Source organism: Paroedura picta, chromosome 3 (genome assembly GCF_049243985.1).
Source record: "Paroedura picta isolate Pp20150507F chromosome 3, Ppicta_v3.0, whole genome shotgun sequence".
Lineage (NCBI taxonomy): Eukaryota > Metazoa > Chordata > Lepidosauria > Squamata > Gekkonidae > Paroedura > Paroedura picta.
Window position 1 is genome coordinate 158,722,014 of NC_135371.1, and position 264,115 is coordinate 158,986,128.

Here is a 264,115-nt window from a genome sequence, read left to right on the forward strand (position 1 = left end):
CGTCTCCAGGCCACCCCTGGAGGTTGTCAACCCTTCTTGTAGCCCCACCCACCCCACCCTTGTAACCCGAGCAGCTCCAAATTGCTGCTCAGCGGGACCTCCTGTGCTCATCTACCCAGATTAGCAAAATTAGAATTAGAGTGGGCCATGGAGCGTGGGGAGAGGGGTAACAACCCGTGCACACCAGGGTTAAAAACTCCCACAGAAACCGGACTGAAATAAAATAAAAATTGTTTTTATTGAAAAAAAAAATTAAAAACAGAACTAGCAAACTCGCGCAAAAATCACACTAAACATACCCAGAAGAGAAAAACAGAGGTGAGGCAGTGCAATCGGAGAACATAAGGTGGAAAAAGGAAAGTGTAGCTACCTTTTTATGATGCGCAGAAGCACCCAGCATTTCTGGAAGAGATTAAGCCTACAAGCACTGTGTGCATGGCTTCCAGGAAACACACATTCACAGAGACTGGTCTGGATGCCCAGATTTATAGGGAACTTGTATCCTCAAACTAGGGTTTGCTGACCTGGATTCTAAAACAATATACTTGATGAGATTGTGCGTGTATAATAAAGAAACCCAGAAGGTGTGGACCAAACATTGGGTGTGGTCCTGCAGGTGATAATGCCTGAGATGGCTCTGGGTGGACCCTTCACAAGTCTTCCAGGAAGAGAGACAAAGAAGTGGTGACATCACCTGAATAAGACAAAAGGTGCAAAAGATGTCTTGACAGCCTCGGGATTAGAGGATGGGAAATGAACTAGGTGTGGTTGGCCTGTTAGTCACGACTACTGGAGTCCCAAAGGTGCAGCAGGAAGGAAGAAGCACTTAAGGCAGGGGTAGTCAAACTGCGGCCCTCCAGATGTCCATGGACTACAATTCCCAGGAGCCCCTGCCAGCATTCGCTGGCAGGGGCTCCTGGGAATTGTAGTCCATGGACATCTGGAGGGCCGCAGTTTGATTATCCGACTTAAGGGGTGATAAGATGTAACACTCCTAGGCAGGCCAGTGTTATGGGCATGGTTTCTAGAGTCGGGAGAGAAAAGCCAGCGGTTGGGTCTCACTGCCTGTCCACAATGATGTCAGCGAGCTGGAGGACCTTGGGCCAGTCAGACACCTGGCAGGGTTGTTGTGAGGATGAAATGGAGGAGACGCATCTTACTGGGGAGCAAGACAGGAAATAAAGGAATAAACTCAAGGGAGGAGATCGTGGGAACAAACTTCTGGCCATGTTTCCTATTCCCTGTACGATTGAAGGCAAATATCCTTCATTGAGGGGACGTTCTTTGGATTCGGAAAATTGCGGGAGAGGCTGAAATATTTCCTCTTCCAATTGCAACGAATTGGAAGCAACCCCCCCCCCCCCACACACACTTCTGGCTGTTCAGAATTTGGCAAATGAAGCGGCGCGATCCTAAACAGAGCCCCACCCTTGTGAGCCGACTGCCTTCTCTAGCGGTAGAAGGGTGTGACGCTGCTTGGGATGCCACGGCCAGACCTGGGGAAGCGCATCCAGTAGATGACGTTGCAGTTGCAAGCATGCATTTCCAGCGTGGGGAGGGGCGCGTTTTGCAGCAGCTGCTGCAGCTGCAACGATGCATTTTCAGCACCGGCTTGCAACACGGGCCCTTCCTCTCCCTCCGCGCGCTGCCAGTTCGCATTATCGCCTCTAGACGCTGTTGGGGGCGGTCGACAGGCAGCCCGGGGTCCCGCAGCACAAGGACCCGCCGCGGAGAGCCGCCGCCTTGGCCGGGCCGGAGAGCGATTGGCTGCTGCCGCTTGTTGCTGGACGCGTCGTTCCGCCGTCCTTCCTCTTCGGCCGCCCTCTAGCGGCGGACGGTGGGAAATGCCGCTCTCACGTAGAGCCTCCCTCCCTCCTGCTCGGGCTCTATAGAGAGCTGCGTGAGCCCACTTGCCGGCGGGACTGCAGTGGCCCGGGTCCTCCCCCCCCCCCGCCGGCTTTGAACGCCTTGGCTGTTGAGCTTGGAGCAACCGCCTCAGACAGGGAGGGCCCGCAGCAGTCTCTCCACTTGGCACGGGTCTTCCTGGCCTCTCCAGTCCAAGGGATGCCAGCCTCCAGGCAGGACCTGGGGATCCCCTGGAATTACAGCTCACCTCCCGACTACAGAGATCAGTTAGCCTGGAGGAAAATGGCTGACTTGTCCTCCCCCATCCCCAGATCTCCAGGAGTTCCTCAGCCTGGATCTGACAATCCTAACCCCCCCCCCTCCCAATCCCCTGGTCCAGTGATTTTATGTAGAACGAATGCCAACTTGAATGGAAGCTCCCCCCACCCACCTAGTCTTTTCTGCTTTTTTGTTCTGTTTCTTTCATATATCTTCATGCCTACTGAGTCCTTTACCGTTTGGAATAATACTATATTATGATAGTTTATTTCTTTTTGTGCTATCAGATGGTTTTGTTCCGTTGAGCTCTTCTGTTGTGGCTTTTGTTTACATGTGTATAATAAAGCTTTGATGATATTTTTTTACCAAAAAGGACTTTCCAATTTGTAGCTCATTCCCTTTGCTGCTGTGTTGCGAATCCCAAGCGTTACATAGAGAAAAGCAGGGTGTAAAAACCAACTCTTCTTCAGCAGCATCATACAACATAGTAGCATCACTATGATTACACCCTGCCGTTACATCACAACATCTAACATTTTTCTTCCTGCTGCCACAACAAGCCAGCACAGGGGATGGAACTGCAGTGCCACGGCCCTGCAATGCACATCCAGCGAACTGCACAGACAGACCTAGGCAGTTCTTGAGAAAACTGTTTTATTAAGATTTTAGAGAGCAAATACTATTCAGCCACAACAGGAATACGCTGCTAAAGCCAAAGCTCAATGGCAAAGTCAGGCTACATACAGCCTTAACTCCACGCCCCCCTTCATTTGGCTGTGGCATGCCAAAATACATTCCCAGGAGAAAATGATATTTATCATCAAAGCAAAAGCAAAGTGAAAGCGTTTCAGAAATTCAACACTTGGGTGTTACTGAGCAACAAGGCCATTTGTTTTTTGCAGACAGTACACAGGCCTCTGAATAAAGATAACAGAACATAAACAACACTGCCAGGAGATCAGGGAACCCAGGGAGCGAGGAGAGGGTGGAAAAGGCAAAGGACCATATGGAAAAATACCAGAAAATCCATTAAGGAAAGACGACCCCTGATTGATGACATGGAGTCAGGAAGGGGGTGACATGACAGGAGGGAGCAGGGCAGGCAATGGGACAAGCCCAGGGTGGAAACCGGGCAAGTCCAAAGCATCCCAGGCTGCCATAGCTAGTAGGCCTCACATGATTCCAGTCCAATATCCTCAAATGCACAAAGCAGCTCTGCAGCCTTATGGGGGCTGCCCAAATGAAATTATCTTCAACCCAGGGCTCCTTGATTTTGTTGACTCCCCTTAACACTCAGATGTCCGACTTCCCTACTGAAGCAATGGCCAGATACTTTATTCCAGGCATTTAGCATTGCTAAGGGCTCATTCACCTCTTGTGAGGCTGTCCGCAGCCACGGGACAGATCCTCTGCATACAATCAGCCCACCTGGCTGGACAGTTGTGATTGTTGTCGTGGTATCCAGTGGGAACATTTCAACCTTTCCTTATTACTCATCCACAGAAACATGCTGTCGCAGTTGATTTGTTATGCATTTCCATTCACTCACTCACTCACTCACTCATTATATTTATATACTGCCCTCCCCTAAGACTCAGGGCGGTTTTCTATAGGCCCTTTTCAAGCTCCAAAGTGTTTTTCAGTTCCCATCTTGCTTATCTTCAAGAGGTTTAGCAGAGTCTTCTCCAAGGCCAAACAGAGCACTTGGCCATTGCTGATAGCCACTGAAGACACTGGAGTGCCTACATCCCTACCCAGGACATACCATATTTTTCTCTCTTGCAATGCACATGCAGACTCTCTCTTACTCATCGGGCAACCAAGTAGCTACACTGAATAGCAGCATGTTGGGAAGTTCCTAGTTCGGATCTTACTTCCGCCGTGAATTTGTATAGCTTCAGAGAAATCCATTCGGCACAAGTTTTAACCTTCACGGCCATTTGTGGCCTTGGCCCCACGTACCTAAGGGACCACTTGACTGACTATACCCCCCTGAAGGGCACTGTGCTTGGCCGATTCAAACAGGCTGGCAATCCCTGGCCCCCGAGAGATACATTTGGCCTCAAACAGTCCTGGCCCCACCTGGTAGAAGGGCTGCGAGGCCCTTCAAGAGCTGGTGCAGTTTCAGAGGGCCTGCAAGATGGAGTTCTTCCATCAGGCATTTGATTGGGGCCAGTAATGAGCAACATCATCCAAGTTGGCCCCCTCCTGGGACAATCGGATCTATTCATAGGCAAGTGCTTCAGACACAGGAATAGTAATGAAAGGTAGAGAGGTATTTTAAATTACTATTATTATTTATTAGATTTATAGGCGACTTTCCTCCTTGGACTCAGGGTGGTTTACGTAAAACAATCCCCATAAAAACCTCAATCCCTCAATTCTTGTTTTCCTTGCTTTTGTTCCTGTTTCTTCAAGGTTTTCCCCCCCTGTTCTGCATGTGTTTTGCTCCCTCCTGCAATGTAAACATGCAGGGAGATGTGCCAGACATAAACCGGTGTAATACTGGATCAGCTAGGAGGAGCAAAACACATGTAGGACAGGCACATTCAGAACAGACTTCCCCCTCCCTGAAGAAATAGGAACCTACAAGCGAGCAAAATAAGAACATGGAAAAGGCCGCAGAGTCACTGCAGAGCTTACCTGGAAAAGAAATGTGGAGGGGGGGGGAGGGAAAGATGGAGAAATGTTTGCAGAAAATGCTTCATGTGGAACCTTCATTTCCAACGTGCATGCATTCACAGTGGCAATGAGAGCAGCATGGAGAATTCTCGCCTTGTGGATTCAGCAGAGGTTTCCACTTGTAAAGAAAGCCTCACACCTTTGCCTGATCCTTCAGCATGGGTCTCTTGTTATATGAGTCAAGACCAACTCTTTCACGGGGCTCCTGAACTCATGAATGTGAGCTGAAATAATGAGGCACTGAGAAGATCTTCTCAAACCGTTTTGTGAGCCTGAATTCTAGCTTGCTTTTTCTTAATGTGAACAGCTAACAGCTGCACGCTTAACGTGTTTTATGCTTGTAATGTTCACCTCTCTTGCCAGCAGAGAGAGTGTGTGTGTTTTCCCTTGTCCTTTACAAGGAATGCAAAAACTGTACATTGGCCACATGGGAGTTGTTTGGGTGACCTCCTGGTCATTGTTGGAGCAAGGAGTCTTGGAAAAATCAGGACCACGCAGGTGAAGGCAGGTCTGTTTGCATAGAGGGAATGCATAATAAACACAGCCGAGATCACCCAGGACTTTGTGAAGAATGAAGCTCATATTTGCAGCTCCAGCTTTAAAAGATGTTTGATGTAAATACTAAAAATCAGAGCCAGTCCTGTACTAATCTTGTGGTGCTTTCTGATTTGCCATGGAGTCTCATGCAAGTATCAGAGAGCCAGTTTGGTGTAATGGTTAGGAGTGCGGACTTTTAATCTGGCGAGATGGATTTGATTCTGTGCTCCCCCACGTGCAGCCAGCTGGGTCACCATGGGCTTGCAACAGCACTGATAAAGCTGTACTGACTGAGCAGTAATATCAGGGCTCTCTCAGCCTCACCTACCTCTCAGGGTGTCTGTTGTGGGGAGAAGAAAGGGAAGACAGTCATATCAGGGCTCTCTCAGCCTCTCCTCCCTCACAGGGTGTCTGTTGTGGGGAGAGGAAAGGGAAGGCAATTGTAAGCCACTTTAAGACTCCTTCAGGTGGAGAAAAGCGGCATAGAAGAACCAACTCTTCTTCTTCTCTTCTTCAGGGCCACAATTGATGGTTCTGGGTAATATGAATGGCCCCACTCCTGGAGAAGGAGGGATGATGTTTTACAGCAGGGTTTCCCAACCACGGTACCGCGCTACCATATGGGACCTTAAAGGCCCCTCAATGATACTGTGGAGTATTTTCAAAATGGTGGCTCGGGAGACCCTGTTCCTGTTATTTTCATCTCCAAACGAAGAGGAAAGTTTCTTGTCAAAATTAAAGCCATTTCTACCCTTTGGGAGGGGTCAACCTGCCCCCTTCCAAAGTGGCCAATGATGGGCCTCGAAAGAGTGGGAAGGAGAGGAGTCCAGGCCATTCAAACCTTTGCTGATCAAGACTTGTCTCACTTTGGGGGGGCCTGGCAGGGAGGAGTGGCCATCTGACATCACTTCCTGGTACCTCGAAGCCTGGAAAATATTTCAGCAGCAACTCCATAGTCAAAAGGTTGAAAAAGGCTGCTCTACATCGAGGGTCCCCAACGTTTTTGAGCCTGAGCGCGTCTTTGGAATTTCAAGACAGCATGGTGGGCACAGCCACAGAACAGCTGCTCCGAAATGTCAGCCACAGGAGGCATAGCCAGCTGCAGATTACCTTCAGCCACAGTGAAAGTCCTGGTGCTATGGTGGCAGCTCCTGCCAGAGCATTAAAAAAAAATCCATACAGCCAATCATAAGCCCTGCTGGGCAAAAGCCCTACCTCTCCCTGTCTAAAAAAACTAGGACAAATGCCCGTGGGCTCCTGGTTCCCATGGGTACCATTTTGGGGACCCCTGCTCGACAGCAGAAGAACTGTGTGCAGTTGAGGGGACTTGAACTCTCTGTTTGCTTCTTACGTCCCTGCAAGCCCCCTTCTGGAATACTTTTTAGTCAGATGGAACATCTGGGCAATGCTCCCATTATATGAGTCTAGCTGGGAAGAGATGCTGTGGGCAAATAAGCAGCAGGTTGTGTGGACAGGCTTGGGCTGTTTTCAGGTAAGAGGGTGACTCATTGGCAGTGTGAGCCTAAAAAGAGTTACACAGTTAATAACAGCAGCAACATCATAGGGGCAGAGGCAGTCCCACAGGTATGAATGTCCCAGACCATTTAGGGCAGGGGTAGTCAAACTGCGGCCCTCCAGATATCCATAGACTACAATTCCCATGAGCCCCTGCCAGCGAATGTTGGCAGGGGCTCATTGGAATTGTAGTCCATGGACATCTAGAGGGCCGCAGTTTGACTACCCCTCATTTAGGGCTTTAAAGGTTTTCACAAAAATCTGGAACCTGATTCGGTCCTCAATCTGGAGCCAGTGCAACTGGGAGAGTGCAGGTCAAATGTGCACTTTGCACTGGGAGCCAGTAAGGACCCGCAGTGACGCATTCTGGACCAGTTGAAACTTCTGATGCAGCTTCAAGTTCCACTTTGTGAGCAGCAGTAATCCAGTTTGAGGGTGACTGTTGGATGGATCACTGTGGCTAGGGCTGAATCTGCACTTACTTTGTTTATTCCGTTGTGGATCCTGCTGAATCCAGATCGATTTGAACTAGGGTCTTCCTCCCCCAACCCATTGAAACAGAAAAGTGTTCTGCACGTGCTTAGGGAAGCTCAGAAGGGGAGGGGGAAGCCAAGCACAGCAGGAGCCTCTTTCTTTCTTTTCTTGAACGAAGAGGGGGGGGGGAGAGGATTGGAGACAGCAGAGGAGGGAGAAAAAAAGAGAGGTAAATCTCTACTGAGAGAAGTTTAGGCTTCTGGGGCTTCTGCTGAGAAAGGGCTTCCCCTTTAAGGCAAGTTAGGGCTTCCCCTTTAAGCCTGGAAATGGGGAACTGATGCTCTGGCCAATCAGGGCTTCTCTACCACGGAGTTCAGGAACAAATTCGAAACAGGCATGCTTTCTCATGCTTTCTTGATCTGATTCTTCAAATATTGAGGGTTAAAACCACTCCAGGATATTGTAGGATAAAGGTAGAGTCACTCCGGATCAATCATGCTTGTTGCAGAGGGAAAATTTAAATCAGACAAAATCAAAACGGAAATCGGACTCAGTGGAGATGGCAGGGACTGAATCGACCTAGGATTGGAATAAAAGCTCCATGCAGATTCAGCCTAGGTGAGCTGCCAACAGGTAAGGTTCTCCCAGAAACGGAAAGGTCTGTATAATTCCAGCTACCAGGCTAAATAATGTAGACAATACAGTGCATCTTCCAACAAGAATATATTAAAGAACAATTCAGTGAGTACACAGACCGATATGAACCGTCAGCGCAGGTTTTAACAAGCCAATAAAAATGTATGCAACAGATAATACAGCAATAAACAACAATAAACAAGTAATAAACCACCCAGAGCAGGAAAACAGAACGTTAACAGAGTCTGCCAGCCAAATGCAACACAAAGAACGGCTGTCTTCTCACAAACAAAACAGTATTCAGGGAAAACACTGAACTCTGTTGAAGTCTGTGGAGTTAGGAGTAGCTCTGCTGAGGATGGTATTAGGTCAGGATCAGGGCCTCTTTGTGCAAACTCCAAACCCCCCTGCAATATTGTGATGGGTTCGGGGGGAGGTATGCTTAGGCTGCATGAGGACATCATTAGAAACTGCACTTGCTGCGCTACAGGAATTGTTTGTGAGCGGCTTAGTTTGTCCATGCAGGGGGACTCAGTTGTGAGTGATCACTGCCACACAACCATAGTCCACCATCTACACATGGGTGGCCGCTGGATCACAGTTGCTGCTTGACTAGGGACCAGGAAAAACAAATATTTGGCTTGCCCTTAGGCTTGCAGAAGCTTCTAATAACATGAAGGTAAAACAATAGCCCTTTTCAGACATTATATCGACTGGAACCAGGGGCCTGGCTGTTGTGTGTATTGGGCACTCACACTACCCTCAATGCTCCCAGTATGTATGGTCAAAAGACAATGACGCATGTATTTTGTGCGAATGCATCGTTTTGGTAAACAAAATGGAACCCTGGAAAATCCAGTGGCCAGCTTGTATTTGCCAAAGTCCCGACAGCACAACACTAGGCATTTGGTTGAGACCAGGTAACCAGCAACATCTACAGAGCCCCTGCTCCCTACCAGAAATCCACCCACCTGTTTGCATTGTTATACTCTGTTACCTCTGTTATAGTTTAACTAGGCTTCACAGCCCATCCATAAGGACGGGCTATGAAGGGGCCGGGGCACCCCCGATCTGCCCCCCTCCGCGCCGACTCCCCTGCCTCGCCGCAGGCCTCAGAGCCTGCCCTGAGGCCCGCGGGAAGGCTCCCCCAGCAGACCCCCTCCCCGGCGATCGGCCAGCTCCTGCGCAGGAGCCTTCCGTGGGCACCCAAATCCCCGGCATTCCCCCTCCCTCGCCCGGCCGCCTACCAGGCGTGTCACCGGGCAGTCGGGGTGTGGGCAGGTCGGGAGGCGCTGCGGCCACCTACCTGGCGGCCTACCTGGTGCTTCACACCTTCCAACTGGCCCCTCCGCTTGTCAGTCTGGGGCCAAGGGGCCAATCGTTGCTCCTCCATCCCAGACTTGGCCCACCCTCACCCCCCTTAGCCTATTATAAATACCGTGGAACGCGGTTTACAGATGTTAATGTTATTGTGAAAAGCTGAATTCCATGTACTATTTTCTGCATTTTATATAAACTGCCCTGAGCCTCAGGGGAGGGTGGTATATAAATACAATAAATACAAATACAATATATCTGGAAGATCCATGTGCATTTCCTGGGCTCCTGATATGCCTGGAAATCTAACCTGGAAAGCGTAGGGAAATCTCTGGACCCTGATTGGAGACTCTAAGATTCCAGCAGGGAGGGGTTGGAAAGCTCTGCTCCAGAATCAGCCCCTCCCCTCTGTGTGTGTTTACAGTTTAACTGTCATTTTATTCCTCTCTGCCTCTCCTGGGGTGATGATTCTTATTGTGGTAAAGTTAGTTTGAAGAAATCTACATGTAAATAATAATTCAACTCAGCTTCAGCTTTCTTAATATAAATATGTGTGCTGTATATATCTTATATACTCATTCACTATGAAGAAACTTCAGACTCTGCTACATTAAAGGGAGAAGGTGGAATATCCTGCATCTGTTGAGTGCTGGGATATTACCCCAAGAGAAGAGATAGAGGCTATCTCATCTTTAACAGAAAGGACTATGACCTCCAGTGGATACCTGCACACTAAGGTCAGCCAAGCCTGATATCAATGGAAGCTAAGTGAGGTCGGTCATGGTTAGGCCATCTGGGAGGGCTGGGGGTGCTATACAGAGGCAGGCAATGGCAAACCACCTCTGCTCCTCTCTTGCTTTGAAACCCCCATGGTCCTGGTGTCACCACGAGTATACTCAGTTATTACTGAAAACATAGGTATAGGGTTTGATTGAAAAATTGGCAACCCTAAGCGAATTCAGTTTATGTGGGAGGAATGTGAAACCCTAGTCAGCCACATGCTTTGGCTGTTTCTGGCCTAAAATACTGTGTAGAAAAGAGAATTCTGCAAAAATCACTTCTTTGGCCCTGTAACAAGCAGTATAAAGTGGATCAGTATAAACTGGATTAGTGGAATCGGCTGCCTAAGGAAGTGCTAAGCTCCCCCTCACTGGCAGTCCTCAAGCAGAAACTGGACAGATACTTATCATGGATATCTTAGACTTTTTGAACCTTTTGGCCACGGAGGAGGCCCTGAAGTAATTTTTCAGGCTTCAAGGAGCCCCGGAAGTGATGTCAGCAGGCCACACCTCCTTGTCACACCCCCAGAAGTAACACGCCATTAGAAATGATATCACCACGGGTGCTAACAGGCAGGCTCTGGAAGGAATGTGGATGGAGGGAAGAACAGGAGGTGGCTTAAGGTGGGAGTAAGCATGTAGGCTCCACCCTCTTCCAGGTGCAGAAACCACAAAACAACTCACGCTTGGGAGGGAGGGGAGGAATGGATGTGGCTGGTTCCCTCACTTGTGGCTGAGCCCCTTAAGACAGGAGGGGAAAGGCCGCGGACCCACTCTGGAGCTTCCATGGACCCCTGGCTGGGAATCTCTGCCTTAGGCCGATCCTGCATTGAGCAGGGGGTTGGACTAGATGGCATGTATGACCCCTTCCAACTCTAGAATTCTGTGATCCCTATTCTCTTTTGCATTTCATAGAATCATATCTAGCCTATATCGTTGTACTTGTAGTTTAAACCCATTACTGCATGTCCTCTCCTCTGCGGCCAATGGAAACAGCATCCTGCCCTCCTCCAAGTGACACCATTTCAAATACTTAAAGAGGGTTATCATGTCCCCTCTCAACCTCCTTTTCTCCAGGATGAACATTCCCAAGTCCCTCAACCTATCTTCATAGGGCTTGGTCCCTTGGCCCCAGATCATCCTCGTCACTCTCCTCTGTACCCTTTCAATTTTATCTACGTCCTTCTTGAAGTGAAGCCTCCAGAACTGCACACAGTACTCCAGGTGTGGTCTGATCAGTGCCGTATACAATGGGACTATGACATCTTGTGATTTTGATGTGATGCCCCTGTTGATACAGCCCAAAATGGCATTTGCCTTTTTTACCGCTGCATCACACTGCCTGCTCATGTTTAGTTTACAATCCACAAGTACCCCAAGGTCTCGTTCACACACAGTGTTACCTAGAAGCGTATCCCCCATCCAGTAGGCATGTTTTTCATTTTTCTGACCCAAAAATGGTCAATTTCACTGCCACCCTTTTTCTCACCTTGCAGAACTCTCCCATATTGGCGGCATCCTTTGACCATGGAGGGAACATCTGTTTCTCAGCATTTTTTTTTACCAATACACAGTCTGTTAGCAAGGCTGAATATCAAACAGAGAAAGTTTGAAAAAAAGGGACACTGACAGCCATCTTTAACAGCTTCCAAATTTTTGCTTTTTCTTTTTTCTCCTTCCTCTGCATACGGCAACAGTTGCCAAACTCAGCGCACTAGGTATTTTCCTGGCATGACAGGCACCTGTTTTCAAGGAAGAATTTGAAGGGTCTGTGCAGCTTATTAAAGAGTGTCCAGCCTGAACTGTGTTTGGAAGTAAGGCTCCTTGAGCTTACACTCTCTGCTGGCCAACCCCAGAATTGTGGAGGCTGGCTGTGGTGAATCAAAGCCAAATTTGCACCACTGAATTGTTGCGCTGAATGTGGGTTGAGTAGACATATCCATGCTGAGCCAAGCATGTGCCGAAGAACGGGGTGCGAGATTTTTTTTCATACCCCCGCTTCCTAAGTTGCAGGAAATTCAATGTATGACAGCCACCAAATGATATTTAAAATCAAAGGAAGACTGCCAACTTCTCAGCTGGCTTCTGTCACTGTGCCTTTTCGCAGTAGGTATGATCCGCTAGGGGTGAGCAAGCAAAGCTTGTTTCAGGGCACTGAGATCAATGATGCTGCTTATTCATGTTTGTTGTTAGGGCAGCTGTTAAAGACACTCCCAGGTTTAATGCCCTTCCCTCCCAACCGCTTTTGTGTTCTCCCACCTCCTTCCCACAGACCAAAAACACCCCAGGATTAATCTCACACATATGACTGAGTAACAAAGAGGCATGGCAGAGTATGACTGCCAACTCATGTTTTGGAAAGTCCTAGAGATTTTTTTTTTGGGGGGGGGGGCTGGTAAAGGACCTTAGCAAGTATGTGATGTCACTCTAGGACTTCAGTTTCTTCCAGACTCTGTGTCAACATATTTCAACCCTTTTGACCCCGGAGGTACTGCTGAAATATGTTTGAAGGCATTGAAGTACCAGCAAGTGATGTCAGCTGGCTGCTCCTGCCTGCCACACCTCCAAAAGTGACAGGAGAATCAGCATGCAAATGTTTAAGTGGCTGGATCCCCTCCCATTCATACTCCCTCCAGGACGATCATTGGGCACTTTGTGACGGGGCGGGTCAATCTGCCCAAATAAGGGTAAAAGGTAAATGTAAAGGCATCCCCTGTGCAAGCACCGAGTCATGTCTGACCCTTGGGGTGACGCCCTCTAGCGTTTTCATGGCAGACTCAATACGGGGTGGTTTGCCAGTGCCTTCCCCAGTCATTACCGTTTACCCCCCAAGCAAGCTGGGTACTCATTTTACTGACCTCGGAAGGATGGAAGGCTGAGTCAACCTTGAGCCGGCTGCTGGGATTGAACTCCCAGCCTCATGGGCAAAGCTTTCAGACGGCTGCCTTACCACTCTGCGCCACAAGATGCTCAAATATGGGTAGATTTAAAAAAAACAAAAATTAAACTTAATTTCCTCTTAGTTTTGGAGTTGGAAACAGCAGGCACAGGGGACCCTCCCCAGCCTCCATTTTGAACACCTCCATGCCACAGTACCATTTAGGGGCCTTTGTGGTAGCCTGGTTGGGATACCCTCATCTATGTTATCCTCTGAAGATGCCCCAGGGAAACTGATCTCAGTAATTCCAGGAGAACTCCAGCTAACCCTACGACAGAGTCTACTTCAAGAGCTACTGTTGCCTGCACGCAGCGGAACTCGTGTTCCTTCTGGAAGCCCCCCCCCCCCCAAAAGCAGAAAGCAATTCAGTGTTTGCCAGCAAAGATTTATTACTGTTCTACTGAGTCACCTCTCAAGAGGGCTGTCACATTCAAGAATGGAAGACACCACCTTGCCTCTTCTGTGTGGGCTGCTCCGATTCAATTCAGGTGCATGCCTTGCATTTCAGGCGATTTGCCAAGAAGGCCAAGTGTTATATGATTGGGTTGTCAACCCCTGGCCTGGAAATCTCTCCTCTGCTGCAGCAAAGACATCATAGTCCCATTTCATCCTGCCATGGCTCTACAGCCAAGACTCATTCCATCTGCCGTGCAACAGAACATATAGCGCTTGCAGAGGATGGATGGAAGGTAACAGGCCAGAGAAGACGCAGTCGTTTTTACCTGCTGCAAAGTTTTCCAGGGACATATGTGAGCCAGGAGGAAAGAACTTGTCATTCCCAGATTAACTCAAAGGCTGCAAGGCTGTAACCAGATACAGCAGCTTCCACAAGACACATGCAGCACACAAAGCGGTCTTGCCCGAAATCAGATCAAGGTCAATCCTGTCCATACTGACCCAGAGCATCTCTCCCGGTCTCTGGCAGAGGTCTTTCACGTTTGCCTCCCACCTGATCATTTCAACAAAAGATTATGCTGGGCAGAAGCAGTTTATCCTAGTACCACATGTCGCACATGTTAGGGGCCTTGCAGGTCCAGGGCCCCTGCAGTGCTGTACTTTTAGGGGGCCTTCATACTGTGATTGTTAGGAGGTCTTCATACTTATGTGGCTCATGGACCGCAAGAACTAAAAAAGGACGCTACACATGCTGTTAGTAACTGGGCATGTGCATTGTTCATTGAGCATGCATGCAGACCACGAACCATCTAAGTGTGAAGATCCCCTTAGATATCAGAGAATTGTGCTTGCACATCCCACCAAGGTTCGAGACATTTTTTCAGCAAAGCGAAGCTGTCAGTTGCTTCTGAAGTTTCAACTTTCCCTGGGAGAGGGGCCCAACAATTATTTGCACCGTACACGTAACAGCACCAGGTGTGCTCTGTAAAGCCCCTGCGAATCCTTAAACCAAGCCTGATGCTGGGGATTGAACCTGGGACTTTCTGAACACAAAGTGGATGCATAAGCACTCAGCCACAGCTGCTCCTCGAAAACCCTTGTATTTATAGAGGGATCTCTGCACTGGAACTTGGCAATCCCAATAAGATCTTACAGCAGTGACTGATTTTTTTTTTAACTAACTCCCTGGGCGCTCCCAGGCACAGGGTGTGAAGATGTTGTAGCCCATGGCCCTGCAACATCACATCTGGTAACATACCTGGAAGTGACATCATGGTGCTGTGGTGACACTCTAGAACCTTCCTGTCCACACAGCTTGCTGACATGCTTGAATGACATTCTTTCCAGAAAAGTTATCCTGTAACAGAACCAGGTTTGAAAAGGAACATATTACGGGTAGAATGAGCTTGGAAGTCAATGATTACAGGATATTGTATGGATGTTCAAAAAAACCCCCAATGCTGTATTTTGGAAAAACCTTCATCAAAGAGAAAGAGGAGGGAGAGATGCTTAACACTGTTTTAACTCTTCCATGCCTCCAGGGGGCAGGAAGGGGTAAGAAAATTTATAGAATGATTCTAAGCCGCCCACAGCTGATCATCCACCCACTACATCCAACCACTTTCTCACTAGGTGAAGGATATTGTTCCTTCTGCCCCGCTGTAATAAATCAGGCAGCCAATGTCTGCTGAATAGAGGGCTTGGTCCTTTGGCCCTCAGGCCTGTAAGAGTGACAACCTTTGTCTGGGTCTGTGTGTGGTGTGGGCATAATTTCTCCCCTGCCGGCTATCCATCAGCAAACCTTACATTCCCCTACAACACCAAAGAGATTCGAGAAATAGCTGCTAGCCCACAAAGCAGCTAGAGGTAATATGTACAGACCGCAGTTATTGTACTAAAAAGCCATGGCTATGAATGGTAACTGCAGGCAGACTATTGTTATGGTCTACTGTGCTGCAAAAAAATGGATAAAGCCACATGCCGGGAGGTGTTGTGAACTTATTGCTTCACTTGCCCTGTTCATGGACTTGGTGGCGTGATTAAAGTGTAGAGCAAGGGCAGGGGTGGCCAAACTGTGGCTTTCTAGATCTCTATGAGCTACAATTTTCATGAGCACCTGCCACCCTGCTGTTGGTGGGGCTCATGGGAATTGTAGTCCATGGACTTCTAGAGAGCAACAGTTTGTCCATCCCTGGCCTATGATCTGGGAGACCCAGGTTTAGGTCCTCACTCTGTCATGAATAAGATCGCCAATCTCAAGATCTCCCAACTTCCAAATCTCCCACTATTACAATTGATCTCCAAATGATCAAGATCAGTTCTCTTATAGAAAATGTCTGCTTTGGGGGGGTGGGCTCTATGGCATAGTACCTTGCTGAGTTCCCTCTCTTTCCTAAAACCTGCCCTCTCTAGGCTCCATTCTTGAAATCTTCAGGTGTTCACCAATCCAGAGTTGGCAACCCTAGTCATGAAGCTTGACCAACACTCTGTTCAACAACTAATTTGGTTAATCAACTACCTACCTATTCCCACCCCCCTTATTTTCTGCCACTGTTTCTTTTCCCGCTTGCTGGATATGGCAGGGTATCTCAGCAGTATGGAAAGGAGTGGGGAAGAATTGCATGGACTGGAAGGTGGCCATTTCAGTAGGCAGCCCTGGTCTCATCTGTAGGTCTGGTGGAAGAGTGGCATGTTGCAGGCCCTGCAGAACTGTAATAGCTCTGTCAGGGCCCTAGTTTCAGGTTGGAGCTAGGGCTGAAAACGCCTTTTACTGAGGCCCGGTGGAGGGGTAGTTTACTCCTCTACTCTCAACCACTGCCCTAGCTCTCTCTGATCACTATAGTAATGTTTAAACATCCCTTCAAAATAAGATACAGACATGCCACAACAATGAAGTGTGTTGTAAAGGGCTGGGGGGGGATGAAGTAAAGGGCCGGGGGGGGGATGAAGTAAAGGGCCGGGGGGGGGAGAGAAGGCGTCCTTCGGGGCCCACCTCCAATTAGTCGAAGGACCACATGTGGTCTGCGGCCCACAGGTTGGGGATCACTACACTAGACAACCAAAGTGCTCTTGGTGGGACATACTGGGACACAGCTTCTCTTATTTCTGGGGCAGGGGACAACAGTGGGAAAACCTCTAAAGCTCTGGCCCCACTAGAGGTCCTCCTGAAGGCCTCTGGGTTTTGGTCATTCTGTGATACAGAGTGTTGGACTGGGTGGGCCACTGGCCTGACCCAACATAGCTTCTCTTGTGCGTTTAAGTCTCAGTCATGCATGCCAGGTGTACAGGTAGCAAGCACTGCAGTGCCATCATACTCCAAAGTATCCCCTTCACAGAATACTTCTTGAAATCAATGGATGGCATTAAGTTAGTTGTGAAGTTGTGTTTGACCCATTGAAACCCCATGGAAAATGATCCTCCAGGCCTTCCTGTCCTCTACCATTCCCCGGAGTCCATTTAAGTTCGCACCGACTGCTTCAGTGACTCCATCCAGCCACCTCATTCTCTGTCATCCCTTTCTTTTGCCCTCAATCACTCCCAGCATTAGGCTCTTCTTCAGGGAGTCCTTCCTTCTCATGAAGTATTTGAGTTTCATCTTCAGGATCTGGCCTTCTAAAGAGCAGTCAGGGCTGATCATCTTTAGGACTGATTGGTTTGTTAGTCTTGCATCATACAACACCAATGTTTAAATGAGGGAATCTAAGAGGACCCTCCACCCACATCTTGTTGGATGGGGTAGAGATTGGAAAGATAGCAAACATTTCAGACATCTCCCCACTTGTACCACCCCTGCAAACCAAGAAGTCTCCCAACACCATATTGCCCATGCATTGCTCCAATTACACCAGAACCCTTAAGCAACATCTAGTGTCCAAAGCATCAATTTTGTCCATGGGAACTGATCCCTGTAGACTGGAGATGAACTATCATTCTGGGAGAACCCCAGGCCCTACCTGGAGACTGGCATCCCTGCTCAGGGAGGGCGGGGCTGGAACTCTCCTGGGACAAATCATATACTTGTGTCTCAACTGTGCCATAGTAAAACAGCAAAATGGAGGTGGGGACAGACTGTGTGTGGGGATTACTGTTTATACCTGAAGGAGTCCCAGGTTTGCAGGGAAAAGATGTGAGGGAAGCAATACTTAATGGTGGCAAAACTTAATGGAAGCAAAACTCCCTAAAAGAACAGAAACAGCATATGTTGCTATAAGGATGCCCACTGGATTCTGGGGCTGTTGGGGGTCGCTTAGCAACCACAGCAATACTACCAAACATTCCAAGCCTTGATTTCTGGAAAGCAAAGCTGTGGGAAGGAAGGCTGGAGTACACTGGGGGAGCACAATAACCCCAGAAAGACTCCCCCAGATCCTTGAACCCCTGATGGAGAAGGCCTCACCAATGAAAGGCCCAGGAGCAATTTCTGGAGACATACATCCCAGACGTTTAGTCTTACTTGGCAGTCGTGGCTATAGAGCCTTAGCAGTATCAGCCACCACTCAACTGGGACCTGCCCTGAGCTAATGGCTACCACACAACAGGGCCTGACTTTTTGTGGGGAGACCATGAAGGAGAGGAAAGGAAGGGGGGAAAGCTAAAGATGGGAACAAGTAAAAGTAGGTAGGCTGGTGAGTGGAAAGAAGATAAAAGAAAGGGATGAGACCATAGGGGCCTCTGCATTTTAAATATGTGATGTTTATAGATTTTATAATTGTTGTTTTTTGTGTTTTGATCATGTTCTGCTTATATTGGAAGCTGCCTTGACTTTCACAAGGCAGAAAAGTGGCTCACAAATGTTCTGCTTATAAAATAACTAGGTAGGGACCAGAAAGAGGAAGCAACAGGGAAGGGGGGTATAGTGACAGAAGGGATGATGGGGTGATATATATGTCAATACATGAAAGCTGAAGTATAAAAATTACACAAGATGTGTGAGTAGAGGTTTGAATCGACAGCTATTGTGACACTTGAGGGCCACCTCATCAACTGAGGACTTGTTGCCTCAGGGACACTGAGAGGGCATATGCCAATTCAAAGGCCACTTCTGGTGCCAGCTGCTCCAAAGTGGGGTTCTCCCAGAACTACCACACAGGCAGGCACTGGGGCCAAGCTGTACTCCAAAACAATATTTGGACTACCTCAAATGGTACAACTCCACACTCTGGAGCCTGCAAGAAGACATACAATGGTTCTCAGTCCTTTTAAACCCTTTCCTTCTCCTCCCAATGGACTGTTCAGTTTGTGGTTCGGTTTGTAGTTCAGCCATAAACTGAATCACATTTCCCTGGTTTGTTCATGTCTTGGGATGGGCTGAATGAAGGTGTGAATGGAGGCATGGATGTTGTAGGATGAAGGGAGGGTGCTCCATTGCCGACAAACATGACACATGGGCGTGTACAGTTGAAGGATGATTAGGAACTGATGGACATCCATGGCTTGAAGCCAGTAGAGGCGGGCTGGGGGCCATTGGTTGATGTTGGCCAACCAAAAGCAGTGGAGGAGCTTGGAGGATGCTGGTAGAGGGAAGTGCAGGAGCCAACCTGCTTACCATGTGTTTGTCTTGCAGGGATGTTCGCAGGAGGGATTCTTGGTGAGGTGTGCCTGAAAGCCATCAAGTTGTGACATTTAAAGCAGGTGAGCAAAGTTCCCTGACTCCTTCCCTTCTTTCCCTCCTGATTCCCATTCTGCTGCTTAGCCAAGGAGGCTTTGAGACCTGCCAGCTAGAGAGGATGGTAACCTCAGGGACAGTCTGGCAAACTGTACCGGCAAGATGAAAAGAAAGAGGAAGAAGGAACAAGTCCTTGTGTTCTGACATCTTACATTATGGCTGAGCTATTACCAGACAGTGTTTGGAATATCCCATTGGGGAGCCCTCATTTAACATCCACACTAAACCATGTGGCATGATTCCTGGCTCTGGGCAGTCTCTGTCACTCAACTGCTCTAATCACCAGGTTGCTGAGAGGAGCCAATTGTGGCCAACGAGTCCATGTGGCCAACGAGCCCCCCAAACTCCACAGATCAAGAGATGGATGGCATTGTAACCCATGTAATGGGTATCAATGTATTTTGGAGTGCCACACATACGGCTCATTGTGTACTCGTTCAAAAGGGTCTGAAAACGGCCCTGAGTTCTCAGACTGCTTCTTGTTTCTCCACCAGACTGAGGCAAGCTTGCAGATCCAGGCTAACAAGAGAGAAGGAGAGTTGATACGGAGAAGAGGGCAATGTGGGGATGGATGGGAGAGAATAAAGAAGGTAAGTTCTTCCACTAAAGCAGGATGGCCTCAGACTTGGGGATGATTACTCCACTTTTGCTTTAGGATGTGGAGTCAAAGCATCAGGAGCATCTGCCCTCTCCTAAAGCTTAGAAGGGACCAAGAGATCTCTTTGGATGACAACTGATCTTCAGACTATAGAAATCAATTTCCTTGGAGAAAATAGAAGTTACAGAGGGTAGACTTTATAGCATTATACCTTCCCCCCCCCCCAAAAAAAATTCTGCCCTTCTCCTCCACCTCCAAATCTTCAGAAATTTCCCATCTGACAGTTGGCAACCCTGACTACACTGGAGACAGGGAGAGATAGGATTAACAAGTTTTTAACTAGGCTCTGTAGCTGTGCTTTAAACACAGATGTAAACGGGCTACACAGTAATAACAATATCACAGAAAAAATACCTGGTGTAGGCTAAACAATAAGGTACATAAATTTGCACTCTTGTTGAGTTCCATAGAGATGACTTCAAAATAGTAATGTACACTAATTGTCATATTTTTGTTAGGTCTGTTTAATGCTGATGCAGTTCAGCTTTCCTTCACAGCTGTGGAAAAAACTCTTCTCTTTCCTGTGGTACCCTTTAACTTATGAACAGGGCTACTCAAACAGGTGTATACATGTAATGTGTGAATAGGGCTAGAGGTAATAGGCATTTGTGCACACACAAAAAATCAAGGGTACACTGTATACAGATTGTACCTGCAGTCGTTGTAACTTGAACATGGCACATATTTATCCAGGCATGGGTCCACAGTTTCATTTGTAAAGTGAATATATGTTGACTTTTTCTTACAAACTAATACATGCATGTATATGCAGGAAGTGTGTGCTTTTGCAGTAACATGTGAACAGTGCTTTTGACACTTGCTATGCAATCCTAAACCTGGATTCAGAAGGATATATTATGTGTGTTTAGGATTGCACTGTGCCATGCATATACAAGGAGTCATGTCTAACACCTCTGCCTGCAAGCAGATTGGCTCTCATGAATGCAGACCATCTGTGCATGAGGTGTCTGGTTTTTATCTGCCCCTGTATTCACAGGATATTTTAGTTATGAAAATATTTATAGCCCATTGTTCAAACAAAGGAATTATCTAACACACATATAGACTGTGCATCATCTCTGTTCAGGAAGCAAAGGTTGGATACACACTTTTCTTCAAGCAAAAGTTGGATACACACGTTTCTTGGGTGCTTTAGGATGCTTTGGGCTGATCCGGTGTTGAGCAGGGGGTTGGACTAGATGACCTGTATGGCCCCTTCCAACTCTATCATTCTAGGAATCTTGGTCAACACGTGGAAGTGGTGAGACGTTGGGAATTTAATACATGCAGAGGGTGAAAGCATCCACTTAAACACACATTGGTTCTTATATGCTGCCTTTCTCTACCAAAGGAGTCTCAACATGGCTTACAATCGCCTTCGCTTTCCCCTCCCCACAACAGACACCCTGTGAGGTAGGTAAGGCTGAGGCCCATTCCGTACAACGGGAAATACACTGTGATCAGCGCTGTATGGTCCAGCGTTTTTTGAGAGAGCCCTGATATTACCGCTCAGAATAGCTTTATCAGTGCTGTGGTGAGCCCAAGGCTACCCAGCTGGTTGAATGTGGGGGAGAACGGAATTGAACCCGGCTCGCCAGATTAGAAGTCTGCACTCCTAACCACTACACCAAACTGGCTTACATACCATCTAAACTGAAAGCTAGAACAAGGTATGACTCATATTTTCAGCTTCATTTCTAACCTCAGTTGGTACATTTTCCTGACCAGGCATTGTGGAAACCAGGAGGAACCTCAGACTGACAGTGGACTTTCCTATAATCCAGGTTTCTGAGAAGGCAGCACTTCTATTTAGTGCTTTTTCCACAGCTGTGACGGAAAGCTGAACTGCATCAGCATTAAACAGACCTGACAAAAATACAACAATTACTGCTGCGGCTACATAACTGCAGTGGGAAGGCAGTCTTCTGCCTCCCATCTGCTAGGAGTGATTCGAAAATCATTGCAGGTGAAATGAGGAAAAGGGAAACAACTCTTGAATCCTCATTAAGTTACCCTACTGCTGCACGCATAGTGCTTGCTTCTAATAACTGGAGGAAGAGACAACCATGAGCCTCAATAGGAATGAGATTTGTCGGTTGACAGCAGTGTTGGGACTGGCAAAGCTTGCTCATCTCCCCACAAGTAGGACAGAGCCAGTGGTAGAGGCGTGGTTGGGCTGAGATCTGTGAGACTCAGGTTTTAACAGATCTTGGGACGCTAAGCAGGGGCGGCCTTGGGAGACTTCCAAGGTAAAACTAGGGTAATGATGTGATGGAAAGCAATGGCAAGCCACCTCTGAATGTCTCTTGCCTAGCTGACAGAGAATCCAACAATTGTAGGATCGCCTGGCTACACTACACGCATGCCATACAATAAATAAATAGTCCCAGCTAACTCACAGGATGGTTGTTATAAGATAAAATGTTGGGAGGGAGAACAACCTCAAAGTCCTCAGTGGAGAGAAAAGCAAGGTACAGCACAATGGTTTATATATCTCCATCAGGGGCCCTGAGGAAACAGTCCTCACAATCAGGTTATGGTGCCAATGGGCTCTTTCAGTCAAGTATCCAACATTTTCACTGGCCCAGCTCCTAGGGGGACTAGCATGTTACACTGAATTTATCAAAGGGATCAGCTCCATCTTCTTTCAGGTATGCAAATATATATTTCCAGATCAATTCACTGCCCAATCGATTGTTGCAAACTTCACTGCACAGTGATTTCTCTGTGTACTGGGTAAAGGAAATGAAAGGCACGGGGCAGTGCTTCAGGTTATTATTTGTGTATCGATATTGTCCTATGGCAGATATGAGAAGAAAAAACAAAGCAAGGGGCAGCAAGTTGCCACAGTGGCTGTGACAACCAAGCCCCCAAAGACTCACTGTGGAGTCACTGCAGAGCACATGTGGAAGGGAAATATTGAGGAGGGGGATGGCACAGAAAATAGCCAGTGTGGCTGCTCTGTCACCAACATACATGCCTCTGCATTCCTAGTGATGATGAAAACAAAACGAGAATCTTTACCGCACGTAGATGCAGACTTGAGGCTTGTTCTGCACTTACTTTTTTCCCCCTGTGGTCGATCCTGCTGCATTCAGATCGATTTGAACCCGGGTCTTTCTCCTTCCTTTTCCCTAAATTGAAACAGATTGCATTCTACACTTGCTCTCTCTGTCCCACTTGACTGGGGAAGCTCAGAGCTGGCATTTAAGGAGCACAAGGCTGGAGAGGGGTTTATTTCCTGCTGTTATACAGCCAAGACAAGGGGGGGGGACTGCTTGTTTATTTTTCCTGAGCAAGCGGGAGCGGGGGTGGGGGAAAAAAGTCTTGCAAGGGAATGGCAACTGGGGACCAGGCAGTCTTTGAACTGACACCCTGACCAATCAGGGTGTTTTGCTACGTCAGCGTTGGAGGCACAGAGATGGAAGGAGTTAATCTGGCAAAATGCAGAACATCTACATTTAATACTGGGGCCTTGGAAGCGTTTTTCTCAAATGTAGCAAGTTATATCTGCTCCTGGATATCACCGGGAAAAGGCAGTGTCACCACGGATCAATCATAGACTTTGCAGAGGGAAAATTTAAAGTGCTGAATATCAGAATGGAAATCGAATAACGTGTAGATGACTTTCTACAATTCCAGGTCACTGGGGATAAAAAGCTCAGCGCAGATTCAGCCCTGGTCTCGTCTTTCAGGTATCCCTGGGTATTTTTTTTCCTGTTGACATCATATGTTTCTTTGGGTGTGCACCACATGGGCAAAGATGATGGCAAGAGGCTGCAGTCCTGTGAGCCAGAAGCCAGTGCTGACACCATGTTGGGGCTACAAATCTGAAGATGGGACATGACTGTAAAGTTTACATTGTGGAATCCAGACAAAATGATTCCTGAGACTCTCTGAGCAAAACCCTTAAGAAAGAACATAAGAGCCCAGTTGGAGTCCAGCGTTCTGCTTCCTGTAATGCCCAGCCAGATGTAGCTAGGAAGCCCACATGACAGTGAAAGTATGTCATTAGCATCTGGTGCTTCCTCTGGGAATGGCATTGCCACATTGGGAGCAAGAGGTTGCACTTGATCTTTAACGATATGACAAGAGAGACTTCTACTTTCCCTCTCATTGAGCCTCAGTGGGTGATCATGAGCTAATCATTCCCTTTTAGGGTTGCCAGCTCTGGGTTGGGAAATACCTAGAAACTTTGGGGGTAGGTGGGATTTGGGGCAAGGAGGTGACCTCAGTGGAGTATAATGTCCACCCTTGAAAGCAGCCATTTTCTCAACCTATCCTCTGAAACCAGATGAAGTGATCTCTATAGATGGGAGTTGAGAACCAGCTTGGTGCAGTGGTTAACAGCGGCGGCTTCTAATCTGACAAGCCAGGGTAGATTCCTCGCTCCTCCACAAGCAGCCAGCTAGTTGACCTTGGGCTCATCAGTCCTGATACTACTGTTCTCACAGAGCACTCCTGTCAGAGCTCTGAGCCCCACCTACCTCACAGGGTGTCTATTGTGGGGAGAGGACGGGAAAGCAATTGTAAGCCATTTTGAGGCACTTCCTCTTAATTTGTAGTTCTGAGAGAACTTCAAGCCTCACCAGGAGTTAACAGATTTAACATGGTCCATACGCTAACTCTTGACCTGTTGACATGTCTTAAGGCCATTAGTTCAAGTAGGGCTGCCAGCTCTGGACTGGGAAATACTGGAGACTTTGGGGCTGAAGCCCGGATTTGAGACAGGGAGGCACCTCAGTGGAATATAATACTATGGAGTCCACCCTCAAAACAACTATTTTCTCCAAGGCAAACTGATCTCTGTCACCTGGAGATGAGCTACAATTCCAGGGGATCTCCACGTCCCACTTGGGGCCTAGCATCCCTAAATTCAAGTCCCACCACAGACCCAAACCCAGCTCCTTGCTTGCCAGCAGGATAACGTTAGAGGTGATGCACCTCCCAAACGGAACAGGTGTGCATGTTTGGTTCAGGTGCGCCTGCATGTATGAAGGATGAATCTGCAGTTTTGGGCCTTCGGGGTGCCCTCCACATGGCTCCTCTGTTTACCTGCAGGCTGCCAGAACTCCCTGGAGTAATTACCTCTGTCGGAAAGGCAGTCTTCCCAGCACCTGCCATTCCAGTCTCTCCTGCTCTGGGAGTGCCCGTCCCTGCCCTGAGATGGTGGAGGCCGTTTGGCAGGGCCAGGAGAAAGAGCCGGGGCCGGGTTCCTGCCGAGCCTACGCCCTTCTCGCTCCGAATCAGAGCGGCATGAGGCGATCCGAAACGGTGGCTTGGGGAGGTGACGCCGCGCTCAGGAAGTGCAACCGGCGGCAGAGCGCGAGCGACGAGCGAGCCGCAGCCCGCCAAGAGCCGGCCGGGCCTGCGGGGCTGAGGGCCACGTCCACTTTGTGGCAGGCTTGCCGGAGCTGCCTTCTGGCCAGGAGGAGCGGTAGGCCGCGCCATGGGCTGAGCTGCGCCGTCGCCTCCCGTCGGGCCGGCGGCGCGGGCACCATGCAGGCGGCGCAGCGGCACCTCATCTCCGCCGCCGTCCGGGCCGAGGCCAAGCGCTACGAGGGCGTCAAAGGGCAGCTCAACAAACTTTTCCGCCTCGTGGAGCTGGTCGACGAGCCGGAGCTGAAGGGCAGCCTCAAGGCCTCGCTGTGCGTCGTGAGAGGTAGGCAGGCGCCTCAGCCTCGGAACTTGCGCGCGGGGTTTGGACGGGCGCAGCTGTGAGGGGCGAGCCGGTTGAATAGAGCGTGTCCAGAATTACGACATCTGCAGACCGCCGGCCGGCTCCCCTGGAGAGAACGGCTGCTGGGGAAGGTGGACTCTGTGGGATTATACCCCGCTCAGGGTTGGGAAAGACGGGAGACTTTGGGAGTGGGCGGGATTCGGGGCGAGGAGCTGGATTTTATATGCCGCTTTTCTCTGTCTCAAAGCACCTGCCTTCTCTTTCCTCTCCCCACAACAGACACCCTGTGAGGGAGGGGAGGCTGAGAGAGCCCTGATATTACTGCTTGGTCAGAACAGCTCTATCAGGAGTGCAACTAGCCCAAGGTCACCCGGCTTGCTGTGTGTGGGGAGTGCAGAATCAAACCCAGTTCTTCAGATTAGAGGCCACCACTCTTAACCACCAAGCTGGAGTATAATGCCATGGAGTGCATCCCCCAAAGCAGCTGTTTTCTCGGAGGGGGGTGGAACAGGACAGGACTGGTCTCCGTTGCTTGGAGATGAGCTGTAATTCCAGGGGATCCTTAGGTCCCACTTGGGGACTGGCATACCTAGATAAGGGCCCACCCTCTTCAGGCTCACTGCTGAATCTCCAGGCGTTTCCCAACCTGGAGTTGGCCACTGTAAAATTTAAAAGCACCCCTTTATCTATAACATTTAGGACTCTGTAGCTGCCCCTCAGGAAAACCCATTTGACCAATGGAGATAAATTTGCTTCAAATTACAGATTAAAGCCCTGGGTTTGGGTGATAAGCAATTTCTTCGTGGCCCATTATTTTAATTCTTAAAACGAGAGGATCTTTATGGGTACTCATTGAAAAAAAAGATTAACCGTCTTTCCATATACAGTCCACAAAATCTCTTTGAGGATCTGGAGGGAACAGAGCACCATTACAAGTAACGCAACCTCTTGAGAAAACCGAAACTGTTTCAAGGCCTAGCGTTGGCAGAGAACGGCCATGCATGAATGCGACTGATAGTGGTAGAGAGAGACTATTGGATTTCTTGTCTTTTGCTGGTTGTATTTGAAAAATCCCCCCTCTCAGTGTTGCTTCTTAAGAGCATGTGTGGTTTGGTGGTTAAGAGTGTTGGATGGGGACCAAGGAAACTCAGGTTCAAGCCTGTTGGGGTGACCTTGGGCCAGTCAGCCTAACCTGCCTTATACACCTGTTCTGAAGATGCAGTGGAAGAGGAGACAAACATGCTGGGCCACTGGCAGATCCTTGGAGGAAGAGTGGAATAAAAATATTTATATAAGTACTGTCAAGTCACAGCTGAAAAGATATACAGAGGTGGTTTTCCATTGCCTGCCTCTCCATAGCAACCCTGGACTTACCTGATGACCTCCCATCTGAAGATGAACCAGGGCTGGCCCTACTTAATGTCAGATCTACGAAATTCAGGATCCTTGGGCCATCCTGGTTAGGTTATGGGCTAACAACATGCTAAAATAAATAAAAATGTCTTCCTCACATGAGGAAGCACATAAATCTTTTCTTTCATGACATCATTCTTCCTTTTCTTTTCTTCACACCATTCCCTGCCCCTCATTTAATTTTTGCCGTTTTTCACCATGGGTGTATCAATGGAGTGCAAAGAGAAAATGTGTAGAATTGGCACAAAAGAAACCAATTGGAATAAAAGTAATGAAAATGGGTGACATAATGACAATAACAAGAAATGAAAGGGGGTATGACATTCTTGCACCTGCATGGCAAGCTGTTTGTTAGTGATGAGCACCGTGCCAGGAAAAAAAAAACACTTCTTCAAACTTGGGGGAAGAAGGCATTGCTGAATGGCATGTAGGGTGTGTTGCTCATTTCTTTCCTGCACTTATGTCTGATTAGGAGATGCTAACAACGTATGTTTACCTCAGTGCTATGAAAAGTATTACTGTTTTGTCAAGGTGCTGCTGTTAAAGGCGGACAAAATTTGGTTGTTGGGGACTTGAAAACCTTTCCTGTAATGCTATATACCAGGGTTAGCTAAACTGTGACTCTCCAGATGTCCATGGACTACAATTACCATGAGCCCCTGCCACAGCATCCTGACAGGCGCTCATGGTAATTGTAGTCCAAGAATGTCTGAAAAGCCACAGTTCGGCTACCCCTGCTGTATACCCTTCTTGCTTGTTGTAAGTCATACTAATTAATAAGATTAGGAGGACTTTTAATCTGCAATTAAAGGTTTAAAGGTATATAGCCTAAATGAATATACCTGGTATTTCAAGTTCCTTCCTTGCATTTTCTTGTCTCTATTACTACTTATTTCCATTTTTTTAAAGATACAAATTCAATCATTGTGAAGCACCGTTGAGTCCCATCAATTTTGGTGGGAGAAAGTTAAGCATTGTTAACTCCCCACCTCTGGAATCAATAGGATTTCAGTGTACTTAATTTTAGCTGGGTTGTGCCTGGTCCTAGCAAAACAACAACATGCAGGCACTTTCTACCCAATTAATCAGGAGAAGTCAGCCTCCTCACTCATTTTGCCCAATGAATGTGAAAGCCCTGGGATGATTGATAGGCCTGCCAATGATTGATAAGCATTTGCACGTGTAATTAGTTAATACATTCAAAGGCGTAGTTTTGATGATGTTAGATTACTAGTAATTAAGTCGAGACTGTTTTGCAATGATTTACAATTCAGCCCACGCAGTTTCTGGCTACAGGCTTGCATGGCGTGACATCAACATTGTTATGACGTTTTGGTTGCATAGCAGCCAGGCAAACGTATGGGACTGAATCCTGAAATCTAATGGCGAACAGCAAATATAGCCAAGTAGGGACTTCTCATGTCTGAAGGTTAAATCCAAACAAGGAGGAAGCAATACACATAGGGACTTCTCATGTTCTTATATAAGCTTTGGGGTGCATACAAATTTGCCTTTCTTGGACAGGAGTTCACAACTGGTGTCCCTTGGGCCAAATCCTGGCCTCGGGAGTGGTGCTGTGGTGTTCTTCCTCATACATAATCTTCTAACCTTCTTTTCCCTCACCTCGTCAGTCCTGAACCAGTTGAAGGACTTGATAGGTCACAACTTGAGAGGTGGTACCTTGGTAGGTTACAGAAGTCCTATAGCATCAATCCTATGCATAGAGGATCATACTTGATACTCCTAATCCAGGCTTTCTCAGCCAGGGTTTCATGATGGTCCTGGAGGGGTTCCTCAAATGGGTGGGTTAATTAATTTTAATATATTTTTAAAAATGTGTTAAACATTTATCAGAATCATAGAGTTGGAAAGGGCCATACAGGCCATCTAGTCCAACCCCCTGCTCAACGCAGGATCAGCCCAAAGCATCCTAAAGCATCCAAGAAAAGTGTATATCCAACCTTTGCTTGAAGACTGCCAGTAAGGGGGAGCTCACCACCTCCTTAGGCAGCCTATTCCACTGCTGAACTACTCTGACTGTGAATTTTTCCCCCTGATATCTAGCCTATATCGTTGTACTTGTAGTTTAAACCCATTACTGCGTGTCCTTTCTTCTGCAGCCAATGGGAACAGCATCCTGCCCTCTTTCAAATGACAAGCTTTCAAATACTTAAAGAGGGCTATCATGTCCCCTCTCAACCTCCTTTTCTCCAGGCTGAACATTCCCAAGTCCCTCAACCTATCTTCATAGGGCTTGGTCCCTTGGCCCCAGATCATCCTCATCGCTCTCCTCTGTACCCTTTCAATTTTAACTACGTCCTTCTTGAAGTGAGGCCTCCAGAACTGCACAAAGTACTCCAGGTGTGGTCTGACTAGTGCCATATACAATGGGACTATGACATCTTGTGATTTGATGTATTATAAGGTGATATGTTGGTGTCAACTGCTCACCCACCCCTCCCAAACGGCCAATGATGGGCCTGGAGTGGGTGGGAAGGGGAGGGGTCCTGGTGGTTTCTCAAAGCCTGAAGAATGTTCCAGGGGTTTCTCAATGGTTAAAAAGGTTAAGAAAGGCTGTCCCAAACTCTCCACAAAGTGATTTATTTAACGGACCATCAGAGGTGTCAATGGACATTCCTGCTGAAATGTTCAGATTGTAAAATCACCCAGTGTGTTCCAAAACACACGGCATGTACCTGTATAAGCTGTACTGGAATATGTTGTGGTTCTGTACAAACTTGCTCAGGGCTAACAATCCCAGGTTTGCCTGCCAAACAGCAGCATGTTAGATTATTTTTCTTGGCACCTGTACCTGGTTGGCTGCCTGGGCAACTGAGGTAAGCCCCAGAGATGCTTGCAGTTCTGCCACTAGCAGTGTGGGGGAGAAAGCAGCAGGTTGAGTTAGTGCCCATTTTTTCCTCCCTGTCCTGCACAACACCAGTCAGGTCTGAGCTGAGCCCCTAGGGCACTGGCTGTTCTGCTAGGACTCAGCTTGCTGCCATGTTCCCAATCTGTCTGGCCAAGTAGATTCCCTGCCTCCTTTCCTTGCTGCCTCTTTTTGACAATAAACAACTTCAAAGCTTGATATTGCATTTCCCCCCAGGATATGAGCCAAAAAAGATTGCTTTTTTCTGATCTGAACCTTTCCACATAATAGCCCCACAATTCTGCAGAGGGATTGGGGCTCTACATGCCAGGTTCACACCATTTCCTATATGGGTGGTGATGGAGAGAATGTGTGTTTTGCATTTGTGTTTATGAAGCAGCCAGACTGGAACATGTGAGCGGGAAGTCTCGACTTCTGTGCGTGTACTTTCCCCCACCACATGGACTAGTCCATTTTAGGTACTGCAGAGGGGAAAGGAGAGCAAGACAGTGACAGGGAAAGGGCCTGGAACATGGTTTTAAGATATGTTAGCACACAACTTTTGCAGCAGCTTTAACCTCTTTGGCATGCAAAGTAGACCGCTGAGAGTATTCAAGTATATAGCTTACAACTGAAATGGATGCTAAAGGTCTTATTTCATCCTTGTTGTGTGTTCTAATGCAGGGGTAGTCAACCTGTGGTCCTCCAGATGTCCATGGACTATAATTCCCATTTGCTGGCAGGGGCTCATGGGAATTGTAGTCCATGAACATCTGGAGGACCACGGGTTGACTACCCCTGTTCTAGTGAACCTCTCTGATCTCCACCTTAATGAAATTATTGTAAAACTAAGATCTGGCAAGAAACTCTGTTTGGTCTGGCAGCTCAGGTCTTGCAAGGCACCCTTGCTTTCTCCAAAGGCCAAAATAAATTGTTTGGAAACTGCCTGCCCCATGGGAGGAAATTCTTGATAGCAAATGAGAGGAAAACGACCCAAACAGCAGCAAAGCTGAACTTCCTAGGGGGTGAATTGTAAGCCATCAGTGCAGTAGCAGTGCCAGTCAGTAACAGGGAGCCAGATTTATAAATGTATCTGCTTAATTAATTAATTAATTAATCAATCCCCCCTCCCAAGTTTTCTCCTCAACAGGGACCCAAAAAACTATCATTCTCTCTTCATTTTATCCTCACAACAATCCTGTAAGGTAGGTGCGACTATATGGCTGGACCAAGGCCACCCAGTGAACTTCCATGGCAGACTGGGGATTCGAACCTTGGTTTCCAAGTGCATCTTTGCAATCAGTGCTAGTTCGGCTCATTTCAGAAGCAGAACATTTTATATTGGAAATGGGGGGAAGAGGGTGAGCAGGATTCTCAGTCAGTGGTACAAGTTTGTACTTTTAAAACTGTATGTTCAACAAATTCTATTTCAACAAGCCAGTTTGTCTCAAGAGCCTTGCTTATGATTTCCTTTTTCATAGCTCAGCTCATAATAACTACAGGCAGTGTCAGAAACACAGCTTGAACAGTCTTCTCCCTCTTTTTTTTTTAACCAAAAGAGATTGTGTCCAGTGAGCACATTCAGTATGATTATTTCAAAGATCTTTACCCCGCCTTTCCATGATATCTGGCCCTTCAAGGCATTGTACAAAATCCATAAAAAATACAGGTATTTCTGTGCCTGGATGTTTCAATGGCTCGCAGGAAGACTTGCAGGCTTATTTCAACTGTCCCTGTTCTTGTGCCTCTAAAGGTAAAGGTATCCCCTGTGCAAGCACCAGGTCATGTCTGACCCTTGGGATGACGCCCTCTAGCGTTTTCATGGCAGACTCAATACGGGGTGGTTTGCCAGTGCCTTCCCCAGTCATTACTGTTTACCCACCAGCAAGCTGGTTACTCATTTTACCGACCTCGGAAGGATGGAAGGCTGAGTCAACCTTGAGCCGGCTGCTGGGATCGAACTCCCAGCCTCATGGGCAGAGCTTCAGACTGCATGTCTGCTGCCTTACCACTCTGCGCCACAAGATGTTCTCTTGTGCCTCTAACACCAAGCAAATTAGCCCTGCTTAATAGGCAGTGATACTTAAGGTTGCCAACCGTCTGAGGAAAAATGTGCTCCCTCTTGAAAATGAGCTTCATGGGTGGAGATGGGCAGCTGAAACTTTTCACGGCAGGAAGGAAAATCATATTACCTGGTAAATAACAGGCTATTAAGTCTATTTTAAGGGTGCACGGAGTTTTTTCTTCAGCCGTAGCTTAGCTCTATATTATGGAAAGTTATACTTGTTGATTTCTGCAGATAAAAATGCCCAATAGCATAGGAGTAGGCTAGCATATTGTTTTATTTATTTAGCTATTGGTAGCAACTGTACAGACCCCCAAAAGCCAGCGCTTCATCCAAATTGTGATTCCAGGCGGACGTCTTAAATGTAGAGGGGGAGGAGCTTTTGCCATCTTTAATTCAGTCTATGAATGATGGATATCAGCCGCGCTTCGTGGAATTAAATTGTGCCTAGAAAAAGGCAAAAATAAGTTGTGCTACACGGAGAAGGCTTTTTAGCTGTGAGACACAAAGCAATGGAACCGTTCTTGAGGGAAGCCAAGCTATTTTAAATGCTTTTAAAAACATGGAGTAACAAACATCTGTCGAGGGCTGCTAAAATCAAATCATGCATCGACTCTGGCAACCCCTTTCAGGTGACAGTTTCTTCTAGTGTTCTGCTCCTGCCCAGCAGGCTTTATATCCCCAAGTGTTACTGGTGGTCTTACCCAATCAATTTCTTCCTGTCTGTGTAGCTCATATATGGTCCAAGAGACCCAGCAGGGTATAGTAGTTAAAGATGTATTGTGCTGTTTTTTTAATTAATTATTGATAATTTTAATATCTTGTACACTGCCCTGAGCCACATTGGAAGGGTGGCATAGTAATAGAAGTAATAATAATAAAATTATAATAATAATAGTGTTGGACTTGTACAGGGGTGGCCAAACTGTGGCTCTTCAGATGTCCATGGGTTACAATTATGAGCCCCTGCCAGCTGATGGTAATTGTAGTCCAAGACATCTGGAGAGCCACAGTTTGGCCACCCCTGGACTAGGATCTGAGAGACCCAAGTTTGAATCCCTGCTCTGCCATGGAAACTTACTGCATGACCTTGGGCCAGTCAGTCTCTTTCAGTCTAACCTAACTCTCAGGGTAGTTGTGAGCATTATTTATTATTGTTATTTCATCATCATCATCATCTTATTTATATCCCGCCTCCCCCCAGAGGCTTGAGACGGGTCACATAAAAACCAATCCCCTAAAACAATAAAAGCACAATAAAACATAATACAGTTAATACAAAAGTTACGACAAGAATGGCGGCAAAATTCAATACAGCTAACCCCATTCCACACCCCCTAAGAAGGGAAAGGGAGGGGGCAGATGACAGACGCAACCGTCACATTTGTGAGGGGGGCTAGATCTTCTTGGTGCCCGGCATCAAACGAAAGCCTGTCTGAAGAGCTCCGTCTTGCAGGCCCTGCGGAATGATAATTCCCGCAGGGCCCGCAGCTCTTCCGGGAGCTCATTCCACCAGATTGGGGCCAGGACCGAAAAGGCCCTGGCCGAGGCCAGGCGAGCTTCCTTGGGACCGGGAATGACCAATAGGTTAGCCCCCGCAGAGCGTAAGGCCCTGGGGGGGGCATAGGACGATAGGTGGACCCTCATATACACTGGGCCCAGACCACAGATGGCCTTGAAGGTCAAAACCAAAACCTTGAATCTGATTTATTAGATTTATAGGCCGCTGCTCCCAACCAGCTGGCTCGCGGTGATTAACATCAAAATTTCAAATACAGAATTCAAGCAAACAGAAACACATCATATAGTGAACCAATTAAAAAAACCCACCTCCCCACCCAACCCACCTCCCCCAGCTGCAAACACCCAGTGGAAGAGAAATGGTTCCTGGATGGGGATTCAGTGGAGCAGTTGAGGAGGATTCTCGTCTCTCCACCTGGCCTCAACTAAAAGCCTGGCAGAAGAGCTCTGTCTTACAGGCCCTGAAGGACTGCATTAGTCCCTGCGGGACCCATGGCTCTTCTGGGAGCTCCTTCCATCAGGCAAGAGCCAGGGCTTCAAAGGGCCAAAAAGAATAAAACGGAGGTAGGAAGAATGAGGCAGAACAGATTTTTTGGGAAGGTGGGGAGGGCAAGATGCTGTAAATTTGCTTTGGATCTGCATCAGGAAGGGAAATGGGGCAAACTCAAAGTAGAATACAGACCACTGAGGTAAAGGGACCTGCATGCAACTCTGTTGAATCCCCAGCAAGGAGGTCTGGGAACAAGAATCCAAAGAAATGTGTGAGAAGGAAGAATTAACCAGGGAAGCTTTCTCTTTGTAATGGCAGAAGCATCCACTGTGGCTCTCTATCATTTTTGCAGCTGCTGAAGACATAGAATTCTGGTGGTATGTATAATTTTTTTTTAAACCAAACAAGTCGCACAATGTGCAAGACCTTTTCAGCAATGTTGCCCTTTCCCAGAGACACATCCTGCCAGGTCAGAAACTCCACAACAGAGTGTGTGGGATACTAGACATGAAAACTTAACTTGTAAAAACTTCCTCCGAGCTCAGCGTATCCACCTACAGACAAGATTGCTTGCCATGTGGCTCTCTGCTCTGGGCTTCCCTCTCTCCAATCATCCTGTGCTGGACTTGGGCAGTTCTGTGTGTTCGGATCAGCCCATGCTATGAGGAGGCATAGTGGAATTATCTGTCCTCACAAAGGCACTGCCAGTTGCTTCTCTGCCTGAGTCTCTGCTCCAGTCCGGCCTTAACCTTTTCTGATCAGGAGGAATGCTGAGGCTCACGTGAGAGCGAGCAGTTCTTACAGATTCTTTACAAAATTCCTTTTTGTGGTTTAAAACTGTGTGCACCTTAGATTTTTTAAAGTGTGTTTTGCCAGCAGAAACATGGGAAATACCAAGGTAGAGTTACCAAATGCAGAACATGATAGAGCTGTTCCTGTGCCATGAACAACATGATTTTAGTAAGTGCTGGCCACAGCAGTAAAGGGATGAGTCAAACTGTCAAGTTACAGCTCCTTCTTCTACACAAACAATGCCATGTACAGGAGCCATTTCTGTCTTGGCCTGTGGTTGCCCTCCTTGCTGGCAGGCTGGCTCTCCTTTGGCACAAAAGCCCCTTGCTGAGAACCCAGCAGGGCAGATGCCGCTTTAAGGACGCTTGGAGTTCAGTCCTCTGTCATTGCTGCAGACGTGTCTTCCTTTAGCAGAGAAGACCGTTGCTTCCGCTCCAGCAGGGGGTTTTCGAGCCTGTGTGTGGGGCAAAAGAAGGACTATCTGCCCCCAACAGTCTGCCCAGTCTGTGTGCACCGGACCATGAAACAGCAAGTGAAAGGCCCGGGCCTCCCGTGTGCCATTCAGCAGCCCTCGCTGGGCTCTGTTGTCACTTCCCATTTTGGGGCCTGCTGCGAGATGTCCGTTGATCCTTAGCAGCTTGAAATGTATCAGCTGAGCAGTAGCACAGCTGTCTGTCTGGAAGGGGAGTCCCTTTCCTAAAGGCAGCAGCAGCAGCAGCAGGGATGGCCCCTTGCCAGGGTCTCCCATCCGTAGGGGTTAGTTTCACCCTGGAAATGAACGGCCTCGACAGCACGGAGTTCCTTCCCATCTTGGCTCTTCTGTGTACACCTCAAACAAACAGTTTGGAGCACTGCATGTATGTGCAGAGACCGCATACCCTCTCGCACAGGGATGTATGCTGGCATCCCCCCAAATGCACAAATGCAAAATGTGCGCACCCTTGCAAAAAAGGCACAGCGTCACTATTCTCGCAACTGTTCAAAAATTTGATGAACATTTTTTACTGAATCATATCCAGCCTTTTCAAGGGGATTCTGGTGATCGCTCCATGAAAATTGCTGATCTCGTTTGAACTGAATTTGGTTCATAGTGTTGCAGTCTGGTGGTACCTGACCCTTCACAAGCCATGGTGACAGGTTAGAGTGGGTCAAACTGGGAACTGAGAAACCCCCGTTTGAATCACCAATCCGGCCTTGAAACTCACAGGGGCCAGTCACTGCCTCTGCTCAATGTAGCTCACAAGATTATGAGGAGGCAGAGGGAAGAACAATATTGTAAGCTGCTTTGGGTTCCCAGTGAAGAGAAAGGTGGAGTATAAATATGAAAATTAATACACATTTAATAGCTGCAGAATGTGGTGGTGTTCCGATAATGTATGGGCATCAGACACAGCACTACGCCCCCCCCCCCCAATAAAATGAGAACAGACATACCTTAGTGCAATAGCATTCAGATTTTTCTAACATAATAGAGGTGGCGGGGTGGAAATCCTCACTGCTATACTGTTTGGCTGATCTGCTCTTGTGCATACTGATGCCATGCAATGAACTTGGCCTGGAGCATTTTTTGGCATTTTGTTGCAACTGCTCACAAAGTAGTGTTTGTGATGGAGTACCAAAAACTAGCGAAAACTGTTAGCACCTAATATCATCATACCTCCGATCTGTTTCGTGCTCGGCAGTGTGACTAGATGTCAACATGGATGGCTGACACATTCTAGAAGCTTGGTGGGGAAACCACTGGCTATCTGGACTGAGCCAGTAATATTGCTGAATGACCGTGCGTGTGCGTGTGTGTGTGTGTGTGGAACAGGTGGGAATGGATGGACTATCCTCCCTTTGTGGCTTTAATAACACTTGGTTTGAACCAAGTAGCTGAGTCAGTCAGTCGGATCCCATCAGCGAAAGAGAAGTTTTACTAATGCGGTTCTGTGTGTGCACATTTGACAGAGTGCTGATTATTTATTTCTGATCGCTGCTGTTGGCTACAAATGGCTATAGTCATTACAGTTCAATTGAGAAGTACAAGTTGATTACCATGGGGAGGGAGTAGGGTTGCTGAGCTATTGCTCTATGGTTTCTTGTACACGTGGAAATGCAAGGCAGGAGATGGGGAGAGAACAGGCAGCGTTGTTAATCGACGTGATGGAATTTGATATCTGACTTCACTGAAAATCAGCTGACACTTTTTTTTAAGGCAAGTTTTGTGCAAATATACTGGAGCCATTAGGTCAAATTCAGTTATGTTAATGGGAATGAATCTCTTAATTTGATTCAAAAATGGCTTGTAGGCCTGATCCGTTTAAACCTTGCTGTTGAGCGATAGCAGAAGCTATTGCCAAATCTTTCATTTAGGGAAGGCACTTCAAACCATACATGATTATTTCTCAGGGAGTTGCCGACAGCCTGAAGAAAAAACATCCTGACCCTTTAATAAGAATTTGATGTATGGAAATGGGCAGCTTTTTGTGGACTGCAAGGTTCAAGGACATCATCTGGGTTAAAGCAGGCTTTCTCAACCAGTTTCATGAAACCCAGGGGTTTCTTGACGGCCCTGGAAGAGTTTCCTGAATGGGTGGAAGTTTATTGATTGTTTACCTATTTTAGATACATATACATTTAATTGGGTGTTAGGACCATATATGGTCTTGTCAATCTGACCTCCCCTCCCAAAATGGCCAGTTATGGGCATGGAGGGGGTGGGAAGGGGAGGGGCCATGAGTTGGCCGAAGAAGCCCAAAGAATGGTTCAGGGGTTTCTCAATGGCCTATTATGCACGGCCGCTGAAACGGTGGAATGGAGAACAAGGAGGAGGAAGAAGTGAAGCAAACTGATTACGCATGGGACGGAATGCAACGGCGGCAAAACCCAGAGTATCCGATTATGCACGCGGATACTCCGGAGCCACTTCTGGTTGCACCCTGGTCCCAGGAAGCTCCACTTTCTTCCATATCTCGCTAACGTGGTTTTTTCGGCGGCATACATTGACTCTGCGCCCGGTTGCCGCCTGCGGTGTGCATAATTGGTGATTTTAGCCGCCGCCATTCCACCCCAAATGTGGACTTTCCACTCCGTGCATAATGGGCCAATGGTAAAAAAGTTGAGAAAGGTTGGGTTAAAGGAACTGGTCCATGGACATCTAGAGAGTCACGTTTGGTCACCCCTGGCCTAGGTAGAGGAAGCCACACAGCTCAGGGAGATAACAGTAGAAAGGGCCTCCCTTGAATCATCATCAACAAATCTCAGATAATGCTTGTTGTTGCAGATTGTTGTTGAAGACCTAATTTGTTGATCTCATTACCAGAGCATGGTCAATATGGAAGGAGACACATCTTCATGTACTCTGGATCCAAGTCATTTAGTGCTTCATAAAGCAAAAGTGTGGAGGGACAACATGACCAAATCAAGTAGCTCTCAAGGAGCTGGATTTCTATGGTCTTTGCTGGATTTCTATGGTCTTTACCATAGAGACTGGGGGAGTTCCTTGGGCGTTGGTTGAACTGGCGATGTCCCTTCTGGTTCTTCACCTGGAAATGAGGTTACTGAGGCATGTGATGATCCCTTTCCCCATGTCCCCGCCAAAGCTCCCACTATTGCCAGGCATTGGTCTGGCAACCCTAGTATGGGAGTCCCCCCACCTTTTCTGGTTTCTCAGCATGAAATGGCCCCAGAGAGTCATTATTTAGTCCACTGGGAAACTTCCATGTAGCCCATCAATAAACATACAGAACATTGATACACAAGTTTTCCTACTAGGGCAAATAGCTGTTGTCAGGGATGTTTGCACCACATGCAGCAGCCCTGATCTGAATGGAGCCCCCCATTCACTTGGGAATAGAGTTCCCAGTAGGGAACTTGCAGTGCATCTCTGATAGAAATTTAGAATCCAGTGGCACCTGTAAGACCAACAAAGTTTTATTCAGGGTATGAACTTCCGTGTGCATGCACACTTCCTCAGATACAAAACTTTGTTGGTCTTAAAAGTGCCATTGGACTCTAAATTTGTTTTGCTGCTTCAGACCAACACAGCTACCCACCTGAATCTACCTCTGACAGAAAGTCCTTGCAGTGGGCCTGGAGAGACAAAGCACAAGGACTTTGTAATGTGCAGCAAGGAACAGGGCACAGATTTACAAAAACATATGCTCCAATATGCTTTGACAGTGCCCCAGGACTCTTGGTTTTGTCCATAAAAGGGTGACAACTTGAGGGGTGGGTGGGTTGTTATTCCTTGACAAGCTGTGACCTCCAGTGGGGGCAATTAAATTTCATGGTGGTGTGAAGAGTTGCACATCACAGACCATGGAGGTCTGCAAGCCAATTAAATGGTGTTTAAACACCTTTTGCCTCTTCTCTCTCAGAAGTGAAAGGTGGAGGTCTGAAAAAAACGTGGACTGGAATTCTGGGTCCAGATTCTGGTCTGCCAGTGGTCTCATGGTCCAGATTTGTGCTTAAGGTGGAAATGTGCTCAGTGGGCTGCCTTGAAGCTCTGTGATTAGGATAGCTACCATCTGATTGCACAGTTCCTGAGTCCAAGAGTGTACTGTGTTACATAGTTTGGTTGCAACCAGTGAATGCTGCTTGCCAACTGCAAGGTTGCCAACTGATCAGAAAAAAGACACAGCCTGTCTGAGCTTTGTGCCTTAACAGCAACTTATTATGAAAAAACAAGCAAGCAACACTTTTCAAACTATGCAATTATTACTGCAGGCTCAGTTGCTGTCCAAGCACTGCTGTGACAGATGACCAGCTGGGAAACCTAGAGAAGGGTTTTGCCTTAATTGCAGTAAGGTTGCCAGCTTTTAAAACTAGCTTTGCTCCTGTGCACTTAAGAACAACCCAATTTTTTAATGGGAAGCAAACAAGTGTTTTTGCTAAGGTAGAGATAAAGAGCTGAGAAAAAGTTCATATCCTTAATTTCTGTGTGGCGTCGACTCTTACATTCAGATTGGTAGCCATGTTGGTATCTGAAGAAGCGTGGGTACAGACAAAAGCTTTTCCCTTTGACTTGTCTGCTTTTAAAAACACAGGAGCAGGGCCAGTAGAAATTTAGGATCAGATCAAGAATTCTTTCCTTGGACCTACTTGGCAGGGTTGTTGTGAGCACAAAATGAAGGATAGGACAACTATCTATGCCACCCCCTAACCTCCTTAGAGGAAGAGGGATAGAAAAGGATAAAAACATACTGAAGGAAGCCATTATACCTATTTTTTGCTGTACAGTCTTTGCATATGCAATTATATTTTATGTAAAAAAAAAACCAGCAGGAAGTGGCTTTCCGGCCTGTTATGTATAGGAGGGGTTTCAGGGAACAGGACGCCAAAGAGCGTCAGTTATTCAGGTTATGCTCTGCCGCTGCTGAACACTGTGGTTTTCCTGCCAGACACATCTGCCTGCATAATGTGCTACCAACCAGTTAAGATGACATCTCTTGAATTTGAAAACTGAAGTTCCCAACTCCTCCCCAGTTTTTTAAAAAGCCCTCCTTCTTAAACAAGGTTTGGTTGGCCTCTTAGCTCATATTGGGTGGGGGCTGGCAAACCACTGTTCTGTGCTAGGGCGCTTAGAGGGAGGATCAGTGCTTCAGTCTGGTTTTTATTGAATTTCCATGTTCATTGCTGTCTGCTGTGTGTTCCTACTAGGGAGAAGTTTGCTTCTTTTTTGGTGGTTTGTGTGCTTTTATTATAATGTGCCACTGGGGGCCTCTTTTGAAGGGGGAAACTGCACAGTGCACATTTTTGATTAACCTCAACAAATTGGTTGTGGTGACCGATGGTAATCTGCATCCTTGATCACCCCAGTGAGTAATGCCTAACTAGTGAGAAGACATAGTTTAACTAAACTTAATTGCTTAGCATCCTGTTAAATAATAAACAAATAAGATCGCTAATCTGATTACTGTACAGAGAAACCAATGTTTACGAATGCTGTGGCAGTAGGATGAGCCTCAACAAGAGCCTCGTTGGGTCATACCAGAATCCACCTCACCACACAATGGTCACCCCTGGGTGAGGCCAGCTAACAAGCCATAGAGACCAAGATCCTTTCTTATGTAGGGTTGCCAGCTCTTGTTGAAGAACTATCTGGGGATTTTGGGGGTGGAGCCTGGGGAGGATAGGGTTTGGGGAGAGGAGGGACCTCAGCAGGGTACAATGCCATAGGGTCCATTGAAGCCCCTCCCCAAACCCCGACCTTCTCAGGCTCCACCCCCAAAATCTCCAGGTGTTTCCCAGCCCAGAACCCTTCTAACTATTCAGTTGTTCTAGTCCTTTCAGGGAGTTTTCTCAGCAGTTGAGGAAGAAGTTGAGGAAGAGAACTTGATGCAGGTGGCAGCCAGGATCCGAGATTTTCGGGTGGTGGCACCTCATCTGTGGAATGCTCAATACCAGGCCAAACATTTCTTCATTTAATTTTTTTTAACAATCTGTTTAGCCTGAGGACAGTTAAGAGGCTCATTTAAGCTGTCTTTCTGTTGATGAAGGAGCCAATGGTGTGTTATTGGCTCCACTGGGTAAATTTTCTAAATAAATAAATACAAAACACTGGGTATCATCCTAGACCCTTTATACCCTTTCTCGTTGAACCTAACTACAGGTTGCTAGATATTGTTTGTCTTTAGCATGTCACAGAGACTCCCCACTATGAGACAAATAGTGCCCTGGAGATGTTTTGGATCATGAAAACAGTATGGGGGAAGGCTGAAGGTGCTTCTCCCCTCTGCATTGCAGTCCCAATCCAAATCTGGCCCTCGTAGCACTAGGAAAATTCATTCCCTGCATTGCTGTCAGATTGAATGGAATGAGAGTCAGGTCATGGTAACCCTGACTCAACTCATTAACTCTTCCAATATCTTTGTTGGCTCTTCATTAGAGACATACCCAGTGGGATAAAAATTCTGTTCTGCCGCATGCCTTCCCAGTTTCGTCATCTGTCCTAGCACATGTATGAGTAGCGGCTTTTCTCAAAACAATGTCTTAATTATTCACTTTTAAATCAAAACACACACAAAAACAACAACAATTACGAGAGGTCATTTCTACCATTGATAATATTCATGCAGGATGTGGACAGTGAGATTTTTTTTCTTCCATTCTTATTGATGTTTGGCCACTGGCAGCACCAGATGGTCCATCTTACGCTCCCTGTTCCCCTAACTGGCTGAATTCCTTTGGGCCCTTGCCCAGTGTTCCCAGAATCTCTGAGTAGCTCAGGGCCACAGACTGTCAAGATGCTATTTTCATTGAGCAGAATACGTTTCTGTCCATCATAGCTGCACCTGCATTAAGGCAACGTTTGGGCCTTCTTCAGAGAAGCAGAGTAGGATTTCATCAGGCAGCATTATCAGCACTTAGGTGGGGCCTGGAGTTCTTACAGAATTACAACTGATCTTCAGAGTACAGAGATTAGTTTCTCTAGAGGAAATGGTTACAGAGGGTAGCTGTGTTGGTCTTCAGTAGAACAGCAAGTTGCTACTGTTCTTGAATCTAGCTGGCCTAGAGGAAATGGATGCTTTATAAGGTAGAGTCTTCAGAATACCATAGAGTCTAGAAGAAACAGAAGTTCTGAAGTGGCTACAGAGAGTAGTTGCTGTGGGACTTCCGCTTTTCTACAGTAGTTCGTAGAGACTATGGCATACCATGGAGACTAGGGGAAACTGACTGTCATCTGTAAAGACCCTGAAGGCCAGAAGCCAAATTGGAATTGAGAGAGGGATGGGGCTGCTGTTGGCTGGTATCCTCCTAAGGGTCTTTGCAGTGGGTTTTTCTCAACAACACTGTGTAATTATGAAGTAGACCTTAGGTATTAATTGCATGTGGCAGGAATGGGAAATGATTTAAAATGGAGAACAGACATGTACTAAATCCTTTTCCCTGCAACTGTCAGTCTCAGCCATATCTCTCATGCTGGGACTTACTTCTGTGATCATGACGCAGAGGATGACAAAAAGGCTATCTTCTTGGAAGCAGTGCATGGAGCCATCTTAGCTGCAGGGGACTCCTCCTGATCATCCATGACTGTCCTGCTGAGCAGCAGCCTCCTGAGGTAGATTCTGGTTTTAGGTGTCTTCTGGTGTCTTGGGTGGGAATACATTGGAATCCTGAGTCAAGGTCCCTTGAAGGAAAGGTCTTGACAAGGGGAGAATGATGTGAGCAAAAAGTGGTTTGGAAGGGGATGGCTCATCACTCTTTCCTACCCACTACTTCTCTGCTCTGTACACCTATAATATATAATATATATTGTATATAGTATATAATGTATAATACATAAGTGCTGTCAAGTCTCAACCAGCTTAGCGCCACCCCACCAAAGGGCTTTCAAGGCAAGTGAGAAGCTGAGATGGTTTGCCAGGTTCTTCCTCCACAGAGTCTTCCTTGGTGGTCTCCCATTCAAACACTGACCCTGCTCAGCTTTCAAGATCTGATGAGATTGGGCACTACCATGCCACCCTCCCTCCCCTCAGTTATTTCTACTGTAATTACCGTATTTGCCGGCGTTTAAGACGACTGGGCGTATAAGACGACCCCCCAACATTTCGACTCAAAATATAGAGTTTGTTACATTATAGTACAGTACTATGGGCCACTATGGGCAGCTATGTCTATCCCAACTGAAGTGCCCCCGGCGTATATTGGAGGCATGTTTTTCAGGGTGAAAAAGTAGTCATATACACCAGCAAATACTGTAAATTCAGTAGCAATAGGTGTTTTTGCTAATGGTTCTACCACTGTCACATATAATTATACTTCAACAGTGGGACCTGTGGAACAAAGCAGTTGCCTCTAAAATTGGCTTTATGCACTCCTTTCTTTTGGATGCATCCTTGAATAAGGTGACCAGATTGTCCCACCTTTGGAGGGACATCTGGGGGCACCTGGCAAATTGTACTTAAGTTGAAATTTAAAAATATATATTACAATACTATTTTTGCGTTCCATGCGTTCTATGAAACTTTTTGTTGCTCCATATAGACCAAATTCTTAATCAAGAACCCCCCTCCCCCCGGTCAATGGTGTCCCACTTTATCAATGTTGAAATCTGGTCACATCCTTGAAGCATGCTAAAAAGAAGGTATTTTAAAAAGTTTCTGTGGACATGACAGGATGAGGAAGCAGGAGGGCAAGCAGAAAGCTAATCAAGAAGCCTTCCTTTGGTCTTCGTTAAGTGCTTTTTGGTAATAATGATGGCTCCACAGAAGAAGGAGAGGTATGTGTTGGTAGATTCTAGAAGTGAGCAGATCTTTTTTCCTTTAAAAAGTTCATCTTGCTGTAGCACTTTCTTTTATAGCCGGTTCTAGAGAACCAAGATGTTCTGTATTAAAGTACATCCATATGTTCTGTGGAAATGCCATGTTCTGGAATTTAGAACATTCCCATAAAATAACGGACAGCTGGCCTCTCTGAATCAGGGCCAAACAAACAGAACAGGAAGTGCCCACAATATGCCATATTATGAAGTCCTCCCCACTCATTCAAGCTGTAGATCACTGGTAAGGTGCCTACTTTGCATATATATGGTAACTGGTTCACTCCTTGGCATCTCCTGTTTAAAGGATCATGAAGGAGAGCTTGGAAAGTTCTTTGGAGAGCCACTGCCAGTCAAGATGCAGGCTAGCTAGACCACTGGTATAAGGTACTTTATATCTCCTTCCTGTTTCCAAAGTCTGTCGCTCCACTTCTACTTTGGACAGTTGAGTACAGAAATTGGAAGACTACAAAGGGATTTCTTCTAAGCACAGCTGGTCTCCCCCTTTTGTCTGTCTTCAGCTGCTGATAAATTACCTTGGGTGCCCGAACTACCAATTATTTTGAGATAAAGTAATATTTCCTCTTGGCACTTGACTCAGATTTGGCACTGTCCCAAAGGCATCCTCAAAAATATTGCCACTCAGCTTCATCAGCCAGGCAAGCAATGACACATTAAAAAGGTAAAGGTATCCCCTGTGCAAGCACCGAGTCATGTCTGACCCTTGGGGTGATGCCCTCTAGCGTTTTCATGGCAGACTCAATACAGGGTGGTTTGCCAGTGCCTTCCCCAGTCATTACCGTTTACCCCCCAGCAAGCTGGCTACTCATTTTACCGACCTCGGAAGGATGGAAGGCTGAGTCAACCTTGAGCCGGCAGTTGGGATTGAACTCCTAGCCTCATGAGCAGAGCTTTCAGACAACATTTCTACTGCCTTACCACTCTGCGCCACAAGAGGCTTAATGACACATTAGGAAATAAATTATTCCCAATAAGGAATCTGGAATTCTTATTCATTGGGCCCTAAAACCATTGCCAGGATTGGTCCACACCCAAATTGTTTCTATTAAATATTTATGGAGCACTTTAAACAATGCAAGCCAGGTAGGTGCTTTTTGGCTTGCGTGACTTCTTGCAATAAAGGTTGCCAACGACATGAAGCAAAAAATGTCCTGCACCTTTAAAAGAGCTTTAATGGTATGTTATTTTCCGGGTGATGTAATTTACCTGGATGCCTTGAGATGTTTCACCTGCCTATTTCCATACATTGTTGCTAGTAAAGTGACAGTACATTTTGTTTGTTTTTGTTTCTTGGCTATTGTGGCTTTAATGGGACAGCTTCATGGAGGGGGAACAGCCCATCAATGGCTATTAGTCATAAAGTCTAAAGACAGCCTCCACCTCCAGAGGCAGTAAATGTCTGAATAAAAATGCTGGAAAGCAACACCAGGGAAAAAACCTTGGCCTCTCTGCTTCTTTTGTTGGCCCTCCAAGGTAATTGGTTGGCCATTGTATATGCTGGATTAGATGGACCACTTGTCTGATCCCCAGGAGCCCTTCTGCTTTTTCCTCTATTTGTTCTTCTTGTTGGAGTCTAGTAATGGATAGTTACAAAGGTTGGGAGAGGGTGACTAGCTCAGGGCCATCTAATTCAGTGTTATGCAAGATCTGAATCCATGTTTAGCACCTTATCTGGTGGCTCTCGCTAGCTTTGATGGGGCTATTAGCTCTAAGGCAGTGGTCCCCAACCTTTTTGTCACCGGGGACCAGTCAACGCTTGACAATTTTACTGAGGCCCGGGGGGGGGGTAGTCTTTTGCTGAGGGACGTTGCCGCTGCCTGAGCCCCTGCTCCACATGCTTTCCCACTAGCACCCCTGACTTCCTGCAACCCACTGGGGGGTGCTGCCGAGGAGGAGCCCCAGCCCCATGGCGGCCACTGGAGAGCACCAAAGGTGAGCCGGCAGCAGAGTGGCAGGGCAGCCCCTGAGGCAGCAGCCGGGGAGGAGGTTGAGGAGGAGCCGCAGCCCGGTACTGACTGATTTACGGACCGGTCCCCGGACTGGGGGTTGGGGACCACTGCTCTAAGGAATGAATTTGCTTGGACTGTCCTTAGTCAAGGTGCTCTCTCCAAGGTGTGTTGTTGCCACAGGTAGGTGTGCTTTTGGTCCGGTCTAGGCATTTTACCAAGCCCAGAAGAAAACTGGATAGTGTGGTTTCCATTTTTAGGCCTGGGATTCTTAGCAGGGCCAGAGGTTGTATCCTTCTACATATGACAACTCGTGGTGGAAATGGAGAGTCAGTTCATGATGAAAATTGTGAGTGGGAGTTTTGGAGTCTTGACATTTGAAGTATTAGGTTGTTCAGAAACAAGCCTTCGCCTCTGCCATGACTGCTTTTAGTTTTTCACGTTCAAGTGACTTCAGGATGTCAGCTTTTCAGTAGGAGAAGCAGCAAAACAGGAAGTGGCTTGAGCGCTATCTCAAAGAAGAGATTCCTATGAACCCTGAGCATTGGTGTTGTTATTATGATTTGGGCACCACAATTGCTCTGCCATTTGTACACATGTAGATAGTTCCTGTGGATTAACAAAACTCAGCATAGAGATTGGCCTGTTCCTTTGTTTTGGGGGGCCAGGCTCACTTGTGTACCTGGCATTCCCCAACCTGGAAGCAGGGGAGCTGAAGAAAGGGAGTTGTGGGTTGGGAAGAGGGACTTCAGGAGGAGAGAGATGAAGGCTGTGATGTTCAAGGTCACTGCAAAGGGCACAAGAAGACAGGAGAGAAGGAGGCTGACAACAGGTGAAGGATCACTGAGGACTAGACGCTTCACATTGTAAAGATTCTCCTTTCCATGACCAAAAGAAGCTACCATGGGTTGATGGTACAAGCTAGAGGGTTGGCCTTGAGATCTTCTGTGTTGCACCCTCTCATTATGTCAGTTTCACCACACTGGTTATTAAAACATGACACATTTTGCCATCTTTTTTCTGGATTTTCCCCTCAGATCCCTTGAGAGACTGACAGAGGGAGGTCCGTACTTGATGCCCACAGGTGGTTCACGAAACTGGGATTTGAAGCCGATGACCCTTTCCATCCCAAACCAACTCTTAATCCAGCAGTGTTTGGTTGAACCAGTATCAAACTGTGTGCCCTGAAGCTTCTCACATCCTTTACAACACCTCCCCCCCCCCAAAGTAATTGTGTGACTCAGGGCTCCTGTCTCCCTGGCCTGCTGCAGCTGCCATTTCACCCCGCCTCTCTGCCTCCAGCTGTTCTCCAAACTCCAAGCTGACACACTTGTTATACCAGCAGGGTGACACAGTGCCTGCTATTTGCTTTACCTCCCCCTCCCCACCATGGCAGGGCCATGGGGCAGTTCAGGTTTTCCTCCTGGCTTGTGCTTTTATCAAGCCTGTTAGCTTCAGGCCAGCGGTTAGCATCCACTTTTGACCCTGGCCTCACTGAGACCCACGTGGACAGGCCACTGCTCCTCCTTCCCTTCCTGCCCAGCACCCCAGACCTTGCTGCATCTGTTGCTGGAGACAACTGCTGCCATCTCCCACATAGCAACCCAATGTTCTGCTGCCATGACAACCAGCCAGCCTAGGAAGGATGGAGGGTTGCTAGGATGCTGTGTGGCACCTTTCTTTGGAGGTGATTAGCCATAGCTTTGGTACAACAGTCCCAACAACGTAGAGCTGGTAGAGATCTGGTTAGGAAATGTATCATGTTTGGAACACAGCACACAAACCTTTCCCTGTATCTCCACAGGTGACAGCGTCTGGTGAATTCCAAATGCAAGGAGCTTCACTTAAAGTTTGGAAGCACAGCAAGTTTTGCCTCCTGTCTTTAAGGAGCAGGTTAAGACGCTCATTCCAGAGAGACAAAAGGAATCACTTCTTCATACAGTGAGCACTTGGCCTGCGGACCTCTTTGCCATGAGATGTGGCGGAGCTCACCTGCTTAGAAAGGTTTAAAACAGATTCATGGAGGATAGCTCTAGTGCTGAGTGTTAGCTATGATTGCTGAATAAGACCTCCCATACCAAGGGCAGCATGCGTCTGATTGTCAGGTGCAGGGAAGCAGTCAGTAATAGAGGGCTGTTGTCATCAGCAGGGTGCCCTTGGGGACTTCCCTTTGGCATGAGTAGGAAACAGGATGCTGGACTCAACGGACATTGGATATTGTTACTAATATGGTCACATGTCTCTGAAGACCAAACCCAATGAAACATGTTGAGTTCTGTAAATGGAATTTAAAAACATATATCCTAGGAGACTTATTGACAGAACTCCCAGTGTCTTGCCTGATTCAGCCTTCAGCAATGTTGGTAGAAAGGTTGCCAGCTCTAGATTGGGAAATTCCTGGAGATTTCGGAATGGAGCCTGTGGAATTTGGGGTTTGCAGGAGTGGAGGGAGCTCAGCAAAGGTGTAATTTCATACAGCCCATCCTCCAAAGCTGCCATTTCCTCCAGGGGAACTGATCATTATAGTCTGGAGATCAGTTATATTGGGAGATCTCCAGGCCCCACCTTGAGGCTGGCAACTTAGAGCTTTACCTGGTGCTCAGGCTTTGGCTTTCTCTGTCATTTTCCTGCTAGGTTGATGCCTTTGTAGCTGATCGAAGCAATGGGCTGGTTTTGAAATTGCCGCTCTGTGATCTCACCCTGTTCAACTCCAGCAGTGTAGAAATGCAAAAATAATGGGCCAGCAGTTGAATCATGTAGAAGGAATTGGGCTGATTTGAGAGGGGGGGCAGGGGTAGCCTCCCCTCCCCAGTATTATATTCTGCATACCAATCAACTTTGCCAAGTAGGTTTCTAGACCTGCACCAACCTTCACCTGCCTCTTCCTTCTAATTATTTAGTTATTAAAAAGTAACAGCAGTCAGGACAGAGATGGATTCTTGTTCCTGAACAACCTAATACCTCAAACATCAAGGCCAAATAAAGCTCCAACTCATAATTTTCACCACAAGTTGGCTCTCTGGGCATTTCCGCACCTGTTAAAAATAGTGAAATGTTTACCCTTTCGTTGTTGTTATATTCCGGCCCCTCCATATGACGTTGCCAACATGGAGCATCTGGGCAGTAAATGGAATGTCAAGGAATTCCACAAGGGACATAACCATTACAATTTGAAGGCTGCCAAACTGAAAGGGCAGGAAAAAAAGCCAAGATACGTGAGGGCTGAAATTGGGGGGGGGGGTATGTTATATCTGTATGTTTTACTTCCTTTCTTGGACATATCAATAAACATGGATACTAAGCAGAGTTCCAGCTTTCTAGGTTGACTGAAGTCAATGGTTTAAAATGGGGTATCACTGTTTAGGATTGTACTGCATGAGGTGAGGTAATCAGAGGATAGTGTAGTGAATAGATTTCAGATGGGTAGCTGTGTTTATCTGAAGCCGCAGAACAAAGTTCAAGTCCAGTGGCATCTTTTAAACCAGGGGTAGTCAACCTGTGGTCCTCCAGATGTTAATGAACTACAATTCCCATGAGCCCCTGCCAGCGTTTGCTCAGACCTAAACCAGCCTGGCCTCCCTGGGGGTTTTGTCTAAGTTGTCGTTCTATTTGAAGCCACTGTTGGATTATCGTTGATATGTTATTTATGACTGTGTTATATATTTAGACTGTTCAATGTATTACCCCTGCAGTGTTTTATGTGAACCGCCCTGAGCCGTATGGGAGGGTGGTATAAAAACCAAACAAAGGAACAGAATTTCCTTAGTCAAACATATAGGTAGAGAAAGGGCTGCAGGTTGGTGTGTGTGAACTTTCAGCTTTAGTTAGAATTCAGATGCATAATTAACTGGACAATTATAGCTGAGAAAGGACCAAAGCAGTTATCAGAATCTTGCGGATAGCCACCAATCAGCATGAGCATTATAAACAAGAGCTAAAGAACAGAAGTTTGAGTTCAGTGGTAGCCCCAAGGTCAACAAGTTCAACTAACTAGTTATATAACTAGTTAGTAAGTATGTTTATGCCCAAGGCAGGCTCTCAAATTCCTCCCACAGTTAATTGAGAATGACTGTGAAACTTTTAAGGGTGAGGTAGTGGAAAGTTCCATCAAATCACAGCCCACTTATGGCAACCATAGGGTTTTCAAGGCAAGAGATAAGCAGGGGTGGTTTGCTATTGCTTGTCTCTGTGTACCAACCAGGAACATCCTTGATGTTCTCCCATCCAAACCAATCCTATTTAGCTTGAGAAATCTGGCAAGAAGAAGAAGAAGAAGAAGAGTTGGTTCTTATATGCCGCTTTTCCCTACCCGAAGGAGGCTCAAAGCGGCTTACAGTCGCCTTCACATTCCTCTCCCCACAACAGACACCCTGTGGGGTGGGTGAGGCTGAGAGAGCCCTGATATCACTGCTCGGTCAGAACAATTTTATCAGTGCTGTGGCGAGCCCAAGGTCACCCAGCTGGATGCATGTGGGGGAGCGCAGAATCGAACCCGGCTCGCCAGATTAGAAGTCCGCACTCCTAACCACTACACCAAACTGGCTCTCAAGATCAGGTTAGTCTAAACCACCCAAGCCAGGGTATCTTTAAGGATGTATTGTTGTTGTCAGCCATTCAGTCATGTCTGACTCTTGGCGATCCCATGGCACAGCTGCCAGCACAATCCCCGATCCCGCACTGCCTCCCTCAGCCATGCAATGTTCTGGCCAGTATCCACCTGGATCACTTCCAACCACCGCGCCCTTTGTCGGCCTGGTTTCCTTTTTCCAGTAACCAATCCTAGCATAATTGGTTTCTCCAGTGAGTTGCATCGCATGATACAGCCAAAGTAAGTGAGCCGAAGTTTCGTGATTTTTGCCTACCAATGATATATCAGACCTTACGTGCTGTAGTATTTCCTTGGTTTGACTTTGTGACTTTTGCTATTCGTGGAACCTGCAGAAGCCTCCAACACCAGAGTTCAAATGAATTGTTTCTTCTCTTGACTGATTTTTGCATCATCCAGCTATCACAGCCATAATATCGTTAAGGATATTGCTCCCCAAATTCCTGGTTCTTACTGCTCCAATTTGGAAAGCTGTTGTTCAAAACACTACTGGCTACTGGTGAAGAGCAATCACGTCCCTGCAAACTCTAGTGTGGGGTATTATAGGATGCAATTCTCTCCCCGATACTATTTAACATATTCATGCGTCCTTTAGCTCAGCTTGTTCGGGGATATGGACTGGGGTGTCACCAGTACATGGATGAAACCCAACTCTACCAGTTGATGATTGGCCAGCCAACTATTACATCTGAATCCTTGGCTAAGTGTCTGGGAGCTGTGACAGGATGGCTCCAGCAAAGCTGCCTGAAGCTAAGCCCCTTGAAGATGGAGGTCCTCTGGCTGGGAAGGAAGGGACTAGAAGAGGAAGTGCACCTCCCCTGTCTAGACAAGATGCAGCTGCACAGATCACAAGGGTAGGCTTTTTCCCCATCTACACCAAGCACTGCTACTGGTGTCCTTTCTGACCCTAGAACTTCTAGCCACAATGATCCACACAACTATCACCTCCAGACCAGACTTGTAACTCATGGACCTACCCTATCCAGAAACTACAGCTCATATTCAACCTGCTCTCCAGAAGCTGCACTGGTTACCAGTTAAATTCTGGATCAAGTTTAAGGTATTGTTTTTAAGCTTTAAGGCCTTATGCAGTCCAGGACTTGTGTACCTGAGGACCTGTGTACCACCTCTCTGAGTTTGTCCCCCAAAGAACATTGTGCTCTGCAGATTCCAACTTGCTGGTAGTCTCCGACCCCAAAGAAGTGTGATTGGCTTTGCCCAGAGCCAAGACCTTTTTGCCAGCCCCAGCCTGGTTGAATGAGTTGCCAGCTGAGATCCGGGCCCTATCGGAGCTTGCAAATCCGAGATGAATAGATGAAGGATCATTCTACCAGAGTATCTCCATCGTGGTAGTAGAAAATGAAACTCTTTGTGCCAGAGGGAGGGAATAAAACCTCTGGTTGACTGACGTATATGTATTGTGCTATCGGAATGACTGTTTGGAATAGACAGTGTTTTACAACCTCATGCATGACCATTCTTGGAATCTTAGACTCAGGGGAGGGGTCATGGTTCCATGGTGGAACCTCTGCTTGGCACACAGAAGGCCAAGGTTCAACACCCAACACATCCAGTTAAAAAGATCAGATAGAAAGAGATGTGAAAACCTCTGTCCGAGATGAGAGCTACTGCCAGTCAGAGCAGACAATACTTGATCTACCAGTTGATTCAGTATCAGGCGTGTGTGTGTTCATTCTGCAGGCCCTGCTAAATGTGCGTTCTCAAATGTCAAACCCTTCATTTCATTCCTTTTCTGCCAAAACAATTCCATATTCTCTGAGAACTTGGATCTTGAAAGCATTATAGGTGATGGAAAGGAAGAAATACAGACTGATTTATTCCGCACAAAATTTCTGTTACCGCCACTCCCCCTCCTCTTTTTGTGTGACATGCACACAGCTTCGCTGTCACTGTCTCCTTGTTCCTTTTGTGTGTGTGGAGGGGTTAAATCTAGCATAGTTCATTAGGGGACTGTGTTGGACTTCTCCTTAATCTGTTTGGATCTGCTAGTCTCTTAACTGGATATCAGTGCTGCACCTGTTCAGGTCAGATGCACATACTTGGAGGGCTGTGTCAATTCATTCTCTAGGTTTCATTGGAAGCATAAGGCAGGACGCATCCCATAGGCCCTCCCCCCTTGTTTAGAGGTGACATTGGTGGGAGAGGAGACGTTCGGTCCCTCTACTACCAGGCCCAGCATCGTCCCCTCCCCCCATTTTTGAAGACACAGCCTCAAAACTCCACAATTCACCAGATGGAGCTGCGGCTCTGGTTTGCCTGGCTGAATCCCGAGTCCTGCTGGGTGGGTTTTATTTCATCCCACAATCCCTTTTTGGATTCCCTCAAATATGCCAGGGGGACAGTAGTTGTTGCCAACATTATAGGAGGGACCTGTCAATCTCCTGGTGTTATTACTGACCTCCAGAATAGAGGTCAGTTGCCCAGAACACAGAGATCAGTTCCTACTTTGGACGCTGGATCTCTCTGGTATTATACTCCACCCCCAAACCTTCCAAAGTTTCTCAAAACAGAATTGGCAATGTTTTGGTGCTCATTTGATGAGATCTTCTCTGTGGCCAATTGCATGTGAGAGAAGCAGATCAGACTGGACTGCATAGCAGAATAGCCAGAAACATTGACAGACGAACAATCCCTAGAATGTACCACAGAAAGGAGCACCTTTTGTTAGAGACTTGATCTTTGGCCTCTGAACACAATTGCTCTGTTGTCCAAGCCAAGACTGAAGGCCAAACAGCCAATGTTATACTAATTGTGGCCAGTCCAAAGGTTTTATATCACTTGCTCCTTGCTGGTGGTTGATGATATATTTCCATTTCCCCCTTTACAGCTGTAGAGAATTTGGAGTTTGTAGCAAACACAGTAGCTACCATAGGATAGGTCCCCATAGATACCATAAGTTCAAGCACAAAAGACCATAACTTTCTTTCCTTTATGTGTCCCATTGTTCTGTGCCTTCCAGAACCTGCAGTCTATAATTTCCAAACCTCTTCCTGATCTCAGTGGAGCGAACGTTTGCTCACTAGTTTACTCATAAGGTCTGGGGAAATAAAGGGAAAGGAGCATAGTTTGGGCATAATTGAGGCTACCTTCAAAGGGCATGATGGGACATGTGCTAAGGCCTATGACCCAGTAAACTGTCCACCACTGACCAGAGAGTCCTGGCCAATCTACTTCCACCAGGGAATAAGAACTCATTCCAGAGGACCTTTGTGACATCACAGAAGCTTCTGGAATGATCTCTCATTTACTGGTCTGAGAGATGCTGAAGGGAGTAGAACAGTGATCCTCTGGCTCCTGTTAGCCCTGTCATGTTGATCCCAAGGGGTAAGTCTTCTCTGTGTTTGTTCATATGCTTAGAATCATAGAACCATGGAGTTGGAAAGGGCCATACAGGCCTCCTGCTCAATGCTGGATCAGCCTAAACCATCTAAGGTAAGTATCTGTCCAGCCACTGCTTGAAGACTACCAGTGAGGGGCAGTTCACCACCTCCTTAAGCAGCCGATTCCACTGCTGAATTATTCTGACTGTGATATCTAGCTTGTATTGGATATCTAGCTGATACCATTCTACACATAGTTTAAAGCCATTACTGCAGGTCCTACCCTCTGCTGCCAACAGGAAGCACGCCCTGCCCTCCTCCAACCTTTCAAGTACTTCAAGAGAACAAGGTCTCCTCTCAACTGCCTCTTCTCCAGGCTGAACATCCTCAAATCTGTCAGCCTGTCCTCACAGGACTTGATCCCCACCAAGAAGAAACCACCGCTGAACATCTCTTGCCTTGAAAACCCTTTAATATCACCATAGGTCAGCTGCTACTTGATGGCAAAAAAAAGTGGGAAATGCTCTAGGCACCTATTTAATAATGCTACATATCATTATTGCCGTGTCAGCCCGGAGACTTCATAATGGTTGGGTGCAGTCACCACGTCTGTTGTCACAAAGGAGGGTCCCTGGCAGCAGCCAGGAAATGGCCTCCAGGCACAGTTGGCCAGCATGGCTGAGGAAAGAAAAGGTATGAAGCGCTGTTGTGCTTGGAGACTTCTCCAGGATGAAGAGTGAGTCAGACGCGCACTCCTTTCCCCCCTTGTGTTTCAGCCCCTTTGAGGACCTCCTTATCTCGTGTGTGTGGGGGCGAGGGCCGTGCTTTGCGGCTGTTCTTCCACGTGGTGGGGAAAGAAAGGGGAGGGGGAAGGGGGAGAAGCAGCATGTCATGGAGCGTGACTAAGTCTTGCATCCCACTCAACTTGCTTCTCTGTCTATCAGGAGTCTGACAGGCTGTTGTGGAAAGCCAGCCCCTTAGAGTTGCTCAAATGGAGGGGTGGGGAGAAGAGTGAGGCCCTATAGAGGCTTTTCCTAGGAGAAGGTTTGTTTGGGTCTGATGGGGTTGGGTGGGTGGGCTGTCTGGCAGGGCTGGTTTAGCTGCAGACACTAGGAAGGTGGCAGGTTTTTAGGGGTAACCCTTCAAAGGCAGCAAGCTGCAGGCAGCAAATCAACATGCCTTGGATTAAAAATGGCACTTTTTTGGGGGGAGGGATCTTCTGTGTAATGACAATGCCTACTTGAGTGGGTTTTTAAAAATATTCTTCTAGATTGACGGATTATTGCTTTATTTTGTGATGTTTTAATGAGCTCCCTTAGGTGCCCGTTTTTGGAAGTGTGGGGAAAGGCAAGCTGAAAAGTGGTCATATGCAATAATTTGCTTATCACCAAGTGGATTTTCTGCCTCAGAAAATAGATTTTCTTGAGTCACCTCCCAGTACCTTAGAAGTGGTTCCTGAATGGTCGAGAGCAGGAAGTATACTATTGCATAGCAATGGTATGGTGCTTTAGCGTTTTTTTTAAAAGGTCTCTGCATATATTCTTTGTACCCTGAGATGAAAGTCTCGGCTGGCAGAACCGGCTGTACCACTCCAGATGATGGGGACGAGGAGCACATTTTTAGAGCTGCGGCGCGTAAAAACTTCCCACAAATGATGAATTAGCGCATCACGGAGAACAGCTCTAGCCTAACCCTTCACGTGAAGTGCTAGTTTCCTAGCTTTCTGTGAACAGTTCCTCCCCTGCAGTTCCCAAATCGTACAGACTGTTCTACTACCTCAGCATTTCGCTGCCACCTCATTCTAATGTGTGTCTCAACCAGGCCACATGCAAGCAAAATGAGGTGGTGGATGCCTGATAGGATTTGAAGGCCTGGAGTTCTCCTGGAATGACAACCGATCTCCAGAATACAGTAATCAGTTCTCCTGGAAGAAATGGCAGTCTGTGGCATCACATCGCAACTTGGCTTCTTCCCCTCCCTAAATTCCACCCTCCCGAGGTGCCACATGCAGATTTCCAGGAATTTTCTGACCTTAATTCCTCAAGTGCACAACAATGTTTACCTTTTAGCTGGGGTGAGGCTGTGAGGGTTCCAATCCTGAATAATTCATGTTAAAAAACTGACACCGCTTCCTGCAAGGACAAAGTTTCTAGACTAACCCACTCCCTTTGAGCTAGTTTTCTACGTACAGGGAGGTGAAGTTCAGTCCCCCTCAGTTTCCCTTCCTAACCTCAAATTAGAGAGTGGAGAATCATATATGTCAACCAGAGCTCTTTGGAGGGAACATAGGATAAAAATGAATCATTACTCTTTATGATTGAGTTAAAGAATGATTTTTTCCTACTCTTCTTTACTTCGTGGATTTCTAAGGTCCCACTTAGATGTAGTGAGGGAATTCTGGCAATGGATCTTCCAGGGTAGGTGGGTGTTGGACTTAACAGTAGTCTTGCAGATGCTCAGTTAGGACTGGGGACATGGCACAGAAAGCTCCTGAATGTCTTTCCCCTGGGAGCCTCTGGGAGATTGAATGAAATTGGGAACATATTGAAGAGTGAGACTTAATCCCCCCCCCCCATGAAAAAAGGAAGCCTACTTGCAGTTACTATTGAGGCTGGGAGAAACAGTGGAAGATCCAGATGCTATGTCTGGTTGGACTCCAATGGATGTTAATGACTGCGAGGATAAAATTCAGCAAGAGTGTATGGAAAAGGCCATAACAAAGCACAATTATGATCTTATACACCAGTGCTATTGGGACATTCAGCTGCAATGTCGCAAGCAGTTAGACTACAAGTGATGTCTGCATGTGTGATTCAGCACCAAACATTAGTTAAATACAAGTATGTGATGTATCATCTTCTCTTTTCTCCCCAGCCCCACTTTCTTCAGCGTTTTGCTAGTTATCTTGATAACCGGGCTGGCTGCCACTTGACTTTGCTTGATAATTTACTTGCTTGCCAAACACATTACCTCCATTTCAATTCTAGTCAATGGGAAGGTATGAATTTGCATATGTTTAAAAAGATTAATATAGCAAGTATAAAAATGACAGTTTCTTACCAGGAGGCAACATTTTAACTGCAGGGAAGAGGATGTGGGAAGCTTCATCAGGTAATATTATCAAAACTTGAATTCCATGTCTTCATTTAGTGCATCAGCTAAGGAGACAAGGGTCGAGTCTGCACTGGTGTTTTTATCCTCTCTCAATAAATCCTCCCCTCCACACTTTGTTTGATTTCCATTTTGATTTTGGGTGCTTTAAATTTTCCTTCCGCAACATCCATGATAGAGTCCGCAGTGACACTACCTTTTCTTCGCATTATCCAGGAGTGGATATAACTTGCTACATCTGAGAAAAGCGCTCCGAAAGCCCCAGTATTATGAGTGTAGATGTCAGCATTTTGCCAGATTAACTTCCTTCCCCCTCTCTGCGACTCCAAAACTAATGTATCATGGTAGTCTGTCACTGATTGGTCAGAGCTTCAATTCAAAGACTGCAGGAAAACGGGTTCCTGGTTGCTATTCCCTTGCAAGTTTAATTTTTGCCCTCATTTTTGGGATAATTTTAAAGTGACTGCACTCCAAAAGCCCTCTCCTCCAAAGCAGAGACTTGCCTTTTGGATTTTTTTCTTTCCCCCCTCTCCTGATGTTGATGCTCCACACACACACCCCGCACAGGCAGAAGAAAAATAAAAACAAGCAGCCTCGTGTTCCAGCTGCCCATCCCCCAGCTTGTTCTGGCTGAGTCAGGAGACAAAAGTCAGGAAATAAAGCACTCTCTAGCCTCGTGTGCCTTCAATGCTGGCTGGAGCTTCACGTGACCACTGCTCCCCCCCACCCAAATCAAGCAGGAAGAAGACAGGAGACCAGCAATTGGGACAAAATTCAATGCAGAAGCCATAGACTTAGTGGGACCTGTTTCCGGTCTGTAAAAATGAATATTGCAGATCTGGCTTCAAATCAATTAGAATTCAGCAGGATCAAGAACACAGAAAAAATGTGAGTGCAGAAAAGGCCCTGGTCTTCATGTCTGTTGCCCAATAGCCCATGGTGGGCCTGTGGGTGGAAAATAAGTTGAATAAATAAGAATACTCAGAAGTAATGTCACATTGCTAGTGTGACTACATTGCGGTTTTCTAGGATATGGTTTTGCCATGTTTTGTTCAAATCTTAGAGCATTCTGTGCTCTACGACTTGATGACACTTGATGTCACTTCTGGGTTTTCACTAAGAATGAATACCTCCTATCCCCATCATCTACCTCTCTCTTGGCCTGACATCACCATTACTTCTCTTTCCGACTGGTTTAGCATCAACGAAAATTAATCTCCAATATTGTTAATATAACTAATACTTTCTCCCTTTATTATTAGCCTTCCAACGTAACTTTGTGCCCCTTTTAGTATCAGATAGACATTTGATCAACTCTTAGTTGTTATATTTTCAATTAAAAATTCCTTTTTCTTTGCTTTATGTTCTAGGTTGCCAGCAGGCCTGGAGGCAAATGTCCTGTCTCTTTAATAGAGGTGTAATACATACAAACAGCTTAAGTGTTTCCATGACATGGAAGTAAATCACTTCCAACCAAGTCCCTTTTAAAGGGACAGGGCAGGTTTTCTCAAGGCAATTGGCAGCTGTAAGGATGTGACCTGATACTAGCCACACTTTGGGCCCACTCAAGTCTCTAAGAGAACTGTGATGACCCCAAGGTCACCCAGCTGACTGCATGTGGAGGAGCGGGGAATCAAACTTGGTTTGTCAAATTAGAAGCCCCCACTCTTATCCACTACATTCCTGTCCCCTTTATTAAGGTGAGTTCCTGAACCGTTCAATTAAATTTTAGCCATTTCCCCTTTATAAAAATTACCTCCTGAACTTGTCTGTTTTACGTTTAGCGAGGTGACATAAGTGTGGGAGTCTTTCTGACCTTAGGTAGGCCATTCCACAAGGAGCATGCCACAATAGAGGATGCATGTGTCTGAGTAGCTGTCAATATAGCCCATTGAAGGTAGCACCCTTTAGAACTTAAGTGTGAACTTAAATGGACTCTGGGGAATGGTAGAGGACAGGAAGGCCTGGAGGATCATTGCCCATGGGGTCGCGATGGGTTGGACACGACTTCGCACCTAACAACAACAACAACAACCCTTTAGAAGATTTGCTCGGCTAGGTGAAGTTGTTGTGACAGAGGAAAGGTGATTCTGTTGTAACTTTAGGAAGCAGAGAGGGTTGGGGAGGTGAAGAATACCTGTTCCTAGCATATTTTGTTCACCTGTGCCCTTTCCCCATTTGTTTTGCCCTGCTAAAACAAAATTCTATGAATTCAGTCTATGTGAGCAAGAGGGCGCTACTATAGCTGAGACCAGTGTTGCTGTATGTGAGCAAGAGGTTGCTACTATAGCTGAGACCAATGTTGCTCACAAAAGCAGTAGAGAAGGAAAATGTGCTCAAAATAGCTGGTTCTCTGATGATGTGATGTCACTTCTGGGACAAACCTGGAAGTGACATCATCACATCAACTAAAATTACCAAAAACTCTGTGGTTCACCCTGGAAGTGACATCACACAGTCAGACTAATGGCTCTGCCCCTACCAGTCTCCTGCCATCAGCAGAAAACCCTAGATCAGGGGTAGTCAAACTGTGGCCCCTGCCAGCAAATGCTTGTGGGAATTGTAGTCCATGGACATCTGGAGGGCCGCAGTTTGACTACCTCTGCCCTAGATCATGCCTGGCTTGATATAAAGACAGACAATGGTGCCTCTCTTAGAAAATTTTTTAAAATTAATTTTATTTATATCCTACTTTTGCTTCAAGGAGCTCAGAGCAGCTTTACATGTGACTCCCAAGTGATCTTCCAACTTGCTTAAAGCCTCAGCCCTTGTCTCCGGTAACTGAACCTTACAATGTGCTTTCAGCAGGGTTTCCTGCCCCCTGGTGGGGGTGGAATCCTGTTTTCCACTGCTGATTGGAGTATTGGCAAGAGAAGTTTTTTTTTTTTATGTAATAGCCAACAGTGTGATGTCACTTCCAGAGAAAAGCCAAAGATGATGTCAGTCCTCTCTAGGAACTGCCAGAAACTCTATGGTTTTTATGGGCAATTCCTAGAGAGGTGCAACATCACACCATTGCGGATTGCCCACCCTCCCATGTCTTGGTCTCACACTGGTTGGCAGACTTAGCTTTCAGTGTATTCTCTGGACTACAGGTCTGTTGCCATAGCTGATGGCTGATTCTGGCCTGGGTATTTCATGATGGGGGGATCCTTTTTCCTGGGCTGTAGTGGGGGTAGGGAATCATGAAACCAGCAGGAAACCGGGGACAGCGTGGGTGGGTCGCTATGGAGACGCTAGAAGTACTATCACTGCGATGCAGGGTGCCGTTCTTCAACCATCCGCCTTCTGGTGCGGAATGTTCTTGTGTTGCTGCTGAATACGGCGGGAGATCAGTGCCTGGAGGAGAGAACTGGAGAACGTGTGTGTTTTGTCTGGGAAGTACTTATCCACCTTTGAAATGAGGTTGCGGAATGGACAGGATGTGTCCTGAGGTTCAAACTTAATTTGGCCTCGTGTGATGGCAGCTGCATAATCAGAAGTATCAGTATCGGGACAGGAAGTGACCCAGTGCATCATAACTTGCTGTGCGTAACCAGGATTTTGTATTTATAACAGCATACAAATACTGGTGTTGATGCCAGTTAAAGAAACCTGCATCTTGAGAATATTTTCTTGCACTAAAAAAAAACATTATGCTAGCTCCTAAAGGTATGAAATAGGGCAAAATACCTACATGTGGGGAATGCTGGTCAATGACCGTAAATAAAATAATCTAAATCCTACATGTGGGGCCTGGAGTTCTCTCAAAATCATTACTGATCAGTTTGGTGTAGTGGTTAGGAGTGCGGACTTCTAATCTGGCATGCCAGGTTCGATTCTGCGCTCCCCACTTGCAACCAGCTGGGTGACCTTGGGCTCGCCACAGCACTGATAAAACTGTTCTGACTGAGCAGTGATATCAGGGCTCTCTCAGCCTCACGCACCCCACAGGGTGTCTGTTGTGGGGTAGAGGAATGGGAAGGCGATTGTAAGCCGCTTTGAGCCTCCTTAAGGGAGGGAAAAGCGGCATATAAGAACCAACTCTTCTTCTTCAACTGCAGAGATCAGATTCCTCCATAGAAAACAGCTGCTTTTGAGGGTAGACTGTGGCAATGCACCCCAGTGAAGACCCTTCCCACTCTTCCCCAGGCAACCTACATGAAGATAAGCCTGTTAATGTGCAAATGGTGAAATTTCAGGAGCTAAGAGTCTTGGGTGTTGGTGGAGCTGCCCAGTTGCCCTGCATAATTCCATTCATGATTATGGCTGTGAGAGCCTTAACTGCTTGTTAAGCTTTCCTCACGCCCTCCTCAGATACTGCCAATCAGACATGCTCTGCAAGTTCCATGCCCAGGTAAGCGAAGGCCCAAATCCACATTGTGCCTAGGAACTGAACTGTGAGGACTGGACTCCCAGAAGCCATCTAATCACAGGCCTCAGGGGGGAACTAAATGATTCTGTATTTGGGTTGTCCTGGCCTGGGTTGTAGCTGACTGCTGGTTTTGTTCTAACCAAAGTATTGCATCCATTGCTGATGACTGAAACATTCCTCTGTCTTGCTCTATCCCAGCCTTTCTCGATTTTTTTTACTCTTGAGAAACCCTTGAAATATTCTTCAGGCTTCAAGAAACCTCCATGCCCATCATTCGCCATTTTGGGAAGGGGGAGGGTCAACATGACCATACATAGTTATATCACCTGATACATGTTTAACAAATTTAAAAAAATATATAAAAATGAATTAACTCCCACCCATTCAGGAAACTCTTCCAGGGTCGTCAAGAAACCCCAGGGTTCCACAAAACCCTGGTTGAGAAAGCCTGCTCTGTCCGCTGTGTGGGAGCTGGGAAATCAGCTGAACCAAGAACCTCTCAGCCTTAGGCTGGTGAATCCCACAGTTGTCTTGAACAAGGGTGAGCTGATGCAGACATAGCATTAGAGGCCTGCCCCATGGAGAAAAGTGATCCTGCAATCGTATTCTGTATGGAGACCGATGCTCCTTTGGGAAATCAAGTACATTTTCCAGCAGCATCACAAGAAGTTAGTGAAATTAAGGTTGCCAACTCTTGAGTTGTATGGAGGTATTATAAAGAATAGATGTTTATGCAAATTTAGGATCAATGCCACATTTTAAGGTATTTAGATAAGTAAGGTGACTAATATGAGGATTGTACATAGTAAGATGTGCATTGTTGTTGTTAGGTGCAAAGTCATGTCCGACCCATCACGACCCCATGGACAATGATCCTCCAGGCCTTCCTGTCCTCTACCATTCCCTGGAGTCCACTTAAGTTCGCACCGACTGCTTCAGTGACTCCATCCAGCCACCTCATTCTCTGTCATCCTCTTCTTCTTTTGCCCTCCCAGCATTAGGCTCTTCTCCAGGGAGTCCTTCCTTCTCATGAGGTGGCCAAAGTATTTGAGTTTCATCTTCAGGATCTGGCCTTCTAAGGAGCAGTCAGGGCTGATCTCCTCTAGGACTGACCGGTTTGTTCGCCTTGCAGTCCAAGAGACTCGCAAGAGTTCAAAAGCATCAGTTCTTTGACGCTTGGCCTTCCTTATGGTCCAACTTTCACAGCCATACATTGCAACTGGGAAGACCATAGCCTTGACTAGACGCACCTTCGTTGGCAGGGTGATGTCTCTGCTTTTTAGGATGCTGTCTAGCTTTCCTCCCCAGGAGCAAGCGTCTTTTAATTTCTTTGCTACAGTCCCCATCTGCAGTGATCTTGGAGCCCAGGAAAAGATGTGCATAGCAATAAACAAATTAGCAGCATCCAAGATTGTTCACTCTCTAAAGCAAGTTACTATTCACATTCACTTTGGCATGTGTATGTAATACAGGAACCTGAATCTGGAATTAGTTACGTGGACGCTGCTTGGATCAGACAGTGCCTTGGGACAAGTACACACTGCAGCCTCACTCGGAGAGGCAAAAAAGAAAGAAAAACCTTCACCTTGCCAGCAGCTCTCTGCATGCTTACGGTTAAAGGACAGATCCTTAACCTGGATGCTTAGCGCTGATCCTGCATTGAACAGCGGGTTGGATTAGATGGCCTGTATGGCCTTTTCCAACTCTATGATTGTTGTTGTTGTTAGGTAGAGGACAGGAAGGCCTGGAGGATCATTGTCCATGGGGTCGCGATGGGTCGGACACAACTTCGCACCTAACAACAATATATTCATAGGTATTTGCACAGTTCACATGATTTATTTGCTATAGATTTTGGGTTTTCCACTTGTGACATGTGCAGTTCTGGGGTAAACCCCCCTCCCACTCCAGAGAGATCTTGATTGGCATGCAGCCTATCCTTTTAGGGAGGCAGGAGTGATGCTACTATTTTGTACAGAGTTGCCCTGCCTCCTTAATTCCATTGTACTTGCTCCCTGTGTGTGTGTCAATGTTCAGGAGATGAGGAAGGGAGGCTGGTAGCTATAAATAGCATAATCAGAGAGGAGTAAAAAAAAGGGGGGGGGAAGAATGAAAAGAACTTAGGGTTAAAGACATACTTTGCCCCAATCTCCAAGTAGGGATGAATCACGTTAGAAGGAGTTCTGTTCAGATAGAAAAAGCATAGATCATATCAATTAAAAGCCTATTAAAAATCAGGGAAATGCCCACTAAGTTCTGTTCCCATCTTGGCTGCCTGCCTGTTCCATTCTGGACAAATCTGTTCCCAAGCGGCTTGTTACCACTCTTTGTTTACCACCTAGGAAGAACATTTCTCCTTTCCCTGAGTAGCTGCAACAGGAGAGCTTGATGCTTGGGTCTCTCTCTCTCTCTCTCTCTCTCTCTCTCTCTCTCTCTGCGAGCACATCCAAAAACGGAATAGCTCTGCAAAGATTTTTTTCACGGCTAAGCATGCACAGTCTGTTCATCATCAAGCAGGGAGCTTGCCAGCGGTCACTGCTGGCTTCGGTTCCTTCTGTTTTTCTTTTCCGTTATGTTTTTTTTCCTTTTGGCAAATGCCCACATTCTCTGCCTCAATTTGAGCATTTAATCGTTCATATCTCTGTGACAGTGGTAAGTGTCTTAATAGCACATCTGTACATGATGTTCCTTTTTAGTATGTGCATGTTGGATTTGAGAGGCAGGGGCCTGTAGCTGGGGTTGTAGGAGCCCAAATGGAGGGGGTGGCTAGCAGGGGTGGCAAGAATCTACTGTGAGAGTGCTATGCCATACCAGCTTGTGCTTGATAAATTGACAGTGTGGTCTAAAGAAGAGTGACACCCTTCTAAGCCCACTGACTTTGATTTTAGAAGATAGCCCAGACGAGCCCAAACTCATCAGAACTCTGAAACTAAGCAGGGTTGGCTCTGGTTAGCATGAGGATGAGAGCTCACCAAGCAATTGGGTAGCGACACAGAGGCAGGCAACAGCAAATGACCTCTGAATGTCTCTTGCCTTGCACAGGAGGGTGGCATGCAAATTAAACAAACAAACAAGTAATAAAGTTTGAGCACACAAGACGTTTTTCATGATGTAGACACACTAAGCTGTTCTTTTTTGTTTAATGTTGCTGGTTTTGTGAATACTTGGAAATAGCTCAAAATCATGACCTACCCTCTCCGGGCTCAAGCCAGGTTTCAAATACTTCCCAGAATTTGACATGTGTTCCTACGAATACTTACAAGATGTGAACTGTCCCAAGCTCAATACTTGATTTATTATTGGTATACCAGGATGACAGGATTCTAAAGCAGGGGTGTCAAACTGTGGCTCTCCAGATGTCCATGGACTACAATTACTGCCAACATGGGGCTCGGGGTAAATAGGCATCTGGAGAGCCACAGTTTGGCCACCCCTGTGCTAGAGTTTTAGAAGTTCTCAGTGGAGCTCTGAGGATTGTCAAGCCCACCACCTTTTGCCCTGTTCAGCATAAGATGACTAAGAAGAATGCATGCCTAAATTTGCAGCAAATATCTATTAACCAGCTGACAAACCTGCAATCCTTGGCTGGGGTGATGTGGAGGAAGAGTGATAAAAAGAAGCATAGATGAAGTGGGGAATGTGCTTGTGATTGTGTAAGCATGGGATGCGGGGGCTGTAGTTTATTAGTGGGTTTTTTTTTAAACTGGCATGGGGCCCAAGCGTCCCTGAAAGTCACCTCTTCTGTTCTAGGAGCTCTGCTTACTAATTCCAGATGTGGATGGATAGATAGTAAGTTGGGGGGAGGGATGCATTTTGTATAAGCTCAGGCAGATTTCCTTATTATTCCTGCTTTTAAAGTTTCAGATCTAATAAAAATAGGATGCCAGTTAGGGTTGCAAATCCAGGCCTGGGAAATTCCTGGAGATTTGGGGATGGTTCCTGGGAAGGCTGGGTGCCGGGGAGGGGAGGGAGTTCGGCAGGGATGTGATGCAATAGAGCCCGCCTTCCAAAGCAGCCGTTCCAGCGGTACTCTATTCCCTACCTTGAGGCTGGTGATCCTATGGCCAAGATGCCCTTATTGTCAAGGGCAAAAAGACAGGGTATAAGTTCTGCAAATAAATACCTAGATAGATGTAACCCGGCTCAAAGTAAGCTGCGGTGCATGAGGTGTAGTAGTTCAACTCAGTTGTCAAAGTACGTAATTTAAAAAATAAATGTCTTAAAATACTTTCACTTAAATGTGGCGGATGGGGCAGTCAACTGGTCCATCCCCCTCATTGCCTGCTGATACTAATGGCTCCCTTGGAACAAAGAGCCGCTTTGAAAAGGCCCAGCAGCCCCCGGGTTCAGCTGCAGAGCCGAATACCGGTGCCAGTACAGCCGGCAGGATTCGGAGGATGTCTCTTTTCAGCCAGCCTTTCCCAGCTGGCACTGGCATTAAAGAAACCATCAGGAGCAGCTGGATCTGCACGGGCCGCTGGGATTTTGTTTGCAAGGCTGAGTAGGCCTGCCTGAGAGATGCTTTGAGGCTTGGTCTTTGGAAGCTTACAAAGCACACCTGCCAACCAGCCGAAGGTATCCCCTAATGAGGGTTTGCTGTGGCTAACCCTACAGTTATCCCTCTTTGCTTCCTGCAAGGGTTGCAATTTCAAATTAAGGCGCATTTAACAGCCATAATATCTGCTCGGTGAAATCTCTCCATAAACAATGAGATTTCCAGCATGTGACGCCCGCTATAAGATTACATTGCATCGACGCCTAACCGTTTTTAATGTAATCACCAAGCACTTTGCAACCTTTCTTTTCTTGCTCTTCCTTGCTGCAACACTGAAGGCTTATTCAAATGGTTGTTTTAGACAATGAAACAGGCACAAGGCCCAAGCATGGATAGGCAGAGCAAATAGTGGATATGCTTTACCAGGAGCTATGATCTCTGGGTGTATTGATTGAGGCTTCAATTCGATTACCATGTTCTGTTCTATGATATCTGAGAAAGAAAATTGACTCCCCCCCCCCCTTCACGATTCATGAGTTGAATGGAATCAAATCAGATGTGAACAGTAACCTGTACTGAAAGTTTGTACTCAAACAATGATGGTTGAACTCTTATAAGGATGTTGAGTTGCATTGTAATTGTTAAGGCAGAAGTTTCCCTTTTCTCCAGAATTTTGTATAGCTAATAGAGGCTTCATCAACGCCTAGAAGATGTTTCCTTCAGAGCATTAATGACTGAACCTTACAGGACCTTTGCCATGTGACCATGCTTCCCTGTGGAAGTTCTGGCATTCCTGCAGCTGCCAATTCAGTGGAGGAGCGGCAGGCTTCCAAATGGCAGGCTTTCCAGCATTTTCCCAGTTCCTGGGACTGCCACGGCCAGTGGGGACAAGAAAACCCAAACTTGTTTGAGACTTTACTGGGATCTTTTCCAAAACAATGCAGTTAAAGCCACTCAGGGAAAGATTGCAAAACAAAGATGAAAGATTGTGGGAAAGATGATACTGTGGGTAAATGGAAAAGAAAGCTGCTTCCCGATACTGACCCAGCATGCTGAGTCTAGTGGCACACATATAGATAGAGTTGTCAGCTAGTGGATGGCACCTAACAAGAAACCAGGGGATGAGGACATGGGAAGAAATGTAGGAAAAAATTGCTGGCACAGTGATGCTATGACATCTTTTCTGGACCAAATCTCAAAGTGGTATTATGCTGGTTTAAGATTCAACTGAAATATCATTTTACCATAAAGGTTCCACTGAATCCTAGAGTGGCATGGCATTATTTCCAGGTTTGCCCCCTATGTGATGTCATGGCGTTACTGTGCGGATCATTTTTGTCTGCATTTTTCATCTGCCAGCAGGGGGGTTGGGGGAGAACCTAACAACCCAAGGCATAAGTGATGTGTTTTACAGCTGGAGAGAAATAATTGGGCAGTTGTAATGTAGCCAGCGGACCCAGTAGCACCAGGGATGTACATATTCTTTTGGGGTGAGTTTTCTGCTTTAAAGACTAGCAGGCTTTGGGTACCTGCCTGTATCCTGTAAGGCCTGCTTAACTTTTGATTTAGCAGTTACGTTTGCTATGCGCTGTAATATTTGCTGTAGTACACTTGTAACTTATGAAGAAGAAGCATCCTTCATCACAGATTGCACATGCATATTGTGTAACCCTATATGTAGTATATTGGTTTTAAGAAGCTTGGAATTATTTGAGATGAGGGAGCTGAGAATGCTTTATTTGAGATCACTAACCTGCCCTCAAAGATCAAATATTCCCATAGGAAATTATAGTTACACAACTTGTGAATCAGAATTGTAGATAAATCAGTCATACAGGATTACGAGCTTCAATGGCGGGGGGGGGGGCTTGACTGGGGGCAGTTTGTGGGGTTAGTTCCCAAATTTGTGTAACTATGCAGCTATCACTGGCTTCTCTACCATTCTGTTCAGCCTATTTAATCAGTCTTGTAAGTTTGCATTTCTTGTGGGGTTTTCTATTATTTCTTCCCTCCCCATCACTAACCATACATACACTTCTGCCTTTGATGATCTGGAATTGAGGTATATTTTACGGTTCCCATTAATGTTGATTTCCTCGCTTAGTTTAATTATTCCTGCTGTTTTCCTACATTTGCAGAGCTTTGGTTGCCATAACAACAAAATGTAGGAGTCTTTTTTTAAAATCTAAGACATATTTTTGTCAGCCTTTCTGACTCAGAAGGAAGCAGACGGATTGGACAAGGATTTTTGGGAAGAGGGGGTAGGAAATGAGATTGTCCGGGATAAAACATGATTGGCAGGGAAGCTTTTGCAGAAGGGGCTGTTTGTTTAGTTTTCGATTTCCAGCCACAACTTAAAAGAGTGAGCAGGTTTCTGATCTTGGGTTTATGAAGCTCCATCTGTAATCTACAGAATGGCTTTTAGAAAAGTCCTGGTATAGCCTACCAATCTGGTCTTTTGTGAAACAGCAAGAGTCTTTGGATGTCAGGAAAGTTCTAGTGCATTCTGAGCAACCTGCTGCTTTGTGGCAAATGTTATTCAGTGGTTTTTGGTGTTTTAAAGGCACATGGTGCCGCTCAGGACTAGGGTTGCCAGCTCTGGGTTGGGAAATGCCTGGAGACTTTGGGGGTGGAGCCAGGAGTGGATGGGATTTGGGGCAGGGAAGGACCTCAGTGGAGTATACTGCTATGGAGTCCATCTTTCAAAGCAGTCACTTTCTCCAGGGGAATTGATCTCTTTAGTCTGGAGATTGATTGATTGATTGATCGATGAATTGTGGGATTTCTGTTCTGCCCTGTCTTCAAAATCTCAGGGTGGATTACACTTTTATACAATAACAAATCCCTGTACTTTCAAATTAATAATGATTCTATAATCCATTAAAATTAAAATAATTCCTATTAAACACAGTATTAAATATGAAAATTGACCATGTGCTTTTTTTGTAGATGAGCTATAATTCCAGGGATCCCCAGGATCCCTACTCAGGAGCCAAATCTGAAGATCCTAAAGGTCAACGGCCAAAGGGGAAATGAGTAGGAAGGTCCATGGCTCAGTGATGGCGCATCTGTTTGGCAAGCAGAAGGTTCAGTCCATGGCATTTCCTGTTCAAAAAGAATCTATGTAGTAGATCAGTGGTCCCCAACCCCCGATCCGGGGACCGGTACCGGTCCGTGGATCAGTTGGTACCGGGCCGCAGCTCCTCCTCGTCCTCCTCCCCGGCTGTTGCCTTGGGGGCTGGCCTGCTACTCTACCGCCGGCTCACCTTTGGTGCTCTCCAGCAGCTGCCATGGCTGGGGCTCCCCCTCGGTGTGGCCCTGCACAGCTGCTGCTTCTGGCAGAGCCCCCCCAGCGGGCGGCGGGAAGTCAGGGGCACCGGCGGGAAAGCAAGTGGAGCAGGGGCTCAGGCGGCAGCGCCAACGTCCCTCGGCAAAAGACTACCCCCCCCGGGCCTCAGTAAAATTGTCAAGCATTGACCGGTCCCTGGTGATAAAAAGGTTGGGGACTACTGTAGTAGATGAGATCCTCAGTCTGAGAACCTAATCTGTTTTAAGTAAACAGTATTAGCTTTTGCCTTATATCTCCACTGTTATGATGGTTGTTCATTAGTCTGAGGAAGAGCGTCTGCACTCGAAAGCTCACGCCTTGAAAAAATATTTGTTGGTCTTATTGGAATCTATTTTTGTTGTGCTACTTCAGACCAACATGGCTACTCACTTGAATCAGTACTCACCTTAATGAATGAACAGTCTGACTCAGTATAAGGCAACCTTGTGTGTTCATGTGGGATGCACTTGCACAAATTGGTATGAACTAACTAGCCAAATGTGGTCAAGTTCCTTCTCCATGGGTGATCACCTGGGTAGACAGAAGCACCTGATTTCTGTTTGCTCTGTTCTCTCCATTGGTGGCAGGAAGTTTGACCTCTTACTGCAGGGGTGGCCAAACTGTGTCTCTACAGATGTCCATGGACAATTCCCATGAGCTTCTGCTAGCTCAATTTGCTCACCACAAATTGGCCACTCCTGTATTACTGGATTGCCAGCTACCTGGAGAAACAAAAAAATTCCCTGTCCCTTAATGGGATGCTATTCATGGTGTGAATAGCTGCCTGTTTCCACACATCAAGCTTCTGTGAAATGGACAGGGTATTTTCTTCTCCAGGCTTGTTGTCCACCTTGCACCTAGAGGACCAACAAATATGGCACAGAGGCCAAGGACTTTCCCTGACGTTGCCTCCTCCTGATGTTTTATTCTGAAGTTTACAGTCTCAAAATGTCATTGTTCCCCTCCATCACCATGGCAGCTGGCTAGGTTTGCCAACAGCCCGGGAAGGAAATATTCTGTCCTTTTAATAGAGGCTTAAAGTGTGGAAGTGTGTAATTAAAGCTTTTTATGGGATTGAAGTAGACAATATATCATGGTAAATCACATCCCATTAAGACATTCTTCTCCTGGCCTGGTGGCAACACTTCTCGCAGCCTTTGGTTGACTTGTCTTCCATGAATATGTCTAATTACCTGGACCCTTCATCACATTCATAAGAACACTGACACTTGCTCTTGAAGAGGTGTGTGTGGAGGGAGATCACCCGGTCCTGCTGTGGTGTGGGCCTGATCTGAATTGGGCATTCCTTGCAGCAATTTTAAACGATCAGAGATGTGAGGGGTCATCTAGTCCTACCCCCTGCACAATGCAGGAACTCACAACTACCTGCCCACCCACAGTGACACCAATTTCATTCCCAAGTGATTCCCCCACCAAAAAATCTCCAGAATCCAGCCTGGCGTAGAGGAAAGTCACCTACTCTCCCACAGTGGCGATTAGCGATTAGCGATTCCTTGGGTATGCAAGGAAGGGCCACAAGAGACAAACACTGACACATACTTTCCTGCCCACCCACATACAATCTGCCTAAGTTCATAAAATCAGCATTTCTGTTCAGATGGCTATCTAGCCTCTGCTTAGATACTTCAAAAGAAGGAGAACCCACCACTGCCCAAGGAAGCCTATTCCTCTGAGGAACTGCTTTGTCAGGAACTTTTTCTGGATGTTTAGCCAAAAATTCTTTTGAATTAATTTCACAGTTTAGCTGTGAAATGATGTCAGCATCTGTGGATTGGACCCATGAACTCTCTAATATCTAGTGTGGCCCTTAGATTGCTGTGTACACTGGAGATCTCTCTCTCTCTCCACACACACACACACACACTGGGGCCCAGCTGACTCAACAACTGTATAAAGCTTCATCCATACATAGTTAAATATTAAAACTTTAAAATCCATGAAATCCTTAAAATGATTGTAGGAGCTGGTTCATGTGTATCACTTGATCATCATGACTTGTGGCTGAATGCTGAAACAGTCTTCACCAAAGTGTTGTGTTTGAGTTGACGTTAAAATGCGAGTCACCTCTTCCCTCCAGTCAATGGGGGAGGAACGGAGGTACGTGAATCAGCTCCACCGTGATGGAATTAACAAGAGCAAATGGCCAACCCGTTTTACGCCTGACACATTAACTTTCTATGATCAAGCAATATTTCTCCCACAAGCATGCAAACTGCATCTCCATATTTGCAGATACAAGTGCCATTCTGCCCAGGAAATTCAGTAATGTAATTGGCGGCTTGTGTGAACTAGCCCTGAATACAAAGGGAAGGACTCATAGGCTGCATTCACATACCATTGGACTGGATATGGCTGTCGTACCAGTTATATTCAGCTGGAGTTTTGAGCGTGGAGAAGGCAATCCAACTCCCAGTGATTTCAGTAAAGAGTGTAATATCCATTGTGGGTGGGTGGATGCTGCCCTAGTGGCCTGTTTTTTCCTTACTTTTGCTTTCCCAAGCTTCTTCCTTTGATCCAACGAGGTTCGTCAGTTAAATGAAAATTTTTCTTGGCAAAGCCATAAGCAATGTTGCGTGTCTGCACCTTTTTAACTACAGGGGCCTCCCGGAGCACTGAGAAATGAGCTAGGATGGATGTTTCAAAGGAGAGTTTCTATTTGGTACCAGCTGTTCTGCCACAAGCCAGCTGTGCTCCACTGCTGGCCCAGGTAGCTACTCAGAGGGGTTGTGTATGATAATCCATCACCGGGCATCTCAGACTGGGAACCCTAAAAGCAGAAGGCTAGGTACTTCACTGACAGAGTGGGTGGGTCTGATTCCAGAACACATAAAAGGCAAATTGGGTTTCCTTAAGGCTAGTTTATGCTGTCCCAGGCAAGAAGCCCAGCAGCCCAGCTGAAGTTTGCTGTAAGTAGGGTGCAACCAATAAAGGGAGATGGTCAAGATTATGACCCTGAGACAGTACGGACTCCTTCCTTATCAAGGGAAGAATTATTATAATGTTGAATTATAATAATATATTGAAGTCAAACTCCAAACACTTTTATCATGCAGAATAGCATCTCTGTAAGACTTGACAACAGAGGTTGTCCCAGAAAGGGCAAATACTGTTAAGAAATGTATTAACACAATTAGACGGTGTCACTATGATCACCAAGACTGGAAATCCCAGAGTGAATTTAAAGGAAGAGTACAAAACTGCTGGGCCCTTTTCCAATATGCGTTCAGGAACAGATGAAAGTTGGGCCTTTTGGCTCTGTAGAGGATGGACAGGCTAGTTAGTTAAAGAGTTTAATATGATGTACTTCAAAGCCCACCAATATAATTGAGCCCTTGGGCACTGTTGGCATTTTGAGGAGGGAGGTGGGCATTACTATAAAATGGTCCCATGGTAGCCAATCACAAGTGTTGGATGGTTGCAAGACAAGCATCCTCTTACCATGGAGGCAGCATTTCTGAATGGGTGCAGAGACACACTGGTTCTTCTGAACCTCTTGGGTTCGTCCGAAACACCTCCTGCTCTGGTGCGATGAAGGGAAGCCAGGACTGGCTGTTTGCTTGGGGCAAGCAGGTCCCAAGAAACCCACCAGCAGGCACAACACTGGGGACCAGTGCTGTACATGCATGTACAAACAGATGTGATGGAGATTTGAGGTCGACATCCCTACTGACCCTGAGCAACCGTAACTGCATTGGTGTAGATTCTGCAGCAGCTCTCACGTCTCATTGAAGTACAACTAAGCAGAATGGAGATTGTACAGGCATCGCGTGATTGGGATGCTGATGTTGTCATTAAACGGACGAGTCAATCCCCACCCATGCGAGGATACCTCCCAACAAAGCTTAGCCCGGTTGTGCTTGAAGAATTTGTCAAGTGGGGAGCGTGTGACGAGTCGGGCTGGTTCCAACCAGAGCAACCTGTGTCTGTTCTACTCATTGTGCAATGGTGCTTCCGAAAGCAACATGCATCCTGCCAGGAAGCAAAGATGTGCAGGTGGGTGCAAGCACACAAACACCTTCCTACCAGGTAGAGAATTGTGGAGATTATGTCTGTGATGTAAGTACAGTCGGCTAGAATTGCTCCCTCAGCGCTTTGGAGAAGGAAGCCGCCAGTGTGGAGTGTGCTGCTTTCTGAATATGAATCACTTTCAGTGGTGCCGTCAGTGGGATATTTAGGTGCAATTAGCATTAATTGGCCCGTTTGCTGGCAGCATGAGAATTCTGGATGGTCCATTGCGTGCAGAAGCACTTGAAGGAGGGCAGAGCATGTATGCACTTAGGGAGATGGAGGGGTGTGGGGACCCCTGCCTCCTTGGTCGCTGCTGCTGCGGAAGCACAGGGAGGCAGCAGGGAGGGCTGTTGGATTTGGCTGGGACACAGTGGCCCGGACAAATTAATGCTGGCTGTGAAACAGGGAGTGTTTCCCTGCTCATCTGCAGGTTTTGCTTCATAAGCTATCATTTTCCTTTTTGAGCACAGGACATTTGGGGTTACATAAATGCCGTCTGAATGGTGGCTGCATTTGCAGACTCTGTGATCTCGCTGCATACCCACGCCATGATGCACCCTTGTTTCCTATATCAGTGCTCCCTTATTTCAGTGCTCCCCCATCTTGCTGTGTTCCACCATGGCTCCATTCCCTTGTGCGAATTTCCCACTATATCTTGTATGGCCTGGTAAGTAGCCTAGATGAGCTGCATAACTCAGACAGATGTTTCCCCATAAAACTACCCTTTAATCACCTTCAGGGTGGTTATTCAAGAGCAAAAGAATCTATCACCAACTCTCCAGTGCACGCTTATTGGGAATTAAGCAAGATAGTGGAAGTTATTTAAGATTAGCTGGGAATACAAGGGTTATTATTATGAGTCTTTGAGATCCTGTCAAGCCCGTGATGTAGTGGTTAAGGTGGAAGATTAGGATCAGCCTTGTTCTATTCTGGCATGAAAGCTCACTCTGTGACCCTGAGCCAGTCCTTCCCTTTCAGCCTGCCCTACTTCACAGGGTTGTTGTTAGGATAAAACTAAGGAAGGGAGAATGATCTAGAGTAGCGATCCCCAACCTGTGGGCCGTGGACCACATATGGTCCTTCGACTAATTGGAGGTGGGCCCCGAAGGACGCCTTCTCCCCCGCCCCCCGGCTCTTTACTTCATCCCCCCCGGCCCTTTACAACACACTTCATTGTTGTGGCATGTCTGTATCTTATTTTGAAGGGATGTTTAAACATTACCATAGCGATCAGAGAGCGTAAGGGCAGTGGTTGAGAGTAGAGGATTAAACTACCCCCCCCCCACCGGGCCTTAGTAAAAGGCGTTGAGTGGTCCCCGGTGATAAAAAGGTTGGGGACCACTGATCTAGAGCACCCTGAGCCCCTTAGTGGAAGGGCAAGCTAAAAATGTACTCAATAAACAATTGCTTGAAATTATGTTCTTTGGGTCGGGGGCAGTAAAGGCATCAGAACTGCCACTGACTCACTTCTTCTACCCTCTCATGTGTTGATTTTTTTCTTCCCCTTACATTGTTGTGCTGGAAAGTTCATTCACGCAATTGTATTTTTGATGCGATTACGTCGGTTTCACCACCTTGTTACCATCCGCTGGCAATGCACCCATTCTTGTGAATGCCTCAGTGCACGTGCCTCAGCCACTGCCTGGTTCAACCAGCATTTTGAACCTCTTCCTCTTCCAAGAGGAAGAGAGCCGTGAACTAGACACGGATCTGCATGGCTGTCAGTAAACTTGGGCCCCATAGCAAACCTGCCATTTGGCCTGGCCTGGTCAGCCTGGTGGGCATGGATGCTGTCCCTTCTGATGGTGCCTGTTTTTGCTGGACAGGGACCTCCCCTTGGCTATAAAAACCACATCCCCTTCAGCTGAAATGGAGTGCCCCCATTCCTTTTGCCTGACTGGGCCACAGGCAGGTCCTGCATGGAAACAGGTGGGGGGAGAGGTATGGGTGGTGGTGGGTCCAGACAGGCTGGCTTGTTAAGCTCACCCCCGCCACCTGTAATTCTGCAGGCAGCCTTGCCCTAACAGGCTTTCCTTCTCCAATTACCCTGATGATCCCGTGGCAGGTGGGGGATTTGCACACATTAGCTGCATGAGCAGCTAAGCCTCCAGATGTTGAGTCTTCCCAGCTGTTCCCAGCTGATTCCTCGGATGACCTTGGCCGGGCTGGGTGTGGGGGGGTGGGCACCGGAAGAAGCCAACCAGAAGTGGCTAATTGCACCCCATGACAGGTAACTTTTGTTGTTGTTGTTTGTGCCAGCACCGGAAGGGCGGATGAAGTTCAGACACGCCGTGATTAGAGGAAAGCCCGCCCAGCGTTGCGCCTGATGAATGGTTCAGGGAGGCGATCGGCGCCTCTCGCCGGTTTTCGCGGGCAGGCGGCGATTCCGCGCGCTCCAGTCCGGGATTTCCACGCGTCCCTGCAGAAATCCCTCACTTCTTGGCTTGTGCATTTTCTATGTGATAACTCTCAGGATCTTTTTTCTCCCCCCCCCTCTCTTCTTTCCCCCTCCCTTTCTCCCTCCCTTTTTAAATATTTCGGGTCTGTAGAATGCAGCAAGTGATCGTGGCGCAGGGAGGGCTCCTTCCCCCCCCCCCCGGGAACCGCTTTTGCTGCTGACATCGCTTGGCTTTGATTTCCACGCTTGCACCCACCCACCACCTTGATCTCTCTCCGTCTCTCTCTCGCTCGCGCTCCCTCCCTGCATTTCTGCTCGCCACCAGCTGCTGCTTTTTGCAGCCAAGCCGCTACCCAACGCGTGCACACAGCCTTCCTTCCCCGCCCCTCCAAAAAAACCCACCCCGATCTAAAGTAACTGGGGGGACTGCACGGAGGGAGACATTACCGCAGCCAAGGAAGATAGGCGGGATATTTCCTGGCCTCATCCTCCGCTTGGGCGGCTGGCAGCAAGCCGGAGGCAAAAAAAAAGAGAGAGAGAGAGGGGGGGGGAAGAAAAAGGGGGGGGGGAGACCTGTCGGATGTACCGTAGGAGGGCTGCGAATGACAAGACCCGGAGGGGCAGCGTGAGAGACCCTGGCAGCTCGCCAGGACTGAGGTCTGCACCGAGGGGCTATCAGGGTTGCGGCAACACCACAAAAGAGGATTTGCTCGCAGCGAAGCCGAGATTTTTCTCTCCCCCCCCCTTCTTCCTCCCGCCTCCTTTTCTTTCCATGCTCCTCCGGCTCGTCTGCACGGGAACAGCCATCCTGCGCCCTCTGCCACGCGGAAGCCTTTTCTGCCTTCTGGGAGGAACGGCGTGCCCCTAGGCTGGGGGGCTGAAGGGGATCGCCAGCCAGCCTCCCTCCCTGCCCTCCCTCGGTGGCAGGTGGCTGGCTGAAAAGATGCTCACCTTGGTGCTGGCAGCCGGTCTGCAGAGGAGCAGGTAAGCCCCCGCCCCCTCCTCCCCGGACCGCCTTCAGGAGTCGGCGACAGGGAGATGCCCGGGCTCTTGCCACATTCCTCCGGAGCTGCCCTTTGTGCATGGACAGAGCAGGGCGGGTGCTAGGGCTCCTGCCGGCGTCTGTTGCCGTCCCGAAGGGGGTGGCGGCTGCGGCGGCTTCGGCAGAGGGGACCGTCTGGCAGATGTTGGCTAGTGCTGTGGCTGCCCCCGCCATCCGTTCCCCCGGGCACTCATGAGCAGAGGAGCCACCTTGCAGCGCAGGACGACCTACCTGATCTCCCTGACCCTTGTCAAGCTCGAATCGGTGCAACAGCAGCAGCAGCAGGAAGACGAGAAGGCGGGGGTGGGAGATGGAGCCCCCCAGTCTGACAGCCGAGAGGGCCACTTCCCAGACGTCAGCCCTGCGGCCCCGCTGGCCACAGACCATGCCGGGGTGAAGGGCCACAAGGAAGCCGAGGAGGCTGCCAAGCACAAGAGGCAGGAGCGGATCTTCCACCGGCAGGATGCTCTCTGGATCAGCACCAGCAGCGCCAGCACTCCGGATTACCTGCTGCAGTTGTCACCCAGCAGTCCCGGGACGCCCGGTCCTTCCCTATCCCCGGACAACACCGGGCGCACTGCCAGCTCCCTTTGGACATCGACCACTGGCAACAGCCAGGGCACGTTTTGGGATGCAAAGGTGGGGTCTGCAGCGGGTCCCAAGGCCAAAGCCTCCGTGAGCGTAGAGGCGCCTGCCATTGCGCCGAAGCCGGAAGTGCTGGGGCCTTTGGTGGCTCCAGCTGTGCCCCCCAAGCCTGAGCTGGCTGTCCCCTCTGCCACACCAGCGGTGCCCCCGAAGCCTGAGGCTACCGTCCCCTTTCTGGCTTCAGCTGTGGCCTCCAAGACTGAGCCAGCTGTGCCCTTTGTAGCTCCACCTGTGCCCCCGAAACCTGAGCCAACGGTGCCCTCCGTAGCCCCAACTCTCCCCCCAAAACCTGAGCCAGCTATTCCCTGTATAACTCCAACTATCCCCCCCAAACCAGAGTTTCCAGCAGCCGCCTTCCTTCCACTGGTTGCTCCCAAACCCGAAGCCCTCATCGTCCCCACTGCCTCTCCAGCTGTGACTGCCAAGCCTGAAGTAACTGTGGTTTCAGCCGCTCCAGCTGTGGCCCCGAAGCCCAAAGCCATTTTAGTTCCAGTCCTGCCCACCATTCCACCCAAGCCAGAAGTGACTCCAATCCCCAAGGCAGGGCTGAAGGAAACTTTGGGGGTGCCCGGAGATGAGTTGCCGGCTCCCCCACCGACCACTGCCAGCTGCTCCTCCAGTGCCGCGGCACCAGGACGCCGGATGTTGGTGAGCCACGCCAGCTGGGGTGGCCCAGAACCCGGGACGACAGAGCTGACTTTGGGCCGCGTGGGGGGCTCTTCTTTCTCCCACTCGGGAGCTTCCTCTCCTCACCCGGCCGCTGGGAATCGGCGCCTTCGCCTGGCCACGAACAAGCCTTTCAAAACGGTCACCACCAGCGGGGCCAAGATGGGTGGCGAGCCAAAGGCCAGCAAAGGAGGACACAAAGGTGGCACCCCCAACCGCTTGTCATGGCCGGAGAGCGAAGTGAAAGGCCGCATGAAGGTGGCGGTCAAGGGCAGCGGGGAAACGGTCCCCAGAGGGGGATCCCGGGCTAAATTATCCCCTCACAAAAACAAAAGCAAGACTCTGGACAACAGTGACCTCAACCATGGCCCAGCCAGCCTGGTCTCTTCAGGCTCCTGTTCTTCAGAGGCAGCGGTGGGGCTGAAGAGAGGCCGGGAAGGGGGTCGGTCCTCCACCCGTGACCGTAAGATGCTGAAGTTCATCAGTGGCATCTTCACCAAGAGTCCTGCTTCCACCCCTACTCACCCTGGGCCGGGTTGGAGTCTGAGCCACAAAGAGCTGCTCAGCGTTGAACTGGCCAAGGGAGAGTTGCCCAGTGAGTACCGGAGCCCAAGAGGCCTGATTTCTTTACTCAAGTGGAAGGTGTGAACTGCGGCTGACTGCCAGCAAACTGATGTGGGTGGGATTTGGGAGAAGAGAAGGGGGGACCTGAGCTCATGGGTGATTCGAAGCAGGCTAGTCAAGGGGATGAAAGGTGATTCCTATAATGAAAGGTGATTTTTGCTGTCTCGTGTTGCTACCTGAGAGGTCTAAGGAAGAGAAACCCATCCAATGCTTTTTCTCAGTTTCTTTGCCTCTGAACTCCTAGGCAGGTGACCTCTAGCTAACCTCTTCTCTCCCCTGCACTTTACAGATTTCATACAGAATGTTTGCTGATATGGTGTAGAAGGGGCGGGGGGGGGGCTTTTGAGATTCTTGGAGGCACCTTGTGACAAAAGCCTGCATTTTTCTGGGGAAGGGAGATTCTGGACTGCCTACCCTTGTTTCCAAGGTGATGGTAGATGATAGTCACCAGTGAAACTCTGGAAGTGTTCCTCAGGAGGAGGGGGAGCTTCTTGACCCCATGTGTGTGCTGTAGCAACTGAAGTACCCTTATTTTGGGAAGGGGCGTGTGCATCTGACGGATTCTTTGCAGAATGGCCCCAGTGTCATTTTTCCAGGCCCAGTACATTTTGACACCTGCCTTTCATGATCCCATCTCTTTCAAGACCCATGGAATTGTGTAGATGAGGGGAAGCATGAACAGATCATGGTTTGGTAATAGGTTTGTAGGCCAACCTGATTTCTCTCCACCCTCCAAATCCTGATTGCTTGTATTGCTTGTATTGCTTGTATTCTGTCCTTCACTCCCAGGTTTGGGCCCTGCCCCCATGAAATTGTGGAATGATGCTCATTATAGGTTGAGAAGAATGCTTTCTCCAGTGAGAATGCCATAGGAGATCATCTCTAGATGTTCCTCAGGTTGGAGTGGTTTATAGTAAATTGTATAGAAGAGGTTGGACATAATTCCAGAAGGCAGACCCCGGCTCTGCCCTTGGAGATGCAATGTCGCTCTCCTCCCAGCCTTTTGGTCCTCCCCTCCTGCTATGCATTCTGTGCTGAAAGCCTCCTACAATGACAAGAAGATGAGGGTGATGATTAGGGGATTGCCTATGAGATGCTCTGCTTGTTAGGAGGGATGCAGTGCCCAGATCTGCCACCTTCAGGGGTCTCTCTCTCTCTCTCTTTCCATCCTTCGGAGCATGATGAGAGGGACCCTGCTGAGCCAGAAACAGCAAGCACCAAAATGGGATCATAATTTATCTCTGCAGCAAATAGTCGTCTTGTTCATTGTGCTGAACAAGTAGTCTGCTGATTTTACAGGTTGCTTCATGAGTATTGCATGGGAAGCAGGGTGGGGGGGAGAGTGGGAAGGAAGGAAGAAATGCATAAGATTCTGGAAAAGACATAATTAAGTGAAGATGCTGACAGATCTATTTGACAGTGACTGGTAAATGCTTTTCTCTGATCCACCGGGCAAGGATTATTGGCATCCATTGAAATTTAGCACGCAGTAACATTAAAATAGAAGAAAGGAAGGCTGGTTTGTTATCTTTTTATTTTAAATTCTCCACTAACCATACCAAGGATATGTGAACAGTATGATGCTGCTGTAGAACATTTTATTTACTTCTAGCCTTCATTTCTCCCCAGTGGAGACCCACAATGGCTCACAACATTGTTCTTCCCTTCTCAAATGTATCGACGGCGCAACACCCCTGTAAGGTAGGTTAAGCCAAAACAGAGAGGTTGTTTCAAGGTCATCGTGAGAACTATTGTAGGAGTCCCCATTAAAGTCTGGGCTACAATGCAGCCAAGGCTATCTCCTGTATTTAGGCGCCAATAACGTGGGCTTTCCACAAAAATGTTCACCAAAAATTCTAGTTCAAATTTGAATAAATATTTAAATTTTGCTGACATTTTTAAAATAATGTTAGCAAAAGAAGGCAAATCGTCTCTCTACAAACCAGAATCATGCACGACTGCCTTTCTCAACTTTTTGATTTTTGAGAACCCCCTGAAACAGTTTTCAGTCTTTGAGAAACCCCGGAAGTGGCACACACACTGAATATGGTTGGGAAGCATAGCTGTGGACACGCCCACCAGGGGCCCCTCCCTTTTCCTGCACTTTCCAGGCCCATCACTGGCCATTTTGGGAGTGGGAGGGTAGGTTGATGGGACCATATATGGCAGCTTTTCTCAACTTACTGTTGAGAAACCCCCTGAAACATTATTTAGGCTTCGAGAAATCTCAGAAGTGGCGCAATTACGCAGAATATGGGAGGCATAGCTCTGTACATACCCACCTGGGGCCCCTCCCCTTCCTCCCTTCTCCAGGCCCATTACTGGCTGTTTTGAGAGGGGATGGGTAGGCTGATGTGATCATATATGGAACCATTTCAATTGTTTTACTGTTGAGAAACCCCCGAAACATTCTTCAGGCTTCGAGAAACCCCAGAAGCAGCACGATCATGCAGACTATAGACGGGAAGCAGAGCTGCATACATGCCCACCCGGGCCTCCTCACCCTCTCCAGGCCCACCCACCGGCTATTTTGGAAGCGGTGGGTGGATTGACATGGCCGTATATGGAGATGTCACCCAATAAATGTTTAACAAATTTTTAAAATATATAAAAAATTAGCTCCCACCCATTCAGGAAACTCTTCTAAGCTGTCAAGAAACCCCGAGGTTTCATGAAACCCTGGATGAGAAGGCCTGATGTATAAACACTGGCATTCATCCTTGCTTCATATCCCATATTTAGCTCGTCTAACATGATTGAGTTACAGTCCAACAGCTCTGACTATGGATAAATGTTTAGATTCGAGCCCAGTAGCACCTTAGAGACCAGTAAGGTTTTGGGAGGTATGAGCTTTCAAGAGTCAAATCTCCCTTCAGCAGACGCCAAAGGGAGCTTTAATTCTTGAAAACTTTTACCCGCCAAATCTTGTTGATCTTTTCAGGTGCTACTGGATTCTAATCTTACTCTAATCTAACTCTGACTATTCTTCTAACGGCTACCATATTTACGGGGCAGAAGACTTCAGGTGGAAAAATATGGCAGAATCCAAGCCAAGCGGCTCATCAGCATATCAAAGTCTAGCACTCTTGGGGGCGGGTGGCTTGAAAGGCCCTCTGAGCAGCTGTGCTTCTCTGCAGTGAAAGGTCAATTGCAATGAAAGGAGAGATTAAAGGGTATGTTTCAGAAAGCAGGAGCGACCACCCTCTTATCAGTCAAGGCTAGTCTTCCTCCTAGCTGTATAGTTAGAATGAGACACTCAAGCAGTTTGGGAGAGTTATGTGAAGAGCTGTTCTTCCTTCTGCAGGGCTGAGTCTTTGTCTCTAGTCCCTCTTTGACAAGCAGTTTTCTATTAAGGTCAATGGACGTCTCAGTTCAGGAAGTCTCTTAGAAGAAAGAGCTCCGCATGGTCCATCCTCTGTAAGTGCATGAGAAATTCATATTTGTTTTCCTGATTTGCAGGGAACCCTGGGAACTGTAGTTTTCAAAGGGGGCTGGTAATCTCTTCCAACAGAATTCTGAACACCATTGCCAGAGTGCAGTTCTCAGGATTCCTTAGGGGGAAGCCAAGATGGCATGTAATAATTGTGTAGGATCAACTTACTGTGGATGAAAGAAGAGAAGAGAGAGAGTGTTTCTGGGAGAGAAGAAGATAGTGTTATGTCAGAATCTTACAGTGAGCTTCCATTAGGTCACAAGATCAAAATGCCATCCAACTAGTCCATTTTTCTTGCTACCTCTTATGGATAATCTTTGTGCCTTCTGCCTTTTGAGGATGCTGTTTTGAAAAACGTTAGTGTACGATATCAGAGGGCTTCAAGGTTCAGCTCTCCCTCTAGGATACCTAGGGGTGTTCTTCACCAGTGGACAACAAGGGCAACGCCCTAGGCTTGCTCACAGCCCCACCCCCTTAGTGGAAGCTGGCAGAAGTTGGCTGCTGCCACTGATTACACGTGACTTCTTGTGGCGATGGTGGCTCCTACCCATTTTGCACCAAGGCAAGGGCTGTTCCCTGCTTAGCCTCAGTAGGTGAGGGCAAAGGGTTATTCTGGAAACCCATCTTAGACTTTTGCCCAGACCCTAGAATCACTAAGACCACTCATGAGGATATTTAGAAATTGATTGAGGTGGCAGCGGAGGCATCCTATCCTTAAATATGTGTGTGTGCCTGCGTATAAATGCTAAAGGTGCTCTGAGCTGCTTTTCTAAATCCAGGCTGATGAAAATTTGGCCAGGGGTCTAAATGGGAGACCACCACTCGAGTTTGTATCAGGATCTCTTGAAGTTAGGTTTGCCAACTTTGGGTTGAGGAATTCTTGGAGACGTGGGAATGAGCCCTAAGGAGGGCAGACGCTGGGGATGTGCCACAATAAAGTCTATTCTTTGAAATAGCCATTTCCTCCGAAGGAACTACTCTCGGTTGTCTTGAGATCAGTTGCCATTCAGGGAGATTTCTTAGAATCATAAAAATCATAGAATTGGAAGGGACCTCCTGGGTCTACCTCACCCACTTGGGAAGAGCAATGACTGTCGATTGACCTTGTGCAGCTTGTGCTTCTCCAGACTGGATGCAGCAAGCACGTCTTCCAGGTTGCCAGATGCTTGATTGACCTTTTGGTACTGTGAATCCCAGGTGGTTCAGTTGGGTGTAGGTCCACCTGGGGTGGTTTACACATCAAAAACGCATTTGAGTTTTTTAGCTTTTTCTTTGAAAAACCTTTCTGTTTGTATCACATCTGACTGTTGAAGCATGATAAAATGCAGAAGAGAAATGGAACACTCTTGCTGATGGATGTTTTGTGTGAGCTGTACACGCCACTGTGAAGAAAAGCAAATTTAAGCCTCCAATGTGAAAACAGGGTTGGCCAGAGTCATCTAGGAGCCAAATGTGGTTTGTGGAGAATTCGGTGAGAATCTTGCTCCAGCTTTCCCTTGCCATGAGCTTTGTGTCCAGATGTGTGCCTTTTTAGAAAATGCCATAATTTTTCAAATGCCTTTAAATATATGGCAATCGAGGGAATGCCTGTCTTCTATGATTGCAGCCAGTTTTTCCCCCATCACTTCCCTATTTCCGTGTCCTGGCAGGCTCTCTAGGATTAATGGGTAGATTCAAATGAGTACCCGTGTTGGTCTGAAGTAGCACAATAAAATCAGTCCAGTAGCACCTTTAAGACCAACAAAGAATAAATCTTTGTTGGTCTTAAAGGTGCTACTGGACTCTGATTTTATAGGATTAATGGAACCTCTGACCACTGCTGACAGTGCAGTGGGTGGAAGACTTTAGCATGCAGGATTACAGAGCCATTCTGTGAGTATTGATCTCTCAGAATTTTCACCTAAGTCCTCCTAAGATAATGTTTTGTTGTTGTCCTGCATCACAGGAAGGGCAGTTGCAGCACCAATGCAGCTTGCTTCCCTGTATCAAGGCTCTCACAGGTCCCTTGGCAGTCCAAAAGTGGAACTGGGGATTCAAGAACTTGGTACACAGACTACTTGAGAATGTAGCAGGACGTGTCTCTCTGGAGCCCTGGTCTGTTTGTACAGGCATACAGAGCCTTCTGGAATCTTCTCATGGCCACAGTTATTCAGGTTTTGAGAACATTCTGGTAAGATTATTCTTCACACTCTGTACATGCCGGGTGCCTTTGGAAACTACCCAGATATTTCAGCTGGCTCAAAATACAGCCACTGACTAACTGGCTGGCATAAGTTAGGAGCGGCACGTTACGGTTTCTTCACATTTATTTTAAACCAGCCCTTTTTCTCCCTTCGCAAATGTAGCAGGCAGGATTGTTATTTCAAGAACAAGAATAGCATGGGCACAAAGGAAATCTTCCCTCTCTTGCTGTTACTCACCTTCCTAAACTGCTTTTACCCCAGCTGAGGGAAAGTCCCCCCCCCCAAGCATGTATAAAAGCAGCTGAAGGGGCTTTTCCCGCAAGAAAATGGCAGAGGAGAAAAGAGTTTGTGGGAGAGAAGAAGGGACCTTTCCACAGTTTTTAGAAATTGAAAAATTGAGGATGAAATGGAGGAGGGAGACAGTTATGAGTTGTATTGGGTCCTGCATTGGGGAGAAAAGCTTGGTATAGTGGTTAGTAGTGTGGACTTCTAATCTGGCGAGCTGGGTTCGATTCCACACTTCCCCACATGCAGCCAGCTGGGTAACCTTGGGCTCACCACAGCACTGATAAAGCTGTTCTCATAGAACAGTTTTGTTAGAACTCTCTCAGCCTCATCTACTTCACAGGGTGTCTGTTGTGGGGAGAGGAAAGGGAAGGTGAATGTAAGCTGCTTTGAGACTCCTTTGGGTAGGGAAAAGCGGCATTCTTCTTCTTCTTCTTCTTCTTCCATAAGATGTATTTAAGCCCCTATACAAAACTTTCTTCCATAGATGTATTTGAGCCCCTATACAAAACTTTCTGACAGTCTTTTTTTTTTTAACCTGCTCCGGCTGCCTGTTTGTACTTTATTTATTTATTTAGCAGATTTATATGCCACCTTTCCCCAAGGGCTCAGGGTGGCTTACAATGCATCATAAAAACAATGATTAAAACATGTTAACATTTTAAACAGCCAAATTCACATTGAAAACAGTCGAAGGAACTACTTACCTACTCTCTGGTAGCAGGAGAGTAGTGTGGTAAAGTGCTTCAAATGTTAATAAACTCAGTGGGCCTGCAGATGTTTATGATTTGTGTTTGTGTAGGGAGACCAGCTTATTGATTGTATGTGTAGGCCTCAACCATAGGCCTGGTGGAACAGCTCTGTCTTGCAGAAATTGTTCTTTTCCGGGAACAATTCAAAATGCTGGTTCTTGTTTTGGAAGCCCTGATTGGTCTGGGGCTAGGTTATTTGCAAGACAGCATCAACTTGTTTAAACCCAACACACCTGGTAAAAAATAGTTATAGATGTTTCAACATCCATCTACCTCTGAGAAAGGAATTTTTTTTTCTCACACTTTTGGAAGTTGACTCTTGTGTGCCCATTCTCCTTTCTCCCTGGATACTGTTGTTGTCTGTATATTTTCCAGCTCTTGAATTCCCTAGTGATATTGTCATGTTTTAAATTTTCTTTACTTTTTAATGTTATGGATGGTTATTTTGGTCTGCTGTTGTTTAAATGATCTTCTTAGGCCTGGTATGCAATATATATATAGATATATTACTGATGTATTTTTAATGATGATATTTTTGTGAGACTTTCTGACTGTTTTAAACAGTGGGATGTAAATATTTGTGTAGAAATTATGTCTCTGTAAATTTGGTTCATTATTCTAGGACTTGGTTGTGGGTTTCCTCTAGAGAGTCTTAGAAACTGAAGTTTCCATAGTGAGGATACTAAGAACTCTTTGCTGTCCCCAGTTAGAGAAGGGCTAACTGTCAAACAGCATAACCTTAAGCATGCACACTTAGCACTGCATACATGTTTGCCCCGGTGGGGCAACTTTCTGTGGAGGAGCTGTTTTCAAGCCATGAAAATAGCTCCCACTGAGATCCCAATCCTGGTTTTGTTTTCCCATGCCAGTTATTTAAAGAGCAAAAAATCACATTGGGATTTCTATTTATGAAGCACTGGTGTAAGGTCTGGCTTGTTCCTCAGTGGGACTTCCTTCCTGATAAGAGTTCTTCATCTGTCCTATAGGTGTACTTGTATCTGTTGCTCCCTTAGAAACAAAGGGTCGAATTCTTCCAGCTTTTTCATCCACAATTGCCCATCCTCTTAGTACAGCTGCATCATACATGCCTTTAGTCCATGAAGGCCCCATGATCTCCAGCACACCCTTTTTCGTGGTCAGAGCAGGCATCCTCTCTACCCTTTTTGAGCAGCGGAAGTGCTGGTTGGACCTAACACAAAAGCTCATACTCTGGTGTGAATGGAAATTGTTCTGGCACAAAGTATTGCATTACCAATTATAGCTGGTGCGGTCTATATATAGGTAAGCTATAGCGACATCAGCACAAATCGTTCTCTAGAGCTTTGGAATCGAACCTCTTCTTGCCCCCTAATTTTAAAGAGAGGCATCTACTTTTACAGGATTGTGATGGCTTTGCAAAACCAGAGGTTTGGGACAAACAGGAGTGATCCCTACGATTCATGGGAATGCCTTCAAGGACTATATTGCCTTCACATGGGCTATATTTCTGCCAAAAGCTGGAATTCAAGTGGAATGGATGCATTCCACCACGTGGAATGGATGCATTGTTTAATAAAATAGTAGCAATTCACTCTACAAAATTCCAGATTAAACTTCCTCTTATATTTGTGATTTGCCATCTGAACATGTGGTTGCCATGTTCTTTACTGCTGAGAGCTAGTGTTGCCTTTTGATTAGGGTTAGACTAGGATCTGAGAGGCTCCAGGTTGAAATCTACACTCTCACACGGAAGCTTTGCTGGGGGACCTTGAACCAGTCATACTTTCTCAGCCTAAACTACCTCACTGGGTTGTTGCGAGGATACAGTAGACGAGAAGGGGACATTGAGAAGCTGTTCTGGCTCTCCATTGAGGAGAAAGGTGAGGCATCAGTGAATTCAGTGGATAAAGTTTATTTTGTTGCTGGAAAATAGACAGAATGAGCTGAGCATATGGACTCCCTGGGACAAATACAGCCCCTTGGGGTGATCTATCTGTCCCACTTTCCCCCTTGCCAAAGTGGCATCTGAATTTTCTGGCAAGCAACTTTAGAAAGTCAGCATTGAGGGCCGGTAATCCCAAAAAGTGGTTCTCTTGGGAGCCTCGTTGCTGACCTTGGAACTAGACCCTGAATCTGCCATGTGATGGTCTGCTAGGGATGAAGACTTGATCTGTATGGAAATGTAGCTCAGCATCACACTTACTCTCTCCTGCCTCACTAGCTGAGAAGAAACTTCCTGTGTATTGAATTTTTTTGTAATGCCCAGGGAATTCGGGTCATTAGAGTACAGCGTTTATGGGCCTGGGTAGAACTGGTGTTTTGGATTTGCAAGTTGACAATGAGAACTTTTCCTGTCCTGTTCCATATGAGGAACTGGGGGTTATAGGGGTTAATAGTCACTTCAACTGTAAACAAGCCCAGGCTGGGATCCTACCAAGTCTAAGTAGGGAAATAACTTTTTTTTTGAGGGGGTGTCAGAAGGATCTTGTCTGTGAACCCCACACTTTGGTTTTCTGGCATGGGAACTAGAGGATTCATGGACCCCCAGAAAATCCAATTAGAATCCAATTAGAAAATGTATTGCACTCCTAACAATAGGAGCTAAATCCTTTCAGTCAAAGGGTAGTAATTCTATTGCAAAGGATTTTATGACAAGGTGTTTGTGAATGCAGTGCTCTTCCCCTTCCCATGTAGCTTCTGTGTTTGAGACTTACGAAAGATATGGTTAGCTTTCCCCTTTCTGCATGGGACCTTGTTCATCTCCTGTTCTCTCCTCCTGCCATTATTTACCAAGGTTCCTATGCTCTCTAGGTAGGGAATTCTGCTTTATGGCCCATGCCTAGGTTTCTGGTCACTTCTGGTTTTGCAGTTCTCAGATCTCACTACCTCTTGGCATGCACATAGCCCACAAATCTCCCTTCCATACATCACTGTTCAGCTGGGGAAGCCTGTAGGCCATTTTGCATACACCTCCTGGCCATACCAGGGTTTGCCAAGGAAATTTTTAGACATTTTCAGATTCCAGAGAATTGTAGCTCTGTCCGCTAGTGCAAATTTTTGTAGGTAGGCTGTAGGCTTCCATATGTAAAGAGGCTTCAGACATAACAGTTTGAGATCTCTATAACACCATACTGCTTCTGATTGACATGGCTCTTTAGCATCTCAGGAGAGGTCTTTCCTGGTACCCAGTTCTTTTCCTTGACAGTTGAACCTGTGGCTTTCTATCCAAAATGTATCTCCTTGGCCACCAAGCCATGGCTTATCCCTTAAAAAACATTTCCAGCCAAACTATTGTTGCTGCTTCTGAAACGGAATTTGTATTCTGTTATCCTGGCACATTTATTTGGCAGCTTTATTAGATGAAAAAGCATTTTAATGATTTGTGTAACCTTGCTCTCTGTTTCTGGCCTCTCTTGTTTGCAGGATTTCAGTTCAAGGCCTGGGGGTAAACTGGCACTCCTACCTTACAGTCACAGTAGTGTGTGTACCACAAACCTATGCAAGCTCAGGAGTAAAAAAAAAACATTGTAGGAAATTATACGGGTGGCAGGAGTCAGCACCCTGAGACTTCTGGTATCATTTTTTTTTAAGTTTCTAGTTCTCATGGATGCAAAGCTAGTTTTGACAGTGAGCAAGGGACTTCAGTGCCCTGCTGCATGGATCTCTGTCCCTCCCATGACTGGCATAAGCAGAATAAGTCATGCTAGACAAACCAACTTGCCAAACATGCTTACTCTGCCTAAATCGCTATGGCGGCAAAATGTTCTCTCTTTTTTTCTTGCATCGCCTTCTAGATACGAGCACTGCACATGCACACACGCCCTTCAGAATCTAATCAAAAGAAGTTAATAAAAAGGATCCGTAGCTGTCGAGTCTCCGCGCACGTAATTCGCTTTGCGTGGGGATGATTCAGTGAGAATGGCAGCATTCACATCCTGTAATTGCCAAGTGAATATCAAATAATTTCTCCTCCCATTAAAGTCCCGGGGTTCTTCCGAGTGATAATGCACTCGGCATTCAGAGCACCATAGAATGGAAGGAGATGTCTGTGGGGCGTGTGTGTCTGCGGCTAGCCGCACGCACAGGGAAAACAGCCCCATTTATCAGTAGCATGCCAGCTGCACTTTCAAAGGAGATGCATTTTGCATTCTGCCCGTGGATATTTTTATGGCCACTATGGGAGGCTGAGTGGGTGAATAGTGGCACAGTCCAATGCTGGGCAACCACACGATATCCTGGCCTGTGATGCTGGGATGACAGTGTCCGTAACTGGCTTGTTCCATTTCACAGCGGGAAAATAATACTGAATGGGGTGGGGTGGAAGAGAAGCCTTCCTTGCACTTGCCAAACTGTTTGGGGTTTGAAAAGCTAAATATTTTGTGAGAAGGCCATTGCAGTAGGGGGGAGGGAATTAAACGTTTTGGCCAGGGGAGTACTGAAGATGACAATAGAAGTTGAAGACATTCCAATTCACTGTTTGGTGAGAGAAAAGCATTCTGCGTGTGGATTAGAGGGGCACTTGATTTTTAAAGACTCTTTGACCGATTCTGAGCTTTGAACATAGAGTGAATGTCCACATGTGGCAAAATGTAAAGTTCTGGTAGCATGTTCAGTATCACAGCTTCCCGCACTTAAGAAATGAAAAGAAGGATATGCATATAGAACTTCTGTTCACATATCTTCAGCTCTTTTTGGATGGCTTCCATTATCCTCACCCCTTGTTGCGTTCCTTTACTTTGAGATAATCTCTCCCCCTCCCCCCATGTAAAGCAAAGCGTTATTGTTCTTTTGGTGATGATATAGTTGGTCCTTGGCCGGAGAGTCTGGCCTCCTTGGCCCTGGCCTCAACCTGGTGGAATGAGCTCCTGGAAGAGCTGAGGGCCCTGCAAGTACTTTCTCATTTCCACAGGGCCTGCAAAATAGAGGTCTTCTGCCAGTCATTTGGATGAGGCCAGACTGATTAGGATCTGGGCCCTCTTCACTATAACTACAACATCACAGGATTATACAATCTCCCTGCCCCCCCCCCCCCCAAGGCACAAGCTTCCAGGGTGGAGTGGAGTTTCGAACCTGTGTCATTAAGAGCCAATGTAATGTACTGGTTAGAGTGCTGGGAGAGGATCTGAGAGTATCCATAAAAATAGCCAGCTAATGTTGGTATAAAACTCCTTTAAACCCCTGAGTGAAGATTTTGACATGGTGCCCCGATAACAAAAATTAGGCCCCAAGCAAACCTCTATGGGAGAGCATTCCAAAGACAAGAGTGCCATCCCCCAAAAAGCAGGGTCTCTGTTTGCTGCCCTCCTCACCTCCATGGTAGAAACTCAGAGGGCAGGTTTTGAGAAGAAGACCTTGGAGAGCAGGCTGTGAGAGGATCTTAACTGGTGAGTAGGACAGTACAAAAAGAGGTCTAAGAGCTTGGCATTCACAGATAAGGCATTTCATGTCACGAAGGCAGTAGTGGAGATGGTAACTTAGCAGAAGTGATGGCCAGAAAATAATGATTGTCCTTGGTAAATTGTGAAGGTTGGAGAATATACAGTATGAGAAGCAGGATACGAAGAGCACTGCTGGCTCTAGACCCATCCCTCCACACAGTACCCAACCAGCTGCTGTGGAGAACCAACAAAAGGGCATAGAGGCCAAGACTTTTCCTTGATGTTGCCTCCTAGCACTGATAATTCAGGTTTTGGTAGGCAGCCTTGGCGTGTTAGACGATGCAGAAATCTGTGAGATATGGCAGAAGCAGCTCTTTCCTTTTTCTTGTTTTCCAGGCTCCACCCCCCCAAGTAGATTTCTTCTCCATGCAATTAGCATGAATGGTAGACGGGCCTGGTGCCAGCCAAGCCATCTTGTAATTTGCTATCTTTGGTCCCACTTGACCTCTCGGTTTACAAGAGAGAGAAAAGAAATACAGCAGCCTCTTGGCAGGGTTCAAAGCCCTGTATGATTGGCTAGCTATCCTCTTCCTTTTGGACACTGGAGAAAGAGTGTAAGCTATCCTTTCTCCCCAGAGCGCATCAATCACTTATCTGGCAACTGCAAATCAATGGGAAATGAAATGTGTGCGGAGGCTGGGAAGGTGTTGCGAAGAACTGAGATGGGAACTGTTTTGCGGGATGCGACTGAGGAGACTCTGAAGCCAGGAGGGATGGGGTGCTGGGCCGCACTGGTTCAAGAAAGATGCATGAGTCACTTAACTCTAAGCCTCGGTACTAATGGACAATTTTAAATCTATTTACACTTTGGCTCTCTTTGCAGTAACCAAAAACACATTGCAAATTTGATGAAGGCCAGTGAAGCGCTTGGACTCTCAACTGAATAAATATTTTGCATTTTTCTTTCATGCCAGCACTGCAGTTGACCAAGCAGCTGGGCTTTCTGCCCATTCACTGTGCAAATGAGTAGCTGACATTCTCTGGGAGAAGTCCTAATCTTTGGGCCGGTTCTCATCATGGAAACTGGCCTCGTGGATTTTTTGGTATGTCCATGAGTGTATGGCCAGCCAGCTGTTCCAATTTGGAGATTGAATGCATGTGTTAAAGCACCATCAAGTTGCTTCCACAACACTAGGAATTAATGTTCTCCAAAATATCCTAAAGTTAAAACCCTTGCTCAGGTCTTGCAAACTGAGGGCCATAGCATCCTTAATTGTTGGGTCAATCTGTCTCATGTTAGGTCTTCCTCTTTTCCTTCTTCTTTTCCTTCCTCTTTTCCTTCCGTCTCATGTTGGGTCTTCCTCTTTTCCTTCCTCTTTTCCTTCCTTCAACTTTTCCTAGCATTACTGTGTATTGTGAACTCTTTGCTTTCTCATAATGTGACCCAATTAGCATAGCCTCAGTGTGGTCTTTTTAGCTTCTAGAGAGAGTTCAGGCTTGATTTGCTCACAAACCTGCTTATTTATCTTTTGTCGATCCACGGTATCCGTCAATACCATACGAATCAACTTTCTTCCCGTCAGTTTTCCTCATTGCCCAATTGTGGAGGTTTTACCTCTTAAAGAAAGCCCAAGTGAGTTGAAAATCGAAATCTAATCCAGCAAGACATACCTTGTGTGAGGTTGTTCTGTTTATTATGATGGCAGCAAAGAACTCTTTACCTGATGAGGCCGTCTGGTAAGTTACAGGGTGCCCCTACACATAGGTTGACATAAACCCAAGAAATGCTGAAAGAACCTGAAAACCTGGATTTGGTATGGACCATGATAGGATCCCAGTGCAAGGAGTCAATGTGTTTTAGCGGTCAGTGCTTTCTGATGTGACTAGAATCACATCAGTGTACTGGTTGTGCACTCCAGCGCATCTGTTGAAGTGAACTCTGCCTCATGAAACCTCAGGCTGGAATTAATTGCCTTTGAGGTGCTGCTAGTCTCCTGTTTTATTCTGACGCTGCTGCCCAGGTTGAGTGGGAAAGTGGGACTGGGGCTTGCACCGCCCCTGCATTCACTGGCTTTCCTCCTTGCTGGCCCTTGTTCTAAACCCGGCACAACCGAGAGATGACAGGTCTAATTTCCTGAGCCATTTCTGGTTGTTGCTGGGCCTCCTTGGGCAATTTTTGATTTTTTTGAGTCTGATTTGATGAGATGCCGTTTCCTTGTCCTGTCAGAAAATATAATCCGCTGCTAAGTGTTCGTCTCTCTGGGGATTGAGTTTGCTTGAGGAGAATTTTTGGCCTGCCCCAAAGGTTAGTCAAGGCCAACCTAGGAAGACCTTATTACAGAGTTTGTTTGTGTAGCACCTGCAAGGGACCAGCAAGAAAATATACTGTGAGTCTAAATCTGAAACTCCTGTGTGACTGATTGGCACCCACCAGGGAGTTGTGAGACAGCTGCCATAGTTAGGTGTTTGGAAAAATTCTGCACAAGATGCTCATGGGGAGTAAAGTTCAAGTTAATAGTCATAGTTAACTAGAGGGTTCTGACCCAAATAGGAATCAAATGTCAATTGTTGGTGAGTTATTTAATGGCGGATTCCCATTGTCAGTCTTCACACTTCTTTTCAGGTGGTCACCATAATCCAAATACAGCACCATAGATTGAGAAACTTGCTATGTGCGGCCTTGAGCAAGCCACTACTCTCCACACCTCTGTTGTGCTCCCTATTTCTTATATGGGGATTATAATATTGGGCTACTGTACAGGGCTGTTTTTAAGAGTTGAAGTGATGTGTGTGAAGAGTTCTGAGTAGGTAGGAAGAACGTGATTCCAAAATATGGTTCATCTTCCTTCAAAAGGTTTGCTTGACAGAATCTTGAGAAACAGGTGAGGTGTTTAGGTTAGAGCATCAGATAAGGCTCATGGACATCTGTGTTTAAAGCTCATTGGGTGACTGGTCTAACCCATCTCAGCCTTTCTTGGCTCACAGTGGTAAGGAGAAAATGGAGGAATGGTGATCCCATGGATGGCTCTTTGAGCTGCTTGCAAGGCCGATAGGATATAACTGTAGTAGGTACAAAACCCATGTGGTCTGAGGTCTGTAGGGGAATTGGGTAAGATTACGTGGGAAAGGTTATTTTTTAATAGTTAAAGTTAAGAAGACATGGGGAAGTAATTGTGAGTAAGTCTTCCTTGTGGCTGTGTTTTGATTGATACTGTTTTCCGTTATGTGGTGAGCTCCTGTTTCTCTTCCTGTTGCCAGCAAGGAGGGATTTGGAGAGCTGGACAGATGCTCTAAGACTTTGTACCTGAGCCTCTGACCTATCCCTTTTCTCCTGGTAGCCTTTTTTAGGCCGAGCTAGTGTGGCAAGAGCCAAAGGGCTGTTGTTGCCAGCAAAAACAAATAGTTAAAGGGCTATTATCTTTGGTTGGTCACCAGGAGATGGAAGGAAGATCTACTAGCAGAGGGACCTACCTCTCGCCCCCCCCTTGTTTCTTTACATTGTGTTTTTGCATTGCAAGCTGCAGTGTGTTCATGCTTAAACAAATGAGTGAAAGAATGCATGGCCTTCTACCAGAACAAATAATGATTGTAACTAGGGGTGGGCTCCTCCACCGTTTCCCAGAGTGGCTACAGAAGAAAGATGGATCCATCCTGAGGAAGAACACATAATACTGGGATACCCCTCCCTGACTTACCAAGGCCAGTCTTCTTGAAGAAAAACATAGTCATAAAGTGTGTAACTTCTTAAGTACACGCTGCTAAATAAATCTGCAGAATTGTTGTCCCTGTCTCTCAAAACAGCGTATACTTTTATTAAGTGTCAATAGTACTTGCCATCCAATCATAAAGAATTAAGATGGCGCTGAAAGTTTGGGTGGAAATACTTTGGGGCCAAATAATGCTTTGGGAGTGTACAAAGAGTTCCCATAGTCCCCTTGCCTGGTCATGCTCATGCCTTGTTTGCAATTTGTTCACCAATTAGTTGGCTTTTTAACCTTGTTTTTCTTAACCTTTCTCATATCTCAGTCTTCATGTGAGCAGTCATCTTGTTGTGTAATCGATTTGGATGAGGGATTAGAGGGGATACTTATTAAATTTGCAGACGATACTAAACTGGATGGGGTAGCAAGCACAACTGAAGACAGCAACAGAATACAGGATGATCTTGATAGGCTCAAGAAGCGGACTAAACTGAATAAAATGAAGTTCAATAGGGACAAATGTCAAGTTCTTCATTTAGGTAGGAAAAACCAAATACACCAATATAAGATGGGGGAGACTTGTCTTGGCAGTAGTATGTGCAAAAAAGATCTAGGAGTCTTAGTAGACCATACATTAAACATGAAACAGCAGCTAAAAAGGCAAATGGGATTTTGGGCTGTATCAAACAGAGTATCATGTCCAGATCATGGGAGGTGATGGTATCGCTTTACTCTGCTCTGGTTCAGCCTCACTTGGAGTACTGTGTTCAGTTTTGGGCACTCCAGTTGAAGAAGGATGTTGATAAACTGGAACGTGTCCAGAGGACGGCAACAAAGACGGTGAGGGGTTTGGAGACCAAGACATATAAAGAAAGGTTGGGGGAGCTTGGAGGAGACGACTGAGAGGGGATCTGATAACCATTTTCAAGTATTTAAAAGGGTGCCATATGGAGGATGGAGCAGAATTATTCTCTCTTGCCCCAGAGGGACAGACCAGAACAAATGGGGTGAAATTAATTCAACAGAAATTCCATCTAAACATCCGGAAGAAGTTCCTGACAGTTATAGTGGTTTCTCAGTGGAACAGGCTTCCTCGGGAGGTGGTGGGTTCTCCATCTTTGGAAATTTTTAAGAGGCTAGATAGCCATCTGACGGAGAGGCTGATTCTGTGAAGGCAAAGGGGTGGCAGGTTACAGTAGATGAGCGATTGGGATGTGAGTGTCCTGCATAGTGCAGGGGGTTGGACTAGATGACCCATGAGATGCCTTCCAACTCTATTATTCTATGATTCTATGCTTCTATTCTATGATTACATCACTGTATATGATGACATCACTGAGGGGAAAAAGGCCAGTTCAGAATTAGGGCAATAAGTGCAAACCATTTGTAAAAATGGCACTAATTTCAGCTTTAATTGGAGTCCTGGTTTATATAAAAAAGCTCAAGGCGGCTTAGAACAATAGACAATAATCTAGTAACAGAGATATGAAAAATATGAGGCCCCTGGTCACCCTTGCATTTATTGAAAGCATAAGTCAAATCTGCCCTATTATCCATTCTTTAGCAATGCTGTGGGTATAACAAGTGAGTACAACAGGTAATAGCATCAGACTATTGGTCCCTCGACTCAGGCATTGTGTTTCACACAAGTAGCCAAGCCAATGTCCAAGACCCCACATACCAGCCATGGCAACCAAAACCTCCCCCTGTCTCCCCAAGTACTGGGATTTGAGGGATACTGCCTCCTAGAAGAAAGCTGCAGGCAAAACAAAAAGAATGATGGCAAACAATCATTGATAGATCTGTCCTCCATAAGTTTTGTGAATTCTTTTTTAAAGTTAACTAGAGGCCATCCCTCTATCCTTTGGCAGTGAATTTCACAGGGACATTAAAAAGTGATTAATGGGTGCTCACATAAGCACTAACAGTCTTGTATACAAGTCCTTTATACTCTTTGCTCATGCATATATAAAGTTAGGGGAATGCAGATAGTTTGCACTGCCCCTACTATCTAATGCCTTTCCCCTTAAGGGTATTTTCCCCTCGCATTATTATGTGTTTTTTAAAACATCTTTTATTTTTTATAAGAAATAGAAATAAAATAAAATGAAAATAAATAAAAATAAATAGAATTATAGCATGATACATATCTTAAACTAATACACTTATGTACTATGTGTGTGTGTGTGTGTGTGTGTGTGTGTGTGTGTGCCACTGCTCTTGGAATTCTTCTTGAGGTCTCCTGTTAATTAAACTTGTCAGCTTGGCAATTCTACATAGTTCTCCAAGCTTGTCTGACCCAGCCGTTATCTTAGGTGTCTCCTGTTGTTTCCAGAGCTTTGCTGGTACCATTCTTGCTGCAGTGGTTCTTCAGCACTCCGAGGAATGTTTTCTGGCATCATCATATAACATATAACCACGCTACACAGGAAATTTACAGCTCATAATTTTTTTCTAAAACATGGTGAATTTTTATCCAAAATGTTCTCATTTTCTTACAGTTCCACCACATATGATAAAAGGAACCAACCTTTTCCTTCCATTCTAACATTCATCATCGCACTCTTTAGACGTTTTATCTTTATTATGGGTTTGTCTTAAAAGAGTAAATTTCTTTTTTAATTTCCTTCAGTGTCTTGGACACATTATTTTGAAAGGAGTGCTAGGGGAAAGTGGGCAGCTAACAAGTGGCTATTCCTCCAGGGGTGCACAAGGCAGCAGGAGACACAGGCATCGGAACTTGGAAGGGAAGCTGGGAGTCCTGACTCTCCCAGCAGGCAAATCTCTACAAAGGTCAGCGGGTGGCAGTGGTTACCTGAGAAAGATAGGCTTCTCCAGGTGTTGAGAAAACCTTTGAAGGCAGGGTGGAATAGGACCTTCAGGCCAGAGCGGGCCCATTCCAACACAGTTGCCAAAAGGCAGGGCTTTACTTCTTAGCACAGGCTGGGGGATACATGGATTTTGTTCCTGAGAGAGCTTCCTTTGCCTCCCTTTCTTATCTATTGTTCTTTTGACAGCAACAGAACCTCTTGCTCTTGGCATCCTTTGGTAGCAGCTGAGTTCAGTCCAGCAACGGATGGCGTGGGCTGACCTCGTGTTGTTGGCAAGAGGGGCTCACCTGTGGTGCGTTCTTTCCGGCTTCTGTTTCTTCCTGCAAATAATCGGTGTCCTCCTCTTTTGTATCCTCTGCCGCACTCTTGGCTTCTGGCGGCAGAGCTCTGTGATTGCTTGGCTCTTAGCGGCTCTCAGCATGTCACCTCGTTGCCTCCCACCCCCCCCAAAAAAAGGAAACAAGCCTATCATCTCCATTCTCATATCTTGTGTTGGGTGTGCTTGGCTCTTGAAAGCCTGGTTTCAGATACAGTCATGAGGCTGCCAGAAACTGGGAGTTTCCATAACTGTAGCCTTCCTGGAAGCCCATGCTCTCAGATGTGTAGGGTCTTTTGACTTTTATTTATTGACCTTCTGAAAGAGACTCAGGGCAGATTGCAAGGTCTTATGAAATGCATCCATTCTATAAATATACAGAAGAAAATTTAAAATTAGTTCCATACAGTTAAAGCCTTTATTATTACTAATCATTACATTTATAGACCTTCCCTCTCTTGAACAGGCTCGGGGGTGGTTTGCAGCATTGCAATTCTCTTTAAAATACAATAATATACAACCCATGTTCCATTTTCCCGTTTCTTCTCCATGTATTTAGTGGTGGGCTATACTGGAGAGGGAAAGAGGGAGGCCCATATGATTTGATTTACTTGTTATAATAATGTATTATTTATTTGTTTATAATTTGATTTATATCCTGCCAATCCTGTACCAGCTCACGGCGGCTAACAATAGATAAAACCCCACAATAACACCCCCTAAAAGAACAGAAATCCAAACAGTAAAACCAGAAAAGTTGGCAACGGACTAAAAACTCATCCTCATCCCTGCTCACAGAGAACGTAAAGACGCCTCGGGAGGCCAATAGGGGCTAAGCCAAGTCTTACTTGGTCAGGAGGTCTTGTTCTGGCCTCAACCATAAGCCTGGTTTTAAAATTACACAGCTAACATTGCCTTTAATAGTATTCTTGTATGGGAAGGGGAGGGGGTCCACTTAGCCTCACTGAGGGGTATAGCCTGTTGGCTACAGGCAGGGTAGCTGGCAGCTAGGCATTACTTTTGGCCTCAGCCATAGGCTCGGCAGAACTGCTCTGTTTTACAAGCCATGCAGAACTGTCTGAAGACCTGCAGGGCCCTGATCATTTGCAGCAGAGTGTTCTGCCAGGCTGGGGCCAAGGCCGAGAAAGCCCTAGCTCTGATTGAGGCCAATTTGACCTCCCTGGGGCCCGGGATCCTAAGTAGATTCTGTTCACTTTATCTCAACTCCCTCTGGAGGACATCTTGGGAGAGGCCTTATGGACAGTGAAAGATGCATTCTGCGTATTTTACAGCTAAAGCCTGGGATCGAATTAAGCTGTGAGTCCTGTGTATGGACAGAGGATCCCCTGATGGCCCTCCCATTTCCAAGGACATCATGCCTTTCATAATAACCCCTGGACATTTCTCCCGGTGACCAGAGAGTCTTTCTCCCTAGCTACTTACAGAGAGCCAGTGTGGTGTAGCAGTTAACTGGGATCTGGGAGATCCAGGTTAAAATCCTCACTGCCATAAAAGTTGGCTGGGTAAGCCTGGATAAGTCTCATGTTCTTGGCCAGCTTGGCGTAGTGGCTAAGAGTGGGGGCTTCTAATCTGGCGAGCCGGGTTTGATTCCCCCACTCCTTCAGGTGCAGTCAGCTGGGTGCCCTTGGTCCTATTAGAGCTGTTCTCACAGAGCTCTCTCAGCCCCACCTACTTCACAGGGTGTCTGTTGTGGGGAGAGGAAGGGAAGGGAATTGTAAGCCACTTTGAGATTCCTTCAGACAGCCAGAAGCGGGGTATAAAACCCAACTCTTCTTCTAACCTACCTCACAGGGCTGTCATGAGGACAAGATAGAGAAGAGCAGAACGATGTAAAATGCATTGGGTTCATGCTCAGGAGAAACATAGGGTATAAATGAAAGAAGGAAGGCGATCTCTTGGATATCGATTCAGTGTCCTTTTATGACTGCTTTAAAAGAGGTTCCAGGGACAAGCAGGCCTTTGCTGTTTCACCTTTTGAATCTGAGTTCATCCCCTAGAAAGGGAACATTCCAGCTGGACTTAATTCCCATTTGAACATATTTGCCAGGTTATCTCTCTGTCCAGTTTAAAGCCTGCATAGGAGATCTAAACCCTTGCTGGGCGACCCTAGGCCAGCCAAACACTCTCAGCCTAACCTACCTTACAGAGTTGACATAGCGGTAAAGTAGACTGGATATAAATGAAAGGATCATGGGAGTGAAGGAGAAGAGGGGCAAAGGGGCTTGTCCAAGTCAAGAGGCGGAGTCGCTGCGCCTGTGGGGAGAAGAGCCTTGTTTAGCTCATGCCCTCTTTGGGTTCTTTTATCCTCTAGGACACCCGGTGCCTTGTTATTTCCTTGTTTTAAAAAGAGCTTCATGGTGCTCAAACGCCTACTCAGGGGCGTTCCCCCCTCAGTCCTCTTAGCAGCCGTTTAAAAATGAGTTAATGATACACTTGGGGGGGGGGACAATGCATTTAGATTTGCCTCCCGCCCTTTTCTCGATTCCGTGCCGCACTTGTTTCCATATGTGGCCTTGGAACCCGGTGGGGCCTAATGTTCTAATGCGCTGCCTCACCGGTGACTCAGATTGCCAGAGCTGATGGTTACTTTTCAGTTCTGAACTGAGGCGCCCGGCATTGTGCGTCTTATTTTTTTCAAAAGGTATCTTCCTTCCATTTTTCCCTTCAGGGGTGGTAAACAGCTGCTGCTCAGTGTCTACAAGAGTCCCTGTTTGCATTAAACGTACCCCCCTCGCCATACAGGGCGCCTCGTGACAGGGAGCTCACAGGCGCATTTATCCCCGCAGCTTTTCTGACAACGGCCCTGGCTTTCCCTCAGCCACCTGGCATCGTGGGAGTGTTTCCCATCATGCTTTGCGCCAGAGTTTGAAGCAGTGCTTTATGGAAACGTAGCGTTCCAGACCTACCGGTTGCCATGCAAACCGAACTCCGAGACGAGGTGTTGGACAAAGGCTCCTTAACGCTTAGAGCATTCACAGGTGTTTAAAATTCCCATAGGAATCGGGCTTGCAGTGGTGGCGGATGTGGGTTTTTACTCTCACAAGTGCTCATGTTTCAGGTGCATTTGCACATGTCCCGCCACAAGTGTTGTACGGAATATTTTGCCCTGCCACAGAAAACGCCGTCATTCAAAACCGCTGGCATGGTTACCTGCAGTGAGTAAGGACTGCTTCCAAGTGACATGGCAGGGAAGCTATTGGAAGACAGTTGGTTCTTTGGCTTTGTTTTGTTCTTTTAGGCCAATTTCCTTTTGCAATCAAGTCTCAGCTGTCTTATGGCAACCATGTAGGGCAGGGGTAGTCAAACTGCGGCCCTCCAGATGTCCATGGACTCCAATTCCCAGAAGCCCCTGCCAACATTCGCTGGCATTCGCTGGCAGGGGCTTCTGGGAATTGGAGTCCATGGACATCTGGAGGGCCGCAGGTTGACTACCCCTGATGTAGGGGTTTCAGAGGTAGTTTGCCAATGCCTGTTTCTGCATAGCAACCCAGGTATTCTTTGGTTATCTCCCATCCTCATACTCACCGGAGCAGATCCTCCTTAATGGCCAAGATCTGATGAGATTGGGCAACCTGTGTTAGGGATCCAGGGAACAAATGCCTTACAGATTACTAATATGGGTATATTGGAACAGGAAAGCTAGTCCAAAATTTGTGGACTAGTACTCTTGGTGGTGGTTGTTTCCAAGACTGGTCTAAAGGACTGAAGAGTAAATTATAGTGATGCATGAATATGGTTATAGGTTCATAGAAGAGAGGTCTGTCAGGGACTGCTAGCCATGGTGACTGAGGGGAGCCTCCACATTCAGAAGCACAAAACCTCAGAATCTCAGAGCTGGGAGGCACTATCAGGGCGAGGGCTCGGCCTCTGTGCCCTGTTGTTGACTGTAGAGGAACTAGCTGGCCACTGTGTTAGACAGGATGCGGGACTAGATGGACCTTAGGGTCCAATCCATCTGGGCTGTTCTTATATTCTTACAGAGTTTTTTGTGAAATTCCAGGGAAAGCAGCAGTAGTGCCTGTGTTTTTGCAGCAAGCAATCTTGTCCCCTGCTGTTCTGTCTGCCAATTTTGGATACCTTGCACTGTGCAAAGAGCTATGCAAAGATATCCAGGCTTCAGTCTTTCACTAGCCAGGAATGGCATTTGTGGGGTCTATTCTCTTCCAAATGCGGCCAGTACAAATAATACTAATTATGCAGTGATTTTCCCAAGTGTTACTCTTGTTGTAAGAATTGTTGCAATAAAGCAAGGCAGGTGGATGTTGTTAAATATTTGTACCCCCTTCTCTGCCCAGTGAGACCCTAAGTGGGTTACAACAACATTCTCAGCTCCTCCATTTTATCCTCTTAACAACAGCCCAGCAATATCGGTTAGGCTGAAAGAGTGTCCCAAGGTCATCCAGTGACTGGGTAGGAATTTGAACCTGGGACTTCTAGAGTGTACTCAGACATTCTAACCATGTCTTCATGCTGGCTTGTGGATTTTTGGAGTGCGTCTGAGGCTGAGAGAGTGGGAACTTGTCTAAGGTAGGGGTTGCCATACCGTGGCTCTCCAGATATCAATGGACTACAATTAGCATGAGCCCCTGCTGGCAAGGACATTGGACAGCCACAATTTGGCCACCCCTGGTCTAAGGACATCCCCTGATATTGGCTGAGGTGACATTTGAAGCTGGAAATTCCCAACATAATCTCTGCACTCCACAGTTTCTCCTGCATTCATAGGTTTGGACAGGATTTGGTGGCTCATCTCATCTGTGTCTCTGCCATATGACACATCATATACCTAAAGCATTCTTGATGGGTGCCTGTCTAACCTTGCCTCACAAACCCCAAGGGAGGCAATGCTTCCTGGCCACGTCTGTCGTTCTGAGCACAGCACAATCAAGCAATGCCACTTCTTATTAGAAATGTGACTGTTTCGTAAAGGCGGTAACATCCTTCTGCCACCGTCCTCAAAAGAGCGAGGTGCAAAGCTGTCAGAAGAGCTCATTCCTGACCCCTTTCCCACCCCATGTTTGTGCACATCACAAACAGCCCAGCAGGCAGAATAAAAACTCCACTCGGTGTCAACTGCTGTACTGCAAACTGCCATCTCCCCATACATGTCCATTACCGTACTGTAAACATCTCTGTTCCCATCCGTGCCTTGTGCCGATACACCATACAAAGGGCCAGCAAAGCAATTCTTGTTTCCTGTCCACAGAGACTACATGCCACAGTTCCTCTTGCCCTGTACTGGCTGCTTTACAAAACAATTTTGCTATTTGGTTAATGGCCCATCTGTCTACAGGAAAGGTATTCTGAAACACAACACACATTCCTAAGGATGCTTTCCCAGAAATATGTCCCAGTGCGTTCAGTAGGGCACACTGGTTGATAGGGTTGTATCCTAAAAGGTATGGGGACCGATGTAAGGGCTATCGTGCATATTCTGGCCACCATAGAGGCACAATTTGAAACTGTTCCGTACAAAACTGCTCCAGGTGTTACACAACGTGTGCTCATGAATGGCCAATGAATGTGCTGGTTGGGCAGTTTTATTCTGCAAATTTTCAGGAAGGACCAGGGTTGGGGATACTACCTGTGTAAAGAGCCTTACCCTTACAGGGCTCCCATGTAGAGGCTGCCATCTTATGGAGTGATTTGCGGTAGCCTCCGCATTGCTGTATCTAGTGTTCCCGCTAAGCTGTCCAGGTGAGTGGCCGCTCATTAACACAGGGAGTCCTGCTCAGCTGCATTCCGGAGCCACACAGGTTCTTGTGCTGCCCATCGCCCATTCTAAGATAACAACAGCTATAGTCTGCTCAGGTTGAGAAGTTTTCGGCTCAGTAGGGGGATTTTAGAGGGAGCATTGGTTGTATCCTAAGAGGATATCTAGTAAGGGGAACCTGAAGATGTTGAAGTGAACCCTGGGCAACCTAACATAGGCAGATGAAATGTGGGAGAAAATATGGAACAGGTGCTGAATTGCAGAAGGTGTAAAGCAGAGAGGAACCAAAAGAAATCAAGAATAGGAAAGAGACAATAGCCAGCACATTTGGTCAGGCAATTGTTCTTTTCTAATTGTGACGAAGACCCCAGCAAAAAAGGAGAAAGAAATAAAACCTTACCCATTAGTAGTCACAACAGCAATACAATGAAAATAATTCAGGGAGTGGCCATATTCATCTGTTGCTGCAAAAATACACAGGAATGTAGTTCGCATAAATTTATCCTGGGATAAAATCTTGGCAGTCTTCAAAGTGCCACTAGGATCCTGAAGGAGTATCTCGCTTCAGGACCTTGGAGAGCGTGAAATGGTTGAAAAGGGGCAGGGGCACATAGCAGGGCACAGATCGAAAGGGGCTTCATTTCCTGATTAGGGATTAGAAGTGAGAGTAGTCTAGAAAAACTGGATCATTGTAAAAGCTCTTGAATCTCTTCATGTCTGGGAATCATAGACCACATCAGTTAATGCGTTATTCATTGTAAATCCTATAAAATACATGTCTGGGGAGAAATCTCGCTGAGGCTGGTGGTCGATATCTGTATTGGAGGAACAGTGTTTTGTCCAGGGTAGAGATGCAGAAGCCTGAGGAAAAATTGGGGGAGAGGGGAATCTTTCATGTTTCCCCCACACTGGGGAACTGCAAAATTAGGGGGAACACAGAGGAAAAACTTCTGCAATTTCATTTTTTATATTTTCAGATTTTATAAATAAGCCAAATAGTACAACTTCATATGCTAACTAAAACAAAGTTTGAGCAGTGGCACCTTTAAGATCAACAAACTTTTATTCAAGGTGTGAGCTTTTATGTACGTGTCTACTTCTTCAGGTACAGTGAAACAGAATTTCCTTAGTCATTACATTTAGGAGGGGCGGTTAGTTGCCAGGAAGGGCTAGTTAGAGTCAAGATGTATAAGTAACCAGACAATTATAGCTGAGATTGGATTAAGGCAGCTGTTAAGATCCGTGATGACTGGGTAATGACTGGGAAGGCACTGGCAAACCACCCCGTATTGAGTCTGCCATGAAAACGCTAGACCCGGTGCTTGCACAGGGTTTACCCTTACCTTTACCTTAAGATCCGTGAATGGCAATAATTAACATGCAAATACAAGACTTAACAAAAAAGCTGAGAATAAATTTTGAGTCCAGTAGCCCCTCCAAGACTGACAAAATTCAATTTATTTATTTATTTATTAGATTTTTTATACCTGAGTAAACGCATGTGTAGATGCAAACTCCCACAGATGAACTGAAACAGATTTTCTCAAATGTTACATATACGTAGGGGAGTTGGTTGATAGGAAGAGCTAATTAGAGTCAAGATGCATAGAGTTGTTCCGCAAGCTTTCTTGGGCTTGCGGAGAGGATCAATAGGACGGCATGGATGTTAGTCACTAGGTCCCTATGGCTCCTCCTGATTCAGAAGGAACCTTCATGAAGACCTGACTAATTGCCTTTTTCAGAGCTTGGGCTAGGACAGATCAGTGCATCTGTGCGGGTGTTGATGGCAACCATCCTATCACACTGTCTTTTGTGTTCTTAGAATGGTGTACATGTGCTCACCCTTAACCTGTTCAGAAGCATAATATCACTTTCAACATATCCATGTCTATGGTCCAGGTCTATGGTTGAGGAAGATCTGTGGGCTCCCCCCTGGTGTTATGCAGTCAGTTGTCATCTTGACCCTCTTTCTTTCCCCCAGAGGTAGGGAGGGGAGGGGTGCAGGTTGGGAAGGTATTATTGTCATGTTGTTTCTGCTTTTATTGTGATTTGTTGTCTGTTTTAATGAGGGTTTTAATCGGACGTTTATAACCCACCGCAAGCCGGTCACGGGAGTGGCAGGCAATAAACTAATAGTAGTAGTTGTAGTCATAGTACTGTGTAGCCTGTACCTTTATTATTCCACTTACTCAATTATTTATAATATATATAGACAGCTTGTTGTTCACACAATAATGAATACATTGCTTTTATTCTATAAGGTAAAGGTAAAGGTATCCCCTGTGCAAGCACCGAGTCATGTCTGACCCTTGGGGTGACGCCCTCCAGCGTTTTCATGGCAGGCTCAATACGGGGTGGTTTGCCAGTGCCTTCCCCAGTCATTCTATAGCCCACCTTTAAACCTCAGCAAAAAAGGAGCGCTGTAAATATAAAGGAAATAAAAAGCCAGTTTCCAGTCAGAGAAATTAGTAACATGATTAGGTTGTGAAGTTGCCATTTTCAAGCTCTAGGTAAAGGTAAAGGTATCCCCTGTGCAAGCACCGAGTCATGTCTGACCCTTGGGGTGACGCCCTCTAGCGTTTTCATGGCAGACTCAATACGGGGTGGTTTGCCAGTACCTTCCCCAGTCATTACCGTTTACCCCCCAGCAAGCTGGGTACTCATTTTACCGACCTCGGAAGGATGGAAGGCTGAGTCAACCTTGAGCCGGCTGCTGGGATTGAACTCCCAGCCTCATCGGCAAAGCTTTCAGACGGCTGCCTTACCACTCTGCGCCACAAGAGGCTCTTTTCAAGCTCTATTCTGCCTTTATTTATATCTGTAGTGATATGTCCTTGTTTGCAGCATAATCCCAAATATACTTACTCATTAAAACCTCCCGTTTTTTTTAGGACTTTATGTAGTTGGGTTGTGAGGATCCTACAGTCACTCCACACAAACTCAGGATAGAACACTGAGCACAGAATTCTGCTTTTATTAGTTTGTAGCCTTTATGACTCTGAAAAGAAGCTTGGAAATAAGCAGGAGGTCTAGGAACTGGGAGTAAAACAAAGGTTGCTTACAGGGGCACCTTTAAGACCAAAGAAGTTTTATTCAAGATAATGCAAGCTTAAGGTTTTGGTAATCACCTTTAAGGCCATACATGGATTGGGCCCAGTGTATCTGAGAGACCGCCTCCCTGCCTATACCCCCAGAAGAGTGCTACGCCCTGCCACTTCCAACTGGCTGTGGATCCCTGGCCCTAAAGAGGCACGTCGGACCTCAACAAGGGCCAGGGCCTGGCGGAATGAGCTCCCCGAAGAGATCAGGGCCCTGCCAGAACTTCTACAATTCTGCAGGGCCTGCAAAAGGGCCCTTCCACCAGACATTTGGTGAGGCCGACTGACCCATAACATCTACAGGTCCCCCCCAGAACGAACCTACTGAGGGAGTGTCAAAGTTATTGTTAAAATACTGTTCTAGTTGGTATGTTATTGTTATTGTTATATTGTTATATTTATTTTGAGAGTGCTCTATGTAAATGTTTCAAAATGTTTTATGTAAACCGCCCAGAGCTGTAGGGAAGGGCGGTATAAAAACCTAAATAAATAAATAAACTAATAATAAATAAATAATTCTTCAGATGTAATGGAACAAAGTTTCCTCAACCATACATATAGATAGGGAGAGGACAGCGGCGGGGTTGTGTGTGTGTGTTAATTGCCAGGAAGGTTTAGCTAGAGTTCCAATGCGTAATTAACTGGGGTGTAATTGTGGTGAGGAGAGCTGTTCATATTGCCCTGAGTGCCTTGGAGGGAAGGGTGGGATTAAAAAGATATTCTTAAATGAATACATACTTTTTGATGCAGAGGGACAGGCTAAGCAGGATTTCCAGGGATATCGTTTGATATCCTGCAACTTTACATTAGGCAAAATCAGCAGATTATGTCCACTTGCTGAATTTGTACATTTTTATATAGGTTACGGAATTTGGGTTAGCTTAGTGTAGGACTTCTATGTTTCTTAGTTCAGCATGTGGCTCAGATAAGTAAATGCACTTGCTTTTCATGATGAGGCACAACTTTCTAAGGCAGCCTTTCTCAACTTTTTCAATGTTGAGCAACCCCTGAAACATTCTTCAGGCTTCAAGAACCCCCCAGTGTGGTGTGATCGTGCAGAATATAGTTGGGAAGCATGGCTGTGCACGTGGGGCCCTTCCCCTTCTCACCTCTCCTGGCCCAATGCTAGACATTTTGGGAGGAGGTGGGTGGGTTGACATGACCATACATGGTCATAGCACCTGATAAATGTGTAACAAATTTGAAGAAAAAAACCCTACCAGTCATTCCGTAAACCCTTCCAGGGCTATCAAAAGCCTGGTCTAATATGTTATATGGTCATAGACATGTAGAATTGGCAGGGTTCTGATTTACTTTCTGTACTTTCCTAGTAATGCATAGTTTATCACAACCTATGATGTGTTGTAATCCCACGGAACATATTCCAATCTTGCCTGCAATCTTGCCTCAAGTCATCGACTGCAGAATTCAGATCCCTTGAGCTAGCCAGAAAAAATTAACTCTCACCCATTCAAGGAACCCTTCCCCGACCAAAACAACATAAAACACTCAGGTTTTCATGAAACCTTGGTTGAGAAAGCTTGCTCTAAGGCAGTGGTCCCCAACTTTTTTATCATCGGGGACCGGTCAACGCTTGACAATTTTACTGAGGCCCGGGGCGTGGGTAGTCTTAAGGGACGGCTGTTCAGACCTTAATAGCCGCTTTTAGCAAATAGCCTGGAGCCGCGGCCCGGTACCGACTGATCCATGGACTGGTACCGGCCCACGGTCCGGGGGTTGGGGATCGCTGCTCTAAGGTATCTGGCAAAATGGGAGCTGATGCTTCACAATACTTACTTTAAAATGTCCAGAGGCAGGGTCTGTGTTTAAATCGAGATTTGGTCTTGTCTTTTGCCCTCCAGGTAACCATGGTGTCTATCTCCCACATCACGAAGGCAGGGAGTGCTGACGTGTGTCTCCTAGTTATGTGCCATTCTGGCATCCTAATAATTTGGAGAGTGCAGAAGTGCTTTTCTAGATAGATTCAGAGTTGCGTTTTCAGTGAATGAACAAGCAAAGGAACCTTTGCAGATAAATACCAGGGCACATTAACAATTCCGGCACAAGGGGAAAATGTCCTAAGGCCATAAAGAGGGAGGACAGCTTTTTAAAAATAACATACTTGGGGACAAGGGCCCTGATTGCAGGCGTGTTAATGACCCTTTGTAGTCACACCCCTGCCAGATATCAACGTTGGTGACAAAACGGCAGCTTAGTCCGGGCTGCCAATCTCTCATACAAGTCGCAGCGAAGGTTATCCCTGAGCTTATGCGTGCTCCAGTAATTGAAAATCACGCTGTTAACTGCTGTTAATTAGTGTGACCATATTTTCCCCAGTTTTTTTTTAAAGCTTCATTAGTTACCTGTTGATTTCCCAGCTCCATTCAAAAAGCTGTTTATGATCTTTAAAATCACGAGTGGTCTAAGGATCCCACATTTACTATGAGAACCTGCTCAGGAATAATTTTTAAAGATAGTTAGAATCATAGAATCATAGAATAATAGAGTTGGAAGGGACCTCATGGGTCATCTAGTCCAACCCCCTGCACTATGCAGGACACTCACATCCTAATCGCTCATCCACTGTAACCTGCCACCCCTTTGCCTTCTCAGAATCAGCTTCTCTGTCAGATGGCTATCCAGCCTCTGCTTAAAAATTTCCAAAGATGGAGAATCCCCCACCTCCTAAGAAAGCCTTGAGAGAAGTGTCTGTTTTTCTGCAATAGCCCCCTGTCTTTGGAGCTTTGTCCACCCATGGCTCGTCTTCCAGTGCCTAGTCTCAGTCATTTCAGAGGCCAGCCCAAAACCCTTCTGTTTACCTGGGCTCTTGGTTAACGTTTGTCGTTGCAAGGGAATCATTTTTTTGTTGATTTTATATAGCAACCAAAATCTTCTAAGGGTCCCCAAGCCCTTGACCAGGAATAGGACCTTTTTAGCTTTGACCCCAGCTTGGTGAAACACTCTAGCTAGAATCATAGAGTTGGAAGGGGCCATATAGGCCATCTAGTCCAACTCCCTACTCAGTGCAGGATTCGCCAATACATATTAAACAGTTCCAGAGGTCCTGTAAGACCTCCATTCTTCCATTAAGCCAGTGGTTGAGATGAGGAAATAACATCATAAGATACTGGCCTCCCTGCCTGAGAACCCACCCACCCATGAAATCCCTCCGAACTCTGACCAATACTCAAAAGAGTTATGAAAGAAGGCTACCATTTAAAATCTCTTTTTTGAGTGTTCAGATCCTCCAGTATTTTCAGTAGGCTTATAAAGTTATAAAGTGTTTTATATATAGCTTCAAAGCCCCCTTGAAAGGGCCCCCTCCCCTGGCCAGGCAGCTTAAGGTGGCTTTGGGTGGCAGCTCACAGCCAGATCAAGCAGGGCAGGCAGGGGCTGGGCAGCTCGTTATCAGGGCCGGGACAGAGCTCCTTAGCAGGCAGTCAGCAGGCCGAGAGGCCTTCGTCAGCAGGCCCAGCTTAGCAGGCCAACAGGCCCTTGTTAGCAAGCCCTCCACCATGACCCTTTGCCCAGGGCCTCTCCCCTTACCTGCTGCTGGCTTCAGGCACTGAGGTGTCTGAGAGCAAACAGGCTAGAGTCCAGAGACAGAGGGCGGGAGCTGCAGGGGCAGGGCCAATTAGGGCAAAGCTGGCTGCACCTTGGTTGGCCCTATTCTAACTTGGACAACCGGACACATCCCACCCCCCAGGCTGTTTCATAAATATATAGAGGAGCAACAATGGATAAGGATTAGTTTGCTTGATAGGGAATAATAATGCATGTTAAAAACACCCATGATCTGGTTTAAGGTTTTTAAATGTACATTTATCAACAGCTGTTCCCTACTGCAGTACTGAGTGTTCCATAATGATGCTTTCTGTAAATATAGTAATACTCTGAGTATGGCTCTACAGCACAACACTGACCTTTTGTGCCTGTGTGCGAGAGGTATATTGTTGTCACTGACAGTGTATTGTTATCCATGGTACTGTTCAAGAGGAGATCACAGTGATTCTGTTGCTGTTCTTTCATTAGAGCACTATCACGAAAAGACATACGATACAGGGTTTGATGCATGCATTTGTATTCATGTTACAGCGAGATTGCTAAAAACCCTACATCAATATTCACGCAACATTTGCTTCAGAACTGAATGCAGGGCAATAATGAACATACACAAAAACCTTTCCACCGTGAGGTAATAAAGGCTTGCATCCAGCAGGGTGCTTGTGGAAACATAAATGAACTTAGCTCATCTCTCATAGATGTCAAAACATTGAGATCAAACTGTGTAAATGTGATATCTAGGTTCCGCAGGGCCTGCAAGATGGAACACTTTTGCCAGGCATTTGGTTGAGGCCGGGGTGGGTGGGTGACTGGAGTTACGAACAGGGGGTCCCGCCGTATCCTAGGCATTCCCATATTGAACAGAGATGATCAAAGCCCAGTTTTTAGATGACTGGGCCATGGTATTGGTCCTGGTTAGGGTTAGCTAACAAGAGCCTCTTGTGGTGCAGAGTGGTAAGGCAGCGATATGCTGTCTGAAGCTGTCTGCCCATAAGGTTGGGAGTTCAATCCCAGCAGCCGGCTCAAGGTTGACTCAGCCTTCCATCCTTCCGAGGTCGGTAAAATGAGTACCCAGCTCAAATACAAATTTTTAAATAAATAAACAAATAAACAAACGGGTGGTATCATACACCGGAAAAGTTAGAAAAAAATGTTTCAGGTTTATGTTGGGAAAATGGGAAACACTCATATATTGTGCGACACTTCCCTATATATTAGGGAGGTTGGCCACTGTGTGAATCAGGATGCCGGACTAGATGGACCATTGGTCTTATCAAGCAAGGCTCTTCTGATGTGCTTATGGTACCCCAAAATTGGTTGGACAAGATCTTGTACATGCGGGGATACAATAAGTTTTGACCTGGTGCAGATCTTTTCTTTTTCTTGCATTTTCACTTGCACAAGTGAAATGTCTATATTCAGTCGCTGCATATTTGTAGGGTGGGTGAAACTGTCAATATGAGACTGAATCGCTGTTGCAGTATCCCCTTGTTCCTGGTTGCTGGGTACTAATTTATTTCCAGCCTGAGATGGGAAATAATGTTAACTTAAGACCAAAAGACTTCGTTGAAGCGTAGGCTTTCATGGATCGGAACTCACAGACAGGAAGCTATTTTAATCTGTCCAGTTAGCCTCTCATGAGAATCTCACACTTCCCTGCAGCTTGTGGAATTAATGCTTCCCAAGAGAATCCCTCAAGCCATATATTCTGACCCTACACACAGTGCAAACCAGTGTGCTCAAGCTCTAGTTATTACATCAAGAGTATTGAGAGTGTATTCCTGTGCTTCTCCTCTTGGAAATAAACACCCATTGAATTCATTGGATCTTAATTCTATGTAAGTGGGCGTAAAATTGTAGCCAGACTGAATTTAGCAAAACTGCTGTCAACACACACAGAAACAGAGGCAGGAAAAAAGATACTTTCTTGGGAATATGCTGCCCAAGGCAACTGCTTTGCATAGCGTCATCAGCCCAGCTTGCAAGAATTAGTTTTATACACTGCTGTTACATTCAAAGCTGCTTCCTCCAGAGTCGTATTCTTGGTGTGTTGAGGTCACTGCTGTCTACTAGAGTTGGTAGAGGCACTCTGGGGACTCAGGTAAAGGTGCTTCCCATCATCTCCTACCTGATCCTTTTTTGACGATGTTGGGGACTGAACCTGGTCTCTTCTGCATGTAAAGCAGATGTTCTGCTGTTAAGCCACAGCCTCTATACTTAAGCCTCTATACTTTTCAAAGAACATCCAACACGGCTAACCATCCATTAGAAACATCTTTAGAAAAAAAACAAGATCAAAAATAACTGAAACATTCCTTCTAAAATCTTGGGCACCAGGAACCTTCTTTCCTCAGAGCAGAAGATGGCTCTTCTTCAAGAGCAAAGACAGGGGACGAATAGTTGAGCCCGCATTTAGAAGACTTTGTTGACCTGGATCCATTGCATATCTGCCAAGGATTGACTGTGTGGACTTAGGCATGGATCTGTATAATGTCTTATAAAGAAGTTCCACAGGGACTGCAAGATGGAGCTCTTCCTCCAGGTGTATTGTTGAGGCTGGGTAAGGCCAGGAACATCTTGGGGATCCCCTTGCAAAATTGCGGCACCCCCCTGGTAAACTGGACCATCTGAACTATAGCGGTACTTGGCTTGCTGCTGGTTATTAACGGGTTTTTATTCTGTATTTTATAATGTTTTAACTGGATTGAAGTAAATTTCATTGTATTCTTATTAATGTTGGAAGCTGCCACAAACTGGTAACCCTGGGAGTGTTGGCATATAAATTAAAATAAATAATAGCAACAGTGGGCCAGGGGTGGGAGGAGCAGCTGTACATCACGCACTGATGCTCACCTTGTTTTGTTTTGTTTTAAGGACCTATTTTACATATTATGTAGAGGCAAAACTGGATTTTTGGCAAAATGTGCATGCTTAGCATACAGAAAATATATTTGTGTCATGCATGTTTCTCTCGGTATATACGGTATATATTAATGGTGACATCCTAAGCAGAATTCTCACATTCAAAAGCACTTAGAAAGGTGGAACTCTGCTTATGATTATACTTTAAAGCACTTGGGAGTACATCTGATTTTTTTTTTTAAGGGTGTGAAGTATGTATGGTCTGATATTTTCTGCCCCCTTCCTGGCGTTGTCCTTGCAGATACTTATGCTAAGCAAATCAGTCTCCCTCCTAGGTCAGGTTTACTTAGAATCTAGGGCTGTCAGGGTAGAATTACGTATTCTTTTACCTGGGCACTCATTTTGAAGTGCTAACTGGCACTGAATATTGCTTTATTCCTCTTTTTCTCTTTTGGTATGCTCCTGTCTGTTAGTTACCTGTAGCACTGTGGAGCAGTAAACTTCATGCTGATGGGAGGGAGGACACCGGCTATGTTAGCTGCATCCCAACAGCAGCATAAAGGCTGCTGTGTCTCCATTCCTCTCCCACCCACACCCAGTACCTTGCTAGTTTTCAGGTCCGCTCTATGAACAGAATCCCCCAGACAGCTCTGCTAGGCTGCCTTTGATGCCCTGATTCCATCTCTTCTTTCTCTCTCTCACTCTCTCCCTTTCCCCGCCACAAACCTCTGTCTGAGCAGATGTGTTAATCAGGAGGAATTATAAGGGTGTAAAATGACTTCTCCAGCTTTCCCTTTGATCCACGCTGATTGACATTTCAAAAAAGCCACCAGCCCCAGAGAATTGGAATGCAGCAGGCTCAGAAAAGAAAGAGAGAGGGAGGGGGGAGGAGAGGGGAGGAGGAATGGTTGGTGGAGATTTATTAGAGCTGTGCTTTGTTTGGGGTGCTCTGGCACCAGATCGCACTTCTGAGCCTTTACAACTGGCAAGTAGCGCCTGTCGGCTCTAATCATTGTACATAATTGACTGGAACGGGTGCCCCGAGCCCCTGGCGTAGGGCTGCAGAATGTACTCGGCTCCCCTGCGTGTCTGAGAGTCAAAAGCCAAAGATTAACAAGCACCTAGATTCTGGGTGGCTTTTACGGGCAGTCCTGAGAGTGGGGTGGAAAAAAAGGTTAAGTGGAGGCTGTCCGTAGCCTCAGCGCCATTTTTGCATGTTCCATAATGAGTGATACACAACAGTGCACCTGAGCATGTGAAGACTGCTTTCACACTCTTCCAGTTACTCAGCTAGAGTTGGATAGCAGAACACGTTGGCTCGGAAGGTGGGACATTAGGCAGTCTAAGAGTCCTGGTGCCTTTCCCCCTTAAGAACTAAGCCCATTCTAACTTAGTAGTGGAAGGTGTTTTGCAAACTAATCAGGCTCTGCATAAAGGTAACCCAAATTCTACAACTGGAATACATGACAAACTAAAAATAAGCATGTATGTTTAAATCTGCTGGTGGGGATTGATTGGCTTTCCTGCTTTCAAGATCCAATAGCTTCAGATTTTTCATTGGCAAGGAACAGGAGCAACTTATGGCTTCTGACGACAGATAGCTCCAGTTCCTTCCAGTTTGCTGTGGGAACCCAGCAGTTTTGGGCTTCAGAGGTCTTTTTTCTCGCCATGAGGTACGTGAGATGAAGCATCCCGTGTGGTTTCTCAAGATCTGAAACAATGAAATCATATGTTCATGATCTCAAATCAGCATTCTCTCATGGAACAGCTGGATTTCAGATTCAGAGAGGCGTTGGGTGGCTTTGTTTTGTTTTTGTTGTGCCTTGAGAGAATCTGAGACTGAGAGGGAATATTTAAGTGCTCAATCCAAAACTGAACTTGTAGTCCTGGTTGTCATAGGGCCGGGATGTTTTCCCTGAAAAAAACATTCTTTTGCTGCTCCTTTGGAGACTTGCTTGATGCCGCTCACAAATTGAGCCAGATTAAATAATTTAAAAACATATTGAAATGAACAGACATTAAAAACCCAGAAGCATCCTCAAGCATAAAAACTCCATTAACCCTTTGGCAGCTGAATCTCACAATAGTCTAGTTACTTGGTTACTGGAGCACCGTGCTTCTACGCAGAGGCCGCAGGGAACCCTGCAAGTGTGGCCTGTAGACATAGCCTTCACCAGCCAATTGCTTCTTAGCACCTGAGGTTCTATTCAGTGATCAAGGCTAATAAACCCAAAATACACCTCTCTCCTTCATCAGCACCCCAGAGAAAACTGTGAAACCGTGGGATGAGGGCAGATCCTTAGGGCGAGAGAATAGGAACCAAGGGACGGAGAAAACCATTCTTGCAAGGGAGCTGAGTGAGCAGTAGGCTTCCAAGGCATGTATTGGGACTCGTAACACATATTATTGACATAGACCAGCCTTTCTCAACTTTTTTACCATTGAATAAACCTCTGAATTATTCTTCAGGCTTCGGGAAACCCCAGAAGTGGTGCAATTGTGCAGAATACAGTTGGGAAGCATAGCGGTGTACATGCCCACCTGGGGCATTTCCCCTTCCCACCCTCCCCAGGCCCATCATTGGCCATGAGGGAGGTAGGCCAACATGACTGTATATGGTCGTATCACCCAATAAATGTTTGACAAATTTAAAAATATATATTAAAAACTAATTAATTCCCACCCACTCAGGAAACCCTCCCAGGGCTGTCAAAAAACCCCAGGGTTTCCTGAAACTCTGGTTGAGAAAGCCTGCCATAGACAATAGGGAGAGAGGAGCGACTCCCAAGTAGCCAAGTTTGGGGGTGACACTAAATAATTCAGGATGGTGAAAACCCAAGCAGACCCCAAGGTTGTCCCCCATTTACAGAATGATGTCAAAGGGGAATCCAGTGGGAAATGGGGAATATATATGTACTAGTGACAAAGCCCATTTGTAAAAATGGGCATGTCGAGGGTTGGGGAGAAGGCAGCGGGGGCGGGCGCAGCGCAGCGCAGCGCAGGAAGGTCGACGGGCCCGGCTGGCTCCAGGCCGTGTCCGGAGCTTGCACTGCATCAAAGGGACAGCCCCGCCGTGGCTGCGCCACCGACGGGCTGTTCCTTTGGCGCGTAGGAAGCTCGACAGGCCTGGCTGGCTCCAGGCTGGGTCCAGAGCTTCCAGCCCGGCAAAGGGACAGCCTGGCCGCGGCTGCCTGCAGGGTAATGGCGGCGGTCAGGGTGGGTGACGTGGGGGGGGGGCAGCAGGCACGAAAGCGCCTGCCGACTCGTCAGTCAGGGCCAAGGGGCCGATTGGCTCCCTGATGGCAGACTGACAACCGGAGGGCCCAATCGCCAGGCGCAAAGCGCCTGCCGATTGGACCCTCCAGTTGTCAATCCAGGGGGAAGGGGCCAATGGCCACCCTTCTCCATCCCGGACAGGGCCCACCTCAATGGCCCTTACGGCTTTATTTTTACCGCTCCCGCGAAGCGGTTTAAAGATTCTCTAACAGTGATCAAATCCATTTTTGAGGGTGACCATTTTTAAGAGGGGAACAGAACACAGGGAAAGATTTAAATAACCTGTTCTTTCCTTGTGCTGGATCCTCCCTTGAACTTGCAGGTCCACAGTGGCAGGCTAGAAAAAGTAGGAAAATGTGGTGGGGAAGGATCACAAAACTGCATATAACATGTATATCTGCCTGATATGTAAATGTATGTATATTGGGGTAAAATCCTTAATCATTTACTCCAGTGTGACTTGGGGCAGATCTCAATGAAAAAGTTGAACTTTGGGTGGCAGAGGAAAAAGGCAGGTTCTGTGCTGGGCATTATTAGGAAAGGAGAGGAACTAAAATGACCCTAATACTTTTATAGAAATCTGCGGGATGACTACTTTTGGTGTACTGTGTAAAATTCTGGTGGCCACAGCTTTAAAAACGGATGTTGAAGAACTGGGGAAAGGTGCAAAAAAAGAATTCTGAATGATCAAGGGACAGGAGCAGCTTCCTTACACAAAAATTGTAGAGCATTGGGGGGCATTCAGTTTAGATAAAAGCTTACCAAGGTGGGTCATCATACAGATATAAAGTTATGGGGGGGGGGATAATGCTAGAATGCCTAGTCACCTAGTGAAATAGATGGGACAGTCAATTCTGGAAAGGCAAAAGAAAGTACTAACTCATGGTTCATTTATGGAATTTGCTGCCACAAGATATTCCACAAGGGTTTTAGGCACAGAGCTTCTAGTTATCGTAATTAACTTCTTTGCATTGTTCCTCTTCCCCCAGTAGAGACTCAAAGCAGCTTATAGTGTTCTCCTTTCCACCATTTTATCCTCTTTATAAACCTGTGGTAGGGGAGTATATCACTGGCTCAAGGTTACTCCGGAAGTGTTCAAAGCAGAGTAGGGGGTTCAGACCTGGGTCTCCCAGAGTCTAATTTGAATCACTTACACCAAACTAGCTCTTGGAAACAGACAAATTCAAGGAGGGCAAGCTGATCTATTTTAGCAACATGGGATCTGCAGATACCTGACTCCATGGATCTGGGGCTACATAGATGCTAAACAGATTTTTCAGCAAATTTGGGGGGCGGATTAGAGCTGGCCTGGTGTATGGTTAGGACTGTGGACTTCTAATCTGGCGAGCTGGTTTTGATTACTCACTCCTCCACATGCAGCCAGGTGGGTGACCTTGGGCTCGCTCCAGCACTGATGCTGTTCTGACTGGGCAGTAATATTAGGGCTCTCTCAGCCTCACCTACCTCACAAGTTGTCTGTTGTGGGGAGAGGAAAGGTGATTATAAGCCACGTTGAGGCTCCTTTGGGTAGAGAAAAGTGGCATATAAAAACCAACTCTTCTTCTTCTTGTACTTTGCTTCTGCAGTGGCAACTGGTAGATAAAGCAGAGCCTGGTGGTGAATGCCAGGAGCCACTCCAAGATTGGTGGCAGGGGCTCAAGCCAAGAGGTGCTGTGGGCCTGGTTGTGGCCGTGGTCATGCCGGGAGCCACTCCAGGCTCGGAGCAACTCCATGACGTCACCCCCACCATAGCCAGGCTCTAAGGTGAGCAGTTGGACGTGGACATGCCAGCTCATCAATGAGGGGAGGATGAGATTTCCCCCCTCAAGCGATTTTCACAGGGTCCCCTTTGTTAACGTCTATTAGCCGTCATAGCTCAAAGGAAACTTCCAGAAGTGGCTGCTGGGCCCCCCATTACTAGGAGTGGCAGCAGTAGAAACAGCAGAGGGAGACTGTTGCCTTCATGCTTTCCTTGGAAACAGAAGGCCAGACCAGAAGGATCCTTCATTTCATGTTTTGACGGACCCACCTTGCCAGCAAACATTTGTCGCGCAGGAGGGGCAAGTGGTCTCCATCAGACGTATGCTCCAACACTTGCTGAGCCAACAGTTTTACGGCTGCGCTTGGGGCATTTAGTTTATGGGGACTGCCATCAACCCGGGAAGGACAGGTGTCTGTCTGTTTCTCTCCCGATGGCCTGTGGGGGCTCAGACACGGCTGAGAGGATAATTATCCCGCCAACAGCAGTGCAGGGTTCCAACCCTGCACTGGCGGCCGCTGCTGCTTGTACCGTTATGGTTTCTGTGAGCGCTGAGCTGAAATTGGTTTCAGGCTTGTTTCCCAGGGTGCTTTGGATCCCCCAAGGGCTGTTGAATTGGGGATTGTTTTTGATGGCCCTCTTCAAATATCAGCCTGTCCGTTTTATGAGAGAGGAGTAAAACCGGTCCTTTCACCACCTCCCAACTGGGCTGCCAGTCCTTTGTAAAATGGGCATGGTGTCATGTCCCTGGACCATTCTTTGTTTCAAAACATCTCACAGATGACCCCGCGCCCCCCCCCTTCAAATGGTTGCAGTGATGTCTTAAAATTGGCAGGTCTGTCTTATAAGCTGCAGCTGGGTGAAGTGTGGAGAGCCGGGAGGCCAACGCCATCTGCCCCACCGTGTTGATATTTAATTATTTATATCCTGCTTTTCTCTCTGAACTGGACCCTAAAAGGCTCACGAAAGGAGGAAAGAAAATATGTCAACCAATAAAAGCAGTAGCAACCGTCATAAAAGATGGCACACTCCCAATTATACGGTTGTATTATCAATTTTTAAAAAAGAATCTTCAGAGGGCTTCCATTTGAAGAAGAGTTGGTTCTTCTATGCTGCTTTTCTCTACCTGAAGGAGTCTCAAAGTGGCTTACATTCTCCTTCCCTTTCCTATCCCCACAACAGACACCCTCTGAGGGAGGTGAGGCTGAGAAAGCCTTGATATTACTGAAGAAGAAGAGTTGATTCTTATATGCTGCTTTTCTGTATCCGAAGGAGTCTCAAAGCGGCTTACAGTTGCCTTCCCTTTCCTCTCCCTATAACAGACACCCTGTGAGGGAGGTGAGGCTGAGAGAGCCCTGATATTACTGCTTGTTCAGAACAGCTTTATCAGTGTTGTGATGAGCCCAAGGTTACCCAGCTGGCTGCATGTGGAGGAACACGGAATCAAACCCGGCTTGCCAGATTAGAAGCTGCCACTCCTAACCACTACACCAAGCTAGCACCAAAATGCATCTTTGCTCATCCAATTTGTAGTCCTTTCTCCAAGGAGTTGACTTGGATTTCCACAGGGGGGTCATCCTATTTCTCCCCTCAAAAACTTTGTGAACTAGAGTAGACAACTAGTGTGAACTAGATGACTAATGTGAACTTTTCGTCTTAAACTTCGGCCTATCTATTCCAAGTCTAGCATACTAACCACTATACCACTACTGCTATGGAACAGCTTCCATATTGTTTTTGGGCTCCAAAGGGCCATCCAGTTGCTGCTTGTGTCAAATCATGCCTGGCACAGGGGTTGAATCTGGCAGGTGAATCTGAATTCCATAAAGCAGAAAGTAGAAATCTTTAGCCCAGAACTGCTTCTTCATTGCTAATACTAGACTTTTCAGATGTCATGATCACACATACAGGGAGATTACGGACTGCATGTAATGGGAATACATGCTACCCATGATCCTCCCAATATGTTCACTTGGCATATTGTATGAACAAGACAAGATGTGTGTTTCCCTTGCACTACACTGCAGTATGGGCACATGGATCACTGCATTTTTAAGGGTTTATATTTTTGCAAACCAAATTCATGGTAATATATGCATTTTCCCATTAACCCAGTGTGGCAACCACTGGCAGTCTTCAAACAGCAGTTGGACAGATACTTGTTGGGGATGCTTTAGGGCTAACCCTGTACTGAGCAGTGAGTTGGACTAGATGGCCTGTATGGTCCCTTCCAACTCTGTGATTCTGTGTCACAAGAAGATCATGGGTTGTGCACACTTCCATTATGTGCAGCCATAGCATCCTGGAGCTCATGATTGCAATGTTTGAAAAGGATTGTTAGCTGATTCATTCATTCCACTTCTTTTTGCTTTGATTTTCCTGGAAGCAGAAGGAACCCCTCCTGCACAGAAAGCAAAGCCAAGGAGAACTCCGGGCTGTCCTCATATGACTGGATCCAACACATGTGTGAGAGAGTAGGAATGTATCCCCGCACACCGTGAATGTACAAATAGTGTACAAGTTAATGCAAGGCCTCCTGAGCCATCCTTACAAGTATACCAAATCTCCCTGTCAGTGTTTGGGATCCACTGGATACAGGATTTTGGAGCAGCTTAATGTGACTGTCTACGTAGAAATGGGTCTTTGGGGGCCAGAAGGCTTTCAGAGCTGGCATCCCTTTTCACCAGATTCTGAGTAGTCCTTGTTTTGCAATCAAGAAAAGAGAAAAGAAATCAAGTGCTGCCATGCGCACCAGTCCCTCAGTTTGCAGGTCAGAGTCCAAGAGTTGAGATGTCAGCCTTGAGAGAGGCTGTCACACACTTAGAGTAGGTAGGGGTGTGGGGTACTTGCTTCCGGTATAGGCTGCCTACTCTGCTTTTACATAACAACCTGAGATGAGAGGGAACACTGTCAGCCCCAGGCAGTCATTCAGTGGGGAGATCTAGGGCTGTCACAGGAACTTTTCATTGCAAGGGAATTATGTACAGAGTTTGGGACAGCAGTCACACTGTATGTGCATGGGTGAGTGGGTGCATTCCTGCACGTAGTGATGGATGGCTCTCCCCCACCCACCCCACCCCTGATTTGCGTTGCTACCAAGAAGACATCCCATCTTACTCCCATGTGCTATATTAAGAGTCCCTCTTCCCCAGGCAACCAATAGAGCTCTATTATCTCCCAACTTGTAGTGTGTACTGCAAGCAAATGTACTTAATGCACTGGCTGGAGGCCAGGGTTTTCTGTTCAATGACAGGGAGACATAATTTTACAAATAAAACGAGATGCATTTTAAAATAAGATGAAACCGAAAACAGAATTACCGTAGCGTGCAGCCGTTTCGGACAAAGCTAAAAAACACAGAATCATCAAGATGCCATAGAGGAGAACATCATCATCAGGGAATAGTCATCATTTTCCATCTGATTTTTCACTCCCATCACAGCAAAAAAGAGGCCATGAGGGTGGTAGTTTCTGAGCCAGTTGTACCAGGAGCTGCCACTGATTTTGTCCAAGACCTGATTTTAAGCTTCAGGGCTAGTTTGTATGTTCAAGAACGGCATGGGCCTTGGAGGTCGTTGTCCCTTGTAGATTCCAGGAGGCCTTTGCACAGGTGTAGCCTCTACACCAGAGTAAGCAGCGTGCATTGCTCAGCACAGAGCCTAGCAAATGCTGTTTGTCCTAGAAGTAGGAGGAGACATGCATAATTTCCAGCAGTTTGGAAACCACAGAGGAAACATGGTATTTGGGAGGGGGGGACCAGACATTAAAGTTTGGCATCTTTATGGGACTTAACTGTGATAAAAGCCCTGGTTTTCTACAAGTAAAATAGCAAATATTCCTTACTAGAAAATAAGCCCGCTGTAGTATAAATACAGCGGGCGCTAGCTGTTAGTCCTGGCCGCCCCCCTGGCCGCCGCCCCCCGTGCTGAGGCCCCTCCACTGCTACCACCGATTGCGGCGGCGCCGATCGCGATTCGGCCGCTGGCACCGTTGCTGGCTGCGCCGCCGCTGGCGGCTCTATGGCTTCTGTCAGGCTCTTGAGCTGCCGCAGCGGATGGTAGTGCTGCTGCTGTGGTGCCGCTGCTGCTGCCGCTGCTGGCAGCTCCGCTGCTGCTGCCGCAACCGGTTCCGCCACCGCTGCCAGGAAGGCGAGGCAAGTAATGGCGGCGGGCGGCTGAATGTGGGGACAGTGGAAGGAGGGCGGATCGGGAGGCGCAAAGCACCTCTGATTAGTTAGTCCGGCGACAAGGGACCAATTGCGAGCCGCACTATGTGCAGCTCGCAATTGGTCCCTTGCCGCCGTACTGACAATCGAAGGACCCAATCGGCAGGCGCTTTGCACCTGCCGATTGGCCCCTTTGATTGTCAGTCCGAGGGAAGGGGCCTATTGGCATCCTTCCTCATCCCGGACAGGGCCCGCCCTCGGGGCCTTTACTGCTTTATTTAATCCGCTCAGCTAGGAGCGGTTAAAGATACTTTTGAGAAAGCAACAAGCTGATGTATCCTATGACACCTTAGCACACATGCCTTAATTTTTTGCACTCTAAAAAGTAGGAAAAAGTAGGATCTAAATAGAAAACACAAGCTTTGTGGTAAATACCAAATGTATTATTAAACTGTACAGAGTAAACTGTGAGTATGATTTTACATTAAATTCTCAATAAATTGAAACTCTTAGCTTTCAATAATATTTACAGAGCTAGATTCAAATGGGTAGTCGTGTTGTTCTGAAGTAGCACAATAAAATCAGAGTCCAGTAGCACCTTTAAGACAAACAAAGATTTATTCAAGGTGTGAGCTTTCGAGTGCAAGCACTCTTCGTCAGACTATGGACTCCCTTCATGACAGCTAGATGATAGCTAGATGCAGTTCCAGCTAGTTTCTGCCTTCTTCCTTCTATAGCTAATGGCAAGGAAGAGCTCAATTCCTGGTGAAACTTTCAACAGTTTTTCTCTGAGGCTTTGATGCAGTTCCTGCCCCATCTCCCGTTGTTTTTTGGGATTTTTTCCAGTTGAGCAAGATAAGGAAATAAGCTATTTGTTACCCAACCTGTGGATATATATGTCACCGAGGTACGAGGGCAGGATGAAAAGATCGACCACAAGAGAAGAGCCAGGCCAGAAAGGCAATAAAAGACATGCATCAAACGCCTTCAACACATGCCTTGACCAGGGCCAGGGCCTTTTCGGTCCTGGCCCCTGCCTGGTGGAATGAGCTCCCGGAAGAGCTAATGGCCCTGAAGAAACTAACACAGTTCCACAAGACCTGCAGGATGGAGCTCTTCTGCCAGGCATTAGGTTGAGGCCAAGGCAAGAAGGACCTTGGACTCCTCCTTTAAGCACCAACCCTGAGAAATAAGACTGCAGTGGGGGACTTTGAGGTAGGTGAGGTGTGGGATTGTTTTTAGTTGTTTTTAGATTGTTGTATTTTTAATTTATATTCTTCTTAACCACTGCGAGATGGCTGGTCCAGGATGGGCGGTCTATAAATGCAATAAATAAATAAATGCTGCCCTCATGAAGATTAGATATCTTTCCAGGTCAACCTTTTGACTGTGGAAGAACCCCTGAAATAATTTTTCAAGCTTTGAGGAGTCCCAGAAGTGATGTCAGCTAGCACCCACACCCCAGCTCCCAGAAGTGACATCAGCACCCATGTTAACAGGCATAATAATCAAGGAGGTCTGAGAGACAGGAGGCAGTTTAAAGCAGGAATAGGCATAGAATCATGGAAGGGACGTCCTGGGTTATCTAGTACAGTCCCCTGCACAATGCAGGACACTCACATCTCAATCGCTCATCCACTGTAACCTGCCACCCCCTTGAACCTTCACAGAATCAGCCTCTCCGTCAGATGGCTATCCAGCCTCTGTTTAAAAATTTCCAAAGATGGAGAACCCACCACCTCCTGAGGATGCCTCTTCCACTGAGAAACTGCTCTAACTGTCAGAAACTTCTTCCGGAAGTTTAGACAGAATTTCTTTTGAATTAATTTTATCCCACTGGTTCTGGTCCGTCCCTCCAGGGCAAGAGAGAACAACTCTGCTCCATCGTCTATATGGCACCCTTTTAAATACTTGATGGTTATCCCCTCTCAGTTATCTCGTCTCCAGGCTAAACAGACCAAGCTCCCCAACCTTTCTTCATACGTCTTGGTCTCCAAACCCATCACCATCTTTGTTGCCCTCCTCTGGACACGCTCCAGTTTGTCTACATCCCTTTTCTGAACACTGAACACAGTACTCCAAGTGAGGCTGAGCCAGAGCAGAGTAAAGCATTACCATCACCTCCTGTGATCTGGACACGATACTCCGTTTGATACAGCCCAAAAAGAAGAGCATATAAACCAGCAGACAACTCACTCATGCTCGGGAGGAAGAGCAATGGAAGCAGCTGGTTCCCTAGCTTGTGGTTGAGTCCATTAAGGCAAGAGGGGAAAGGCTGCAGACCTCCTCCAGAGTTCCCGTTGACCCCTGATTGGGAATCGCTGCTCTAGAAGCACAAACCATCTTGAATTTAAGAACTGTACATGTCTACAGCATTCCCTATTCCTGTCTTTGAAAGCATTTTGCTCATAAGAGAGAAAATATACCTTAAGCCTTTTTATCGGTTCTCCCCTAAATTTTTGTTTCTCCTATGGTGAAAATTGTGTGGGGGGGGGTGCTTTAAAAAAAGTTGGAAAACCTTTTTGTCCCTGAGTCTTCACATTTCTAAGTCGTTTGAGTGGGCTGCTGACAAACCGAGTCACCACTGTTGTACCTCTTTTCCTGTCTTCCTCACAATATTGGGGGGGTGGAGCTTTGTTACAACATGCATTGTGATGTCATAGCGCTTTGTGTTTTTCTGCCCTCCCCCATGCTGACAGCTACTCGTTTTAAGTGGAGCAGGGAAATGCACAGCGTCATGACTTCATGTCCTGCATCACATGAAATCGGAAAGAGACATGGCGCAGTGAGGATTCCAGTTCTATTTTGATACTGAAAGATCCCTGTTAAAAGAACCTTGTGATTTGTTGGTGGAGAACACAAGGACTTTATGTGCCAGATTCGTGAAGGTTGTCTTGTGTACCACACAGGTACACACTAGACCTTTGGGACTGCTTGGGACTGTGGAGCCTGGAGAAGAAGTGGCTTCAGCCTTCAACCTTTCGCTGTTTTCACAGCCTCAGTCTGCTTAATGGAACCACTATTGACTGGTTGGGTAGGAAGGCTGAAACTGCTTTCTCTCCATGGCCAGTGCTCACAAACAGAGAAAGAGGAGTCCGGCACAAGGCTCTGGTCACACATCTGCTAAAAGTACTCCTGTTGTGCACCAACAAATGTTTAGCGAGGGCTGGCTTCAGGATCCGCATCAGCATAACCTGAGGTGGGACATCTGTGTGTGTGGGGGGGGGGGCACTGCTACTGACCTTCACCCCTTCTCTGCCACTTGCCTGCAGGCCATTTCCCCATATGCACAATTGCTAGTGCTCCACCTCCTGCATTCCTGGTTGCTTGGCATGCCCAGCACTGCTACATGACAGGGTGTGCAAGTGAGGAGTGGCCCACCTAAGGTTTGCCTGGGCTCAACCAGGGCCAGGGCTTTTTTGACACCTGGGCCCCCACCTGATGAAATGAGCTCCCAGAAGAGCTATGGGCCCTGCCAGAGCTATTGCAGCTTCACAGGGCCTTTAAGACAGAGCTCTTCCGCCAGGCTTTTGGTTAAGGCCGGGCTAAGGGGATATCTTAGGCCCCTCCCCCAATATCCCCAGTTGGGCTACATCTTCATCTTCCTAGGCATTGTATGGGGAAGGGTGGGAGGAATTTTATGTTGTTTTAAAGTATTATGTTTAGGTTAGCAATTTTTAACTCTATTTGGATCCGTCTCCAGCTCCCGCGAGCAGGCTGACCAGGAACAGCGGCCTATAAATGCGATGAAATCAATCAACAAATGTATTCCTGATGTTTACAGCAGCAGCATTCCCAGTCTTGCTGGGAAAGGGCATGCTGGGGGTTTGTAAATGTGAGCAGGAAGGGAGAAGTGTGGGAGGGGAGGTCATTGTGGTGGGCAAAGGAAGAGGGATCGAGTTCTCTCTGCCCAGGGCCTCTCAGCACCTGGAACCAGCCTTGGTGCGTCTGAATAATAGCAACCAGTTATGGATACGTTGGTCGCACCCAGGCGCAGATCAGTCCTGATCACATTGCAGCATAAAAGGCAAAACGCTGCAGCACTTCAGAGATCATTTGAACAGTGCTGGTATGAGACATTTTTGCAAGGGCGATTGAAGGAGATGAATATTATTTCTGTCAGTGGGATTCGCAGGAGTACCTACCCATGTTTCCCTCCCTTTCGGGCGGATTGTTTGATGAACTGACATGAGGGCAATCCCAAGTTCACTGTAGTGAGCAAAGGGGTCATAGGGAAGGGAGAAGCAGGCCTGGCTCTGTTAACATAGGATTACATCTAAGGGTTAAAACACAAGGCAGTATCTATTGGAATAAGGCTCCATGAAATTATTTTACACTGAATTGGGCTGTAGGTCAATACTGTACAATCTGGTGGGCAGCAACTCTTCAGGGTCTCAGGGGGAGGTCTTCCGTGTCTTCCGTGCTGCTCTGTCTTTTGAACTGGGGATGATTGGGATTGAGCCTGGGACCTTCTGCATGCCAAGCTCCCAGGACCAAGCCTGTGGTCCCAGGTAGAGGTCTGGAGACTCTGGGGGCTGAACATGGGATCTTCTGCAAAGACGATGCTGTCCCACTGAGCCACAACTCCATTTCTTGCACTGGAGGAGAGGCTGCTTGAGAAGATTCTTCCCATGGCAGAAGGAACCCTTTGGGTCACAGCCATTCACATGGACCAAGTGTAGTCCTGCTGTTTGTCCTACTCAGTGCTCCTTCCCCCTCCTCCCTTTTAAGTCCTGATCGGTCGTTAAAATTAAAGCCTCTTGGAGCCTATATTAACTGTTTGTGTCAATATGATACGAAGCTTGCTTAGCATGTTACTTTCTTTGCCTCAAGGGTTAATTGTGCATTTGAGAGAGAGCATCTCCTTCTTGCCCCCCATCCCCCCTCTGGGTTAGCTAGCAGAGGACATTCAGCCAAGAACAGGGAGTTTTATTTTATTTGTTTGTTTATTTATTTGATTTTTTTTTTACCCTCCATCCTGGTAACCAGGGTCTGGACGGTGTAGAACAAGATATACTAACACACTTAAAATGCAAGACTTTTAAGACTTAATTAAAAAATATATATATGCTAAAACACTTTAAATGGGACTGTTTTAGATTGTGTTTTAAACTGCTTTTATTATTGTATTTCACGGTTGCGAACCGTCCCCCCCAGCCCATTTGTGGAAAGGAGTGGTATAAATATCTAATAAATAAATAAATATTTAAAAATCTGCACAGCAACATGTGAATGACAGATCAAGTATGCGTTTCACCCTCGCGTTTGTCTTGATAGCTGCAGCCAGAGTCACCCGAACCGGAATGCCAGAGGAATGGCAACAGCTGGATGCAGGTGGCTTAGTATGGGGCAAACACCACACAATATTTTGCCCCAAATTTGGGGGGTGAGGATGATGGATAACTGATAATTACGTAAGAGACAAAGAGAGGAAAATTCACCTTGTGGTAGATTTTCTGACACATTTCTGTATCTGCTGTCAGGTTGGAGTTCAACAAGTGAAGCTTTTCTTTTTGCTGCACATCCATTCTGGGAACAGTTGTACCTGTTGAATCTCAAGGCGCAGGAGCCCTGTGAAAGAGAAGAAGGGGCAGGGCACTGATATAAGGAAACGGACTGGCTACCATGTGCTAGTTTGGGCTAGCCAAAAGGGGAGTGCCGTCGTGGCTTCAAAACAGCAATAGCAAGGATGCCCCTTTTGGGTCTGTATCAGAGGACCGGCAGGGGGGCTGCTCTCCTTGTCCCCTTTTTCTCTTTGGTTACCTTGGTGACGTGCAGGGTGCTGTTGCTAAGCAACGGTTCCATAGTAACACACATACACATGGAGGAGGCGTTAGCTGTGCTTTTGTGCCCGGTTCTGTGCATTTGTCTTTGATCCTCAGGTGAGCAAGGCAAGGGCCCTTCCAGTCAGGGAGATTTTAAGCTGGGATTGGATTCAAATATGGGGGACTTGCCGTTTGTGCGTGTGCGTGTGTGTGTGTAAAATGAAAGAAAGCAATAAACATCTCCCTTCTCCAGCACATGGAGAACATCTGGCTTGGGTGATGAGCAGAGCTAATTTGCTCTGTACGAGCAGGGGTGCCCGCTGAATGGAAAAATCTAAATGTGAGCTAGATTCTTCCATGGGGTCCGTTTCTGTGATCACAGCGACTTGGGAAAGCCAGCCAGAACCCTAGACTTTAGTTAGAAGGGTGATGGGGAGTATTAGGAAATCTAAATTGACTTCAGCCCCCCTGCTAAGTTTATGGCTCTAATCCAGATCCACCAAGCCATGTAGGAAATTGGGGAGCTGTCTTCTGGGTTTAGCATGTCACTGTCAGGGGGAGAGATTAGCCCAGGTTGTGTGGATTTCCCACAGCTTCCTACTTCTCATTCATCAATGCTCCCCCTGTCTCTCTCCGAGGCTGATTCTCTCCCAGCCTATGCAGCTGCCGATGATTTTTCTGTGGGCTCATTCAGACTCCAAGAGGATCCTTGTGCCAATTTCCCATTCCTTTTTTGGTGCCACAATTTATCCATGCAGCATGTTAACTAAGAGTAAACCACATGCATCTGAGCATGTAGCGAGGGCCCTTTGTGTGTCTCCTCCTCGCAGGCAACCCGAAACATCCTGGATGGGACTGTGGTTAAGGACCAGACTAGATGTCCACTTTTTTAAAGAGTTGGGTCCAAGTCTTCCAGAAGCAGCTCAGATAGCCCGCAGCCACACAGCAGCCATGGGAATGGCTGTTTATAGCTGAGCCTGTTTGGCCTTAGAACACCAGCAGAGGGAGGGAGGGCACCTGCCTCCCCCAGCTGTTTTCCTTGCTGAAACAGTCCTGGGTGGAGAGTTATTTCCCCATTATGTGGAGTATCCTGCAGCCCACTGATCACCACAAAATGCTGATCCTGTTGAAATCTATGTGTTATCACTAATGTTGGAATGAATTTGCTCCCTCAAACTCACCTGGCAAAAGCTCACTGTCAGATATACAGAAACTATTCACTTGCTGGATGTTCACCGAATAATTGTTATCTGTATTAGACATTCTGTAATTTCTAACAGTGTTGGATAGATGACAAAGATATTTAGAAGAAGAAGAGTTGCTTTTTATACCCTGCTTTTCACAATCCGAAGGAGGCCCAAAGTGGCTTACAGTCCCCTTCCCTTCCTCTCCCCATAACAGACACCCTATGAGGTGGGTGGGGCTGAGAGAGCTCTTGAGAGAAACTGTTCTGTGAGAACAGCTCAGGGCTGTGACTAGACCAAGGTCATCCAGCTGGCTGCATGCAGAGAAGTGGGGAATCAAACCCGGCTCTCCAAATTAGAAGCCACTGCTCTTAAGCACTACACCAAGCTGATCTTCATATGATGTAGTCACTTTGTTGAAACTAATCAGCCCTTGGTCTGGTCAGTGCCTGAATGATAATCCTCCTGAGAATTTCAGGGTTCCATTATAGGGAAAGGTATCCTATAAACGAAATGAATCATATTTAATAGTATTTAATAATATGCTAAATGCCATAGCATTTAGTATCTGATGACATTTAATGGATTACATGATAGATTGGCATGCAATAATATTTAATATTTGATAGCTGACATTCATTGGTATTATTCAGCTTGCAAGTAAACCTGTGCATGTAAAATTGAGCCTGGTATTTTAAATGCACTGTTCAAAACGTGAATGACCAAAGGAATTTCAAGTCCTTGAGAGCATTCCTCTTGTCCAGTTGCCCTTGCTTCCCTGCCTTTGTGCCCCAGGAGCCCTTGTGCAACCTGGGAGCATTTGTGGGATTTTGGGAGTAGCAGGCACCACCACAGAATGACTGCCCTTGGAGGTGGGACCAGTCACAAGATGGCAACCATGGAGCCAATAACAAAAGGATGGGAGGTCTGAAGCCAGATGCCCTCCAATGATGGGGTGAATTGTTTCTGAAAAGGGGACTCCCTAGAGGCAAAGAAGGTATTTCCTGCATGCTCAGAGGCCCTCGCTTCATTAAATATTCAAACTCATTGAAAATAATTTGTAGCACTTTCCTCTGTCCAGGTTAAGTTATCTCTCTGTTTCCTTCTCTGTGAGTGATGTCCCTTCCACACCCTCCCATTTCCCCATATAGTCTGTGAGTTGGAGCTAGACTAAATTTTCCGCACATGGAATGGGAAACTTCCACCAGTTCCCCCTTCTGAACCCTGATTTGCCTCTCGTGCTGTTCCTGAGAGCCCCTTTTCCCCTGAGAGTAGCATTTTTGGAGTCTTCACTGGGCTGCAGTGAGAGGGGAAAGGTAGGAAAGTTCTGTTCCACTAACAGACATACTTTGTTTCAGCAGAATATTATCCCTGTCTCCCTTCTGCACCCTCTTTTGCTGTGCCAGGTGGCTTGGAACTATTTCTTTCAGTCTAGTGCAGGACTGGCACCTAAGGCCTCCTTTGCTGGCATGCCCAGGGATATGAAATATTCCAGTCCAGTCTCCATCAACTTTCCCAGGGAGTCAGAACACCTGCTTCCTAACCTCCCCTCCTCCTCCTGCTCTAAACTGGCTCTTTATGCCATGATCGATGCCTTCTCTGCCACTCTGGCACGTGCCTCGGGACCCTGGAAACACACTGTGGTTTGCGTGCATGAGTTGCAGCTGCATCCTCTGCGTTCTCTCCTTCCCCGGAAGGGCCACAAAGCCCTGACTGTTGTGCGTGGGAAAGCCGAAAGGCTAGAGGGACTTGTCCCCGGAGAGCAGCTGATGGTATGTTCTGGGGAGAAAGACAGCTTCACTGCCTGCCTTCTCTGGTTTTGTTTATTAAGCTGCGGCCACACCACAGCTTCCTGCCACCCTGAGACAATAGCCTGCCAGAATGTGCTTGCCGGTCGAAGGGGGGGGGGGAGCTTTCCTCGCATCTAATCTGATGAGAAAACTGGAAGTACAGGTCACATTCAGATGTCACAACATAATTCCGTTTGTTCACACTGGACATGAACAAAACTTGGTTCTCAGTCTCCTGCATTCTTCCTCTGCCTCCCTGCCCCACTCCCCAACATGTGGAATGTGATTGAAGGCTTTATGCTTTGAGACACTTTCCATCGTAACTTCGGCTTGCCATGATGATGCCTGGATGAAAAATGCCTGGGCAAACTGGGGTTTCTTGCCTTGTGACCAGTGGGATTCTAAATTGGGATTAAATCCCATTGTGGGGAGGAAACCAGTTCTAGTTTGCCCACGGTTCTGCATTTGGCTATCATCACCAACTGAAGTTTGGCTGATGGTTCCCTGAACCTGGAAAACTTCAGGTGTGCATGGTGGAAGGGAGCGGGTGCATGGAAAGAAGCTTGCCCATCTCAAACATACTTGTTGAGACATCTAATGCTGTCATAATGGCTAGAAATTAAAGCTCTCCAGTAGAAGACCCCAGTTGACATCTTACCTCCTCAGTCCTCAGGTCACTACCATGGCATTAGCAGTAAGCAGACTAGCTCAGCTCTCACCATCAACACTGTGGAGATAACCTTACAAGGCTGTTCTGAAGCGCTCTGAACCCTTGAAAATTGCTATGCAAAACCTAACTATTGGCGTTCAATGGTTATGACTGATCCGACTTGCTTTCTTTCCTCAGAAGCCGTTGCGAACAGCCAGGAATGGACCCTCAGCCGCTCCGTCCCCGAGCTCCGATTGGTAGGTGTTCTTAGCTTACAAACGTACCAACGGGTGTGCTCCTCAGAAAATACACGTTCTCCTCGTAACATCACACATTTGCCTGATATCACCTAGGCAGTGTCATGCGGTTAATTCACAGGAGTGGCTTTGTGTTGGATAATTCTAGCTTTAGTACTCAGAGCCTCAAGAGGCTACAAATGCCTTTATTGCCACAACCTAACTAGTACAAAACAGCCATGTCAATATTGTGGCTTCTGAGCAGGTCCACGGTTCTGAAATGCAGTTGGGTAACAGTCCTGTCTATTCATCTTTCCTATCCTCCCAGTTCTCACCTTGCTAACTAGGCTTTCTCAGGAGTTTCTGTCACACCTCAGTTACCTTGTATTGATCATGGAGATAATCTGGGTACTGGACAATTTTCTGAGGTAAAACGTGGAACTCTGAGGACACCTGAAGAGTCCAGAGAGTCACCGACAGTGCCTTGCCTCGTGATCACCCTGTCGTGTTCTTTCTTCTTTTGCCTTCTTCAGGGTGTTCTTGGGACTGTCAAGAGTGGGAAATCGGCGCTTGTTCATCGTTACCTGACTGGCTCCTACTTGGGCCTGGAACCAGCTGAGGGTGAGTGGTCTTCATTTCCCTGTCCCCAAAACAGATCTCCCTTTCTGCCCTCCCTTGAAGAACCTGTGCTCATCTTTCCAGGGAATTTCATGCTCTCTCCATTTCTCACCATGTTTGGGGAAAGGAGAAGTGACAAGGGAGAACAGACAGACAAGTAGGAGAGCTTTCCTCCCAGCATGGAGACACAAACACACACACATCCCGCCTATGTCTCAGATTACCTTTCTGCACCATCGCTGTCCCTCATCACAGCCACAAGCTGCTTTCTGGCCAAGCTGTACAGGTTTCTTCCTGGGTGGGGCAGCTTCCTTTGGGTTTCAAGCCCCTCCTCACTCTGCTGTTTTTTTTTCCTTCCAGGGGGCCAGTTCAAGAAGGAAGTGGTGGTGGATGGGCAGAGCCATCTGTTGTTGATTCGAGAGGAAGCAGGCCCTCCAGATGCCAAGGTGATGCTCTCTTGTCGACCAGGAGTGGGCAGCTGGCAAATCACCCCAGCCCTTTAGCATTTTGGATAAGCTGTGTTGTATAGCTCACACTGTACAGCTCACACTATGTGAAGATAGTCCTCCTTTGCAGGGAACTCTGGGAATTGTAGTTCTGACAGGAGTGGGAACAGGCTTGTAGGCCCTCCCCCTTTTTTCTTGCCTAATCAGAAATCATCCCTCCCTTTACTGTATGCCACTATGTGTAATACAATAGTGTAATAATTTTGAGTGACACTGAGTTCGTTAAGAGTTGGCTGCTAATTGCAATTATTATTATTATTATTATTATTATTATTATTATTATTATTATTATTATTTTACTGTATGCTGCTTCTTTACTTTATTCAGTTTATAACTGAATCTGTCATGGGCAGCTGGAAGGAACTGAATGGTTCTGGATTCTTTTCTTTGAAAATACAGAGATTACCTCCCACCCAGGGAGCAGCCAAGCTGCTGTCTGTTTCCTCTTGAAAGCATTTACACAGCTCACAGGGTCTTACTTCATGCTTTGTTTCCCCTGGGAAACTGTTGCATAGCCATATCACTTCACCTACAAACCCCGGTGGGGCAAATGGTGCACCCCAAGGCGGTTCAGGAAGGGGGGACGGCACAGGAGGGATCTAAACCTTTTCCTTCCGAGTGCCGCACTCCTTATGTTTATGTTTGTTTATGTTTATTTGATTTTTAGCCTGCCACTCCCACAAGGCTAGAGGTGGGTTACAGTAGATAAAAACCCCGGATAAAATTCCCCTAAAAATTACAATCCAGAATCTCCTATACAATTCAATATATATGTAAAATGGCAGCATAAAACAACTAAAACCCCCCTTTAAAGATAACGCCTCTGGGGGTGAACATGGGAGAGAGATCTCCAGTCGCCAGTAGAGTGATTGAGGAGGGGAGTCCAGATAACCCTTATTGTGCCGGCCTCAACCATAGACCTGGTGGAAGAGCTCTGTCTTGCAGGCCCTGTGGAAGCATGAAAGCTCCCACAGGGCCCACAGCTCTTCTGTGAGCTCATTCCACCAGGACTTTAAAGGCCAAGTGTGCTTCCCTGGGGCCAGGTATGACCAGTAAATTTGCTCCCACAGAGCATAAAGCTCTGCAGGGGGCATAGGGTGAAAGGCAGTCCTGAAGATATGTAGGACCCAGACCGCGAAGGGCCTTAAAGGTAAGTACCAAGCCCTTGAACCGGATCCGGGCAGCAACTGGAAGCCAATGCAGCTGCCTCAGCACAGGCTGGATGTGGGCCCTCCAAGGTGTTCCTGTGAGGACCCTAGCAGCCACATCCTGCACCAGCTGCAACTTCCGGATCAAGCCCAAGGGCAGGCCCGTGTAGAGCCCCATACCAAAGTCCTACATGCCTGGAAAGCACAGAGCTCTCAGTGTGTGAGTGACCCAAAGGGCCAGGGAAAATGCTTTGCTTAGCTAGAACTGCAAGTCATGAGACCCAGGCCTTGGGAATTGTGGTTGTGTTGGGCTAGCTCTGAGCAGAGATATCTAACAGACTGTGAAGGGGATGGATCCTGTCAATGAAAGAAAAGGGGAAGGAGGGTAGTTTTTTGCCAGTGCCCACTTCCACTGCAAGAGCCTCTTGTGGCGCAGGGTGGTAAGGCAGCAGAAATGCTGTCTGAAGCTGTCTGCCCATGAGGCTGGGAGTTCAATCCCAGCAGCCGGCTCAAGGTTGACTCAGCCTTCCATCCTTCCGAGGTCGGTAAAATGAGTACCCAGCTTGCTGGGGGGTAAACGGTAATGACTGGGGAAGGCACTGGCAAACCACCCCGTATTGAGTCTGCCATGAAAACGCTAGAGGGCGTCACCCCAAGGGTCAGGCATGACTCGGTGCTTGCACAGGGGATACCTTTACCTTTACCTTTACTTCCACTGCATCCCTCTGATCTACCCTCATGCTGTTTTCCTTTGGGATCTACTGTCCCCAAAACAGCTGCATTTCGGACAAATCAATGGGTGGCGGCAGATGGGGGAAGTTCCATTCTGCTGCTAGAAGCACCTCCTGCTTAAAAAAAACACACACGTAAAGTAAAAAGTAAATAAAGTAAAGTAAAAACAACTTCCTCTCATGTTTGTGGTTGCATTCTAAACGTGTATAAATACCCTCACCAGAGAGAGCCCTTCTTGTTGACTGGGACTTCCCTCTGCTTTCCTTCTCTTCCAGTTTGCCAATTGGGCAGATGCCGTCATCTTTGTCTTCAGCCTGGAGAATGAGGCCAGTTTCCAGGAGCTGTCACAGTATTATGGGCTCCTTACCACGTACCGGGCAGTCTCTGACATGGCTCTTGCGCTTGTGGGCACACAGGGTGAGTAAGAGAAGACACAAAGGGGACGTTAGTCTCAGGACCAGAGGGGGGCAGGTACCAGGACCCTCCACTCAATGGAGTTCTAGAAGGGGAAGCTGAGTATAATAATTCCATAATAAATGGTACCAAAAGAGAGCAGAATTTTATTAGAATCCAGGCAAGACCTGATCTGGGCCCTCCTAGACTATAACCAGCCAATATCTGCAACCACCATAACAAGTGATATTAAAGCAAAGCTCCTTATGCGAGCATATTAAAATAACTATAACATACAATACAGGGCTGTCCCTAAATTCACAGCTCCCCACAATATAAAATGGGGCAAAAGATTTCAGTCAAAGCCTCTACATAGCTGTTATCTTCCCCTGAGTCTTAATGAGCCTTATGGTTAACTCTTATTTTACACTCAGTGTTTTTTCCAACAGGAGAGGGGCACCTCTTCATTGCATATCTGTGTTTCAGTGAAGGATTCCGAGCTCTGTTGTTAACAAAAGAGCCTTACGTCCTCCGTTTTTTGTGTAAAGGCCCTTAAGGCAACTTTCAAAAAACTAAAAATAATATTGCCCACCTCTGATAATCTTTATATTGTGCATCACCCAGGTGGATTCAGATATCTACAGAATGGGGCCAGCCCTGGAGAGGGGTTTGAATACGCTGTGATAAATATATCACATTGAAGTTCTTCACATCTGTAACAACAAAGCTGGATTCTTACAAATATCCGTAACATTATCTGTTTAGTGTGGAGAGGGAGCATGGGGACACATGAAACTGCCTTTCACAGAATTAGACCATTGGTCAATCAAGTCAGGATTGTGTACTCTGACTGGTGACCGCTCTCCAGGATCCCAGTAGAGGCCTTTCCCATTACCTGATTCCTGATCCTGTTAACTGGAGATGCGAGGGATTGAACCAGGGACCTTCTATATGCCAAGCAGATGCTCTGTTACTGAACCACAGCACTTCCCTACTGTGCAATATGCTGAATTTCTGCCCCTCCTTAATCTTGCTCAGCCCTTCTGTGACTTTTGAGTTTCCACCAGATTTCACTGCCTGCATAGAAATTAAAATTCATCACTAGAAATTTAAAAAACAAACAAACCTTAACAATGCTAGTTGCAGCAGTTTTGCAGCGCATTCACAGAGTGCGTGTCCTCTGGATTGTTACACAGACCTGCTTTTGAAACGGGGAATCCTGCTGGTGCCGTCTGTGGCCTCTTATTTAAAATCTTTATATCTGTCCGACCAGACCATCTAAGTGACAGCTAACAGGAAAAAATAATCTATAGCCATTAAAAAGCTTAAATATCAAAATACAAAAATATAAAATTAGCAGCGATGACAGTCAGAATCAATCAAAACAGTAAACCAGCTGAACAGACTATCAGACAGTGATATTAGATAACTAATAAAATCAGCTATGGGTCCCCAAGGTTCTCTTAAAATGCATTGCTTTAGCCTAGCACTAAAACATTGGGGGGAAGAGGAGAAGAGAAATCTCCACTGGGAAAGGAATGCAGTGATCTTGGCAGTCCTTTGGAGAAGGTCTTTTCTTAGCAATAACCCAGTGCCCTGGCATATGCCAGACGCTGGACTGGATAATGACTCGGGTAATTCTGTGTTGGACTCTGTCCAAGACTCAGGGCAGTGGCCAACTGGTCCAAGAGGGCAGGTTGCAGTGATATAAAGTTAAGTCCAGTCATCTGGATCAAGGCACTGGTGGGAAGAGTCAGTGTAAAATCAAGAGGCCAGCTGAGGCCAGGAACCAGGAAAATCTGCCAAAAGGGGCGGAGAACAGCAAAGGCCGAGAAACAGTCCTGTAATAGCTGAGGCTGCACATACTCATAGCCCTGATGGAGGAGACTAATGTGCCAAATTTGGACAGTGCAAAGCCATTAAAAACAAACACACAGACCTTAACTCTGTGACTCAGTGCTGAGTTCAGAAGGGTCAGCCAACAAGAGAACCGAATGGTACACGAAACTGTTTTTCTATGAATTAACTTAGCATGGATATAGTTCAGACAGGGCAGAATGATGGCTAAAGTCTTACTTCTTTACCTTCAGTTCTCTGGGGGACAAAGGGCCAAATTAGAAGTCAACGGGCAATTTGTGAGCGACATATTCATATATCACCATGTTCCCCTGCTTTTACTTAAATCGGGTTGGGGGAGTGCCTGTGGCTTTAATAAAAAACAGAGTGTAACTGGCGGAATAAGGCCTTCTCCATCTTTTGCTCACCTCCCTGTGCTTTGTCATTTGAGGCCTGTTTCTTACAGCATGGCACAGGCCCAAACTAGATGTTACATCTAACTCAGGGCCACCACAGAGACTTGAAGCTAGATCCAGGAAACCATCCTCATATACTGCAATCACCTTAATCCAAGTTCCTTTTGCTCCCAACCACCACCAGTGCTGTTTTCCCTGCTGGGTGTTAACTTGCCTCTGGAGGGGGGGGATGTATTCAGGGCACATGCAGCCCTCCTTGGGGCTATTTTGGTTTGGTAAAACCACATGGGGATGTTGAAGCCCATTTTGCTCCAATTTCCAGTCCTGATCCTGATTGGGATCCTGCAGCACGTCAGGGTTGGAACTGGAAGCTCCAAGTCTTCATGGCAGGGGCAAGTTAGAGGCAATGTCTCATTCGGCTCTCAGTTCCTATTTTAGGGAGAAGTTGGGAGCGTGCTGTTTCGAACAGCCGAGCCTGGGGAGGTCTGTAGAAAGGGTTTAGCTCCTCTTGCCTTTCTATTCCATTTTCTGCTGCTTGTCGATTGATGCACTCCCCCCTTCTCTGCTCACTTTACATACGAATGGGAAGATGTGAATGGATTCCTTCTTCCTAAGCTGTTTCTGTGGTCTGCTTCTAGTTCAGAGGTTTGTGGGTCTCATTTGAGGCCACTGAACGCTGCCTTACAGTTTGCACGAATATTGGTCATTTTAAAATGGTTGTTTTTATTATTTTATTGCATTGGTTTTATTTGTGAGTCACCCCGAGAAGATCTCTGGAGAGGCAACATCTACACACTCTAAAGAAATACAATGAGCAAATGCATACGGAATCCACACGCAGCCCATCTGTAAAAGGGGAAAGGAAATGTTTATAACTAGGACATAGGAGAATGTGAAGCAGGCTTCAAAATATGTGTTGTTATGGTTGGTCTTAATAAAAGTATTTATTAACTTAATAGGATGGATTTGCTATGGACAACTATGACTTACCAAAAAGTTTTTTTTTTTTAATGCACACAATGTAATCCTTGGGTGAGTGAGTCAATTGCCCCTCTTGTAAATGGGGCAATGTTCATTTCTGCCCATAGCAGATTCTGTCACACAGCTCGACTGCTATTGAGTTTTGTCGTTTTGTTAAAAATAGACAACAGTTCAATAAACCTGTAAGGCTGGCGACCTTCTGTCCAGCTCCGAACACAAAGGCTCTCTTCTGTCTCCTTACAGATAAGATCAGCGCCAGCAACCCACGCGTGATTGAGGATTCCCGAGCTCGGACTCTGTGCACTGAAATGCGCCGTTGCCTCTACTACGAGACATGCGCTACTTACGGGCTCAATGTCGACCGTGTCTTCAGTGAAGGTGAATGTCTCCCTGGGGGGTACCCTTGAGTCTTTGGCAGGGGAGAGGCACGAGCTTGTACTTCTTGGCAACAACGGTGCTAAGAAGTGAAGGTCTAGCGCAGGCGTAGTCAAATTGCGGCCCTCCAGATGTCCATGGACTACAATTCCCAGGCAGGGGCTCCTGGGAATTGTAGTCCATGGACATCTGGAGGGCCACAGTTTGACTACCCCTGGTCTAGCGTTACTAGTGAGATCAGAGCCCTGTGGGGCCTTAAAAGAGTTCCGCAGGGCATGAAAAACAGAGTTTAACCTATCCCCACTCCCACTGCTGCAGACTTCTACTGGGCCCCTCATCCTGTTCCTTGGGCTCCTTTTCTCTCAAAAGAACATTTTGGAGTTATCAGTGGGCAGCATCTGGAGTGGGGGAAAGGTAGAGGAATCCCATTCCACTAACTTAAGTGTCTTCTAGTATTAAAATGATTGGCATATACATGTAACCATCACTCATCTGTGGTAATAATTGCAAAGGGTCAACCATGTTAGTCTGTTTCATGTGCCTTAAACACTAGCAAACTGTATTCCAGCTGAAACCACTGCAAGTCAGTGCTCGCTTCACCGGATGCATTGGAGCACATGTCTGCAGGAGATACATGTTCTGCTCTTTGGTTCATTTGTATTCATTCAAATTTGCTTCTTAAATAGTTGCTGTATTCCTTGCTGCTTCTTTAGAACTCTTAGATTGTATTTTATTGTTTTAAATGCACTGCATCACACTGCAGCTAGCTGCTCTAGATTTGGAGAGCCTGCAAATGGGCTCTCTCAGGGCATGAGTTGGCTGCTACAGTGTTCATCTCAGAGAAAGTGGTGCGGGTCTGTGATGGTTCAGTGCCGGCGGGACATGTATGTCATTGAGGGTGCACCCATGTGTGAGTTTGTAGGGATATAGCCAAACCCCACAATTAATTTTGTGTGGTTAATGGCATAAGATCATTTACAAATTGAAGCGGGCTCAGGGGCTGGATGATCTTGGCATCCCCATTATTTATCTGTGAATTTCTTCTTCTACCTCTTCTCCCTACTTCAGTTGCCCAGAAGATTGTGAATATGAAGAAACAGCAGCAGCTCCTAGCATCTTGCAAATCTCTGCCAAGCACACCCAGCCACTCTGCAGTCTCCACCCCGGTAAGAGGAATCTCCTTGGTTCAAGAGTAGCCTCTTGGGTGTAAATGGTAAAGGGGTGTTAAGGGATTGGCTGACTGGGCATTTGTCTGAGCATGTCCTTTCTGCAGTGCAGTATCTGAGCCAGCCCAGCTCCACGGGCTGCTCCTGTGGATGCTTAGGAAAGCAAAAAAATATATAACCTCTGGCAAAAGAAACCAGGAGTTCATCTTTGGTCTTTTGTGCAGGTACACTTTGGGACTGTGCTTGCATAGGCCAGCCACTAGAGACTCTCTTCCTCTGGTATCTCTGTAATAGTCCAGTGGGAGCCCCTCCCCCTGCAAAGATAGTTCGAGGCTGTTTTCCTGACTAATTGTCACATGCTCCATGGGGAGGAGCTCCCCCCTTTCCCTTGGTCCTTTCCTTGCCACTGTGTTGGCAGGACACATTCTCCACAACTACTATCATGAGTTTTATTCAAAGCTTCTTTGGCTGTAAGCTGTTTCTCTCTCTGCTTGGAAAATGTTTCAGAAGACTTTATTTAAGAAATGTATTTGTATTTTATTTATTTATTCTATTTATATACTGCAGCTTTTCCTATGAACACACGGTGGTTCACAGAATAAAATGTTAAAAACCAGTAAAACCCCATAAAACCCCCACTTACAATAAGTAACAAGCAACGACAACATCTAATTGATCAATCCTCTCCCTCCTTGTTCAGCCGGAGGCCAAGACTTCTTCCACCAGGGTGTGGGTGCAGATCTACCAAACCTACTACAACGTGGGAAGGGGTCCTAGTTGGAGTGCCGAGGTTCTGCCCTGACCTCAACCATGCGCCTGGTGGAACAACTCCGTCTTACAGGCCCTGCGGAAAGCTGACAAATCCGACAGGGCCCTTAGCAATCCCAGAAGCTCATTCCACCAGGTTGGGGCCACCTCTCCAACATCCCAATCAGGCCCTGAATAATTTCATGCCTGAGTTGGGGCACCAGGAGCTGTCAGTCCTTCTCCAAAAAGGGGCAGTACAGAGAATTCCTGACTCCATCACAGTTTTTTTTCCAGGTTTTTCCCTAGTTCCCAAAAAACATGGAGGTCTTAGATCAGTCCTGGACCTGAGGGATTTAAATTTATTTCTCAATGTTAGAAAGTTCAAAATGTTTTTTTTTTTACTTAATCCTACAGTTGTTAGCATTAACCTGCTGGTTTTGTGTACTTGGCCTTCCAGAAGCTTACTTTCATATAGCTTTCACCCTGGTTATCACAGGTTCCTACGCTTTAAATATATTTCTTACCAGCTCACGGTCCTTCCATTTGGACTGGCAGCTACCCCAGAGGTGTTTTCTAAATGTGGGGTAGATGTCGTAGCACACCTAAGGTCTAAAAGTTGTTCTATTCACCGCTTGTGCTGTGGTACACCGAGCCTCTGTCCTTTCCTTGGGTAAGAGGGCCAGTTTGAATGTTCCTCAACTCTTTCCTAGGCAAGTAACGGCGGTCACACAAGTGACTACTCCTCATCCCTGCCTTCCACACCCAACATCAGCCATCGGGAGCTGCGTGGAGAAGCTGTGGCCCTCATCGGCACACCGAGCTCCCTCCATCGCGGGACCAAACGCAGGACCAGCCTTTTCACTGTGAGTTCCATGGGAGCGCTGTGGAATTGCTAAGAGGGGAGAGGATGCGGAAGGGGGGGTGTCAGCCCAGCACAATCATCTTTGAAAGGCCATAAAAACAAATTGTAGCCTTTGCAAGGAAGCACTGAAGGCCAGCTAGAGTTTGCAGCCTTCCCTTGTCTTCCTCCTCCTCCTCCTCCCTCCCCACTATAAGATCTGATGACTTGGCCAAAAGTATCTAGTGGCAAAAACCTTTGTATATTTGAGAGTTCTCTGCATGGTATCTTCTGTTACCAAGAGTCTGCAGCCAATAGTGTGACCACCATTTTGGATCAAGGCAGTGATTTCCACACGTCTTCCACAGAATGGAGGAAACATGTAGATTAAAAGCTTATCAGGACATCAGGAATGGTGGACAAACTTTTCTACAGAGGGGTGGGCTTGCCGCCCCTGATTTTCTCCTGCAGTGTGGTGCTGCAGAGCAGTGGGTTTCAATTCATGGGCCAGGGCTGTCATGGGTGTCAGAGGTGTCATGGGTCCCCATCTGCTGAGTGACAGGCTCTGTACAAAAGATTATTTATTTTGCTGATTTATGCTGCTTGTGTGCGTGCCTAGAGAGCAAGGGTGGTGCACTTCCTGCTCCTCTTTCTATGCACAAGCAGTGACACGGTGAGGTGAGGTCGCACAGTGGCAAACTTTCCCCTAAATGCAGGGCTCCTCTTCCTGTCACGTGACTCTAATATTCTGTTACTACTTGTCACATGCTTCCCACCCACTGGGTCCCATGCTGCCACCTGGGGTTCAAGAGTGGGTCTTGGGGTCTGGAATAATCGAAGATCATTGTTATAGGGTGCAGTTTCAGTTCACGTGAGATTATAACAAGAGCTCCAACAGGCCTGGCTTTCAGATCACACTCTCAAATTCCTCCCAGAATCCTCTGTGGTCCACAGGAATTCCTCAGCACACAAACTGATGTGGAAGAAACCTCTGGATTATAAGGCATTGCCCCATTTCTACTTACCTCTCCGTATCTCTTTATAGAATCGCAGAGGAAGTGACACGGAGAAACGGAGCCTGGACAGCAGAGGTGAAAACACGGGGAGTGGCCGTGCCATACCCATCAAGCAGGTGACCTCTTAAGTTCCAAGCCACTGGTCGGTTTTGCCTCTTAAAGAGGCGGAAGGAAACAAAGGCCAGGCATCCCCACTCACACCTGTTGTCTCCCCCCTCAGAGTTTCCTGCTGAAACGAAGTGGCAATTCTCTGAACAAGGAATGGAAGAAGAAATATGTGACCCTGTCCAGCAATGGACTTCTCTTCTACCACCCCAGCATTAACGTAAGTGCCCTGGGAGAGATGGTAGGGGTGGTAAAATGACAACCCCTCGGGCCCTTTCTAGTACTATGGAAAATGAAGTGGTCCAGATCACAAGCAGCTAGACCCCAATGAGGAGTTCACCCCTCCCAACTCATCTCTCATTCCTTTTCACTAATAGACTTTACTCACTGCTGCCACCAGCAAGCCATTAGTAGAACTGCAGCCTAATAGCCTCCATTAGATTTCTTATTACAAAATCCAGAATTGGCTCCCTCAACTCCTAGAGATGGAGGGAAGGGGAACTGAAACCTTACTTGTTAGAGGTATTCTGAACTAGACAGTCCACTTCTTGTACCTCTGTAAACATGAGCCAAAAGATGAGGAGGTGTTTTTGTGGTTGCTCAACGAAAGAAGTTTTAGCTTACTATTGCATACAGTTGATGCAATGAAGTGTGCAGCTGAACTGTAACATAATACAGCATTTGAGCACAAAGAAAATGAAATGATGATGATGATAAAATTATTTGTACTCTGCCCTTCCCTAATCGGCTCAGGGCAACCAACAACAAACACAAAACAATTATGCAAATTAGGCTTTTAACGTTTTTAACGTTTAAAAAAACTGCCTCTTCCTGATCATGTAAGCCTTTCTGAGGGTTGGCTAGAGCTTGCAGGGATTTTTAAAAACTGGTGGATGGGTTGTCAGACAGGGAGGCCAGCATCTATGGTGTTTTTTCCTGGCCTTCAAGAACAACTCTGCCTTGCAGGCCCTCCGGAATGGTTTAAGATCCAAGGCAACCCTGATCTCTTCAGGCACAGTTCAACCAAGCTAGGGCCAAGGCCAAAAAGCCCTGGCTGAGATCAGTTTTATCTCTTTGGGGTTTCGGCACTTAATTTTTAGGCCCCAGTTTGGATCAGGGCTACAGGGAGACTTAGGTCTTCCGTGATGGACAGGTCCAGTTTGGCCTTTCCCAGCGGCAGCCAATGGGAGCTGATGGAACACTGGGGGAGGTTGGCAGTTGAAGTCAGTTGTGGAAGGAAGGGAGACGGCGGTCAGTGTGGAGAAAGAAGGTTCATCTTCAGTCTGCTGCGCAGTCTCACACTGGGGCTCTGTGGGCCTACCACCAGAGGGTTTCCCCAGCTTTTCTTTCTGGGGGAGCCTCTCCTCTTTCAAGGGTGCCAAGGAGCCTTGGTCAAGCGGTCAGGAGCTCTGCGGGGAGGCTCTCCCCCCTCCCTCAGAGGAATAAATGGTGGCAGAGTATGAAGGAAGCCGTGTCTGAGACTCCAGCTCTGTGCGGAGTCCAAGTGAGGGGTGATTATTATAGGGGACTGGGCTACCCTATCCGGCGGGGTCTCTGGGAGTGAGATTGGTGAAATGGTCGAGGCTTCCTCTGTATTTTAAAAGGGGCAAGTCGGGTGGCGAACTGTGACTACCTGACCTATCTGTAACCGCAAACCTGCATGAGAGAGGTGGTGAAGGGTGGTAGGGTCTCTGAGGGGACTCTGTACCTGCTTTTCCCCTTGTGCCAGGTTCTAGCCCTGAAATGGCCCCAGGGAGCCACTCTCTGCTCTGTGCAGGCATCATGTGTGTGTACTAATGAGATACAGATCCCATTTCCCCAGTGGGGCAAATAACAGTTTCCTTAGAGTCACCCATCTGTCCCACCACCTTAGAGACTGGCAACTTCTTTTCCCCCTACTTTGTTCTCCTGCAAGTATGAACTGCACCTTTGTGCTTGGGAAGATGGAAGAGGCATTGCTTTTAAAAGGCAGAGAGGAAAAGCCATGGTGCCCATTCCTCCTAACTCCTCCTTTCTCACCCCTCCAGGATTACATCCATAGCACCCACGGCAAAGAAATGGACCTGCTCCGTACCACCGTCAAGGTGCCGGGCAAGCGCCCACCGCGAGCCATCTCAGCCTGCGGCGCCTCCTCAAGCATCAATGGCTTGGTGAAGGACGTGAGCAGTGTTGGAGTGGGAGACAGCAGTAAGTGACTTGTGGCTGCAGCAGCCTCTGTGACAGTGCCCCCCCCCCCCATGTTTTTCCTTAGCCATGTTGCACAAAGCATAAGGTTTTTGTGCTAGGTGGCATGTCAAATTGTGCAAAGAAACATTTTTGCTAACTAGTCGCCTTGTGCTTACAGCTACTGAGTAGGGTCCAAACAAATACGTTTAATGACAGATTGTGGGGAAACTCAACTGCATAATTTGTGAGAGCCTCCTGTACTCCTGGGGGACGAGGGACACAGGGGAATGAGCAGGAAAGGGGGATTGGTGGAAATTACCCATTTATTCTGAATCCAACCTGTTACGTTATCCAGTTTGGTTCTAATATGTTTTTAACCCAATGCACAGGTATGTTGGAATTTTGTTCTTCCAGTTTCCAGCTAGTACACCTTTGACTGATAGAGTGGATTGGTTGCTTAACTGACAGGGAACTCTCCCAATGTGCTGCTGCCCAAGACAACTGCTGGTGGCCAGGAGCAAGTAGAGCGAAGCCCCAGCAACTCTGCCCAAGTCTCTTTTGGCCAAGACAGGGCAGTTTGTCTCCTCTTGCACTGCTCCCAGTTTGGGGGGCTGCGGCTCAGTGGGAGAGCATCTGCTTGGCATGCAGAAGGTCCCAGACTCAATCTTTGGCATATCCAGTTAAAAGGGATCAGGTTGCAGGTCATGTAGAAGACACCCGTCTGGGACCCTGGAGAGCCACTACTGGTCAGAGGTGGCTATACTGACCTTGATGGACCAAAGGTCTGATTCAGTATCTGGCAGCTTCATGTGTGAGATGATGCCATAGATGAGTGGTCATTGGCAGCTCTGCTAACTTGAGTTGCCCTACACTGCCCGCTTGTAGCACAGCAGTAGCCACTGAGCTCAGCATACTCCAGTCCTGTTTTCATTCCCAGAGCAGTCCCCTGCTGTCAACAGATCCTCAACCAGATCAGTATGAACTGAGTTTACCAAGCTGAAGTAGCACTCCTTCCAACATTCAGGTTTGGGATAACTAAAATGCAGCTTTGGATTCTGTCGCCCTGGGTAGCTTCGTTTACTGGGAGTGGACACAGGTTGTTCTGAACCCATGACCCTTTGGCAACTGTGCTTCCAGCCATCTTTGACGACAAACTGTAGACCATAAAATTCTGGCAGCTGATGTGAGCTCCTTCCATGTGGAAGTTTATCTCTTTGGCTTACAAAGCAGCGCACTTGGGGGAGCATAGGATGTCATGCTCTAAAGGTGCACCAGTCATCCCTTTCTCATCCTCAAGTAAGTTCTTCCCCAAATTTGGTTTATTCCATCCTTTTTGGCAAGACAAAGAGAGCTTTGTGGTTTGTGTATGTGTGGGGGCTTTTTAAAATAGTGTAATGCTATAACATTAGTGCTATAGCAGTTGCCAATTATTTTAAACTTCTTAAAAAGCTCTCTGGTGGTGCAGTGTGTGTGTGTGTGTGTGTGAGACACACCAGGAAAAGGATGGTGGTAAGGGGAAAATGGACCAAATTCACAGAAAACTCCCCTGTGAAATTTCTGTTTGAATGTCCACACCTCTGCATTTGCAGCAGCAATGAAAGAAACTGAAAACCTCTCCTTTGTAGAAGCATCCATGCATTGTTTTTTAAAATGAAAATTGGCCCATCACATTTTCCCTATAAAAAACAAATTCAGCTGCTGTCTACATAAGCCCTAGGCAGATGACCTGTCCTTAATTTGCCTGTGCAGGGAGGAAGAGCAGGCTTCTCCCCCCACCTCCATATGAATATGCAGGCTTCCCCCCCCCCCCACCTCCATATGATCATCAGGTGACTGTGCAAAGAAATTGTCTGTGCATATGGTCCCTTCCTGTGACCAGCGACACTGGTGGCCCAGTTGTTGATCACAGGGAGGGATCACGTATATGGATACTTTGGCACATTTGTACTGCGCTGAGGACATAGCGGAAGCAGGGGACAGGGCCAGTCCTTTCATGCCCACTGTCCCTCTCCAGGTGGGCATTCAACTTTTACATGGGTCATCTATGCACAGCTATTATCAGTGGAGACCAAAGGCAGCACAAAAGGAAGGTCCGTAGCCTTCTTTAAAAAGAGGTATATATTTATGTTCTTTCCAGTGCTTTTACTCCAGAATGACACTTATGGGAGTACTTAAGGGAGAACAGACACAGCCGCCATTACTTTTTATGCAGTTGTTAAGTGGAAATGTGTAAGCCGCAATTCTCACATGATCACGGTGGTGCTTTCCCCATACAAAACACCCCAAGAGAACATCTATTTATGTGTCGTGGTACCTTACTGTGTTGCGCTCTCCGTTTTGGAACATTTATGCCATGGTTTGGAGCGGAAAGACTGCCACAGTTATTACCAATTCATTATGGAAACAGATGCTAGGTAGCAAAGATTAAAAGTATACTAAGACAGCAAGTAGGAGAACAGATATGAACCAACTTCCTAGACATGGGAAGTCCTCCCACCAGTGAGTGACCCATCTATCTTCCACAGGATCTGCCTTGTGACTAGAGAAATACAGAAGATATCATGGCAAATTTTGGGACCTCCAGTACTAAAGTAAAGTGGGATGGAGGTGGGAGGGGGCATCAGCCACACTGAGGCATAGTCTGAATAATCTTTGAGTGTTCCTTATGATCCCCAAGGAATACCGCACAGTGTTTATGCGTGTGTAGGACGTGTGTATAATTACTGTTTGTTAGTTCACACTCTGGTAGATTGTGTTCCCTTCATTTATAATTCTCTGTGAAATTATAGTCACTTGGAGGAGGCCGGGAGAGCATTCCCACCTTCGTTCCTGGCACCACGACGCTGCTGTGGTCTTGTTTTTCGTTTAACCTTAATTAGTGCAGAACCATGCTGAGCATAACAGAATTACGAAAAATCAACAGACAGAATAAACTGCGGGCTCCTTGAAACTTGACATATTTCCTACATGGAAAGCATTTCCATGAAGGGGGAAAATTGCAACCCAAGTGTAAAATGATGTGTGTGACAAAGTTGCATACAACTGCTCTGCTGCAGTCACACATGCTAGAAAGGCTTTTTCAACAAAATTGTGTATACTACATGTATGCTACGTGTTACAGAGTATTACCCAAGCAGTATATGTGCATGCTTGCCATGCAGGGCAGTCTACATTCAAGTATCATTTGTTTCCTGAAAATGTTTTTAGAAACAATCAGAATTTGTCACTAATGTGGTTACAAAAGCCAAACAGGGTTCCCTCCTCACCCCTACCACCCACCACAATCCACAGGTAGAAAAATCCCAAAGTTCACGGGCACTGAGATGCATGAACATGAAGTTATCAGTCATAAATAGAAAGCTTGTAATTACCAAAGAACTCTGAGTAAACACTATTAAACATTGGAAACTAGCCCATTGCATTCAGGAATTCAACAGGTGGTAGATTGAGGGGGGGGGGGGTGAAAGAACTCTGTAATCTACTTCCTTCTCCCCCCAAAGGCTGCAGGTAGCTGTTAGGGAACTCACCAGCAGGGGCAGCTCTCACACGGCAGGAATCTGCAGCCTCCGAGCCTCAGAGGGAAGTAGAAGGAGGGGGTGGTCAGGAGTCGGGGATAGAAGGTGATTGGCTGGCCGCTGGACAGACAGGCAAGCCAGTTGAAGGAGGAGGCACTCAGGGGCAGGACAGCCACCCTGAGTGGGTGTTAAGCACTGAGTGGCACTTATGCAATGAGACACACTTCTCCTACAAGGCCTTACCAGAAATATATTATGTGGAACAGATATATATGCTCACAGATCAGTGATTCACATGGCCATTGACTGACATGGGAGAAAGATGCATGGATTAGTTGCCATAGATATAGTGATTCCCAATGGTACATTTCAGTCCCAATGGGTTATCATTCCATTCATAAGAAATATGCATCAGCTAAATTTTTATCCCACTTTTCCTGCAAGGAGCTCATTGTGGCATATATGGCCATTTTGTCCTTATAAAACAACTCATGGGGGGGGGGGGGAGAGACAGGCTGAGAGGGGATAGTGGGGACAACAGCCAAGGTCTCCCCAGTCTGACTCCATCATGCAAGGGAATTTGGGCAGTTTGTTCATCGATGCTCTCATAATTGCAGCTAATTAAATGCATAACCACTCTGAGAGTTTGAGAGTTCCTTTGAGAGCTCTTGAACCTGCTGGTTCTACTGCACCCCTTGTCCTTCCACACAAGCAAGCTGGCACTATAAAAAAAGAAACTGAATTAATAGGATGCATGTTAGCTTTGGGCAATTTCACTTACCTTGTTAAACAAAATCAAATCTTGTACAGAAATTCCCTGTGGTGCCAAGTGGAACGGGTGCATTCACTAAAACAAGCAAACCTTGGCTTCACAAACCTGAAGAGCTCGTATTTTGGGATACCTTTTGTGTAACATGATTCAGCAGTGACCTCTAGAGGAGTCCTTGAATTTCTGAGAATTTCTCTTCTTTGCGGAGATGCTGTGGTCTCCACTTGGGGAAGAATACAGAGCTGATTTCCGGCTTTCTCGGCCACACTCTAGGTGGCAGAAATCAGTAGGATTCTTGTATCTCTTGATGCCCTGCCTCATTTGAACTCTTTAAACTTTGGCTGCTTAAGACCTCATATTCAATCCCTGTCATCTCAAGGTAAAGGAACTTGAGTGCTAGATTCTGGGAAAGTCCTTTCCCTGCCTGTGATCTTTGAGCATCAAGATCCAATATGGCACCTATTGATATGTGTTTCTGGAAGCTCACTTGCATTTTGAATCTTGGGTATAAAATTGAAAGGATCTTGAAGGTAACAGAGAGAACAAGAAGATTCAGGTTACTCCCTGTCGGCTGACTGGGTAGCTAAGTGATGAGCTCATCCCAAGTAGGCATGTCATAGACACAAACTTCCTGTAGTCTTCAGACATGGCAGCCTCTTTCTCTGTGGATATCAGTAGAGCAAATGGTCCCCATTTTTTTAGGGAAGGGGACCCCAAAGCAGAGAGAGCTAGTTCCACCCTTAATGGCGGCCATTTTGTGCTGGCCCCTACTTGAATGTCAGACACTCCATAACTGGGCTTTCCTCCCATGGCAGACATTTTATTTATTATTCCAATTTCTATCCTGTCCTCTTGCAAACCAGCTCAGGACAGTATACATCCCTGGATATGGATTGGTGAATTGGGAGAGAATAGATGGGTTTATGCTGCTTGAAGTTGTGTTTTTATTGTGATTTTATAGGAGGCTTATTGTAAACTGCCATGAGCTGGCGTGGTCCGGTAGTAGCAGTCAATAAATCTAAATATACATTAAAAAAATCATAAAACAGAACAATTTTAGGTTAAAATTAATAATATTTTAGAAACATTAAACCACCATCTGTATTTAATAGTAGCCTCAATTGTCATAGTTAGTCCTTGCATCATATCTACCAGTAGATCCACATTAGAATGATCCTATGGGGGGCGTTTATTGGGGGGGGTGTTACATATTATAGGATCAACCAAATGGAAGAGCTCCATTTTGCAGGTCCTGTGGAACTGAGCCATCAGGCAGGGCTCGGTTCGCCTCTGGGAGCTCATTCCACCAAGTGGGGGTCAGAACTGAAAATGCCCTGGCCCTGGCAGAAGCCAAATGACTTCCTTGGGGTCAGGGACCACCAACCAGTTAGTATTTGCAGAGCTGAGCTTGCTGCCTGCTTCCAATCCTAGGAAGTTCCAAACTCATGGTCTCCTGTGTGCAAGAGAGAGAGATTGTCAGAGCAGACTGTGCAAAACTGGATAGAACATTGATCTGACAGTAGCAGCCTTCACATAAGTATATTCTTCTCTCCACAGCTAGCCCAAGTCCAGGTCTGCTGAATCCTCCAACTGAACAAGCAGTCAAGCTCTTGGGCAAACCGGACCGGAGCCTGCAGCGCTCTGTCTCCTCTTCCAAGGCGGGTGAGTTCAGAATGGGTTCAGATCTCCCAGGGAAAGAAAAGGGTTCCTGACTGGGCTAGGCCCTTCTGATCCACAAAGAAAATTTAGCTACTCACCATGTGACCTGTTACTCCCATATGTGTCCACAGAGGCAGTCCTGGCTGCAGAAGGGCTATCTAGCCCTGGCAGCAGTGGCAAAGACCCTCCTCCATCCCCCATGGCGGACAGAAAGAAACACAGACGGAAGAAGCTTGCAACGCCTTCAAAAACTGAGGGCTCGGTGGGGCAGGCAGAAGGTAAGACTGAGCTGTCAATACTGTGCGTCTTAAAGCTGAGGTAGCCTTTTTATTTAGCCTATAAAGGAGACTGAATACTAGGTTCCTGGGGCATATAATGCTGCTGTTTGTCTTTCCAAGATTACTGCAGAAAGCAGGAGAGGCCCAGCATGCCTTTTTTAGGGACGCTTCAGTTGCTTAAAAGAAATATGCCTCCCCTCTACAGTGATGAGCCCAAGTTACATGTGTGTTTAGAAATAACATTCCCATCTTTTCTTGTGAAAGGGAGGCTGTGGTCCCAAATAGGGATCAGTGGCAGTTTGCAACTGACAGAGTGAAATTTTGAGGCCAAGCATATTTGTGAGAATAGGGGAGAGGTCAAACCGCTACATCATTTGAAGTAAACAATCATGTCCCTCAGGACAAAATGCCAATTTATATTTGTGTCTCATCTTCTGGGGGCAGAATTGCTCCTGACTCTCTTCCATCATACAGATTCCATCTAGTCTCAATTGGGCACTTTATGGAGTGGGGTGGGAGGTGATGTGAGCCAGGGCCTCGGTGCAATAGAGCATTTGTGCAAATGCCTGTATCACAGCATATGTTACCTGCATGGGGTATGTGAATTAGTACTATTTAACTTTAGGGGGAGGCCTGTTCCCAAGTATATTCAAAATTATAGTGGTGGTGTCTGAGTTGAAAAAAAAATTCCATATATTGCCCACATACACATGCATGCTTTTCAACATGGGAACCCTGAAACCCCATTGAATTGAAAAAGAAATGCACAATAGCTTTGCTGTAGCCCCCATTATTTTCAATGGGGCTTACCCTAGGGAGCTTCTCTGTGGACTCCACCCTCTGGATCAGATCTCTCTCTCCCTCCCTGTCACCTTTGTTGGCATCCAGCAGCTACTGAACGGACTGCCCAAAAGACACCTCATCCCACAACAACCCCCCTCCCCACCCAAGGAGCCAGACTCCCAGAGACGTTGATCTTACAGGAAGCCCATATTGTTTTCAGTTTATCTGGCCTCAGGTGCGCAAAGCAAGAGCAAAGGAAATAGGATGAGTGCTGGCATAGCATAGTTACAGAGTGCAAACAGGCCTGGGGAAGCTTCAGAATACATTATTTACCGGGTTGTGTTATTTAGCTCCATGCCATGAAAAGCTTATCCTGTCCATTTCTATTAATCTGCTATTAAAGAGGCAGGACATTTCCCCCCTCCGGACTGCTGGCAAAGTTAAATCAAATGGCTGAGCACCAAGCTGGAAAATATCCTGGTTTGAACATTACGTCTACCGTGAATTCAGTTGAGTGGCCATAAGTAAGCCACTCTAGGGTCACACAGAACTGTCCATAAAATGCAAATTACAGACTCAGCAGGGAAGCAAGAGGAGGGTTAAGCTTTCAATCTCAGCCCACTTTTGCTATTTGAAACTGGGCTCCCTGTTTTGTTATTAGTATTGGGATGGGGTGTAAAGGGCCCATCTTGTCTCATTTAAAATGTTAACAGTAGAATGACGGGAATAGGGAAAGCAAGTGGAAGGGTTAAATCCCCTCTCCATTCTGTGTATGGCCTGCGGTTAGAGAAAGAGATGTGATCAGAACAAGACAACAAGCCATCTTTGTCTTATCTATCTGAACTTTCTGACTCAGTTTAAGGCCCACAAATTGCAATAATGTACCTGCCTCCCTTATACAGTTTTTGGAAGGGCTAATGTATGTAAAATTCTTTGAATCCTTCAAAGTGCTTTGCAGATGCTAATTATCATTTGGGGGGGGATGCAATGAGATATGCCATGCCCACTGTAGGCAAAATTAGGAAGGTGTTCTGATTAGGGAATTCCTGTGGAAGGCCACATCTGTCCTCTTCTAAATCCAGACAGGACAAAATGCGGTTCAAATGAGCTGCCCACCCCTACCCCCTCCTTTCTGTCATGTATTTGCTAGGCAGCTATTGTAACCAGCCCAAAGGTGTTCATCTCTGTTCTGAATACAGTGGCCTGGAATGCTCCCTAACAATTCCTTCACCCAGTAAAGGGTTACCACGGTGTTCACAACTTTCTTCCTCACTGTCCTTCGCAGTGCTTCACTCATCCACCACCACTGCCACCTCCCCCCCCCCACCTTCCCGGGGTCTGTGGGTTCTGATAGCCTCTGCTTTTTTATTATTTTTTCCTCCTCTGAATTCTCTCCCCTTCTTCTTTTCCTCCCTTCTCTTTCTCTGCCTTTCGCTTCCTGCTTCCCCTCCGGACCCTCTGCAGCCAAGCGTAAAATGTGGAAATTAAAAACCTTTGGTAGTTTAAGAAATATTTATAAAACAGGTAATGTCCGGCGGTGGCAGGCGCGAACTCCTTTGTGCCCTGGCACCCGTTGCATGCAGTTGTGCTTACGTTGTGACGTGTGGCCTTCATAAATGTTTGTCCCCAAAGCACTCCCCCCTCCCAGTGAGCTTCGTAATGTCCACTGTGTCCTGGCAATTGCAACCAGCATCCTTCAGACAACATGGGGTGGTAAAGATCCCTCTGTTCATACAGAGGCTAGGGTTGTCTGGCAACTGCTGGAAGACTGGGGGTGGGAACATGGGCACGCTAATGTCATGTACACCATGATTCTCGGAACCACTGGAAACTTTTCCGGCAGTTTCTAGAGCAACATGACATCACTTCCAGGTGTTTTCTGGTGTGGGGAGAATGGAAGTGACATAAGTAGCTCTAGGAGCCACTAGAAACTATAACTTCCAGTGATAGCTTTAGAAATCATTGGAAAAGTTCTGGTTTTACCATAGAGTTTCTGGAGATTTCTTGAGCTACCTCAATGTCACCTCCAGTTTTTTTTTTACTGGAAGTGAAGCAACCTCATAGGAGGGGAGGGGGGATGCCCTGCCCCAACAGAGGGCTTGGCAGCTCTAGGGATATCAGGAAAGCCTAGCAATGGAGACAATCGTCCCAGTATTCCCTGTCAACAGTGGCTTTCAAATCGCAGTGCAGTGAACTCTGGAGATATTTAGTGAGAAGATCAGGAACCCCTGAAAGCTGGGCTGCCATCAGCCATCCTCCAGTGATCAGGCTTGGTATATTTTGGGGTGTATTCGAATTTTATGCAGCCGGTGAAACTTCTGCCATCCTTGCATCATCGTGCTGGAATAAGCTTTCCCTGTAACTTCTTGTTTCTCGTGAAACTGTTAAAGGCCACTCACTGCAGTAGACTTCTGTCCATTGAAAAGATGACAACCCCAGGCTGTACCACCCCATTTAAAAATGGGGGAAGTTGAACCTGAGAAACTGCCCAGTTGCAGGAAGAACATGAAGTCATGTTTCACCCCACACCCAATCCTCCCTTAAAGGTTCTAAAAGAGAGCAGACTGGCGAGTGAATAGGAGCTGATGGTAGTACAATAGAGGCATCTTTTCATTGCTGCTGCTAATTTCATAATTCTAATGGTTTATCTGTAAAGTGCTGGCCTCTGTACGCATTGTGAAATCCAGACAATGGTGTGCCAGCCACAAGTATGAATGAGACCTCTGCAAATCCAGGGGGAAACCCAAGTTTCCAGAACATTCTAACTTTGTAAAAAACAAGCAAACACACAGACAAGTGGGGAATAAAGGCCCTCAAACAAACTTACCAATGAACCATACATGTGACCAGACAATGAGAGGAAAAGACCAGTCAAATGGCACTTGGGCACTATTGATTCCCGATGGACATAGTAAGACATCTGCATGACTCCACACAGGTCTCTCACTTGTTACTCATGTATACTTTAAAGCAGAGGTAGTCAAACTGCGGCCCTCCAGATGTCCATGGCCTACAATTCCCATTCGCTGGCAGGGGCTCCTGGGAATTGTAGTCCATGGACATCTGGAGGGCCGCAGTTTGACTACCTCTGCTTTAAAGTTACTGTAAGCCACCTGGAATTTCCCCTTGTAACACATGTAGGCCTTGGTCAAACTGGTTTGATTGTTTTTGAAACACTACAAGACACTGCAAAATATAATCGTGGATGGGGAGGGGGAGCAACGAGTGAGAAATGATGCCTCTATCATATAGTCACCAACACTCTGGGAAAATCATTGCCTGCCTCAGGTTTTCTGAAGCAGCTCCTGCTGGATGGGTTATGGTCCCTGGACGGATTAGCTGTCCCAGCCCAGTATCCCCTGCTTCCCACTGGAAAGGAAGCGCCATTAGTTTCTGCTCACCCACTCAGGGCTGTCTGCATCTGTCTGATCTCTTTCCTGTTCCTTCTGCTAAATCATTCAACGGAGAAAGGACAGAAGCTAACAGTGCCGTCCTTACAGCCTTCTAAGCCCACTGAAGTCAATAATCTTAGAGGACTGCAACTCTGGGGCTGCACTGGATGTATGCCAGGGGTGGCAGACCTCTGGGACTGGACCCCTTGGCAGAGATGCCAGCTTGGCCAGTCCTCAAGTGCCCAAACAAGACAAGATCCTGAGGTCATGGATCGCTTGTGTGGCTTTGGCCACTAATCCTCCTCCGGTCTTGGCACCTCATCTGTAACCTGAACAAGAGCCGCCGTAGTCTGAGCAAGCACAAGTCACACACAAGGTTGTAAAGTCCTCTGCAGAGTAAAAGCAAAGGGACAGTAAATGTAGCTGAGTGATTACTACTTGCTACATTGCTACCGCAAGGGAGAGTGGTATAAAAAGGCAATAAAATAAATTTTAAAATGTAGCTGAGCAATAGCTGGATTCCTGCCCCGGAAAAAGTGGGAACTCTGTAAGCTGTTCTCAGGCTCTATTTATAGGGCTATAGCATCCACAGAGGAACTGCACCTCTGTGGAAACATTGTTACCCAGATGGGCAGTCCCAACCCACCGCTTGTAAAGTACCCGAGCGAGCATAGGGAACTTTAGTGGCCAGCATTGGAGTGTGCAGGACAACTCCCCTCTCAGCTGCAGCCCTACCTTAGCCGGCTCTTTTGCATCCACAGAGGAGGAGAACTTTGAGTTCATCATCGTTTCCAGCACAGGACAGACGTGGCACTTTGAGGCCAGCAGCTTCGAGGAAAGAGACTCCTGGGTCCAAGCCATTGAGAGCCAGATCCTGGCTAGCCTGCAATGCTGCGAGAGCAGCAAGAACAAGGTACTGGCACCCCCGTTCCTTTCTAGGCTCATCTTGAAGAGTGGCCTCTCAATGGGCATCCATGTACCTTGGGATGGTACATCTGCAGGGTCTGCCCTTGCAAGGAAGAGGGCGGAAGAGCCAAGGGTGGCTAGCCCAGCAGGCAAGACTTTGGGGCTCTGTAGATCAACAGGTGTTAGCTGCGGGGATGAGACTCGAATGCAGAAGAAGGGAGCTCAGTGGGAAGACAGAATATACTAGTGAAGACCAATGCCATATAAAAACCACTAGTTTCTACTTCCGTTTCAGAATCATGTTTAAGGCTTTCTTTCCCTCCAAAGCTTAACCCTGACGGCATAGGCATTTTGGGAATGAGGGCACTTCCAGAGTGGCGCTGCTATGCTGAAAATGTTTGGAGTTATTGTTTACCTTCCTCCAGGCATTTAAAGAAATCAGTACTGAAAACAAGCGGCAAAAATATACAAAGATTAGTGAAAACAAGAAATGCAAAACGAAAGTCACTGTACAAAATAACCAAAAATAGCAGTAGTGGTCATATCAATCAGAAGGTCGAAAGGGTTGATTGTGTAGAGACAAAGTTTTGTAGTGTTTATATAGAGACAGACAAAGATTGCAGAGACACAGGTGTAGATCTCCCTTCTAGCTGTGAAGCTCATTGGGTAGTGAGGTTAAAATATGTTGCATACAAAATGGATCTGTATATGTTTGAATATGTTGTATATCTTTCTCCAAGGAGCGTAGGACAAGATTAAAAGGTAATCAGTAGAGATGGAGGAAAGGAGTGTTTGATTTATTAGCATCAGATGAGAAGCGTTTCTTAGCTGATCTCTCGGGGCCAAGCATTCCATAAACTGGAGGCCACCACAGAAAATCTCTACTACCTCTCCTTTGTAGAGACAGGCAGGCCCTTCACTTGCTACATTGTTGCAGACCAAGAGTTGGGCTTGGAAGAGCATTTTAAAGGAAGAGGTTGTTGAAATCACTTGACTTTGTGAGATCCAAGGACTAAGCAAATTTTACTTGCTGGTGTATTTCCATGGGACTTAGCTTCAAGCCCTGAGTGGATTTAGCAGAAAGTCAGTTCTCTTGACTGCCTTGTCCCTTTCTTTTATCATCCCTGTAGGCTCGAATGGACAGCCAGAGCGAAGCAGTGGCCATCCAGGCTATCCGGAATGCCAAAGGCAATTCCTTGTGTGTGGACTGTGGGGCCTTGAGTAAGCATTTCTCTTGCCTACAAACTGGGTAACAATGTACTGGACACATCACACTGCACAGGGCACCTGCCAACTGTAAATGCCATAGTGATAAGAGGGGAATCCTATTTCCTTGGGAATAAATATCATATTACAGATTGAATGCTGGGCAAATATTACCTGTAACAAAAAAGGGAAAGCCAACTGGATCACCTGCAGAAGATTGCATCGACTGGGCATTTGACTAGAAGGGATATTAAAGATAAAGAAAGTGGACTTCAAAAAAAATCAACTTCCATTTGCTCTTTTAGTGGGTTTTTGTAACTTTCTGGTTGTATTTGCAATTGTTAAAGTCATAATTGAAACTGGGGTCAAGATGTATCAAGAATTCAATCATGCTCAATTTATTTTATAGTCTTAAAATGACAGAGAGCGGTTCGTTCACAAAATCTGTGTCCCAGTTGTCATAAATTAAAAAGACTGCCTTCATAATTACTAGGATAAGATAATGCTTCAGTGTCTGCATCTTGGTTCTCTGTATTGTCTCTATTGCTGAAGTGTCAGGGCAAAAAAGATTTATTTATGGATCACATTTATTGCCCACTTTCCATCCAAGAATAGCTCCCAAAGAGGTTTAGAATAATTAAAACCCAGCACAAAGAAAGACCATCAAGCGGGACATTGGGTGAGGCATGGGTGTGGCAGACTTTTCCAATCCCTAGTCAGAAATTTAAAAATCATTCCCTTCCTCAAGAACAGAAAGTATGTTGTATTTTCCTTAAAGAAAAATATGTTTAAATTAAAAGTCCCATTTGTAAACACTACACTTTCTTTTGTTTCAGTCCCAAACACACTGGTGGAAGATTGATGTCTGCATTACTCAGACCTGTACTTCTCACATCTAGATCTTTCTCTCTGTTTCAATACGTGAGAGAGAGATAGAGAAGGGGAGTGATTCAATGCACCCAAGTAGACCGGGGCAGTCTTGCCATCTTTCCTTCCACAGCTTCCCCTACCCAACCCCACACACTTGTTTCCCATATGGGATCAGGACAAAAGATAAGGGAGAACAGTGGGGATGATAGTGTTTGCGGAATTCAGCATCTCCTGCCTGATTCCCTATCTCTTTGGACTTTCAATTAGATCTCCGCCTCTGCCACTTCTTTAGGTGTGGTTCTGGGAAAGCTGCTCTTAAGTGTGTGGGCCCACTGCCCTCCCACGCAGCTTTTCCCTCAGAGGTCTGTTCCGATAAAATCTGGATGGGTGAGGTGCCTGCAGAGATGTTTCCGGAAGCTGCTTAATGGAGGTGGAGAGGGATGCTGATTTCAGGCATACTGAATGCCTGGCAGCAAGTGTGAGGGAAGGGAGCACATCAGATCCTTGGTGGGTGCATGTGCACAGAAATTTCAGGGGAAGAAAAACAGGCAGGGCTGCTGGGAGTGGAAATAAAAGTAGCCCTCATCTGTGAAGAACGAGAGGCAAGATCCTTCCCCAATTTCTGATTGGTCAGTTTCCTTTCCCCAGACCCCACCTGGGCCAGTCTGAACCTGGGAGCGCTGATCTGTATCGAGTGCTCCGGCATCCACCGGAACCTGGGCACCCACCTGTCACGGGTACGCTCCCTCGACCTGGATGACTGGCCCCTGGAGCTCACCTTGGTGCTCACCTCCATCGGCAACGAAACAGCCAACAGTGTCTGGGAGAAGTGCACACAGGGACGCCGGAAACCCACCTGTGAATCCTCCCGGTGAGTGGAACATGCCTGAGGCTTAGAGCATCTCCTGACTCGAGGGTTAGAGGCTGCTGTCATGAGGCATGTTTACCAGGGAACATGCTGGCTCAAAGGGACCCGAGATCTGAGCCAAGAAACGAGTTTGGTAGCATCAATTAAGCCAATTATTACTTTTGGTTATACTTGTTAGTTTTTGCACAATTGATTTGGCTTCTTTAATCACACGAAAGAGCAAGAAGCACCTAGTCCAGTGAAAGCCATAGGGCCAAGCTAGAGGTGACATTTCCCCATGAGTCGGCCCTGGAGTCCAAGTCTCAAACTTTTACAATCAGATAACTTCTTGGAACAAAGATCCAAAGTGCTTCACTGGCCTGTCTAGAATTGGGAGCCTAGCATGGAAGAGAGGGGCTTTATCCCTCCAGTGCTGTTCTCCAGTCCCATACTGGGCCCATTGGAGAGCTGCTTGTATAACAGGCAGTTGTTAATAAGCGTTCCAAGTTTTTTGTGGATATTCTTTGGTGAGGGAGTTAACTGTAGACATTATTTTAGAGTTTGATTTCTGCTGCCTGAATCCTTCAGTTCTCTTTTGGATCCATTTCAGAGTCCTACAGGGTGCTTTAGATGCCCACAAGGACTACAGACCTTTCTACTTAGAATCCACTGCAAGCCTTGTCCTTGGGGTTTATTTCTGGGAAGATGTTCCTAGGACTGCCTGTAATAGTGAATTCCTTATCTGACATCCTTCTAAAGACATTGAAGTCAGTGGGCTCAGAAGGGTATAATGCTACTTGGGATTGCATACTGGAGGACTGTCTGCTCCCATATGTCACCATGCACCCAATACAGTCCTCAGGCTGCCATGTACTGTCAGCTTTCTTAGAGGAGCCCACCTGGCATCAGCCAAAGCTCATTCCTTTTCTGCTGTTGGTCCCACCTTGTGGAATCAGCTTCTTGAAGATATGTGGGGGGCATGTCTTTACAAATGTTTGGGTGATGCTGCAAGGCCATTTAGGGAGGGGCACAGGTTTTGGCAGGGTGACAGACTGCAGGTGGGAGGGAAGGTGGCATGGTGCAGCCTGATCTCAAAAGCTAAGCAGGGTCAATACTTAGATGGGAGCCTGCAAAAGAAGGCCATGGCAATTTGCCCCTGCTTCTCTTTTGCTTTGGCAGTCCTTACTGGGGTCACCATAACTTGATTGCGATTTCACAGCATCTAGAGATGTAGACTGACGTTGTCTTTGGATGGACCAGGATTATCTGGGGTTTTACTTTGCTGTTTTTAAACTGAAACGTTTTTTGGAAAGGTGGGATATAAATATTTTAATAAATAACCTCTAAGGGTACTACAGAGACTGTCCCTCCCATCCTTGCTTCATTTACCAGATAGATACTACTACTTCCATTATGGGACAGTCTCTCGCTCTCTCTCTCACTCCCTCTCTTTCTCTCCCTCACTCTGTGCGCTCAGGGAAGAGCGAGAGTCATGGATCCGAGCCAAATACGAACAACGTCTGTTCCTGGCACCGCTGCCCACCTCTGAACTGCCCCTGGGGTGCCAGCTCTTCCAGGCTGTGCTGGACCAGGACCTAAGTTCTGTCCTCCTGCTGCTGGCTCACAGTTCCAAGGAACAAATCAACACTCCTACTGGAGACAAGGACCGGCGCTCAGCCTTACATGTGGCATGCGACCTGGCCAACGTGGTCATCACTCAGCTTCTGATCTGGGTAAGCACTTGGCAGAACATCGGCACACCAAGGACAGGAGCTGTCCCCGTCCAACTGTCCCCTACCCCCAAGGAGCCATCCTATGAGACACAGACAAGAGTGAGGGCTTGTTTTTACATGGAGAATATAATATGAACGGCACAGGAAATCCAAATCACAGGTGCACGATGGACCCAGGCCAAACTCTTGTACCCTGTGCCTATGAGCAGACGTAACCCCAAAGTCCAGATACACAATACAGCATTTCTTGACTTGTCCCTGCATCCTGTCAAGCAGAAGTTTGACTGAAGTTTGCTTTTGCAGGACAGTGGAGTATAATTTGGGCCAGGTTAGTGCACAGGGAGGCACAGTTTGTGCATTCTGACCTGTGCCTTGCTCCCAACCTGAAATAACTCTGCAGAACAGCTGTTGGCCTCAATGGGTGCCCTCAATCAGTACCAATACGGGCTTGCAACCTCATCTGCAATTCATAACAGCAGATTGCCCAATTCCAAACCATTTCTGCTTAGCCAGGCATATTTTCCCCATGCTCTGGATCGGGATTTTTAAAGCCAGAGCAGGAGACAACAGGCTTGCACAGATGTCTCTTTAATGCAGGCCATGTAAAAATGAGAAGGGCTACTACAGAGTGAACACATGAAGCTGCCTGAGTCAAATCCTTGGCCTAGCAAGAACAGTAATGTCTATTATGGCAGGCTATGACTTTCCAGGTTCTCAGGCAGAGATCTTTCACATCCTGTATGTCCTCATCCTTTAACCTGGAGATGCCAGAGACTGGCTATTGGGACATTCAGTGTACAAAGGAGATGCTCTAGCACTGACCCACAGGATAGTTGTAGCTGGTGAAGGAATTGCTGCCTTTTTGCTGCAGTCGTGAAGTGGCTAGATGGCCACTGGGGGGGATAAGATGGCTCAGCACATTGACAGTGGCTGCTGCGTGCGGATCAGTAACAAGATGGTCCACAAGATGGTTCAGTTTTGGGCACCCCAGTTGAAAAGGGATGTAGACAAACTGGAGCATGTTCAGAGGAGGGCAACAAAGATGGTGAGGGGTTTGGAGACCAAGATGTACGAGGAAAGGTTGAGGGAGCTTGGTCTACTTAGCCTGGAGATGAGACGACTGAGAGGGGATCTGATAACCATCTTCAAGTATTTAAAAGGCTGCCATATCGAGGATGGAACAGAGTTGTTCTCTCTTGCCCTGGAGGGATGGAATAAATCCAATGGGATGGAATTAATTCAAAATAAATTCTGTCTAAACATCTGGAAGAAGTTACTGACAGTTAGGGCGGTTCCTCAGTGGAACAGGCTTCCTCAGGAGGTGGTGGGTTCTCCATCTTTGGAAATCTTTAAACAGAGGCTGGATAGCCATCTGACGGGGAGGCTGATTCTGTGAAGGCTTAAGGGGGTGGCAGGTTACATTGGACGAGCGATAGGGTTGTGAGTGTCCTGCATGCTGCAGGGGGTTGGACTAGATGACCCATGAGGTCCCTTCCAACTCTATGATTCTAGGATGACAGTGTTTATCGAGTGGGGTTTGGTAATAGATTGGCAGGGATGAAAGCGTTGAAGAAAGAATTAATCTTTGCTTGGTAGGCTGATGTTCCTAGGGCTGGGAAAAGGTGTAGCAAGATATGAGAAGCCCTACGTGGTTTCCTCTGATATTGTCCAAATGACCAATGAAGATTTGCCTCACATTCTCTGCTTTCTATGCTCTTGTCTTCCGAGGTGAGGTAGGCAGCAACCAGAGACGCGGCTTTTTCAGTAGTGGCACCTCACTTGTGGAATGCCTTTCCTCTTTAGGTTCACCTGGCATCTGCATTGCTTTCTTTTAAGCACCAGGCCAAAATATTTCTGTTTATCCAGCTCAGGGTTTGATTTATTCAATACTGTTTTGTATATTTGAGCTTGCGATGGCTTATGGCTAAAAGCAATAAAGTCTGCTGTACTGTAGTACTGCTTTACTCTGGAAACTGTTCTTGTTAGCAGCTTCTGGTCTGTTTCTATGCTGGGCTCAGGATTTTTTTAATGCTTGATTTTAATAAATACCTTTTAATGTTTTGGTTGTTTGGTTTTGTTTTCTAAGCCACCTTCAGCAGGTTCCTGGAAAGGCAACTAAATATTTCCTAAATAAACCAGCTATTGCAGATTGGGGGAGACTATACAAAGGGGCTAGGGAAATCCTGTCCAGGTAGGCAAAGGTTGGGGATGAGAGAAGCCCCCTTTCTTGGCTTGAGAGGAGCAGATGCTGCCTACCCAGCTACCTCTTTGAAGGACTAGTTCTCCAGTTCCCCAGACAGGCCTGTATGGGAATGCATAGGATCCATTTCTCAGCCGTCCTAACACCCGCTCTTCCCTCCACAGTACGGTTCCGACGTGAAGGCCCGCGACGGCGTGGGGCACACAGCACTCTTCTACGCACGCCGATCGGGGAGCCAGGAGTGCATCGACATCCTCTTGCAACATGGCTGCCCGAACGAAGGCTACAGCACGATCCCCACCCCCAGCCTGCGCCGGAAAAGCAGCAGTGCCAGCGTGGGAAGGACCGAGGCCCGGACTGCCCTGGTGTAGCATGCTGGGAGGAGCGCCTTCCCCATCCCAGTGGTGCCAACAGGGGTGCAGCGACTGATGCCTCCTCCCCCTATGGAGACCCACACCCCCTTCTGGCATGTGGGCTCCGTGCCAAAGAGCCTTGGCTCTTGACTTCCTGGCACACAGGCCGTGGTGGCTGCCATCCCCTTCCCTGAGCCCTTCAGCAACAGCTATGTTTGGCATGGGCTGCCACACCAGGACTGCCTCTGTGGCTCATGACTCTCCCTTACGCCGGGCGTCGGGCTCCCTCTGCTGGTCTCCAGGGCAACCGTCCTCTCTACAGGCAGGCGGTTGAAACCTGCAGGGAACCACAACAGCTATGTTACCCCAATGCTTGAAGGACAGGACAGCCTGGGACTGTTTGGCCCTCCTCCCAGTTAATGGGGACCTTTGGGGAGGAAAGGGGCAGCAAGTGGTGATGTGGGGACTTTTTTTTCCTTTCCTTTCTTTCTGTGTTTGTAACAAGCTTTGAAGGTGGAATGTAATCAGTGTTATTGGAGTGGTTAAGTGACCCACCTCAACTAACCAGTGGGTGTGGAAATGACAAGGGGGGGGGGTTGCCAAAAGGGACCAAGGAGCAGGGGCCAAAGGTTAGAGAGGACAGGTTCCAGCCACTGATTTGGTTTAAGTGAACATTCTCTTCCCCCAGCCCTCATCGGCCAGCCTCCCTCCGTGTTCCAGGTGCAGAGCTTATCAAATGCAACGGAGCTGCAGGAGGACTTGCCGTGATCAGCTTTCACTCTCTTCCGGCCTCGAAGGTTAAAAGAAGAGCCCTGCTGCATTCCGTCCCTGCCTGAGGAGGGGAGGGGGAAATGAGGTAGTGGCGTGGTGGGTGGGGGACCACTTAAAATCCGGAACAGGCCCCCTGCCCTCATGGCCTTTACTTCCCATCCGGCATCAACAGCTGAAATTGGCTCTTCTGCAACATGGAGGGTGAGAAGTTCCCCTGCCTTTGCAGAATGAGAAGTCTGGAGAACCCCTTTTTAGCACCAGCCCCCTGTTCTTCTAGGGATGCAAAAGAAACATCCGCAGCTGATCCCAGAGGGTGGCTGCGGTAGTAAAAGACAAAACAATACAGGGTTCCTGTTGGGGGAGAGTACTCCTCATTCCCTGTTTCGTGGCACATTTTTATTTGGCCAAAATTCCGCAAGGCTGTAGCACAGGCCATGGGGAAAAGCCGCTCCACTACTGCCTGGGAACAATTGGGGCTTTGTGTGTTCTCAGCCAGGGCCAAACGGTCCTCCCTGGGGCAGGCTCCAATTCATTGTCTCGCTTATCCTTCAGACATCCGAAGGACCACCACAGTTACTACGACCACCGCACCCACTCCTGCTTCAAACCGCACTGAAGCACATTCCTTCCTCCAGCTCTTCTCAGGCTCCTGGACCTGATCCTTGCACTGAAAATATATATCTATATATATATATGTGATTCCTAAAGGCTCCAGGGTGCCTTTTCCTGTCTCCTTGATCTTCAAAGCCCCCCTCCCCTTTCCAACCATTCAAAGAGGCAGCTAAAAGCTGAAGCAACACATTCCTCTGCCAGCCCATGGGGGGACATCCCTTACACACAAAAAAAAGTCCCCTCCCCACATATCAAGGGAGACCTGAGCAACTCTGAGATTAACAAGGCAGCACATGGATGCCGGGCAGAGCTGCTGAGGAGAGTCCTCCCAAAGCACCACAGGCCCTGGCTTTTAAAGCAAGACTCCTTTTTCTAGGATTCCTTTGTAAAAAGCCCCTTTCTGACTACAATTCTTTCCTTTGTTTTTAATTTATTGCTTCATTTTGAGAGCTGGACAAAGGAAAAGCAAACCCATCTTTCTCTCCCCCCCCCCCCCCCCCGGTTTGGCAGCTCTCCTGGTGCAAGTGTTTACAGGCCTCCCTCGCTGTGGCAGAGGTGTCCGTGTGGTTGTGAGTGACGTGGTCTCAGGCTTTATTTCAAATCTGTGATCAGGGTAATGCAGTGAACTCCCCCTCTCCTCCCCAGCATGGGGGAAGCTGGGTGCGGTATGAGCAGCTGGCCCAAAGCAGCCACCCCAGTGGCTGGGCTGGCCAGCCCATAGTACTTCTAATCCAGCCTGTCTTTCCCCCTCCCCTTGGGCCTCTAGCATTTATACCCACTGGAGCTTAGCTTGTGGGCAAGAGGCACAAGCCCACCCCGGCCACATCACTCCCCCTTGTCCTTAGCCGCCTCCCCCCCCCCATCCTTCTGAACCTGAACAAGCTCATGAATGTATTGGCAATGGTGTTGCACGAGACCTGTACCCCCTTCCAGCCTCTAGGTGGAGAAGGAAGAGGGCCCAATGACATGGTATGGCAGGAAGCAGCGAGGGGCCACCCTGCACCTTGGCCTCAGAGCTCTTCTCCCTGCCTTTGGGTCACACTGCCTTGAAGACTAGAGCCTGGGGCTTGTGGGACGGAAAGGGGGCGTTAGGTCTCGCAGACTGAATGTAATTTACACTGTTTAGGACCGGCAGTTCGGCACAAGTTTCCGGGAGCTTGGAGAACCTCTTGCGTGAGCCCTGGAAGCGGAGCGAAAACAGGATGTCACACCTCCCAAGACCAGTGGGGTGGGGGATGCGGAGGTGTGCCAGAGCTGATCTCGCCGGCCCTGTGCAGCCGTTGTAATCTCTTGGATTGTAATTTGTAAGTATGTGACAATGTAAGAAGATGTAATAACAATGACTGGTTATTCCTTCTTGTGACTGTTGTCTGGATTTGCTTTCCTGGCGGACAGCTCCAAGAGAGGGAATAGAGCTACTCAGTTGCCCTTACCCCTCGATGACCAGGGGAGGGTGGGGTCGAGGCACAGACAACAGCCTGGGTTCAGAGGAGGACACTGAAGATGCTCAGGCGATCTGGAAAACAAGTCCGACAAGGAATGGTTGAAGGAGCTGGGTGTGTTTAGCCTGGAGGAGAGAAGACTGCGGGGGAGTCCTGAACTGCACCCACACAGTGCTGGATTCTGCACTACAGTTCAGTAGGCTAAGATACAAAAGGCTCACTTGGAGGAGGTTTGGCTTTGCCTGGCCTTGTTTTCAGCAGTTGTTTTTGTGAGCACCTAAGATGACAGCCACTGTAAGCAGAAACATTTCTCCATGTAACAGCAGAAGGGTCTTTCAGACCTGAAAACTAGTACTTTTGTTGTTATTATTATTATTTATTTCGCACCACACCCTAACAGGCTCATGGCGGGTAACAATAGTCTTAAAAACCCCAGTAAAACTCCCATTAAAGACTTTAAAAATTCCTAACATGGTGGAGAAAAATCCTACACCCACCCCCTACCAACCAAGGCAACGGAAGAAAATACAATATGCACTTCGAACCCGGGGGGGGGGGGGGGGGAATGATCTACCTCGCAGTCCCCAGCCTCAACCATAGACCTGGAGGAAGAGCTCCGTTTTCCAGGACCTGCAAAACGCTGACAGATCCTGCAGGGCCTGGGAGCTCATTCCACCAGGTAGGGGCCAGGAATGACCAATAGATTTCCCCCCACAGAGCGTAAGGCCCTATAGGGGGCGTAGGACAAAGGGCGGTCCCGCAGATATGTGGGTCCCAACCCGCGTAAGGACTTGAAGGTTAAAACCAAAACTTTGAACCGGATCCGGGCAGCAATTGGCAACCAATGCAGCTTCCTCAGGACAAGGCTGGATATGGGCCTTCCAAGATGTACCAGTGAGGACCCTAGCAGCTGCATTTTGCACTAGCTGAAGTTTCTGGATCAAGGACAAGAGTAGGCCAGCGTAGAGTGAATTACAGAAATCTAGTCTGGAGGTGTCTGTCGCATGGATTACTGTGGCTAAGTGATCGGGAGACAGGCAGGGCGCTAGTAGCTGCCTCTACTCCGTGGCCAGGATGGAAGCCAGAATGATATGGATCAAGGTCCGAAGTTTCCTCCAAGAATGCCAGGAGCTGGTCTGCCGTGGCCCTTTCCACTACCTTGCCCAGGAACGCCAAGTGTGACACTGGACAGTAGCTGGCAGGATTCTGCGGGTCCAGTGTAGATTTTTTCAGGAGAGGGCAGACCACCACCTCCTTCAGCCTCTCAGGGAATTCCCCAGAACTCAGGGAGAAGTTGATGATGTCCCTGAGTTGGCCTCCTATCCTCTTGCTGTCTCCCTTGAGGAGCCAAGAAGGACAGGGATCATGGGGGCAAGTGGTCGCCCTGACCGAACTCAGCAACTTGGCCACTTCAGAAGAAGAGAGGCACCTGAAGCCATCAAACCTCACTACCAAAGGTAGCCAACAGGTCTCCAGTTCATTTACTGTATTAATTGTGGCAGGAAGGTCGCAGCGGAGCGACAAGACTTTATCTGCAAAATAGCTCCCTAATGCCTCACACCCGAGTTCCAAGACTAGTGTTTTGGCGCCCCTCAAGGGCGGTAAGGGATCGAACTAGCCTAAATAATTGGGCCGGGCAAGAGCTTGCGGACTCTCGTTTTGCCACTTTCACCGCCATCTCATATGCCCTCATAAGTGTGCGATAAGATGTTTTTGTAGTTTCATCACAAGTCTTCCGCCACACTCGCTCTAGTCGTCTCACCTCCCTTTTCTTCTCCCGGAGCACCCCCGCATACCAGGGGGCCTGTTTGAATCGAGGGCAGAGAGGACGTTTAGGGGCGATCTCATCTATAGCGGCCATCAGGCCGGACTGCCAGTCCTCCACCAGAGTCGCCAGTGAGTCGCCAGGAGGTACCGGGTCCTGCAGAGCATTCCAGAAACCAAGTGGATCCATAAAATGTGCCAGCCGCCCAACTGGGGAGGGGGTAGTATCCTGAGTCGGGCCCGCAGGGCATAGTGGTCTGACCACGGCACAGCCAAAGCTGCATCCAGATCCACCTGTATTCCAGAGTTGAAAATCAAGTCAAGCATGTGACCGGCATGATGGGTGGGCCCGGTAACAAATTGCGAGAGCATAATAACCAAGGGCCTGATTCAGTGAAAGTCTGCTTCATGTACAAGCAGAGGGGTTAGACAGCACGTGGGAGAAAAAAGCTGGTGGCCAGGTTTATTTTATAAAACCAGCATGCGGGATAAAATGACATGTTTTTGGCCTGAGAAGTTCTGTACACACTAATCACCACAGGGAGAATCTCACTGTGGTGTTGTTGTTGTTAGGTGCGAAGTCGTGTCCAACCCCATCGTGACCCCATGGACACTGTGGTGTACTAGAATCTAAAGAATGGGGGGGGGGGGTGTAGAAGAACACCTAGGACAATAGAGAGAAAGAATTCGGCTCATGTTTCTTGGCCCATTCTCAATAAAGAAGAACCATGAGCAGATTTTTTTCTAAGGGGCCCTGAGACTCATGACATTTTTCCTTTTGCTGACTGAAGAACAACAGCAACAACTCTCACAGGCTGGGGGAGGATGGTTCTTAATTTTTCAAGGGAATTTAGGGGGAGCGAAGCAGAAGGAACTGGAACAAGTGTTGCACAAGAATCTGTGTTGCCTTCCTAAGTGCCTGTCATTAACACTGAGCACCATGTACTTTTCAGAGCCACTTACCTCAACAGAAGAGAGCTAAGGAATGTGCCAATCTGAAATCAACAGCTCATAGAAGCATTTTGAGCCAGCCCACACAAGCAGCTGTGCCAGAAGTGAAGGCATCACTAGAGCATACCCCATACCCACAACTGCCTTTCACAGCAGTGTTTACTTTCTATAAGCAAGGCTACTGTATTCACTTTGCACCAAAAATCATTCAAATTGTGCAGTTAAGGAACAAATGTGGGTTCATGTCAGCAGCTGCTCTGGCCATTTGTTTTTCATTTTACAGAAGGCAAGTTTTTGCTACTCAGCAATCTTACTTACACAGGCTTAAGCATACGGTAGACTGGCTTGCTAAAACAACTTATGTGGGGCTGGTTTAAACTCCAAACCATGGGGGTTGTGCACAGTTGGGGGGACCTCCATCAAATCTGAGTAGTTGGCCACCCCTGCCCAATACCAGGTTCAACTGCTTCTGGTTCTTGATGGTAGAGAGCCCAGCTGCTACAAAGGATTAGAGAGACCCTGGTTCAAGAGCCCTCTGTGCATTGAAGCTGACTACTGACTTTCTCTTGGTTTAACACAGCCTGAAAGGGATGCTGGGAAGACAACAGAGCAGGACCATCTAACACTTCTGAGATTTGATTGGCTATGGAGGTTGTTAGAGGCTTTGCTTGTACAGCTGCCCCTGCCACACCACAAGGATCTTCACTGTGCAAAAGAATAAGCTGCTGCTGCCGCCACCATTTTCTATCTGGCTCCACCTCCTGCTGCAGCCATTTTGTGCTGCACCCACAGTACTGTCTCAGAATTCCAAATGTGCCTGTAGGCTCAAAAAGGCTAGAGACACCTGCTGTGGCCACATGCCAAAAGCCTACCTGTCCCATTGGTTCTAAGCAGGGATGTTAAGCATCTGCGTTATCTCCTTTCCTGACAACAAGATACAGACCTACTCCACTCTTAAGACCATTCAAACCAGTGGACAGAGACTGCAGTAACACTGCATGGGATTAGAACTGTAAACCTTTCTCTATGCAAATGTCATTTCCACTAGGGCATGATTCCCATTGATTTCCCCTGATCTCGAGAGACCTAAGTTGCACCCAGCACTGCTCTCACGGAACCAACAACCCTCAGAAGATGTATTTCAGGAGCAATGTAGGCATGGGAAGGCAAGGACATTCCATTCTCTGATTGCAGCACCGTGCTTAGAAGCCAGCCCTTTATTTTAGGAACTGAACGGTCATTGAAATGTACGTCTACAAAATGCAGAGTGTCAACTAATGCCCCCCTTGAGGATTCTGCTGCGGCTGTATATGAAATTAGCACAGCTGAAGTCTTGAGAGAAAGGGAATCCACATACACAGCTACTCATAAACACTTTCTTTACAAAGTCTTTTCCTTCAGCCTCATAAAACAAATAGCCAGCTGAACCAGCCACAAGGTCTCCCAGCTTGGAGAATCAAGGGATGCGATTGTCACCAATATGCCTTCCTGCAGACCTCCAACACCCCATGACATTCGGGGGGGGGGATCCTCTCAAATCCCAGACACAGAACTTACAGGGATATTTCAGGATGCAGCAGAAGGACACAAGAAAGTCATGCTCCATTACTGGTAGAAGCCCTTCCCTCCAGTCATTAATAGTGGGAGCAAGCCAACAATTAGAACACTAAAATTGTTCATAATTCCCTCACTACCAAGACAACTCTGTCCTTCACTAGAGCTTGTTCCTAAAGAACCAAAAGCAGGTATCAGAGGTGTACTCTAACATTCCCACAGAATCTACATTTAGGAGGAACTTATGAACAACCAAGCCCCCCAACATAAGAGTTGTCCCATTGCAAACATTTGTTTCTTATTGGGCTCATTCTTAAGATATTTTCAACTACCCTTTCTTATGCTTTACTGGCAAAGGACATAAAACCAGCACTAAAGAGGCCAGTTCAAGAGTTCCGCTTCTTCCAAATAAGGAAAGCAGTTCTTTCTGTGGCAACAGTGTTCTCTGGAGTAACTTTACTCCAGAGACAATATGTAATGCAGACACAGATTTTCTTGGTTTCCCAAAAGACATTTGACAAGGTCTTCAGAAGCAACACCGACCAAGAAACCCAGTAACAAATCTAGAAAACTTGTGTTGAGGAGGTCAAGAGAAAAACTAAGGAGAACCTGGTCCAACATGGAAAGGACATGGTCCCACATAACAAGGCAGAAGAAGCGCTGTATGCTTATCCAACACGACCTCTTTTTCCTTCTATGAAACTATGGCACCATTGTGAGCTGCCCTATGGAAAAAAACAGCTTGTTACTCAAAAATTGTCGACATCCTCACACTTCTCTTTTAGGGAGCTGCATCTTCTGGAGTTGCTGGTGTAGGCTCAGGCCCAGAAGAAGTCATGGACTTTGCACCACAGTCAATGTAATGATGAGTCTCCAAAGAACTCTGGGTTACGTGGCCGAGATAGGAAGTCTTCACCGAAGTCCTGAAGGGTGGAAGGAAAGAGGAAAAAGGTCAAGAGAAAAAAAGGTGGGGGAGGGAACTGAACTCTCAGCCCTTCTAGCTAAATTCAATCCCCTTTCAACATTAATCTCAGTGGATGAAGCTTCTGTATTGCACCCATTGCCCCTTGCTAGAGAGAGTGACAGGTTACACATATTGGGTAATCCCCTCATGACTATCTGTAAAAGCCTCACCATTTAGGAGATGGGAAGAACATCTTGGAAACAAAATGAAATTACTTCTTGGAAAGCTTTCTTTGAAAACACATGCCCTGCTTCAAGAAATGCCTTGTCAGAAGAATAAAGGCCTTATTTTAAAAGACTTGCAGCGGAAGGAGGTGTGGCATCGCCCGCAATTAGGTTTTGCGCAAGGCTAACCCGTCAACAATTTAACTGTCAACGGACTTGAATTCAACCGCGTAGGAGGTTGATCTGAACAACGAACAAAGCCAGGTCCTTGTCCGCATTGCAACACAGAGCTTTGCAGCAATGGCAATCAAGGGGAATTAGGCAGCTGCCCAAAGAGCCTTCCATAACTTGGGGCCGGTGGAAACACCACAAGTAGCAAACACTTACTGGAGTGGTGGATTGAGGCCTGGAGGCAGCACTCTAATGAATTCAGGCAGCGGGATTCCCGAGCCCAGTGAGAAAGAGCCTGAAACAGTCCTAAGGAGTCAATTCGTAATTTTATCCACGCTGGTTCTTTAAGACCTGCTACCTATTATAATTTTTTTTTTTTAGCCAGAAGGATGCCGTGCTCAATATCTGCTTTTTTATTCTGCAAGACAGCAACCCTGTTAATGGATTCTCTCCCTTTTCTGGGGCTAAAGGCTGGCCACTGAGGTAACTGGAGCGTTTGGGGGCTTCCTTGATCCTGGTCTGTCTAGCCTCCCCAAAAGGGACCTCTCTGACATTCTACCTGTGGACAAAAAGCCAGCAGTTTAGAACCCTAGCATGCTCTGCTCCTGAGTGTTTTTGCTCAATGGTACAATGACCTCTTTCCCAGTATACATGTAAGTGTAGTAAAAGATACATGTTTCTTCAAAGGACTCAAACATCAATGGACTCTTACTTGGGGCTGTGCATGAGTGCCAATTCACCATAAGTACAAAAACAGCTTCCTTCAGAAACTCCACTTTTGAGACTGCAACTAAGCCAGGTGTCTGGGTCTCGTGGAGGTGTGCTTGAACCTGTGTGGAGCTTTCAGAAGCTGGAAGAAGAGTTGGTTCTTATATGCCACTTTTCTCTACCCAAAGGAGTCTCAAAACAGCTTACATTCGCCTTCCCTTTCCTCTCCCCACAACAGACACCCTGTGAGGGAGGTGAGGCTGAGAGAGCCCTGATATCACTGCTCAGTCAAAACAGCTTTATCAGGGCTGTGGCGAGCCCAAGGTCACCCAGCTGTTGGATGTGGGGGTTGAATTAAAGGTGCAGTTGCAGAGAAAGGTTTCTCCTCTACCATTGCCCATTCCATGATGGGCAAAATCAGAAGTTGTGGATCCAATTTAACCAAGGCTTAAAATCAGCTCTAGATCAAATTTAAAATTTGCAAGAATTACACTTAGTTCAGTTTTTCCATGGTACAGAATTTGGATTGCTTGGGAACACAAGGTTTAAAAAAAAAATAAGTCACAGCCATAGACTATATTCCTTTCAATACCTATAGAACCTGATAGCTTCTCAGTGGTGACAAAGTTTTCTTATCCTCACCCCCATCCCCTATACTAGACCACCAATCAGGGTCTAGTTGGAGATTCAAGCTAACAGTGACATAACATCATCCTCCAGTCTGTTTAAAGCACAGCTGTACATATAAGATACCCACCTCATGAAAACCACAATGTTGTGTACTTTGATTCTTGATAACGTGCAAAAGAAGCTAGAAGACACCAGGGCAGAGAGAGAAATGGTCAAGAAAGGTTAAATCATCTTTGGCAGTCAATGCATGAAATATTAGACGCACAGTGGAATCCCACTAAGTTGCCATCTTGTAAAATATGGTCCCATAGAGAAGTTTTTGCTTTGTTTTTCAGAGCACAGTGGCTTCCAAGCATTTCAATAAAGAAATCTAACAGCAAAAATGTGTCGTGTGCCAAAGTATCAAAGACAATTCTCATAAACAGGTAGAACTCATAATTTTAGACAATTAGTCCCAGAACAATTGCTAGTTGGGATTGCTGTGAAACAGAAATCATCCAAATCTCTAAAGGACTGTCCAACTTGGGCCATGCTACTAAGCTCACCCATGTACTGGATGAAAAGCCACCAAGGAAGACTGCAGAAGAAGGCAATGGCACACCAAATCTCCGCTTCTCATCTGCCTTCAAAGGTTCATGGTGGGACTGCCATAAGTCAGGCATAACTTGCTGTATGCCTGCCATCATATGTCAGAATCACAGAATCACAGAGTTGGAAGGGGCCATACAGGCCATCTAGTCCAACCCCCTGCTCAACGCAGGATCAGCCCAAACCATCCTAAAGCATCCTAAATCAGGAGGCCCAAGGCTGCAGTTCTCTGCCAGATTAAAGGTGAAATTCTGCCTTAGGTCTGTCCAGCAAGGGGAGATGACAGCTTTCTGGGGTGAACACTGCAGAGCTCAGCTCTAATTCATGCAAACTTTAGCATCAATGATTCCTTACTATGCATAAAAAGAAGGTCCGCCCATTTTGGACTTCACTGTGAAATTCACCTGGAGGAGGGAAAAAAGGAAAACAGGTCAAAATGAAAGCAGACTTTTGACAAGTCTGACACCCTCATGCCCCAGCAAGATCCTGGCTCCAATTAGTAAGAGATGGCTGTACCAGCTTAGCACTCAGTGGCTGGATCCTGGTGACGTTGTTCATCTGGTAGGACCCAACCACAGAATTCATGTATTGCACCTGACTGGTCAAGCTGGTTACTGCCACCGAGTAGAAATTAGAATTCCTTATTCGGAGGGTTGCCTGTTCAAAAAGAAAAAGAACAGGAACTGAGACATCGCTCCAGCAAACCAGAAAAGGGAAGAATTACCAACACATAAAATTGTGAGTTACCATAATGGTGAGGATAACGAGGGAGTTCTTTTGGTCAAACCACACCCTAACCACTTTGATGCCATTGTCCTCCACAATGACTGCATGTGGAAAGAGGAAGAAGACCACCAGCCCGGAAGCCAGGAGGCAAAGCAGCACCGACACCAAGACGTAGAATTTCCTGCAACAGACCAGATCAGTGGTTCAGGCAGCTTCTATTGCATGATGACCTCCTGCTAACATACATGGCCTAACCAGATGTATGCTCCCACCCACCCAACCTACTCCGGCCCCCTGCAAATAGCTTACAGCAACACTTCTCCATCTCGGTGGAAGCGCTCATACATAAAAGACTTAAAAAGCTACCTACGCAACACAGATTTCCATTCCATTGAACACAACGCTTGAAACATGTTTAGAAAGAGTTTACAAGAGGCATTTGTCCAAAGCATACATCCAAAAAACCCCCAAAAACCCATGATGATGTCATTAGGGCCAACACAAAACAGTGTGAGGTTTACATGTCTTCCAGAACTCTTCATGAGGTAGGACGTCAAAACACACCCAAAGAGGGTGAAAAGAGAAAGAGTTTTCATTGATTTTCTGTGCAGAGATACATGGGGACTGTGCATGAGCAGGCCTCCCATTGGTAGTTATGGCACTGGATGTTAACTATCAACAAAACCCAGCATGCTCTCTCTCGAACTTGAAGGTCTTAATTGCCCTTTTAATACATTCATTTTAAATATTTGAATCCCCTTCTACTAAACAAGAAAGGATTTCCTGATTCTTTCAAGATCTCATTCCTCTTGAATAACTGCAGTCCAGATTCCATCAACAAGTAGTAAATTTTTTACAGTGTGGTATAAAACTGCGCCAGCAAAGGTTTATGGCATGAGCTGTTCTTCCTTTTTATCTTATTTATCTTTTTATTTCCAAATTAACCTATTAAGCATTATCAACTAGCTATATTTATATTCATATATAAAGGTAAAGGTATCCCATGTGCAAGCACCGGGTCATGTCTGACCCTTGGGGTGACGCCCTCTAGTGTTTTCATGGCAGACTCAATACGGGGTGGTTTGCCAGTGCCTTCCCCAGTCATTACCGTTTACCCCCCCAGCAAGCTGGGTACTCATTTTACCAACCTCAGAAAGATGGAAGGCTGAGTCAACCTAGGTTCGGTTACTCTTTGCTAACTCACGTAAGAGCCTAGGTATTACACTGGAGAAGCGTTATCGCTAGAGAATCAAGTAAATGGAGCTGCAAAAAAGGACTTTCTTTCCAACTTGGTCAGCTCTAGAAAAAGTCCCTCGATCTTTTTATGGCTGACCCAGCCGACTGGAATTGTTGGCCCAAGTGGATCTTGTCCTTGAAGTCAATCCAGAGAATCCATGTAGTACAGCAGTGGTCCCCAACCACCGGGCCGCCGGGTCACCCCCCCCCCCCGGTCCGCAGCCTTAGAAAGGTTGTGGACCACTGTAGTACAGAATGCTGCAGCCTGGCTATCATCATGGTTGCTGATCAGCTGCTTAGTTTAATTCAAGGTACTATCCTGTATAAAACCCTGCATGGCCCTGGACCCTCTGTTCCCTTCTGATCCACAATGACAGCTCTGCTCTTTTGTTCAGGGCCTTCCTCCAAACGGGCAAGATCAACCACCACTTGTACCCTTGTCCTTTCTGTCATGGCTTCTGTCTTGTGAAATGGACTGCCTGAGAAGGTCCGGCAGGCTCTTATGATCCTGTCATTCCACAAATTAAGAAGAAGAATTGGTTCTTATATGTAGCTTTCCTCTACCCAAAGGAGTCTCAAAGGGGCTTACAGTCGCCTTCCTTTTCCTCTCCCCACAACAGACACCTTGTGAGGGAGGTGAGGCTGAGAGAGGCCTGATATTACTGCCCGGTCAGAACAGTTTTATCAGTGCTGTGGCGAGCCCAAGGTCACCCAGCTGGTTGCATGTGGGGGAACGCGGAATCAAACCTGGTTTGCAGATTAGTCCACCCTCCTAACCACTACACCAAGCTGTCTCTTAAGTAAAACAAGCGTTGCACAGGAGAGCTTGTCCATGAAGAGAATAAAGCGAACATCATAGTTCAGGAAAGCACTGCATAAAGAGAAGGACTACAATTATACCACGGTATCTAATCTTATCACTTTGTTGCACATACTACTGAGTGGGAAATTCCTGAAGGTCCCATGAGGGACCCTCATTACCTTGCCACATTATGCTGTTGTTTCATTGCTTTCTACGGATGCAACGTCAGTCCCTCCCCCCCCCCCGATTATATCTACAATCTGTGCCTTGCCTACTGTGCCGTTCAGATTTCTGCAGTCCTAGTGCAATGCTCGTTCAATGTCTCCCCCTCACATTGATTGTGTCACCCTGCAGTGCAGTTAGCAGACATCTCTTCATGCAGATGGTTATGGATTTACACTGCGTGATCTGCTGGAGCATCAGCAAGAAAGGCTGACTACAGTGAATCAAATAAACTTCTGCCAAATCCTCCCTCTCTGGGCAGACCCCTACTTTGCCCCCTGTGCTACTGAAAGTGATCTGTTCATCCCACCCAAATTTCAGCAGGGGCTTAGAGAGGCCCAGCAGGAAAACCCCCACTCTGCAGAGCCCTCATATCTATATATACATCAGACCAGGGTTAAGGCTCTATATCAGAATTGCTCATGTTCTCATAGCATACTAAGTATTACATAAACTAATGAGGCTTCTCATTGGTTTGGTAGGCTTCTTCAGAGAATTTAGGAAGGACCTCAGGTCCTTTGTGCATGCTGTTGACTAGAAATTATGGTGACTGGAAGTCGCTTTTCAGAAAGATAATTATTTGCATCATTTATTCTTTTATTTTGAATGAAGAGTTGGTTTTTATACCCCACTTTTCACTACCTGAAGGAGTCTCAAAGCGGCTTACAATCACCTTCCCTTCCTCTCCCCACAACAGACCCCCTGTGAGAGCTCTGACAAGACTGTTCTGTGAGAACAGCTCTAACAGGACTGTGATAAGCCCAAGGTCACCCTGCATGTGGAGGAGGGGGAATCAAACCTAGCTCTCCAGATGAGAAGCTGCAGCTCTTTACCTCTATGGCTTCACTTATACTCTGCTTTTCAACTCAGTAGCGCTCACATGTCTGTAAAACAAAGGCTCGGTAGTGTAATGATATATAAATGGTTCTTTTATACTTACGTCCTCCGAGGTTTTAACCTCTGGTCATGATAGGGTATTAGAGCCACCAATTCATTAACGTGCTCTGAGAAAGAGAGAGAAAACTGAAGCTGCCTATATCAGATGCTATCAATGTTGCAAGTCAATTTTATTATTTTTAGGAGCCTGTGTCGTATAACCTTAATATTTGATATTTTAATATATTTATTCAGAAAAGAAAAAACACTACAAGGTACAGAATATAGAAAAGAAATACATACTATATATTTCATTTACAGAGCTCTGAATATAGAAAAGAAATCCATACTATGTAAATGAAATATGTAATATGAGCTCTGAATATTAAGCTGCCAGTTCACAATATATTCCCCCCTTTTACCACATCAGTAATACTGCAGAGCAGCTATTATATTTTCCCCCAACTTCACATATTTCCATCATTTACATACACCTAATATAAATCAATTATTCCTTTCCCTATTTTATCGAAGTATTCTAATGTTGGACTCCATTTTCTATTAAAATCTGATATTGATCTGTTTTGCTTCAAATATGCAAGTTTTACCATTGACCCCATATTCTACTAATTTTGAGTGTTAAAAATAGGATCTGCAAGACCCAAGGATTGATTCCCATCTCTCCTATGGATACTTGCTGGGCAACCTTGGGCCAGTCACACATTCTCAGCCTAGCCTACCTCAATGCCTTCCACATGATGTTGCCCTCCAGTTGTCCATATTCCAAATACCTCTTGCTTCAATGCATGTTTTCATAAATTTGCTTTATTACAGTATTTCAGAAAGACAGCACTTGGAGAAAGCATTTGGGATCTGTGGGAATGGGAAGTGTAAATCCCTCCACCTGCCCCAATATGGACCCATTTCCCTTGTTTTAAACTGGTAGCAAGTATATTGCTATAGCATTATTATACTATAGCTGTATGCCTATAGTGTAATGCAGCTATAGCAATAAACCCACTACCAATTCTTTAGAAAAACATTCTAGTGGTGGAAAATGTTAGGCCTGACATTTTGCCCTTCCACCACTTATCAGTGTGGAGCTGCTGGTGCTTTTCAAAATTAACTGCATTTATAGTGGCATGAGGTGCATAACTGTGGAGGCGGGTAAACGATATAGATCACAGAAGTTGCATAGTAGAAGAGACAACTGTTTTCCCAGTTGAAGAATACTGCCATCCCTGCTTTGAATGGGAGGAGATATGTAGTTGTAATGTGGTTTCTTCTTCCCCCCTCCCACCATCCAGATTGAAAGGAGTGACTGTTGAGAGTGTTTTAAAATCCCAGCACCATTGCCGCTGATCCAGATAGATTCCCTCCCCCCATGAATCCCCCCCATTTGCATTACTGACTTCAAGTATCATGCATAGCTTAGATCATGCATAGCTTAGATTCCGCAGGGCCTGCAAGACGGAGCTCTTCCGCCAGCTATATGGTTGAGGCCAGGGCAGCTCTCCCACTAATCCATCGGAGGATCCCCTCCAGTATTGAGATCTAACATCGAGATCGTTGTTAGATCTATTGCATTGGCGCCACCCTCTTCTGAATATTATTCTCCCCACCAGGCTGAACTTGGGGGGAAGTCAGGTAAATACGATTAGAATTGTGACCACCGCTGCTTATATGTTATATGTGACTTGTTGTTTGACATAAATTGGGGTTTTTATGGGGATTTTATTGTGTTTTAACTGTTTATGTTGTAAACCGCCCTGAGACCTATTTGGAGAAGGGCGGTCTAAAAATTAAATAATAATAATAATAATAATCTAAATTCTCCCACTTGCAAGCAGCCCCCTCCACTAAGATGAAGAGGCCAGATAAACGCTACACAGACTGCCTTTACCTGTAGGGATGTAGCCACAGCCCTGGCAAGTGGGGCAGGTGATGCTGTCCCGCCCAGTGAATTCCACATAAGGGAATTTGGCGATGTCTTCCTCCCGATCCCTGCTGTCCAGACCATCATCCTCATCCTCTGCCAGCCAGTTTGTGGAGAAAGAACTAGACCTCAGAGACTGCCAAGACCCCATGAAAATGGTGAGGAGAGAGAGGAGCTCACAGATCCTGCAGCTGCAGAGGAAGAAACATGATAATGTATCAAAAAATAAGAACCCCCACCCCAGGTGGACCTTTGCTCTACTTCAGAAGGCAATTAGGGATGCATGTACCTATCTCAAGCGGGAAAACGGGGGGGGGGGGGTGAAAGTCCTGCAACAAGAGACAGAATTCTAAGGACTGTATAATTCGGCACCGTTTATCTTAATTCACTTTGGCTCTGAAGGGGGAGGGGAAAGAGGACACCAAGTTGTTATTCAGCAAAACTCAATTACTAGCTACTGGAAATCTTATTCAACCGCCCCTCAAAAGTCAATGATTTTAATGGGTATTGTCCATAAGGTTGCAATTCTCCCCTCCCCCCACCAACTCTTGAAGCCAAGATTCTCAAAAAAAACCTCCACTTTCTGATCCCCACCCCCTGTCAACTCAACGAAACAGAAATATATAAACCAACATTAAGTTCATGTGTGCCCCTTGAAGAATTTTCCAGTTTTCTGCCTCCCACTGGTGCCTGCACATGGAAAAGCAGCAAGGCAGCTTTAGACGCATGCAGGAAGGTTGGTTTATAGCTGCCTTTCAACCTTCTAGTAATCTCCAATTTCACATCTTCATTCCTGCTAAGTATCAGCTGTATAAGAAATGCACATTGGATAGGACCAGAAAACCATAAATAGTAAAGGCCTTTCCCTTTGCCCAACCAATGGTAAAGTCAGTGTAGTGTTATGGACAAAGTGTCAAACTAGAATCTGAGTGACCCTGGCTTGACTCTCCACTTTGCCATAGAAATTCACTGGGTCAGTCACCCACTCAGTTTAACCTACCTCGCAGGGATGTCATTACAAGGATTACAAAATATAGGGGAGAATGATATTGTAAGCAGCTTTTGGTCTCCATTGAGAAGGAAAACATTCTATATACAATCTAAATAAATAAAGCCACTCCACCCCAAGAGCCAGCATACTGTGCTGGTTAAGTGTGGCGGCTTCTAATCCGGTGTTTGATTCCCTACTCTTCCACATGCAGCCAGCCAGGTGATCTTGGGCATGTCACAGCCCTGATAGTACTGTTCTCACAAAGCAGTCCTGTCAGAGCTCTCTCAGCCTCACCTACGTCACAAGGGGAAAAAACGGAACAGCACATAGACGTATGTCCTTACTGGTTTAGCCCAGAGGAATGAATGGGTCTGGTTTAATCCGCTCCGCTCCTCTCCGTTGCTAACCAGGGTTGGAATCCCCCTATTCTAGTTGAAGGAGTGTGACACTTCTGCCTTTAACCCCGGCTTCACCTTGACTGCAGAATGGGGTGTAGAATGGACTTTGCATTCCCCAATTTTGGAGCCTCCCGTGGCAAATAGCCAGATGCCACTTCAGAAGCAACCTTCTAGACCTGGGGTAGTCAAACTGCGGCCCTCCAGATGTCCATGGACTACAATTCCCAGGAGCCCCTGCCAGCAAACCCTGGCAGGGGCTCATGGGAATTGTAGTCCATAGACATCTGGAGGGCCGCAGTTTGACTGCCCCTGGCTAGACCAACAAGATGTTTGATGGGTAGAATAAAAAAGGGGATTTTGATGCTGGAAAGCTTATACCCCAAAAACCTTGGTCTCGAAGGTGCTGAGGACCCCTGGTTCACACTAAGACACACTGACCCATTTGCAGAACAGTAGACAGGGAAGTTCAGGCCACATCAGGAACGAAGAATAAGCCTTGCTCTCATTGTACTGAGATCTCTGAGAAGTGTTTTACTTTTGCCTCCTAGGTACAATTTGCAGCCAGTTCTTGACATAGCAAAAATTAAAGGGGGTGTGCCAGGATGGGGAATACCACTGGTTGGGGGGAGGGGGGGGTTAAGTCTGCTACTTGCCAGCCTCAGACCCATTGCCAAACATACTCTTGTCTGCACCAACTTGCTCCTCCTCCTACTTGAGTTGGGATTCCACAATAGCTTCCTTGCTTGGACGTGCTAGAATGGGAAAGAATGTTGGAGAACAGAACAAAATACTGAGAACAAGCTTTCAAAAAGCAATTAGGTCACCACTGCCAACTAAAATTCTCTGGTTCTAATATCCTTTCTTTTAACAACAAAAAGCATTTTTACCTTGAAAAGACCATTTCAGACCTCAGGGGACAAAGAATTACTCATCCTCAGAAAACGCTTACCCACTGTATTGCCATAGGAGTTACTTTTCGACACACATTTGCCAGTGACTAAACAGAGATGCCTCATGCAATTTGCATTAAAACTAGTTTATCTTTGCACCAAAATTGGACCACAGTCTAATTATGCCCCCCATCCTACAAGAAGAGCAGATCAGAATAATCCAATACACTTGTGCCAAACAGGTAGACAAGGATTCATAAAGAGGCACAACAGACAGATTCCTCCATGGATAGCAGCTTTGATTTAATGCCTGAAAACACAGCATGTGTTTATTAGATAGCAAGAACAATATAATACAAAGAGTTAAAATTCTGGATGAGGTAGACCTAATGACAAATGATCCCCACTCAGTAACAAAGCACACTGCCTGACATCAGGCCACTCATTCTCTTTTAGCCTAGCCAACCTCACAGGGCTGGTGTGAAGGGCATGGTTCACTCTCTTCTTGGCACCCATAAAATTCCAGTCTCAGTCCCCAACACCTCAGTGAGTAGGTGACAAAAAGGACCTTTGCCTGAGAATCTGAAGAAAAGCCCCTCCCTGATTAAGAACCAACATGCAGAGTGGGCAATACAGACCAACGGCCTGACTCCACAGATGTCCCCCCCTCTCCCTTCCAGAAACCCCCTTTCCGTTAACTACCAACCGTCAACGACCTCCATTAACCCAAGCTCCCTAGCACTTCTGCAGGAGGCTTGGCGTCGCTATAACAGCGTGGGGCGTCACAAGAGGGGGCGTTTCCCAGACTAAGCCACGCCCCCTCTGATGCACACCTCTACCTTCCTCAGCCGCCGGGAGGGCGGGTCTTTCGTACTGCGCATGCAAAGTGTTCGCACACCTGGCGCCCACCTAGCTCGCGGCCGGCGCCGATCCGCCCGCGCGTCCCGCGAGTTCTCGCGGCTGCATCCAGGAATAAAGTGTTTTTTTTTAATGGTTTAGGAAAGACACGTAGGATCGGTGACATAACCCGGAGTCAAATCCCATGTGCTCGTGCCGTTGTTGCCTAGAAAGCGCACAATCCTCGTAGATTTGTGTCTGTCACAGCCTTAAAACAAGGAGGCCCGCCTTAATTCAAACTGGTTTCGCTCTAGATTAATGCGTCTGCGTGCTCCCGTGTTCTCCGGAAAGAAAACTGCTTTACTAACAATAATGGCACGCGTTCACCCCGAATGAGTATTGCGTGCGTTATGATTACAGGTAGCGGCACATAGACGTATGTCCTTGCTGGTTTAGCCCAGAGGAATGAATGGGACTGGTTTAATCCGCTCCGCTCCTCTCCGTTGCTAACCGGGGTTGGAATCCCCTATTCTAATTGAAGGAGGGTGACGCTTCTGCCTTTAACCCCGGCTTCACCTCGACTCCGCCGGCGAGGCTGTAGAATGGGGCGTAGAGTGGACTTTGCATTCCCCAGTTTTGGAGCCTCCTGTGGCAAATAGCCAGATGCCACTTCAGAAGCAACCTTCTAGACCTGGGGTAGTCAAACTGCGGCCCTTCAGATGTCCATGGACTACAATTCCCATGAGCCCCTGCCAGCAAACGCTGGCAGGGGCTCATGGGAATTGTAGTCCATGGACATCTGGAGGGCCGCAGTTTGAATACCCCTGCCAACAAGATGCTTGATGGGTAGAATAAAAAAGGGGATTTTGATACTGGAAAGCTTATACCCCGAAAATCTTGGTCTCGAAGGTGCTACTGGAGTCAAGTCTATTTTTTAAGTATTTTACGGCAGGCCAACAGGGCTACCTTCTGAAGGTAAATGTGTGTACAATAAAATCCCCGCAAACAGAAAAAACGGCAAGGAACATGCTGAGAGAACTAGGTCCTCTCTCCCTAATGGGCGACTGTTCTATGAATGCTGTTGTTTCTCTGCAGGTTTACTTGCGTATAAGTGCCACTCAGTTCAATGGGACTTACTCCCATGTAACTGAATATGTATTACAGCTTTGTTGTTGTTTTAACATGTGGGAGCAGTACTGAGAATGTCAACTTTTTCAAAAATTTACCTCAGACTCTCAAAAGACTTAATGTGGGGAGTGTAAACTGCATACTTCCCTATCTAAGCAGGGGCTAGTACAAAGCCTGAACACTGTTATTTCTCACCAGGTTTTGTCAAGGTATGAATAAACTGGTAATTTGCTGCTCTCAGTGGAATTCCTAAAACTGCTGTCTGAGGCAGCCATTTCACAATGACTGGTGCTTTGTTTTGACGCACCTTCACATGAATCCCACACAAAGACTTACAAATGTACAAGTGTAAATATATAAAGATAAGGAAGTGGATTCTGAGGAGAAGCAACTTTCACTTTCTTATTATGAAATATGATAGTTTTCCCTCTATGTGTTTGTGTGTTTGTATATAGAGAGAGAGTGGTCCCATTTGTTAAAATAGTGAGTATGCAGATGTGGCAAAACGAGGTAATACAGAGTATGCAGAAATAATGAAACCAATAATGAAGCTGTATAACAGATTGGTTAAGAAATCTGCAATCTAAAATGTGGAATATAAATTTACCCCAACACAACTAACCAGCATTGTATTTTATAGACAGTGTCTTAAACATTCCAATTAAAGGGGTGTTGGGGGGAAATATTTTCTGTTTTAAACGATCTGTTATCTCTGAGATATACAATTATTTATTTTATCTCTTGAGAGCCAGTTTGGTGTAGAGGTTAGGAGTGTGGACTTCTAATCTGGTGAGCTGGGTTCAATTCTGCACTCCCCCACATGCAGCCAGCTGGGTGCCCTTGGGCTCGCCACGGAACTGATAAAATTGTTCTGACCGAGCAGTAATATCAGGGTTCTCTCAGCCTCACCCATCTCACAGGGTGTCTGTTGTGGGGAGAGGAAAGGGAAGGTGACTGTAAGCTGCTTTGAGCCTCCTTCAGGTAGAGAAAAGTGGCATATAAGAACCCATTCTTCTTCATCTTAGAATCATAGAATCATAGAATTGGAAGGTATCTTATGGGTCATCTAGTCCAACCCCCTGCACTATGCAGGACACTCATAACCCTATAGCTCAGCCACTGTAACCTGCCACCCCCTTAAGCCTTCACAGAATCAGCTTCTCCATCAGATGGCTATCCAGCCTCTGTTTAAAAATTTCCAAAGATGGAGAACCCACCACCTCCCAAGGAAGTCTGTTCCACTGAGAAACTGCTCTGTCAGGAACTTCTTCCAGATGTTGAGACGGAATTTCTTTTGCATTAATTTCATCCCATTGGGTCTGGTCCGTCCCTCCAGGGCAAGAGAGAACAACTCTGCTCCATCCTCTATATGGCAGCCTTTTAAATACTTGAAGATGGTTATCTGATCCCCCTCAGTCGTCTCCTCTCCAGGCTAAACAGACCAAGCTCCCCCAACCTTTCTTCATATGTCTTGGTCATTCTTCTCGAATTTCTGTGTTATATAATCTTGTTTTTTTTTCTTTTGTACCACGGTTATACTATAGTATCAGACATCAGATGTCATAAATAGTATAAAATTACAAAAATGGAAAAGAATGCAATAAGAGCAAGATAATACATACAATTACTGGTGACATAGAATATAGTCCTTTCTTTTATAAAAGTGCTGTCCATTCCAATTATTGAAAAGGAAGAATATTGTATGCTATACACTATACATAGGTAAAGAATGGGTATGAATTAAGTAAATAAATAAATATGTACAGGGCTCTTGAGAAAAAGGCTGAACGTCTGAAACTTCTAGCTTGGAGTCATGGCAACTCTAAGCCTATAACTTTAGTTTACTCTTCAGTTCACAAGGATAGATTCAAATGAGTAGCTGTGTTGGTCTGAAGTAGCACAATAAAATCAGAGTCCAGTAGCACCCTTAAGACCAACAAAGATTTATTCAAGTTATAACAGTAATGATGGTCAGTTCTTAGTCTGATGAAGAGTGCTTGTACTCGAAAGCTCACACGTTGAATAAATCTTTTTTGGTCTTAAAGGTGCTACTGGACTCTGGTTTTATTCTTCTTCAGTTCACAAGGTACATTACACTTTCATCAAACTTTCACAAGATGGCACCAGATGTTCCCAAATGGTAGGGGAAAGTTCTGCTTACAGCTAAAGGAGCTTGAAATGACAGAAATACATTGCATCAGTTCCTGTACACTTAAAAGTAAAAGTGTGTTTTTATCATACTGTGTTGTCATTAAGATCAAAGTTAGCTACATGGATTTTGTTGGTTAAGAACAATAGCACAACATCTGTGAGAACAGCCAAATGAGAATTTTATTACAGTCAACTAAAACAACACAAAACCAGATGTGAACTTCTTAGCTCCACAAAATAGCAACACATCCACTTGTCACCTGCATCTAGCACCTTATAAGGGCAACAAGATCAGTCCATCATTGATTTAATGGAATGGTTTAGGAAAGCACTTTTATAAAGGAAACTAGCTTCAAAGCCCGTTCATAAGAACGGGCTTTGAAAGGGTCCTCCCCGTCAGTGTCCCGGCTGCTTTCCAGGCTGCCTGGAAGCGCTGAGGGCAAGGGGGTGGGGGAGAGGGAGAGGGAGCGCTTCCCGGGGACCTAGCAAGCACACCTGGGGCCTCGCTTTCCAGGCTGCCTGGAAGCGCTGAGGGCAAGGGGGGTGGGGGAGAGGGAGCGCTTCCCGGGGACCTAGCAAGCACACCTGGGGCCTCTGCGAGGCCCCGGGTGTACTTTCCAGGCCTTTGGGAAGCGCCCCCCTCCCCCCTGCGGCCTCTCACCTGGGGCCCTGGATGTGGAGAGGTGGATTCACAGACATGGCTGGATCTAACAGCCAGGCCCGTCTGTGAAGCAAGGGGTGAGGGCTTGGTGAGGGAGGGTGGGAGCTGTAGTGGCAGAGTCAATGATTGGCCCTATTCCAACTCGGACAGGGAGGGCGGGAGCTGTAGGTGCAGCTGGCAACATCCTGATTGGCCCTGGAGAGGCCGGACCGTTAATTACCCAAGGCTGTTTCACAATTATTAAGAGGCACCAAAGGGATAAGAATATAGTCTACATCACCGTTAATTGTATGTATTATCTTGCTCTTATTGCATTATTTTATGTTTTTGTAATTTTACATTATTTAATTATTCTAATTTTTGCAATCCTGATCCTATACTATTGTGTATTGGGTATCTTATGCTATTTTCATGGATTATTTTACGCTGTGTAACTCACCTTGCATCTCAGCAAGAAAGATGGGCTATAAATAAATTAAATATTATTAAAATACAGAGAAAGGGGACAACAATATTATCTTGTACCGTAAAATGTCCAACAACCTGACTACTAATAACAATTAAACTCTTTTTTTCAGTGTTATAAAAATAATAGCCTTGATTGTGCTTGCCCTTGTAGAAATCCTTCAAAGGCCAAAGTTAATTCAGTTCCACAAATAAAAGGGAGACTCAGAGGCAGAGATAATGGATGTTGAATTTAGCCTTCCCAGTAGGGTTGTGAAATTCCTGGAGATTTGGGAATGGAGCCTGGGCAGGGAAGAGTCTGGAGAGGGAAGGGAGCTCAGAGAGATGTGTTGCCATAGAGCAGGGGCTTATGGGAATTGTAGTCCATGCACATCTGTAGAGCCACAGTTTGGCCACCACTGTCATAGAGTGTGGACTCCAAAGTAGCCATTTTCTCCAGGATAACAATTTCCTGGGTTCAGCAGCAGTTCTTTATCCAGATGTACATGTATGCTCGAGCCAATTAAGTCCAGCAGAAATTCTTGAATCAGCTGTAACCGTTCCTTTCCACTTCCCTTCCTTGAGCTAACTTGTTTGAGGCATCTTAAACACAGTTTGTGATGTGATTTGAAAGCATCTGGTTGAAGAGGAAACTGTTAGCAGAACAAATATTTAGCATGCAGTGAAGCAGAGCAAGTTAAAAAATACGCAGTTTGTTTGTGAGCTAACAATGCTGGATAGAGGGAGTACTCAGCTGTTTGTCGGCAGAGTTTAAATATGCAGAGAAGTGCTCAGCACCAGGCTGCTTAAAGAATAAAATAGTTTTATTGTGATGAAAGATAACTATGTACAGAAAAAGAGAGAGAGTGTGCTATCTATCTAGCTGTTGTCAGTCATTCTTCTGTCCAACAACTGGTGTACTGGAGCAGGCTTTCTCAGCCAGTTTTGCAATGGCCCAGGAAGGGTTTCATTGATTGGATGGGAGTTAATTTTTTATATATTTCAATTTTTTTAAAAAAAATGGATGACATGACCATATCTATGCTTGGAGGGAGTGGGAAGGGGAGGGTCCCTAGGCATACAAATCCATACAAGTCCAGAGAGCTACATACTTGCATTTTAACTTAACTGTGATGGGGGAGATGCACAGGCCTGCCCCAGCCCTATTTATGCAGGTTCCCACTGCAAATTTCCCTTGGTGAAGAAGAGCAAACTGGTAGCCAGCCCACACACCATCTGAAAATATGTCTATGCTGCCACTTCCTGTGCTGTGGGAGTGAACTGGTTTTATTACATCCTGTGAGAGTGAGTGATGTCACTTTTGATGGCACGTGACTTCGGTGTGGCCTGCTGACCACTTCTGGGGTTTCCCAAAGCCTGAGGAATATTTCAGGGGTTTCTTAACAATAAAAAAAGCTGAAAAACACTGTCCTGCAGGGAAGCAGGGAGGAAGTGGGCTCAAGGAAACAGGAAGTCTCTATTGGGCCAATCAGGACAATGGAGGAGATAATTTGAAAATCATCAAAAAGTTCCTATCCAATCTATGCTAAAAGCACCTCTCCAATGCCCCCTTGCAGGACACCCTTTATATTCTGCTCAATCATGCCCACTGCAGATCTTGCATACTCCAACATAAGGATCCTAGCTACATGGCTGGTGACAGGAAAATGAAAGTGTATGAAGAAGCAGGAAGCAAACCTAATGAAATGCATTGTGCAGACAGAACAAATAGGGCTGCCATCTACAACTAGGGAAATTCCTAGAGATTTGGAGTCCATGTTTAAAGAGGGTCCAGTTTGGGGAGGGAACGTAGCAGAAATGTGATGTCGTAGAATCCTCCCACCAAAGTTGCCATTTCCTCCTGGGGAACCAATCTCTGCAGTCCAGAGATCAGTTGTAATTCCAGGAGAATTCTAGGCCCCACCTTGGGGTTGGCAACCCTAGTGACAGTCCTTCAGGTATCTGGAAAATGCAATCATACCTCCCCTGAACTTTCTCCTAATATCCTTGCTAAATCACTGCCCTTGTTTTGGCCCTTCTTTTGTATTTCAGAAAAATTAAGACATTGTAGATGTGAGTCATTAAGTTGTCAGCCATCAGCATTCATTTTCATCCCCTGGGTTTTCCGTGTTACATTTGAATGAGGAATGAATGCATCTCCCCACCCCCTCTTTTGCATCCATGTACACAAGAAGGTTGTCAGCAGTCTTATCTGGGAAGCCCTAGTGAATAAAGTGGGATTTAAGTGCTGAGTAAACATGCATAGGATTTTCCTGAAAGGCACTCTGCAAGACATAGGCCTGTTACGCACACAACAGCAGACTTTGTTTTCACTGAACTTGAGTCAGTAGGGCTTTACTTCGAATGCTGTGATTGCACTCTGCACTTTTTTCCCTCTCCTTCCCCACCCCCAAAGAACTGTGGAATATATATTCTGCATACCAATGCGAAAAAACGGATAATATTGCAGCACGAGGGTTGGGGACCACTGGTATACACTACAAACTGTCCCTTTTGTCTATATTAGAAGGATGAGTCTGGCAATATGAGTGTATCGCTAGCTTTTGATCGCTGGAAAAAATAATTGACAAGAAAAGCTTTAAAAAATTGGCTAGACGTAGCATGTTTGTGTGCGCCTGTGTATGCAGTTAAAAGTTTTTAAAGATCCAAACTCTCAGGAAGAGATTCCAAACAGGTGGCCAAAGAAGCAGCATTGAGTACACCACGAAGTAAGGGAGAGAATAAGCAGCCAGGCATGTGTTGCACTGGCAGCTCCCCCTGCCCAGCATGCAAATGACTGCCTGAGTCTGTCCCCCTCACCAGCACCATGGTAGATCTCTGGCAGGTTCCCGCTGGTGCTGTTGGCCAGGTGGTAGTGGTGCTTTCCAGAGCTGCTGCAGACAGGTACATTCACACATTACTTTCATCCTCCATGTCCCAGCCCTGAGTCTCCTCCTGCTCTTCTAGCAAAGCACCAGTTTTCACCCTATGCAAGCACATGTCCTCCTGTTCTCACAATCAAATATATGCTGCTCCTGTTCTCAAGTGGACTCTCCTATCTCCTGAAAGAGGCAATATCATTCATGTTCTGTCCCCTCATGTAAATCCCATATGCATGTATGTTAAAGCCAAAGAGAAAGCCGTTTTGAAGTAGACTGTGCATTGTACTGCATTATTCACTTATAATATTTCTTTCCCTTCCTTTCTCCAGATAGCTTAAGAACCACTATAGGATCTTTGCCCCTGAGCTCACAAGGCAAATAAGGGGAAGGTTTGCCTTCAAGGCAGCTTAAGAAACTCTCCCTGTTGTTATTGTTGTTGGGGAGGGGGGTTGTATGTATGTGTTTGTGTGTTTTGTTTTGGTATCCATCTCAGTCCACAGAAGATGTCACAATATCCACAGAAGATGTCACAGAAGATGCCACAATATCCACAGAAGATGTCACAATAAACTGTTTCCCAGCCTTCTGACAGGAGAGGCACATTTTCTGTTCCAATTTAAAACCAGGGCCCCATTTCACCCTTGTAACCAAAATGTTTATTTTGAAAAGAGTGTAACTATAAGAATACTCCATGGTTAGAGGAACTCTGTCCATGTGTTTCTATCTCAGTCATTAATCTGGGTGTTTTCTTCTGAACCAAAGCAGGCAAGCCTGGAGCACAGACTCATGCAGAGATACCCCAGACTGCCTTTTCTCAGGTTGCATGATTCACCAGCAGATCTGCATAAGAAACAACTGAATGAACCAATTATGCCCGATGAAGAGATAGGGCAGAATTATCTGCTTGCCTTGGCCAGGCACCCTGGGGCTCGCAGAAGCCTGTAATTATTTCGCATATTTAGTCCTTGTGGCACATGGTTTAGGAATTGCTGCAATAAACATTAACACACGTTGCAACTTGACAGTGAGTCCTGAGGTCAATGAGTTTGTCTGTTAACGCCAAGCTCCACTGAAAGCAGAGGTGAAGCATGAGTTCCAAGTCAAGGCTGGCTGTTTACTCTTGTGCCCGACAGCCGTAGAATCCTGCACTTTGTGTCCATACGGTACCCTGTACAGCGTGGCTAGATAATTAAGGCTTCCTAATTTTGCCCGCCCTCCAGGAATCCACAAATATTATTGGGTAAACAACGCAGCCACTGCTTGGAATCCAAGACTAAAGATAGCAAATTATAGAGATGGCTGCCAGGGAAAACGAAGGGTCTCGAAATAGAGATGGCAAGACTGCCAAATATTGAGCTGTTGCTCAAGAGGACTCAGACTGACTTTAAAAAAATTAAATTCAGGTAATAACTTTCTCTTCTAACTCAGAAAACACATTTTCTTGGGGATAGTCAGTATGTCTGATCATACTGTTTTGACACCATTGCGGGTCCTACAGGCCATGTACTCCTTGCTATAACTCTGCTTTTCTCAACCTTTTTAACATTGAGAAACATCTGAAACATTCTTAAGGCTTCAAGAAACCCCCAAAGTGGCACAAGTGTGCAGAATATGGTTGGGAAGCAGGACCAATTCAAATGCTGCCACAATGGGTTGGACTAGAACCAATGGGCAGAAATTAATTCAAAAGAATTTTGGGCTGAACATTTGGAAGAAGTTCCTGCCAGAGTTGTTCCTCAGTGGAACAGGCTTCCTTGGGAGGTGGGGGGTTCTCCTTTTGTAGTTTTAAAGCAGAGGCATAGATAGCTATCTGACAGAGATGCTGATTCTGTGAACATAGGTGGATTGTGAGGGGGTGGGCAGAAGGGATTGTGTCGGGGCTTGGCTCTTGTGGTCCTTTCTTGCATGTCCAGTGAAATGCCAGTTGCCAGTTTGGGGCTAGGAGGGAAATTTCCACCTGGCCAGATGGGCCAGGGATTTTGTTTTTGGAGGGGGGGGGGCGTTATCCAGGCATGGAACTGAGGTCAGTGTGGGTGGGCAGGTCGTCATGAATTTCCTGCATTGTTCCGTGGGTCAGACTAGATGACCCTGTAGATCCCATCCAACTCCATGATTCTCAGGTTGCCAGCTTCCAGGCAGTACCTGGAGATGTCTTGCTGTTGCAATTGATCTCCCAACAACCAAGATCAGTTCCCCTGGAGAAAATGGCTGCTTTGGAGGACAGATTCTATGGCATTATATCTTGCTGAGGTCCTTCCCCACCATAAACCCCACCTTCCCCGGGCTCCACTCCCAAAATCTCCAGGTCTTTCCCAACCCAGAGTTAGCAACCCTAATGTTGCTGGAAATCACTGTTATATACCCATACAGTCACACGGCAATGTTTAAATTGGCTTCATGGGCTGGTTGGCCAGAAGGCATGGTGGTCAGGCACATTGTTGCTCCATGACTCTAGGGCTGGCCATTCCAACTTCTGGCCCTGGTACCCACTGTGCAATCTGGCTGAATCAGTTTGAAGAAACGGCTTACATTTCTTCCAAGGCATCTACTGGAAGGAAGTGTAACCCCAGGCCCTAAACCACAATAGCCTTGCGCCTGTAAATACCAGCCTCGTCTCTGACTTGGGATACATACCGCACGTATAGCAACACACCACTGTGAGACTGTGGTGCCGATTTGGTTATTCAGGATCGCTTCTTTGCACGATTTAAAGCCGCATCTGCAATGACAAAGTGGGTTCTGTCAGTGACTCCTACAAGTGGGAGGGGAAAAGCCATAAACTTCTCACAAAAATACTATGTTCCCTCCCCCCCCCCAGGGCAAAAACTGCAACACGGAACAGAGAGGAAGGATTGCAAACCTGGCTGTGGAAACTCTCCGTTCAAGAAGACCAACTCTGTGATTGGTTAGAGAAAGACCCACCACAAGCGACATCTGGCACCATCTGGGAGAGGAGAGGATTGGTAACAAACATAACAAGTTGAGCCACTAAATAAGCAGCCATAAGGTCATAAAATAAGCAGCCGTGAATTGGAGTCATATCCTTTCCTTAGCCCCCGTCTGACTCAAGCACCGCATGGGATCTCCAAGCGGTTTCATAGAATCATAGAGTTGGAAGGGACCTCATGGGTCATCTAGTCCACCCCCCTGCACTATGCAGGACACATCCCAATCGCTCATCCACTGTCACCTGCCACCCGCTTGAGCCGTCACAAAATCAGCCTCTCTGTCAGATGGCTATCCAGCTTCTGGTTATAAATTTCCAAAGATGGAGAACCCACCACCTCCCAAGGAAGCCTGTTCCACTGAGAAACCGCCCTTTCAGGAACTTCTTCCGGATGTTGAGACGGAATTTCTTTTGCATTAATTTAATCTCATTGGTTCTGGTACGTCCCTCTGGGGCAAGAGAGAACAACTCTGCTCCATCCTCTATATGGCAACCTTTTAAATACTTGAAGATGGTTATCAAATCCCCTCTCAGTTGTCTCCTCTCCAGGCTAAACAGATCAGGCTCCCCCAACCTTTCTTCATATGTCTTGGTCATTCTTCTTCGGGAATTTCTGTGTTATATAATCTTGTTTTTTTCTTTTGTTCCACAGTTATACTATAGTATCAGACATCAATGTCATAAATAGTATAAAATTACAAAAATGGAAAAGAATGCAATAAGAGCAAGATAATATATACAATTAATGGTGACAGAATATAGTTCTTTCTTTTATAAAAATGGTGTCCATTCCAATTATTGAAAAGGAAAAATATTGTATGCATAGGTATACATAGGTAAAGAAGGGGTATGAATTAAGCAAATAAATACATATGTACAGGGCTTTTGTGAAAAAGGCTGGAAGTCTGAAACGTCTAGCTTGATGGAATTTCTTTTGAATTAATTTCATCCCATTGGTTCTGGTCTGTCCCTTCAGGGCAAGAGAGAACAATTCTGCTCCATCCTCTATATGGCACCCTTTTAAATACTTGAAGGTGGTAATCAGGCCCCCTCTCAGTCGTCTCCTCTCTAGGAGACATCAGAAAAACAGAATGAAGCCTCTCTGGTTTGTATGTGCTGTGCCCATGTTATAGCCTGTGTATAACGCAGTGACCTAACAATGGCCTGGCCAAGGATACAAAATACTTTCATGTCAGAGCTGCTATAATAGGACGGAGTTCCTGGCCTGTCCTCTGCTGGTCTGCCACAGTAGATCGCAACCAGCCCAACTAGGGTTCCACTTACCCGGTGATAATGAGGGAACTCCCACCCCTACATCCTGTTGCCTGCCCTCATGCTGGTGAACAGTGGGGGCAGGGGGGATGCAGGAGCTGTCCTGATGTCCTTTCTGGCTACATAACTGAAAACGGCATCACAGCACTGCAGGATACTCTAGGATCCGCCCCAAACTTCGTAGGTCAACATAGTGTTCTGAGTGACTCCTAGAGAATCCTCAACACAGTGATGTCACTATGGGCTGTGTGCCTGGAAATGAGACCACAATGTCGCAGGGTGTTGTTCTGGGAAGTGTCTTCTCCCCAGCCTCCCAGTGGACTGCCAGCCTCAGGTCAGCAGGTCGTAGGTAACGCAAGAGGCTGTTAAAGTTCCTCTTAGTGCTATTGATTCTGGGCTTGTTTCTCAGGCTGCACAAATTGTTGGCCAGGTAAAGACTGGGCTGCCTATCTGAACTGTGTGTCCCCATATGCTGGCTTATCATCCACCTGCCAGAATACATACCCTGCCATTGACCTGCACTCTGTCCCTCTACAATACGAAGTCTGGAGACCTCCTCTTTTCCAAGGGTGGCCAAACTGTGGCATTGCAGATGTCCATGGACTACAATGCTCGCTCATGGCAATTGTAGTCCATGGATATCTGGAGCACCACAGTTTGGCCACCCCTGCCTGAGGAGCCTTCCTCTAACTTAAGAGGCTCTTTCACATAGGATTACTAACTCCAAGTTGGGAAACTCCAGGAAATTTGTGGGGCGGAGCCTGGGGAGGGCTGGGGGAGGGAAGGGATGTTAGGGGGTATAATACCATAGAGCCTGACTTTCAAACAAGTCATTTCCTTCAGGGGATGATTGGCAGCCCTATTTTCATTTGTAACTCCGGGAGCTCTCCAGGCTCCACCTGGAGGTTGGCAACCCTATTTTCAAAAGGCCTGCTAAGTTATAAGAAAGTTCCGTGGGCTGAAGCAATTTCCCCTAGCCTAAGGTGGAATTACTACCCAGAGTCTATTAATTCCGTAACATACAGTAAAACCTCTATAACATCAAGGACCATGTCCTAGTACAGACAATACTATCCTTTGTCACCAAAGGGAAGATTTCCCACCCTTTCTTTAACTTCTCCTTGATCTGAATTACAGCTGTCCTGTAAGAAGCATTCAGGTCGCTATTGTATAGCTATAATCAGTGCTTTTTTTGTTTGTTTTTTTAAAGATTACATTGCACTGATTTCCACGGTTCACCAAGACCAGTACTTAGTACATCCAAAAATCCCTGCTAGTTACATCTCAAAATATTAAATGTCTTACCTGAGACAGCCTCAGTGTTTTAAGGCAGCCTTATGTCAACTTCTATTGTGAGGACCAAACAAGACGGCAGAGTTTCACCTGACAGTGGTTTATGATGTCACTTCCCGCCGAAGATACTGTATTTCCCGCCCCCTGTGGTAAGCACTGCTGAGCCACTCAAGGAGATCTTGGTTTATCTGTTTCATTGGTTATCCTTTGCTCCAACAGAGGGCAAAACCCCTTTTTTGTTCTCTAAATAATCTAGTTAACGGTGCTCTTGTAATCTTTAGATCCGGAACCCTAATTTCCATCCACCTATAGCTGGGATTAGAATAGTTTGCGTTCTATTTAACATGGCTTTCTTTCCCTGAGTCAACATCACTTAATAGCTCAACGATGGCCATGAATAGTTTCAGAGCGCTGGTCTCCAACGAAGATAGCCTCAGTATTGGGAATATCTGGGGTATCTAAAATTACAGAGGGGAATGGTGATGTGTTGGCAAATAGCAAGTACTGATTTATTTTACAGTCATTTAGACCAAATTTTTAGATGCACTACTATGCAATAGCAGTTTATTAAAAGGGAAGGTAATACATTAGAAAGGTTAAAAATGCATCAACAATAAAACTTTAAAAATTCCCCACCATAAAAGTCAAGATTTGAAAGCATTAAGTACCGTTGACTATTTTACAAAGACAACATGAGCCGTGAAAGCAATAAAACTATTAAAACTGTTAAAATATAAAACAAAAAACAAGATTAAGAGACATATCATAAAAGCTACTAACCAAAAAACATAAGAAGTTCTGTGGACCTATCGGCAAGGTTATAATGGCTATACATCAGTGACCCAGTCTTTCCTAGTTCTTAAAGCTAGCCACACAAATTTTGCTACTTTACTGGTTATAAAATTATTTGAATCTGATAGCAATAGTTGCAGGCAATGCTTTCTCGTGAGTACATTCTATAAGCATTGGTACTAATGCACCTGTGCGAATATGATTATACAGCTCGCACTCAAATAAGATGTGTTTTGTGGTCTCTACTTGACCTTCGTTGCAAATACAGAGCCGATCCCTGAGAGGGAGTCCATCAAATTTCCCACTCAGGTAAGCAGAGGGTAGGGCATTGTGACGAAGGAGGGTAAAGGATCTCCTGTGCTCAGGATTTACCACTTTTCTTAGATATCGCATCAGATCGTATGGGGCTTTAGCCGTAATACTAAATAGCAAGTAAATTTTGGCTGATTTGTGATGGTGAATCACCAAAATATGACGGAATGCATTTTTGTTTATTAATTTTATTAATTAATTTGTATTTTAATTAATTTATTAATTGATATGTTTATTAATCTTTATAGTTTCTGTTCTGTTTAATGTGAACCACCCTGAGCCTTCAGGGAGGGAGGTATACAAATATAATAATAAAGTAAAATAAATAATTTTGCGCTCCATCTCATTGCAATCTTGCTGTGATTTACACATCTCTAAGGACCAAAATCTAAAGGCAAAACGAGAACAGTGGCTTTGGTACGAACACAGTGCATAAGCATGGTTTCATTCAACTTAGTGTGATTATTAGAGGGTGGCCAAATCCCAGATTGGCTCTGGAAATCTGGAATTACAACTAAACTCTAGCCTACAGAGAAAAGTTCCCTGGGAGAAAATGGCAGCTTTGGAGGGTGTCCTCTGTGGAATAATATGTATGTATGTATGTATGTATGTATGTATGTATGTATGTATGTATGTATGTATGTATGTATGTATTTATTTATTTATTTATTTATTTATTTATTTATTTATTTATTTATTTATTTATTTATTTATTTATTTATTTTATACATTGCCCCTCACTGTGACATCTTGGGACGGCATGCCTGGAGGAAAATCCGAATTCAGGATTTCTGCGCTCAAAAACGGCGAGTTGAGACCTGAGGTCAAATTAATGTCACTGTAAGCCAGCATTGTGAAAAGTGGGGTAAGGAAAGGGGGACTTTGAGTCTATGCCCAAAAGGCCTGATTTCGGTGAAGAAATAATGTGTTTGTTTGAGCCTTTTGAATTTGCTTTACTGCAGAAATGGACTCTCTGGATTCAAAGGTGGTCCCTCTGTACTGTGCTATTCTGAGGCACGTCCTTTTCTAAGGAAGTGGAGAAAAGTTGGAATCCGCTCTTTGCATTGAGGCAGAGATGCTGTCCCCGTTCAGTTACCAAAGACAGGGTAGGCTGTGCAGGGAGAGATATCCAAACCCAAAATATAACTTGTTTGGATATGGCAAAGCCAAACATGGCCACAATAACATTCCCCAGATGTGCTTACTGCTCTGTTTGCCAGGCAGCTGTGAGGACCAGCCTGGTCTTCTCTCTCCCTGTTTCACTCAAGATCTTCTGGGTTTTATCCTCCAAGATGCAAGAGGAAAGTGGCAAGAACTTCCTCTAGCAGGTACCTTGGCATTCTGGATTCCAGTGATTGCTGACATACATTTTTTGTTGTTCACATCTTTATCAGGCTGTTATTCCAAAGAGCTCAGAGCAACCTGAATGGCCCCCCTTCTTTTTATCTCCACAACAACAATGCAAAATGTATTTGGTTGAAAAGCAGTAATTGGTTCAAGGTCACCCAATGAACTTCATAACTGAGGGCAGCTTTAAAAAGGCAAGGATTCTCTGCTTTGCTTTTGTTGCCATTGCAAACACAGAAGTGTGCTCATTAAGCCCCAACTTATTCCAGTCATCTCGCAGCTTTCACTCCCTATTGCATTTCACACAATCTGGACAAAAACTGCCTCCACCTTTCCCCTTATAGCTCCACAACAAAAGGGCTACTTATTTCTTTTTAATGAAAACTGGGAGTTCAGAAGAACTAAAATTTGAATTGAAAATAGGTAAGTGGCACAGATTATTATAATGTTATTGCAATATAGTGCAATAGAAAATAATAAATTTACTTTTTAAGTGTGCACAAAGCCCAGCAATGGCAGGAGAAAATGGCTAGAAAACCGTGTCCACAAGGGACTGATGGTGGGACAATGGTGCCAATGTGGATCAGATCTTTCAGGGCAGGAAATGCATATAATGTCTTCCAAAGCCATAATTATCTTTAAAGACTGGAATAAAGCAGGTTTAGGAAAGAGCATAGTAAGGATAAGGAAAACTTGATTAATGGATTATTTTATTTGTTTGTCTGTTTGTTTTATATACTGCCCTCCCTTGCGGCTCAAGGCAATTTACATAGAATGTAGGGATAAGTACAATTAAGCAACTTCAAAACAACACAGTAGTAACAGAAGTTTCAGCAACAAGTAACAACAGATCCACAACAGTTCCATACAAACATTCCAACACCAATAGTGATGATGTTGTCAAATATGATCCCATTGATTGGTCGGTTCAGGGATCAGTTCATGGGGAGGGGTTTTCTGGGGAACCCAGCAGGTATTGTTGGTTTGGTCGGCCTCAGCCAAATGCCTGGCAGAAGAGCTCCCTTTTGCAGGTGTTGCGGAACTGCAGTAGCTTAGACAGGGCCCTGATCTCCTCCGGGAGCTCATTCCACCACGTGGGGGCCTGGACAGAGAAAGCTCTGGCCCTTGTTGAGGTCAGATGTGTTTCTTTGGAGCCAGGGATCACCAGCCAGTTGAAGTGGCAGAGCATAGAGTTCTTAGAGGGTATAGAGAGTGAGGCAGTGCCTCAGGTACACTGGCCCATACCGCATATGGCCTTGAAGTCAATTACCATAAGTCTGATCCTGAATTCAACTGATAATCAGTGGAGTTGTTGGAGAATGGGCCAGATGCAGGACCTCCATGGTGTTCCTGTGAGGACCCTTGCCGCTGCATTCTGGACCAGCTGTAGTTTCCAAATCAAGGTTAAGGGTAGGCCTGCATAGAAAGAGTTGCAGAAGTCCAGTCTAGAGGTGACCATTGCATGGATCACTGTGACTAGGTGTTCTGGGGCCAAGTGGGGTGCTAGTAGTTTGCCTTAGTGTAGGTGGTAGACAAGACTGAACATCGACATTTTAGGAATCAGTGAACTAAAATAGACAGGAATGGGTGAATTTAATTCAGATGACCATCAGGTATACTACTGTGGACAAGAATCTCGCAGAAGAAATGGAGTAGCATTCATAATCAATAAGAGAGTAGGAAAAGCAGTATTGGGATACAATCCCCAAAATGACAGAATGATCTCAGTTCAAATCCAAGGCAAACCATTCAACATCACAGTGATCCAGGTCTATGCCCCAACCACTGCTGCTGAAGAGGATGAAGTTGATCAGTTCTATGAAGCCCTACAACACCTTCTAGAAGCAACGCCAAAAAATGATGTCCTTATCATCATGGGGGATTGGAATGCTAAAGTAGGAAGCCGAAAGATAACCGGGATAACAGGCAAGTTTGGCCTTGGAGTACAAAATGAAGCACGACACAGGCTGGTAGAATTTTGTCAAGAGAATACAATGGTCATAGCAAACACTCTTTTCCAACAACCCAAGACACGACTCTACACATGGACATCACCAGACGGTCAACACAGAAATCAGATTGACTATGTGCTCTGCAGCCAAAGATGGAAAAGTTCTATACAGTCAATGAAAACAAGACCAGGAGCTGATTGTGGTTCAGGTCATAAGCTTCTTGTTGCAAAATTTAGGCTTAAATTGAAGAAAGTAGGGAAAAGCACTAGGCCACTTAGATATGAACTAAATCATATCCCAACGAATATACCGTAGAGGTGACAAATAGATTTAAGGAATTAGATCTGATAGACAGAGTGCCTGAAGAACTATGGACGGACGTTCGCGACATTGTACAAGAGGTAGCAACTAAAACCATCCCAAAGAAAAAGAAATGAACGAAATCAAAATGGCTGTCTGAGGAAGCTTTACAAATAGCTAAGGAGAGAAGGGAAGTGAAAGGCAAGGGAGAAAGAGAAAGATACATCCAATTGAATGCAGAATTCCAGAGAAAAGCTAGAAGAGATAAGAATGCCTTCTTAAATGAACAGTGCAAACAAATAGAAGAAAACAATAGAATGGGGAGGTCCAGAGATCTTTTCAAGAAAATTGGAGATATGAAGAGAACGTTTCATGCAAAGATGGGTATGATAAGGGACCAAAATGGTAGGGACCTCACAGAAGCAGAAGAAATTAAACAAAGGTGGCAAAATTATACAGAAGAACTATACAAGAGCGAGCTTAACATCCCTGATGGCTACAATGGGGTAGTTACTGACCTGGAGCCAGACATCCTGGAATGTGAAGTCAAATGGGCCTTAGGAAGTCTGAGCAACAATAAAGCTAGTGGTGGTGACAGCATTCCAGTTGAACTATTCAAAATCTTAAAGGATGATGCAGTAAAAGTGCTATACTCAATATGCCAGCAAATTTGGAAAACTCAGCAATGGCCACAGGATTGGAAAAGGTCAGTTTACATTCCAATCCCAAAGAAGGGCAATGCCAAAGAATGTTCAAACTACCGCACCATTGCACTCATTTCTCATGCTAGCAAAGTTATGCTCAAAATCCTACAAGCTAGGCTCCAGCAATATGTGGACCGAGAACTTCCAGAAGTACAGGCAGGATTTCGAAGAGGCAGAGGAACTAGAGATCAAATTGCCAACATACACTGGATCATGAAGAAAGCTAGGGAGTTCCAGAAGAACATCTACTTCTGCTTCATTGACTATGCTAAAGCCTTTGATTGTGTGGAGCACAACAAATTGTGGCAAGTTCTTAAAGAGATGGGAATACCAGAGCATCTTATTTGTCTCTTGAGAAATTTATATGCAGGTCAAGAAGCAACAGTGAGAACTGAACATGGAATCACTGATTGGTTCAAAATTGAGAAAGGAGTTCGGCAAGGCTGTATACTGTCGCCTTGCCTATTTAACTTGTATGCGGAGCACATCATGAGAAAGGTGGGATTAGAGGAGTCACAAATTGGGATCAAGATTGCAGGGAGAAATATCAACAACCTCAGATATGCAAATGATACCACTCTAATGGCAGAAAGTGAAGAGGAACTAAAGAGCCTGTTGATGCGGGTGAAGGAGGAGAGTGCAAAAGTTGGCTTGAAACTCAACATCAAGAAAACAAAGATCATGTCATCCGGCCCTCTGAATTCCTGGCAAATAGATGGGGAAGAAATGGAGATAGTGACAGATTTTATTTTCCTGGGCTCCAAGATCACTGCAGATGGGGACTGCAGCAAAGAAATTAAAAGACGCTTGCTCCTGGGGAGGAAAGCTATGGCAAATCTAGACAGCATCCTAAAAAGCAGAGACGTCACCCTGCCAACAAAAGTGCGTTTAGTCAAGGCTATGGTCTTCCCAGTTGCAATGTATGGCTGCGAAAGTTGGACCATAAGGAAGGCCGAGCATCAAAGAATTGAGGCTTTTGAACTCTGGTGCTGGAGAAGACTCTTGTGAGTCCCTTGGACTGCAAGGCGTACAAACCGGTCAGTCCTAGAGGAGATCAGCCCTGACTGCTCTTTAGAAGGCCAGATCCTGAAGATGAAACTCAAATACTTTGGCCACCTCATGAGAAGGAAGGACTCCCTGGAGAAGAGCCTAATGCTGGGAGTGATTGAGGGCAAAAGAAGAAGGGGACGACAGAGAATGAGGTGGCTGGATGGAGTCACTGAAGCAGTAGGTGCAAGCTTAAATGGACTCCGGGGAATGGTAGAGGACAGGAAGGCCTGGAGGATCATTGTCCATGGGGTCACGATGGGTCGGACATGACTTTGCACCTAACAACAACAACAGGTGGTAGAATGCCAGCTGCACTACACTTGTGACCTGTGCCTCCATAGAGAGGGAGGTGTCGAGGATCACACCCAAGTTCCTGGTGGAGTGAGCCTTTGATAGCCGTACACTGTCTCGATTGGGCAAATGCACTTCCCCACTTGGACCCTTCCTGCCCAGCCACAGGACCTCCATCTTTGAAGAGCTGAGCTTCAGATGACTCTGCTTGAGCAACCTTGTCACTGCTTCCAGACCTCTGGCTAGGACTTCCAGGGTAGAATCAGGGCCATCCTCCTCCAAGAAGAGCTGGGTGTCGCCAGCATATTAATGACATCCTAGCCAAGTGGTTCTCAACCTTCCTAATGCCTAGTTCCTCATGTTGTGGTGACCCCCAACCATAATATTATGCAAGGGTTCTTTCACAGAAATTAAACTGAAACTGACCAATGGCGTGAAGATCCATTGTTCAAGATTGTATATAAATTGGTTATTAAATTGGTGGTTGCCTTCAGGAGAAGCAGCAAGAGTGGTGTCCCCACCTGCCAAGATGCGCACCCTGCCACAACCCCTGTGAAAGGGTCATTCAACCCCCAAAGAGGTCCCGACCCACAGGTTGAGAACCACTGTCCTAGCTCAAACGTGGGGAAAGGAGATCAGCCATTAGAGGGCTGTCCCCTGTATCCCAGCGTTGACAAGTTGGTGCATTAGGAGCTCAAGGTCGACTGTGTCAAATGCTGCAGTGAGGTCTAATAGCACAAGCAGAACGGACCCGACTCAGGCCAGCTGATGGCATAGGTAGTCCATCAGGGCGACTAGCGCAGTGTCTACCCCATGGCCAGTCAGGACGCCTGACTGGGATGGGTTTGGACTGAAGCTTCTTCCAGGAATGCTGATATTCGGTCCGCAATAGCCCTTATAGCCCAGTGCTACGTGGATTCCCCTGGAGAAAAGACAGAGGAAAGTCTCTGTACGGAAGCAGGTTGGATGGAAATTTTAACAAGGGCGTTCCTTAGTCTGACACTCCCCCACGCTGGCCTCCATGCGTGGCCTACTCCTTATAGTTATTGAAACCAATAAATCGTGCAAGCCCCATAATATAAATTGCCACTGCGGCTAGCCTGTTTAGCTCGTGAGTGTTAAAGAGTAATCCTAGAATGAAGTGTCATGCCTGCGAGGTTCAAAGAGACTGTAACCAGTTGCACATTGACAGACATCGACACCCCAGCCCCTTCATCTTCCCGGTACATTCCTTTGACGCTGCAAAGCTGATGCAACTGGGAAATGGAGGCTGTGAGTCATGCCTTTGCCTTTCAAGGGACGGAGCTGAGCCCTCCTAGCTAGCAAGTCTGCCTTCCTGCAAGAGGAGGGACGGCACAGAAACAGGGATAGAGAGAACATGCTGTTCCCACAAAAGCTCCTGTGGATTTCTTTTTGCGTTGCTGATGGGAGGGGACTTATCCCAAAGTTGTCATTGACTTGTCCATAGGCATATCAACTTCTAACCAAAGCAGCAATTACAGCTGCCCTGCAGGGCTGAGAGGAAAAGACAGAGGATAAATCTGCTTTAGGATGCTTTGGGCTGATCCTGCATTGAGCAGGGGGTTGGACTAGATGGCCTGTATGGCCCCTTCCAACTCTATGATTCTGTGATTCTGTGAAATCAGTGGTGAAAACAACAAATGCGCTGGACATAAAGTTCGGTAATGGGAGCCACTAAAATAGATCCCTCCCCCAAACATTGGACACTGTAGGGTTGCCAACTCCAGGCTGGTAGATTCCTGGAGAGGGTGGGTCCTGCAGATGGTAGGATTTAGGAAGCAGAGGGAGCTCAGCAGGGAGGAAATTCCATGAAATCTGCCTCCCAACGCTTCCACTTTCTCCAGGGGATCTGATCTCTGTAGTTTGGAGACCAGTTGTAATTCTGAGAGGTCTCCAAGCGGGAGGCAGGCAATCCTATTGGACAGAGAAAAGAAGGTATACATTTTGTGTGGTACTTCATGTATGTTGTTTTAGTAATTCTTACAACCTTGAGAGGTAGGCCAATAGGTGGCAGAAAGAGAGGGTGACTTGCCTGAATTGAGTTCCTGATGAGATGAGATTGGATCTAGGGATCTTCCCAGCTTTTTAAGCGCCATATGATCAATCTCAAACACAAGTCCTTGAAAGCATATTGACTTCAGCGGATATAGAAAGCAAATTCTCATTATATACCTTTTTTCTTTTATATACCTTTTTTTCTTAAACATTAGTAAATAATTGCACTATAATGGTGAATAATAGTCATTTTCCCAGCTTACCCTGTCAGATACATTTTTGAAACAGAAATGTAATTGTTGAATTAAATTGCTTCAAAGTGGGGGGAGCAAAGAAAGAAGTTTAAATGGCTGCCAGCCATTTCAGTGATCAATTTTACTGCCTCCTGCTTCGATGGGGTGGGGGAAGGGAGTGAAACTATTTGGTCAAATGACTGGCAGCCATTGCAGTCAAAGAGTGGGGGAAGTGCACCATCTGCTGTTAGGTGGCTGCCTGCCATTTCAGCAGTCTGTTTTGCTTCCCCAGCTTGGAAGGGGGAAGTAAAACAAACAATTTAAATGACTCGTAGCCATTTAAGCCCAACAGCTGGAGTGGAGCTCTCTGTTCAGCTGCTAGGTTTAAATGGTTCAACCCTACAAACTCAAATGGCACAAAAGTCTAGAAAATGTTTGGTTGACCCAAACTGGGACAAATTAATGATGAATTCTGGCTCATGAACATGTTCGTGCCCATCTCTAGTATGATACAGCAGTATGTTCATATGTTCACTATGAACGAGCTACTTATGGATGCCAGTTCTGGGTTAGGAACTACCTGGAGATTTGGAGCTTGAGGAGGCAGGTTTTGGGAAGGGGATGGACCTTGGCAGATTACAATGTTACCCACCTGCTATACAGGAAGGGTGGGTTTGAAAAATTGGAGGAGTTAGCTAGAATGGCTAAGCTGACAAGCTTAATGAATGGACAGTTGAAAGATGAATTTCATGAACTCTAGAGCTACTACTTTGACTCTGTAGACCAGTGTTCCCCAACCCCCTGAGTGCGGCACGGTACCGGGCTGAGGAACGTGCGGGCGCCAGCACACCAGCAGCTGCGCCTCTGTCCCCCCCATGGCGCGGCATGTGCTGTGCCGGGAGCGATCGGCTGCTTTGGCAGCCGAATCGCTCAAGAATAGCCGCGCTGCAGGGGGGGAGGCGCAGACACAAACACGCAGGCACAGCAGCTCCGCATTTGTGCCTGCTGATGTGCGCCGTGCTGTGGCGGAGAGGCACGGGCACAAACGTGCAGGTGCGGCAGCTCCATGCCTGTGCGTTCGTGCCCACTGGCGAGTGCCGCTCTGCGGAGGGGGGAAGACCCGTTTGCACTTGCCAGCGAGAGCCACTCTCCCTCTCCCCCCCCCCCAGTCCCTGGCCTGAAAAAGGTTGGGGACCACTGCCTTAGACCATTAGTTAACAAATGTATTAGTGGAACAGCAAGGCTTATTACAATGTATATCAACTTGTGTCCTTTGTTTCCTCGAATTTATGTAAACTTTAATAAACGCTGGTTTCCAGCATATTTAAAAAAGAGAGACAATTTATCTGTAATCTCTGGCATAAATAGAGCATTTAAGTCAATTGTTTCAGGAAAACGAAACAAAGCTTTTTTTATTTATTCAGAATTCATCCTCCAGAGCAGCCATGTTCTCCAGTGGAATTGATCTCTATATCGTGGAGATCAGTTCTAATAGTATATCTCCAGGTTCCAGGAACCAAAAAAGGTTAACAGAAAGGGAAATGTCAGTAGGCCTATTGAGGGTGCACCGAAAAGTTTCTAAAATGCAATGTAGTTATAAAACTACCAATATTTATTAATAATACAATTTAAATTAAAAACACCCAAAGGCTCTATGCATAGCCTCAGATAAAATCAGATCCTGTATACATACTAATGTCTCAACGCCACTAATGTCTCAACACCACTGGCTGAATGCATTTCGGCGTCACCACCTTTATCAGTGGTCTGGCATACATATAAGTATAGCATATAGGGTAGGGCGCTTCGGCCACAAAAGCGGCTGTTCCAGCTCGAACCAGCCAGCACAGCGGCATGGAGGGGTAAGGGGCGGTGCTGGCGCTACCCCTCATTCCCGCACCACGGCACTGGCTGCTTCGGGCTAGAACAGCCGTTTTGGTGGCCGAAGCGCCCAACCCTAATAGCATACAAGAAATGTGCAATGAAATTTGTAATATATTGGCTCCTTTCCGCACAATGACCAATGTTGCTAAATGTTCGCAGAATGCAGAAATGCTATATTTAATAGTGGAATTTCGTCATTCCGCATACCTTCAATTCTAGTGGAATATTGAAGTCCTAGTAGCGGTCTATTCATTCCCCACAGGTTTCCGGTCTTGCTGGAATCGCAACAAAGGAAGTGATATTTCTCCGCACTTCTTCCCGCCCCTGCCCGTCAATCAAACAGAACAGCTAATGAACTGTTGTGTTCGTGCTCCCAGAAAGCCCCTTTCCCTTTAAAAACTGTTTTTTAAAAACCCAAACACACCAGTCGCGATGAATGTTTGTTCAAACATTGTTTCAGAAAGACCTTTTTTGTTGGCGTAGGAGCTGGTGCTTATGTGTCCTAGTGAGGGATGAGGGAAAATTGATGAGGGGAAATGCTACAGTCTGGGCATATAAGAAAACCTTTTCAACCCCTTCTTGGTCTTCAGGGCAGTCCTGTGATCCCAAAGCAGTTAGGAATATGACAATGTCTCCCTAATTCTTTGTGCTGAATTGATGCCAGTGACTAAAAAAAATACGGCCTTGGAAAAAGCAATCACACAACTTCTCTTCCTTTTATTGCCAGAGCCTCCTTTTTTTTACAATTGTCATGGAGAAAAGTTCATGCTGGCTTCTTCTGTTGGCAATAAAATGCAGGAACGCCTCTGTTTCTAATGGCCAGAGTGAGGGTTCTTTGATTTTGTTTGTGGGGATTCCTTGACCAAGATAGTTGGGTGAAATTCATATTCCAGTGCTTCTTAGGTTTCGAAATTAGGACCCTCCTTGGGTACTTGGCAGTTCGAAAGTCGTGTTCCATATGAACACAACTTTCTTGAGCCTGGCCCAAGAATATCTGAAGTGGAAAACCCAATGAAACCATGGTTTGTCACACCCCTCCTCCAGTTAATAAATATGGGACACAGTTCATCCGGAAATAAACTTCATTGCAGTGGGTGCTTGTGCTGGAGAACTTCCCAGTAGATTTGGCCAGCGAATTAGATCTGTCTCTCACCGTGATGCTTCTATGTCCTAGCCAGCCTTTCTCAACCTTTCTACCCTTGAGAAACCCCTGAAGCATTCCTCAGGCTTTGAGAAACCCCAGAAATGGTGTGATCCTGCAGAATGTGGTTGGGAAGCACAGTTGTGTACAGGCCCACCCAAGACCTCTCCCCTTCCAACCCCCTCTAGGCCCATCATTGGCCATTTTGAGAGGGGGGAGTGGGTCAACATGAACATATATGATCATATCATATCATATCATATCAACCGATAAATGTTTAACAAATTTAAAATATATATGAAAATGAACTAACTCCCACCCGTTCAGGAAATCCTTCCAGGACCATCAAGAAACCCCAGGGTTTTATGAAATCCTGGCTGAGAAAGTCTGCTTTAAATAAAGGAACCTTTTATGTCTGTTATATCAAGATTCTAGCCCTCAAGGCTGAAACCTGCAGGGAATTCCTGAAGCTGAAACTTGACATGGTTGGCTTCATTCCACCACCAATCTTTAGATCAGAGGTAGTCAAACTGCAGCCCTCCAGATGTCCATGGACTACAATTCCCATGAGCCCCTGCCAGAGAATGCTGGCAGGGGCTCGTGGGAATTGTAGTCCATGGACATCTGGAGGGCCGCAGTTTGACTACCCCTGCAAGACCCTTAACAAGAGAACTCATGGGGTGTGGCTACCGACTTTGCTGACCCCCATGGGCCATATAATTTAGGACTTAACACATTTAAACTACAGGTGGAAATGTACTGGTTGGATATTAGAATTGTTGTGTTTACAGTAAGATTAGTTCAATGGTGGAATCGGCTGCCTAGGGAGGTGGTGGCAGCGGCCGGGCAAATGCTTGCCAGGAGTGCTTAGGATCGCCAACTCCCAGTGGTGACCGGACATCTCCTGGGATGACATCTGATCTTCAGGTGACAGAGGGCAGTTGGTCACCACTGCCCTAACCCCAGTTGTGTGCTCTGCAGTCATATAGCATATGCAGGGAAGGTCATTCTAAAGACAATGATAGGGAGCCCCTTGGCACGGTGGAATGGGGGGAGGAGATGCTCTTGCCTTTCCTCCCCCCCCCCTTGACATTTTGAGTTGCTGAAATGGCCAGGTAGGAAGTTATTTACATAATGTTGGGAACAGAAGAAGAAGAAGAATTGGCTCTTATATGCCACTTTTCTCTACCTGAAGGAATCTCAAAGTGGCTTACATTGGCTCTCCCTTTCCTTTCCACACAACAGACACCCTGTGAGGGAGGTGAGGCGGAGAGAGCTCTGATATTACTGAAGAAGAAGAAGAAGAAGAAGAAGAAGAAGAAGAAGAAGAAGAAGAAGAAGAAGAAGAGTTGGTTCTTATATGCTGCTTTTTCTACTAGGAGTCTCAAAGCGGATTACAGTTGATTCCCCTTTCTTCTCCCCACAACAGACACCCTGTGGGGTGGGTGAGGCTGAGAAAGCCCTGAAATTACTACTCAGTCAGAACATCTTTATCAGTGCTGTGGCGAGCCCAAGGTCACCCAGCTGGCTGCATGTGGGGGAGTGCAGAATTGAACCCGGCATGCCAGATTAGAAGTCCGCACTCCTAACCACTACACCACGCTGGCTGAGATGACCCTCAGCAGGAAATTATTTACATAACTTGGGAGCAGAAAATATCTACTATATGTTCTGGTCCCAAGCTATGTAAATAATGTCCTGATGGGGGTCATCTCAGCTTCTGAAAATCTGGCCCTCAGAATCAACTTGTGGCACCTTTAATTAAAAGGATCTCAGTTAGGATAAGGAAGATCCTGAGGTCCTAGAGACCTGCTACCGTTCAGAACAGACAATGCTGTGAGTTAAATCAGGAGTGGTTTAAGGATTGGCAGGGTTCATAGCACCAGAGGCAGTTTAAGGATTCATGGGGCCCTAGCAGAGTACAGCTGCAATGGAAGCAGCCAGATTGGGGGTAGAGGTGGCCCCCACAGTGGAAAAGGTTATCATTCCAAGTGTCCTTAAAGAGGGGAAAGGGGGGAGGAGAGAGGCTACAGCCCTGATCCATGGGGAGGAGGCAGTCTTTCATCGGATGATGTTTGCTATAATTGTCAAGGCACTTGGGGACACATAACTGTGGTAAGTAGACAATAGCAATTTTTTCTCCTAAAATGTCTCATAAAAAATATGATAAAACAGTAACAAAGACCTGAGTGAGCAGTAAAACTTTGCACGGGCGTTACTGACTATAAAGAAATCCACAATATCCCAATAGCATGTACTTACCTATTTTATTTTGTTTACATAAAACATCCCAATTAGTAGCAGTGCAGAAACCATTGACCATCTCTGTTGGGCTGACACAACTGGAAGGGCAGATGGGTTTGCGGCATATAACTGTGTAAGCCTACTAACCATTGAGGAGCTCCCCAGGTCTCTTCTCATCCTTGGTTCTCCTCATTCATTGAAGTCATGCCTCAGATTTTCCAAAGGCTAGACCAGGGGTAGTCAACCTGTGGTCCTCCATATGTCCATGGACTACGTCCCATGAGCCCCTGCCAGCTTTTGCTAGACTAGGCAAATCAGAGTTACATCATTTATGCTTGTGGATAAGAATATACCACTTTGACACTAGGGAGAATCTTCTTCATCAGTCCATTTTTTTGCTTTTTAATCCCCCTTTTTTGAAAGCCCAAATTCTGATTGCCCCTTAGCTGTTTTTAACAGACAGTCGTACCATCCAGTGTCTGCTAGACCTCTGGGCTCTCTTCTTTCCCCAGAAGCAAAGTCAACAATTCCCTGGAGTGCCAGAATTCTAGAAATGCCTCCCTTTGTGGTGTCTAAATGCCTTTTGCGTGGTGTACACAATACAGCTTACCACTGTCTTGGCTCACGATGTAACGCCTGGCAAGATTAATTGCCATAGTGTTGGCCAACTTAATGCATATTTCATGATGTAAAGGGTTTTGTTTGTCAACTGCAATATGCTTTCTTCCCCCTTTCAGAGCTCTGAGGTTTTCACATCCTCTAAAAGACTGTTGACTATCTAAAGGAAGTTATAGAACCCATTATTTTGAAAATGGGCCATAGGCATACAGATATCTAGATAGCCTCCATTGTTTCAGATGGTTTGGAATCAGAATTCAATGCCAACAGGTTCTAAAAGTAGCTTTTTCAGGTACCCAGTACAAACATTCTGCCTCAAGAAGAAGAGGATACATGAAATCAGAATGGAATTCCTGAGGTGGGAAAAGTCATTGGTCCAAAGTCCCAACAGCCAGGGATTTGAACCTGTCCTAGCCCGCTATTCTGACCTCAGTACTTCACTTATGTTTTTTCACAGAGACTGATCCTGCGATTGTATAATCTCTGGGCAGGGATTGGAGAACTGGAACATTATAATGACTTAAGCTTCATTTTTAAACAGAAACATTAAAAGAATGTAAGAGATTTTACGCATCAATGTATGCAACTCTTTTGCCTGTGCACCCAAACGCCAACTTGGTGTAGTGGTTTAGAGTGGTGACCTCTGATCGGGAGAACCTGATTTGATTTCCCTCTCCTCCATATGCAGCCAGCTGGGTGACCTTGGACTGGTCACAGTTCTCTCAGAGCTCTCTTGACCCCACCTTCCTCAAAGGATGTCTGTTGTGGGGACAGGTAATTATAAGCTTCATTGATACTAGGGTAGTAAAAAGAAGGGTACGAAAAGCCAGATCTTCAACTCATCTCTTCCTTTCCCTTTTTATTGTCAAACATGTGTGGAGTTTAACTGTAACTACTCAGAGGGCAACAAATGAATGGGGAGTTAAGGACTGAATTTTGGACCGTCCCATGGGTAGATGGCACACTTGACATGAATGCAGGCTGTAATAAGGCTGTCCAAATCACACTCTAGGAAGGCCCTTCTGTAAGTAGCAAGTGAAAACCAAACCAGATGTGATGCTAAAAGTTCTGTAAATGGAACTCCCAACATTTAAAATGTTTGGGTATTAGCTATGTGGGAGCCTGATTTGGATTGGGATATGACATCAGGGAAAGGTAGAATCATAGAATCATGGAGTTGGAAGGGTCTATACAGGCCATCTAGTCCAACCCCCTGCTCAAAGCAGGATCAGCCCAAAGCATCCTAAAGCATCCAAGAAAAGTGTGTATCCAACCTTTGCTTGAAGACTGCCAGTGAGGGGGAGCTCACCACCTCCTTAGGCAGCCTATTAAGGTGGCTTAATCTATCCATCCCTCACCTTTTCCTTGACCTGAAACGGCCCAGGGGAGCTGCTGTTGCCCCTTTGGGAAATAATGAGTATTCCTAAAAGTGTTTGCCCTAACAAGGCACTAAAAGTTGTGAAAATATCACAGGGAAAGGCTTAATATCTTTTGTTTGCTTAGGGTTGTCAGGCCCAACCTGCAGACCAGTAGGAGGCGGGGAGCAGGGACAAGTGCTGTCTGTCTGTCTGTCATCACTGGGAAATATCAGTCCTCTCTAGGAATCTCCCAGAATTTGTATGAGTTGCATAGAATTGCAGTAAATTCATGGAAAGACATACGGCTGCTTCTAGGTTTTCCTGGAAGTGACATCACGCTGCCATGCAGCAGCAATTTTTTAAATTGTATTTTTCTCTTGTCTAGGTGCCGCTGGTCTGAACAACCACAGGAAATGCTGGCTCAGGTGAACCTCTGTTCCCATGGGGGGGGGGGGTTTGGCATGGCTTCTAACCCTACCCTTGTAGCAAATTGAGCTCCCCTGTGCCTAATGTGAAGCAAATGATGGAAGTCTTAGTGTCATTTTAGTTTGGCTTGGCCTTGAGTGAGGAGCTGAGCTCCCCGGTGCAAAACTATCTGACGTTGACTGTTTTTTTGCATGCTCTGTGGACGGATCCTCCTAGTTCAGGAAGTGCTCACGCGCTTCCTAACTCTACAAGGACGACCAACCTCCACCTGCTCCTAAGATAGCCTGTCAGCTGACCCGGGGCTTTGAAGAAGTCTGGTTTTGCTGACTAGATTGACATTTCCCAACAAATGTTCCAAATGGAAACATGAGCGACCCGTGTGCAGAGGAAGGGACTGGCTACTCTCTTTGTCTGGTTTATCTGGCGCCCAGACTGGGCCATACTGTCACCAATGTAGCATGCAGGGTTTGTTTTCTGCTTTGTTTTTAGCTCTTTCCCAGCCACAGTGAGAAGATTTATAGATTGCAGCCACTTCATCACTCACGTTTCTTTAGAAAACCCAATGTGTCACATGTCCCAGAGTAATTACAGACAACATTTCCTGGAATCATTTGTTGCGTGTTTCATAATTTCATCGGGTACGAGGGTAAAGCCTCCCTGCAACAACAGAACAAGAAGTGTTTTTGGCAGCTGGGAATGTGCACTCCCAGAGAAAACCACCACCCCTCCTCCACAGCCTCTTTGCCAAAATCGTAAAACTCAAGTTTATGGCAAGAAAATACTTGTATAACCCTCTCACACGGACAGAACACATGAACATCTTCGGAGTCCAGCTTGTTAGCTTTTTTTTATATCTGCCTTTCCCTTTATAATGGCAAATCATTGATAGAACCTTTCTACCTCATTAGCTTTCTCCTCCCTGAAAGCAAAATGCCAAACAAGATAGAGCTTCCCTTATCTTCGTCCAACAACCTGCCCCTTCTTCTCCACTGTACTTGATGACTGTAGGACTCCGGAGCTGCTATTGAGTCGTCTCCTACTGCCTTAGTCCATGTCTGAGTTGGAATCGGAGAGGACAGAACAGGAAAACCAGTTATGGAAATAAGAAAAGAATGCGGAAGCCTCAGCATTACAGACTCAGAGTGGTTTCACTGTCATGGCATCTCCTCACAAAGCAGCCTGGGTTTTGTAGTTTAGTGATGCTGCTGCTAGTTTCCTAGTTACCAGCTGACTGAACTACAATTACCAGGATTATCAGGAAAGAGGAAATCATAATTCAAGCAGTATCTCCATTACAGCCGTCACATATGTTAACTGTTCCTAATAGCTAGAGGCAATTCTTAAATGCCTATCTCTGACCCACCAAAATTAATGTCCCTCCTGGCTGCCAGTGGCAAAGGGCAATGCCCCTCTAGAAATGCGCCCACATTTTAGTTTCCTTTTTGAAAAACTGGCTTTTGCCTGTGCTTCTTTTCGCAACTTCCAGTTCCTTCACTCCCCAACTGTATCCAGACAGCTGTTTCAGAGCACTTTCGTTGGGCAATTAACATAGCAGTTCTGTGCATGCATCTGAATGAAGATTGGAAATTTTTAAGCAGAGGCTGGATAGCCATCTGACGGAGAGGCTGATTCTGTGAAGGCTCAAGGGGGTGGCAGGTTACAGTGGATGAGTGATTGGGATGTGAGCGTCTTGCATAGTGGGACTAGATGACCCAGGAGGTCCCTTCCATGATTCTATGATTCTAAGATTGGGGACATGTTTACAGGGCAGCAGGATTGGTTTGAAAACAACCCGACTGCATCCTGTTGAGGTGTGCTCTCTTTTTGAAGTGATTCACTCAAGTGTCAGAAAAATGTTTGTGGATAGCTCTGATTTGCTAGAACAGAGAACATCAAAAGGTTTCCTGCTGTATCAGACCAGCAGGCCATCCAATCCAGCTTCCTGTTTCCCAGAGAGGGCCTACAATTGTGCTATTTCTGTTTCCCCCCCCCACCCCATATGGTTCCTGAGAGTCTGTACCACCCTTCTGTGATTTCTAGGGGGTACTAGGAGCCTAGAAACAGTATAAAATTGCCCAGTCCTGCTTCTTAGCTACTTGTGATGTTTGGAGGCAATATCTAGGGGCTTTCCGCACTCCTTCAAAATTGCACAATTGTTGCCAATTGAAATCGCTACTGATTTGCCGTTATGCACAACGTCGTTGACAATCTGCAACACTCCTGAAACCGATCTGCAAAAAGCGCTTCGTTGTAGCGCTTTCAGGGAAATCCCAAAAAGTGGATTCACCCTCCGGAAAGTGCTACACTCCTGCAACCAATCTGCAGCACTAGCGGGAAAGTTCTGTGCGTTACCATTGTTGTGGTTTCTGCAAAGTCCCTCCCCCTGGCTCTCTCCTCTGATCTTCCGGCGAAGCGATCGCCATTTTTTTTTCTCCGAGTGAGCGGAGATCAACGCACCGGCGAGCCTTCGTTTACCCAGGGAGGCTTCCCCGGCTGCAGTCCCTCTGTTTAAAGTCACTAAGCACAAGCAACACAGAAGCCCATTTGCTGGTTTATTTTCCCTTTATTTTTCACACTGTTTTCGGCCCAAAATTGCGCCCGTGAGGGGGGGGTTTCCACTCGGGGGGAGCATGGCAACGATGAAACGGCAGCTCAAACACCACCTGCCAGCTGGATGGGTCTCTCCGTTGCAACGACGAATTCCACTATTTAAAATGGCGATTTTTTGTTCAGCAAACAATTTGCTACATGGATACCGGTGCGGAATGGCCCCTAAATCTCCCAGAGTTTTTGTTTCTGTAAAAATCAGGCAAGTGGGACCTGGATTCACATCAGGATTGTGGCACAATGGGGGGGGGCAGGCTCCCCCCCCCCCCGCTAGTGCCATATGCCCAGGACCACCAGCTTCTATGGCATTGTGTTTTTGGGTACACAATGGCAGGAGGCCTCAACAACTTATCTAGATGTTACCTTAGAGAGTTATTAATTAGAGACAGGCACGAGCCAGTTGACAAGCCAAAGTTCACCAGGGCTCACTAAGAACCAAGGAGTTCGGCGCAATTCATGGTAACTTGTGGCGGTTTGAGAAGTGCTTTCTGCTTTTCACAAGAAACCACTGAGCGTCTGAGAGCTTGACCCACTCAGCTATTTAACCCTCCGGTTTTGCTTCCCACGACTTCAGGGCAGAGGGAGCCAAGCCAGACAAATATGGAGATGAAGTGCTTCCCAGGGGTCTGGCATCTATGTACTGACCAAGGCTGACTCTGCTTCACTTCCGTGATCTCTTGCGATGAGGCTAGCCTGGTGTATCCAAGTCAAAGCTCAATAGGCACGTCAGCTATAATATTTATGCCAGTCGGCAGACCAGTTCTGCACTACCGGATGTTCCCAAATCACGCATCACATTCAGCACAATTAGGGAAATGCCCTGAGTAAATGAGAGCTATTCTAGCTATTCTGTAAATGTCAGAGATGCCTTACCGGATGATAGCAATGGCTCATCCAGTCCAGTGTTCTTCCTCTATGTGCAGCTAGACCAGCCTTTTCGCCATGGAGGATCCCTTGAAATAATTTCAGATTTTGAGGAGCTCCAAAAGTGATGCTAGCGGGCCACGTCTCCCTGCCACACACCCCAGAAGTGACGTGTCACCAGAAGTGTCACCAGAAGTGACGTCAACATGCAGGCTTGAGGAAAACCAAGGGGGAGAGACAGGAGGCAGTTTAAGATAGAGCAGTGGTTCTCAACCTTCCTAATGCTGCGACCCTTTAATACAGTTCCTCATGTTGTGGTGACCCCCAACCATAAAATTATGCACATGTTCTTTCACAGAAATTAAACTGAAACTGACCAATGGTGTGAAGATCCATGGTTCATGATTGGTTATAAATTGTTTTTCCCCCCGTTGTTTCTCAGTTCAGCTCTGCCTCTTGTCCCACCATGCCAATCTCGCTCTTTTCCACTGCTCCAGACAAACAAATGCTCTGTCTCCATCTACCCTGCAAGGCTGTTGCCCCCCCCCCAGCCAAGCTGCTTGCCCTGCCACGACCCCTGTGAAAGGATCGTGCGACCCCCAAAGGGGTCACGACCCCCAGGTTGAGAACCACTGAGATAGGGATAGGTATGCAGGCTCCCTGCGCAGGTGCAGAAATCGGGAGGAAACTCACTCATGCTTGCAGGGGAAGTGGCCAGTTCTCTAGCTTCTGGCCCAGTCCAATAAGGCAGGAGGGGAAAGGCCACAGAGTCAGACCCCCTCCGGAGTTCCCATGGATCCGTGGTTGGGAATTCCTGAGTTAGACACTGCTTGAGTGATCCCTAAAACAGGGCAGTAATAATGGTGAGCTGGTGTAGAGCAGTAGCCAACATGGCAGTCCTAAAGAACACTGCCCTGGGAGTAATACTATTGAATAAAATGGTACTTACTTCTGAGTAGATCTGCTTAGGACAGTTCCCAAAGTGTAAACCGGGGTACTCAGAATCCCCTTTGCCCAGTCTCTTCTTGGCTACCCCCTTGTTTGTCCCCCAGTAACCTGGAATTAGAAACATGTTGGGAGTTTCATTCTCCTAATTATCTTACCTTGTACAAATTTGTCTTGTCTCCTGGCATGGAGCCTTCCATGGGTCAAAGCAGCAGTTGTTTGAAAACCTGTGGTGAGACTCTGGCTAATTTTGAGTTGAGGAGGCCTCGGTCTGAACACTGATGCACTTTCCTAGAAAGTCCGTCCTATTTTCTATTTCTGCAAAAAGCTTAACATAGGCCTTCTCAGAGCAAAGTTTCTTCTACCCGACTGCAGACTCCTAGAAGGTGTCCTCATACAGCGCTGACCACAAAAGTGCAGGCTTTTTCTACACCCCTTGAGCTATTGCCATGGAACGGCCTTCTCCCAACCCCCACTGCTTATTTATTGAGCCGAGTCTTGCACAGAAATCCACAAGAATTCCATTCTGTTCCTCTTCTGCCAACATCTCCACCTCTGCACCACATCGCCCCTGCCCTTGTATTCCACCTTTGATACTTGAAGCAAACCAAACAATCTTCCCATGGATATGATAACATTGGGAAGACAGTTTTATAATTTTGTATCTTAGTACATACGCCCGGCCTTGACCCGGGTCAGGGCCTTTTTGGTCCTGGCCCCGACCTGGTGGAATGACCTGGTGGCAAATTGGATTACCAGCTCTGGAGACTTTGGTGGTGGAACCAGGAGTGGGCAGGATTTGAGACAGGGAGGGACTTCAGTGGAGCAGAATGTTATGGAGTCTACCCTCCAAAGCAGCCATTTTCTCCTGATCTCTTTAGGCTGGGGATGAGCTATAATTCCAGGGGATCCCCAGGTCCCACCTGGAGGCTGGTACCCCTAATGCCAAGCCTAATATTAAGAGAATTAGTGACTGCTCTCCAGCTAATAGCTTTCTTTTAATTGTATTTTTATGGTGGTTGTTTTAACTTTTTGTAGCCTGTCCTGAGGATCCATTTTATGGAAAGGAAGAGGGGGCAGAAATGATTTTAATAATAAACAAATCCTCACAAAGCTGAGGCTTTGCCCCGGAGGGACAGACCAAATCCAGTGGCATGAAATTAATGCAAAAGAAATTCCATCTAAACATCTGGAAGAAGTTCCTGACAGTCAGAGCGGTTTCTCAGTGGAACAGGCTTCCTCGGGAGGTGGTGGGTTCTCCATCTTTGGAGATTTTTAAACAGAGGTTGGAAAGCCATCTGACAGAGAGGCTGATTCTGTGAAGGTTCAAGGGGGTGGCAGGTTGCAGTGGATGAGCTATCGCTGGGGTTGTGAGTGTCCTGCATAGTACAAGAGGTTGGACTAGATGACCCAGGAGGTACCTTCCAACCTTCCAAGGAGGTATGATTCTATGATTCTAGGTCTTTAAACTTGTATGATTTAAGAAATGAAAACTAGGGTTGCCGTCCTCCCAGGGACAACAGGCAAATTCCCTTGAGTTCTGCTGGGTTCTTCTGGGCTTCTTTGCTTCAGGAAGAGCACTGGAGTGGGAAAGGAGTTTAAAAACCACAGAGATGATTGAATTCCTAGAGCATCCTAGAATCACTTTCAGATACAAACTGGAGGTGACCTCACAACTCTGTGTGTCATTGTTTGATGTCAGGATCAGCTTTTGCAGCATTCCACTATACTTTCAATGGGGAGGGGGCTGCAGGGCTCTGGCCAAAGAAAAGATGCATTCCTTTGCTCATCTGTGTTATCTCGCTGTTTGCTGTGCCTTTGATCTGTTGTGTAGACCAATTGGTAGAGTTATGTTGACAGGATGGAACCGGAAGGAGGAAACTGAACATATTACCTGGAACTTAGCCTTCGTGTAACTGGGGTGGTTGTTCTCTTGGGAAAGTAGTGAGCCCACTTTTTCTAAATTGGGGCCTGTTAGAGGGTCACAGAGGAGTGGGACAATGGGGAAATATATTGATACTAGGGGGAAAGCCCATTTTATTTAAAAATAAAAAATAAAATGGGCGTTAGGCCCCCTCCCTGGTGAAGCCTTCGTGGGGCAAAGGCTTCCCGGGGCCTGGCAGTCCCACGGCTGGACGTGCCACGCTCCCCAGGCCCCCCCGCTGTGGCGGGCAGTGCTTGGCACAGGGAGAAGACCATGGCCGGTGAGTCGGGGACGTGGCAGGTCTGGTCTTCATGCCGCGGCGAAGGCTTCGCGTCCCCAGCATTGCGTGGCAGTCCTCCCAGCCCATGGGCCATGGATCGTGGGCGGGAAAGGAGCAGGGCCACTGTGTCTTTGATGTGGCGGCCCTGCTCTTTTCCCATGGCCCCCCTCTCTGGCCAAGCCAGCTGCGTGGCCAGCAGGAAAGGAGCAGGGCTGCCGCCCTGCTCCTTTCCCCAGCGCAAAGGGATCCCGGCCGATGGACTTACCTGCGGAGAAGCCTCTTCCCTTGGTGCGGTGACTACCCAGCCGGGCCAGCCAAGGACAGGCCAAGCATCCAGAAGCGCGGCTCCATATTGGCCGCTTGGCCCTGGAGTGACACTCGGAGGGGCCAATCAGGATTGGCCCCTCCGAGTTTTATCACGGACTCGGCCCGCCCCTTCTACTCCCCTTTACCCCTTAGTCTTTTATTTATACCGCTCCACAGGAGCGTTTGTAACTAGCAAATCAGTTTCAGCAAGAAACCTCGTGTATTCTATCTCACTTTCCCAATAAACCACCTCTTGCTGCTATGTCAGTCTGGTTCATTGAAGAGTTGGTGGGACGTGACACTACCTACCAATGTCCACTGCTGGTTGCCAACACTTAGCTGGCAACCCTAAGAAATCTGAGATCTTTAGGACAACGAATTCCACAGAAAGTGGTTTTCTGGGCTCCAGTAGGATCCTGATAGGCTCAAACCCATGGTTGTGACTCATCAAGAAGATTGGATAAGATACCTTACTGAAAAGGAATATTGGTTCTGAGTTTCAAACAATAACAGCAGTGTTTGGGTTTTAATGAACGACAATGAGAAAAAAACAATAAGGTTCTTGGCAGAATGGAATGTTCCTTGCAGTGTATATAATTTAGAAGCACGATTTTTATGTTGCTCACAGAGTGCTCTGATAATAGCGGCTAACAGCAGCCTCTCTGTCCTAGTTGTCAACAAAAAACAGGAGCGCTTTCTGATGTCACCACCCTGTTCCTCCTCCACAACGAGGTTTCATCCAAGCTTCAAAAGCTCCCCATTGTGACTTTCCTGAGAATGGAATACAAATAACAGGAATCAAAAATAGCAGGGACACATCAGTCACACTCTAGAGACACAAAATTTGCAATCCTGGGTCCATCCTATCCTTTGCTACTTTGTGCCAAGTGCCTCCCCTGTAATTCAGACTTTTGTACAGAATGTCAAGAGTGAAAACTGGATTGCTTTGTGTGTTGATTGGTTCCTGCTTTACATCTACAAGGCAACATTGCAAGTCGTGCTGGTCTTTGATAAAGGCTTTTCCTCCTGTAGGCTTTTGCGTGGCCTAGTCCATAAGGAAGACTAAGCTATTCCAGCCTTCTGGAATGTGAGATATTTTAGGAAAGGGGCTACCGCAACGGGTCTGTTGTCCAAGCTGAACCTGGAAGAACATGCTGAAGAAACAATCAGCTAGACAGGATCAGGTGGTGCCAGGAGCTAGAGTTTAGATTTGGGAAGTAATGGGAAGTTTCTGGGACAAGCTGAACCAACACCAAGGAGATGGAATTCATCTGAACTAGAATGGAACCACACTGCTGGCACTTCATACCCAAAACATGGCAGAGCAGCTTTTAATCTCAGGGAGAAAGCCGACAGGAGCCGGGAAGCCTCCGGGTTGAGATGAGCTGTATGAACGCTCAGGGGAATATGGATAGGAGGACAATGAGGGCAGGATGGTGTAGGAGTGCTGTGTGTGCAGAAAGTTAAAGGATGAGAGAGTTACTGGAGAAGGAAACGCATTATTGGGGGATTTCTGCACCCTTTGAAAATAGTGAAATACTTACCTTTCGTTGTCGTGATATTCCGGCCCCTCCATATGATTTCGCCAACATGCAGCGTCTGGACAGTAAACAGACGGCTACATTCTCAATTTTAAAGCATTAGTTGGTGAATCACAGAAAGTAGATTCAGCAACATATGTAGCGCTAGCTACAGGAGAGCAACCAGCAGGCCATCAGCAATGGAGGTGAAGAAGCGCTAAGAAGTATGGAGGTGAAGAAGCGCTATATCAGCCTCCAGTGTTCCGCCCTCACACCTGCCTCCCTCTCCTGGGACAGTTGTTTATTTTAAGCGAACTGCCTGGAGCAACGAATAGGTGTTCAATCGTGCAGGCAAAGGCAAATCTCCCCCCCCCCCAAAAAAAAAAAAATGTTGTAGCACAAAGCATGCCTCTCTAAGCTTCACTTTCCATCAGGAACGAGATTCATTTTTAAAAGAAGCAAGACTCATGATTCCACAAGGGGTGGTAATAAAGAAGCACTATGCATCTATGATTGGATGCATAGGAGTTTCAATGGAAAACTATTGATTAAAAAAAAATTAGCAGGCATTGTGGGCCCTTTAAAGCATGGAGAAAGGGGATCAACTGCCTGGCTTGATTGACTGGCGGAAGGGAGTTGTGTATAAATCGTGTTGCTCTTTTCCGCCATTTCCAGCAGCACTTGTGGAGGGGGAGAAGCACAAAATAGCAGCAGAGAAGAGTGAGACAGCAGAAAGGTGAGGAGGGGCCAGGAGGTGTGATTTATATTTAGCGCTATGCCATTCAGCTGGCGTAATGCTATTTTTAACGACGTGCGGAAATGCCCTCCGATGTCTATATGCCAATGCCAGAAGCCTCCAAGCCAAAATGGAGTTCTTGACATTAAGTGACATGAAAGGCTTTTGGTAAAAAGCACTGCCTAAGAAAAAGGGGATGAAGGCTTTATATATTTCCTCACTACTACCTATTGCCATATAGAGTGGGTATTTCAGAAATACATTGGAGAAAATCAAGATGGCTTTAAAAAGGAATTAAACCGATTCATGGAGGATAGGTCTATCAGTGGCTACTAGCCATGGTGACTGAAGGGAACCTCCACATTCAGCCTCTGAATACTATTGGCAAGAGGCAACTTCAGGGGGAGGCTTCAGAATAACTGGTTGGCCAGTGCAGGAGACAGATGCTAGAGCTGGACCACTGGTCTGATCCAGAAAGGCTCTTTTATCTCCTTATAGATCAGGCTGTGTGGAGGGATGTTCTGCCCAATGGGCTGGTGTCCAGAGAAATGAGGCCCTCCCTCCAGATTGTAGAGCTTGGCCATTCCTATCCTGCCCTGCATATCTTGGCTCGGCTGCACAAGCTATCTAGACATTTTCACGCTGTGAATCCCTTTTTTGCAGCCCAACCAAATAAAATCATTAAACTGTCACAGCATCCATCTAGTGCAGCCTTTCTCAACTATTTTACTGTTGAGAACCCCCTCAGGCCCCGAGAAAACCCAGAAGTGGAGCAATTGTGCAGAATATGGTTGGGAAGCAGAGCTGTAGACATGCCCACCCGGGGCCCCTCCCCACTCCCTCCAGGCCCATTATTGGCCATGGGGGGGGGGGGGTCAGGTCGACATGACCATATATGGTCATATCACTCAATAATTGTTTAACAAATTTTAAAAAATATATTTAAAATGATTTAACTCTCACCCATTTGGGAAGCCCTTCCAGGGCCATCAAGAAACCCCAGGGTTTCATGAAACTCTGGTTGAGAAAGACTGGTCTATTGCAGGGGTAGTCAACCTGTGGTCCTCTAGATGTTCATGGACTACAATGAGCAGGGGCTCATGGGAATTGTAGTTCATGAACCTCTGGAGGACCACAGGTTGACTACCCCTGGTCTATTGAATGTACAACCAGATGCTACTGGAGTCCACAAAGGAGCCACGTGGTGGATTGGAACAAGCTTACTTACAAGCATATTATGGATTCTTCATTTCTCTAGGGTTGTTGTTTCTCCTTCTTGACTCGCAACTTGTTGAGTGTTCATGATGCTCATGGATGCCTTCATTATAGGTCACTTACCTGTTTATTGTTTGCTAGGCTCAGGCCCATTATTCGACCCACTTTCAGTGCACTTTAGAAACAGATTTTCCTGTTTCACACAGGAAAATCCCGCTGCAAAAGCACATTGAAAGTGCCTTATCCAGTTTGTGTGGAAAGTGTCTCAGAGTGGTTTACAACACTTTCCCCGAATGAATCTTGGTCCCCAGAGGGATCACAAGTAATTAAACTGTTTGAGGGATAAAAGAATGAGATGGAACAGGTTAAGATCAGTCTCAGGTATGGTGGGGATGATGTCTCTGGAGTTCTACCCAGGGGGCAGATGGATCTTCATCTCAAACTCTTTCATTCATCTTGGTTCTGACATCATGGGATGTATCTATCTGTGCGTAAAAAAGCATCCAAAGTTTCCCCACATTTTATTTTCTATTCTTGGCAGCTTTTGGCAACTCTCAGGAAGGCCATTCCTGGGGTCTCAGGATCCATGTGGAGGAAAAACCATGCAGGTCAGCATGCTGCAGTGAGTAAGCAGAAGGGAATGTAAACCTTTTCTCCGCAGAATTGTGCTTGTGAAAGAGGAAAAGGCAGTAATTTCACTCCTCGCCCCTCCTCATGCCTTCTTCCCAACCTATATGGCTATTGCTCTGCATGGGTCTTACCACTTTGGGAATGACCTTTCTGGGGGTCCGAAGGAACAGAAAGAAATATAGGGAAAATTTCTATTGTGTGCATAGGATGCAACTGTCACCCATCCATCCATCCATCCATCCATCCATCCATCCATCCATCCATCCATCCATCCATCCATCCATCCATCATATATCAGTGATCTATCTTTTCTTCTTCTTTTGTGTGTGGGGGAGGCATCTTTCCTTTTACTAATACCTTTCTTCATTACACCTCTTGCTTTGTGATGCACTGTGCAGCAAGGAACATCTAGGGCCTAAATTTTCTTTGAAAGAAAAAGAGTTGGTTCTTATGTGCTGCTTTTCGCTACCCGAAGAGGTCTCAAAGTGGCTTACAGTCACCTTCCTTTTCCTCTCCCCACAACAGACACCCTGTGAGGTGGGTGAGGCTGAGAGAGTCCTGAGATTACTGCTTTTTCAGAACAGCTGTATCAGTGCTGTGGGGAGTCCAAGGTCACCCAGCTGGCTGCATGTGGGGGAGCGCGGAATCAAACCCGGCTCGCCATATTAGAAGTCCACACTCCTAACCACTACCCCAAGCTGGCTCTCTTTAGTTACTCATGTGCTTTCCATGTACACTCAGTCTCGGAAGCACCTGACCCCGGTGCTCAAAGGTGTCTCAGAGTTGTCATTGTTACATGTACATTTCCATAATTTATCTGCTGTTGCTGCTAACTTGCATAATGCACCTGCTAAAACGCCCGTAGCAATTTAGGAGCAAAAAAAATTTTTTTTCCTTACAAAATCAAATGCAAACTGAAAGCGGTATCAACTAACAAACTCCCTGACCCATGCATGCTGGTTAAAACTCAGTTCTTCAAGCACTGAATAGTGGCAGGGCTCAGCGGGGTTCATTGGAGTGCCCTTGGCAGCAAGGGTACATTTGTCCAACCAATCCAATTGTTCTATCCATTTTATATACTTTCTTAAGCAACCTCCCTCCCCTGCCCCCACATGGTTGAAAAACATGAACACTTATGCACCACTATCCCATGTACAATGCAACATGTCACACAGAAGGATGTGTGGGTGATTGGTGTGTTTGTTTACATCACAAGCCACATTGCACGTATGCTGAAAATATGTGTGCATCGCATAGGGATAGACCTAGCCTCATGAAACATCACCAAACGGCAATTCCAGAGGTGTGGTCTTTAGCCTTCTGTGCTGCTTTGTTGTTATACTTTAACCTTCGGGCTAAGTCCCTTCATAGAAGATACAGATCAATTGCCTTTGCAACCTGCAGGGTCAGCAACTCCAGGGTCAGCAACAGGGTCAGCTTTGCATGAGTCTGCCCTTGGAAAGGATTCAGACCCTTCAAGGAACATAACAATATGGCGGGCAGTTTCTTAACAGGGGTGAGAAGAAGACAACCTTCAGCATCAAGCATTTTGAGTCCATCTCAGAATCCTTTTGAATGTTGGTCATTCGAAGAGTCACCCAGCTCGTCACTAACAGACGTTTAGAAAGTAGGACCTTCGTCATCATTCCGAACTGCAAACTGGGCGGTTTGTGGCAATTGCGAAATCAGCCAAGCCAGGCTACCCACAGAGAAAAGTAGTGGTTTCCCCATACTCAGGGGACTCTCCCGATATGCAGGAAAATATGACCTCATAAATGAAAAAAAGAGTACTTTACAAAAATGGCCTGCTTGAAGACCAAGCCTGCTCCAGGACCAGGAAGCATGGAGTACTGAAAGCAGTTGAACATCTGTGAAGACGAAAAAGCCAAGGGGAATTTTGCTGACTCCAACTGCTGAAAGCTTACTGAAGCTTGGTGGGAGGACTTATTGGGATGAGAGTTCCAAATTCCTACCCCCGAGAATGCTCTCAGGCTTCCAGCTTGATAAATAGTATATTGGTATTTATGAAAATATTAAAGACAAACATCATTAGCAAATTATACATTTGGGAACGGCTAGGAATGTCAAATACCAGAGATGTAAGAATTGCAATTGTGGAAGAGTAGAAAAACAGTGTGTAGTTCCAATAGTGGAGGATCACTGTCCATGGGGTCGCGATGGGTTGGACACGACTTCGCACCTAACAACAACAAGAAGTTCCAATAGGCAGGTTCATGAGAAAAGATGGCAGGATCCAATGTCATTGCTTTTTGGAAAGCCTGTTATTACGTAATTGGCTGGATCTACATTTTCCATCTGTAGAACAGAACTCGGGAGAGTTTCCCCTCCTGCCACTGCTCCCCACAAAAGGCTGCTCCGGGTGGATAAGGGACACTGAGGAATGACATGAGAGGTGTCAGCAGTTGGAAGGGGGGAAGTGGAACCCCGCCTGTTTAGTCTGGATCTGACACATTAAATATTCAAAAACAAAAACATATTTATTTATTTATTATTGCATTTCTATATCGCCACTCCTAAAAACCAGCTCGCGGCAGTTCACAAACAGTAATCAATAAAATACTCCCAAACACAGTAAAACAATATAAAATATAAATACAGATACAAGATGGCGGAATTTTAAAATCGCTCCCCATATTCCGGGCATCAATCTTTATGTGTAACGGCTGGGAGACGGAAACAGGCCCCTGGCATAGTCTACCACCACAGTAGGAGCCGGAGAGGGGGAGGACCAAATCTTATACCCCAGGGTTTCCACCCAACTTCAACCAAACGCCTGGTGGAAAAGCTCCATTTTGCAGGCCCTGCATAACTCAGAGAGTCCAGAAAGGGACTGCAGCTCATCTGGGAGCTCATTCCACCAGGTAGGGGCTAGGACCGAAAAGGCCCTGGCTCTGGTTGAGGCCAGTCACACTTCCTGAGGCCCCGGGACCTTCAACAGATTCAGGCCCCGGACCTTCAACAGTGCTCAGCGGGGGCATAAGTTGTCAGGCGGTCCCAAAGGTAAATACGATGGGAATTGAATCATATATTTGTTTGCCTACAGCAGGGGTAGTCAAACTGTGGCCCTCCAAATGTCCATGGACTACAATTCCCAGGAGCCCCTGCCAGCGAATGCTGGCAGGGGCTTCTGGGAATTGTAGTCCATGGACATCTGGAGGGCCCAGTTTGACTACCCGTGGCCTACAGTATTGGTCTTTCCTGTTCTTAATAACCTTATCTTAGTTTATAGATAAGGCTGCAACATGCAGTGTATTAAATGGATTTAAAATCTTTTCGACTGACTTACAAAGCAGAACCTGGTGAATCACACAGACAGTCTTTTTTAAAAAAACATCTCTATCGCTATGGTAATTAAAAGTACTTAGAAAAACTGTGGTCAGCAGGAGTCATCTTTGAAAAGTCATTTCCTCCTGCCTAGCAGATAAAGTCACGCAACACACACATAATCTAAAATCAAGGAAATTCTCTATCTTACTCTTCAGAAGTATTGTTTTATTCATGTGCAAAACCAGGCAGATATTCGGTGCTGTGCAGAGCAAAGCTGCTCAGCCTTAGGAAGGCACAGCTCTGCTCAGGATGGTTAATCGGTTGGCTAAAAAATAAATCAGACAATCAACACAGATTTTATTAATCAAGTGATGTTCCCTGCAGAAGTAGTCCTGCATAGAACATATTATTGTAATTGAATCTGAATAACTGGCCAGGTTGCCACTGAACATACAGAAAAGTGTAAGTTCAAGAATGGCCAATAGTAGTTCAGGTCCGTGGTGCTTGGTTTGCTTTTTAGGATAAGGGGTTCTCCGGGATCCCCTTATGGGTATCACAAAAAGATCCCACTCATGGATCTTGCATTAGGCCATCCCCCTTCAAGCAGATTATATCAACCAGGTAAGCATGAGTCGGTCACACAAGCAGGTCTATTCACTTCCTCAAGAAACTTGACCTTCCACTTGTAGAGACTGAAAAGAATGCTGAAGTAGTATGGAAAGCAAGAGCCTCGGTCACTTCCATTACTAAATCTGTAATGAAAACTGAGTGTAACTGGGTTATAATATGTTGGATTTGATCTGACTCGTTCCTTCTTCCCTAGAAAGCAGGCCATTAAGCGCCATAATCTGTTCCACTTAATATTTCTGGTAAGGCCTTGGAGGAGGAGCATGTCTCATGGCTTAAGTGCCACTCAACGCTTAACACCCACTCATGGCAGCTGTCCCACCCCTGACTGCCTCCTCCTCCAACCGGCTTACCTGTCTGTCCAGTGGCCAGCTAATCGCTTTCCATCCCCCACCCCTGACCACTCCCTCCTCCTTCCACTTCCCTCCGAGGCTCAGAGGCTGCAAATCCCTGCTGTGTGAAAGCTGCCCCTACCGGTGAATTCCCTGCTCCGGGGGCCTCCAGGCTGCCGCCTTTCCAGGCCCCCAATCTAGCGCCTGTTGTATTCCTGAATGCAATGGGATTGGCCCCTAGTGATGTTCTAAAGTTCAAAAGCAAGTGGGGCTTTCTCACCAAATGAATATGTTCTTCAGCTCTCGACTGAACATAGCGGATGGGAGAATGCAGTTCTTGGACACAGCTGAAACCTTCAAAAATGAAGAAATCATATGACCATTTCACTTGAGGAATGTTTGGTATCTGGTTTGAATTATTCTAAAGATTTTCAGTGCGTCACAGTTTCTTTTATATTAGGTTCCTAAGAAGAGCTCTGTGGGTCAGACCAATGGTCCATCCTGTTCAGCCAAAAGGAGGGGGAGGAAATAATACTCAACCCAAAAAGATTTTAAATGAAGAAACCAAACAAGGTTAAAGAAATATCAATATGAGGCCTCATAGTATAAATACAGTGCATTGAAATAAATATATATACATATGAAAATACATTATTTGTAGTGAAAGTTAAAAACATATGGCCCCAATAACAGCCTCAGTACCAAAATGAATTCTAAATTCTAAAATTCACAAGCATGAACGAAATGGCCTAGATCAAATGCATTTTGGCACACAGCCTTCCTCGATGGTCTCAGAAATAAATTGGCCACATGGTACAGGGGGTTAAACATGAAGACCGTGGGAGGCAAATATATAACAAAAGTTCCAAATATATTTTAGTGGTCAGGCATACATAAACATACATAACTTATAAAATAAACAGACTCCAGACAAATGCAGTGTACTGTACTTTTGTCCAGCAACTTCACTGAGTGTATTAAATCCGTGGGTTCAGTAAGACATGGACACTCAGCTCCAACAACCAACAATCTTACTGGAACCAGAAATACTGAACAACAGACAAGCAAACAGTGGAACTTACTTACAATTTGGAACTCCTGCCAAGGCATGCAATTGGTCCTTAATAAAGGCCCGTGATCGGATCTTAAGTTTGGCTCTTGATTGGTCAAAAAGTCTCTTCTATTATTGGCTAAGAGCCTGGGGCAGGTGAATTCCAAGAAAGGGCTCAGGATCCCAGCCTCATGTCTCAAGCTCCAAGTCTTGTACAGTAGTGGTCCCCAGCCCCCAGTCCGGGGACCGGGACCGGTCCGTGGATCAGTCTGTACTGGGCCGCAGCTCCTCCTCTTCCTGCTGGCAGCACTCCCCAGCGGGCAGTGGGAAGTCAGGGGCGCCAGCAGGAAAGCAAGCAGAGCAGGGGCTCAAGCAATGGCGACGTCCCTCGGCAAAAGACTACCCCCCCCAGGCCTCAGTAAAATTGTCAAGCGTTGACCGATCCCCAGTGATAAAAAGGTTGGGGACCACTGTTGTACAGTCTCTTAAACTCTGCATGCCCAACAGGGTGCCCCCTAGTTCTCGTATTCTGGAAGGAGGAAAATATCTCTGTTTTTACTTTCTCCACACCATGAAGTCTTGAACAAAAAAGCACTGTTTTGTACTGAGTCCCTTCATTGGTCCATCTAACTTAGTACTGTGTAAACTGATTGGCAGCGGCTCTCTACCCCAGTGGTTCTCAACCTTCCGAATGCCGTGACCCTTTAATACAGTTCCACATGTTATGGTGAGCCCCGACCATAAAATTATGCAAGTGTTCTTTCACAGAAATTAAACTGAAACTGGCCAATGGAGTGAAGATCCATGGTTCATGATTGGATATAAATTGTTTTTTTCCTGGGGTTTCTCAGTTCAGTTCTACCTCTTGTCCCACCATGCCGATCTCGCTCTTTTCCGCTGCTCCAGACCGACAAATGCTCTATCTTGATCTACCCCACAAGGCTGTTGTGTGGCGCCTGCAGGAGGATCAGCAACAGTGGCGGTGCCCCTCTGACCAAGCTGCTCACCCCACTGCAACTCCAGTGAAAGGGTCGTTCAACCCCCAAAGGGGTCCTGACCCCCAGGTTGAGAACCGCTGCTCTAGGGCTTCATGGGGGCAAACAGGGTCTTTCATGATCCCTGAGATCTTCCTTAACCAGATACCAGAAACTGAATTTTAGACCTTCTACACACAAAACCTGTGCTAAATTTTCTTAACAACAGCCCTAGTATCTCTCAGGTGCACAAACCAACCACTGCGATCGATCGCATCCATGTGCCGACAGCCTCTTCTGTGAGACGGTCTAGAAACTTGCCACCCACCTCAGAAAGGAAAAGCAGTTGAAAAGATTGAGAAGTGGGCGGAAAGCTATCTATGGAAGTGTTTATTTGTTTCTGCTGGACTGCATATTGGCCCTGAACCCACACTGACTGTTCTGGGAAAACTATTAGCATTTAGAACATAAGAGAATAGAGCTCTATTACACATAACAATTTCCAAAGCACAGGAGACACGATTCTGGAAAGCCACCTCAGGCAGCAGCAAAGTACTTTCTCTTCCTGTGATCTGGCATTTAAAACATATTGCAAAGGTTCAGGCTGCCTTAGCCCAAACTGAGCCATGATGAAGGCGTTGGTCCTGGGACCATGTGAGGGGGGGGGGGGGGGATTTGTTCTTGTGTAGTGGCCAGTTTGGCGTAGTGGTTAGGAGTGCAGACTTCTAATCTGGCATGCCGGGTTCGATTCTGCGCTCCCCCACATGCAGCCAGCTGGGTGACCTTGGGCTCGCCACGGCACTGATAAAACTGCTCTGACCGAGCAGTGATATCGGGGCTCTCTCAGCCTCACCCATCCCACAGGGTGTCTGTTGTGGGGAGAGGAATGGGAAGGCGACTGTAAGCCGCTTTGAGCCTCCTTCGGGTAGGGGAAAGCGGCATATAAGAACCAACTCTTCTTCTTCTTCTTCTTCTTCTTCTTCTTCTTCTTCTTCTTCTTCTTCTTGTAGCTTTAGCAAATTTTTCATAAGCACTGGGTCCTGTCATGCTGTAAATGTGGAGAGAAACCAACCAACATCCATTGGGAAAGCCCAAGTGATGGTTATTAAAAGAAGAGCGGTGCTACAATGCAATCCACAGAGAAGAACTTCCCCATATGCCTGAGACGTGAAGCATATCTTTGTCTGAGTAGAAATCCAGAGGCGTGGGCCACTCTGATTCTCTTTTCCTCTCCCCTTGGATTTGTATGTGAATCACATGCAGAGATGCATAAGACACCCTCCTCCAAAGGTAGTTAATTCAGCTCCATATGCTCATCAAGAATGACTGCATGATCCAAACATGGATCACGTGGAGACATGGCGGAATCATCATCATCCTGCGCAGGAAATCATTAGGAAGAGGCAGTAAAGAAACGCATGGAGATGCTGCAGACATCTCAACTCAGGTCTTTGATTGGTGTGGTGGAGTGGTTGGTTCAGGGCTGGTTTATCCATGTAGCACATGCTATGTGCCTTGTGCTTCCAGGGCCCCCACGTGGTGCCTTCTCTCCCATGGATCTGGGCTGTAGCCTCTCTCCTCCTCCTTTTTCCCTCTTTAAGGACACACAGAGTGACACCCCTTTCCACTGTGAGTGCCCCCTTCCCCCCCCAGTTTGGCTGCTCCCACCACAAATGTACTTTGTACTGCCTCTGATGCTACAGGCCCCCCACTCATGGTTGGTTGGGGTGTTGAAATAGGACTGACAAGACCTGGGTTCAAAATTCCTACTTGCCCCAACAGTTACTGGGTGGACATAGAACAGTCATTCTCTCTCATTCTTTTTTTTTTTTTATAATAATTTTATTGTTTATTATTATATAAAGCATTTACAGAGAAGTTGTATTGAGAAAGCGACCAGTTGATATGGTTTGCCATCTCTTTTAACATAGATATTTAGTTCTCATCACATATTATTCCTAGTCTAGAAGTTTTTACCACGTTTCTTAGCCAAGTGATTATTAATACATATGAGATCTGTTATAGGAGTACATTCTGTTATTATCTTAAATGATGTTAGGTCAGTCTCCTTCATAAGTTGGCACTAACCCAAGAATTACTACTGTTGTCTTGTTAATGCCTATAAAATATGGTTTGTCATCCTCTTTTGGCATACATATTAACATACATATTCAATTCCCAGCGCATATTAATCCTGATCTAGGGGTTATTACCATCTTTCTTAACAAAGTAGTTGTTGTTACATAGGAAGGTATAATCTGTTATAAGGATATATTCTATTATTGTCTTAAGTGATATAAAGTCAGTTCCCTTCATATATTAGACCTGTCCTAAAGGTTGCTACTGCTTTTTTTTTTTCTCACAAGAAGCCAGGAGAATACTCCATTGTTCAGCTCATCTTTCAGGTGGTCGCAGAAAATGAAATTGTATTTTTTTCCATAGTAGAGTGTTTCTGATTGTCCTTCTGTCAGGGCCAGAGAAATCTCTTGCTTGATTCTTGCTTGTAGTCGCCTTTGAGGGGGCTCTGAGTCCTTTGTCAATCTGGATCTCTTCCTCTGGTCGCACAGAAATATCTCCTGATAGCTTCCTAGTTGTTGTCACTTTTGAGTAGACTCTTTTTATTTTGCTGATCCAAGTCATTTCCTGCTCTGAATAGACTTCCAGGTTTTTGGTACTTTCCTTCCATGAATCTGTTTTCCCGGGTTCTTTAAAGATACTTTGGGTTTTTACATCTCTGGCACTCTCTCCCTCCTGAAGTTTCACTTGATTTACTGTTAGCTGAGCTGCGTCATCAGCTGGTCTCTCCGGATCTTGGGCTCCATCCAAAAACTCCCCCTTAGTCCCACGAATTTCCTTTTCCAGCTTATTGACTGCTTTCAGTATCTCTGAGTTTCCTTTGCATAACAAATGGAAAAGCTGTGCCTTTGTAAATTCTTCCATAGTTCTAGGCAGTCACAAACTATAAACAGAAAGTCTCGTGAGGTCTCGCGGGAGCACGAGCGATCCCAAATTATCAGTTTGTCGATCTCCGTATCAAGTCAAATTCTCCCACTGAACGTTCACCCATAAATCTTCAAAGCACTCTCTTTGTTTGGTTAATGGGTGTAATTAGCTGGGAGTCTCTCACTCAGGGAAAGAAGGAATTCGCTTGTAAGTTGGTTGAGGGGGGGGGGAGGGAAGAGCTTGTGAGAGGAGAGAGAGAAAAGCCAGAAAGCTTTCAATTCTTACTGTTGTAGGTTCCAGCTTCTGTCAGCTTCTGCTCCTATCGATCTGGTAAATGATGGTCTGGGAAGAATGTGAGGTCGGCTGGTCGTTTCAAGCTTGTAAAGTTGTTTGTGACAAAGACGCCATCTTGACCTTGAGCACAAGCCGCTATTAATCCAGGGAGGTCTTGCTTCTCCCTACGGATCTGTAGGACCCTCAGGTCACCGTTCCCGGTTCCTGGGGCGACCGGTGAGCAGATTTGCGTATCTGTTCAGGTCAGCCAGGTGCATAAGCCCCTGACCCTCGGCATGGCTTAAGAGCTGAACTAAAGTCCAGCTTTCTTATGGCGCCATCTTGAGGTCTCTCCATTCTCTCTCATTCTTGACCTACCTCACAGGATTGTTGTGCAGATAACATGAAGGAGGGAAGTATGCCACCCGGAATTCCTTAGGGGAAGGGTGGGAGAAAATTGTTTGAAAATGACCCCACTTTGATGGCGTTAAGTCCAGGTGTTGCTATCTTTTAAGTATTACAAATGAGTAGCTGCTTTGAGGCACATGAGGCCTGCTGGGACAGTCACAGTTCTCTCAGAACTTTCTCAGTCTAACCTACTTCATAGGGTGCCTGTGGTGGGGAGAAGAAGAGACAGCGATTGTAAGCTGCTTTGAGGCACATGAGGCCAGCTGGATGACCTTGGGCCAGTCACAGTTCCCTCAGAATTCTCTCACCTACTTCACAGGGTACCTGTGGCGGGGAGAGGAAGAGACTCCTAAAGGTAGAGTAACATATCTCCCCCGCCCATTATGGTGGTCTCTGGCACTGACCAGAGCCCAGGCCTTTTCTGTTGTGGCTCTGGCTCCTTGAGGATGGGCTCCTTGAGGAGGTGAGAGGGCCCTCTCTTTGAAGATCCTTGGAGATCTGCCTCTTTGCCTGTGCCTTTGAATGAATGGGGGTTGAATGAATGATAGACATCTTCTAAGGGAGAGGGAAAGGGATTTGGGCCTTATTTTTTATTTTGGTTTTAGCTGGGGGCATTTTAACTGTTATTTGTGAGCTGTCTTGAACCAAGAGGAAAGGCAGGATGTAAATACATACATACATACTTACCTACCTACCTACCTACCTACCTATATACATGAGAATATTTTTGCAAATCTACCTGGTCCCCCATCCTGTCACCAACAGCCATCCTACTTGCCCTGAGATATCATTGTCTTGCCTTTGAATTGTCCACCCTTATTTTCTCCAGGAACACCTAATGAGTTGGAACACGTGTCATGATTCCCTTACAAAGGCAGACCAAGCAGTCTGAGGGCAATCCCGATCTGATCTGATCCCTTCCCAGTGCTTGCGCCAGCGCCCCAATCTGAATCCGGCCCAACATACCTGGTAACTGAGTTAAAAACCAAACCAACCTGGGTGCTTCAGGCACAGAGCTCCCAGCCTCTGGTGTGAACTCCGCCTCCCTTTGTGTGACGCTTTACCTCCAGCGCCAAGAGGACTTAATTGTGACAAGCTGATGACTCAGTGAGCAAACACAACCGGGTGTCCTGATTTATGGGACTGGGGACTGGCACAGTTGTGGGGGGGGGGGGGGCTAATCCACTAGAGTTCTTCTACATCAGGCTTGTAACAACTGGCTCCTTCCACTGTGCCCATTAAAAATTGCTTCCTGGCAGCCAAGGAGGGACTAGGTTGTTGATACATGTGCTAAGCCACACATGAGCATCTTGGTGTTAGGGGCGGGTGAATTGCCACTGGCCTCCTAGCAGGGAGCATGCCACAGAAAAGGCCCTCTCACCCCCCCCCCCCTGAGCATCTTCCAGTCACCCCGTGACCTTAATTCCAGACAAGAACACATGGGACAGTGGTTCTCAACCTGGGGGTCGGGACCCCTTTGGGCGTCGAACAACCCTTTCACAGGGATCGCAGCAGGGCAAGCAGCTTAGCCGGAGGAGGGGGCGCCATCCACACAACAGCCTTGAGGGGTAGATCGAGATAGAGCGTTCGTCTGTCTGGAGCAGCAGAAAAGAGCGAGATCGGCATGGTGGGACAAGAGGCAGAATGGAACTGAGAAACCCTGGTGGGGGGGAAACAATTCATATACAATCATGAACAGTGGAACAGCACATTGGCCATTTTCGGTTGAATTTCTGTGAAAGAACACTGGCATCATTTTATGGTTGGGGTCACCACAACATGAGGAATTGTATTAAAGGGTTGCGGCATTAGGAAGGTTGAGAACCACTGGCATGGGAGAAGATGGTCCTTCACCTTTGCGCTGGACTGAACAATAGAAGAGAGGCAGTTCTTTCCCCATGCTCCTTCAGAGTTTCGATAGACCACAAACGGTGAACGAAGATCCATGTGTACTGGTGTTCTAGTTTAAACGTTTTATTCTAATTACTTCTGTCGAGCTCATTTACAAGGTTGTTCTCTGTGAGGCACTACCAGGAACAGCCGTTATTTCAGTGAGGTCTCCTTGATTTGCCTCAGCTTCCTCTGCCGGTTTGATAAGACCAGTTATCAAATCTCTGCGCATGTGCTCACGAACACACTTGCACACCACTGTTTGGGAGCCGCCGCCTCTCTTGATCTTTGGTAATTTCCGTCAGAGCAGTTTTAGTCAGCGGGTTTACCCTCCTACTCACACTTCCAATTAAGATGTTTATTTTGCAGAGACAACTGCAATTCCCTCCGTTGCTGGCTTCGAAATGTGACTTTGGTACGCACCGCCAGTACTGTGCCTGTGTTCATCTGAGTTCAGGCCTCCTCACGGCTTCATAACTTTCAGGTTTCTTTGCCGAGCTGTGAGCTACTTTGTGTTAAAGTGGTGGTGGGAGGTGGGAACTCAGAGCATATACAAAAGCGTGCGACTGGAAGGTTCCCAGTATGTATGACTGTGACAAGGGCAGAGTCTGCACTTACTTTCTTTATTCCATTGTCAATCTTGTTGAATTCAGATTGCTTTGAACTCGGGTCTTCCTCTTCCCCCCCTCCCCATTGAAACAGGAAAGTCTTCTGCACGTGGTTAGGGAGGCTCAGAAGGTGTGTGTGTGTGTGGGGGGGGAGCCAAGCCTCTTCCTTTCTTTTCTTGAAGGGGGTGGGGGGAGAGGAGCCAGGCAGGGAGCCTCTTTCTTTTCTTGGAGGGGGGGGAGAAGTTCAAAAAAGGCAGAGGAGGGAGGAAAAATCCAGGACCAACAGAAGCTGAGAGAAATTAGGGGCTTCACCTTTAAGGCAAGCATGTCACATGACCAGGTGTGGCCTATCAGAGGTTCTCTACCATGGAGCTTTCTTTCCCAATCCGGATATTGAGGATTAAAAGCACTCTAAGATATCGCACGATAAAGGTATCAATCCTTCTTGCTGCAGAAGGAAAATTTAAATCACCCCAACTCCAAATGTAAATCGCATTCTGTGTAGAGGGCAGGGACTGAATCGACCTGGAATTGGAATAAAAGCTCCGTGCAATTTACACCTAGGACTAATACCTAATAGTAACTTGGCTGACCGCTAAGGGCCTGCTCTTAACTTTGCTGCAACTGGTCCAGAAACTGCAACTGGTCCAGAATGCACTAGAGCACCCTGGAGAGCACATATTTGACCTATGTTCCGGTAGCTACACTGACTTCCAGTTGAATTCCAGATCAAGTTTAAGGTATTGGTACTTACCCATAAGGCCATTTGTAGTCTGGGCTCTGCATACTTGCGAGATCGCCTTTCTATCTATACCCCAGAAGAGTGCTTCACTCTGCTAACACCAATAATTTGGTGGTCCCTGGCCCCAAGGACTCAACTAGGGCCAGAACCTTTCCTGTCCTAGCCCCTACCTGGTGGAATGAGTTCCTGGAACAGATCCAGGAATTAGCACAGTTCCACAGGGCCTGCAAGACAGAGCTCTTCCACCAGGCTTTTGATTGGGGCCAATGACACGAGTAACATCTACCGGGCCCCCTACTGCACTATGCCCCTGACTGGTGTGTCCAGCTTTGGGAGAATGCAAAAAATCCAGGATTGTTGATACTCAGTCCAGATTGTCATTACTGGTTTTAATTGAATCTCAAGATTTAAAATTTTAATTTTAATTTGTTTTAAATTATTTGTATGTCCAAAAGGACACATCTCCCCACACCTTTGCTACCACTATGGCAGCTCCACCTCCTGCTGGCTTGAAAGAATGACAGGAGCTGAGAAGACAGCCCAGACCCCTTATACAACTCTCCCCTTTTGATTTTTACACCCACGGCCTACCCACCAAGCCCTCTGAAAGGAGGCAGCTGGTTCTGTAGCTTGTGGCTAAGTCCGTTAAGATAGGAATGGAAAGGCCACAGGCTCCCTCTGGAGCTCCCAGGTACCCCCAGGGCCCACAGACCCCTACTGGGGAATCCCTACTCTACATACTTGAGAGACTTGTTAGGGATAAAGAAATAGATAGCTCTGTAAATGAACTGAAACAGGAGTAGGGATGCCAGCCTTCAGGTGGGAATCCCCCAGAATTACAGCTGCCCCAGATCTCCAGACTACAGAGATCAGTTCCCTTGGAGGAGATGGATCCTTTGGAGCATAGACTCTAGGGCATTGTATCCCACTGAGGTCCTTGTGCTCTCCAAGCTCCATCCCTAAATCTTCAGGAATTTCCTAACTTGGATCTGGCATCCCTTGCTGGTAGCCAGGGGGGACCCGGCAGTCCTGGGGTAGGAGAGTGCTGAGCAAAACAACAGTCCATTGAAGACTGGAAATTATCTCCAAGAGACAGAATGCTGAGGGCAGCACAAACTGGAACACTGAAAAGGGGAAGGGCCCGATTTTACTCCGGAGGGCTTACAGAATCCCAGTGGGAAAACGGCCGGGAGGGAGGGGCAGATTTACACGTCTCCCTCAAATTCTTTCTTGCAGGCCTTCAGTTTGCTCTTTTAGATCCACCAACTTTTAAAAGGAGGCTTACACCAGCTGGATGGACTTCACCCTTTTTCCAAATTAGCTTTTGATGCATTTACATACTCCCTTTCAGTAGTCACCAAGGATAAAGCAGAAGTGATTCATTTGGGTGCCGTCCAGATGTGTGTGTCCCAATATTCACTCATACAATTTTTATGTTCTTGTTGTGCAACGTTCTGAACGTGGGAATCGTTTTCCAACATGATGTCTTGGAACCCAAACCAGAATTCACCCAGAAACACAACTTGGTTGCTAGTTACCAAAATCAATAAGCTCCCAAGGCAGCCTATCCAAATAGCCTGGGTGACATCCAAGCCCCTTGAGTACACAAGCAGACTGATAAACAAAACTGATAAACTGTAAGTGGTAGAATTTACATGGTGTCACTTACATTGAGCACCTTGTGCAAATAAGTAATTTAGATAATCCAAGGCTCAACTGGGAGTTTTTGTATTTCTTACACTGGGACTGGGGAATATCAGACATACAAATCATATCTGGACTTGTTCTGCTTTCAAACCATCCGAGGGGCCTGTTAATTTAACATAAATATTATTATTATTATTATTATTATTATTATTATTATTATTATTATTATTATTATTAAATTTATATACCGCCCTCCCATCTGGCCCAGAGCGGTGTACAATATGCATTTATAAAACTAAAACAGAAGTATTAAAACAATAAAACAACAAATGAATCAAAAACATTAAAATCACAACATCTCAGCGGATTATCTAGGGGAGACCCATTTGAGGTTATACTTTTGCTGTGGCCTCATCTAGGAGGAGCATCATCTAAGTTTGGTGCAGTGGTTAGGAGTGCGGACTTCTAATCTGGCATACCGGGTTCGATTCTGCACTCCCCCACATGCAGCCAGCTGGGTGACCTTGGGCTTGCCTCCACACTGATAAAGCTGTTCTGACCGAGCAGAGATATCAGGGCTCTCTCAACCTCACCCACCCCACAGGGTGTCTGTTGTGGGGAGAGGAAAGGGAAGGCGACTGTAAGCTGCTTTGAGCCTCCTTCGGTTAGAGAAAAGTGGCACATAAGAACCAACTCTCCTTCTCTTCTTGGTATGGTTGCCAACCACAGCTTGGGAAATCCCTCAGGATTTGTGGGTGGAGCTTGCTAAGGGTGCAGCTTGGGATAGGGAAGGACCTCAATGGGGTCTCATGGCTTAGAGTTCCCCATCCAAAGTAGCAATTTTCTCCTAGGGAACTGATCTCTGTAGTTTGCAGATCAGTTGCAATTTCAGGAGGTTGCCAGGTCCCAGCAGGAAGTGGCAACCCTGTGGGATGATCTATAACAGGGGTAGTCAAACTGCGACCCTCCAGATGTCCATGGACTACAATTCCCATGAGCCCCTGCCAGCATTTTCTGGCAGGGGTTCATGGGAATTGTAGTCCATGGACATCTGGAGGGCCGCAGTTTGACTACCCCTGATCTATAGCAAGGGTGTCCAAACTGTGGCTCTCCAGATGTCCATGGACTACAATTCTCATGTGCTGGCAGAGGTTCATGGGAACTGTAGTTTATGGACATCTGGAGAGCCACAGTTTGGCCACTATATCTATAAGGATAGCATCCATCAAGGTCTATTGATGATAACTGAAGGTAATGTTTAACCATGATCTTCATTAAATAAGGCAGTAGGACAGAGCAAGGAACACAACCAAGCACAGCAATCAGTTGGGTTCATGTACATTTCCTTTTACTACAGTCGTACACAATGTCTTATGCAGCCTATAATCAGTCATGAACTTTCAACCAAGCCTACATCAGAGTGCTACTGTCAGGATAAAATGGTGGCGTAGGAGAACCATGTGTGCTTCCCCAAACTCCTGGGAGAAAAGGCTGGATAATATTGCAGAACAGAAGTCTCAAAGAGAACGTTGACTAAAATTGGAAAACTCCAAGGAGGGTACATCTATCGCAAATTCCTATCCAAGTTTAAGGTGAAGACAGAGGGGATTTTCAACTCATGAATCCTTCCTAAACTGTTTGGAAAACGCTTTGGGCACGGAGAGATAGAAAGGTGTTGGCTACAGCATAGGTATTGGCCCATAGACACCAGAATGCCAGAATTTTCCCCATACAAGCTGGAAAACTGCAGAAAACTCACACATACACAAACACCAAAAGCTCACTCCGGAAGGGAAGAATGTGTGTCTTTAGGGGACATGAGGATGCCTCTAAACCACCTCTTCCATCCTTAAGATGCTTCCATATCTGCTCATACTGTGCTAAATGAGAAAGAATTCATTTGCTGGATAGAGATGACCTCCTCTTAGTACATTTAGAACCTGCTGTGCAGTTTTCTTTCACCCTTGAGGGTCTGGAGGGGGGAAGAACATCTGCTTTACTGAGATTCTGCAACAAACAGTGACATTTCCCCCAAACGCTATTTCAACAATGCCAATGGCATAACTGTAGCATCATTAACAACCGTCTTCCAGCCGCAGTAACCCACCCACATAACGAGCAATATTATCCCAATTGGAGAGAGGTAGAATTAAGTTGTTCTGATAGCTTGGGTTCAAGCACAGTTTCTGCTCTCACCCAATTGCAGGTTTCAGAGAGTCCCAGCTTTAGGGAGAAAGAAAGAATGTTGTGCTTCATCTGCGCTTAAAGGTCACTTTAAGGGATGGTCACCGATTGTCTAGCCTGCCTTATTTCCCTCTGTAAAGATGTTTTCCTATATGGACCATCACGGCTTTCAAGGTGGGAGATGGGGGGAGCCCCTAGCATCTCAGAAGTTGAAATAAGATCATCCTCCTCGGCTTGAGGAGCAAAAACCACTGCTGGAAACAAGACTACTGAATGCCCAAGCACCATACACAGAAGATGTCAGACCAGGGATCATGAGCATCATTTAGAAGCCACTGTAGCACCGTGGACACAGAAAGCTGCCTTATACAAAATCAGACCATTGGTCTGCCAAGCTCAATATAGGCTACTCAGACCAACAGCAGCTGTCCAGGATCACAGGTAGAGATTTTTCATACTTCCTCCTATGTGATCCTTTGGAGCTAGAGATGGTAAGAATCACAGAGTTGGAAGGGGCCATCCAGGCCATCTATTCCAACCCCCTGCTCAATGCAGGATCAGCCTAAAGCATCCAGGATAAGCAACTCCTTAGGCAGCTGATTCCACTGCTGAACTACTCTGACTGCAAAAGAAAAAAGAAACATTCTGATATCTAACCAATATTATTCTACATGTAGTTTAAGCCAGTGGTCCCCAACCTGCGGTCCGCGGCCTGGCGTCGGGCCACGGTTCCCTCTCCCCGCCCCCCCCCGCAGCAAAAAACTTCCCCAGGCTGCAAGCTTGCGGCCCAGGAAGCTTCTTACTGTGGGAGGGGGGGAGAGGGAATCAGGGCTGCGCCGCACACCGCGCATGCCCGGCCCGGCCACGCATGCGCACATGCGCGGCCGAAATCGTGCATGTGCGGCACTTTCTCACATGCGCGCATGTGCAAAAGTGCCGCGCATGCGCGATTTCGGCCGCGATTTCACGCTGCGCGGGCTCGGGCACATATGCACGCTGCGCGGGCGGGGCAGTTGCCCTGCTGGTCCTCAGCCGGAAAAAGGTTGGGGACCACTGGTTTAAGCCCATTACTGCAGGTCCTATCCTCTGTTGCCAACAGGAAGCTAGGGACCAAGCCCTATGAAGATAGGTTGAGGGACTTGGGAATGTTCAGCCTGGAGAAAAGGAGGTTGAGAGGGGACATGATAGCCCTCTTTAAGTATTTGAAAGGTTGTCTCTTGGAGGAGGGCAGGATGCTGTTTCCGTTGGCTGCAGAGGAGAGGACACGCAGTAATGGGTTTAAACTATAAGTACAACGATATAGGCTAGATATCAGGAAAAAAATGTTCACAGTCAGAGTAGTTCAGCAGTGGAATAGGCTGCCTAAGGAGGTGGTGAGCTCCCTCTCACTGGCAGTCTTCAAGCAAAGGTTGGATACATACTTTTCTTGGATGCTTTAGGATGCTTTGGGCTGATCCTGCGTTGAGCAGGGGGTTGTACTAGATGGCCTGTATGGCCCCTTCCAACTCTATGATTCTATGATTCTATAAGCAGCAGTCAGGAGCACAGTCAGAATCCAGTCCAAGGTCAGGACAGGCAGCAATCAGGAATGTTGTCAGAGGCTGGGCCAAACACCAAGGCAGGCAGGGGATCAGGGCAAGAGTCAAAAGGCAGGGTTTCAGACCAGATGGGTCCTACGCACCAGTCGTATTCACATGTTTTCACCCACACTGATCTGCTGTTGCAACCCCCAAGTCCTGAGCCTGCAATTACTTCCAGCAACTGAGTCCTTGCATTCCTCCTTCATCCTGCAATGATCTCCCTTCTTCTAGTTCCCTTTGATAGTGAGCCTGCAGACAAGAACTATGCCTTCTCTCTTTAAATGCTTGTCTTTGCTGCCAATGGTGTACGTGCTTCAGGTGGGCTAGGTTCTTGTTTTTCTAGCAGTGCTGATGGCTCAGGTGTGGGAGGTTTGTTATCAGGAGATGAACACTCTGTAGTGTCTTTCTCCAGAGACTATGCTTCAGGCTGTTTGCTGGTTACATTTGGATCCAAACTGATAGAGCCGGATTCCTTGTCTTCCAAGGAGTCCTCCTGTGCCAAGGGCTGACTCATGACAAGTAGTTTGTGTCATCATGACTCTCTGGGCCAGAGGCAGAAGTAGAGTGGAGAGTCCTTTTCTGAGAATGTCCAGGGATGACTCCAAGGGAACATCAGAACGTACAGGAGACACAAGCTCCTCTCCAGAAACAGACCCGCTCAATTTTGAGCCCTCAGTTGAAGGGTCTGTCCATGAAGCTTCATCACCACGTGAAGTTCGTTACTAATCTCTGAGGACTGTCAGCCCCCTTCCTTGTAGGGCAGCTCCTGGCTGACCAGTCCCCCAATTTATTTGTTTGTTTGTTTGTGTAATTGTTTGTTTGTTTGTTTATGTTCGTATTTATTAACTGCCACTCTTGTACTCAACCAGCTCATGGTGGTTTACATAAAAATCTGGAAAAAAAAGCACACATAAAACAGAACACACACAAATCATGACAGTGGCAAAATCACAATCTGCAGGATATCCCATTTCACTCCTGACCCCCATCCCCCATTCACAACAGCCGTCAACCCTTCAGGGGGCAAGTTCAACAGGCCTTAACAGGCCTGTGCAGCTAGGGAGCCACTCTTCCTAGCCCAGCCTCAACCAAACGCCTGGCAGAAGAGCTTCGTTTTGCAGGCCCTGCAAAATGTTGACAGCTCTGTCAGGGCCCTTAGCTGTTCCAGCTCATTCTACCAGGTTGGGGCCAGGACTGAAAAGGCCCTGGCCCTGGTTGAGGCATACATCTGAGGGACAGCCACAGAGTGAAGAGCCCTGCGAGGGGCATAAGGAGACAAGCGGTCCCTCAGATAAGTGGGGCCCAGGCCGCGGATGGCCTTAAAGGTAAGAACCAAAACCTTGAACCTGCTCCGGAGGCCGATAGGCAACGAATGCAGCTGCCTCAGCACAGGCTGGACATGGGACCCCCACAATGACCTTGTGAGGACCCTTTGTTAGGTGCGAAGTAGTGTCCGACCCATCATGACCCCATGGACAATGATCCTCCAGGCCTTCCTGTCCTCTGCCATTCCCCAGAGTCCATTTAAGTTTGCACCGACTGCTTCAGTGACTCCGTCCAGCCACATCATTCTCTCTCGTCCTTTTCTTCTTTTGCCCTCAATCGCTCCCAGCATTAGGCTCTTCTCCAGGGAGTCCTTCCTTCTCATGAGGTGGCCAAAGTATTTGAATTTCATCTTCAGGATCTGGCCTTCTAAGGAGCAGTCAGGGCTGATCTCCTCTAGGACTGACTGGTTTGTTCGCCTTGCAGTCCAAGGGACTCGCAAGAGTCTTCTCCAGCACCAGAGTTCAAAAGCCTCAATTCTTTGACGCTCGGCCTTCTTTATGGTCCAACTTTCACAGTCATACATTGCAACTGGGAAGACCATAGCCTTGACTAAACGCACTTTTGTTGGCAGGGTGATGTCTCTGCTTTTTAGGATGCTGTCTAGATTTGCCATAGCTTTCCTCCCCAGGAGCAAGCGTCTTTTAATTTCTTTGCTGCAGTCATCATCTGCAGTGATCTTGGAGCCCAGGAAAATAAAATCTGTCACTATCTCCATTTCTTCCTCATCAATTTGTCAGGAATTGAGAGGGCCGGATGCCATGATCTTTGTTTTCTTGTTGTTGAGTTTCAAGCCAACTTTTGCACTCTCCTCCTTCACCCGCATCAACAGGCTCTTTAGTTCCTCTTCACTTTCTGCCATTAGTGGTATCATCTGCATATTTGAGGCTGTTGATATTTCTCCCTGCAATCTTGATCCCAATTTGTGACTCCTCTAATCCCACCCGTGAGGACCCTAGCAGCTGCATTTTGCACCAGCTGAAATTTTTGGGTCAGAGATAAGGGAAGGCCCATGTAGAGTGAGTTACAGCAGTCTAATCTGGAAGTGACGGTTGCATGGATGGGTGGTTGGGTGGTCCGAGGACAGGTAGTAGCCTAGCCGAGCCTGACGTAGATGGAAAAATGCCACTTGGGCTACTTTCGTGACCTGAGCCTCCATAGGTAAGGAGGCATCAAAGATCACTCACAAATTCCTGGCCGCAGGCACAGCCATAAGCTGTACCTTCTGTGATCGGTCCTGGAGAAAGGAGACCTGCCATTGCAAGGCTGTCCCCCTAATCCCTGTTCTGGCGGGGTGGTGGGCTAACAACTGATGGTCAACAACGTCAAACACTGCCGACAGATCTAAAAGCATAAGGATAGCTAAACCTCCTCGATCCATCTGGTGTCAGAGATCATCCATCAGGGCGACCAGCGTACTCTGAATATTTTAATAACCATTTTGCAAGGAATTTCTCCCTGGCAATAATGTATTTGGAATAAAAGAAAAAAAAACATGCCATAATCAATCGATCGCAGGCAAGGAGCAGTCACAAATCCTAGCAAGATGCCCTTCATTAGTGCTGCAGGTAACGCATTAAATCAAGGGTAGTCAACCTGTGGTACTCCAGATGTTCATGGACTACAATCCCCATGAGCCCCTGCCAGCAAACTCTGGCAGGGGCTTATGGGAATTGTAGTCCATAGACATCTGGAGGACCATAGGCTGAGTACCCCTGCATTACAGCATGCAAGAATATACGACCGCCTTAATTTAAGTAAACAGGGTGGCCATTCAAATTCAGTGACGTATTTTCCATCTGGCGCCTTGGATTAATAGGTTCCAGTCTTGTTCAAGGTGCCAGCTTGGTGTAGTGGTTAGGAGTGCGGACTTCTAATCTTGTGAGCCGGGTTTGTATCTGCGCTCTCCCACATTCAGCCAGCTGGGTGACCTTGGGCTCGCCAGGGCACTGAGAAAACTGTTCTGACCAAGCTGTGATGTCAGGGTTCTCTCAGCCTCACCCACCTCACAGGGTGTCTGTTGTGGGGAGAGGAAAGGGAAGGTGATTGTAAGATAGTTTGAGACTCCTTTGGATAGAGAAAAGCGGCATAAAAGAACCAACCTCTTCTTCTTCTTCTTCTTCGTAATTGTCAACACTCTTTCCTAACAAAGAAGTCAGAGACCTAAAAGGATCTAGTTGTGTGATTTTAAAATCTATATAGAGACTTACTGAAGAAGTCTCGAAAGGTACAGGGAAATGTGAGATCTATTGCCCTAGCATTATGAACGGACTGCCTTCTGGCATGACAATTATTTGTGACAATCGTGTGTGTTTGCTTCCTGCATTGGCTTTTTCACTGGTTAGTATCGCTGGCTGTTTTTACATTTGGTGGTTTTGTTTCCTCATGTCAGCTGCTCTGAGCCCAAAACGGGAGACACGTCATAGCCAATGTAGACATTCAGTTGCAGGTGTCTGTTTCTCCTTCATTACATAAATAAAATGGCAGTCTCAAATACAGGAATGGTTTGAATAAATGGTGACTTCTTTCTCATCCATTCACTATCGGCCTCTTCAAGCTCCTTTCCCCTCTGCAGGCAAAAAGCCAGGAAAGCCTAATGTTCCACAGAACAGGCTTCTTACATCACGGGTCCACATTACAAAACTTCCCAGAAATATTATCTCCTCTGATATTAATATTGTCTTGCCAGAAGAAAAGACACTCCTGATATGACTCATGTTGTTCTGCATTCATTGAAGGGATCTTTATAATTTGGGCATGGTGTTGTTAATACATGTCTCAGTTTTCGTAGCTACTCTGGGAAGGACCAGTCGTTGTCCCTTCTCCCACCATGAAGATCTCCGCCTCCGCCATTGTTGTGTTTGTGGGGGTTTCTTGCCCCCCCCAGGTGCAGTGTTTCAGGGATCATTTTAGGTTTCAGTGGGAGGGCAAGAGAGGAAGTCCCATTCTGTCAATCCCTTCTGCCAGTCATACTCCCTGTTCGGTTCCTGGCTGGAGTACCTTCTTGCCACAGCCAGGAATCAGAATATCTTACTGGACTGTTGCTTTTTTCTGCCGCTTTTGTTGTTGTTAGGTGCAAAGTCGTGTCTGACCCATCGCGACCCCATGGACAATGATCCTCCAGGCCTTCCTGTCCTCTACCATTCCCCGGAGTCCATCTAAGTTTGCACCTACTGCTTCAGTGACTCCATCCAGCCACCTCATTCTCTGTCGTCCCCTTCTTCTTTTGCCCTCAATCGCTCCCAGCATTAGGCTCTTCTCCAGGGAGTCCTTCCTTCTCATGAGGTGGCCAAAGTATTTGAGTTTCATCTTCAGGATCTGGCCTTCTAAAGAGCAGTCAGGGCTGATCTCCTCTAGGACTGACCGATTTGTTCGCCTTGCAGTCCAAGGGACTCGCAAGAGTCTTCTCCAGCACCAGAGTTCAAAAGCCTCAATTCTTTGACGCTCGGCCTTCCTTATGGTCCAACTTTCGCAGCCATACATTGCGACTGGGAAGACCATAGCCTTGACTAGAAGACAGCCGAACATGGCTCCCCATCTTGACCTATTCCCACAGTTTGGCTTTGACACATATGTAAATAAAAAATGCCTGAAGCAGCCCTTCAGAAATGAGAGATTAGGAACAAACACTCTGAGAGGGAAGTACAGAAGGGGAAATCACCTAAACATATCTGCTGGAACAGACGCAGTCTGTGTAGAAACAGTTTTTCAAAGTTGGACAGCTGAATGGGACTATCTCCCAGTGCTGTTTCTTGGGAGACACAAGTTTCCCGTCTCATCATCCGAGCAAAGTTGCTGTTCCACAGGTTTTGAAGGTGTTTTGTCTTCTCTACAGATTCCGAAGGAATATATATAGACACATCTTGAGAGCCAGTTTGGTGTTGTGGTTAGGAGTGCGGACTTCTAATCTGGCAAGCCGGGTTCGATTCTGCGCTTCCCCACAGGCAGGCAGCTGGGTGACCCTGGACTCGCCACGGCACTGATAGAGCTGTTCTGACTGAGCAGGAATATCAGGGCTCAGCCTCACCTCCTTCGCAAGGCATCTGTTGTGGGGAGAAGAAAGGGAAGGCGACTGTAAGCCACTTTGAGACTCCTTTGGGTAGAGAAAAGCGGCATATAAGAACCAATTCTTCTTCTGATGTGACTTGCAGGCCTACCTTAAGTAGGGGCTGTGGTAGGAATGTCAACCGCAAGTAGGACTTGGGGATCCTCCCAGTTTTGCAGCCTACCTCCAGGTGACAAGAGATCAGCTCCCCTGGAGAAAATGGCTGTTTCTAGGGTGGACTCCGTAGCATTATATTCCTCCCCGCCCTCAATCCCTCCCCCTCCTGGCTCCGCCCCTAAAGTCTCCATGTATCTCCCAACCTAGAGCTGGCAACCCTAGGCTGTGGTTGAGTGGTGAGCATCTCCATTGCATGGAGAAAGTCTGAAATTCATTCTTCAGAATCTGCAGTTTAAAACGGGACATAACTGGTGGTGGGAAAGCTTGAGACCCTGGAGAGCCACTGCTGAGGGCCGTAGACAATAGTGGCCGGGCTAGATGGTCTGTCTGTAAGGCAGCTTCAGTTCACTTCATTGCTCCAATAAGTCACACGGACGCCATGCACTCGGGTGCCTTTGTATCCACACAGCAAAGGCATCACCTTGCCCACACTATTTTCAAGGCCAGGGTCATCAATAGAGCGAGGATGACCTTGGTCCCTGTTGCACCCTAACCTGTTTTTCAGGAAGGCTTCCCCAGGCCAGCTTGGGCTTCACGCTTGCAAATATACTTCTTCACCCCACCTGGCTGGAGAGTTCTGCTCTCTCAATTTGCTGTTAAACAGAGATGCCAATTTTGTAACAATTTCTTTGGTGGGTTTTTTCCCCCTCCTGATCTGCTCCCATTAAGCCAATTTAGAAACACTTAGCAAAACATTTTTCCCCTGGGCAAATTGAAGCTGCCGAGCCTCCTGTGGATAGTTCACTGGGGGCACCAGTTTGGAGTCTTGTTGCTGTCTTTTCTATGCTAATCTTAGTTTTTACCTTTTCTTTGGGTTCACTGTCTTCCAGCAGAACAAAGTTTGAGTCCGGCAGCTCCTTTAAAAGACCAACCAAATTTAATTCTGGGTATAAGCTTTTGTGGGCAGGCACATTTCATCAAATAACAGACCCGATGGCGTGTGCCTGCCCACAAAATCTTATACTGGATGGAACAGAGTTGTTCTCTCTTGCCCCGCAGGGACGGACCAGAACCAATGGGATGAAATTAATTCAAAAGAAATTCCATCTAAACATCCGGAAGAAGTTCCTGACAGTTAGAGCGGTTCCTCAGTGGAACAGGCTTCCTCGGGAGTTGGTGGGTTCTCCATCTTTGGAAATTTTTAAACAGAGGCTGGATAGCCATCTGACGGAGAGGCTGATTCTGTGAAAGTTCAAGAGGGTGGCAGTGGATGAGCGATAGGGTTGTAAGTGTCTTGCATAGTGCAGGGGGTTGGACTAGATGACCCAGGAGGTCCTTTCCAACTCTATGATTCTGTTATTCTATGAGAGGCCAAAGCTCTCAGGTTCCATTTCCAGGAACTCCAGTTAAGAGGACCAGGTCAGAAGGACACCTGCATGAGATCCCGTCGGGGTAGACGATATTGATGTTCTCTGGGTCTGACTCTGAAGCAGTTTCATGGGAGCTGCTGCCTGTCTGGCTTACTGTAGCACCTAGAGAGGCTGAAATCAGATGTTATGGTTGGGAGGAGGAAGAGTATTTGCAAGGGAGCAGTCGAGGCTTGTTGGGGAGCCTTCGTGAAACACATCCCATAGCAAGAGAAACAAGGGCCAGGCGTGCCAATTGGACGACTGTGACCTACAAAGATAGATTCGGGTGGGTGACTCTGTGGTTCAGAAGCAACAGAACAAAGTCTGAGTCCAATGGCACCTTTAAGACCCACCAAGCTTTATTCCGGGTATAGCAGGGGTAGTCGACCTGTGGTCCTTCAGATGTTCATGGACTACAATTCCCATGAGCCCCTGCCAGCAAATGCTGGCAGGGGCTCATGGGAATTGTAGTCCATGAACATCCAGAGGACGTTCAGGTTCCAGAGGACCACAGGTTGACTACCCCTAGGGTATAGGATTTTGTGGGCATGGACACTTCTCCAGATACATTGAAACAGACTTGCCTCAAGCCTCATGGATGGTAGACAAGTGGTGGGGCGGTTAGTTCCTTACTCTCAAGATGCATAATTCACTGAGCAATAAGTATAGCTAAGCAATTAGTAAGGCCTTTGAAGAGGTGCAAATTCGCACACAAATTAAAAGAGCTTAGCAAACAAATGTGATGAGCTTGAATCCAGTGGCAGCCTTACCAACTGCTTTGATCCAATCTCAGCTATACTTATTGCCCCGTTACTGATGCAGCTTGACTCTAACTAGCCCTTCTGGGCAACTAATCTCCATTCCACCTTTTTCTCTCCCTGTATGACCGTTTATGCACTGGGAACTTCACTGCCCCAGCTACCGTGCAGGAGCACAAATCAGGGGCGGATGACGTGCACCAGGCCAAATGCTCCCCCCATGTGGGTGCAGGAAGAGGTGGGGCAACCTGCCACGACTAAAACTCCAGCCTGCAGCCCGGCATGAAGCCTCCAGGGCATATACGGTCTATGTGAGACTTGAAATAGTCTGTTTCAGTGTATCTGAGGACGTGTGCATGAAAAACTTATACTCAGAATTAAACTTGGTCAGCTTGGAGACATTTCAACCAACAACTCTTTCTTACCCTGTGCTGCAGCTATGGAATTCACAAAAACCAGGATGTCTTGGTAATTCCTTCCAAGAAGGAGTGCCTTTTTAACAAGGCCAGAGAAGATGCCAGGAATGCCCCAAAGGAAGTGATGGGAGGCAGTGCTTTGCCTTTCATGTTTCCACCAGAGGCGTGAGCTGTAGTTTCCCACATGATGAAATCAGTTCAGCATGAAAGCCTCTTCGGGGTCAACTTGGGGCTACATTAAAAGCTGTAAATGGGTGTTTGTGTGTGAACCACCCCGCCTGATAATAGTTTGGTGGCAATTTGCATGCATGGTTTTAAATTGCTTAATGTCAGGATCCCTATGTTAAAGTTGGTGATCTGCAAAAGCTGGGCCACATTGCTAGCTGCAGGAGGAACCATATGCTGATGTAATCCTCTCGGAGTTCCCCTAACGTAGATAACCCTTGTGCTGGTTTCCTTTAAAAGCAAAATTCCTTGCTGTTTAGGGAGTCTTGGCTGTTCTGTTCCTTTATGACAAAACAGAGGGTAGGGACTGTGGCAGCCACATTTCCAGCTGAAGGATATCTCAGTTTGCTTGTGACCTGGCGCATCCTGAGGAACAAGATGTATCATATAAATTTTATTTACAGTCATAGACCAACCAGTAGAAAAGATTGCACATGTAAAATCAATCATGAATGGATACAAACTAAGAAATAAGAACAATGGTATATGGATCCAGTGTAAATGTATTAGAGAATAGGGTTGGTCCAGCTCTGCCTTATTTTTATATTTAATAGTGGAATTTCATCATTCCGCATACCTTCAAATTCTAGTGGAATATTGAAGTCCCAGTAGCGGTCTATTCATTCCCCGCAGGTTTCCAGTCTCGCTGGAATTGCAGCAAAGGAAGAGATATGTTTCCGCGCTTCTTCCCACCCCTGGCCGTCAATCAAACAGAACAGCCAATGAACTGTTGTGTTCGAGCTCCTGAAAAGCCCCTTTCCCTTTAAAAACTGTTTTTTAAAAACCCAAACACACCAGTCGCAACGAATATTTGTTCTGAAAGTCAGAAAGACCTTTTTTGCTGGCGTCGGAGCTGGTGCTTAATCGTTTAAACACTCTTCAAGTAAAAAAAAAATCCCCCCCCCCCCCGATGGGTGCGATTTCTGGTCAAAATTACGGGCAGTGTCGAACAGGGGGCTGTATTGTGCTCGGAAACTTTAAAGACAATTGCAGAAGGGAGCTTTGTTTTACTGTTAAACACTCCTGTGGAGGGACTTCAGCCAGAGAAGCCTCACTAATTTGTTGCTTTCGCTGGTTTAAGGGGGGGGGGAATGGCAATCGTGTCTCCAGAAGCTCAGGGGCGAGAGCTAGGGAGGGACATACTTTCTACTGCTATTTTGAGAATGCACATGTCTTTCGCTGATGAGTTGCGGCTTGTGCTCAGAAGCATAGCGTTTTTTTTCTGGGGGAATCCACTTTTCTAGATTTCCCCCTAAGCGCTATAAAATTCCGATTGGTCCTGGAGTTTGGTGGGAGTTTTGCAGTTTGTTTGCGATGTCATACGGAACGTTGAATTAATAGCATTTACGAAAGGTAAGACTTCGGCTACATTTAAGTTGTGCGGAATGGCCCCAAGTATTGCTGATTGTACAATCAGCCTTATGGCTTTATACTCAACCCTTCCAAAGAGCAAGCTTCCCCCACTCCCCAAATGGCATGACATGATGGTGAAAAGTGTCTCAAGTTGCAAATGTCTTATGGTGACTCTTGCGGGTTTTCAAGGCAAAAGATGTTCAGAAGTGGTTTAATCGTGGAATCATAGAGTTGGAAGAGGGCACACAGGCCATCTCGTCCAACTGACTGCTCAATGCAGGCTCAGCCTAAGGTATCCACAATAAGTATCTGTCCAGCTGCTGTTTAAAGACTACCAGAGACCGGGCGAACACCACCTCCTTAGGCAGCCAATTCTGAACTACTCTGACTGGGTATCTGACTGATATCTAGCTGGTACCATTACTGTGGGTCCTATGCTGGCAACAAGAATTGCTCCCTGCTTTCCTCCAAGTGATAACCTTTCAAATACTTAGAATAATCATGCCCCCTCTCAATCTCCTCTTTTCTCTAATCTGAACAGTCCCAAATCCCTCAGCCTTTCCTCATAGAGCTTGGTCCCCAGGTCTCCATCCTGGTTGCACTCCTCTGAACCTTGTTCACATCCTTCCAGTTTGCCAGTTCCTGCCTCTGCATAGTGATCCTTGCTGGTCTTCCATCCAAGAACTAACCAGGGATGACCGTGCTTAGCTTCCAAGCTTTGACAAGACTGGTCAAGCTTGCACCATCCAGGTCAGGGGTCTAAACTGCTATACATAGGATTATTTTAATTAATATTGTTATATGGTTTTGTTCTCATGCAAATTATGTCCTGGCAAAAGGTGTTAAAATGTGCACTCAAGCCGAGGAACAGTCATTGATCAACGCTCCATATCTTGGTTTAATTGTGTCATCATCCTTGACGTGGGACTATCTGATCTGCTGGTTGGAAACAGCTGACATGAGTATTGCAGTCATTTATCAGATAGATCTGGTGTCTTGGCAGGGCTGGGTTTGAAGCAAGATGCCAGAGCCCTCCAGATCAGCAAATCTACTGATGGGTAGGAAGCCCTACTCCCTTGCAACATGTGGAAGATTTAACCCCTTCTTTGTGAGTGATACTTCTGCCATTTTGTCGGAGCAATCTGCAACAAATAGGTTGCTAGCTCTCATGATCAAAGCATTATTTTTTTTAATTACACAATCTGTGGAGGATGGTCCAGTTACAGTGGCCTCTTTCTGTCCCCCACCACGGTTAGTGCAGAGCATGAAGCCATAACACTGGCTTTAAATTGGCAACACTCTTAGGCCTGTAATGCAGAAAGATGAAGCTTGTCCGGTGAAAGATTGCAAGGACTGGATCCAGTGCTCTCATAAGAAAGAGGCTCTTTGTGTGCACAGATGCATGCGCATACATTTATAAGTATGCCAGCTTCTGTGTGCAAATGCTCAGAAAGAAGGTAGCACAGCTTATGGTCAGAAGCACGTAGATCTCCACGTTCTGAGTATGATTCACTACAGACCCTCTTCTCCTAAGTTTAGTATTGTGTCAAAATACATTGCTCAAGCCAGTTCTTCCTGGCAAGGCAGCCCAGAGCCAACATGGCTACTGAACAAAAATTCCACCTGCCCTCCCCATGACCCTGATCCAAACCCAATGTCATAGCAAAACAAATCACTTGACATGCTGTTACCATGAACCTATAGCAATAAAATAATTGCCTGTCAGTCCATTTGGGTTTTTAAATTTTATTTATTTATATCTTGCCTTTCTCTCCAACGAGATTATGGTTACCAGCTCTGGGTTGGGAAATATCTGGGCTGTTTTTGCAGTGATGAAAATCTTAGTGGTACCACCCCTAAAGCTGTGTGGAATTTCCTTACTTTCACACTAAAATCTCCTGATTCAGACCCAGCCCCAACTGCGCTCCATTTGCCATGCGTTTTGGGAATCACGAGAAAAGGTGAGTCTACCCCCCCTACCCTGGGAGGGAATTCGCAATAACCTAAATTGGAACTCAGAAGTCGCATTGGCTTCCTACAGTGTTTCCCACCTTAAAATGATGAAGTTTGAAATCCGACCAATGCTGCATCTCTGCCCGCCCTCCTCCACTCCCTTCTGTATTCAAAAAACAATAGAACAGAATTATGTTACATTGTAGTCCCAAAGCAGCAAAACAATGACACACACACACACCACCTCCCCATCTCAACTTCCAGTAAGATAGAAAGTTCTTTGTCAATTTAATGAAGAGAAATCAAGCCCTGGTCAGTTTCAGGCAGGGAGGTTACCAAAGTTGTTAATTTCATCTGGCAGCTTCCCATGGCTTTCCCAAAGTACAAAAAACAAAACTAAACACCAGCTTCTTTGTTTGACAACATGGGAGTGACCTAAAGTAATGACTGGGTTTAAAAAAAATAAAATAACATGCACCATATGAGCAAGAAGGGAGGAGGAAATTGGTGGCACAGGATGCTTGCTTGAAGTGGCACCATTTCCCCCCTGTGTTTTGATTTGCATTGCTCCCAAGAAGGCTTGGGCTAGGGAAATGAGCCATACAGCACATGGAGAAGGGGAGTGCTTGGGCACTTTCCCCACAGATGGGGGAGGAAGGGAGAGGGAGGGGGAGGGGGAGGGGGAGGGAGGTTGGCCATGAGAACAAAAAAAACAGGTAGGGGGCAGGACCGACCGACCATGTCTCCAAAAAAAGCATGGGAGGCGGGACTGGCCACCAACACCTCCAAAGTAAATGTAAATGGCATGACGTGAAACCAGTCCTCAGTAATGCTGTTCGGAAATGACACATGATCCATGCACAAATTTATTTATTTATTTATTTATTTATTTATTTATTTATTTATTTATTTGTTTATTTGTTTATTTATATTTACATACCAAAGGCTCAAGGCGGTTTACATAGAATGTAGAAACTATGCAAGAAACAATCCATTCATATAAATAACCATAACATTAATACTACTAACTGATAATTATAACAATTACTACCTAATAATTATAACAATAGAGCCTCTTGTGGCGCAGAGTGGTAAGGCAGCAGACATGCAGTTTGAAAGCTCTGCCCATGAGGCTGGGAGTTCAATCCCAGCAGCCGGCTCAAGGTTGACTCAGCCTTCCATCCTTCCGAGGTCAGTAAAATGAGTACCCAGCTTGCTGGGGGGGAAACGGTAATGACCGGGGAAGGCACTGGCAAACCACCCCGTATTGAGTCTGCCATGAAAACGCTAGAGGCCGTCACCCCAAGGGTCAGACATGACTCAGTGCTTGCACAGGGGATACCTTTACCTTTACCTTTTTAATTATAACAATGGTATATAATGACTAACTGATAATTCTAGCAATGGTACAACGGTACAAACAGTATAGTAGTACAAACAAATCCAGGAACAGAACGCATTAATGGATTTCTGGGAGGGAGGGATCAGGGGCCTTGCAGTTGTTGTTGGTTTTGCCTGGTCTCAACCAAATGGCTGGCGGAAGAGCTTCCTTTGGTAGGCGCTGCTGAACTGTTTTAGCTCTATCATTTGATATCAGTTTCCAGAGACCAATATTAAGGAAACCAGGAGAATACAGACAACTGCAGAAACCCCCGTGGAGACAACTGTGGAAAAACCCCCCTTGGGAAGGGAGGAATCTCATACCATATAGTCCACCCTCCAAAGCTGCCATTATCTTCAGGGGAAATAAATTTTGGTCATCTGAAGATCAATTACATTTGGTCATTGATTATAGCATGTTGTAACCATGAATGCTATTCTTGGGAATTGCAAGTTCAACATTTTACAAGTAGCTTGTATGTTTTAAATCAGCTGTCCCCAACCCCTGGTCTGGAGACCGGTACCGATTCGTAGATCAGTTGGTACCGGGCTACGGCTCCTCCTCGTCCTCCTCCCTGGCTGCTGCTTCAGGGATTACCCTGCCACTCTGCTGCCAGCTCACCTTTGATGCTCTCTGGCAGCCGCCATGGCTGGGCTCCCCTCGGTGAGGCTCACCCTGCTGCTGGCAGCGCCCCCCAGTGGGCGGCGGGAAATCAGGGGCCCCGGTGGGAAAGCAAGGAGAGCAGGGGCTCAGGCAGCGGTGGCGACATCCCTCGGCAAAAGATTACCCCACCCCAGGCCTCAGTAAAACTGTCAAGCGTTGACCGGTCCCTGGTAATAAAAAGGTTGGGGACCACTGTTTTAAATGATATGTGGGTATATGTTTTTAATGATATTTTTGTTTGTAGTTTTTAATCATATTTATGTGCACCACACAATAAATAATCTAAGGGCTCCCCTTACGAAAGCACACCAAACCGGAAGAAGATCTGTAGACTTGAAGACTGTGGACTTGAAGAGTGTATTAGAAGTACAATGAAAATTGTCAGAAATAGATGTGGGTTTTTTTTAGTGGTTTTATAACTTGTTAATTATATTTTAATCAGTTTTAAATAATTGCCCATTGTATTTTAATTACTTATCCATGTGTTGAATTTGATTGTTGTACACTGCCCTGAGCCAGCTTGCTGAGAGAGAAGTATAGAAATTGAACAAACAAATAAATTATAATCTTAGGACATCTCTAGGGTCCTCCTCAAAGATGGCAACCCTAAATGGGAGCCCAAAGAATCATTGAATCAAAGAGTTGGAAGGTACCTCCAGTCCAACCCCCCCGTACAATGCAGGAAGTCACAACTACCTGCCCACCCACAATGACCCCAATTTCATGGCCAAAAATCTCCAGAATCCAGCCTGGCCTGGAGGAAATTCACCTACCATTCCACAGTGGTGATCAACAACTCCCTGGGTATGCAAAGGAAGGGCCACAAGAGACAAACACTGGCACATCCCTTTCTCTCCACCCAAGCACAATTTGCCTAAGTTCATAAAATCAGCATTTCAATCAGATGGTTGTCTAGTCCATGCTTAAAAACTTCCAAAGAAGGAGAACTCACCATCTCCTGAGGAAGCCTGTTCCACTGAGGAACTGCTCTGTCAGGAACTTTTTCTGGATGTTTAGCTGGAAATTCTTTTGAATTAATTTCAACCCATTGGTTCTGGTCTGTCCCTCTGGGGCAACAGAAAATAACTCTGCTTCATGTTCAAGTATTTGAAGACAGGTGTCATATCACCTCTTAATCGTCTTTTCTCAAGGCTAAACAGACCAAACTCCTTCAACCTTTCCTCAGTCGACTTGGTCTCCAAACCCTTCACCTTCATTGTAGCCCTCCTCTGGACAGGCTGCAGAGCATCATTCTCCTCTTTTCCCCTCCCCTCCTCACAACCACTCTGTGAGGTTGTTGTTGTTATGTGCGAAGTCGTGTCCGACCCATCGCGACCCCATGGACAATGATCCTCCAGGCCTTCCTGTCCTCTACCATTCCCTGGAGTCCATTTAAGTTTGCATCGACTGCTTCAGTGACTCCATCCAGCCACCTCATTCTCTGTCGTCCCCTTCTTCTTTTGCCCTCGATCGCTCCCAGCATTAGGCTCTTCTCCAGGGAGTCCTTCCTTCTCATGAGGTGGCCAAAGTATTTGAGTTTCATCTTCAGGATCTGGCCTTCTAAAGAGCAGTCAGGGCTGATCTCCTCTAGGACTGACCGGTTTGTTCGCCTTGCAGTCCAAGGGACTCGCAAGAGTCTTCTCCAGCACCAGAGTTCAAAAGCCTCAATTCTTTGACGCTCGGCCTTCCTTATGGTCCAACTTTCGCAGCCATACATTGCAACTGGGAAGACCATAGCCTTGACTAAACGCACTTTTGTTGGCAGGGTGATGTCTCTGCTTTTTAGGATGCTGTCTAGATTTGCCATAGCTTTCCTCCCCAGGAGCAAGCGTCTTTTAATTTCTTTGCTGCAGTCCCCATCTGCAGTGACTCTGTGAGGTAGGTTAGGCTAAGAGCGTAGAACTGGCCCAAGGTCATCCAGCAAGCTTCCATGGCAGAGTAGGGATCTGAACTGGAGTTTCCCAGATCCTAGTCCAACATTTTCACTACTACACCACACTGACAAGCATAGCTCATCAGAGAATAAAGCTAGGGGACTCCTAATTGGGCACCAGCTGCAGGATGATTATGGGAGTCCCAAGGCCAAAATAGAAAGGCATGGGAAGATCTTGAAGGAGGCAAGACAAATCACAACCTCCACCAATGTATTTGCAAACTTGGCTAAGTGTTTCTGTTTGCTGCAGGCATAACTCAGAAAACAATGCTACATGTTGAAACCAAGCCACCAAGCCCAGGATAATGATGGAAGTTTCCGTGCCAAAAATGAAAGGACCACCCTAAACCAGGTTATCTTCACAATAGGCAAAATGTAATAAGAGAGCTTTAAGTAACCTACCGTGTTTCTCTGATACTTAATTTCCCAATCTGTCATGGAAGTTACAGGGTAACACACTCACAGACCTACCTCATAGGGTTGTTGTGAGGATAAATGGAGGACAGGAGAACAATGCAAATGTGGCAGCTCTCCCCATTGGAGAAAAAGCCTGGGTATGGCATTTGTTATAAATTTAATTTTTAAATTTTACAAATGCCTATTAGATCTTAAAACAATGCTATAATAATTATAACAGGACAATGCCCGAACTGGGAGTTCCAACTTTTCTTCCACATGTATAACCACTGAAACAGATTAATGTTCCATTACCATGCATGTAAGAGCCTCTTGTGGCGCAGAGTGGTAAGGCAGCAGATATGCAGTCTGAAAGCTCTGCCCATGAGGCTGGGAGTTCAATCCCAGCAGCCTGCTCAAGGTTGACTCAGCCTTCCATCGGTAAAATGAGTACCCAGCTTGCTGGGGGGTAAACGGTAATGACTGGGGAAGGCACTGGCAAACCACCCCGTATTGAGTCTGCCGTGAAAACGCTAGAGGGCGTAACCCCAAGGGTCAGACATGACCCAGTGCTTGCACAGGGGATACCTTTACCTTTACCTTACCATGCATGTAAAGAGTGGGGGAAAACATCCTATTTATGGGGCGATATTAACTCCCCACTTCTGTTCATAAAATTAAACAAGGGTTGCTACTATAATAGTATGAAGTACATTCCATTGTCAAGCAGGACATGAGAAAGACTTGAGACCTAGACCTGAAAGTAAAGGGGAGCTGGGCCATGGAAAAAGTAGGTGGAGGGAGATAAATTAAGGAGAAAAGTCTGGAAAAGAAGGAGACAAACTAAGGAAAAGACAAGTCACAAGTTAGAATCATAGAATCATAGAGTTGGAAGGGGCCATACAGGCCATCTAGTCCAACCCCCTGCTCAACGCAGGATCAGCCCTAAGCATCCTAAAGCATCCAAGAAAAGTGTGTATCCAACCTTTGCTTGAAGACGGCCAGTGAGGGGGAGCTCACCACCTCCTTAGGCAGCCTATTCCACTGCTGAACTACTCTGACTGTGAACATTTTTCCCCTGATATCTAGCCTATATCGTTGTACGTAGTTTAAACCCATTACTGCATGTCCTCTCCTCTGCAGCCAACAGAAACAGCATCCTGCCCTCCTCCAAGTGACAACCTTTCAAATACTTAAAGAGGGCTATCATGTCCCCTCTCAACCTCCTTTTCTCCAGGCTGAACATTCCCAAGTCCCTCGACCTATCTTCATAGGGCTTGGTCCCTTGGCCCCAGATCATCTTCGTTGCTCTCCTCTGTACCCTTTCAATTTTATCTACGTCCTTCTTGAAGTGAGGCCTCCAGAACTGCACACAGTACTCCAGGTGTGGTCTGACCAGTGCTGTATACAACGGGACTATGACATCTTGTGATTTTGATGTGATGCCTCTGTTGATACAGCCCAAAATGGCATTTGCCTTTTTTACTGCTGCATCACACTGCCTGCTCATGTTTAGTTTACAATCCACAAGTACCCCAAGGTCTCGTTCACACACAGTGTTACCTAGAAGCGTATCCCCCATCCAGTAGGCATGCTTTTCATTTTTCTGACCCAGATGCAGAACTTTACACTTATCTTTATTAAATTGCATCTTGTTCTCATTTGCCCATTTTTCCATTGTGTTCAGATCTCGTTGAACTCTGTCTCTATCTTCCGGAGTATTTGCCAGTCCTCCCAAGTTGGTGTCATCTGCAAACTTGATGAGTAGTCCCTCCACCCCCTCATCTAGATCGTTAATAAATATGTTAAAAAGTACCAGGCCAAACACCGAGTCCTGAGGTACCCCGCTACTCACCTCTCTCCAGTCTGATGAAACACCATTGACAACAACTCTTTGAGTGTGGTTCTCTAACCAATTCCCTCTCCACCTGACTATCTGAAAATCCAGATTGCAGTCCTTCAATTTATCCATCAGAACATCATGGGGAACCTTGTCAAAAGCTTTACTAAAATCCAAGTAAATGACATAAGTTATAACAACTTTCCAACAACTTCCCAACACCACTTTCCAAGATCTGTCTGAGCTGGGTACAAGGAAAGGAAGAGAGCCAAGTTAAACAGTGGGAGAGAATGACCTGCAAGCTGGCAATTACAGTATTGGCAATCAGCATTCTGTCTCACCTTACTCCAGCACTAGGTTGATAGGTGTAGCATGAGCTGTTAGGCAAGTTTGCTTCGGTATTGGAGAAAGGCAAGTCTAGCTGATCGTAGAGTGCCTTTTGTTATGTTCGAGTTTCCCTGCTCCCCTTGTAGCTCCAGCCAGAACTGAATTTAAAATAAATGGACATTTGACTAAATGCAGCACAACACTGGTTTCAAGAGTCCTCAAGCTTACTCCCCCCCCCCCAAATTTTGTCCTCTCACCCCTCCTCTGTCCGCAGCCCTGCTTCCTGGTTATCTGGGTCTTTCTGAGAGAAACATAAAAAGACCTTCTGGAAGAAAGGCTTCCTAGTAGCTCCTATGGGTGTGGGTAGTTAGCACATTTCTTTCCTAACATTCCTCAAATTGCAAGTGGAAAGGAAATCAGAGTTGTTAAAAGCCTGTTGCAGGAAGAAATTTGTCTTTATTTCTTGAGCTTGATTAAATGAATAGGATCATGTGTATTCAGTAAAAGCTACTTGGAAATATTGGCTTGTGGTACAGTTTCTGAATGGCAGAAATCCTCATGCACACTACTCCACAATGATAAAGAGAACTTCAAGTAGCTCCTCTGCCAAGAACCATTCATAGCCAAGCTATAAATCTAGATAATTTGGCATTGTATTCATCTCCTCATGCTACGTGTCAGGAGGCAATTTACATTCCTCTTGATGTTCAACAGGTAAGGGCATGATTTAAGCTGCAACTTCAGCCCCAAAGGGGCTTCTGGAGGAAACTGCAGTGGAATAAAATTTAAAGAATGCAGGAGACATCACAAGACAGCATAATTAGTTCAAGGTCATAGTGGAGATGAGAGTGGGGAAGCACCTGGTGGGAAATAAATGATAATTCCATGAAGCACCAACTAGGGCTTTCCAGAACAAAACATAAATAAGGTTTAAGCTGTGATCCACAAAGCCATTGATGATGTTCTGCCGATACTTGAAGCGCTTTAGTGAGCCAATTGCAAGTTACAACTCCAGGGTGTAGTCTGCATGGGGCTTTTTACCCACTCCCAGTCCAAATAAATCCTGTCTACATTGAATTCAATTTCCATTTTAATTTTGGGTGCTTTAAATTTTCCCTCTGCAACATGCATGATTGATCTTGAGTGACCCTACCTTTCCCCCGTGATATTCAGAAATGGATATATCCCTCGATATTTGAAAAATCGCTATCAGTAAGTATGCAGATCGTAGCAAAGCAGTCTTCCCTGATTGACCAGGGCGTCAATTCAGAGGCTTCCTGGTTCCCAGTTGCAAGGCTTGTCTTAAAGTGAAGCCCTAACTTCTCTCAGCAGAGATTTGCCTCTTGGATTTATTCCTCCCCACCTCTGCTGTCTCCAACCCACTTCCCCCCATTCAAGAAAAGAAAGAGTCTCCTGCTGCGCTTGGTTCCCCTCCCCCGCTTTGAGCTTCCCCAGTCAAGTGCAGAACACTTTCTGTTTCAATTGGACGGGGGGACAGAGGAAGACCCAAGTTTAAATCGATTTGATTTCAGAAGGATCTACAATGGAAACAAAGTAAGTGCAGAATCAGCCCAGGAGAGGCTTTGTCCACTTCAATAGATTATACACAAGTATAGATCATGAAGATTAAAACTACATCTCATTGATTCCAGTGGGACCAAGCCAAATGCTTCAGCCTGAGCGACAACTTGTAGTCAGAAGCACATAGAGCTTCTTGGGGTTAAACTGACAAGGCTTGGTACCTTTCTGGCCAAGTGATGCTTTGCTGCTGAGAAACCCACAACATTGTCCCAAGGGTGGTTTGCTAGCAAACACCCTCTTTGCCCATAGAGGGGTCCAAGCCCTAACAGCCCAACGTCTTATATGTCACTCTGTTTAGGGCTGCATTGTGACAGCCAGCTTGGTGTAGTGGTTAGGAGTGTGGGGGTTTAATTCCCCACTCCCCCACATGCAGCCAGCTGGGTGACCTTGGGCTCGCCACAGCACTGAGAAAACTGCTCTGACCGAGCAGGAATATCAGGGCTCTCTCAGCCTCACCCACCTCACAGAGTGTCTGTTGTGGGGAAAGGAAAGGGAAGGCAGGAATATCAGGGTTCTCTCAGCCTCCCCTCCCTCACAGGGTGTCTGTTGTGGGGAGAGGAAAGGGAAGGTGATTGTAAGCTGCTTTGAGCTTCAGATAGAGAAAAACAGCATATAAGAACCAATTCTTCTTCTTCTTCTTCTTCTTCTTCTTCTTCTTCTTCTTCTTCTTCTTCTTCTTCTTCTTCTTCTTCTTCTTCTTCTTCTTCTTCTTCTTCTTCTTGAATGGCAGGCAGCACCTTTGTTTGACTCCAAAGTGAGAGTGATGACTTCCCTGAGAACCCTTTTTATGATCAGAACACCGAACCGATTCACTCTTGGGGGGGGTGCAGACTGCTGTGTGCAATGAACCATAGCATACCCAGCCAATCTGCAAGTGCATGCATCAGTGGCTTTTGCTTGTAGAGCCCATGCTGTTAAATCGGCAGGCTTACATATGTGTTGCTTGAAGCTATACGAAAAGGGAAGGAGCAAAGGGTAAGGATGGTTGCATATGTAACACTGCAACATGAAGCATGGCAACTGATAAACATGGCTCAAGTAGGACTGTGAATGATAGCTGGGCCATAACCTGCTAAGGCTATTGTATTATATATCTTACTAGTTTCAAAGCCCCTTTATAAAAAGGGATTTTGAAAGGGGAGACGGGCAGGGAGGGAACCCCCAGCAGGCGCGCTTCGCGCGACTGCTGAGGGTTCCCTCGGGCGGCGGTCTGACGCGGCGAGAGGCGCTTTGCGCCTCTTGCGGCGTCAGTCCGGGAGCAACCGCGAGCCGCGCTGCGCGCGGCTCGCAATTGCTCAGCCTGGGAATCAGAGGGACCAATCGGCAGGCGCTTCGCGCCTGCCGATTGGTCCCTCCGATTGTCTGTCGTGAGGAAGGGTCCAACCCGGACCCTTCCTCATCACGGACAAAGCCCACCTCTAGGGGGCTTAACGAATTATATAGTCCGTGGCGCCCGTGGCGCCACCGGGCTGTTTAAAGATACCACGTACTGAAAACTGATTCACAGTGTGTTTTGTCAGGCAAGTGCTTGCTAGTCCCTCCCCACCTCTATACGTTCAACTGAACCTTTGTACTGCGCCCGCATGTGAAACTGAGCAAATGTGCTCCGTATGAGCTGTACTCTACTCTGCACAGAGCCAGCCATGTAATCCTCCAACTCGACTCATTATCCATAGATTAATCATAAACATAGACGTAAGAGCTGAACATGTTGCCAAAAATTCTTCCCCTGCATATTGCTCACACGATTAAATATGTGAACTGACCCGGGTTTTATTTCTTTCTTTAGTTTTATAGCCTCTGCCCTATAGCATCTCAGGGCAAATGTAGACTTGATGAAATGCACGCATTTCTGTCCTTAAAGCCTTTGCAAAGCTGTTGCTATTAGCCGGTTCAGCAGAATTCTGAGTTTTCATTTTTCTTTTCGGAGGAGATGAAATCTTTTTGATCTGACTTCTTAGCATATTAGGTCATACCAATTAAAAGCACTCTTGCTCGTTCCCTTTGATGTTGCGCCCAATCTTAGAAGGAACAGAGGAGACAGGCATTGTCAGATGTTTGATGTTAAAATGTAAGGCCAGGCACCGGTCAGTCATAGGATCTTCAGAGTCTGAATGCTGGAAAGTGTACGATTCATCTACTTGAACAGTGAAATGTTCTAGGAGCCAATGATTCAGTTTGTGTGGGTATTTGGAAAGGTTTCTCCAGATTCCCTCTCCGCTTTTTAGGCAAGCCAAAGGGTTGCTTAAAAGCAGCCAGTGTTTTCATTCAATCTTACCTAGTACAGAGAATGAGGTGGCTGGCTGGAGTCACTGAAGCAGTTGGTGAGAACTTAAATGGACTCTGGGGAATGGTAGAGGACAAGAAGGCCCGGAGGATCATTGTCCATGGGGTCGCGATGGGTCGGACATGACTTTGCACCTAACAACAACAACAAAAACAACAACTTCTCCTTACTATGTCCCCATCTCACATGGCTTTTATGCACACAGGTCCCAAAGCATAGCCTTTTTGGTTGCTGGTGGGGACCCCTTCCTTGCTTTTTTATTAACAGAAAAGCTGGTTGGATGCAATCCAATATTATGTGTACATGTGTGCGTGCGCATGCCTGCAGGAGACTGGTAGCAGCTTTGTTTGCTGTAATGAGTATTTTCACCACAGTATTCTGTGTTCTGTGACAGTTTGCCTTAGACTCCTTACTGTAATGAAAACAGTATATTCTTGTATATGAAATATATTTCCAACATACTACTGTCTGACATATTTTGTGATTGACAAAATCTGGGTTATTTAAACAGCCATTATGGAGAACTGTCAAATAGCATTCAGGAAGGTCACAGGAGTAACTGTTAATATGTCTATTCATATCATTGAACATTTCACTTTTGGGCATAAAAATCCGGTGCCCTTTCTGTAACATTTGTTGCTGCAGACTTTACAAATGATGCAAAAAGAGGAAACCGGTGCGGTATGTAATAAGGGGACTTCACTTGAAATGTAAAACGTCTGCAGTATTTGAATAAAATGGCTTTGGCCATGGTGATGCAAACCTAGATGTTGCTCTAGGTTCCTATTACTTACAAGGGGGCATTTCTCCCCTACGCATAGCTACGTGTGGAACGTTTTGTTTCCGAACATGAGTCATTGTCACTACAGGGTTGGCCTGCAACGAAAACGCTTGGCGAGTTTTAAAACACGTCTGTAGTAGTAGCTGTGTGTGATGTGTGTCCAGGGACAAAGAAAACAAATA

General features: G+C 46.5%; 2 protein-coding genes across 8 annotated transcripts; one reads left to right on the top strand and one right to left on the bottom strand.

The window, feature by feature from the left end:
* Positions 1-19,616: 19,616 nt before the first annotated feature.
* On the top strand, positions 19,617-165,631 carry AGAP2 (ArfGAP with GTPase domain, ankyrin repeat and PH domain 2). Of its 3 annotated transcripts, none has more exons than XM_077328967.1 (19): positions 19,617-19,653; positions 24,783-25,383; positions 131,301-131,359; positions 131,872-131,959; positions 132,317-132,402; positions 134,618-134,759; positions 138,212-138,346; positions 139,412-139,509; positions 140,967-141,119; positions 142,140-142,226; positions 142,331-142,435; positions 144,243-144,402; positions 150,223-150,327; positions 150,456-150,602; positions 155,539-155,690; positions 156,814-156,904; positions 158,408-158,630; positions 160,084-160,339; positions 162,704-165,631. In XM_077328967.1, exons 2-19 carry the CDS (start codon positions 24,888-24,890, stop codon positions 162,908-162,910), a joined length of 2,790 nt encoding a protein of 929 aa, XP_077185082.1. In that variant the 5' UTR covers positions 19,617-19,653; positions 24,783-24,887; the 3' UTR covers positions 162,911-165,631. The 3 variants fall into 3 exon arrangements, with proteins under 3 accessions (XP_077185082.1, XP_077185080.1, XP_077185081.1); XM_077328965.1 differs by lacking the exons at positions 19,617-19,653; positions 24,783-25,383 and adding exons at positions 75,577-78,369; positions 152,850-152,909; XM_077328966.1 differs by lacking the exons at positions 19,617-19,653; positions 24,783-25,383 and adding an exon at positions 75,577-78,369.
* A 3,989-nt stretch (positions 165,632-169,620) lies between these two features.
* On the bottom strand, positions 169,621-182,088 carry TMEM106C (transmembrane protein 106C). Of its 5 annotated transcripts, none has more exons than XM_077328971.1 (9): positions 181,995-182,088; positions 181,079-181,150; positions 178,977-179,200; positions 177,138-177,201; positions 173,959-174,118; positions 173,728-173,868; positions 173,566-173,615; positions 172,751-172,804; positions 169,621-170,909 (listed from the first exon to the last, which is right to left on the bottom strand). In XM_077328971.1, the coding sequence occupies exons 3-9, from the start codon at positions 179,158-179,160 to the stop codon at positions 170,768-170,770; spliced, it is 795 nt and encodes a 264-aa protein (XP_077185086.1). In that variant the 5' UTR covers positions 179,161-179,200; positions 181,079-181,150; positions 181,995-182,088; the 3' UTR covers positions 169,621-170,767. The 5 variants fall into 5 exon arrangements, with proteins under 5 accessions (XP_077185086.1, XP_077185087.1, XP_077185085.1 ...); XM_077328972.1 differs by having other exon boundaries at positions 181,052-181,150; XM_077328970.1 differs by lacking the exon at positions 181,995-182,088 and adding an exon at positions 181,286-181,895.
* Between the last annotated feature and the right edge of the window lie 82,027 nt (positions 182,089-264,115).

Excerpts from the sequence above, each read along its gene's own strand:
- AGAP2 (XM_077328965.1), top strand. The coding sequence starts at position 76,656 with ATGAGCAGAGGAGCCACCTTGCAGCGCAGGACGACCTACCTGATCTCC. Across the intron at positions 139,510-140,966 it reads ACTCTGCAGTCTCCACCCCG|GCAAGTAACGGCGGTCACAC; the intron begins GTAAGAGGAATC and ends ACTCTTTCCTAG. Across the intron at positions 150,603-152,849 it reads CTCGGTGGGGCAGGCAGAAG|CCAAGCGTAAAATGTGGAAA; the intron begins GTAAGACTGAGC and ends GACCCTCTGCAG.
- TMEM106C (XM_077328968.1), bottom strand. The coding sequence starts at position 181,804 with ATGGGTGCCAAGAAGAGAGTGAACCATGCCCTTCACACCAGCCCTGTG. Across the intron at positions 174,119-177,137 it reads AGGTTAAAACCTCGGAGGAC|GAAATTCTACGTCTTGGTGT; the intron begins GTAAGTATAAAA and ends GGTCTGTTGCAG. Across the intron at positions 173,869-173,958 it reads TCGTTATCCTCACCATTATG|GCAACCCTCCGAATAAGGAA; the intron begins GTAACTCACAAT and ends CTTTTTGAACAG.